This window comes from Leptonotus elevatus, chromosome 10 (assembly GCF_054856555.1).
Source record: "Leptonotus elevatus isolate MCC_2025b chromosome 10, RoL_Lele_1.0, whole genome shotgun sequence".
Classification (NCBI taxonomy): Eukaryota; Metazoa; Chordata; class Actinopteri; order Syngnathiformes; family Syngnathidae; genus Leptonotus; species Leptonotus elevatus.
In genome coordinates, this window is record NC_141248.1 from 14,596,869 (window position 1) to 14,881,064 (window position 284,196).

Genomic DNA, 284,196 nt, shown 5'->3' on the forward strand with positions numbered 1-284,196 from the left:
TAAAATGAAAAGAAAGTTGAAATGTGTATAGAAAATATGGAAATAGTTTGTTGCATCGATAAAATGATAATTCATTTGATTATAAATAACCAATTATTTAATACAAAAGGTAAAAAATGCAAGTGCTTCAAGTGTATTTACATTAGCCTGGTATTTTAAACAATTATATAATGATCAAGATACTTTATTTAGAAAATACATTTACTACTACAGTTGTAAGAATGAACTTGAAAGTCGTCTTTTTATATTATTATTATGGCAAATCACTCGTCTCATGTTATCTCCAGAATTACAATAAACACACGCTGAGATTTTTTAAAACTTTACCATAAAGGTAACTAAAAAAAGAAAATGTTCTGAACAAGTAAACAAGATCGTAAACCGGACATTGCGACTCAAATACCACAAGAGGGCAGCAACTGTTTATAACTCAGACCTGTCGTACCATTTAGTTTTTATTTTATTTTTTAATTGTTCTTTTCTTTCTTAGCTTTTTTTAAATATTTATGTAAAGGACATTTCTTTAATTGGTCCATTATTAATTTTTAACTAACAAAGCAGGCAGGTAATTATTCAAAAATGTTTAGCTCACGGATGTGTCATGTACATTCTTGTTTGTCATCTTTTTTCACAGCAATAATTTACATGCATAACTGTGCCAAAGACCTTTGGACAGTACTATACATATTTTTTTATTTGTGTGTCATTCTTTTTTATTTTATATATATATATATATATATATATATATATATATATATATATATATATATATATATATATAAATATAAATGGTTTTACTTTGCAACATAAATATGCTGCTGTGTGGTCACTTGCATAATTGCTGATGTGTTGGTTTTATTGTGCTTATTAAGAGTTTAAAATGCTCTGGCATGTATGTAGGACACTCCCACACAAGGATTACAGTTTGCACCACAGCAGGATGAGAAATCATGAAAAACAGAAAATTCACCCACATTGTATAAATGGTTTGTTAAAATAAATTACAGGTTTTTCTGTAGGATCAATATGACCCAGTTACTTGTTGCAAGAAGACCCATTTGCTACGGGATAGTTTCATGGGATTATAGTGTCAAAAAAGGGGGGGGGGGATGGGGACAGCAGCTTTGCCCTCAACCCTGTGAGCTGGCCTGGCCTGGCCCCTCTTTGAGAGACCATCTGGTGAAGTTCCTCTATGGAGAGTCACATGTTCTTGTGGGAGAGGCAATCTGCCACCGGCATTAAAAATGTGTCTAAATGCATCTCAAATACGCTCACCATTCACTCGTAAAACTAATTGAAGTAAAATTATAAATCCGTGAATACAATTGAGTAACTTCAATTTGAGTAATTAAAATCCCCATCACAACTCTGTCTAACTGGATGATCACAAATCAGTTGTACTTGTTTGAGGGCATGTGCCATCTTCCTGCGGCGGGCTTGGCGAGTCACTGCAGTGTGTGTGTGTCATGACAGCACCTGACACACTTTCTCCCTGAACACCTGCGCGGTCGCAGCACGCCCTCTACACGCTCTTTTACTACAATGAGGAAAGACTGACGGTAAACAGTAAACATTCAAAGCACAAATTCACGGCAACCAAATCAGCAATCAGTGCCCATTCATTTCTGTAATTATGTTTGCCCAAGCGTTAATACAGAGTATAATGAATCTGATACGTGCTAATAGCACATCCCGGCTTGAGGCTTATTTTTAGCAGCTGAGGCTGACCCAGACAGCGCAAACACAAGAGGAGAAACACAGCAAGGATGGAGGGAGGGAGGAATTTAAATGAGACTGGAGTGAAGGAAAAGTACTGGACCGATGTGGCGGTGCAGATGCAGAATGCATGAGCTCACGTGAGTGGAAGGAAGGCGCAGAAAAAAAAGAAGTCACATGGCGGCCCAAGGTGAACGGCGTAGCGGCTGAGGCGTGCTGACGTCACCACGCCGAGAACAGGACAGGGGGATAGAATCGCAACTCAAGATTGTCCCACCAGGAGACTGGATGACAAGGAAATAAAACAGATCGTTAAAACGTGGCAGCGTCAGACAGATGTGTTTAAATAATGTCCTTGCTGTATTGTTGGAGTTAACTTCAGCTAATTAGGTCCGGATTGGTGTCGAAGGATTCATGATGTTGTAGTTCCAGCCAAACATTTTCTGTAGTTTATACTGTTCTGGTTGCGGCTGAGTAGGACGAGAGGCAAATCACACCCTGAACTGATGGGCAACCAATCGCGGGGCACATATGGATAAAGTGGCTATAAAAAGTCTACACACCCGTGTTCAAATGCCAGGTTTTTATGATATGCAAAATTACAAGACCAGGGTACATCATTGCAACCCTTTTTTTTCTTCTTCTTCTTCTTTTTTTTTTTAACCATTAATGTGACCTATAACTTAAAAAATAATAATAATAATTTAAACAACTGAGATCATGTGGTTGCAAAAGTGTACACACCCCCATAACCGGGACGTGGCTGTGTTCAGTGTTAACCATCTTTTATGTGCCTCTGTCTAGCCCCAAATAAAGTCTTGATCATAGGTCACCAATGTTGCTTGTTTAAAAAATAGCTCAACGTTGATGGGACATTGTGATTTTCTAGGAATTGTGATTACTTCAAGATGTGAACAACGGAAGAGCCTTATATAGTACTTATGTCTCCTAATTATTGTGAGAAATCATTAACATGATTAATGTTTTCACATAAATTAATGTCATTAATCATTAATAATAACAAGGGCTGTCACTAACTTATCTTTTTATGATTGATTACCCTTCAGACATTCCATCGACTACTCAAGTACCGGTAAACGCCCCAACCCTAGTTTTGAGGCAAATTTTTTTTGGTGTCAATTCATTTTCATGGTTGAAGAAGCCAAAAAGTAGCTCTCAGCTTCAAAAATGTTGGTGACCCCTGGTCTAGATGTTCTAGTAGGCTTTTCCTGTCATTTTTATATCGAGTACTAGCAGAAGTGTGAAGGTTTTGTGCTAACACTGACTACTATTTGGAACTATTCTTTGTTATATGCTCCAAAGAAAACATGGTTGAATGGTTAATTGGTTATTTATGCATTTCAATAGGTCACATCAAGAGTAGAAAAACGTTCAAATGATTTACTTTTTAAATCACCAAAACCTGTCATTTGAACAAGTGTGTGTCGAGTTTTTATATCCAGTGGGCTAAAGTCCTCAACAACAATGAATTGAATTGAGTATGGATGGATGGTTTGACCCTTGACACCGTAACTTATCAAGTGTGAGGCAAATGCGCTACCACTCAACCACTGTTGACCTTTTCTGACACGTTGACACAGATGGACAGATTGTGCGCTAAATGTCAACTTGCTAACATTAATTATGTAATTAAAATCCTATTGAGCCTGAAGAATATCACACGAGGGAGTGGCACTAGGCTGCAAAACCAAGAACACTGCATAAAACAGGTTCCTTCTTTGCAAGTGCTCCAGCTTCCTCTCTCAATGTCTATGCCATGTTTTTATTGTCGCATAAACATGGCGGGAATTATGCTGTAAAGTTTTAAAGTTATACAAGTAAGCAGTGCCATACATGCGTTGGTAACTAATTGCAGTAGCTTACTTTTGTATAGTTTGCAATCAGAAGAAGGCTTTTTTTTTTAAATGTTCTTCTGCTCGGATGAAGTGATGCAGAGCGATGAGTGTCATATGACCCCGGTGTTGCTGTGGCAACGGTTCCCAGAAGTCAGCCTGAAGAAGGTGTCACCAAGTAAGAACGAGAAGTAGAAACAGATAAGACCTTGAGCACATCTGGAACGCTGCATAGTTGAAGGGGAAATCAATCAATCAATCAAATGACATGCACAGCAGGGCAAATATTAGCTCTTTTATATTTAGCAAAAATCTGCAGATTTTTTGTTGTTATTTACATTTTTTTTTACATTCAAACAGCCCCCCCCCCAAAAAAAAAGAAAATGGCCAAGCCCTAATAATTATCAAGACCAACCCACAGAAAAAAATTTGTATGATAGACAGATACTGTTCGTTAGCGAAAAAATTGATAAGATTGGTTATCACTTGGTCAATTTTTATTTTACGTTGCAAGGTGGAGAAAAACGACAACAAAAACAAAATGAGAACACTCACAAGGAACGACTCTGACTCCAGCTCCTGGTATCTATCAATAGGCTACGCCCCTTAAATGTACACAATTACTACAGAACATATTCAACTCAACAATTGTAACAAGCTGCATAAGATGAAATATAAAACACAATAAATATAACACTAATAATGACAGTAATTAAATGTTGTGAAACTTGTACAGGTTATATTGTGATGCACGTATTTTATTTTGTATTTATGTTTTGAAAAACTTTTACAGTTCATTTCCCACATGAAAAATGGTGGTGATGGTATTTGAACAGGGGTGTGTTTACTTTATCTTGGTGTCAGGAGGAGGAGGTTTTTTTTTTGGGGGGGGGGGGTGAGATGGTGCATGATTTATGGTGCCCCGAGTTGCTGTCTGCTCCTGTCCTGCATCTCTATTGAAAAAATGACCTTCGAGATGAAGACAAAATAGTCGCAGGACATTGAGGTGAAAAAATAACACAAAACCTTCTTCTGCTGCAACAATTTACTGAGGGAGACATGATTCATCACTCACCGGGGAGATTTACATTTTACAGCACCATGACAAGACAGATGACAAATGAAGGACATTTTTGCACATATCAATTTTGAAGAAGGTTTAAAAACAGCGTCAATATATGCTCACTTAATAGATTCTGGGTTCGAATCTCAAATTCTAAAAACATGCACTTTAGGTTCATCAAAAGTCAAAAAATTTTCATCCAAGGACAAGAGTGATTTTTAGATTAGTCGTCAATTAATCTAACGTGGTTATGAAAATTTGATTATGTTATGATATTGTTGATGCTGATTTTTTGGTGACTCCACTCTAGCGTGCATCTCTCACGTGCTCATTTACAGATCATATCACATGACAACACGAAAGCTGCGTTACTCCATCACATCCTCAAGTAGGAGTGACCTTGAGACCCCCCCCCCCCACCACCACATCCTCCCGCCCAACATCAAACCGTCCGCACCCGACCGCAAATGAACGGCAGCTGATCGTTTGTCATTTGCGTGGACAATGCGCGTAAGTTGCGTGCGTCACGGCGCGGCCGTGTCCCACCCTGCGTGATGCTGCGTCCCACCCCCTTCTTCCCTTCCCCCTCCCCTCTCCTCAGTCATCCGCCCGCCCCATTCAGACACACGCACACAGTGGATGTGCAACCCACGCTCCTCTCTTCCGGCGGTTTAATCCAGATGCGAGGATATTTCTGACCTCAGCAAAAGACTAACGGTAAGACGAAAAAAGGGTTGTTTTAGTCATACTTGCTCGTCATTCTCAGCACAATCCTCAAAAATGTCAAAGTCATTTCGTTGAGTAAAAGTTGTGTTTAATTTATAAACACATTTTTATTTGATGTATGTTTTCTAAAGGGGGAAGTGTTTTATTGTAATTGTGCATTTAGTGATTAGAATGTTCTATTATAGGGAGCAGCAGTTTATCATGGGTTTTATTTAGTCAAGCTAAAATTAACCAGAAATCTACTTTAGACTGATAAAAGCCACTTTTCAGGGTGGATTTTGTCGTTTTTGTTCAAATGTGTTGCCTCTTCTCTTCCCACAGTCACGTTCTAAATTGGTGTTTATGCGAGTGGCTGTGACCTTGCCGGAGCTAGAACGTAACTTGAATGATAAGTGAATTATTAATGAGGGACTATTGATTTTTATGACGAGAAGTGTCACTGTCTTCTGCCATTGTTTAAAAACAAACAAACAGACTATCACAACTGATGGCTGTTGCACTTTTTCCAAATTGTCCTAAATAAATCCAAATCTGTTACAGCGTAACGTTCAAGGTCGAACAGTCTGTTCTTGCATGTTGGTTAGTCTCAGATTTGCTCATATTGAAGAAATAATTGTCACAAATAGGATACAGTAATAGTAATACAAATGATGTGTTTATGCGTGGTAATTAAAAGTAACATCCCGGTAAATGAGCTAGCAACAATAAGACCTTACTCACCATGTGATGATGCGTGACAAAGGTGTAACACTTGAGGAAGAGCAGTTTATGCTTGCCGATGGCGAGTCAACTTCATCGCACTTTTTAACTGCCACTCAAGAAGATAACAGCTGTACGGTGAATAAAAAAAACAAAACAAAACTCACTCTCGTACCTTGCCTGGGTCATTATATAATAAATAGACAGACAGAAGGAGGTGGGAAAACAAAGAGAATCTCATATTGTGTATTTAAGAAAACCACATAACTTTGCTGTAGTAAAATCCATTTTAGAGGGCGGCCATTTTGCCACTTGCTGATTACTGAAAATGACACCACAGTTGCTAAGGGCTCAAGTAACGACCAATCATGGCTAAGTTTGCGAACATCACAAGACCAAACTCAGAAAACAGGCAAGCCGTGATTGTTTGTTACCTGAGCAACTCTGATGACAGTCGACAAGCATGTGGCAAAATGGCCGCCCATTGAGATGGATAAGATTGGGTGGATTTGGCTGATATTATATACTAGTGGGGGTACGTACAACATTATTGTAAAGAACATTTTTGGGTTATTTTACTTTTTTTTTTTTTAAATAAAAACACTTGTTTTGTGAGGATTTTTCTTTCTTTTTTTTCAATGTGAAAAGATGATTTGAGATAGAAGTGACATTTTGCCATTTTCAGCAGTAAGAAGTTAATATTTTGCATACAATTAATTTGATAACTTCACAATTAATACCTTTAAAAAGATTCTGCCACTGAAAATGACCATCACGTGCACTTTGATTGTGTTACAATCATGGCTTAGTTTGCAAAAGTCACATGACCAAACCCTGAAAACAGGTGGACCACCTTTAATAACTTCGCTATGTGACTTATGACAAGCCATAAAAGGCTAGATATGATGACATCTGTCAGATGTTCACAGGACACGATGACCGATACGGTTATTTACATTTTGATAGCACTCTTAAAAAGGGCGACTGAAAGTCATTTTCCTGCAACATTACTGTACACAAATAAGACTCGTCAGACCATCAGATGGGGGGGGGGGGTCATGATGTGGATTATTGGATGGCAGAGTTGATGTTTTCATCTGGGATGTTGCAGCCTGTACACGACTCGTGCGCTGTAGCGCGGGATTGAATGACAAGACAGGATGAAGGCTTTACGGTTAATGCATGTCGGATTACGCAGACTTGTGAATGGCTGCGGATTATTACATCACAGGCTCATGTTGACATGCAGACGAGTCATGAGTGCAGATGTTGAGATGAAATAAATGAACAACGGCATTAAAACGGAAGTCAAAATTGCAAGCCAACGAAGCACGAAGGGGCTTGTGGTGTGCGATGAACTTTAAGGATGGATCAGGGGAGGAGGAGGAAGTGCTAGTGCGCCATTTCCTCTATCCAGAAATGGACTTTGGGGGCGGGGTCTGTGAATAAGCATGCAACATAAAGAAAGGTTCTCATCCAAAGCGTCACGTCCACGTCCTCCATTAGTTTGAGATGTGTCAGCCAGCATCTCCCTATCAGATGAGCGAGGAGGCATGTCTACCAGGCTTGAGGGGATTAGTGGATTTACAGGGGGTTTGGAGGGAAGCTTCACTAAAGTTAAGCTCGCAGAAAAGGGAAATTAAATTTGCAATTTGCACGATTGGGATTTTTTGTGAGACCCATGAAATGCAGGGTGAGTTGTCGTTTTTCGAGGCGACTGTGAAATATTAAATTCCGTCCTGCTCCCTTCCTCTTCTGTCTCTGTCATGTTCTAAAAATCGAAGTTTAAATTGTTATCAGTTGATTTTCTTTTTTGTTTTTCAAATGCAGGACTGAGGCCCCCAAAAAGAACAAAAGCATCTATCAATCTCCAGCATCTCCCTCAAAGCACCATCTCCACTCTAAAAGCTGCTTCCACTTCTTCCAACTGCCACCAGTCTCCGGCTACCTCCCCGACTCCCCCTTCCGACCCTCGGCCTCCCCGATGCGTAAAAACAGCAAGGTGACGCAGCGCGAGCAAAGCCACGAGCATGTCACAGAGTCGGTGGCTGACCTGCTCGCGCACGAGGAGTCGCTGGACTACAAGAACAGCTCGCTGAACGTCGGCGCCGCGGCCGGAAAGAAAGTGCCGCAGATAGAGGTGCTGGAAAACGACGGCCGGCCGGCATGGAACAGCAAGCTGCAGTACATCCTGGCGCAGGTGGGCTTCTCCGTGGGCCTGGGGAACGTGTGGCGCTTCCCCTACCTGTGCCAAAAGAATGGAGGAGGTGAGTTGGATTGTGTATTGATTGACCCCCATTTTCCCTCTACAAGATCCTCCATCTGTCTATTTGAGTCCATCTGTTTTGGATGTTTGACAAGAATGAGTACAGAGTGAAGATGTACTGCTACATTAGCTTCTCATGCTAGGGGATTGCGATCGAACTTACAACTGTACACAAACCTCACCTATTTTTTTTTTGCTTTTTCTTTCAGTCATAATCAAAATGTGTTAGGGGCTCCCTCTAGTGGTATTCAAAAGAATCACTACCTAAGTACAGTTCAGTGATGGTTACCTTTGAGGGTCAATAAATTAGCATTGCGCCTGTTTGTTGTTTATTTAGTTTTTTATTTAAAATCCCTGTAAAGTGATTTGATGATTTGAGTATTTTTTACATTTGGCACACCACAAAGAAGAGTGTTTTTACTGGACGATGTCAACGCTGGTCTGCGAGCTAACTCGCTAGCCCTCTGGCTCACCATGCAGCTCGCTAGCCAGCAGATCAGCGTCATCCAGTAGGTAACCACCTCACTCATTTATGCATCAAACATTAAAGTATTTAGAAATAAATCACTTAACAGGGCCTTTAACATTTATGCATAGTAAACGTTAATATAATCATAAAAATAGCCAACTCAACACTCTCATTGGCTTACTCACGCGAGGCCCCGCCTTTTAAAGTGACACACATTCAAATTGTCAGATACTACAGAGTAGAACGTGGAGATTTTGACCCCAAGTGGACAAAAATAATACCTGAATATTTTGTATTGGCATTATACATAAAACATAAAAAAAAAACTGTACATAAATAATTAACTGTACGGTTGATATTTTGTGGCAGCCTGGAGTGTGCTTACTGTATTGTGTATAGAAATCGCTTGCCTAAATTTAGCTGCACTATCGATTCAACTCCTGGCTGGGCGGGCTGTGTAAAGCCATACTTTGACAAAGAGAAAAGCACAATCAATAGAAAGATAATTGTATACTGGGGGCATGTAACTGGATGCATACACAGCAGGGTTAGAATAATTTTTGATTTATTTCATTTTTACATTTGTTCTTTAAATTCAATTGTAATTATTTTTAAAGCAGGTTTGTAGTTTTCATTTGCTTCTTTTTTTTTTTTTTGCTTAATTTTAGGTGTTTAAAAAAAAAGTTTTGGTATTAGTTTTAGTTTTTAAATGTATGGAGCATTTGTCATGTGTGTCGAGTTTCAGTTACCAATTTTTTTTAAAAAAACATTTCTGTTTTTATTTTGTTTCATTATCTGTATTTATTTATTTTCAATTTTTGTTATTTTGTTAGTTAATGCACAGTAAATCTGCAGCCAATGCAATTCATGTTACTTCTAAGCAGGATTTATTGACACACTGGACTAAGCGTCATTCGCCAGCCTGGAGTCTGTCACACATTTGTCCTTCATTCACACTGTGTACGATTTTCTCACTTGATCTGTGAATGGGATTAGGTTTGAGTCTCGCCTCTACACCTCCTCCTCTCACCCACTCTTCCATCCATCCTTTAACCAGCTCCCCCCCCTCTCTTCCCTCATCCATTCTTTCACCTCCTCTCCATCTATCCTTTCACCGTCACTCCTCATTTAACCTACTCTACGCTCATCCCTTTCCCACTTCTCTAACCTTTCACTTCCTATGCTTTCAAATTGCCTCCTCCGTATTTAGGCTTTCAACTCTTTATGCATGATTTCTTCTTTCACCTCCTCTCTTATCCTACCACTAATTCTCCTCTTCCTTTTGCTTCCTCTCTATTCATCATTTCATCCATCCACTTCATGTGAGCATACAGTTGCTATTTTTGATGCAGTTCATGTTTTGGTGGCGATAAATTGTTACATTCAGGACGATGGCTTAATTTTTGCCCATCCTGATTATATCTCAGAGGATTAAGCTACAATGGGAGAAATTTAGACTAGAGATTGACACAAATTGAGGAGGGGGATTTTGGTAAATATATCTCGCTTTAGGAAGACGCTGTTTTTTTGCCAATCATTGTTGTCGTGCGGGTAAAAGAAGCAGCTTTATTACGCTGTGTGTCTTATTCTCCGTAAATCAAAAGGCCTATCTGTTTTTCAGGCGCTTATCTGGTCCCGTACTTCATTCTCCTGCTCGTCATCGGCATCCCGCTCTTTTTCCTGGAGCTGGCTGTGGGTCAGAAGGTCAGACGCGGGAGTATCGGAGTGTGGAACTACGTGTGCCCACGTCTCGGCGGTATCGGAATGTCAAGTTTGATGGTATTACAACCACGCCTGTCCATTGTTTTCCATTAATCGTTTCTTTAAAAGGGTTGCGGGTAACTGGACTCAATCCCAGATTTAGACTTTCCCGACTTTTGTGATACGATCCACTGTTATCTCAATTTTTTTGCTTTGACTTGTGAGCACTAGTTTTAGAGACAAGCAAGGTATATTGGAAGTCAACTCAGGTAAACTCACTTCACAATAAGTAGCAATTTGGCAAATAATTATTCTTAAAAAAAATTGGCTTCAAGCTGTTTTTAGCCGCTCCTACTTTAACTCTATCAAACAAAAAATACAACACAGAAAATTACACCTTGTCTATTTAAAACAAACACAGGTATGCCTTAGAAAAGTCTGCTTAGCTTAAAACTAACAAACTTTTTTTTAACTTAAAGCTAACAAACAATATAAAACGCCATTGACATGCTAACGATTAGCATCAATAGTTGCAGACTTAGAAGCAATGACAATAAATATACTCAAAGCCATAAAGTAAATACTGTAGGCCTACTATTCTTCTTCAATGGTGTCTGCATGGCTGTATCATACTGCCTCCTGGTGGCCAAGGTGGGCACACCGGAAGGAGCAGCACAATTAATTGGTTTGTAGCATTAAAGTAAATGATCACAGAGTGATATTTTCCTTATTAAGAAATACAAACCAAAAAATATTTTGGGGGGTGGTGGAACAGATTAAAGTGTTCTATTCATTACGATGGGGGGGAGATGATTTGAGATACAAGTGTTTTGAGTTACAAGTGTGGTCACAGAACAAATTAAACTTGTGTCTCAGGCCATCACTGTATAAAAGTACAAAAGGCTTCGCAAGCACAACAAGGATGCACCGCTACGTACGCAGGATGAAGTAACTCCATCACCGAAATAGCCTGTCTCCGCCTCCTGAGTACGTGGAAGGTATTGACGTGTTTGGCAATGAAAAGGGAGCCTTTCTGTCGAGTCGCACGGCTGCCGCAGATGTATCTAAAAATACCTCTGAGAGTATCTAAGTTGAAAAGAGAGCACCTGAATTATTCACGCCTCCCTCCAAGCCGATGTAGCCTCAGAATGTCTTGCATGACCGGTGGCAACATGAGCCTGATTGTTGCTCCATGTATCGGTGCAGATCAGTGTAGCGCGGGCCCTATTTTCATAGTGGGATGATTATTTTTATTATCATTATGATAGTTTTTAAATACACACAAAATACTAACACCCGGTCTAACAAGCCTCCACGCATATTTATGTCAGGCTAGATTTGCAGCACACACGAGAAGATAGAAGATCATGTCTATCTTTTCTGTCCATCTAGGTGTGCGGCTTTGTGGGGCTCTACTATAACGTGATTATAGGCTGGAGCATCTTCTACTTCTTCCAGTCCTTTCAGTATCCTCTGCCATGGAGTGACTGCCCTATCAGGAAGAATGGGACGCTTGCCAGTGAGTTTCTGTACACTACACATCCATCCATCCAATTTCTTGAGAACATGCTAATTCCACACAGGAAGGAAGTAGCCTGGAGCTCAGGACTTCAGAGCCGTGAGGCGGCTTCGTGTTAACCGCTCGAATGCTGTACCAGCCCATTTAAAAAAGTGAAATTCAGTGTTTTCATTATCTATTGGATTTTTTTAACTGTTTTACCGTGCAACTCTCAAAACAAATGAAGAAATCAATAATCCTCATTGAACCGTGTTCCAAAAGTGATTGAAATGGTTTGCAATGGAATTAATAAAATAGAAACCACGTCTATGATGATTTTTTTCCCCTTCCATTTCAGTTATGGACGAGTGCATCACTGCATTTGCTTTTGGAAAAGTCCAACAATAATTGTTGCATTAATTTGATTGATTACAATGTACTTCATCATTTTCACATTTGTTTCCATTAAATAAGTGGTTAATTGATTCCTTGAAAACATTTAAATATTAGAAAAATAAACAATTTGACATAAACATTTACCATTTATTTTATTAAATTATTGTGAATAATAAAATGTAAATATCTTATTAAAATAACTTAAAATATAGTTTATAATTAAAGCCCCAAAAAAAACGAATGGGGCCACCAAGAATTTCTTTTCATCTGTCTTTGTCTCTCTCACAATGTAGTCGTGGAGCCGGAGTGCGAGAAGAGTTCAGCCACCACTTACTTCTGGTACCGCCAGACCCTAAACACGACCAGCACCATCGCAGAGAGCGGCGGCCTCAACGTGAAAATGACTTTATCTCTACTGGCCGCCTGGATTATCGTCTGCCTTGCCGTCATAAAAGGGATCGCCTCTTCTGGGAAGGTAGGACAAAGCAGGAGATATGAGGGACGTTGTCACGCTGCAGCATACTGCATGTGTTTAATGTGTCTCACAGGTGATGTACTTCAGCTCTCTTTTCCCATACGTGGTGCTCTTCTGCTTCCTGGTCAGAGGTTTGATGCTGAAGGGATCCGTGGATGGCATCGCTCACATGTTCACTCCAAAGGTGACCCCGGGGGAACTATCAAATCAATGATATTTACCTCTCACATAGGCTGCAAAAAACTCTCTCACCCATCAAAATACACACCACAAGTAGACACCTAAAGAAAATTGTAATCACATGAAAACTCTTACAATCACCGGAGAAAATTTTATCAGAAAAATCTTACATGCACCACAGACTCACCGAAAACCTCACACTCATTAGGAAAAACTCTCACATTCGACTAAAATGCTCACATTTGACAAAATCCTCTTACATTCACCCCAAACCTCACACAAAAAAAGCCTCAAACTCTCACTCACGCCAAATCTCTCATTCACCCAAAAACTTCTTACATAACCTAAAAAATTAATTCATCAAAAAAAATCTCACACATCTACAAAAATAACACATTATCCCAAAAACCTCACTCGCAAAAAACATCTAATCCTGTCCCTCAACCACTCTCACACAGGAAATCTCACACATACACTAAAAAAAAGCTTGCATTTATCCAAACCTTCAACAACAAAAACACTTTCTCAAAAAAAAACTCACTCACACCAAAAATTCATATATACACCAAAAATAATTCAAACACAGCTACAAGCCTCCCACACACACCAAAACTCACACAAAGAAATCTCTCACACACCCACACAACTCTTATACTCTTGCCAAAAAAAAACCACATATCATGCTCACCAAATAAACGCTCACATTTTGGAAAGAAACTCACTCACACTAAAATAAATAAATAAATAAAACTCTCCCACAAAATGTCTGACACTGAGAGGATGGGATGTCAAGTCTAAGTTGGATAAAGAAAAGTCTCACAACATTTTTTTTTTCATGTTAACTCTTTGACTGCCAGACGTTTTCAGAAAAGGGATGCCGCCAGTGCCAGCCGATTTAAGCATTTTGACTGATTTTCAAGGTCCACAGAAAATGTTCTGTTTGGACTATGGAAACACACGTACTACCAAATGAAAGATTGGACTTTCATCTTTCATCAGAAAAAAAGAGTTTGTTTCTACCTTATTCCGTTCTTTAGTAATCAACAATAGAAAATGGTTAGTTTGACCCAATTTCGCCTGTGTTGGACCAAAATACGGAGAAATCAAGCTTTTAGTGAAACGATATTATTTCATGCATTCTAGTGAATTTGACACTTCTTTTTGTCCATGAATGATGCCACAAACACCTAAATAGTGCTTTACTTCTATAAAACACTACCACCAAGAATGAAAAAGTGTTTTTTGATAGCAAAATACGTTTATTTACATTCAACAGTGTAACAATTTGACAACAATTTGGCAAACTATTTACAAATGTGTGCAACTGTGGTGCTATTTACAAATATGTGGATGTTTCAACGACAGTTTTTCTTTTTGTAACACTCTCCTGCGTGCAAAGAGACGCAACAGCATTTGCACAACAGATTGCCTCTTCGCGTGCGCCACTTTCTTGCCGGCCGTTTTTTTCCGGGGAATAGCAAGTATATACTGCAGTGTGTCATCAAGTCTAATATCAGGATCATGCTACGGTTACGTTACGGTGGTGTTACGTCTCGCTTCCCCGTGTCCTTCAGTTGCTATACCGGGTGGTAGGAGATGTTCTGATCCATTTTATCCACTCCATTCATGGTGGCATCGTAGTCCAGAAACAGTGTCTTCTCCGTGATCAGACTGTACCCGCTCCTCCGATGAATATGCATTGGACTCGGGGTACTCTTCATTGTCCGATCGAATGTCCGCTTGTGCAGCTCCGCGTTTTCCGGCCTTAGCAGCGCTAGCCGCGCTAGCCGCGCTTTGCCGGTGGGGCTTACTACGTGTTCATAACAGTCACGTTGGCGTAGAGCTCGGAGTCATCTTCATCATCATCATCAATCTGCATTGGTCGATGCCAACTCTCCATCGCCCGATCGAATGTCCGATTGTGTAGAAGTACCCGGCCGGCTATTGTGCGCGTTTTCCGGCCTTAGCAGCGCTAGCCGCGCTAGCCGCGCTTAGCCGTGAGGCTTACTACGTGTTCATAACAGTCACGCCAAAGCTTCCAACTTTGGCGTAGAGCTCGTTGTCATCATCATCGTTGACATCAATGCGCTTTTTAGTATTGATTGATGCTTTCCGTCTTTGAAAAAAATGCTCAAGCTGAGCTGCTTGTAACCGGTTGCTTGGTCAAGCCATTGTGGCTTGGATCAGCCATTGTCTCCTCAACACTCTAGCTCCGCCTCACGTCTTCTATTGACGCCCACGGTGGGCGGCCCATCCAACCTTGTGCAAAGAGAGTCATCGCTGCCCTCTAGGGGCCAAAACGAGTCTTTGACTAATCAGATCTGCCTGATACTTTCAGCACAGCTGCCCAAGGCTTTCCTGCACCCGTTTTTGAAAAAAAAAAAAAAAAACATAGGGGACGTCTTTTAACGTCCTCGGCGCCCTTCCCTAGGTTTATGCTAAACGTTTTATAACGTTTATGGCAGTCAAAGAGTTAAGAGGATTTTTAGTAAATAAGAGCTTTTTTTTGTGTGCATGTGTGTGTGTGAGATTTTATTTTTGGCACCTCAACAGACAGCTTGAGTTCTTTTACCTTTTCACATTTTAAATGGAACACTGCTAATTTCGTCTTCCAGCTGGAGAAGATGCTGGAGCCTCAGGTGTGGAGAGAGGCGGCCACCCAAGTTTTCTTCGCCTTGGGTTTGGGCTTCGGAGGGGTCATCGCCTTCTCCAGCTACAACAAGATCGACAACAACTGCCACTTTGACGCCGTGCTCGTCTCCTTCATCAACTTTCTCACGTCCATCCTGGCCACGCTGGTGGTTTTCGCCGTACTAGGCTTCAAGGCCAACATCATGAACGAAAAGTGTGTTGTAGAGTAAGTTCTGGAGCTTTTTCTTTCTCCTCCAGAAAGTCATGCGTGTCGTCAATCACATCAATGGGCACACCTGCACAATCAAAGAAAAATCCTATAACTGGCAGTATTACATATTACAAGGGACTTTTTCTTGTGCTCCAAATGTATCCAGCTATAAATTTAAGGATAAACTCTGAAAATGAATATTATGGCCAGTCGACTGTACTTCCACAATTTTTAAAAAATTGTTTTTATTATAAACCATTTTTTTGGTCTATGCAGCAACACTGAGAAGATTGTGGGATACCTCAACTCAAATATGCTGAGTCATGATCTGATCCCTCCGCACGTCAACTTCTCTCACCTCACCACCTCCGACTACGCCGAGATGTATCAGGTCATCAAGACGGTGAAAGAGGGCAGCTTTCCCCAGCTGGGTCTGGACCCTTGCATCCTGGAGGACGAGCTCAACAAAGTGAGCCAGAACTGGGCTGCGCGTGCGTCCAGCCCACAGCAGGTTCCGTCTTTGACTCGTCCTCTTGACCGTCTCTGTGCAGGCTGTTCAGGGCACCGGTTTGGCTTTCATCGCCTTCACGGAGGCCATGACACATTTCCCCGCTTCGCCGTTGTGGTCCGTCATGTTCTTCTTCATGCTCATCAACCTCGGACTGGGCAGCATGATCGGCACCATGACCGGCATCACCACGCCTGTCCTCGACACCTACAAGGTCCAGAGGGAGCTTTTTACAGGTAAACTAGTCATTTATTTGACAGTTATACTAGTAGTGGTGCTTTGAGATACAAGTGACCTAACTTTGAGTTTTTTGAGACACGAACCATCATTCGGACAATTTTTGGGTTTGACGTGCGAGAAAAACATTTAGACACGAGCATTTTACGGTGGAAGTAAACTTAACTCCCTTCACAATAAGCAGGTGCTTCAAGCAGTTCAAGCTTAATGTCAAACTAAAATTAACACAAAGAGAATTATACATTGCGTATTCTAAACAACCCAATAACTCCATCCTAATGTTCATTCGCTTGATGCTAACAAATAGCATTGGCGTTGTGTGTTATATACGGGGTTTCTGGAGGTATCATCAAACCGAATTTAAAACTTTAAACTTAAAAATAATTGAATGCCTACGTCATACTGCATATACTGTTTATATATTAGAGCTGTCAGTCGATGAAAAATTTTAATTATAATTAATCACATGATTTCTAGAGTTAGCTCGGGATGAATCATAAATTAATGACACGTTATAAGTATTCTAAATGTACAATAAAATATATATTTGTTAACAAAAGTGTACAGATATGGTTACCAAATACAAATGTGGTTGCATCTTTAAATTCATTGATAGAGTAATCTCATGGCAAGTAATTCATGAAGTTCCAGATAAATATTGGTTAAAAACGGTGTGAAACGTTTGAGTAATTTTCTGCCACTAGGTGGCATTAGTGTTTCATGTTGGTGACAGGAACAGTACTTTTTTTTTTTTTTTCAAATTCAGAGCAATTAGTATTTGGAATTTTTTTTATTATCGTTCTTGTATTGACATTGAGCAGCTGTGCCTAACGAATGTTATGTCTTGTTTAAGAGACCCCTATTTTGTCCTTTCCAACCCGTTTTTTTTTCTCCACCTCCCCAGTGTGCTGCTGCATTGTAGCCTTCCTGTGCGGCCTGCTGTTTGTTCAACGCTCAGGGAATTACTTCGTCACCATGTTCGACGACTATTCCGCCGGCCTGCCTCTCACTGTGGTGGTCATCCTGGAAAATGTGTCGGTGGCTTGGATTTATGGCACTAAAAGGTACAACAACTGCAGATGAGTGTAGGTAGGTGAATGGGGGATTGTTTACAGAGGCAGGATCCTGCATATACCGTTTAATGTTTCTGCTCCTCTGTTGCCGACAGATTCATGCAGGATTTGGAGGACATGTTGGGTTTCCGGCCTAACATCATCTACTTCTACTTGTGGAAGTACGTCTCCCCCATCTTCCTGATTGTGCTCATCTCGGCTTCTGTCATAGAGATGGCCATCAGCCCGCCTGGATACAACGCGTGGGTGCAAGAACTGGTCAGCCGTGTCTTTTTCTATCTATTATTTACCATTCAAAACATTAGCTACACTAGTACAATCAGTTATTAGATTTGTTACATGCATATTTAACTGGGTGGTTGGTTTGGTTTGTATGTGGCCTGATACAGTGGATATAAAAGTCTACACACCCCTGTAAGTTGATAAGTAGGTAGGCAGGCTCTGGCTCAACTCGTATCCTACAGTACATTTTAGTTATATTTCTGACGATGACTCATCCCTTCGTGTGTGTGTGTGTGTGCGTAGGCTCAGGAGCGCTTCCAGAGCTACCCCCCATGGGCATTAGTCATGTGCTTTGCTCTCATCGTGGTGGCCATGCTTCCCCTCCCCATGGTCTTCATTGCTCGTCACTTCAACCTGATGTCGGACGGCTCCAACAAGCTGTCCGTCTCCTACCGGAAGAGCATGATGAAGGACATCTCCAACCTGGAAGAGCAGGACGAGTCCAGGTTCATCCTCGCCGCCAAACCCGGCGAAGCGCCCGCACGCAAAGCCCACCTGGCTCCGGGTGGGAACAAACCCACGGACCCCAACTCCCTGTCTCCAAAAAGCTGCTATGGTACAGGCTACCAAAACGCCGCCATCAGCCCGACCACACCGTCACCGACCACTCCTACCACACCCGAGTCTGACTTTTGACTGAATCATCCACCAGTTCAGTTTACTGTCAGGGGGGGGCAAGAATCCCCACCACAGCCCTCCAAAAAAAAAAAGCACATATAGAGTACATAGCTGCAAATCACTGAATTCATGCACTTACAATGTAATTTCCTTTGCCTTAGCACAAGGAACCTCGGACTTTAATGAAGCACTACTCACTAGTACAGAGCAAAGAGCCCCCGGAAAAAGGCTGTGACTTGACTTTGTGTTGCAACACAGACAAGGTCATCAATGCAGTGATGTCAGTGTGTGTGTACGTGTTAGCACCGCTGAACAGATCATAATGTATTGTATATAGTTGCAAAGCTCCAATTGTGTATCAAACTACTGGATGTTCATATTAACTGTACTTGCTCAAATATTGGCCGAGCAGTGTTTCCTAACCTTTATCGCCAAAGCACATATTTCACATTACAACAATGTCAAGGTATGTCACCAAACTGAAATGCTATAAAAATATAAACCGGTACGTATTTCAATTTACACACAAATTCACTTGGTGTGAAATTTGGTCCTTTTAAAATGAGCACAACCTTATATGAAGATAAAGGGACCTACTGCCATCTAGTGGAAAAACAAAAAAACGTACATGCATCAAAATCAAGGCACGGGGACCACATCTGGCCAGTCACGTCATTTTATGTGGCCCGCGAAAAACGAAATCAATCATGATGCTTGCTAAAATCTCTACTAAAATTTCAAATTGTCATTTGTAACAGGTGAAGAATTTTTTTATTCTTGACGACTTCTGATTTCAAAACTAGTTACCCATCAATTTGTTGCTTATTGTGTATGTGATGATGAAAAAAGACATTACTTATAGTAAATAAAATTTGATAATTTACTGCAACACATCTGATCATCCATTACAGCACAAAACATTTAATTAGTCAACTGCAGAGCGTCTCGAGCAGCTACCTCTGTTTACAATGGGACTAAACCACATTTTGAGGTTCAGAATGGCACACTAACTCGTCTGACAGAAAAACAATACATCATTATTACACAGCACAAGGCGGCACACTCACTATTACTGTTACTTATTATTTTTGACTACTATATGCAAACAGCCCCCCCCCCCCCCATTTATTTGAGGATCGGCATTTATCTATTTGTAAATGGAGTGTCTATTAAAGCAGAGGCCACTATTTGACTAACTACAGTATTTAATATCACTCTTCTATCGTCCAGTCTATATATAGCTCATGTTCAATGCTGGGGTAAGGACCTACTGTAATATAATGCACACTAATGTCGTTTGTGTTATCATATCATCCATTACACTTCATCATAGCAGGAATTCATTCATTCCATTTTATACACCAAAGAATTACAAGCACACAGCAAAAACACTTGAAATGTGAATGTGTAAATGTACTCTGTGCTACAAAAGCACAAAAGATTTTCCAGTTAACAGTGCACTAAAACGCACTAATGATGCTCTCAAAACACTTACTCTGCTTTTTAATTCAACTATGACGCACAACAAATTACTGAGCCTAATCTCTAACCTGCGGTTGTAGGTTGCTCTGTGCAGAGTAAACACACTAAGTCGGTTCCTGTAGCACAAATAATATTTGTTGTCAAAAACCTAATCAATGCGCACAAATTGCAATACTCCCATCTAAATGTATTACATTTGTCACCAAGTAGCACAAACATGTCAAGTGTGAATGGTAAAGATGGCTTCATTTCTGTACACACTGCTTTTGTGCATAGTTGATTGTAAACAAGCACATTTAAGCTTCTGTATTTATTTTCTTAACTCATAATATTCAAAGCAGCGCTATTATTAAAAGGATTATATTTATATTCCTGTATATTTGCAGCATATGTAGATGTGATGAATGTTATCCTATAGGCAATGTATATTTTCATCTTAATTGTAAATTTAAAGATTATTTTGTAGTTTGTGTACATGTTGTTGGCTGGTGGAAATGTTGTCTGTGGCACTCAGGCCCAACTTGACTTTTTCCATCTCAAAAGAAAGATCCAAGGAAGGCAAAGATTGTGTTTACTTGCTCCATCCATTGTTTGTCTCCTAGTCTGTGGTTATAGTGAAGATAGTCTCACGGGGCACTTTTTTTGTGGCTACATTTTTTTTGCCTCTTATTTTCTGTAGAATTTGCTAAGTGTGGAAAATACAGATTGCAATGTTTTGCATTATGTAATGTGAATACTGACATGTAACCATTTTGTTCAGAATATGGATTTCATGAGGTGACGTATATCGGTAAGTGTTGCATCATAGAATAATGAATGTTATGAATACACAAGGAGATACGAACATGTCCGTATGGTTTATGTTGTCCTCTAGGAAGTCTGTGCACAAGCAATAACAAAACTGCAGAATAAATGTGGCGAAGGGGAAAATAATACAAATGATGGGATACAATTATAGCTAGATATCCTTTACTTATACTCCAGTGAGTGTTTTGTCCACTTTATACAATAAATTCCCCGTGGCAGGGGTCTTGCTGAGCACATCCCCTCATAATGTAATCCCATTCTCCTCAGTAATGATTGTATTAAGATTGTCATTATTGTACAAAGAAAAGTGTGGTTTCACTAAAAATATTAATAAATATAATAAGATTGTAGCTTCATTTATTTTCATACTAAATAACATTTCATAGTCTGTACTTTTGTGAAGATGTACAGGGAGGGCTTTACAGTACAGTATTAATTTCTACAGCAAGACCGCCCCCTGGTGGCTGTGAGAACCATAGCAAATGGCATCAAGAGCACTCACGCTAACCAGCTGCTGGGCTGTGTTCGCCATTAAAACGCTTGGGGAGAGGTAGAGGGGGACTGCTGAGCTGACGGGCAGACCTCTGTAGCAAAGGTTGAAGGGCTCCTGCAGATTTAACATCAGATGTTATTTGTCAAAGAGCTGTCAGAGAAGTTGTATGCGTTTGTGCATAGAGAAGAAAGGGTGCTCACTTACATTTCCTTGATTGCGCAACAGATTTATGCCATGTAGCTTCATGTTGTGACTCAGAACAGAACAGCATAATAACAATAAGAGTAATATCAAAGTACGATTCAGTGTGACAAATTGACAAACTGCACGTTTTTGCATTATTTGTGAGCCTTTTGGCCGTTAGACATTTGAATTCCTTACTCAGGAAAGTATGTTTGATTTCCAATAATTGAAAACACTGATACACATTCTGTTATTTTGAAATATTGTATATATATATATATATATATATATATATATATATACACGCCATTCATTTTATAAAGGAGATGCAACCCAAACAATATTTAAATATTTATTGGCTTATTAATAGTAGGAAAATGCAGGATTGACAGTATGATTTTTAGGATACTGAGGTCTATGTAAGGTAAAATAAAAGCGTATGTTCCAGTTTTCCACATAACAGACCACAAGTAGATAAAGAGAAAAATCACTAACCTGGAGATTTATTTTTAATATATATATATTTGTGGTTTCATTAAGTGATGCAACCAACTTACAAATTATATATTTTCAAAAAGCATAGAGTATTCTACTGTATATAGAAATGAAGTGGAAAAAGTGATAGATGTTTTTCTGCAGAACAATGCATGTCAATCTAGGCTGTATTTGTTAGGTACTTTTGAGTGTGTGATTGCCTCTACATCCGTAGGGCAACAGTGGTATACAATTGTAACAAACCTAAATAAAATTAAAAAATATATATTTGTAAACATACTTCTGGCCCTTTAGGCCATAACTGAAATATATTTTTTGTGTAAATGAACATGCTTAAAAAAAATGCATTTACCAATCTGATAAAAATGAAAGCTCCTATGATGAACACGGAATGTTACATTTATTAAAATATTAAAAAATACTTAAAAACAGCCCGCACTCCCTGGCCTGAGTTGTACAGTTAAAACTTGTATTTATTCCCTATAAATGTATTTAAAATGTGTCGTGATGTAGTGAGATATGGTCACAAGGGAGAGTGGCTGTAAAAGTAAGGGTCCACAAACAGAGCTGCTTTAGCTGCATCAGTGGTGGCATCTCACAGAAAGAAAATACAAAATCCAAAGTATCTATCAAACACATTGTAATCAAATAATACTAACTCTTAAAGGCATTACATTAAATTATTTGTTGGCGAATTAAACTGATGACCGACGGACAACAACTTTCTCCATCTTTACTCAGTCGGGCACACGTGACCAAATTCATCACAGTTGCTCAACGAGTGCTTGGTGCCGGGTTACCTGAACGCCACACTCCAAAAGAGTCTGATCCCCGATAAAAGATCGAAGATGTTGACAGTTTCTCATTGCAGCAGCTCCTCCCAAGAAATGGGTTTGGAGAAGACCTCTCGTTCCAGCCAGAGGTCATAGTTCATTTGGAAGTCTTCGGGCAGGTCCACCCGCTGCCCCAGGACGCTTTGCAGGCAGTTGTCCACGGGAAGGAAGTCCGGGTTGCTCTGATTCTTGTCGTAGCGACGACTGTTGAAGCGTTCGATGTTGGCACGCAGGGCACACTCCTCGGCTTGAAAGTCCCAGGGGCGAGCGTCCAGATCTGCCCCAAATTGACAAATTGTAGATTATAGCCATGGTTGCTACAATTAAAGGCCTAATGGAAGCCTCAAAGCCTGGTTAAATAGTGTAAATCATAGGAGAGTATTCACGGTGCTTTAGTTTTTTCCACGTTACAGCCTTATTCCAAAATGGAATACATTTTTTCCCACAAAAATTTGACTTGCAAAACCCCATCATGAAAAAATAATATTCTTCAAATGTTTACTAATGTAAAGTTTTTGAAATATGATGTCTCAAGCTTAACACTCCAATTTTTCTGCAGTTTAGCAAAGGGATTTGCAAAAAAAACAAACTTAGCTTTCACTCCACAGTGACTGTTTTAAAATGCATTTTTTAGTTTTCTGTGCATGTAGCTCCACACTCAGCAAGCACACTGGACGGTGCTTTAATTGGATAACAGTTAAAATAGAAGCGCAATCAAATGTGTACGATACAAAATGGAACCAAATTATACCACAATATTTTAGAACTCTTGCGAATCCTCACCATTCCCATAGGCCCAGTCGTCATTAAGCCGATGTCGGACCTTCTGGTAGATGGCTGACATAGTCTTCATGTTGCTCTTCCGCCATTGGCGCCCAAGATATTTGGTCTGCACTTTGAGCAGCTTGAGGACATAGAGCTGCATCATGGCTTGCTTCACCTTTAGCGCCCTCTTCAGGATAGGAGCGGACTTGAACATTACCAGCATCTGGATGACAGACTTGTTAGAATCTGTGACTTGACATGATAAGTTGGTTTTAGGCATGAGACTTTTGTGTTAAGGTGGTTCAAAATGATGTTGCTACTGTGCAAGTGAAAAATGTTTATAAATCGACTAAACATCTACAGAAAAGAAAAGTGCTATGGTCTATGTGACAAATTGGGCTTAATTTCCTTGTAAGGGTCAAAAAGACAACACCGATATTTTTAAAGGCTACAAGGAGGTAAAATATGATCGTGTTCATCTTTAAAGTGTCATTAAGAGTCTACACTCAAATAGGTTTGATGCCATGTTTGGCCAAAGTGTGTATGTCTGCAAGTATGCGTCATTCAGTGTGAGATGAGGAGGGATCGTGTGAGTTGAAAATTCTGCGAGTGTCTCCGAGACCTCACCATCGTTCTTGAGTGCTTCCACTTGGTCAGTTTATTGAGGATCCTCAGCAAGTTAATGCAGGAAAACAGGTTCCTCCAGCAAAACTGGTTGTTGTCTCCCGCTTCCTGCAAAAACATCATCAGTATTAAATCTTGATGGATAAAACCCCCCAGCAATTTTCTCGACCAAACAATGGCACATATAGAAGGATGACATGGGAACACTTGCCAAACTCTCCGCTGTTAATTCAGGGAGCTCGTGCACCACGCAGTACGGAAAGTCCAGCACAGATATGCTGCAAAACATAAAAAAATAATAATAATAGGATTACCTTCCGTAATAGTGTATGATGTGCTATGTTGTCAAACAAAGTACCTGTTCTTAGCCGTGATGTAAGACATGATGTTCTGATTGAAGAACTTCAAAATGAGGGGGATGCAGTTGGCAAACACCAAATGTTGAGCCATGTACTCAAACTGAGAAAACACAAACAGCTAATTACTTACAAAAAAATTGCATTAATATCTCATCATATTTGGATTTGACACGTTACACTGAAGTGAGGTGTACCTGGTAGATGTGGTTAAGTTTGAAGTGTTTGAGAAGCAGCAGCAGGATGGCGGAGATGGCCTTCACGATGATCTCTTTGTGTCGATTGACGTCGACACCGAGTTTCATGCTCTGTAACACAGTGGTCCTAAAATAGAAACAAACAAGTTTCAAAATCTTTGGCAAATGACAAATTCTGTCTTTACACCGTTTTGTTAGGAGGTATTGACTCATTCACTGCCATTGACGTCAAAAATTCATTTGAACTATTCATATTAGTTTAACATTTTTTTCCACTTTTGTTAACAAGAGTATGAAAACCTAGAAAAAAAATATTGTACATTTAGAACAGATATAAAATTTGTGATTAATCGTGAGTTAACTATTGAAGTCATGCGATTAATTACAATTACAAATTTTAATCGCCTGACGCGACGACCCTAATTTTTAGTAATCTTTTGGTTAAAAAAAAAGTTTATTAAAAAAAATGTCTAAGTTTTCATAATCTTGTTGACAAAAGTGGAAAAAAATGTTAAACTAATAGAAATAGTTCAAATGAATTTTTGACGTTTATAGGCGTCAATGGCAGTGAATTAGTTAATTCAACAACAGTCTTGTGGTTGTAGTTAAATGTGGTGTACAGTAAACCTTTATAGTTGCAATCAAATTATTCAAAACACTCTTTAGGAAGATTTTCTTCCACTTACAGAAACAAAACATTGAAATGATAAATGCTACGAAAATGAGAAAAGTCTCCATATTCTGAGCAGGAATATCACGCAAAAAGATGCATCACTCACGGCATCTCCTCCGGCAGCACGTCTGCCAGGATGTTGATGGAATCTGTTTTGGCTTTGGAGGTCGGCGCTGCCGCAAGGAGAATCTTTAACAAGGCGATCTGAATGCCAACGAGAGAAGAATTGATGTCAATTATGAATTAGTAACTGCCTTGAGGTGCTAAATTATCAAGTGGAAGTAAGAATGTATTTATAATTAAACACTGTGATGTCTCAAAACCTGGCATTTGAGTGAGGTATGTGTATTGTAGAGTTTTTCCACTGCATGTGAACAATTTAACATTCGTGCATCATACCCACTGTCAATTCTTAGCCTGGCTAAAAAGATTTGCTCAAACGTGAATTCACATTTATTTCAGTGAGGGATGAAAATTCAATGGAATATCCAGCCAAATCATTATGTACACCTGCACAGTCTCAAATCCAACACCAGAAATGTATTTAAAAATCTAGCATTTAGTCAGACGTGCATTATTGATAAAAACTATTGTATGCTTTACATCTTATAAGAATGTGTATGTGCAACTAATGGTGTAGCCAGAGAGTGTCAGCTGATTAGTGGTGAATGGCTGCTTTTACAAAGGATCAATCCAAACAAAGAAACATTTTTATTAAATATAGCAAAAATGGTGACAAATGTTTTGGTGTAAGAGCACTAACCATGTACTGAGGTAATGTAGGTAGGATTCCCTGATAGAGCAGCTCAGTGGCACACATCTCCACTTCCTCTTCTCCCTAATGACCAGGAAGCACATACATTCAAGCATGATGCTAGCACGAGCCCTCTCAATATTAATCTTGTCCAGCAGTTTTAAGGTTGTTGTTTTTTGGCTAAATTCACTCACCCCAGACAGAGGGGTTTTCTGAAACTCCTCCTCCTTAGCAATCTGAATTTCGGCTATGGAGACGTATTTATGCTGAAAGGAAGATAATGTTAAAAAAAAAAAAATTGAGAGTGAAAGGGGGATTTTTGAAGAAGTGTATGAAGTGATGCAATACCTGCTTTAGTGTCTTTATGCTTTCGTGAATGGGTCTGGGTAAGCCAACAACTGTGTCTGTGTCACTGTCAGACACACATGGAAAGATTGTTGGTTCACTGCAGTTATTTGAGTGCGTTGCAAAAAATCTTATTGTGCTTACCATCCAAGTGTGTAACCTATAAATTTACTTCTACTTGACTCCAGGAAATTCTCAATGTCCTTTTCCCTGATGAAAACAAAGAAACAGCTATTTATGTGGTATCACTGAAATCTCTGGAAATAACCCAAACGGGAACGTAATATGAAGTACCTGACTTTGGGGGCCCACGGCAACCCTTTGGGGAAGGACACCCTCTCTGACGGAGGATGAGCAATAGGCGGGGGCATCACCTCGTCCCTTTCCAACGGGAAGGTCTCCGCTTCTATCGAGTTGTCATTGTCGTCGTTGTCGTCCTCATCCTCGCGGGGGTCGTCCGCCTTGTAAGGGTCCTTTTCGTTGAATGCATCAAGGTTGTCCTGTTTAATCAGTGCCTGTATGAAGGGAAAATAGATGAGTCTGGAGGGTAACACATTTGGCATCAAATCCGTTGTTATGATTGACATACAGGTTTTGACAAGAATATACAGATTGCAACTTGTTTTTTCACATTGTTAGCTGCTTTTGCTGATTTACACTAATCCCAGCAACAACAGTTACCTTGTGTTCACGCCGCGCCCGTTTTTGCTGCTGTTCTATGAGGTCAGAAGCCGAGGCAGGAGGGGAAGCGGCCCTCATGCTCCGTACGACCCGAATGCTGTCTTCTGGTAGAGGGGGGAGATCCAGCTTCTCACGCTTATGGACCTTTATGACTTGGAGCTGCTCGAATCCTCCGAATGTGAACTGAATAAGAGAAAAGGAGTAGTCTCATGTCTCACTCATAACTCTCCATTAGATGCATGAGAAATATACGGCTACTGGCACAAATACAGTGGCCCCATCCCTCACCAGTATGCTCTTCCACAACAGTAGCAACACCTTCTTCATAGGGAAGTGAGGTGCGTGGCCGCTGCAGAACTTGGTAACCATCCCAAAGAGCATGACTGCGATGGGCTCATTGTTGTATAAAGGAGAACCTGAAATGAAAAGGATTAACAGCAATATGTCCAGCAATAAAAAAAAAGATTTTATGATAGATACCATTCTCCTGGTAGATCTCATTAAATTTGTCATGTTATGGCTGGTGTGTATATTTTATAGCATGTTATGGCAGCATATTGTTCCTTAATAAACCCACCCAGTTCAGCTCTAAACGTTTCCCGGATAACTCTCCATTCTGCCATGTCGGCTGGGTCGTCTTGCTGGATGGTTTCTACCATCAGGTACATGATGTTGAGCAGCACCCTGAGATCTGTGCTATCGGCTAGAGAGATGGCTGGTTTTCTGACAGCACTGCTACAGGCGGCACTGTTGCTGCGGGAGAGGGAAATTGAAAATTTGTGATGATCTACTATTGGAATATGAATTAGAGTTATAAGTCATACGAATGTCAAGTCTCTGAAGGTTTTTCTACACTTGATCATGCTCATGGTGGCTGATTATCCCATCACATTACAAAGCAGTCAAGAACTGATCAGCGCAAATAGTTTTCTATGTGCTTTGGCCTTTTTTTCACAGGGAAATTCTCTATAAATCTTAATTTAACATTAGTTTTCTGTGTGACATTCAGGTGTAACTTAAATTGTCTTTACCATTAGAGTGCCTTTTCCATGAATGCTTTTTTTATCCAGTTAAAATGTCTTTACATATTAATCAAAGCACACACTTATATACAAAAATGTTAGCATAGACATCATAGAATTGTCACCGTTCACTGTGAAAACAGTTTTTAAGCAGCTTCAGTCAAGTGGCAGGCATGACAGAAATCACAAGAAAAAGTGGATGGCTTACTCAATTTCCATGTTGAGCAGTTCCACCAGAGCAGAAAAAGTTCCAACTTCCAGCAGCAAAAAGGTGTTGTATCTCATCCAATGCTGCACTTCGGCCTCAGAACTGCACTCGCCAAAGGTTCCTACATTGCAACAAATTTTGCTCCATATTAACGCAACAACTAAAATATGTTTGATTTGGTTATTTTGCAGCATAGATAGATATATACTGACCTTGCACCATGTACAGAATGGCTCTAGCGACCTTCAGCCTTTTCTCGCGAGCAGTCACCTCCAGTCCGTCCAGCATCCGCATGGCGTGGGCCCTGTGATGAGGTGCATCCAGCTCCGTCCACTTCTTATCACATACTGAGTCACAGTGGGACACAAAGATATCTTTCTTTAATTTGGATGTAAAGAACTGCATGGAACATGATTTTATTAAGCAGATACTTGATCACATACCATGTGTTTTGAGTTCCTCCTCAAAACACTTTCTATTGAGGGAGAACTCTGGCCCTTCAGTATAACTGTACAGCTCTAGAACACACAGCAGAAGTGCAAAACAGTTAAACACGACATCCCTTAGGGTCAACAATGATCAAGTAGACAACAAGTTTCTTACCTGATAGCTCTGCAGCCCACTTGTCCGTATCAGCATATTCAAACTCAAGGTCTGGAGACTCCGACAGGCCCTAAGTACAAAAAGAAACACTTGAAAACATACAGACAACTGAAAATAATGGATATGTAGATGTGGATCGTATTTAACTATTGGGTTGGGCAGTTGCTCATCTGTAAAGACTTAAGAGGGAAAATGTAGAACTAGTCGTTGGCTAATAAATTTCCTGGTTCACTTAGAAGTGAGTATTTACAGACCTCTTGATTAGCTGTTCACATTTTTATTATTTTCATTAGACCAAGATGACATCTAGCAATTGATCAGCAGCACCTTTTGTGAGGCTTCAAAAAGGATGTTCACAGTATGCCTTTCTGTTGCTCTTCCAGTCTTTCTATTTCTGTTGCAGCAATAGCCAAATGGTGACAAATCAAACCATCCACTATTGCACAAGACAACAAAGTCGGTCGTTTTAAATGGGGGGGCATAAGAATAGGTGGATAGCATGTGTGACGCGAAAGCTCTTATGACAGGGGTTTTCAACAGGTGCACAGATTCGTGACAGTTGAATCTCTCCATACCTTATCTCGTCCCAGCTAACATTAGCCTGTAAGCCTAAACTAAGCTACAATGCCGTCGAGCATGACATCATTTTAAGTGGCAGTACACTTAATTCAGCAGTAAGATTAGACGAAAATTGTAAAGTTTTTATTCGGGTTAAAATGGTCGAAATGGCAACAATTAGAGTGAAGCTACGCTAAACTGACAGAGCTAGCTAACGATGCTGTTTCCAGCAAAGAATTGGCCTGGTCCGTCTGTGGTCTTTTGTCACAGACGTGATCATATAAATCGCTCGTATATGTGTAAACTTACCTCTGAATCCTTTCTCTGGTTGCGTGTGAATTCCCCCCTACTCTTGTTTGGCAGCATAGCTCTCTGTTTATTGTTTACAACTAGCCCACCGCCGTTTCCTCCGACCTCCATTTTTCTTTTTTGGCAGGTCCACGGCGTCTTCTCGCGAGATGAGATCTCATTACGAATCTGAATAACCGTCGTTTTTTGTTTTTTTATCCTACCGTAATATCACACAAGTAGTATGGGTTACTTTCTTGGGGGGGTCTACACACCACTGTACAAGTACCTTGTTTGTTTGTTTGTTTTAGCAAATAAATAAGGAGGGGTCAGCTAAACTGAGTTTAACTCTTGTAAATTATAGTTATCGCAGGGTAGGGTTTGCAAAATTGGGTTTCATAATAGAGCTTTCAAAATAGAGTTTTAAAACAGCCTGGCAATGTTTCAAGACTGGGTCTCCTTATGGCAAACTTGTTCGTGCTTCCATATTCTCTTTCTTCCATACATCGAAGCAAAGACGAAGACGTTTTGAAGCATTCTTCTTCTATCCATCTTTCCTTCCACCCTTTTAAACATCCTTGTTTCCTTATTGCCTCCCATCATTCTTTGTGACCACCTGTGCCCATTCCTTTCTAATTAAGTTAATTTAAAAAGTGTATAGCTATTTTTGGGCCATCCTGTTCATTTGTCATGTCATTTATTGCTGCTGCATGTCATGGAATAATGAATCATCTTTAAAACAGTTAGTTACTTCTTGCAAAATGATTTGCCATAGACATTTGATCAGTTACCGGCAGTTTATTAAAGGGAACGGTGCACATGGATTTGCCACAGCATACAGTTTACTGTTGTGATTGTGTTCTAAAACTAAATACCGTTACTGTGCTCAAAGCCTTCTTTAAATAACTGTCTCCACACCAGACTACAACGTGTACAGCTGTAAAAATCACAGTGGTGTGCATATATTATTCAGTTGACAACCATCAAAACAAAAACATTAATCTGTCCTGTTATTTGACATAAACAATTTAAAATGAAGTTATTATTCATCAAAGCAACATGTATCTGCTATAGGAGGCATATGAAGTGCTAAAAGGAAAAGATCAGTGTAGGACTTAGTTGTGATTATTACATGGAAAAACACAAAATTAAAGAGATACAATACATTACAAGAGCTGTACGATGGAGAACAAAAATACTGTGTATTCACTTCAAATTAATGTAATGACTACATGAGTAACAGCTCTCCACTGCGGCACGATTCAAACATTTTTGACAGAAGAAAACTGCATAGCAGAACAACCATGTTGTGTGCATCAGCAATACTTGCAAAAACACACACACGCACTGCAGATACAAACTGTACTAAGTGAGTCACAAGGCACTGTCAGCTGGGCAGTAACCATGGTTACGGCACTCAGCTTCCTGACAATGATGCCCTCATAGATAAGATACCTTTGGTTCAAATGCTCTTGAAATGACAAGTGCAAAGGTGACATAGTAGCTCACACAAGGCTACTTTTCAATAAAATCCGGTAGATTAAAAGGAAAAACTCCAATTTCCTCATAACTTCAATGTAGGAATATGTTAAGGTTCTGTTAAAAGGTGCTGAAATTGAAGGTCAAATTAGTATATTGTAACATTTGGGACAGTAATGAGGTGGCCCACATAGCAAAGATCAAATACATATTGGAATACATAAAGCAAGACTATCTCTTAACTCAGTCAGTCAATTCATTCAACATGGTCCTTAAAATTTAAAACACAAGAACAAGTAGAGAAATAATAGCAGTATAATAGGTGCAAGAGCAAGCCTCACAAATAGTAGCAGTTGAACTGAAAAACGTGAGCAAGTGCAAAAGCACAAGAGAACACCGTGTACACTCAGCTAACTACAACGTCTCTAATACGATTTGCTTAAAACATTGTGAGGAAAAAGGGGTATAGATTATGTTACTTCAATCTATAAATAAATCAAACGACACATATTTTGTGTACCGCTATGAGTACAGCGTGTGTGTTGTGTTTTGATAAATGCCACTGAGATGATCTTATGGTGGCTGTGTATACAGTACAAACACTGTTCTAGACTTTGCGGAGCAGGCAGTATGTGACTCACACAATAGAATATACATCAGTTGCAACAGTATGGATTCACAGTGGACTATTTTATTTTCATCTATTTGATAACATTCCAAGAATGACAACAACGCTATAGATCAGAGGTCACCAAGATGGTGCCCGTGGGCGCCAGGTGGCCCCCCAAGGACCACGAGTAGCTCACGGGCCAGTTTGAAAATTGCTAACCAGTGATGGGACATAGTCATTTCCTAGGAATGTCATAGAAGTGATCATTTGGAGATGTAAACACTTGAAGACATTAATAGGAATAAAGTGTTGCATAATAAGTCATTCTTGATAATGATGTGAGGAATATTTCACTTGATCAGTGTTTTCACATGAATATTGTTAAATACAAATAACACATGAGGTAATTTGAGCAAATTTGGTATTTCAGACGTGTGTATCTAACTTTAATTAGTACCCCAAAAGAGTAGCTCTCAGTTTCCTAAAGGTTGGTGACCCCTGCAATGGACATTACTGTAATTAACTGCCCTGGGGTGCATGCATCATCTTATCATTGTACTTCCGAAACAAATCACGGTTCTTCGAGGATCATAAAGTACTAGATTTAGTTTACCAACATGTGGTGATTTTTCACAGAGAGTTGACAACACAGGGGCAAGAATCTCCTCTGTAGCTCAACATTGGAATGTATTCAGTCAGCAGGGCCATGTTAACCGAAGTTGGCTTTTTCGCCTGCGGGACGGTATCAAATGCCAATGCATTTCTTACAAAATCATAGATGTTATGGCTCATTTATAAGCATAAGTGCTACAACTAGATCTAGCAGATGCAGCGCAACAATTAGATTCAATGAGTCAAATATTTACTAACCAAAACTGTGGTTTGGTCCATATAGCTATATGGCTCTTTATAGTTAAAATCAGGCAAGATTAGACCTGCCATTAACAGTCGTCATCTGTCTCATACATGAGGTTGATGACCAATTTAAGGTATCAGTCAGTTTAAAAGTTTCCAGATTTCCTTGCACAAGGCTAAGAAACGTCACATCCCATATTATTATTTAATTAATTTCTTTTCATCACATAAAGTCAACAGCTACTATTTTAAATCTGTAACCTTTCCCTGACAGTATTTTTGGCACAACAGTCTAAAACAATTAACAAGATCTAGTTGATACTGGTGCACCATAATCTGACAATACATTTGTGCATTAATGTGGACTATCACAAGTATTTCTGTGAAATAAAATAGATGAGACAAATACAAACATACACTAAAATGTCGTCTTGCGTAGACTACAAAATAGGGGATACACCAACAGATCTTGTGTCTTGGCAGTCATCAGCACGCGCTTGTGCTGAGGTGTAGCTTTTTGCAGGCTAATACCTGTGTAGAGCAAACAACAACAAAAAAGTTGGGGAAAAGCCTGATTGAAAAGTTATTACTATTTGTACATTTGCGTAACTGACATTGAGACGTAAAGCAAGTTCAAAACAAATAGCTTCCATCTTAATGGTTAAGACAGATATTCAACAATTACCTGTAGTAGTTGGGTTTGAAAGGGCCATTCTTATTCAGGCCCAAATATTTTGCCTGTTCATCGCTGAGCTCCGTCAGGTGGGCATCGAAGGTTGCTAGATGTAGACTGGCCACGTATTCATCTGGACGACAGATTTTGAAAGGAAATCACAAAGATTGAAACATTATACCTGCATCTCAAATGTTATTTCAGAAATGTACATGGAAGGTAAATTAGAGAAAGATATCAGATGGTAATCTTTAAAACTAGAAACAGAACACTGCTTATAATTTTGGAAAATTGTAAAATACTATAAATCACAGTACAGTTCTATAAGTACATAATTCTCCTTACCCATTTTCTTAGGAAGCAGGTAAACATCTTGCTTGTACCGTCCCTCGGGAGCATTGTACAACTCTATCAAGGCCAGGGCCTGAAAAAAAACAACTGGTGTCTAACCATAAATACGTCAATATGATCATATTATATATGCAAATTAGGGGTTGAACAACTTAGTCGTTGATATCATGGATATTATTTTAGTTGTTAACTCGCTATCCACGCAACCGTTTGACTTCAGTCTCCAAATACAAGTTCACCCCTTCATTGCCTCGCAGACAGAACTTATATAACTCCAGTTCATGTAACTCAACTGCAGCTTTGCTACTAGCCTTTCATAAAAAAAAAAAAAAAGAGACAAGACTCGACGGTCTTCTCAGCCTTTTCTGTTACAGGAAGGCGTTTGGTGAACTAGCTGATTACCAACGTGAGCTAGCATTAGCAGGTGCCTTTTTTTAAGATGGGTGTGCATATCACTTGTGCTTTTGTTATAGTTGAGAATAGAATTGCATAATTTTACAAGTGACCATTCTACTAGTCTTATTTTCAATAAAACATTCCCACATGCTTGAGGCACTGCTGTAAATTTGCTGCGCAGTCGATTCATCAACGTCAAGATCATTCTAACCCCTACTGTTAGGGTGGAACGTTGACAGTTCAGCCACTCTTGCATACACACCGCGCTTGTTTGTTGCTTTGTATCATATATAGGCTTTAAATAAGTGTTGTTAACCTGAGTGGTGGCGGTGATGGATAGGACAAAGGTAGGAACAGTGGAGCAGCTGAGATTGAGGAGGCGTCCCTAAAAAAGCAACAGCATTTACAGTTTGTATTGTGTTGTCCTACAGGTACTTTCTAGTGCACTCCATAAATAAGAGCAATGAATGTATCTATTACATATGTGCACTCACTTCAGCCAGCAGGATGACTCTCTTGCCATCAGGCCAAATGACGTGGTCGACCTGTGAACGCACCCTCTCCCATGTCAGCTCAGGGGTGCGAAGGCTTGCCTGGGGGAGTTCCAGTGACATTAGCACGTGATTATTGAATTGTGTTTGACATCTCAAATAAATATACATCGCGTTAGAATGACCCTCTGAACGCTCCATTTTTAAATAGGTATTCACCACGTCAATCTCAGTGTTGGAGTGGCCCATGTTGCATACAATGGAGCCGTTTTTCATGCGGTCCAGCTGGTCTCTGGTCACCACATTCTTGTTTCCTGCGGAAAGGCCCACCAACCGTGAGCGTGCACAGTCTACATGGCTCGAAGCCACAGTGAGAGAGAGTGTTGAGTGGAGTTACCAGTGCATGTGATGGTGATATCAACATGGCGAATGACCTCATTCAGCTTAACCACTCGGAAACCATCCATGCTGTTCACACGCAAGAGGAAGACGTTGCGTCAGCACAATGACAAATGCAGTTACGTTTCAGAAATACATGAATAGTTTTGGATAGCTTAACTACGTTTAGGATTTACTTTTCCATCAAGTTTTAACATTGTACTTCTGTTTTGCTCACCAAGCTTGCAGGGCACAAATAGGATCGATCTCCGTAATGTAGACAATAGCCCCAAGAGCTTTCAGTGCAGCGCAACAACCTTTTCCAACCTTCAAAGACAAAATAAGGCATTGTAAACACGAAACAGTATTTTAAAGATGTAAACAGCTATTTTAAAACATGACAGTACTTGTCATAAGAACGCTAGGCAAACCTCAGTGTCATCTGTCAATGTGCAGTGATAAATCGTGATTTTTCTGCTTATCATTATTATAATTACGCAGTCAATTCCTTAAAGTAAATTTTAAGTCTTAAACAGAGTATATTTGGTCCCACTCTAAACAGAGTAAAATTTACACTTGACATGGAAGAGAATAAAATATTCAGAGTAAATTTTACTCAAAGTATTTTTAGTGTGTGTGAGAGTAAATTTTACAAGGAGAGATTTTGACTAAATGTTTCTAAAAAATACACAAGGGTTGAGGAACAAACTCACAAACTTCAGCTTGGGAGACCGGCACTCTACCACCTGAGCTAAGCCACTCCTATAGAATCTTCATACCTCCGAGAGACCAAAAACAATGTTTTTTTTGTCTCCTTTCGGATACTAGCAAACAGTAGGAGTGGCATAGCTCAGGTCGGAGAGTGGCAGTGTCCCAAGCTGAATTTTGTGACTTGAAAAAACAACTACGCATTCAAATTTAGTCAAAATCTCTCCTTGCAAAATGTACTTAGAATTTCTGAGTGAAAAATCTTTAATAGGTTTTTCATGAGATAGGCAAATTCTCTCTTACACACTGAAAATGCTTTAAGTAAAATTTACTCTGAATATTTTACTATTTTCCAAGTGTAAATTTGACTCTTTTTAGAGTAAAATGTACTCTTCAGAATTTACTGTGTACAAATGGCATCGGTATATTAAATGAAGCATCTCACCTCACCGTAGCCACATACAACCACCTGCTTGCCTCCAAACATGACATCTGTGGTTCTCTTCAATCTTAAAGACAACAGCGGCAGATAATTAGCACATTGTGTGGAGGTGGGAAATGGCCTGTCAGTGAATCTAAAATCAGCTGAGTCAGCATTCCACTGAACAGTCAGTCTCAGTGCACTGAATGTACCGCACAATAAATTAAAGTGCTGTGAAGTGATGCGCTTATCTCCCACCATGGATTTAAATATAATTATACATATATTCTCTTAAAAGTATGGATTTTCTCTAATCTCATGAAATTTCAAATTAATTGGACTAGATTTTCATAATCAGGACTGTTTTTGTATTTTTTTTCCTTTTCGGTATGGCCGCAAAACTCCTAAATACATATTCAATTTTGTTATATTGTTAACATTCATATTAAAGACATGAATGTAAATAACACAACTCTGTCATATGAAGATGGCTGGTTCTTATGAAGGCTGACCTAAATTAGGAGGCCTGCACTCTGCTGAGTGCCATTTGAGTTGCATTTGATGATGGAACACAACAGTCTATCTGGCCGATTATTAATCAGAGGGAAGGGAAGCAATAAATTGTGAGTGAGCTGTTAGTAGAACAAACATTTTCCCATTGCATACACAGCTGTAGACACATTGTGCAATAGTACTGAACTATTCATAGGTGGCCTTAGTGAAAATTAGCAGAGCTATTGTAGTTTGGATTGCTGACATATCACAAGCTTTCTTTGTACATGGCATCAAATGTCTATGTGGAGCTGCCAAATAAACATTCTGTACAATTGTTTGGACTTGAGACTCGTGATCAGCCTACAAGGACTCACATATCAGACTCACTCACCCGTCCAAGATAGACTCTCTGCAGCAGTAAAGGTTGTCAAACTTTTGCTTTGTCACAGAATCATTTACATTCATGGCTGGCACGCACAGTTTTCCCGCTTTGGAGAGCTGATACAGCCTGGAAAGAGGAGACGCAGTCTGCTGGCTTCACATTGGACACTCCTGCGGTGTTTGGATAGTGCAGTCGTGTATTTATGTTAGATAACCTGTGAACCCCGGTGACGCTCTCCTCTACAATTCCTCGGATCTTCTTGAATACATTTGGGTATTTCTTGTACATCCAGTGTGTCAGGTCGCCTCCATCATCGAGGATCTAGCAGGAAGAAAAATGTATTTCTCAGTTGAACCATGTACATTTTTCTACTCTAGCTTCCAATGTTGTTATATACCATGTTAGGCTGCCATCCCTCAGTGTTGACACAGCGGTCAATGCACCACCAGAAATCATCCTCAGACTCCCCTTTCCAGGCAAACACAGCTACACCTGAAATGTGTCACATGGGTGATATCCAGGTTTGAAATGTTGACAACCCTTCAATTGCATAAGCATAAAAAAAAGCAGAAATAATGCTGTTTGGGTTCTAGCACTAGCTTAGCATGCAACAGGACTGCATTACTGAAATTGTCATTGACTGGGACAGCAGTGGTCTTAAGGGCTTTTGTTTTTTGCTATCCACTTGCTGTATTGCGTTTTTCCTTAAAAATACACTGTAAAAATTAACTCCCCCAAACAGCAGGCCTATCCTATACTCTTTGAGGCATATGTCCTCAGTCTGGCTTGCTACTACTCTGTAGCAAACCATTAACCAGCCAGATTACAAATGATCTACGGTAAAATAAATTGCATACTTTGACCACCGCATAGCAACCACCTAATAATGCTTAATGTTTCCATTAAGATCCCTGGTTCCCATCACAGGATCTTGACATAAAACTACTCTTTTGCCCATTAAAAATGGTTTAGAGGTCCAGAAGTCCCCAAAAAAAACAAAAACGTTTTATCTACAAAGTAATAATGTGCGACAGAGGCTTTTTGTACTGTAGCCAAGCCAGAGTATTTATGGGGTCACGGCAGAGTTTAATCTGCTCTGGCGTTTACCTATCTCTGACAGAGCAGAGGCCACTTCATTTTGTGTGGAGTAAATGTTGCAGGCAGTCCAGCGGCATTGGGCCCCAAGAGCCACCAGAGTCTCAATCAGCACCTGAAACCACAGATGAGACGAGATGATATTTATTGTTCTCATTTTAACAAGAAGCATACCACAACCTGCACTCACTATATGTCACCAAAAACTATAATGGTTTAATGATTACAACTATAATAAGTCGGATCAAACTGAACCTCTAAGAAAGAGAAATATCTTACTGCGGTCTGTGCAGTGATGTGAGTGCAGCCCACAATTTTGGCACCTGCTAATGGTTTCTCACTCTGTGCTCTCTTCCTGAGAGCGATCAGTGCTGACATGTCTGAGAATAGAACGTTAGGAGAGGTGAGTGGGAGAGAGAGCGAGAACTGTCGTAGGCAGATGCCAGATGCACATACGTGCTTTTGTAACAAATAGGACTGGACTGGAAAACTCTCGTGCTGCCCTAAATGCTATGAAAATTGTGTGTTTTTAATTGTTTCAAGCAAAAATAATGAAGGCCTGTTAAATAGAAAAGGTTGAAGGAAATTCATGTTTATCCATAATCACTAAGTTGATGTGTACTCCTTTACATTAAGCAACATTGCTGCTGCGAAGAGATGAGCTAGTTTAGAAAAGCAAAAACAGTATTGCCAACATACAGATCCAGCCACTATATTTAGCGTTTTCTGACTGTTTGTCAAAAAGGTGAATTAGTGACAAGAAAACAGTCAACATGAGGTGAATCCTTTTCATATTGAGTTCCCGTATGACAACAAAGCAACTTTGTGGAAGGCAATCACGGACTCAATCGCACTGAACCTTGACAAAGACACGGAGGTTATTTACATGTTGTAAAGCAGTGATCAATATAAATTTTTGTCACAAATATGTTCACTTTGTCTCACCTGTGTGACAAATGAGAAAAGAGCAGAAAAGCTAGAAATGTTGCGCATATGCAGTGAAGTCAGACTTATGTGATGTCATAATCGTATTGGCCCAAAATAAAAGCAGGAAGGAGTAATTACATTATCATCATGTCAGTCCCCATATTTAGATATTGCGAATTATTTTGAGGATGTCCAAGTTATGGCTGATGGGCCCCAATATTGTTACATGAATACATTGAAAGGTCAATCAATAAGTATTGTTATTTAGGTAAACACAGTCCAATAAGACTTTTAAATGTTGCAAAATGTATGCATCAGAATGCATTGACAACAAATGACTAAATTGCCAGTATTTAATTAAATAACATGCTCGCATGTGTCCCACGTGTCCCACCTTGTTCAGCAATCTCAATCTCACGTCTCCCAAACTCGGCTTGTTTAATGTTCTTGACACAGAAGTCACTGCTGCCCTTGGAGTTCACCTGTGTTTTGTCCCGTGGTGAAGTTTCGTCATCTGAGCTGTCTGTGTAGGACGCAGCTGGGAATTACAACAGAGATTATAAAGAGGACAGACGCCGCTGAGTTGAAAGAAAACGCAAGGCTGCGAGTGAATATTCCAACAAAAGCACGTTACTGTTTGGTTTGAGACTAAAATTAGATGATTGGGAGGACTGACTCAGCTTCTTACCTGAGCTGTAGCTATCAGTGGACGACTGAGAAATGGAGCGTGACAGGGAACGACGGCCTGCTTTGGTGGGGAACCGGCTGAACTCCTGTTTGTCCTCCACAAACTGGATTTGCTGAAAGGTCATATTAGAAATGAATGCATAAAAAAAAAAAGAAGAAGCTGCGATTCCAAGTCATTCACTGCCATAGAAATATCAAGGTTCATTAAGTCCGCTACTTAGTGTTTTATCTGTGTGTACCCACGTGAGTGTCTGGCACAGTACTGCAGACGGTCCAGATAATAAATTACCGATACCTCTCCGAAGCTCAGCAGAGACTTTACGCCATGAAGCAACATTCTGAGCAAGTGTATAAGGTTTCATGTGACCAATCAAGTGGGGATTGAGGGGGACGCAACTCCAGTCTCATTGGGCTTCACCTCTGAAGTTGAGCCAGGTATTCAACCGTGATCTATCTCTGGTTTCTAGGCACTGCCACTAAACTCCCTGCATACCAGTGTAAATATCATACTATAGCAACAAAGAACAATAAGAGAAGTGGTTTTCTTGTCAGAGCAAATACTATACACTGTATTACAGAGCGCTTTGAAGTTATTATGCCTTTTGAAACACTATAGGGCTCACGCTGTTTGACATGTGATCTTTATTTTTGATGCTGCGATACTTCTTGGTTTTGTGTACCACAAATTCATCATTTTTCTCACAATGATTATTTTTCTTGTTTTTGTTATTACCGATTGTATAACTATTGTTATCATTAGTATTCCATATATTAAAACAATTGGCATCATTACAAATTTGTGAGTTTGGGACAGCTGCACTGTGCTAGAAAAAAAAATATTATGTAGAATGGAAATCAGTGAAAGTAACATTCAGAGAGGTTATGGAAACACATTATAATAATATGATTCAATCAAAATAATTTCCCTCTGATCCAATCAAGGGAATTTATTCAAATGACAATCCCTGAATCATGAAAAAATATACAAAAACAGTGTTCCGGGAACAGTGACGATGCACTTGTGTCACTCCCTAAAAGGAAAGAGGATGTGAAAGTATAACGTCAAAACAAGTTTGCTGAGTTAAACATTAGAAAGAGAATTCTGATGAGGGCCTAGTTATACTCTTTTTTTTGTTACCCAACACTTTACCTGATTTTCTTTTGTACATTCCTGTGTCAACAGATACTTTCCCTTTCAAAGACTTAGCAACAATTCAAAGAGTGACTTCTTACTTATTCTTTGATGATACGGAACAAACCGGCGCTGTGTTCTCTTCATATTTGGCCCACATGAATGCATCAATAATTGTTTGCAATGTTTGCAGCTCCACCACTGACATCCATTCTTCTTGTACCAACATGAAAATATGGTATGGGTTTATCTACCCTTATTTTTGCTCAGTGCAGTGTCAGACTAGCTGTCTCCATGGTGAGTGACCTTGTTGGGGTCACAGGTAACCTGAGTGTGAAAAGTCTAGCAGCCGACAAGACCAAGAGATGGATATGGCACATTGTAAGAAATTTAAATACATTTTGCTCAGGACGCAGGGTATGTTGCCCTTATTTAAAAAAAATGTCACTTCTACTCATATGGTGGGATGGGGGGGGGGGGGGGGGGGGTATTAGACACAGTATAAAATTAAAATGTCAGCATAATGATGCTGTGTAAAGTAGATATTTTATCTCAGTCTTAAGTGAAGCAGACGCTAGTTGTTAGGCTTAGTTCAAGGGACAGAAATCCAGTTGAGAAGAGTTTAGCTTAGCTGGGTGTTACACGCTCATTAAACGATTATTGCCTGAAATAGGTCGCAAAATGCAGCAGTAACCATTCTTAATAGGTTTCGAACTTGGGACGGCGTCGGTACCTTTTTCACCGGCTTGTGAGTGGGCACGGCGCTGAAGGCGGACGACAGCTCTTCCATGTTCATTTCGGTGTTCTTGCTCACCGTCATGACAGAATATTTCTCCGCCACGTTTTCGCTTTCTTTCACCTCTTTGCTCGCCTGCTTCACCTCCAGCTTCACCTCCGCGGTCGGCTCTGACATTGTCGGCGGTGGCTTGTCAGTCGTTGTCAGGGCAAGAAGGAAAGCCTTCGGTAGACGACGTGCCGCTTAAATCCTTCGTCTTCTCTGCTTGTCAACGTCAGAGGCAAATGGCATCGATGTCCTGACAAATATGCTGGTGAGCTACGCGGCGCCAACGAGAGGAAAAGGGAGTTACAAATGACGCAATGTAAAGTATGAATAATAAAGTAGGCTTTTTTTCTGGCGCTGTGAGTGTCGTTGTTATGTTGTTAGCCTGAGTGAGGTCGGTGTTGTTCCTCGGACGGGCTCAAACTGTCACCTGCTGCCCCAGCTGAGTGAGTTTGTGGGTGGTGGCTAACGGGACGAGGGGGCGTTTCCCTCAACACGAAGCGTTCAATGAAACCATCAGAGTGCGGGAATTTCCCAAATTTTGTATGTATTTTGGATGATTGTAATTTGCAAATCATCAAAACGACAACGCACTAAAAAAAAATTATGTTCTTTTTATTGCTTTTTTTAACCACTCGCCGTATTTCATTGCTCTATTTCGTTTGCCATAAGGGCATCCTACCGATTCCAACATTAAACATATACTGTGGAGTAAACACTTTAAATTTGCATGAAGGTCATTCCTGCCTATTGGTAGCTTGACTTTTCCATTCCCAAGAAGACAATTTAAAATAAAATGCTTTTTATGAAAACATTTGATCATACATTGTGGTCTTTCTTCTAACATGAACACAAAATAAGCCCTGTTAAATGTATTTTTCAGTGCTAATTAACTTGATTTTGGGGGGTGCCCAGATGTTAAATGAAAGGTGTGGGGGAGGGGGGCACGTATTTTCAATGTAAATGTAGATTGAATAATCATTAAAAAACAAAAAACCTTGTCCTAAGTAACATTGTATTTCACTACATTGTGTGTTAAAAGTTGGTCATCTGGAAAGCGGACAGCTCCCCTCACCTGTTGTCCAGTGAGTCTCAAGGTTTTGTCTCTTTTCTTTTTTTTTTGCCTTGCCCGGTCAAGTCAAGGGGTATGGATCAGGATATATCACTAATATTTGTCAAGTGTGGGCTTATGAAGCTCTTTGAGACTCTTTGACTTGATGTAAAAATCAGTAGATAGAGGGAAATTACTTCCAATGGGTTTTTCAAACAAACTTATACATGGTGGAAATCAGACACAGTTGCACATAATCATTGAGGGGCTGGCTAATTATTGACTTGATGGAATCGACAATTCTGAACATCCGGGTATTTCTGATATTTCCCCAATGCAACACAATGTAAATGCTTATTTTCTTTATATAGTGAAAACAAACGGCGAATTGTATTGCTTTTGCCTGTGACTATCATGCAAACCGGGCAGATTGTTATAGTATTCAAATAACATTTCATCAAATTTTGAAATCAAAATAATCCTCAGAAATCAAATTACAAGGATCCAAAGTCCAATACTTTTCAATGAGCAGAGAGCGCCATTTCACAGATACATAAATCCATAAAATGTTCAGAGAACAAAACAATGACAGATATTTTTTTAAGAAAGACCTATCAGACCATAGGCCCATATGAAATCTAAATCTGATGCATTATTAATTTGTTACGCATTATTATTGTTATATTCTTCTCTAATTTCGAGTTCCTGATCGTAAAACGCACACGATACCTTAACATAAGGGTGTGTATCGGCCAGATAACGATACCTGGTACTCGCCCATCCCTCTACGAAGCTGTTTGTCTTCATTAGCTTTGTCTCTACCGTTATGCAAAAAGTGCACTTCAGTGGGCCACCATTTTTGTGTTAGTAGTTCCTCATAAATAAAATTAATATTTTATAAGTACAAGAAGTATTTTTCTTTTCTTTTTTATTTAAATTTGCATTGGACTTACGTCAAATTGGTGTGTTTAAGTTATCTATTGATTAATGTATTTGATCATTATTTTTTTGTAGGACTGGACGGGAGGCATTCCCTGTCAGAAAAAAATACATTTTTAAAAGTGTATTATATGAAAATGAATGGAACCCAGTTACATTTTATTTCGGAGCGAGGAACCTAAAATTGCCCCGCCTTCCTAGGACTAGCTTGGTTTTCGAACCAGATAACGCCATTTTCCATCGACAGCGGGAAAGGTACATCGTGCTCGAAGGAAGCGCTGACCAAATCAAACTCCTAATTAATACCAATAAGGTAAGGATCTTTTACACCATTGTGTGAGTAAGATTCTAGCTTTGCATCGTTGTTCTGGTTAATTAATTGGAAACAAATGTGTAATCTATTGTTTGATTTCTGCGACCGCGGGCTGAGGCCTTGAAAGAGGCGACGCCATTTTAGCGCTTTTGTGCTAGCCGATAGCTTCGAAGGGACGAAAAATTCAGTTTTATATGAATTACATATTTTAATAGTTGAGGTGGAGCATCGTTAAGTGTTTTTTACAGTTGCCCGTGGGCGTTTTGTTCACCGTGAGAGACTTAGAACAACGGCCTTTCGAGCTAAGCCTAGCTAGCACAGCCGTGAGCAGAAAAATAGGCCCAGGTCCTCCCTACATGACTGAATGCGATTATTAATAAGCTTTTACGTACTGGTGTACAATCTATCCACCATCCACCTTGCCAGCCATCTATTTTCCGAACATGAATAGACATTTCGAATTAATATTGCAAAAGCTAAACGTTAGCGCATTAGCTTATCGATCATGTATTGTTCTTGTGACTGGTTCAGATGGTGCTACTTGTTAAATAGCTGTTTTTGTTTTCCCCCCTTTGTGATTATTATGGTAAACCACATCAGGATGTAAACGTGAGCTTGAGTTGCGAACACAGTGCTACAACCAGGAAAATGACAACATACATAAGTGTATCATTAGTTTTTGTTTTTTTTATATATATATTTTTTCCATTTACAGATCCAGTCATGCACCGTGAATGTCCTCTTGACTGCAAGGTCTATGTCGGAAATCTGGGCAACAATGGAAACAAGACCGAGTTAGAAAGATCATTCAGTTACTATGGGCCTCTCCGCAGTGTGTGGGTGGCTAGGAACCCCCCAGGCTTTGCCTTTGTAGAATTTGAAGACCCCAGAGATGCTACTGATGCAGTGCGTGAGCTTGATGGGAGGTAGGACGGCAGCACAGCTAAACATGATACAATTACGATAGCAATGTTTGTACTAATTGCCGCATTCTATGTCTTCTGTCTTTTCTAGAACATTGTGTGGTTGCCGTGTGCGAGTAGAGCTGTCCAATGGGGAGAAGCGCAGTCGCTCCCGCGGCGCCCCGCCTTCGTGGAGCAGGCGCCCTCGAGACCGAGATGATTACAGGCGGCGTAGTCCACCGGCAAGGCGAAGGTGAAAACAAGACGAGACAAAAACGAGATGTTTTTGACATGGGTCGACCATAGCCTACATTTGTAATGCAATCCTGGCAATTGCTGCTGTCACTTTCATTCACGGGATATTTTCCTAATTGAGGCTAGTGTTGTCTTTTTATGCATTCTAAACTTTTTTTTCTGTGTAAGGCTCATGTTATCGATGTCATTGACAGTATCATTTTATAGGGACAATTAAACATTCAATATTATTTGGATAAAATAGCTCCCGTTACATTTTGTAGTCCCTGCAAAGTGATTTGACCACATAGTGAATGTTTGGTACTTATCAAGTAAGCTTTAGAGCAATAACCCTGTTAATTTTAATGTTCATTGCAATTTCCTCAGTTTATTGATACGTGTAGCGCAGCAGAACCTCAGCTCCCATGATTAATGCGTTCCCAAATGTGTGACTAAAACCAAATCGTATGAAAACTGGAACAATATTTCCTTTAGGAAGTAATGCAACTTCAGTTAACCTTTTCAGCCACCACAAAACATTAACAAAAAATATTTTCTAGAGAATAATAAGTCCTACATAAAGGATTGTGAAATATATATAAACAATATAATGGATAAATGAACATTTAACATCACTTTTACCTTTATTGAAGATGCTTGCGAGAGCACGTGAGTTCTTTAATTATATGGAATTTCTTATATTAAAGAGCCAACGCATGGAATTTTCTTTTGACGTACAGTGGCTTATTGAACAGTTACACTACTTGAATAAGCACAAAGAACATATCTTTATATTGTTTTTAATAACTGAATTAGTTTTCCTTAACGCTAACCAGTAATCACTTTGCAGGTACTGCACAGTCTGTAGCAGGATTCTAGTTATAAAATATAGCTCGTAAGCTTTAAGCACTCGGTGTGCGCTTGACTCGAGGTTTCCACATTTATTGTATGAGACAAAAGTTGTTAAACTGGGAGGGTGTAAGAGTGCCAAATGTGATGCTATTCCTTTTTGTTTGAGGATGCTTTTTATTTTTCATATATATTAATAAGAATGAAACCCGTTGCAGAGCCACCACCATGCCTCTTCTCACCACCCTCAGAGTCAATCAACTAGTCCTCTTTCAGCATCATGTGACTGCTGACCATCCTGCCTCAATCAGCTTGACTGGTGCTGTCACATGACCCAGGCATGGCCAGTCGTCAGGTTGCACCAGGCCATTGGTTCCTCATCATGCTCTTCTCAACCACCTCCTCCTTCAACCTTAACCCAAACGGCAGCGGCCCACCTCACATTCCAATCAGCGTATCGCGTTTCCAAATGTCGACAACCTACCAGCAGCAGCCTTCGGCTAACCAATTAAAGCAGGGAAAAAGCAGCAGCCAGCCCCCACCTGCCTGCCACCTTATCACCTCGCAGCATCTGGCCAGGCCTATTCTGCCAATTCTTCCTACCCGGCCGACAGTCTGCCTCCCTTTCGTCATATCTAGCTTGTTGAAAACCAAAAATACTAGTAAGTTTTCCTGCTTCATTCAGTACACTGATAAGTTTTAAAAAATGACGAGACAGCTGGTTTACGAAGGTTGATCTTTTTTTTTTAACTGCATTTACGTAAGTTTGACTTTTTTTTTTCTCTCTCACCCATTACTGTAATTCCTTATTTCCAAAGGTGAAGGGCCCACCATCAAATCTCTGCAACTTGTCCAGAGATTCTGATTAGAAGTTATTCTACATGGGGGTTTGAGCATAGTTATGTACCTAAAAGCTGTTAACGCATTGTTTCCAAGCGTTGTCTTGGTGAACATGCAGTGGACCAGTAAGACGTTTAATCGTACAAATGTGCCAATCCACGGCGCAGCGTCTCATCGTCACATAAGGGGCAGTTGGTGTTAGATGGCTCATCTTGAGACACGACACTGGCTTCATTTGCATTTTACACCTAACGTAGTTGTTGTATGGACCTTGTACTGTGGGTTAGGTTTGACCCTCTGAAGAATCTATTGGCGTACGGCCCAGTGCTAGTGGTTGATATATTTTGTAAAAACCATGTATGTAGTGCAGATCTGATGGGGGCCCGCAAACTAACACGAGTTGAATGTAAAGGTCTAGCGGTGATGCATGCGTCAGTTGAAGTTGTTAACATTTTCACATTTCCCCCACACAGATCTCCACGCAGGAGGAGCTTCAGTCGTAGCCGCAGCAGGTATGTCACTTCTTTATACTCATTGATCATTTACTTTTTCTGCGTTTTTATGTATCTGTTTTCCATCGTGGTGGCTATCTGCTTCTTCCTTGACCATGTTTTTGTTGCTCAAAAAATATTAAAAGTGCGGAATGTAGAGCCTCAAAACCTGAAGGTCATAGTTTTTCTATTTCAGTGCGCCAGTAGCTTGGCAGCGAAGAGTCTGAAACTTAAGTTTACCAAAATGATCCACTTTAGTTGCGTTTGTCCGCCACGTCGCTTGTTCTACCTTCCATGGTATTTGTAGATTTAATGGAATGTTTTTGTTTTATTTAGGTCTTTCTCGAGAGACAGGAGGAGGGAGCGTTCCCTCTCTCGGGACAGGAACCACAAACCTTCAAGGTCCTTCTCTCGGTCAAGGAGGTACATGGCTTTAATCCTCTGGCTGGATAAATGCAACTGGATTTTCAGTGGCCCTTTGACTGAATTGCAAATATGTTTTTCTCTTTCAACAGTCGTTCCAGATCAAATGACAGGAAGTAGAAGAACAGGATGAGAGATGAAGAAAACGGTTGTACTTTGTTTTCACATGATGGACATTGATTTTGTTTTTTATCCGTCAAGAGTTTTAGTCTCCCCAATTTTGTTATGGTTGTTTTACATACATTGGGTGTGCACAGGTGAGGTCTCACAAGTCCTGAAAGAAGTGCACTAACCAGCATTCCACCAGTAATCACGTCTTCTTCTTTTTTTTTTTTGTTCCTCTTTTTATACATGGATACGTGTAGTTTGACCCATAGTCCGAGTTCATTTTCATTGTGTATATTGGATTAAGAAGGAAGAAATGTGACTCATAAGTAACTTCCTAGGTGATTTGGAAGGCCGACTTCCTTACATAATTGTGAAGGTTTCCATCTGTGTGTGATCTACAAGGATGGAACGTATCTGGAGACGTGTATCCATTTTTCATTATCTGTACTTTGATACTATGAAATTGTCTCTCTCAATTAAAAATACTGGTTGTTTAAAACAAGTTTGCACTGCTTTTCTTCTTGTTGCTTTATCAAGATGCAGTCATTTCCAAACATCAAACCCTGTTTTGGGGGTGCCATTTTTATAAATAGATCGATCTAAAGTGTTGAAAATGGCTTCATTGATAACACAATGTTAATTTAAACAAAACTTGACATTTTTGGTGTGTTCTAAAAGGGGGTGAATAACACTTGGTGGATTTTATCAAAACAGAAATGACCCCTAATAATTATTTTTTTAATAAGGAAAATTTCCCCACCCTTCCATTTCTCATAACCACTATATTACACCTATAGATAGGGGGTGTGTCATACGTGATACTCGTTAGAGATTCCTATATTCATCAAAGAATGATGATTATACTGTATTTGCCTTACTACAGTATATGTGTCATGTATTCCCTCACTTGTACGCATTGTCCGCTGTGTAGGCTAGTTATGTAATCCACGCTGCCCGTGTGAACATTTTAACCCTTTCCCCAGGAAAAGATAAGACATCCAAATAATGGTGTCCCTGTGTGGCTGAGAATGCCACTTCTACATGTGTGTGATCTACGGCGTCTTTAACATATGAAGTAAATTGCCAGGTTTTAGTGATGTGATGTGATGCATGAGACCAAGATGATCTTTTCAAAATTGATGATGATACCTCCCAACATGGGAAAATGCGTTATTGTCTGATGAAATGAAACCTGGGTTGAACTCCAAAAGGTATGTTTGTGCAACCACAACACTCCACTGAAGCATGGTGGCATCGTTTGGGGCTGTTTTTCTTTAGATGGAATCGGGGCCCCAGTCAAGGTGGAAATAATTATGAACAGTTCAAAATGCTGCTCAGTAGAAAGAAAAAGAAGGGAAAAAATGTCAGGACATGCATGCTAAAATATCTGAACTTTATTTGGGGTTAATCAGGGACGCTTTAAATGGTGGCATTCTGACTCCCTTTTATAATAAGTTTGAATGTGATTGGCCAATTCTAAACACTTGTACAACCACATTGTCTCAATTGTTTATGGTTCACTCCAATCTCGAATAGTTAAATATTGAGTTATGCAGGTTATAGGTCACATTAATAGTGAAAAAGATTTTGAAAATATTTTTCCTTATGTAGTTTTTGTTTATATTACATTACAATCGTCTCGCATTTGAACAGCAGCGTGTAGACTCTTTTTTTTTTAAAATTCCACTGTACATGAAGGCTGCCCATAAACTCTCTTTGCAATTTTACATGAACATCAACAGATACAAACTAATACCGGTATGTCGAACCTTCCTCAATGAACATAATGTACCTTAATTGGCTCATCCATTATCCAACAGTCATACATCTCTTATGTCCTGTAGTTTGGCAATCTGATTTTGTTTCAATAAAGCATGGTGCTCCACATTGTGCCTTTTCTGTGAGTTCATTCAATGATATTGAGAAATTCCTTTTGCCCTGTGATCGGAATGACGCTCTCATCCCACTGTCCAATTTTTTCGGTCCCACCCCTCGCAGTCCCACGGCTGGTATACGTTCACGCATACATCCCATGTGAAACGGCATACCGCGGTACAGAGACGCGGGGCCGGCCTGCCTCCCAAAATTGCGCGCGCTTTTCCACAGACTTGTTACGTGACCGTGGGCGGTGACTCCACGGGTCTCCAAAGGAGCTGCCCCCACGCTCCAGGAACTCGCGGGAAACCACTCGGTTATGTTAAGGTGGTATATTATCCACCCACTGTTATGTACCCTCAACAGTACATGATGGATGGATGTCATGTGACGCCCACGGAGATGTGACACGTAGAAAACATATCCATTTCATCATCTACAGTCAACGTTGGAGTTGTTGTTGTTTTCACCCAGTAAGTATTTAGCTGCCACCAGTTTGATTACCAATGGCAATAACATTTATTGTAAATAAAAGTTAAATACAACAGAACCATACAAAAAAATTAAAATCGCTGTACTTCAAAAAGCTAAACAATTACATGAAAAGTTTAAAATGTACTGTACTGGATTTTTTAAGTTTCAACTGTATGCATATGCAAGCAGGTCAGGATGTACCCCGCCTAATTTGTTACAATTTGTTACCTACTAATTTGTAATATATATATTACATTTCAACAAAATAATGTATGTTCATACGCTTAGTTTGTTTGTTTAGTTTGACCAACACGAGGACTATGATGTTTGCAGATGACATTTGGTGTCTCTACCACACTTAAACTTACGTTAATGTACTACATTCATTTTATATTTCACATTGTAGCCACGCATACACATTTGGGAGGAAGAACGCAAACCAAATGAAATTACACGCACACACCTCCTGTGCTGGAATTTCCTCCAGTCAGTGTTCCAATTGTCACGTGTGCTCATGACGTGCGATTACGTGTGGGAGTCGACAGGCCACGCCCCCTTCACCAGAAACTGGGGAACCGTCCACCGGAGTTCATCCGTTTGAGAAAACTTGAGACGCCATCAAGCTGTCTTGTAACTCTGTAGGTATCCTCACGAAGTTGGACAAACTTTTCAAAAGGCCGAAGCCAAACGACGTCAACTGGCACAGAATAAGGATTCAATTGGACGACTGTATACTGACAATGTAAGTAAAGTGATGTAACGTGTTTTTCAGTCTGTTACATTAACTTGGATTTCGTACAATTTTGTCTACATTAAATGCTTCCCACTTAGAATAATTGCATATGTTCCACTGCTTCAGTGACATTATACAGTAATTTTGTATTTAGTTTGTCTCAAAATTAGACAAAAAACGTACTTTCCACTGTTGTTTTTCGACCAAGGGAGTGTGCCGAGCCGGCCGCTACGAGTTTTTGGCTCACGTGTACCAGCGTAGTAACTCTGCGGGCTCTTTCACACCCGCTACAGGCTTGAATCACTCTTTTGGGTCCCGCCCATCCTGCAGTTTGTTTACGTCATTTCCGGTTCACGGGGTATGAACCTTATCAAATGTAGTAAACCGGGGGGTTCAAATTATTTTCAGGTTGGTGTTGAAATGATGACTATATTATAAGTATAATTATATTATAAATAATAATAAATACACATTAATTATGACATTTGCTAATTAAAACATTTTCACTTCGCCCGTTTTGTAGTGGGTGGGGAGGTGTAACATAGGGGTATCAAAAGTCAACTTTTGAAACATCATCCCCAGTTCAAAAATGTTTGTTAATTCCGTTCCATGCCACTTATATGCTTCTTAAAATTGCTGCCACATTAGTACATGTATCGTATTTCTTAACACCATAATGGTAGAGCAAAGGAGCAATTTAATTTGGCTGAAGTACGGTTGGAAAAGTCTCAAAGATAAGTGGGGTACGTTAGAATTTATTAGTACAGTACAATGATCTTCATATAGTTTTACTGTTTCAAAGTCAGTTTAAACGTGCATATTTCAAAACACGTGAGAATGCAGTACTTGGATGTACTCTGGGTTTCAAATGAATGAGCCCCAATTCTTGGAAAAATGCCACCTTGCACCGATTTAGCGCCACTGTGTGGCCAAATTGAGTAGTGCAAATGTTTGTTCTACCACAATGTTGAGCAAATCCTGTCTCCACTTAAAATCATTTTAATTCATATAAGTCAAAACATTACCATCTCAAAGCAAAAAAACAAAAAAAATGTCACTCAACAAAGGCTCAAGCTCTTTTATTTTAGTCTTATCAGGGCAGAACAGTGGGAGGTTCTGGGTTTGAATCTCGGTTTTGGTCTTACTGCATGTTCACCATGTGCTTTGTACGGGTTCCTCGGGTATTCCCGCTTCCTCCCGCATAAAAAAAACACACACACGCATGTTAGGTTAATTGAAGTTTCTAAATTGTCCATAGGATCTGCCCAACCCTTCCTGGATGAGTGTAATGACTCATTATTCTCACGAGATGCAGTAGATTCCTTCCTGTGTAGCACCATGCCAGTATTCCCCCTCAACGAATAGCTTATCACGATCATCATCATGATGTTTTTTTTATTCGCTCAATTAACTTGTCCCAACTTGTCCCAACATGTCCCGTGTCTGATCTTCACCAGTGGACCGTAAAAACGGCCTGAGGGCACCTCCTAGTGGTGGCTTTTGTAAACTAACTTTTGCCTGAGAACTTGCCCTCACATGTCTTTTGAGTGAGACTATGTCTGGGCATGTACAAGTCACGTTCATGTGGGAGGGCCCAGAGACCTGTGAGTCATGTCTCGGCATTATAAATAGACTCCCAGTAATACCAATCTCAGATGCTCTGTTGCATTCACCGAGGAAGCTTAGAACAATGGTAAGACACTTTTTTTTTTTTTACTCTATAGGTATGAACTCGCTCTATATTAGGTTTAGAAAGTTAAAATGTTGCTTATGAAGAATTTGTTTATAAAGCAGGTGGTGACCTTACAATCCTGTGTCTTTTTAGTGTCGAATGATGGCAAACGTCAAGCGGATCCGCAGCCCTCTGGGGAAAGGCCCCACGCGGCGGAACCTGTTCGGTCCAGTTGACAGGACGCAGTTGCGGGCGGACTACCAGGCTGCCCTGAGGAAAGACCTGGAGGAGGCGTCCCGGCGCTGGGGTTTCGACTTCACGTCCGACCAGCCTCTGGCCAGCGGAGATTTCCAGTGGGAGGGCGTCCCCGGCGCCAGTGTGCCGCTGCTCTACAGGTCCTGTATGCTGGGCAAGGCGGCCGGTCAAAGGGCAGCTGAGGTGACGGTCAGGGCGGGGCCGCCAGACAACGAGAAGGAGAACGTCCCTGAGAACAAGTTGGAGAGATGTCCTTTCACGGTGGAGAAAACTCCAAGGAAGACGGAGAACACAGGACTCAAGAGGAGACAAACTAACATTACAGGTTTGTTTTTGCAAAGTATAATATTATAAACGAGAGTGTTATTTTCCCTATAGTTGTCGCCTGAGCCTGTCTGCGATTTTAATTACTGAGATTAACCTTATAAATTTCCTTCTCTTCCAACAGATTTCTATCAGGCCAAGAGAAAAGTCGTCGAGATGCCACTTAAGTCTGGCGAGTGATTTTCCTCCTTCTACTACAATTTATTTATTTTTATTTTTTACCCTATCGGTGACTTGTTCCTGAAAGAGTGACAATATTCCAACAACCCTCACAAAAACATTCAGGCATGCCAAGTTGGGCACAGACTGCACAGTCGCTCTTCGGGAGACAACATAAGGGACCTCAACCGTCGTGTCTTTAAAGGTTCATTTGGGTACTGTATACATTGGAAAGCGGGAGTGGGGATGGTAAGATATTAACATTTGATCTGCGGAGATTACGGTTAAGCTTTGTACTGGCGGATTTATACTCATTTGGATGCAGTGGATGTCCTAAGTGTCGACTGAATTATTCCTTCTTTGCGTTCCGTTGTGTTCAATGGGTAGTTTTCATGGCTGTGCCATGCGGAAGCAGAGAAACGTAGGATGAGCATTACTTGAAATACAGACGCCATCAGGGTTCACACCAATCTGCCTCGACCAAATCAAGCAATGATGGAGGATGGGAGGTCCTTTGGCTCCTCTTCGCTGGAATCCACTTCTTTTTTTTTTTACTTGGTTGTTCTTCATTATGATGGGAAGAAGTCATCTTAATGTTCTGTTTTGTATTTTTTTCTACCCCAAAAAAGCACTTACTGTGTATTATACTTCTTATAAGGTCTCCTATTGTAGGGTTTTAGTAAAAAATATATATCTGAGAGTTTTTAATAGACTAGCACTGTATAGTAGCATAATTGTAAACCCATTGCGGCGTTGCACATGCACCTGGTGTACTGGACTCATCCAGTATTAAGTGTCTACAAGGCACGTCTCTCGCTAGTCGACAATCACGAGAGTGTTCTCAAACTAAGTCAGCGTATTATTTACTAAGCTAGAGTGAAGTGCCAATCCTCTCCTATTGCTCTAATGCGTGCAATTCATTTGCACTAATTGATGTTCTCTGCCTTAAAAAAAACAGATGATGCGTCTTGGTCACTCTTATTTATGTCTGTCTTATCTTGGCAGTCCTGCTGAAGGGCTGATTTGAATGTGTGTGGAAAAGGGTCATGCTAATGCTCACAAAATGACAACTTTGAGATGATGAGCCCAAATTGTTGACTGCACTTCCCACTACATACTGTTTTATGTATGAAGCTACAAATGAAAAATATATCCTTTTATTTATTGTACCGTACCTTGTGTTAATTTACTTTGTTAAAGAATTCAAAATTATAATAAAATGTCTGAATTGAAATTGTGTGGCTGTTGTCATTTCACATGGCTTTACATATGTTCTATCCACCAGGTGATTGTGAACAGACTAGAATCTAAAAAAAATACACTACCAAACTAGTAAAACTAGTCATGGTCTCCTGAGCAACATAGTCACCACGGCAACTTCTAACCCCCCAGATAAATCATTTGTTTCTCTGCTTTTGATGTTTCCCAGCTCTTGACCTGATTTCTGTCAATCCGACTTCTATTTTAAGCGCAATTTTTATAATAAGTGTCATCACACTTGTGTCCTTGCTCGACAGCCATGGGGACCTTTTTTTTTTTTATCTTTACAAAGATAAAAGAGCATAGTTGGAAATGGCACTTAAAGTAATTGACTTCCACTGGGAAACGGCTACACAGTTCTTCATGCAGCATGTATGCCACATATACTTTTAGAATATTTCTTTATTTATTATTTTTACCAACATTATGAAATAAGCAGATATCAAGTCATCTTCCCCATGGATAAATACAATTTTAATTGTGTTTTTACGAAGAAACCTTAATATTTTACTTAAAACATGGAGTAATAGGGTAATAATATTATTAAACAGAATAACATTTTTTAAATGAATATTATTGAACATAGATGAATAATACAAATATCAGTCAATCCAATGTATCAAAAACAGATTTTAAAAGAAATATACAAAATCACAAAAAAATGAAATAAATAATAATAATAATAATTATTATTATTATTTAATAATAACAATAATCATAAATATTAATATTCCAATTAGCTCAGTTTGTTGAATATTTCTGCATGGATAGTAATAAATAATTGACATTTCTTGTTATCAATTTAAGAGGCTTAAAATAATTGTTGATCTCTATCAAAAATACTTTGAATAAAGTCTTGAGTTTAGACGTTTACATTTATGAATATAAAAATTTCCTAACAAAACATACAAATGAACCATAGTTATTTATTGATTGATTGATTTATCACTTTTAAAACATGGCCTGTGCTGTGTACAATGACTGAACGAACAACTTGGCCAAACAATCATGGACCAGATTGTTTGGATGGCGACTGCAGGGCCGGTGCCACCCCCCTCCGCCCCTCGCCGCAGGCCCTTCTGCGCTCCCTCTGCCCCTCCCACACCTCTACTCCAACAGTGGCGGCGCTACACGCCTGCGCTAAACTCTCTCCCATCCCCACCCCCGCCATCATCTGCTCCTTTGCTCCCACCTCCATTACAGGGCAGGACAGGCAGCATTTGCATTTCCACCGAAAGAGGCCATGGGAGGGCAGAAGAGGGAAAGGAGAGAGAGAACTAGATGAGAGAGAGAGAGAGAGAGAGAGAGAGAGAGAGAGAGAGAGAGAGAGAGAGAGAGAGAGAGAGAGAGAGAGAGAGAGAGAGAGAGAGAGAAAGAGAGAGAGAGAGAGAGAGAGAGAGAGAGAGAGAGAGAGAGAGAGAGGAGGCTGCAGATGTCGACCGCGTCAACAATGGAGCCGCTATAGGACGTGCTGAGGTGATCGTCAGCCAGGCATCGGCTGAGGGTGAAGATACTCCAGGTGGAGCGGGGTGGGGTGGGGGGCTCAGGGGGAGGAAGAGGAGGTGAGGAGGAGGAGAGGAGGAGGAGGAGGAGGGGGCAGCAGGAGAATGGGCCTGGAACGCAAACGGCACAAATTGGATTAAAGCAGTATGGTAACGTTTCTCATTTGATTCCTCATCCTCATGTCCTCATCCACCCTCGTCGTGTCCCGGCGCTGCCGGTCTTGTGTCACTTCCATCCCCTCGCTCGCGCTATGAAAAGACACAGTCAGGTCACAGCGTCATCCTTTGCTGCATTGTTGTGTCTTCGCAGTCATGCAGCATCACACATGCGCCGCAGCTTTACAGCAACCCCGCATCCCACTTTCTCCCACCGGGGGTCGTCTGTTTTTCTCCTCTCCATTACAACGTGTTTGTAACCTACTTTCACATATAGGTGTGTGTGTGTGGGGGGGTATTAGCTAATGGCCCCTGGGAGCCATCAGAGCTATCACGCCGCCACGCCAGTCAAATGCTTATAAATCCTCCCACTGACCCGTCCAGAGAAATTAGAGCACGGCATCCGAGATGTTCGGTGTCATGTGTCTCCCTGAGCTCATGTTTGCAGGCTCTGATTACACTGTTTTGACGTCAGACGGGCGAGGGCAGGCGGGCATTAAAATAGGCGCCATCTGCCAGGCCGCCCATATACCCGTGAGGGGAATCCCCTCTTGGATCAATCATCACATTGGAATCTTCAGCAAAAAAAATTACAGCAACTTGATGTTTGTATGTGACCCAGGTGTGTTCAAACCTTTTTCCTCAGAAGGCCACATACATAGGCTGTACCCCTGTTTAATGTTATTTTTTGTCATGGGTCACCAAAAATTGGACAGCGGGCCACAAATGGCTTCCGAGCCGTATTTTTGGATAAATCTGATGTTACCCATTCATTATATTTAGTGAATTTAGATTACAAGCAGTGTTTAGCACCTTGAGGTACAACTGACCTAACTTATGAGTTTTTTGAGATACTGTTGTTCAGCCATATTTTGGCTTTGACTTGTGAGCAAATATTTGAGATAAGAGCGCTGTGAACTCATTTTCAATGGGTGGGCCATTTACCCTAACTGTGAATTGAACTCCAATTACTGTCAGCGGTGTGACCAAGACATCCAGCCACCACCATTGTTTTTTAATAAAGCTAGGTTAAATTTTCAAAATGTTCGACTGAAGTACACAAACCACAAAAATGGTGACCAAATCCAAGTCTTCAACATAATGACCGGGTAAAAGTAACTCAGTCTGCTCAACATTTACAGCTACTGTGCGAGTGGGTTAGGAAAACATCCCAGCATCTTTTTTAGTATGCAGCAAGCTGCTGATTGAGTAAACAATTCTTCCAAAAAAAGTACACATTATGTATTTAAAACAAACACATAGCTTTGTTTTAGGAAACACAAAAAGATGAGCAACTCTCACTCCCAGTTGAAGTTTACTGTCAAACTAAAGAGTTGTACACAATGTAGGCTACACAACTACATAAAATCTGCTAGCTTAATGCTAACATATTATGGAACAAATAGCATGTATGTGGCAGTGTTATAACCCTTTAATCAACGGATATTTAGCAGACAACAATACTAATTGTCTGCTAAATATCCATTGGTTAATGGGCAAAGGCATATGTTCTTTATTCTCTCCTAAAAATGACTATTACTGCATCTACATCTACTGCAACCCGCTATCTATCCATATGTCTTATACTGCCCCCAGGTGGCCAAGACTCGTACAACAGAAGGATCGCCAAAATATGTAAACTGATGTTGAATTCTTTACATTTTATGTAATTCTGTCATTACTATAAGTAGTAAGTACAGAGTGGCATTTTTGTTTTTTAAAAACATGACACATTTTTGGGCTTATATATGTGATTGTTTTTTTTGGGCAGCCTGCAGTGGATCAATGGCATTCCCTTCATTTCAGTGGGAAAAGATGATTGAACATCAGCGTCACTTTCTTAATCTCCTTCTCGTCCTCCCAGCTGGACAAGAGTGAGGTGACAACTCTCAGCCTCCCTTCCGCCGCCAGCCATGGAGGCTCTGACAGCAACATCAGCGCAGAGGGTGCGGCGGGGCCAGCGTCCGGCGGCGTGGCGGTCGGCGGCGGTGCCGAGGGAGGGGCGGGTTGCGGCGAGCCCCAGCGCACGCGGGCCGCTCTGGAGCACCTTCAGCAGAAGATCCTGAAGGTGACCGAGCAGATCCGGGTGGAGCAGGAGGCCCGCGACGACAACGTGGCCGAGTACCTGAAGCTGGCCCACAACGCCGATAAGCAGCAGGCCTCCAGGATCAAGCAGGTGTTTGAGAAGAAGAATCAAAAGTCGGCACAGACCATCGCACACTTGCACAAGAAGCTCGAGCACTATCACAAGAAGCTAAAGGAGATAGAGCAGGTGAGTTATTTTATTTCACACATACATAGTCAAATGTAGTCACTGGTCCTAACATCCATCCTATCCATTTTCTACAGTGGTTTTTCCTTATTAGGTCATTTTTAACCAGTGTATTTCACATAAAGTAATGCCTTGAGATACAACTGACCCAACTTCCGAGTTTTATCAATATACAAGCCACCATTTGGATGATTTTTTATGGATTTATTTTTGCATTGGCTTGCGATACGAGCTCTGCATGGTGGCAGTGAACTCAGCTCAGCTCACAACGGTTTGTCAGATAGTGAACAAGTCTTCAAAAAAGAGACTTTAAGGTATTTATTATTTATTTATTTACATAGCACATTTCATACATAAGGTAACATTTAAAAGCAAAGTAAAGAAATAAAAACTAAAATTACTCAATAATTTACAGTGCAAGAACACAATTATTTATTAATTATTTATTTATATGTATTTTTAAAAAATCCTTTAAATTAAAACCTTATTCATAGGTTTGGGTGGGAAGAACAGTTTTAAACCTGGATTTAAAATAGTTTACACGAGGGTCTGACTTCACTTTAGTTGGCAACCTATTCCATTTGCTTGCAGCATCACAGCTAAATGCTGCTTCACCGTGTTTGCTTTGAATTCTGGGCTCCCCTAATTGACCCAAGTGTGCGGAACCGTCAAAGTAAATATGACAGAGTGTATTTTTAAAAGAACCACATAACTTTGCATTTAAGTCTGCTAGCTTCATGCTAACTCTGAATGGAAAATGCTATAGATGGGCTAACAGATAGCATATATTTGGTATTACACTTTAAGCAATGGATATTTGAACACAAGCACTGCATAAACACATGTAAACAGTTAATAGAACAACATTCACAGGCATATATTCTTTATCCTCTGTGAAAAATGACTAATATCACTGCAATTACTGAGAAGTTGTGACCGTACCCTTCCTGCTGCATTCTCTAGACATACATGTTAGATTTCTTAAAGACTATAAATTGTCCATAGGTGTAAGAGTGACTGGTTCTCTATGTGTCCAGCCAATGACCAGGATCCATTTTCTTCCACCATCATCACAATGTTTACTCCTTAAGACCAAACATTTGCAATTCTTCATTTCTGTGCTTTCCAGAATGGACCTGCCCGGCAGCCTAAAGATGTACTACGGGACATGCAACAAGGACTAAAGGACGTGGGGGCTAACGTCCGTGCAGGGATAAGCGGTTTCGGAGGAGGCGTAGTGGAAGGGGTCAAAGGCGGGGTGTCGGCCCTGACTCACACCGCCGTGGTCTCCAAGCCCAGAGAGTTTGCCAGTCTCATCAGGAACAAATTTGGCAGCGCGGATAATATCGCCCACCTCAAGGACACGCTGGAAGACGGAGTCGGGGGCCACGACACGCCCACCCCCCGCGCCCTCAGCGGAAGCGCCACTCTGGTGTCCAGTCCCAAGTACGGCAGTGACGACGAGTGCTCCAGCGCCACGTCCGGCTCGGCCCCGGGCAGCAACTCGGGCGGGGCGGGTGGAGGAGGAGGAGGAGGAGGAGGAGGAGGAGGAGGAGGAGGAGGAGGAGGAGGAGGAGGAGGAGGAGGAGGAGGAGGAGGCATGTTGGGGCCCACGATGGGGAGTCCCAGGTTGGATGGGCACCACCACCACCACCATCACGTGCACAGCTCGTGGGACTCTCTCCTGGAGGGCTTGCAGGAGATCAAAGCTAGCCAGGCGCACATGGAGGACACCATCGAGGACATGAAGGGCCAACTGCAGAGCGACTACTCCTACATGACACAGTGCCTGCAAGAGGAAAGATACAGGTAGGACCAAAAAAAAAAGCCTTTGAACCTTACTCTTAAACAAGCCATTAACTCTAGATAGAATATGTTTTATTTTTTTTGGTCTGTTTTGGCAAAACCCACCATAAAAAAACACCTTAAAGAACAAATATATAAATATAAAGGTCACCCCACTTAATAACTTAAAATGACAAAATAGATGCCTCTTTTTTCCCCAGCTGGAAATTTGTAATTTTTCTCTGAGTGATTACGCATTTGTGGAAAATTATTAATTTAAATGATAAATACTAATTATTAGTATTTTTTTTAATTTAAAAAAGGTCTAAATAAATACCTTGGCTTGGTACTAATGCTCTGCAGTTGAGTAAATAAATGCTCACTGTCATCATATGTTGAAATATGGTCGGTCAGTTTTCTATCCGGTTAGAGTGTTTATTTTTTAACGAGATTCTCCAATTTTTGTAATAAAAATCATTAAACGATCTTGTCGTTTGCAATGATATATTTCAAAATACATTTTTGGCTATTATATATTTTTTGATTTCAGGTATGAACGATTAGAGGAGCAACTGAGTGACCTGACGGAGCTTCATCAGAATGAAATGAGCAATCTCAAACAGGAATTGGCCAGCATGGAGGAGAAAGTGGCCTATCAGTCCTATGAGAGAGCAAGAGACATTCAGGTAGGGGGTGAATGGATTTATCGATTTATCGATCAATCAATCAATCAGACTTTATTGCTAAAACACTTCATACCAAAAAATGCAACTCAAAGAGCTTTGCATGGATAGAGAATAGAGTGGATGGATGGATGATAAATGGTGGATAGAATGATGGATGGATGGAAGACTAGGATATACATTAGGTGGATGGATGGATGGATTGATGGATAATGATAAATTGTGGATAGAACGATGGATGGATGGATGATGGATGGATGCATGATAAATGGTGGATAAAACGATGGATGGATGATAAATGGTAGATAGAATGATGGATGGATGGAAGACTTGGATAGACATTAGGTGGATGGATGGATGATGGTAAATTGTGGATAGAATGATGGATGGATGATGGATGGATGGATGATAAATGGTAGATAGAATGATGGATGGATGGAAAACTAGGATAGACATTAGGTGGATGGATGGATGATGTTAAATTGTGGATAGAACGATGGATGGATGGATGATGGATGGATGGATGATAAATGGTAGATAGAATGATGGATGGATGAAAGACTAGGATAGACATTAGGTGGATGGATGGATGATGTTAAATTGTGGATAGAACGTTGGATGGATGGATGGATGATGGATGGATGGATGGATGATAGATGGTAGATAGAATGATGGATGGATGAAAGACTAGGATAAACATTAGGTGGATGGATGGATGGATGGATGATGTTAAATTGTGGATAGAACGATGGATGGATGGAAGACTAGGTTAGACATTAGCTAAATGGATAGAGATGATAGACATTAGCTAGATTGGTAGATGGATGGATGGATGATTGATTGATCAATGGATGGGTGGGTGGGTGGGTGGATGATGATAATAAATGGTGGATAGAATGATGGATGGATGGAAGACTAGGATAGACATTAGGTAGATTGGTTGATGGATGGATGGATGATGCTAGAAAGATAGATTGACGAATCACTGATGGATGGATATATGGGTATTGATAAATGGGTAGATGCATGCAGGGATGGATGGATAATGAAAGAAAGATGGAACGATGAATGATGTGTGGATGATGGAAGGATAGATGGAGAATGGCTGATGGCTAGAAAGATAGAATGATCAATCAATTGATAGATTGATGGATGATGGTCATTATTTATAATGGGTAGATAGATTATATACAGATAGATGGTTGGATTCCTTGTTGAAGTTCTTCAAGTGTAAGCCAAGTCAACCTGTGCGTGTGCTCGTCCTTTGCTTTTCCATCATATGTTTGCGTGCGCTCGCAGGAAGCGGTGGAGTCGTGCCTGACGCGCATCACCAAACTGGAGCTGCAGCAACAGCAGCAGCAGGTGGTGCAGCTGGAGGGCGTGGAGAACGCCAACGCCCGCGCACTGCTTGGCAAGCTCATCAACGTCATCCTGGCGCTTATGGCCGTTCTCCTAGTGTTTGTGTCCACGCTGGCCAACTTCATCACGCCGCTGATGAAGACGCGAGCGCGGGTGGGTGCCACCGTCCTGCTCACCGTGCTGCTCTTCGTTTTGTGGAAGCACTGGGACTTTGTGGAGCCTTGGCTTCTGCCCAGCTGAGCTGCCCCGAGAGAGGAACCGGAGCCGTGTCCACCTGCTAGTTTTTTTGTAGCCCTTGTGCCCTCCTCAGATGTACCCTTTGGACACTTTTGTGACGTTTTGTTGTGCTTCTTTAAAAAACAAAAAACAAACAAAAAAAAACATCTGTCGAACAAACTTTATATATAGTTGGCTTTAGTTCAAACTATCAAACATAAGCCGCTGAGAACTATCGGGGCATTTTTGTCTGCCATTTTTAAGTTAGGCACAGAAAAGGCATAGTTTTAAGATGAAAACTAGTCTAAATGTAGGTTTAGCTCCAACTTTACATATATGGGGATGCCTATTATTGCACTCAGCACTTTTTTATTTTAGCTTGGGTGCCACTGCATCTGCATAAATTAACTTGGTTTGTTTCATGAAGCTCGAGCCTTGTATTCCGATTAGAATGAAACCGAACAGAATGACAATGGTTCATATTAACATCTCAATTTGAATAAAATCGCCGAATCCAAATGGAATTTCATTCAGATTCACAGTTGTCTATTTCTTTTGCCAATATAAACAAACGTCATTAAACGGTTCAATCGGAATATCCGGTCTGCGTCCGGTCTGCGCATGCTCTGTCTTGACGTAATGCGTAGTGACGTCGTCATTTACGCACTAGAAAATGGCAGAATTCTTACAGAGCCCATCTGCGACGAGAGAACTTGTTTTAAAGTACTTGTAACTTGTTTTTAGCAAGCCGTTGCTTTAATAAAAGTGTTAAAACAATCGCAGCTACTGTGCTAAATAGACGAATGAACGCCATCATTACACATCACGTGATAGTTACATCACTCTCCGTATGTACCTCACATGTAAACAGTGACCAGACCAGAGATCTTAAGTCGGTAGTAACCCAAAGTATCGCCACATCAGAACAAAACAAGAAAACTGTACAAAAATGCCAGAGGAGGGCACAAAGGTTAATTAAGGCCTGCAGCAGAATGTGAGCTGCTCTTCTTTCCTCTGTACTGACAAAATTGAACCACACATGAAGACAAAATAACATCTTGCCAAGCTTCTACATCTACGACCTTTTGGTGTGGATAACCGATCATCAATTTCACTGCTGTCACCAAAAACATCTTCATCTTTTTCTAAAGATTATTTTAGGATGTACATACTTTGAATTAGCAGGACAGGACTCGCGAGGCTGACCTTCACGTTAAAGCTGTTTTGGGAGGAAATTTTCTCCTTTTTTTTTTCTCTCCCTTCAAGAATGTTTGTGCTAATCATGCATGTTCTCATGTGTGCACTGGCACCGGTTGACATTTCAAATGATGACAATACGGATTTTTGCGCTACGCTCACTGGACGCATTAGGTGCACCTGCACAAGCGCATGAGATCCAAGAGCTGTAAAGAATATATACATAGCCTATATTTTCCGATTTGAGAGTGCAGGTTTACCTAATGAAATGTCAATTCAGTTAAATCAGTGTCATTCCTAGTTTGTTGCTGTGTTGCAGGAAGGCTTTTTCGTCACATTGGCTGTTTTTTCCCCTAGCTGCCATCGAACAAAGAATTCAGCTGCTAAAATGTTTCATCATCCTGTAAATCTATTTTCCCTACATAGCTGATATATTTCATTACCACTGTTGTATATCTCCTTGCGCCCACAGTGTCAAATTAACTGGCATGTCAATTTGTGTCAATGTTTCTATCCAGTTTGCAAAAAAAATATCTACAAATAAATATTGCTGTTTTATTACAAATTGTGAGAAATATACTCCAACCCCCACTGAGACTACAAGGTTGAATAAAATAAGCACTCATTGAGAGAAAAGGTTCAATAAAAGTAGTTATCCCAGGGGATTATTTGCAGCTAAATCCTCTGTCGTAAGTAGAATCTTTGTCTAGACTATAGATTGTATTCCTTTGAGGGTTCAAATCTGGAAAGGGAATTGTAGAAACTAAATTAATAGTCTGTTAAGTCTGGGAAACAATGAGAAGAACTCTACAGAACTATAAATTACAACTATTTTAATTAACTTATGAACATTGGCCCTCACTGAATCATTATTGTGGTGCCTTGAAATATGAGTTGAATTCATTTTGTGAATGTGCTTTTAACTCAAAACACATTTCAAATGATCCTTTCCTATTGAAATGAATGGAAAGGCCAATAATTCGTTCAAGCATCCCAATAAAACTCACCTAAAAATGTTCTGATGTATTTTTATTTAATTTTTTTAAATAAGGAAATTTCATAAAAATATATAGTGATGACAAATAAAAATAATTAAAACAGATCACGCCTTAGCCACCTGGGGTTAGTATATTACACATATACAGTATATAACACTGCCACATACATGTTATTTGTTAGCCTGCGTGTTAGCACTAAGCTAGCAGATTCTAGCTCAATGTAAAACTTTTCAGTTTGACAGCAAACCTCAACTGGGCGTGGCGGTTAACAGCTGGAAGCCTCTTTTTGTTGTTGTATTGTGGCCATTGGAGTGTTTGAGTGTACTGAATATTGACGATATTCACAGAGTGGTGAGAGGCAAAAATCATTTTGAGATTTCGATTCAGGTTTTTGAGTCAGATTCACACAAGAAATAACTTCATGTTTTTAATAATAACTGTCAGGCAAACCCATATGACCATTACAATGCAGACATGTATTCTTACAGTACACAACAGAACTCACCTGACCACTAAGCAGTCGGACATTCATCGTCATTAAGATTGTTTCTGACTTGGAGTTGACAAATGTAGTGTGGATTTAACTCGTATCAAACACAAGTGTTTCTTCTCAATTAGCTAGCAAATTCTAAAGACTTTGATAGAAACAGTAGAGTAGAAAAAAAAACAAAATTTTCCTGATTTGATCTTAAATTCCTGTCAAGGTTTAAGATGTACAATATATTGCTTTCAGGTGCTAAAACGTAAGGTCCCAAATGCCTCTTGGAGAAAAAAAACAACATTCATCACTTCTGCAGTGGCTTGTTTCCATCGCCGGCCTCGTCTACAATTGGACTTAAAGAAGAAAAGAGATGGTGGTTGAGAGCTGCCATGGAGCAAAAAAGAAAAAAGATGAACTATCACAAAGCTAGGACCAACTTAGATGAGCCCCCCCCCTACAAAAATCCTCCATTTCTCAGTCAAGTGTCCTTTTCGCTTCCTATAATGGCAGCTAAACACAGAATGAACTCAAGTGAACTCGCCGAGAGAACACACAAGCCAGGAAAATGACACCAGGATGTACATGGAGAGGAGTCGGAAAAGTGACATTTTAGCAAAAAATAATCTAAAATAAAAATCTGAACCAGATGCAACACAGTCTGGACTTCTCTTTCAAGTAAGCTGGCCCACTTTGGGAAGAGTTGATCCCCTTCATGTCGTACGTAAAGCTACAAAATAAAACAGCTCTAGGGATTAAAAAAAGAAAAAGAAATCCTGTGTTGCACTGCGTGCAATTTAAAACACAGTTTCTGGTATGTGTGCCTGCTCAGTTCTCACACTCGATACAAATGAGCTTTTTTTTTTCTTTCTTTCTTTTTTATTACTCTTAAATGCAAACCCGCCACTGGATGTTCAGCAGGACCTCATCGAACCCGCACGCACAGTCTGCTGGTCCCACAAGCGGACTTGACCTGTAGCTTCATTTATGAAAAGGTTTCTTTGAGGACACAAGAAAAGGAGTTTTGAAACACAGTGGCTAATTACCTCTTGCCAAGTGTTAACTAGTGTTTGAAAGGATTGATTCATATGACTTTGTAAAACAAGACTATTTTTCATTTTATTATGAAGGACTATTAGAGCCAGAGTGCAGACAAAAACAATGTCAAATTAAAAAGGGGGTGGGTGGAAGACATCCAGTTATCAGAATAAAGCTCAAGTAATTGTAGTAATCTAACAACAACAAAAAATAAGTCAAATTTGAGAAGCTAACAAATGAATGTCAAAATTCCCACATGGACCTAAATGCAACATTTTGAGACCAGCAGCCGCTGTCTATGTTTAGAGACCTGCCATATATTCAACCTTTTTTTTTTTAATCGCGCTTGTCCTCATTCGGGTCACGGGTGAGCTGGAGCCCATAACTTCAGGAGAACTGAAATTTACTTGCTACAATTGTATGGTTTTATTATTTGTCTGGAGTGTGACCCTAATAGTCCTTTGTACATTTTGTTGGTAATCTGAATCAAATCAGTCTTTTCGCTAAATAATGGTTCCCCCCAGTTGCAGAATCAAATGTGGTACAATCCAACATGGATGAACACAAATTCTCACTCAGTTTCAGTAAACCTTGGCGGAGGTTCGTGCTACTCCGGTTAGGACATTTTTCAGTTGATGTTTTGTTTACAAAATGTTCCCGGTAGCCACGGCAACCCCGACATGGAATACCCCCCCCCCCCCACTCTCTCTCTCTCTCTCCTTACAGACATTGAAGCAATGACGCGCTACCACATAGGCCTGACTAGGTTTCGCATCCAACTTTTTTAACACGTCACATTCGGTGATTGCTGTGTTCGCCGGGAACGTAATAATGTAAACCTCAGCCCCCTATTGCTATTATCAAGTGAGTGTTAGGTGGGTGCGAAACGATTTCATAAACGCAGCTCAGGCTCACAGCGAGAAGTCCCTAAGCAGACCTCTGGGTGTAGAAGAGAATGTAGGCCTGAGTGTTGCAAACTTCCTCCACACTGCAAACCTTCATCTCCGAATCGTTGCAGTGGACCCAGAAACCTGAGGAGCACACAAAAGCCAGTCAGATTCTGATTGGACGTGGCGTCTGCGAAAGCGCTTCCGTCCGGCGTCCTCACCTCCTTCGGTGTTGTAGCAGTATGCGGTGTAGTGCCCTGAGCCAAAGCCTTTGCCGTGATGCATCACCACGGCCGACAGGTCGTAGGTGTAGCCCCCTCTGTGGACAGAGTGACCTGAGCCCGTGCAGCAGTAGGGTTTGATGTTCAGGACCTGGTCGAAGGCCACGTGGACGCCGATTTTCTCCCGGTGGTTCCTCCCCGACCACCTGCCCGCGCAACACAGGGCTTGTTATTGTCGCCGTTACTAAGTCAAGGTAGCGCGTGAAGTTAATTGAAGACTCAAAATTGTCAATCGATGTGAACGGTTGTTTGTCTAGATGTGCTCTGTAATTATAAAGTGTTTAGATAATTCACTTTTTAGAAAGTAATCCACAAGAAGGATTTCAAGCAAATTCACACTTCTTAGTTGGTCAGAAAAATTACACTGGGGACATTTTTGGGTGTGGAATCCCAAACTTACCGGTAGCTAAATTTTTCTCTATCCTGTCAATTTTTTATTTTTATTTTTTACTATAGAGCCGTTTTCTAAAAAAAAAAGAAAAAAAGAGTAAATAAATAAAATACTGTACTCGACAGATACAGTATATGCTTGTTCTATTAAAAAATATATATATACAGACATACAATGAAATATGTTTATTTATAACTAAGCAGATAATAAATGGATGATACGGCTACTATTTCTTAATTCCTATGCTATCTTTCGTTTGTAGATATTGGGAGCAGCACACACCTCTCAATTGTCTCAATTGTGACTGCAAATACATGTAGCTGTGGATGAGTCCACTCGTATAATCAGCTCTTCTTACTACAGTCTTTCTACAGCTAATCAGTGGAATTTTGCTTATCTGGAGGTTAAGCTGTGGAGGGGGGAAAAAATTGACACGATAGAAAAAACAGTGACTGCAATTTTGGAATTAGCATGCCAATTTTAGTTTTAATCATCATAAAAATCTAACAACAGATTTTTTTGTTCACCAGTGTTGCTAAATTATTATTTTTTTTGTCTTTTGTTAGTATAATTAAGCTGTCAGAAAATTGTAACCGATTTCAAAAGGAGGACAAATTATATACATCTAAATTATGTCACTCAACCTTTTGTAAAAATTGAACAAAAGTGATGGGGACGGGGTGTTGGTTATGTTTACCTTGGGCCCCAAATGACTAAATACGGCCCTGCTCAGAGTCACTAATGTCAATGTCCGGGAGATCATTGGACGGTCTTACATGTCAATCATTGCAGCTCACCACTGATTGGTCAAAATGTCACTCATTGATCTCCACGAAAGATTACGCGTTCTTAAAAGGTTGAATACATCACAGTGGAATACAAAAGGACTTGCCTGAAGCGCTTGAGGTGCAGCCGTAGAACCTGAGGTAAACGGTAGATCAGAAGCTGCTTATGGGCTTCTGAAAGAACTAAAGGCTTGTGGGATGTTTTCCTCCTCCTCTCTGAAAAAAATCACATGAAAACAAGATCATGACAAACTGATGAGAGGGATGGCAAAAATACAAAGCAGTACAAAAAAAAAAAAAATCACAAAAGCCTGACTTCAATTTCTATTCAATCCACAAGATAATCTCAAACATTAACCATATCGCTGAAAGCCTTAAATCCTTAACATTGCAAGTGCTTGGACCTGCAGTTAAATCCAGCCTAAACAACAATGACATTGGTTATTGTTGCACTCACTGTTGCAGTGGTTGCAGGCATAAATGCTGCCTTCGAGCGCCTCCATCTCGGTGAACTTGGACAGCATTTCGGTGAGGGTGCAGCTGCGCTGGTAGGCGGTGGAGCCTTTGTTGACGCTGTGGTAGCGCTCGGGAAACTCCAAAGACAAGTCCCAGAATGGCTCCACTGTGTTTGACTTGTGCTTGCAGGACAGACAAGTCACCTGCAAACGAGCACGGATAAGAGAGCTTGCTTTTAGTCATGAAATGCAACCCAGTCAGGCTTTTTGCGAAGACATGGAAAACAACACAAGCAGTCACCTAATAACGGTTTGTGGTGTCTAACTTGTGAGAATGACTAAGGTGCACCCAACCCCTTTATTAGGCCTCACTTTTATTACACGATGGATATATTGCAGGACACTTAATTGGGTACATCTGCACAATCGGTTGAGATCCAATCAGTGGCGGGCTGAGCAATTGGTACTTCCCGAGTACGCCACTTCCATTATCCAGGGCAGTTGAGAATCAATATTTATCACACTCACAGAGATGCTGACTATTAAATGTATTCATTTGTACAGATTGTAACTCGTGTGTTTTGCTCTGACCAACCAATCGGAGGACAGAAAAATGCTGACAAGGAAAATCTGAAATTTAGCAGAAAAGGCCCATTGTTATTATAGTTTTAAGTTAGGGCTGCACAATATAACCGAAAAAAATATCAATATCGCGATATTGGACTATGCAATATGCATATCGCAAAGACATGCAATAAGTTTCATACGGAATTTTATGCTTATACACTCTAAACACAATTGGGTCAAAAGTAACCCCATTATTATTATTTTTAAGAGTGATGTGCACCGCCTTCCAACACTCTGAAAACAGTTGGGTCCTAAAAAAAAAAAAAGACCCATAGTTGGGTTATTTTTGACCCAACTCTTTTTAGAGTGATGTGCATGGCCATTCAACACTCTAAAAACAGTTGGGCCAAAAATAACCCAACTTTGGGTCAGAAATGGACTGATCCTCTACTTGGGTCATTTTGTATAAAACAAGCCAGTCAAATTGACCCATAAAAAAATGGTGGATCGGTCCATTTTTGATCCATAATTGGGTTACTTTTGACCCAACAGTTTTTAAAGTGAATAGTTTAATTAATTAACTAAGATCATATTGAGTTTGCTTATTTTGCTGCATGAAAACGTAATTATTTTATTAGATGATAAAAATGGCATTTCTAAATGTTAAATATCTCAATAATAACAATATCGCTACATTCAGCAACTATATCGAATATCCAATATCGTGCAGCCCTATTTAAGTTACATGGGCTAGCAATAGTGATTCCAAAGGTTTTGAGCAGATTAGCTTGACATGGCTACACAAAAGGGTGAAATATGATTGGATTACATTCATATTTTGTACACATAAGGGAAACAGGACAGTCAAACAATAACGAAATGCAGAGAATAGACTGTTGGAGGTAAAAAAATAATAAAAAATTCATGAAGAAAAAGAAGGAATTTAAGTTGCAATTGTAAATGTGGGTCATAGCTTCTGACCCCAGTTTCACTGTGACTTACTGCAACTCGACAGTGCTGCAAACACTACAACCACAAAAAATAATATCGCTGGCGTCTGGCGGAATCGTCACTTTCCACGGCACGTTAGTTCAACCATTAACATGACATCATCAAAGAACACAACCCATTTTCAACGCTTTAGATCAAGGTGAAAAATTTGTAAAAAAAACGAACAAATCAAAAACACCCACACGTGTAGCGCAACCAATAGTAGACTTTCTTTTTAATATAAAATTTACCAAATCGTGACAAAGGAGGTTTTCGTCCAATGCCAGCGATATTGTAAAATGATACTTTTAAAATTGGATGTTGTTATCTGAAATAAATGGAGGTTTGATGGGCCTCTTAAGATGCTGCTTTTTGTTTAAGAACTTTCCTTTCCTATCAAAGTGAGATGAACCGGAATTCCTTGGAGGAAATGTTGTGCAAATGATAACAATGCTTAAAATGTTTATGAAAAGTGCATTGATGTACATTCATAATCATAATCATTTACGGAAGTAATATTTAAAACAATAGACCAACGACAAAGTTTACAGACTATGCGAATATTCTTGAGAATACAGAAGAAAAAAAACAAGCAATGAATCATTAAGATATAGTTATGCTACAAAACTGTTAATAAACAAAGCCATAATAGTTATTTTTGTCGCTCGTGATTTGCACCATTAGAAAATAAAATGCCAGCTCAATTTAAAGTGGTAGTCAAGTCAAAAATTGTCCCCACTAGTCCAAACATGGAATTCTAAATAATATTGCGTTTTGGGAATATAAATTAAGCAGCAAAATCCACCTGTTTTTATCCATCTGAGGGGGCGGCCATTTTGCCACTTGCTGTCAACTGAAAATGACATGACAAAATGGCTGCCCGAGATGGATAAAAACGGCTGGATTTTTGAGGGGGGCGGCCATTTTTCCACGTGCTGCCAACTGAAAATGACATGGCAAAATAATAATATGGCGTTTGTGGAATAAAAATTCAGCAGCAAAAATCCACCCCCGCCGGCCATTTTTCCACCTACTCTCGACTTAAAATGGCCGCCCAGGGTGGATTTTGCTGCTTAATTCATATCCCGCAAACGCAATAATATTAATCAGAATGTCGTGTTTAGACTAGCGGGGGCTATATTGTATAGAAAGATTATAAGGAACGCTGTATTTATTTCAATTTGACCTTTTATGCGATTCTCCCTTTTGCCTGAAATAAATACGAGCAGCACCGTTTTCCTACATTCAAAAGGAAGCCCCATTTTCATCTCAGCTTGACCCAATGACCTTTTCCCATTAAAGTAAAAGGAAATGTGGCAAAAAAGTTAGCAAATGTGACTTTCCAAAGAAGCTCACTGCCTTGCGCACGCCTCCACACTCACCTGACTGAGTAGCTGGCCGTGAAAGATGGTGTTCAGCACCTTGAGCACTTGTTTGGAGAGCTTCCTCTTGGTGATGGGGATGACGATCCGGCGTTTGGACGCCTCCGTGTCCAGCTCCTGCTGCACCTTGTCCAGCAGCTCGCACAGGAACTCCTGCGCGTCCTGCTGGTCGTAGCCGCGGAACGCCGGGATGAGGTTCCACACGGAATGCAGCATGGCAAAGGGGGACACCAAAGACCAGCGGCCCGACCACATGACCCTGAAAAGTGTATGCAACTCATGGCACAGAGACATCTGCTGGCGGGTGGAGCAACGGGTCTCCTTGGGTTGGACCAACTCGGCGGTCTGCGGGGCGGGCGGGGCGCTTTCCTTTTTCCCCGCCGCCAGATTTCCCACCCGTCCCAGAGGGCATGAGGTCAGCGGCGTGTTCCCGCTGCCGACCACGCTTCCGGCTACCGCCTTCGCCCCCTGCGAGTTGCTCTTGGCCAGCAGCTCCTCGGTCTCACACAGGTCCAAAGTGAGAAAGCACTCCCTGAATTTCTGCAGGTGACTCAGCACTTGCAGGATGGAGTTCATGTAGCAAGTGTTCCCCAGGTTGCGCAGTCCGGTGACCCCCGGAGCGAGCCGTCGGCGGCTCGCCGAGTGGGCCGAGTAGTACCGCCTCAGTTTTGCGGCCCTGCCGTTGGGCGGGGTCTTTCGTGACAAGGCGAGGAGAGAAGGCTTCTTGGGAGGCGCGGGAGGAGGCGGCAGGCGTTCCGGAGGGTCTCGAAACTTACAAGGAATGAGCGTGATGGTCGAACGTGGCGCTTGAGTGAGAAGCCGAGCGCTCTTTCTGGGGGGGGCGCTGACCAGCTCTTCCAGCAGCCTCCTTTTCACCTCCTTCTTCTGTCTTCTCGCCTCCTCCAGCTTCTCTTGGCGCTCCGTCTGCAGCTCTTGATGGCTGCTGGTCCACCTCTGAAGCATCTTGGCCAGGAGGGTTTTCCTCCTGTGACGCAACGCCAGCTGCATGAGAGGCTGCGGCCCGCTCTCCCCGTACGCCCGCCAGGCCGAGGAGCGCAGCGAGCGCGTCCCGGAGCTGCGGACGGTGGAGAGGGCCCCTCGGAGGAGCTTGAGGTCTCCCTCCGCGTTGTCATTGAGTACATAGTCTCCGCAGGCGAAGCAGAAGACGTCCAGCTCCCGCACCTCCATAGCCAGCGGGTGCTGGCACTCCTGGAAGTGTTTGAGCGAGTGCTCCTCCATGAAGCGTCCGCACGCCACGTGGGAGCACTTGAGGCAGGCCCAAAGCGAATCGGTGGTGCTGCAGTCCACGCAGTGCCATTTCTGCGGATTGAGGATGGAGTGGTCGTGGCCCAGGCGAAGGCGCACCACGTGCTTACAGCGATCCATCTCTCCGCATGCACATGGGGGGCCCCTCAGTGGTAGGACGCACGTCCTCTGGTTGAGCAGCAAGTCATTCTGCAGGTTGCAATCACACGATTGGATTAGGTCAGTGGTTGGCAAATTTCTACACCTCGTACAGGGTTCAGCAACTTTTACTGTCAAAAGAGCCATTTGAGGCCAAATAAAGCACAAAAAATCTGACTGAGGCCGCAAAATGAATATTGTGATGAACAAAACTGTGTGTTAGTGTTTGTTTTAATGTACTGAGAGCCCAAGAGTTCATTAGAGCTGCATCATAACAGAAAAATATCCAACATCCAATTCATTTTGTTCCACCTTTCGTCAAGTCAAGTTTATTTATATAGCCCGCAATCACACAAGAGTCTCAAAGGGCTTCACGTGCCCTCAGTTGACAAATATCAACAACGTCCCCTAATCGAACCACAAGAGGGCAAGGAAAAACTTTTTTTTTTACTTAAAAAAACATTGTCTTTCGTTGCTGGATTTTTGTTGCAGTAATTTTTCATACTTCATTTTTTATTTTATTTTTTATTTTTAGACTTTTCTGCCTTCCTGTCAAATTTCTGACATTCTTAGCAATTTTATGGACATATGTTAATTTTCTGCCTCTCTTCTTCCTTTTTTGGACATTTTATGGCTATTTTTTGACATTTTTCCACCTTTTGTGCTATCAATTTTTATTGGCATTTTTGTGGTCATTTTATGGTAATTTGGGGGATTCCTTATCGACATTTTATAATTACTTCCTCTGCCATTATTTTTTTAAATCAATTTTCTGACTTTTTTGGGGGCCCTTCCAAATACATTTTAAGGTCTTTTTCTGCCTTTGTTTTTGGATGTTTTATGGTTGCTTTTTGAACATCTTGTCTTCTGTCTTTTTTTAAATTAAATTCTCAGACATTTTTTTTTGCAATTTCATGGACATTTTATGGTAATTTTCTGATTTTCTTTTCCTTTTTGGACATTATATGGTAAAATTTTTGACATTTTTAGGCACGTTTTTAAACTTTCATCTCTCTTTTTCTAACAAATTAAAAAATTGGACTGACATTTTTTTCCATATTTATTCAGATTTTAAATTAAATAATATCTTATCTAAAAAAATAAATAAATAAACATGAAAAAAAAAAATCATTTCCACAAAAAAAATTTAAGAGGCCCTCAGAGAGTCACAGAAGAGGGAATAAAGAGCCGCATGTGGCTCCAGAGCCACAGGTTGCAGACCCCTGACCTAGTATCACGTAAAAAATAAGTAATTCTAAAGGTTACTTTTTGAACATTTTGTGTTCTGCAATTTCATAGACATTTTATGGTAATTTTCTGCTTTTCCTCTTCCTTTTTGGACATTATGTGGTCACTTTTTGGACATTTTTAGGCAATTAAAAAAAAAACCCTTTAATCTACCTTTCGTCTCTCTTTTTCTAACAAATATATATATTTTTTATATTTATTTATTAGTTTTTTATTTAATCATTAATTTATTTAAAGAAATTGTTATAAAACAAAAACAAAAATAAACATGTAAAAAAATATATAATTTCCACTATTTTTTGGGGGGGGGGGGGAGATCACAGGGAGCCACAAGAGAGGGACTCAAGAGCCACAGGTTGCAGACCCCTGACCTAGTATCACCTCAAAAATAATTAGCTCTCCAAGGAGTAAGACTTATTAGTATACTGTGTAAATATAAGAGAAAAAAAACGTATGTTTCAAATGTAATGCACATACAAGTTTAAGAAAACACTAGCCAAATATATATTTTTTTAAACAAGCAAATGTATTGAATATAAAAGCTAAATACAACTGAACTGTATTTGGGCAGTGATTTCCGTACAGAGCGAATACACATACTGGTAAATACATGGCTCCCATATATACGTTTACATTTAAAGGGGAAGTCAACCCATCTTTAAGATAATATGTTCTATGCGTCTTCACTAAAGTAAACAAACATGGCATTGTGATTATTATTGCGTTTGTGGAATACGAATTAACCAGGAAAATCCGCCTGTTTGTATCCATCTGAGTGGGCGGCCATTTTGCCACTTGCCGTCGATTGAAAATGACATCACAGTTCGACCAATCGTGGCTCACCTGTCTTCCGAGTTTGGTCATGTGACATTCACAAGCTGAGTCGTAAAGGGTTGTTCCCTGAGCCCTGAGCATACTGCGATGTAATTTACACTCGACAGCTAGTGGCAAAATGGCCGCCGCCAGTCTTGACTCTAAAGTTGCACAGTTTCCCCAAAATGTGGTCAAATTACAAGAACTTTTTCTGTTGCTAAAAGACCTTATATGGGTTGTATAGACTAGCCAAATAATCAACTTCACTACGCCACAATGATGTTTACAGTAGTGCTTGATGTCGCCAGGTTAATGTCTTCGCCGTGCGAGAAGAGGCAGAGCTGCTTACAGCAACAAATGAGTGCGCAGAACAAAATGAGTCCGTCACCTTAATTAATTTAAATTAAATTCTATTTCTGAATGTGCAGCTTTGCTAAGAGAGGGAGAACCAGTAAAGCGGACAAAGCCCAGCTCGAGCAGGATCTTTTTCTGCCTGCACTACCAGGCAATTACTCCGCCGCACATAAAGATGTTCTTGATTATGCATACAAACATCAATTTCCTATACCGCTTATCCTCATTAGGGCGGCGAATGCGCCGGAGAAATGCTGCAAACTCCAACTGGCTGTTTCAATTGACCAAGTCAGAAAGTGATTGCGCAGTTAAATAACCGACTTGAATGGAACAAGAAGAAGATACCAGAAGGTTAATCAACCTACTTTCTGAGCTTAGATTCTTACTAATGTGCTTCAAGATGCCGGTGCTCTTCTGCCAGTCTCAAACTAATTAAGGCCAGAAATCGCTGCTCGAACTACGCCATCGTGGACAATCGTTCACATTCTCTCCGTGGTACCCTCAAGCAGCAGAGGAGCCTCGTTATCCAACGGGCTTATTCAGCTTTGCGGCCAGAAACAACCATTTAGAACCATCATCTCTTATACCATCAACTATTCATTTATGTGCCGTTATACATGTTACATATGTACAATCAATGTTATGCATATTAACATTCTGTACATTCTATACAGTACCTCTTAATTTGTAGTCATATCAACAACATATTGAGTGTCGTATGATTCATTACTGTATCATTATATACCGCTGTAGTGTCACTAATATTTTACTTCACACTTTGCACATTGTACAAATTGTCAAATTTTACTGCAGCATCTACTTATCTATCTATCTATCCATCCATCTAGTGAACACTGCAACTCTTTGGAGGCTCTTAAATTGGAAAAATATGGATTTTAAGTGTACATAGAGTAAAACAGAAGATCTTCTTACTGTACAAATAGTTGGCTTGGTCAGATTTCAGGCAAAACATCACCGAGTTTGAAGAGAACAGCAACGTTCCGTATCATCCATCTCCACTGTCGTCAGCAGCACCCACTGGAACATTCTGAGGTAGATACAAATCAAAAGTGAGTAGGCGTTATAGAACTTGAAATGAACTTGAAATGCACACAAAGTTAAAAGGTGTGCATTGCATTCAAGCCCCTGAAACCCCCCCGTCCGTCAAATACATGTCACGCTTGCTGTTGGATTGTCTGTGTTCTCCGGGAATCTTGAGTTTAATCTGTGTGCCTTGAGCTGGATTTGAAGAAACTATTTGGAACTCATGCGGCTTATCATGTGACCACTTTAAGGTTCACATTAGCGGCGCTGTTGTATAAAGTGCACAGCAATTCTACTTTTTAAAAGAACAGTTTGGACTTCTTCAGCAAGGAGGAACAGTAATTGAGGGGAAAAAAATGACAGAAATGAAATTTATGAAGAACAATCTCTTTTCAAATACTTTTGTTTTTTTTAAGGAGCAATCTAAAACATTCCATTTAACAGTCCTTATGATACTTTTGTTAACTGGATGATGCAAATGAGATAATTGCTTTCCTATACAAAGGCAGATAAAAAACACTTGATGCACCGCAGTTTGGACGCTATCAAATACTTTGGCTCCATATTTCAGTTATACAAATGATAATCGAAACAGCCTTGGTGATGCTTTTGTGCATCTTAAAATATTGTTTTGATTATGTTTGAAGATACTATTCTGGTAACCTTGGAACAGATTGTAGTCAAAAACGCTTCATGTTGTTATTTCCATGCAAACAAGATGGAAATAGAAAGCTTAATTTTGATGACTGGTCACGAAATGTGCTTAGGGTTCTTTTGGGTCGGTATTTAAAGCACTTAATCACATCTGTTCAGCTCGACACCGATATGTTGACTTTATAATACAATGCCATTAGAAGAAGAAAAAAATAAGGATTACGTGGACCGCGGTCGCTAATCGTTCTGTAACAGTACTGCGTGTTATCTGATTGCCCACACGTCTGCCGTGGTTGTTTTAATCCCGATTGTTCGAGCGGTTCCTTCCAGCCGGCTCGTAAACGCCATGCTAGGCTACCTCACCGCCTCCACCTCCGCGGCGAGGCAGAACAAAGGGGCGTGAAGAAGAAGAGCCCCTCTCCCTCTCTTCCCGAGAACATCCAGCAACTTTGTTGAGGCAACGCGGCCACCAAGTTAGCTCGCGCTCGCTCCATGCTAACCTGGCGGAGCGGACGCCGCGGTGCCGCTAGCCTGCAGCGGTGGCGGCGGCGGCGGCGTCTCTCGGGGCACTTTGTCGGAGATCAACGCGAGGCGCCGAGTCGCTAGTTTGTTGTTAGAACGTGGAAGTGTAGTTCGCGTTGCCTCCGTGTTAATTGAAGTTGACCTAGCTGCTGTTGACGGTCGCCGACGCAGATTTGACCGCTTAGCTAACGCACTGCGCCGCAAAGCGAGCGCAAACTCCCCGCTGACATCCACAGCGGACAGCAACGCTTTGTTCGTTAATTACGAGTAAAGCATTGTGATAACGGGAATGTAGCGGAGGTAACGTTACCATCGCCAGAACGCATCCATCCGGCACACCAGAGAGGAATAAGAAGAAAAAAAAATCTGCTTGTTGTCCTCACTCAGATTGAACAACCCAACTCTCAATGCGAGCCCGGACCCCGCCGCTCTCATTGGACCGAGGCTGAGTAGCAGCCGGTCTCTCATTGGCCGAGTGGCGGAACAACAGGCAGCAGGATGGACCGTCCGTCCGTCTACCCACCCACCGAGGCCACATGGAACAATAACCGAGGCTCGGAACCCCAAACTGGGCGAGGAGGAGCTTGACCTCGGTGTCACCACTGTGGTGTTGCTTGTGTTCATTTCATGACACGTTTTTTTAGATCTGCTCATTCAAGCTGCAACATTCTGGGGTCTGATAATTCTATGAGGAAAAAAGCCTCAAACGACCATTGATTACAGTGAAGACTGGATGTTTTTTGATCAGTACTTGTTCGTAGTTCAATAAAAGGCCATTTGACACAGACACACCATGCAGTTAAAAACAAAGAAACAAAACACATAAGAGGATTTGTTTCAAAAGCACAAAACATTTCTTTCACAAATGTTAACTATCCAATTTAGGTACAGGTAGACCTATATATACCAGGGGTCAGCAACCTTTACTGTCAAAAGAGCCATTTCAGACCAAATAACAAAAAAAAAAATCTGTCTGGAGCTGCATAACCTTATCAACATTGCAAAACAGTATGGAGGTATTGTGGTAATTTTTTGCCTCTCTTCTTCATTTTTGGGGAGATTTTATGGCTATATTTGACAATATTTTTTGCTACCAATTTCCTATATTTTGGGCAATTTTGTGGACATTTTATGGTAATTTGGGGGATTTCTCCTTTTAGTTTTTGGACATTTTATAGTTACATTTTGAAGGTTTTTCTTTTCTGCCTTTTTTTTTTATATAATACATTTTCAGATTTTTTGGGGGGCAATTCCAAAGACATTTTGTTATAATTTTCTGCCTTTCTTTTGTTTTGGGACATTTTATGGTAACTTTTTGAAAGTCTTTTCTGTCTTAAAAAATAAACTTTCTGACTTGGATATTTTTGCTCTTTTTCTTGTATTTTTTGGGACATTTTATGGCCACATTGGACATTTTTAGGTGTTAAACAAAACTGTTTTCATCTACCTTTTGTCTCATTTTCTGACAATTTACATATTTGGACTCTGACATTTTTTTTAATATTTGGATTTTAAAAAATCTAAATCATTAATTCAAAGAATATTTTATCAGAATTTTTTTAATATATACATTAATTTCTTCTATATATATATATATATATATATTTTTTTTTAGATACCCACCAGGAGCTACAGGAGAGGGACACAAAAGCCATATGTGTTTCTAGAGCCGCAGGTTGCAAACCCCCTGACCTATACACACCCTCATATCTTAAAAAAGCTTATCTTTAGGGTAAGTGTAAAATGAGAGATGCACATGTACCACTTTTTTGTTGTTGAAATTTAAGTACTCCTCAATACCAAGCATCAATTCTTGGTAATGCCATTACTTCATTACTTGGCAATTGTTATGAAAATGTATTTTATTCTCATGAAAACTGTTCAAAATCACTCACTTTTCTTGAATATGGCAAACACATTACTCAAATATAACACTTTTTAGGCACAACTTGTCATTATTGACATTTTATCATCCAAATACATGTTTTTGGAAGACTTGCCACATTTCACTTAAATGCATTGTAGCTGTTGTAAGAGAACTTCAACATAAGCAATGATTGGGTGGAGAGTCCAGTTTCTTTGCTGCAGTTTCATGATGGGAGCGTGGCTGCTGCTTAGCTATAGTATACAGTAAATGGTACATATCTTGTTTAGTGTCTTATGCGTGAACACTGTAAAAAGATGAATACACAAATAATTTTGATTTTGTCCTTCACCAGTCTTTTTTTTTTATACAAGATATACCAATCAAAGGGTTTATACATGATGTTTAGGCTCCAGCAATGAAAATAAAAGTCCAGGCTTTCTTAGATGCCAAGATAGCATCTTGATCCACAAGACCATAATTGATGAACATTATTATTAGGTAAAAAAAACAACAACAAAAACAACACCCGAAGAGGGCAATGTAATGACAAATTCAACGCACATTACTCCCTTGAATTTGCAGTTTACGCAACTTGTTGAACAACTCCAGGTACTGTGTCATGGTGTCACCGCAGTCAGCCGGTGCAAAAATGCCTTCAGGCTTGGCAGCAAATACAGATGGCAGCTCTGGGACGCTGGGGCCCAGGAATGACTGCATGAACTCCTTCATTAAATTCCAGCAGTCCCCTGGAACCACACAGGGACAATATTCCACCTGCAGAGAGTGAGTACAGTTACAACAAAGTGAGGTGGGGGATTTTTTTCCTTCTTTTTTTCTAACACTGGCAGTGTGCGCATACTTCTACTGATATTCCTCTTGCACTTGAGCTCATGGTCACCGTGCCAACTTTGATCAGGAAGTCACAATAGCGGTATCGCGACCCCCGACACTCCACTTTGTGGCCCTTGGCATTCTGGAAGTGGCTCTTTAGCTTCACCATGAGAACGTCAAAGTTGGCATCTGCTACCAAGCAGGGCCCATTCTCAAACAGGGCCAGACAACTTAAAGGGGTTTCTGAGTTGTGCATCACGTATAAGAGCTTGGAAGGCTGACCTGGAACACAAAGTTAACACTTGATATTGCTATTGTTTTATATTCAGTATAATGATGATTTTACTTTTCTTAGGACTTAAGAGAGCAACAAATCACATTTGCTAAGTTGTAACCGATGCCACACACTAAAGGCAGTAGAACCATGTGAAGAAAATTATACTTTTACACCAATGTAGACAGACAACAGCCATGATAAGACAAATGTTGTGAATGCAAAAATTCTATGTGCATTAAATGATTAAAGGCAGACTTTTCTAATAGCTATTAACCTTTAAAGCAGTTATAATGCTGAAAATTTAAGTCCCCCCCAATTGGATAGATTAATTAGATAAAAAGTAGTAAATGCACCCTTCATGAATATTACAACAAAGATATTGGATTGAAACGTGCAGCTAAACGGAATAACAGTGTTAAGTATTACCACTGACAGTCCCAGTCGCATGGTACGTCTCACAGTCGACACAGAAGCTGCCCTGTTTCACAGCTCCCAGCTGCTCTAGTTTCTTGTGCACCATGTCCACAGTCTGCTGCACACTCTTCCCCTCTGCCACCGGCACCTGGCATACACTGCGCCACAAACATTGTTTTACACTCAACAAATCAGATCAGTCAGTGATTCACAACGACAATGCCACGACACATTTGTGTGCCACCAGAGATCATCAGGTGTAACATGAACAATTATCCAGTTTCACTTGACCTGGCTGAAAATATTTTTTACTACAAATAAAGCATGGCGTTTCATCCATCTGTGCCAGTGATGTATCGTGAAAGTAGAACAATTAAATCCTTTCCCACTAGATGGCAGGAGGTACATAACTTGTGTATCCGCCTAATCCTATTCATACAACAGAATAAATCGTGTCAAGGATACCCCCGTAGATTTGTGAGTAAATTGAGACGAGCTAATGATTATTTCAATATGGAACAAAATATTGTATTCCATTTTAGTTTAGTCGTGTACCGTGACATTTCCTCATGTTAAATATGTGCCTTGGCTCAATAAACTAGGTTGGTAATCACTGCATAGCAACGTTCGTGTATGGACAAAGTGATGCTGTGGAATAAAGATAATTTAGAATGCTTATAAAAAGGTGTGTTAGCACGCAATATGTTTAATAAGTGATCATTCCAACCGCACAAGGATGTAATAAAAATATAAAACCTCACCAAGTGACCCCCATTATTATTATTATTGGTCGCCGGATGCCGAGTTCGTTCGTACCACGTTGAATACTTCCGGGTGGATTTCTTCTTCGTCTTGTTGTTTATTGGCGGTCTTCCGGTTTAATAATTAAATAAAAGTCAAAAAAATAAATAAACTTATGTATACTAAAACTAAAACATAATTGAAGATAATGCTTTTTTAAATTCCATACGAATTATATAATTCCACGCGACAGAAGACAAAAGTGTATTGAGGATGTGACGTAAGGTGACGTTACTTCCTTTCTGAGACACTTGCACGTGTTTAGCTAACTTCTGTTTACACTGTTTAGACGATTTATACATTAGTTAACACACACGAACGAGTATATGAACTTTATTGTTACAGACTAAACAAACTGCAGTCATGCCGAAAGTGAAAACATCTAAAGGAGGAGGTGACAAGCGAGGACAGTCGGACACGCTGGTTGACCAGATGCTACAGGCCGACACGGTTCGAAGCAAAGGCCGAGTGAAGCTTCGGGACGAGCGGATTGAGGACGAAGACAATTACGTGGATGAACGTCTGTCCAGGAAGATTTTGCAACAGGCCAGGATTCAACAAGAGGAACTCCAGAACGAATATGGCTTGGTCCCAAAGAAGAAAGCACCCGTCACTGTTCTCGGTAAGACGGCCATTTACGTCTCCCGACTGGCTGCAAGAAGTAAAAAAATAGTAGAATGAATACAAAGGTACAGATAGATGCCTCGTGTGTGAAGCTCTTTACTAAATACCGTTTTGAAGTTCCCTATAAAAGTTGCGTTTATTATTTTAATGATTCTGTATCTGATCATTTGTATGTTATTTGATTTTGATTGTGTACCACGTTGTCTACGTCTGGAGTTTGGACCCTGAGTTTGTAAATAAAGCTGATTGGTTATTTAATATGGCAATGTGCAACCCCCCCCCCCCCAAATAATGTTCACCGTAAGGAAAGTTTTAACACAGCAAGTGTTGTCAACAGAAAAAAAGCAGAATGCTTCAAGTTTTGGCATGTTTATGGTCTGTATGTGCTTTGCATAGAAATATTTACTGTAATTGTGACTAGGTTATTGACAGACTCCGGCATGTTCTGTCAGGCGTATCTCAAGGATTTACAACAATGTTTTTTTTTCTTTTCTTGAAATTATTTTTCAGGTTCCTCGTCTCAGGATGCCGATTCAGATGAGGAATGGCCAGCGCTTGGAGCAACTATTGGTAAGAGTGACGCCAACGCTGTGTGTGACCCCGACGTTGTGGTCGACCCCGATGACGAGAAAGCCATTGAGATGTTCATGAATAAGAACCCCCCAATGAGGCAAGGCTTATGCACAATCTTGACTTTGAATGGACATAATCATACACAAATAAATATTTGTGTTTTCTTTTAATTTTGTCTTTCAGGCGAACTCTAGCAGACATTATAATGGAGAAGATAACAGAAAAACAGACAGAAGTGGGAACTGTGATGTCAGAAGTGTCTGGCTGTCCAATGCAACAACTTGACCCCAGGATAGTAGAAGTGTACAGAGGTGTCAATAAGGTTAATTGTCTTAAAATTAGACACTTTCACACACTTTCCCCAATAAATATAGTCAAAAGAAATAATGAAGGAATTTAGAATGTATTCCCATTCTAGTGCCTTTAGCAGACTGAAGGGATTCCAACCACAATTCAAATGTGTGTTTGCGTTTCTTTCGCTTCAGGTCCTGTCAAAATATCGTAGTGGAAAGTTGCCAAAGGCTTTCAAAATAGTACCAGCGCTTTCAAACTGGGAGCAGATCCTCTATTTGACTGAGCCTGAGAGCTGGACGGCAGCTGCCATGTATCAAGCAACAAGGTCAGTTCCCTGCGTGACATGAATGAGGATTTGACCAGAATGACAATTGACATGTTTGTGTACATTTATTTGCTTTTGTTGCAGAATCTTCTCCTCCAATCTGAAAGAGCGTATGGCCCAGAGATTTTACAACTTGGTGTTGTTGCCCAGAGTTCGGGATGATATTGCCGAGTACAAGAAACTCAACTTTCATCTTTATAGTGCTCTAAAGAAGGCCTTGTTCAAACCAGGGGCCTGGTTTAAAGGTGAGATGTTTGAAGACAGACTAATGACCAAAAAAAAGCTATGTTTTATTGACACTGTCAGAGGTATTCATTTCATGTTTATTATTGTGGTTGTACTTTGCAGTGGTGTACTCCGCTGAACTAATTAACAGTTATTTCTTTATTATTTTGTCTAGCTAAGTGATGTTACTAAAACATTAGTATTAATAAGTCTGCGTCCAGCCTGGTGCAGTCATGATAATAAACATGTTGTTAAATTCATCACTCTGAAAGTTTCAATCAAAAGTAAGCCTCTTTTAAAGGCTGTTTTTTGACAGCTGTAGCTACCTTAGTGATCATTGCGTATATGTATTTAATTGTAATTGAGTGAAAACATGTATGTTAATTTTTTTTAAACAATTTTGGTCATTTACATAATTCTTTATATTTTAAAAGTTGTTGGAAAAAATACATATTACAAATGAAGTTCCTTTAATATTGCCACTGTAGTTCAACCAAAAAATTAACTGTCACCAATTGTTAATATCACATAATTTAATATTTTGGATTTTTCACTGTGACCCACATTTTGGAAGCGTCATTGTGTAATATGGCCACTAGGTGGTAGTGTTGCATAAAAAAAACATTTACTGATTAATAAGCTTCAATTGAATATTTCAGTCATGGAAAGATAGTTACTAAAAAATAACTAACAATAGGTACTCATAAACACACTTGCTGGTAAGTTATTAATTATTATTATGTTGAAGAAATGTATACATGCAGAAATGAATGCAAAATATATTTTACATTTGTTTTAATTGTATGCAAAAATTTATGACATTAATACTTTGACTCAATTACATTCAATAGTCCATGCGTTTCAATATTAGTAATTTAATGTAAACAGCCCCAGAATACAGTCGTCTTTCATAACTACACTAACTATGCAAAATCAATCTCTATATAAAATGAGGACAGATGTGTCATGTTAACCGTGGGAAAAAACATTAAGTATTAATCATAGCATGATCCTCTATCTATTTGCCCTGAGTTCTATAACCTTATCCACACTTTACAAATTGGAACCATGCTATTTTACATGGACGTTGACCCAGCCGTTGGAATTTATTGCCATTGTATACAAGATATGTACTTAGCATTTTATAACCTTAAAAAAAAACCCACATTATTCACATAATCAAAGTCATATTTCAGGAATGTATGTCAATCATATGACTTATTAAAATACAGTATAATGCCTTGAGAGTCAAATCTGTACTCACTCAAACCAAACAAATGTGAATTAATGTGGTTGATGCAACAAACAAAAAAAGAAATTGTCATAGAGATACACTGTACGAAAACTTTATAAAGTGTATTTAAATCTTTTCTTTTGTCTCACAGGTATACTCTTACCTCTGTGTGAATCTGGGACATGCACTCTCAGAGAGGCAATCATCATCGGAAGCATCCTCACCAAGTGTTCTATTCCTGTGCTCCACTCCAGGTAAGCGTCCCTTGAGACAAATGCCGTTGTTTGGTCCATAAATGTCCTTCTACTGTGTCAGCTACGGTATCACATGACACAGTATTACACAATCCTCACTTCTGTCGACTCGAATGAACCTAAAATGAATCAAAATAGCTTTAAAGGTGAAAATGTTGTAGTTTTTAGTGTTTCTGTTTCTGCTGGGTCGTTTTGGTGATGAAGGTAATTATGGGCCATCGGACCACCGTTATGTTATAAAATGCTAAATTGTTTACCCACCCTTAACAAATATATATATTATTTAAATTAAAACAGTTCCCAGGTGTCTTTAATAAAAAATGGCTCTTAACAATAACTTCAGGTGCATTTTACTTAGCAGTACCACTGTAAGGTTTTAATTTCGAAATGAGCACATTGCACTAGGTGGGGTCAGTTAGAATGTGGTACAAGATTGTATAATATACTCTTTTTTTTTTTTTTTTTTTACCTTTCAGCGCCACGATGCTCAAATTGGCAGAGATGGAGTACAACGGTGCCAACAGCATTTTCCTGCGTCTGTTGCTCGACAAGAAATACGCCCTGCCTTTCCGTGTGCTAGATGCCTTGGTGGCTCACTTCCTGTCTTTCCGTAGCGAACAGCGAGTGCTTCCTGTGCTCTGGCATCAGAGCTTACTCACGCTAGCGCAGCGCTACAAGCCTGACCTGGCCTCCGAACAGAAGACGGCGCTGCTGGAACTGCTCAAGATACAAACCCATCCTCAGATCTCGGCAGAGATTCGCAGAGAACTTCAGAATTCGGAGTCACGGGATATCGAAATTGGGATCCCCGCTACGATTGATATGGACTGAGAATTGTTTGTTTCTGAATGAAAACGTTATGGTTTATTTAGCGCACGGATTGTGTAAAAAAAACAAAAACTGTTTGATATTTAAGAAGCACATCAGTGCTAATGTATGTCGTCAACCACGGACGCTTTTCTCCACATTTGCAGTGTCTGCACAGACATGTTGTAAAGCAGTGCTCATGACTACAATGAAAAGCAATTTGTATTAAAAGCAAACTTGAGTCCTTAAAATTAGGAATGTAGCTCACCTTATTTCTCTCCTGTGTATGTTTAACCATTTTTAAAGATAAAACTATACCCATGTGAGGAGTGTATTGGGTGCAATTGAGACAGTCATCCATTTTTGATCATGCTTATCCTCATTGTGGATCCGAGTGACCCTGGACTGGTTGGCAGCCAGTTCCTGGGCACATAACCATATTCAGCAAAACATTCACTGACACTTGCTCTCTTCATATTTTACATTATTTGTTTTCCTTTAAATAGATGTCGTATTGCAAATACATTTATTTCTTTTAATAGCTAATCATCATCATCATCATAGCCTAAGGGCCAGGACTCCCTTGAAAAAAAGATCTGGGGATTTTCCTGGTTAAATAATGGTTAAAAAAAAATCAATGATTTGCATACATTGGTTTAAAATGCACTATTTGCAATAGTTTGTCAGGAACAGACTTATTTATTTTTTGCTAAATTTGGCCACTTAGCAGCATTTGAATGCTAGCGTTACATGCTAAAATGTCTACGGTGGTGGTTCGCACGGTGAGTTTTTCCAGTTCGGAATGAGTCCACTCAGTAAGACACTGTCTCTATTTTTATTTATTTTCACTTGCCTCACGAGTTTTAAAGACTATTAAAAAAAGTTGTTCCAGTATTTACTGCGATAATAGCGAAGGAAACTCACACGCTAGCAGCTGAACTAAGCTAAGCTAAATGGGCCTAATGGCAATTCCTAAATAACTTGGAAAATTCTCGCTCTATCTAATGACCTCAGTTCTTAATAAAACATTTTATATTTTCTCACAATTTTAAATGGTTCCCAGGAGTTATATAATTGCTCTGGCAAATACCCCAATGATCAAGAGTGATTACATTTACAGTATATAAATTGTTTATTTCTAATGTATTTTAATGATCATTTCTTGTTATTTAAATATATATATATATTTTTTGGTGAACGCTTTCTACTGAAACACCGAATTGCTTATTTGTTGTGGGTATTTAGTGTATGTTCTTAATCTAACGTTATCCCAGGAGAAATATTGTGTCCCTGAACTGGTGTATGACGGTGATGTGGCTGTACGTGCGGGTTGCCACCTGGAATTCGGTGACCTCCGGACTGTCCGGAACCTGAGATCCCTATAGGGGCACCACTATCCAGGTGTTTTCTCACTTGCCTTAGTTGCCTGGCAACCAGCAGAACATCCAGCCCCACAATAGGAGGACACTGGTCATCTGGATGTTCCAGGTAGTCCAACAATTTTCTATGTGTGAGTTTAAAACAGGTTCTATGATACTAACTATGCAGAAATGTGAGGAGGAGGAGGTGTTCCCGCTGGCGGTCCACTACCTGGACTCTGCCATGTTGTGCGAGACTCTAGGCTGGAACTTTTGGGTGTTGTTGTTGGTAAATATGTATCCAATGCACATACAGTATAGATGAGCCTTCAATGTTTTGGGAATGTGTGAGGAAGCCAAAGTACTTGGAGGAAAAACCAAGCATGGGGGGAAACATGCAAACTCCACACCAGAGCTGAGAACTATTGTAACCACACTCTTAAAAAAACAAAAAACAAAAAAAACATGACCTGTTTTCACCAAAATGCCAGCTAGATGGTTCACTCAAAGTGTTTCCCAACTTGTCACAGGGATCAGAAGGTTAATAGGACAAAACAGCAGAAAAACATATTTGAGCTGCACAAACATTCTCCAGTGTTGTTTTTTCTTCTTGATAAACTGGATCATTTATCTCTTCAACTCCTTAAAAGGCTCTCTTAAATAACACCCTTTGGTTAAACAGGCCACAACAGGCATTTATTTTAGTGGGCAGCACTTAAATTGTGAAGCACTGCTAATCAAACAATTAAACATAGCAAATTCTCTAGACGTTATCAACAAGTGCAGTATAACTTGGTCCTGCATGGGATTCTTGAGCGAAATGTGCGTGTGTGTTCCAGCAGTTCGAGGTGTCAGTGGTGTCCAAGTGGAGTCTGGCCTCCGTGCTCCCCTCTGACTTCCTGCAGCCGATTCTTTATGCGCCCAGCACCTTTCCCAACGTGCGCCGACACGTCCACTCCTACGTCGCACTGGCAGCCATCGGTGAGTTGCATAACAAAGTTACATAAAATCCGGCAAATGTCAATATGAATTGTGTGCTGATCAGACCACAGTGCCAAATAATATTTTTGCTTTATTATTGTTTGACATTTCACCTCTTGCGTTTGAACACATTTTATCATTACATCCTGCAAGTATATCTTAATCTCCCTTTGTTTTTCCGCTTACTTTGATAAATATTTAACTTTGTGGAAGGGTGGATTATGCCCTCATTTGAAGTAAGGTTGACTACGACTAGACCCCCCCCCCCCCCCAAAAAAAAGAGCACTAACTAGCTGCAGCTGTCTCGAAACACTGCTGCCGGAGTTCTAATCAGGGCTAACTGTGCCCATAACGCCAGTGCCAAGTTACTAAATCAATTTAAAAATAATGCTACAAGTCTACAAAGTACATAATACTTGAGGCCCAGGGTTCCTTGCTGATATGTTGTATTATTATAAACCAAGCAGATACTACTAGGTCAGCCAGAGTTCTGGTTACCATTTGCGTGACATAAGCTGGGCCGCTCAGTGGTCAAACAGATTCATCATTGCCTCATTGTAACTTTCAAGGATAGTATAAGGATAGCTTCAAAAAAAATAAATACAATAAAATAAAAACCACTTCACTGTGTTGCCCTGCATTAGCTCCACAGTCTCCACTTCAAATTAAAGATAGGCCAATTATCGGCCAACCCGGTTATCAGTATCGGTATCGGGTATCGGGTTATCTGCCTTTTTTATTCAAATCTTCAGTTAACTTTATGGGAACACTGGGAAGTCTTTGCATCTTTTATTTTGTTTAAAAATTAAAACAAAGACACGGGAATGTTTAAAACTTTTAGTTATTTTGAAAATTTGGAAACACTTAATTAGAGTAGAAAATTATAGGGAGCTACGGTGTTTATTTATTTATTTGGTTTGTCTTCATTTAAACTTTTATAACTTAGTTACCATGGGAGCTCCCTGAACTTTTTGTTAGAATTTTAAAACAAAGATGTCTATTATCTAAGAGTAAAAAAAAAACGTCAACATTTTACAAGTCTGAATAGTTGTTTAATAAAAAATATACTTGAAGACATTTCACCAAAGTTAGGAGTTACATTTATTTATTTATTTATTTTTTGACGGCAATATTTGTTTCCCTTTTACTGAAAATGAATATCAACTCAGAATATTTGCTGTCGCTATTCTAGACTACGAATCATTATCGATATCGGCCTTGAAAAAAATATGTCCATCTCTGCTATCTGTTATATAAGCTGCTTATATTTGCTAAATGTAGAAAATGTAATTCCGAAATGTGTGGCACAAATCCAGTCTGAAAAGTATTGGTGAAAGGCTTGCTTAGAAGATGATAAACAAATGGTAAAATCAAACGGCTATTGTAAAGATATGTTTGGGCACATTGTTACATAGACGAGCTTTAAAATTTCACGACAGTCACATGATGACGTCATTACATTGTTAGCGTAACTCATTCCGATTGATGCGCCTAATTAGGCGTGGTTCCCACAGCTAATGAGATACAAGTATTTAGAAGTAAATAGTCAGCCGCCCTAAACCAACCAAAGCAGCGTGGGCCATGGCGAGCTACATACATACCATATAAGCGAATAAGATATGGACTCGGGGTCATCTGAATGTGCCTGAACGGCAAACTAAACATTGGTTAATGGGTACTGTAGTGGGGAAAATATTAAAAGCTTGCGCAAAATATACAGAATTTTAAAATCCATAATAAAAAAAAAATCTCTATTCATGTGATTTTTCTTTTTTTATTACACTAAAAGTTGCTATCCACATATCTTCGTGGCACATTTTGTGTATATTTTGTCTCTAAAACTATACTTTTTTGTTGATCATTACAATTTAGACCACTCTGCCTTGGCAGAGGTTATGTGCTCTCCCTGTCATCGTCGTCATTCTGTGGAAATTAAGTGACTTTCACCATTGGGAACAGTGGACACAATACAGCTCGCTATAAGTTTGATTCTGTTGTGTCAGCAGTTCATTTAGGAGACAGAGAGCTGAGTTTGTGTAATTCAGTATTGTGTGCAGTGAATGACCACCATCCCCCCTATTCAGTCCACGCTTCTCACGAATCTCTGTGGTGCTGCCCCAGGCGGGTCGACAACTCCCAGCGTTAGACCCTCTGTGAAATGGAAAACCCAACAAAAAGTTATGACAACTCCCGACCCCCTGACACTGCGACCCATTCACAGAGGTGTGCGAGTAAGGGGTTGAATGGTCGACTTTTGGGTGTCTCGGACCTTCTCCTTCCCGAGGCGTTGAAGGTTATGTGTCAGATTGGCATGTTTTTAGCAAATGACAGCTTTTAAAGTGCTTCCTTTTGTCCATCAGGGTGTGTCCACAATAGCAGCATCTGTCATATTTATCTGCCCTCCTCTTCTTACTGCTCTGGATGTTATATATGGAAATGCAAGAGATTTAAATGCAAGGTTGAATAAGGGACTGGCGTAACCTTAATTCAAATTTTTGATTTGTACTAACATGGAAATAACATATCGCCCACCGTGAAAAGTGAGCATATTGTCATGAATATATGCATACACATATGAGGAACTTAGTGCGACAGTAATGAATATCCGGGTAGTGCAATAATGACAGAAAATGAAACTTATAAAATATGAAAAGAAAAAGAAATACTAATGGGCTGATAGACTTATTTTGCCCCTATTTAACCTATGTGCAACTTTAAACCGATGCTTTAAATGAATGAGTTCCTGACCAGAAGAACAATGAAAATGTTTTCATTTTATCTGTTAAAGAATGAATAATAAGCCAGTTGTTGTTATTATTTAAACACATGCAAAACAAAAGGACTTCCGCGTTTCGAATTGTACTTCTGCATTCTTGAATTTGACTTCCGTATTTTCTACCTCGAGAAAATGTCTATCAATATAGTATGTAAGGCTTCTATCATTTTGTTCATATTTTTGTATTTGTTTTACTGACATTGATTTTATGTAACCAGTTTTATTAAAATATTGCTTAATACTTTCATTTACTGAGTTCTCTTATGTTATGTACAGTATATATATTTTTTCATTTATTCCCAGAATTGAAGTCTCATGATTTTTGCCGTCCGCTATTACTCAAATCTGTCTCAACTCGTCTGACTCACTGCTCAAGTTTCTGGCCAATCTACTGGCCATTGACCTGGTAAGGTGTTTGTTTGTTTGCTCACGTCAGTTTCACTTTCAACGACAGTAGAAACTCGTTTTTCGTCATTTCTCCTTTCCAAAAAGAGCGACTGAAACCAAACTGTGCAATGAAATCAAAACACTCTTGTTTTTTTTTTTTAATATTTGGTTGATTTGAGCTTTATCCTCATTATCACTCATTGTTGATCTTTTACTACACTGAGCAGATTTTTTTTATGTGTCATGTTAAATTCACCCATAAGGAATAGCTTGAACAAAAAAGAAAAGAAAATTAGGGCTCAAGTCAACCAATCACGGCTCAGCTTCAAAAACTAGGTGAGCTCTGATTGGTCTTTACCCTGAGCAACTGTGATGTCATTTTCAGTCAACAGTAAGTGGCAAAATGGCCACCCCCTGAGATGGATAAAAAAGGTTGCATTTTGCTGCTTAACTCATATTGCACAAATGCAATATTAATCAGAATACTGTGCTTAGACTAGTGGGGCAACATAGACTATATTATTGTAAAGATTTTTTTTGTGTTGACTTACCATTCATAACTTTTCATATTGTATCAAGAATATACAGGGTTCTCTTCTGGGAGCGCCACCGCAATACAAAGGCTTAATGTAAGCAGATGTACCAAAATTGGGACACAATAAAAGCATTGAAAACCTAATTGTAGAAAAGCTAGGCAATGCAAAAACTGAGATTCCTCTGTACATCCTTTATAGCAGATCTTTTCATTCATGAGTCTTGCTCAAGCAGACCGATAGGCAATGTAAAATTGACCCCTGCTCATGTTGTCCGTGGCCTGCTGTTGAACTTTTGCGTTTCACCTCGGCCACAGGGATCCATCCTCTTCTGCTTCAGAGTGCAATGGAGCTCATCCTGCCTTCCCCTTTCCAAACCACTGTTTGCAGATCAGAGGTCAGTCAGACTCCCGCTGATGTTGACCATCTTTTATTGACGTCAGTGACGCCTGGCTAAAGCCAGCTGGAAACTCCTCCCTGCCACCACAGGGAAGTGTGAATGCAGCGCGTTTTTGCTCACACAACAACTTATTCATAGCGTGCTGATCACTTGCGTGGGTGATGCAATGTTTTCCATTTTCGAATGATCATCCTGTTAAGATTGTTTTTAGGAATTTTGTTATTGCAGAAGCTTCCAAACACTAAGTCATTGTTGCACATTTACCGTACGTTGGTTAGCCTTTCTTACGTCACACCAAACTGGAGTCAAAGCTCATAGTTTTAAATGTTTTTTTTTAATATTGCATGAAAACATGTTTGAAATCTTTAAAGTGTTTGTTTTTATCTTCATTGTTACTATAAGTGTGTTGAACTATCACATAAAAGGACTGTGATATAAATGACTCACATGAGGCAGCACTTAGGTACTTTTTTTTTTTTTTAATGATTCCAGTCACAAGTGTCATACAAGACAATAACTTTGGCACATGGAAAAAAACAAACTGAAGTTTGCAACAAAAGGTATTGAAATACCGAAAGGCACATGAAATGATGCCCAAAAATTCTTGAAATGACAAGAACTAGCTGAAATGTTGACAATTTCAGCTTTGCGTTTACTGTACACACATTCACATCTGCTTTACATTCCTGATGAGCTTCAGTTTGTCAAAGAAAAACCTGAAACGCATACATTGCTATATCAACATTCCAGTTTCAGGAGAGGTTTGCAGTTCTGGATTTTTAATTTTTTTTTTTTTTACATGCAATCAATAATCTAATTTCACCCCCATTTATCAGCTATCATGTTACAACTTTTTACTATTATTGTCAGGAAATCCAGTGTGAAATAAGAGACATAAAAATGTCTTCTTTTTTTTTAACCACCATTAAATGTCATGGAATAAAAACAAAATATACTCTTATCTGTCAAATATGTTTTACCAGTAGCATAATGCAGCATGGACATGACTGCTCACTATTTGTAAACAGCATTTACATGTAAGCTATAATAGAATGAATACAACTTTTTATCTGGCTTTAGCAAATTTCCCGTAGTATTCCCAAATAAAATAGAAGGCCTGAGCAATAAACCCAAATACACCCAAGCACCGTGAGCCATCATTTATTTCAGCAGTTACACATTAACGTTCCGCTAATAAACCTCATTGTTTACTTCAAACAAATGCTGCTGTTTTTCCTGGATTGTGACTGGAAAACCTCATCTGTTCAAAGCCAGTGGCTACCTGTGCACGTGCACGTGCACTAGTGTAGATTTGGGTGTAACAGCAGGTTCAACAGGTTACGCTTGTTACGCGTCAGTGTGTCAAGTTGTTATTCATACTATCATCCAAACGTGGACTGCATCATTTCAAAAGAAAACATTTATTGTAAATAATGTGTCCTGAGCATTTGCACAATCTTAAAGAGGAAGTCAACCGTAAACATTTCTTGACAATAATATGGTATTTTGGTTAATATTGCGTTAATGGAATATGAGTTTAAGCAGCAAAATCTAGCCGTTTTTATCAATATCAGAAGGCGGCCATTTTGCCACTTGCTGTCGAGTGAAAATGACACCACAATTGCTCAGGTCTCAGGTGACAACCAATCACAGCTCATCTTCAGAAAACATGTGAGCTGTGATTATTCGTTGCCTGAGCCCTGAGTAACTGTGATGTCATCTTCAGTCGACAGCAAGTGGAAAAATGGCCGCTTCCTGAGATGGATAAAAACAGCAGGAATTTGCTGCTTAACTCATATTCCACAAATGTAATATTAATCAGAATGTCATGCTAAGACTAGTATTATTGTCAAAATTGTTTTAAGGTTGACTTCCCCAAGACGAAAAGGATCCACTAGTGTGAATAAGAGCGCTCTTCTTTGGCATCATGAAATGTTGAAGTTTGTTTGCATCATAAAATGCTGTAAAAGCCGCAACAAGTAAGAGAGAGGCAGTACTCAAGTTGAACCTGGCTGACAATGACATTGCATGATAAAAGTGCCGTTAAGCCATAAATACTTAAGCGTCTGGGTGGGGGGAGGGAGGTGGTGGACTAAGGTTTTAGAATAGGAACAAGGGCCCCCAAATGACTGCTGTCCTATTTAAAAAAAAAAAAAAAAAACATTCAAGGTGTTTTTGGTTTTAGGATGACTTTTTTGAAAGTTTGAGCACTCAACCTTGCCTTTTTACATTTTTAAGTATCGCTCCCTTCTTCCCTTCTTTGGTGTGTGAAATTCCTGATGTTGGCCACTAAGATGACGTGCGCTTGCTGATATGTTGTCAGAATGTGCTTTGGCGTAGGATGGCGACAGCGTCTTCGTAATGCTCAGCTTGGAGCTGGGCTGTGAATCCTCAAGGCCTGCTTGTAAGCCTCGGTGACATTATCGCAGTCGGTAATGGAGAAGGCGCTGTCGGCCACTCCGGCTTCATAACAGTTCCACTGCCTCTGCAGCCCATCTCCAAGAATACCGTCTTCTTGAATGTCCAGCAGGTTGTCAGCGGACACGCACCCTCTCATGGTGGGCCTTCCCGCTTTCTCTGGGCGCGCTGGGAGTCCGACACAGTCTGGAAGATCCAGCTGGTCAAACGATTCCGAGGACAAAATGCTGTCCTCGCTGATGGCGCCGCTTGATCTCACCCTGGCGCCCCTGCTGGGTAGTGAAACTGTCAGCTGATCCAGTGAGCCAAACTCCTGCATCCCACCTGAGGAGAACTTCCCATTTCGCTTGAGGATGCCTTTTCTGTGGGTTGCCGCTGAAGGGCACGTTTTAGATTGTAGGACCCAGCCAGAGTCGCTGTTGTCAGGAGAGGACGAGTAGTAGCCCGATTCCAGCTCGGTGGGCTTCTTTAGGATACCTTTGCGAGGTAGCATTGCAGCGGACGGGTCACTGGCTGCAGTGGACAAACCCAAAATGTTCTGCTGCTGCTCCGCTGAACCGTCAACAGGAGCCTCGCTCATCGCCTTCTGTTTCACACTGTTCCTCCTTTTTAAAATGCCTTTGGAAGGCCGAGCGTCAGCACCCCCTTCGTGGACGGGCTGGGAGACATTATTCTCCTTCCGTGACCTACGCAGAGAGCGTTGGCGCACGACAACAGCCCCGCCGCTAGCTTGCAAGCGGAGCAGGCAGCGCATCTTGGAGCCGTTCTCCAGCAAAGGCCTTGACGTACGCCGCAGCCAGCTGGCGACGCTGGCCAGCCCGGCCGGGTGCTGCGTGGGCGAAGGGGTCGTCGACGCCGTCTCCTCAACTTGGCTGGCCTTTGTCTCAATTAGGAGGGCCTGCTGGTAACCCCAGTTAAGCCACCAGTGTCCCGCTATCTCCTCAATTGTGGCTCTGCGGTCAGGGTTTACCATTAGCATCCAACGAATGAGACCACACGCATCTGATTGGTAGCAAGAGCAAAAAAAGAACATTTATGGTTATATATATATATATATATAAATAAATATAACTAAGGAGATTTTCACTTTTAAAGGGGAAGTCAACCATAAACATTTCTTGACAATAATACATTATTTGTGACCTCATTCGTCTAAACATCAATATTACATTTGCGGAATATGAGTTACGCAGCAAAATCCAGCTGATTTTATCCATCTCAAGGGGCGGCCATATTGCCACTTGCTGTCGACTTAAGATGACATCACAGTTGCTCAGGGCTCAGGTAACGACCAATCACAGCTCACCTGTTTTCTGAAGCTGAGCTGTGATTGGTTGTTACCTGAGACCAAAGCACCTTTGATGTCATTTTCACTCGACAGCAAAAGGCAAAATGGCCGCCTTCTGATATTGATACAAATTGCCGGATTTAGCTGCTTTAACTCATATTCCACTAATTCAATATTAACCGGAATTCCGTATTTAGACTAGTGGGGCTGGATAGAACATATAATTGTCAAGAATTTTGGGGGGGTTGACTTCCCCTCTAATACACATCTGGATACTATACAGGTAATATTAATACCTTATTTGGGCATTATATTTTGTGTTTCAGGCCTGATGTCACAAAATGAACCCAAAACCCAAATTTTCCCTTCAATGTGAGCTTTTGTGACACTCGTCCAGGTCCAGGACCTTTTTTTGACACATTACATTCACAAAAATTATATTCAAATCAGATTACATATGCGTGGTTTCCAACCAAAATGTATAGAACAACATCTATGGCACTTAAAATATGATCACATAACCTCCCTGTCTTAGGTACAGTAGTAGCAATGATTTCTCCTCACTGTAAAGAAACACTCACCAGAGGGTTTATTTGGTTTCCGGTAATTTCCGGTGCTGATCTGCTGGACGAGTGCCTTGTGGTTGTTCCCATCAAATGGCATGGTGCCGTGAACCATAGTATACAACAGCACCCCAAGAGACCACGTGTCCACCTCCGGCCCACGGTACGGCCGACCGTTTACAATCTCCGGGGATGCGTACAACGGGCTGCCGCAGTATGTCTGTAGGTACTCATCGCCGTGATAAAGGTTTGACAGGCCAAAGTCCGCAATCTGTAACCAAAGTGTGAGGTAGATACATTTCACTTTCAGTGCCTTTCTAACTTGAACATACCAAATACACTGGACAAACCTATTGCGACACCTTCCTCTCAGATATCTAATCAAGACAATTTGGCGAGTGCGCTTTTTACAGTTCCCCCATTGAATACCACAAGGGCTGTAAAAGCATGCTTGGATGATTTTGTGCCCAAACACCTTTGGGATGAACTAGAACAGAAAACGTGAGACGGGTCCTCAACATAAATGACCTCTGACCTCACAGCATGAACGGAGAAAAAAATCCCCACAAACACACTTGCCGTTTACAGATATATTTTCTTTCATGTTCAAGTGTAATGACCAAGTGTCCCAATACTTTTGTCCGTTTAACGTTGATCATTTAAAACCAATTACATAAAAATAACAAGTCTTAGACACAGCTGTATAATCAATTACAGAGAGCTGTATACCTTGACGTTGCCATTGCCATCTAGTAAAATATTCTCCAATTTCAGATCCCGGTGAACTATTCCATTCTGGAAGAAGAAGAAGAAGAAGAAGAAATAAATACATATCACTTATTTTCCACAACATTTTACCTGTGAACTTCCACACATGACAATCCTCACTTTATAGTAGGATTGCCTACACGACATAAAAGGATTATTTCCCCCCAGGTTGGAACACATTCTTTCTTCTTCTTCCTGGTGCATGAGCTATGGTTCATTGTCCTTAGCTCTGCAGGGGGCATACCTTCCACTAATGTTTGCCTTTTAAAAAATGCAGGTCATCTGCTCCTTAAAAAAGGAATGGACGCTTGTGGCCAGGGAACATGCTCCGTGAGGTGTAATGTGAATTTGATATAAAGATCTATTGTCTGCATTTTGTTAATGATTCAAAGTTGGGCAAAAATATATCCAACCTTTTACAATTGCCCTTTATATCAGGGACCAATAAAACAAAACAGGTGGTTGACATGGAACACGATGGGGGTAATATACTCTGTGAATATGATCTACATCTAAAGCACCTCCGCTGAAGCTTTAGCTTTTGGCCTGCTGGAGTGGGCCGATGGTGTGCGAGTGTGCTTGTCTCTGTTCCATCACGCCCTCATTAGTGACCGTGAATGTGTGTGTTGGGACGGCTGGCCTTCAGCCCCGACGCCGCCTCCCTCTCTCTCTCTGCAGGCTGTGTTCATTTTCCTCTGCATTGTTCTCCCAGCATCCCCGTTCCAATCAGCCAGTTGACAGTTAATAACGGTCATTATGCAACAGCGGGAGGTTCTGCTGCCCTGGAAGCAACACGAGCTGAGCAACTGGTCCGAGGGGAGCTCTATGTCATTCGTGTTCACGGAGCTTCCATGAGGAAGCGCTTGAAAGGGATATGGGGAAATGCAAACGCCTGCAAAGTCCAGCTATCGTTAAACATGTAGTCTGTCTAATTTAGTGGATGCACGCATCAGATCTCAATTTAAATGCGTCCTTACCTGATGGCAGTAGTGCACGGCGGACACAATCTGTCTGAAGAAGTGCCTCGACTCCCTCTCGGAGATCTGCCTTCTGTCGCAGATGTAGTCGTACAAGTCCCCCTGGCTGGCATACTCCATCACGATCACAATTTTGTCCTTGTTCTCAAATACTGAAAAAAACAGATGGAACCATTTAAGGCAAATAGTAGGGGTGTGCCAAAAAATCGATTCCCATAAGAATCGCGATTCTCATTTAGTACGATTCAGAATCGATTTTAAATCGATTTTATTTAAATTATTTTATACTGTCTTCCCTTTGTTTGTGTGTGCCTTTATTGGGAGCGCTGTTCATGTTGTACCCGATTTGGCCACTTAGGGGCAGTGTGGTTCCACGCGGTCTGATACACTGTTAATTTGTAGCCACATTAGAGAGTAGAAGGAAAAAGTCACGATCAAGTTATTCCAATAAAAGTTGTTGTTTTTTGCAGCGTGGAGCCGTGCTTTTGAGTGATAAAAGAGCCACGAGTAGCGCATTAATTTGCATTAGCGAGTCAGACTGGAGTAGATCATTACGATTCCTTGAACATCTATAAATTGAAGCAAAAATCATTGTTAATCAAATCATTTTTAGACTTGTCTATAGCTCCGGAATCTGTCTTTTGGATTCAAGTTTGTGAAAATGTTTTTAAAATGACAAAACACACAAATTTACAACTTATCCAATATAAAATTATTCACAGAACATACATTACTCAATATATGATGAAGAAAATGGGACTCTCAGACTCCGACATTTGTCTCCAGTGTTTACAAAACACTACAGACACTTATTTTCATGCTTTATGGTTATGTACTCCGGTTATGTGTTTCTGGACTAAAGTCTTAGAAAAACTTTCCGCTGTCTTGGACTGTAGGATACCGTTTTCTCCAAACTTGTGTTTGCTAGGTGACTTAACAACAATTGACTTACCACATAAACAATTTCAATCTATACTTGTAGCCCTTACTATCGCAAAAAAAACAATTCTTGTTAACTGGAAAAATAAACAAACTTTGAATATCGACCAATGGTCTAACCTCCTCATAAATCATATTTTAATGGAAAAAATATCTGCCTCAAATAAAAACCAAATGTCAAAATTTAAAGAAACATGGTCTACGTATATAGAATTTTTTAACCTAAACTTGGATTTTAATTCTGCCTGTTAGCGAGAGCCACAGCAGCGTTATAACTGGCATTGATGTTTCTGTATTAGGCAATTTGTAACTAATGGTTGTGTTTCCATAGTCAGGAACCCGGCTGCTGCCAGCGGGATCGAGCGGATTCACCTCCGATGGGCACCAGGGGTTGATATTCGGATTCACGGCATGCCAGTGGGTTAATTCTGTGGGTGCTGTCCCCCCTGGCGGGGAGTGGGCGGGTCTGCCCCTCTGTTGGCTGCTGGGTGGCGGCTGCGTCTTGGCCGTTCCCTGGGTCTCTTGGGGGGTGCTGCGTTGCGGGGCTTTCCCTGGTGTCGGGGGCGGCGCCGTTCCGGCGCGGTCCGTCGCTCTGGGCCCGGCGACGCGGTTCGGGGCCTGTGGGCCGCCGGGGTGCCCGGTGGTTCCCTCTCCCCTCCCCCTTCCTCCCCCTTGCTGCCTCTCCCTCCTCGCCTCTCCCCGCCCGTCCTCCGCCTCCCTGTCCCCTCTCCCTCGTCGCCCTTCCTCCTCCTCTCCCCCTCTCCTTGCGTCCCTGCCGCTGCCCCCTGCCCTTCTTGTCGTCCCCTTCCCTCCTCCCTTCCCCTTCCCCGGTACGCCTTCCTTCCCCTCCCCTGGGCCGGGGGCTCCATCCATGGCCCGGGTCTCGGTGCTATGGGGGCCGGCGGGGGTGGCTGGGGTTTGGTGTCGTGCCCGCCCCGCTCCGGTGGGCGTCCTGACACCTCGGGCGGGACCCAGTATCCGGGGGGCGAGCCCTATCGCCCCGCCGGACGGGTCCCATATGCCCGCCGGGGTCCTGGTGGGGTGGGTGGGGGCTTGGTGGGCCGGTGCGCCTCCTGCCCCCGCCCGGTTGGGGGGGGCCCCGCTGGTCACACCTCTTAACTCACTACACTAGGTTTGCACAATACACTTTTATAGACATATAGGGCACATAACACACTTTGGGGGGTGGGGTAGGGTGGAAACACCGTCTTCACCCTACAACTCCCCTCCAATTTTAATACACCACACAACTTGTGGGTGGGGGGGGGGGCTTGGGGGCTTGTGGGGGTGCCATCGGTTGGGGGCCGCAGTATAGAGCAGTGCTGCGGTCCCCTGTCCGTGTCGCCACCCGCCCCCCCCCCCCCCCGCCCTATCTATTTTTTTTAATGCACCACATACACTCAGCAACATGCTTGGGTGGCGGGTGGATCGGAGCGTGGGAATATCATTTCCATCGGCTCCGGTTCACCTGCTCCTAATTTTAATGCACCACACACACACACTTGTATATACACTGGGTGGGGTCACATTCACGGTTTAGGGGTAGAGTTCGCCAGTCCGCGAGCTGGCGGACTCAGTAACAGGGGTTAATTTTCACAAAGAACGCTGGGGTGACGACCGGGGCCTTCCCCCGCTGGGCCTGGGGTTCGGGGGTGTCGGCCGCCCTCCGGTGCCCCCATCTCCCCCTTCTGCCCCCGGTGTTCCGTCCTTCCACACGGCGGGGGGTGGGGTGGGCGCGGCTGCCCTCTCCGCTCCGCTGTCCGGCCCCTCTTCGGCGCCGGTGCCTGGGTGCGGGTGGTCCCCGGGGGCTGGGGGTTGGGGGGCTGCCGGTTGGTCGGGGTGGGGTCGGGGGGGGGGGGCGGCTTTGTTGGGGGGGGGGGGGCGGTGGTGGGGGTTGCGGGGTGGGGGGGTGCTGGGGGTGGGGGGTGTCTGGGGGATTGGGGGCATGGGGGCGGCTGGGGCTGGGTTGGGGTGGGTGGCGGGGGGTGGTGGGGGCGGGGGGTGGTGGGGGGGCGGGGGTTGGGGGCCGGTGGGGTGCCTGGTGGGCCTGCAGTGCCCCGTCCTGCTGCGTTGGGCCGGGGGCGCGGGCCGTGTTGGGGCGGGGGGCGCTCCTGCTCCTGGGTTTGCTCTCCGGCCGGTGGCCCTGGTGGGGCCCGGGGGTCGTCCTTTGGCGCTGCCGCGGCCTGGGGGGCCCTGAGGTGTTGCGCTTGCTCTGTTCCGGCGGGGGTCGACGGCTCCCCTCTTTGGTGGAGATTTTCATGCATGCCAGATCCACCACACCAGCATCTACCGAAACTCAGACACAATCTGTTTCCTCCTCAGGTTATTGAATCGGTGGAGGCTGGTGTCTCGGATCTCACGCGGCTTCGTCTGTCCTTCCTTCCTTTTCTCGGTCTCTCCGTTGGTCTCTTGAGGCCTCCCTGACTTTATGTTTTTTGGATTTGTTGGGGTCTGGATGTTTCTTGGGCTGGGGAGGAGTTCTGGTGGGGGGTGTCTGGTCGGTGCTGGATTTCACCTTCCTTGGTTTTCTTCGGTCCCCTCGGGTCTCCTGGTGTTCGATTTAGGTGAACGGTATAAGATTTTTTTTTCTAATAGGTTTTCTGGTGAGCTAACAAACACACGCACGCACGCACGCACACACACATACTCACCCACACACACAAAAAAAAAAAAAAAAAAGTATGTATGTATGTATGTATATATGTATATATGTATGTATATATGTGTATATATATATATATGTATATTTAAAAAAAAAAAAAAAAAAAAAAAAAAAAAAAAAAAGAGCAATGATGATGACATTTCCGAATGAACAATACTGAGCTCTTAAAAAAAAGAAAAAAAAAAAAAAAAAAAAAAAAAAAAAAAAAAAAAAAAGTTAATCAAATCATTTTGAAAAAATAAATAAATAATCACCCGTAATCGAAAATCGATCACGCACGCACACACACGCACGCACACACACATACTCACCCACACACACAAAAAAAAAAAAAATGTATGTATGTATATATGTATATATGTATGTATATATGTGTATATATATATATATATATATATTTAAAAAAAAAAAAAAAAAAAAAAAAAGAGCAATGATGATGACATTTCCGAATGAACAATACTGAGCTAAAAAAAAAAAAAAAAAAAAAAAAAAAAAAAAAAAAAAGAAGAAGAAAAAAAAAAAAAAATCGATCCTGAATCGAATCGCACACCCAAAAATCGGAATAGAATCGTGAGACATTCAACGATTCCCACCTCTAGCAAATAGTAATGTGAACTGTACTGAGCGACTACACAATCTAATGAGATCCAACACAGATGGATCAAATGTATAAAATTTCTCATTTGATTGACATTAGCCTTATTTGCGTTCTTTCGTCCTTGTGATATTGTGAAACATCAGTCACAGTGCAAGTACTGTTCTAATTGAAAAGCACTGTGGTCCCTCACTACTTCGCGGTTCACTTATTGCGGATTCTCTCTATCGCTGATTCTTATTTGGGTGCGTTTATGCTGCTATTTTTGTCCTTTTTTTGTAATATTTAATTAAGTAAATAAAAACGGCTCTATCTTTCATTCAACACAATCAATTACATTTTTAAACCAAATATTGAATATTTGGTCAATTAAGAAACATCACTGGTGAGCTTTTTTTTTTTTTTTAAGAACAGACCACAGTTGTTACTCGTACATAATAGCACCCACACAGTAAGGCCAATGCGTGTACTGCGTCTCATCCCCCACCCTCCCATGCACTGCAGGAGAAGTAGAAAAACAAGTTAATTGAAGGCAATTAACTTCAACAAGGCCGCATGTTTACGCAACTCCTCAAGAAGAGCCCATTATGGTGACAGACAGTATTAGGTTTTTTAACGACCTCTACTCTAATTTACCAATGGCGGGTGGGCGTGGAACATATCACCCACCATACGCATAAACCATACCTGGATGTTGTTCTCATCTGCTATCTTAAACCAAGGATGCATTGATTGATGACTTCTGAAGAATTGACTAGGACATTTTCCCAAGAGGCATTTCCCGCTGCTATCAAAACGACTGAGGAGCAGACTCGCGTTGTCGTTTTACGGAAATGTCACTGTGCTGAGACTACTCACGACTACAGTCAGAGAGCTATTCATGTAACAATGCTAACGGTAGCATTGCTACCACCTACAGGACTGGAGGGGAATAGTACTGCCTGACTGTTATGGTTACGATTGTTCAGCCCATTTGTGGAGGTCTGCTTTTATAAGCGATGGGATTAATTCACACGAGCAAGTCTCAAGTAAATCCTAAATTAAGTCTCAAGTCCTGCAGCATTTGGTCTACAAAAAGACAGAAGACCGATAAGATAAGATATGATTATTATTGGCCTGTTCATCTAAGCTAGCAAGTTAGCAAGTTAAGCAGATGTTGAGTCTCAAGTCTTTTAGTTTTTATGAAGTTTTGTGGTCTTCCGTCTTACACGGGCAAAACTAATTGGGATCAATCCTACGCATAGTGACAAGTGGGCATTGAGGCAATCTCGATTTGGGGCGCTTGGAAGACACAAGGCCATGTGCGCCGCCCACAACACTGCTGTTGTGATGCAACATGGAGTCAGCACTTATGTAATTGAGCATCGGTTTCCACAAAAGACTTGCGTGAGCACACTCCGAATACAAACAATCAAGAGACTCCGGTCGACAGCTCTGTTTACGGGTATCACGTTCCGATCTTCACGTGCGCGGCCTAACAAAAGGAGCTTCGTTCAAAAAAACAAAAACAAAAAACAACTACCGCGCCGTGCACATACCTTCATATATGGTGATGATGTGCGGGTGACACAGAGATGACATGATCTCGATTTCTCGGCGGATGTGGACCAGGTCTTGCTCATCCTTGATTTTCTCCTTTCTGATGGACTTAATGGCAACCTTTAAAAAGAAACGGAATATATAACATGTTTGAGGCGGACACTAACAGTCTTTCTAATGAGTAATTGGCCATCTAGTAAATGAATCATACAATACAGAGACAAAGATTATCTTCAGACCAGAGGAACACGGTCGGTTTACAGCTAATCCCCCTCATGAGAACGATTCAAAAGGGAATTAAATAACTTTATTACCAAAACGGACAAGAACAGTTCTTGATGTTTAAAGCTGCTGTGGTAATGATGCACCAAGTACTGTTCTCTTCAAACATTCCTGTGACAAGTCCTAAATCAGGTCTTTAAAATAAAAGGCCCTTGACGAGCCTTTATCCATGTGTTGGATCTGGGATGCCGGGAATTCCTCGCCGCTCAGCCTCAAGGTTAAGAAGCGTCATCGCGAGGCACCAGATGGTGTTTGGGGGTAGCCGTCTCATTTGCGAAGCCTCCGGGCGGACAAAGTGGAGATTTGTCACGTCGGTTTCACCCGGCCGTGAATCAGCGTCTGGTCTGGGTGCGCGGTGTGGCTCACGCCGCTCAGACTCCCTTTCCTGACTTGTGTGAACTCGGGTTTCCTGCGTTTGTTTGAATAGCCGTCAGATGAGGCCGCTGGACTCATGATGACTTCACACCCCCGTGAGGTTATCCCAGTGTGTGTGCCCTTTGTCACTGTCAGTTTGGTCTACGCACTCGGCACCCACAGCCGAAAAATCTTTGGGCTCCAGTACAAACACAACCAGAATGCGACTGCAACACCACCCAGAAAGCAGAATAACAACAATCAATGCGTGCCACCCTTGACCTTATTAGGACGGTTGTTTGGCTTGGCGTTTGCAGCTTTACACAATTATTAAAGAGATACAGTACAGGTAATACGTTTTAAAAGGGAAGTCAAATTTAAACATTTCTTGACAAAAATATATTTGACCTCACCTCACTAGTCTAAACATGATATTCTGATTAATATTACTTTTGTGGAATATGGGTTATGCAGCAAAATCCAGCCGTTCTTATCCATCTAAGCGGGCGGCCATTTTGCCACTTGCTGTCGACTGAAGATGACATCATAGTTGGTCAGGGCTCAGGCAACGACCAATCACAGCTCACCTGTTTTCTGAAGCGGAGTTGTAATTGGTTGTTACCTGAGACCTGAGCAACTGTGATGTCATTTTCACTCAAGTGGCAAAATGGCCGCCAGAAATGGATCAAAACGGCTGGATTTTGCTGCTTGACTCATATTTCACTAACACAACAGTAACCAAAAATATTTAGACTAGTGCTGCATAGAACATATTATTGTGAAGACATTTTTTGGGGGGTTGACTTCCCTTTTTGCCACTTGCTATCGACTGAAAATGACATCATGCATGCTCAAGAAACATGTAACGACCAATCACGGCTCACCTGTTTTCTGGGTTTGGTCATGTGACTTTTGCAAACTCCGCCATGAGTGGTCGTTATTTGTTTCCTGAGCGCGTGCGATGTCATCTTCAGTGGACAGAAAGTTGCCCAATGTGTTTTTAAAGGTATTAATTGTAGATGAAGCATAATGAAGTTATATTAATTATAGATAAAATATCGTCTCACTGCTGAAAATGACTAAATGAGTCAAATATCCCTTTATTTTTTGGGGACTTTTTTCCAATTAGCTAAGAGATGCACTCTAATTTGGCTTTTTTAAGTGACTTTTTTCAACGCAATATAGGGCATTTTCCTTAATTTCGCCAAAAATTTTAGGTATTGAACTTTTGTGACGTCAAAATAAATGTTGTCGGCATACTTATTATTGCCGTCGTCTAAGTATTAGAGCATTATCACTTCCATGATCCATCTACTACAGTGCTTGTCCATATATATTTTTGTGACATCTGTTTTGTTCGATAAAGGTTGAGGAAAACTGAACTAGTAGGGTTTAGCTTTTGGAGCTTCTGATTACTGGTGTGGGGTTATGCACTCAGATGACGAGTGTGTTTTCAGATCAAAGTGGCAGTCTGAATGCAAAAATGAAGCTGTAGCGCTTCTGCCCAATTAGTAGTAGGGCAGGTAAATAATAACAAAGCAGAGGAATGTTGTATTTACAACTATGCTAAAGGCTATTTAGGCAAGACTTTGCTTGAAGCACATTTAGAGCGGCCAGTTGCTAGACCTTATCAGTATTATGACAGCAGGCTCAGCAAGACGTCGGCAGGGGTGATTCTCAGACACCAATTCACATCCTGCGGTGTGTGCGTGCGTGCGGTGACACGACTCAACAACATGTAGTGACGTGGCGTGCGCAGGTGCAATGAGGGAAATTCCATCTTTGATTGCACTTTCACGCTAAAAAAACTCATAACAATGATTTGAACGTTGCTGATAAACTAGACGTTGGACACTCCCACAAAACATTTAAGTCATGAATTTGATCTAGAGAGTCAGTCTGGGAAAAAAGGCAGGGGTGGAAAACCCTTCGCATTCCAGCCGTAGCTAGGAGGGAGAGATCAGCAAACTGAAAAGGTGGAGACAAAAGGCTCTGGAAATGGAAGATGCACTGACATTGTTGCACATTTGCGCAACCCAGAGCAGGGCTGCCATAGCAAGAAAGAAAAAACACACACACAAGGAAATCAAACAAAAAAAAAAGAACTGAAGTTTTTAAGAACCCAAAAACATTTATCGGAAAAAGGCTCATAGCAAAAATTGTGAAGTGACATAGTTATTCATTATTTACCTTTTTTTTTAATCATTATTATTATTTATTTTTTTCACGTAACCAATGAGAAACAAGTGGCTAATCAAACAATATCATAAGACAGAATGCTGAAAAATTCCACATAAATGGTCCGGGGAATTTGACAAATCATCAAGTCAATCATCAACAACAATTTTAAAGATTGCGCAATACATTTTCAGTTTGATTAGCCACTTTCATTGGTCCTTGGTTAAATGACCTGCCATGTTTACAGTACCTGAAAATAAATTAAAGAAGGTAAATGACAAAGACTTTGGTAAAGCTCTTAAAATTTTAACAACAGTGGTGCCTTTAGGCAAATTTAATTATCTTTCCCCATTGAAGTGAATAGAAGTGCCATTATTCCGTTCCAATCTCCGCAAAAAACAACAAAAGTTAAGCTTAGTAAAATTTACTTTCTAAAAATAATCATAAGAGAATGTAAAGATTTAATCAGTTTTTGCATCATGTTTTAATGCTTCAATTCAATTGATGGTGCTGCTCCTTGTGGTGTGCCCACATTAGCCACTAAGGAGCAGTATAGTACAGTCATACAAAAAACAACTAACGAGTTACCTAGTGTAATATTTGTTGAGTGTTTTAATTTTTTTTTTTTTTACAGAGGATAAACAATATATATTTTGAATGTTTGTGCGCAAATCAAACAATCTGCAAAACGTCTAAAAAAAGACAGTCCTCCCATCTCAAGGCGCCACTGTACTTTCCGATTAACTTAAATTGTGCTTTTGTTATTTCACCAAACTTCTCAGTGATGTGATATTTACATCTGCAAAGAAATAAATTCACCTCTTAATTTCTTTTAAGTGCCTCACTCGCCCAAATGCCTTTCCCGCATGATTACAAGCCACTGGGAGGTTTAAAAGTAAGAAAGTTTTGTGGGCATTGACAGTTTTACAAGGTGCATTCAATCTCTTTTGGTGTAGTCTTTTGTGATACCAGCACATTCTTCACACGTTTCAGAGTCCGCTGCTAAGATCGAGGACAAGAATTGCCTTCAGATTGTGACAGAGTGGAAAGAATCGCAGATCAGCTGCCCAAACAGCCACAACATTCACAAAATACGCTCTTTGAGTGGATTTGTGTAGAAAGGGTAAAATTTGTGACTTTATCTCCAACATAGTCCACATAGAAGTATCTTAGTGCAAAACATCTGCTCCACAAAATATAACTTTTTTTTGTTTCTGAACAGGTGGCCAAGGGGGCAAGAAGCTCTCAATATACATTTAAGATTATTACATTAAACTTAAGATAACAAGTTATGACCTTTAGTTAGTTAGACCTTACCAGTCTGCCTGATCTCTCTTTCGCTTTCTTCACTTTGCCATATGTCCCCTTCCCGAGCGTCTCAAGGAACTCGTAGCGGTGTTTCAGGTTATGTTTGTGGTGATGTCGCTTCACGGCTTGCTTCTTCACCTGGACAGGCGGAAGCGGAGCTTGCACTTCGGCTGAAAGACTCTCGACTGGCGGCCAAGAGCTCGACGAGAGCCGGCCAACGCTGGAGCCCTCCTCCATCCTGACCTGCAGTGCAGTGGTTCTTTTTTTCTTTTCTTTTTCGGGGTAACTTTTAAACGCGAAGACAGCAGGTATCGCGCTCTGACAGCGTTCCTTCTAAAGGATCTGCGGATGTGTCCCCTTTTTCAAGTCCGTCAGCAGGACGCCAGGAGCTGCTTGAAGACAAGCGTGGAGGCAGAAAAGTGAAACTTGGAAGCGGAGAGGCAACCACCAACAGGTACACCACGGCCGGTTGGGAGGTGCGTGCTTTTTCATGACACGTCATAGAAGCGGGGGGCGGGGTTAGGTGCGAGAAGAAGCGCTTGATTGTTATACCAGGCAATGCCGATTGAGAATTGAAACCCATTAAAAAGATTTCATTTTACTCGGTGTTAGTTGTTGATTTTTGTTTTTGTCCTATATATATATTTTTTTTTTGCATACAATTCCCAGCTTCCTCGAGTGACGTATTATAAATGGCACATCATTCTAGCCTTTGATTTATTTATTTTTAATTTACCACCAGGGTGCGTGGAGGTTCAATTCAAGCGAACGGATACTATTGCGGCAAACAAACAGGTTAAAAAACAATCATGTTTGTTTTGGATGTTATTGCGAATGGGAGTTAATAAAAACGTGTGGAAAAAAGTTAGGTTGTAGCACAGAATTAACTAGCAACACTCTGTAAAGCTTGCATGTCTTGCATGGAAGAAAATAATAACTTACATTAAATCAATGTGATATACAGTGGTTCTCAAAAACTTTCTCAATTCCTTAGCATATATAAGGGATACCCCCCCCCTCTCACACACATACACACACAAACACACACAATAAATAAATAAATATTGCGTTCACTATTCAGTGTGAAAATAAGCAATCGCAGCACTAGTGTCATTGCAATAACTATCCACAAGAGTGCACCATCTAGTCATCGCGTCCAAACATTTATCTCCATGGATTAAAAACAACAACAAAAACATTACAGGGTGAGCGGTGCTTGCTCTTTGAAACACACAAAAAGTAACTGTATCATGATAACTATATCTGTGAACCGTGAATCTATTATCGATCGCCTTTCTATTTCTCATCCCGATAATGATAAACGCATGTCATTTATTTGATCTAATTTCAGCATTTAATCTACTTTCTAATTTAAATCTCTATTTGATCTCACAAAAGAGGAACTCGTGCATGGAGTGGAACCCTACTCACAATTTTGTTTTAAATTTGCGAACAGTACAATTTCTTGAATATAACGTAATTAGTTTTGGGCCCACAACGTAACTAATTACGACTGTCTTTCTACTAGCACAATCAAATGATAATTTCATAGCTGTGCAGTAGTTAAATGCTGTACTGAGCTCATGCATTGTGTGACAATGGTTACTACTTTTCTATTGCACATTAATGTACATGTATGTGTTATTCAAATTTTAATAACACATTTATGAATTCTAATTAAATAGTTACATACACATTTTTTTGTAATATTAACACTGGAACAAAGCATGTACACTATCGCTCAAACGTTTGCACAAAATTTCTTATTCTCTTGAATAAGAAGCTGTGTCCAAACCTTTGATTGATAGTGTATGTATTTAATCCAAATTAGAATCAAATAAATAAATAAACAAATAAATACAGAGTGTTAGCCAAAATGGAATAACACATGTACTTCTATTTCTAATTGAACAATTAAATACATACACGCGTACTCCCAATTTCAATTAATAAATTACACGTTAACCATACATTTATGTTTAATTTAAATTATAATTAAACAGTTAAAACCTTAATAACGTACGTTTAATTAATAACAACTGGAATAACACATGTATGTATTAATTTCCATTGATAATCAATTACATAAATGCGTTATTCTAATTAATTGAATTTATTGGCACACTGAAGTGATAATAACGGCGTAATCATTTACTTAATTTTGACACTTTTGATCTTCCATAACTTTGAAGGTGCTGTTTTTGTAGTTCGGCGAGTCTGCCATTAGAGGGAGCTAAATGATGCATGGAAACTTGACGCAATGGCGGAACTGATCATTTGTACAGTTACACGCGTTTGATGTTAATACTTGCAGGATGTGTTAATAAAGACAATATGTTTAATTGGCGTGATTGTGTACGTGACTAAGTTGAGTTCCAGATAGAAGCGGTCTCATTTGGAAGCATTTGGGATGGAATGGAACCAATCATTCGGTCAATGAAATTTTAGCTGTAAGTCATCATAAAAATAATAATAATCAAGTAAGATTAAATTACAATGTCGAAATGCAATCTAAATGTTCCCATTTCTATTTTATTTGCTGGTAAATGATGAAACGAGAAAAAAACGGCATACGCCTACATTTCCCATGATGTCTTTCGCTAAGGGACCCCGCCCTCTACTTTCCATAACTTCAGTCTGTCGGATTTTCTGTTTTGCTGTGATTTGATGGCTTGTTGGTATCCGCAGGACTTGCTCCCTCGTCCTGCACCCCAATAGACGACCCTCTGCCTCCTCATCGTCCCCGAGAGACACTAAACATACTTTTGAAATCGCAGCGTTGTTGGAAAGATGTACACCGCCTGGTCTCGGTTTACGGGACTTTAGGAAGATATTTTTCCTCGAAGCGTCACCAGGAAGACTCACACGTTTTTTTTCTGCACACGGGCCGTGTTGGTCCAGAGACACGAGAGGACAGAGAGGTGGTTATCTCCGAGCTGTATGGCTGTCAAGTTGTCGCAGGGCTCGTTTGCTGGACGTGAAAGGCTATGAGTGTCGTGCCAAGCCAAGACGAGGGCGGACAGGCGATGCCAACTGGCTAACAGCGCTAACCCAGGCGGGGATTACCATGCGGACGCATACTATTTAGCACATTTCTCGACTTCCCTCCCCTTGCTTTTTCAAAACACATCTCGCTGTTGTCCGACGACCGAAACAAAATGCAGCCATAACGACGGGTGAAGTCGGGTAAGATAGCTCTCGTCGCTGCGATGTCGCAGAAGCTAGGAGCACACAAGTTGGCCATGGAGGGGAACGTGCAGCAAAAAAGCACCCCGCTAACTCGGGAGCTCACGCGGATATTCAGCAGCTACAACAAACACTCGGCTCTGCTCAAGAAGAACCTCAAGGAGACCAATGCCTTCTTCCGGGAAATTAGACAGAACTACAGCAACGCGTGTGCATCGGCCATGAGCTCGGAGTCCGCTTCTCTGGAGGCAGGTGGGTCAACATCCTCCCTTCTTCAGCATCCTTGCAAACACGCATATACTTATTGTGCACATTGATCATTTGTCTGTGCCAGTTATACCCAAACACTGTGTAAAATTACCCAATTTAATTGGTTGAAAAATGATCATTTATTTACCTCTTTGTTCACCTATCTATGTCAACGCTGTATAGTGACACGAAGAAGAATTCCAAGCTTTTCCACTAGGTGGCAGAACGTACAGTTCACCTGTGTATACACCTGTTGCCATTCGTGCTGCAGAATACAGTGGTGCCTTGAGATATGAGTGACAAGATACGAACCGTCGGACGATTTTGGGCTTGCGAGCAAAAATTTGAGATACGAGCGCAGTGAGGCGTCAACGAACTCCACTCAATTCGCAACAAGCAGCAGTTTAGCAGCTCGTAAACAGTTCTTAAAAAGAGGGTGTTAATTGCCACTCCCAGTTGAAGCTTACTGTCAAACAAAACAAAACAAAGATGTTTGTACATGTTTAAAAACAGTGGCTGTGCTGTCGGAAAGGCCATTCAGCTTAATGCTAACAAACGTCGTAAAACACCTAGATGGGCTAATTCATATTTTAATTTCCATTCCATTATTCAAAAACAGGACATTATTCAATTGGCAGTGCAGAAAAATGCACAAACATTATTATTCAGTTGCTGATTTGGTAGGTAACATGCCAGAAAATAGGCAAAAGTGTTGATCATTGTTTTCCAAATTAAAAGCAGATGTTTTATTTTGAAAAAACATCATCACTCTGCTTTCATGGAGTATAATTGTTTTGTATTGAACTAAACTGGCCCGGATTCCACACCGAGTAAATACATTTGTGAGATCATAATTATTTCAGTATATACTGAATACTTTTTGTGACGTTTTTCTTCGCTGGTATAGCAAGAGATTTTTGCAATGCAAAATATGTGCCTTGGTTCAAGAAAGGTTCGGACACACTGGTCCATGCAATGTCACGAAATTTCCAGAAAAGCCATACTGGGGGCAAGGAGGTTAGAACACATGTGCTGACTCAGTCAGAGTGTTAACACTACAGAGGGCTTTATGTACACACTGAATCATGTTTGGTACTTTAAATACTGTACTCCCACTGGACACATCATTAGATGTATGGATTATGCCTTAATAAAGCTAACAATGATACGTTTTGATGGACCCTTTCACAATGGTATAAAATTAATAATTATGAATGTGTTTATTGTTTTTAGTGGTGCATCATACTGAGAAGATGCTCTATCTATTCCTGGGATGTTTTTTTTAAATGGAATGTTTTAGTTAAAATAAATATATACTTAATTTCACTTGATTTCAAAATGTACACATTTATTTGCTAACCCAAGTTGGGTGTCATGATGACAGTCTGTATGGCTGATTGAACGTTATTTTGTGCGCTGTATCCTTCTCCGTCCTCTCGTATGCCCATTGAGACGCAATGTCTGCAAGTATATACTGTTGATGATTTTTTTAATTTTCCATTTTTAGATCGATTCCAAAGCCATGCATATCAGGTTGATCAAAGACCGAATTTTCCATAGTTGTGAATTGTGAAGGTTGTGTATGTGCCCTCTAATTGGCTGTCCACCATTCCACGGTCTTCCCTTGCCTTTGCCTAGTCAGCTGGGATAGGCTCCAGTTTGCCCTCAACCCTAATGAGGACAAAATCAAATATTTTATTTTTGTCAATTAGATTGCGCATGTGAGCTCTGTTGTGACTGATTTAGTAATTTCCTCGAGATGTGATGTGATGTGTTGGCAGATAATGACTTCAAAAGATGTTTGTTTTCAAATATTCAGTGAATGATTCATCCCTCCCCCTGACAAATGGCACCCCCACAAATGGCACACACCTGTGTATAAAGACTAAGCGCTTGCTGCTCAACATAATCTTCATCTTGGACTGAACAGCGCTAAACATTAGATGAGTCATACTCAACAGAAAGCATGGGATAATGCTCCCTTTCATGGGAGAAGCAAAGCACGTGTCCTCACTTTCTAAAACACTAGATTCATCCGGCCTTACATACAGTCCCCGTCAAAAGTATTGAAACAGTACAGCAAAATTCATATCATGGCATAAGTTGCATTTCTTCACAGTATCTGAATATATCATGATATTATGATATTAATGGTAAAAAAACAAAAACAATAATAACTTGATTAACTAATCATGTCTTAAAGGCTAGTTTAGTTATATAATGACAGAGAATGCAAATTGACCAAATAAATAACATCGATAAACCAATTAGCACAAGTTAGCACTCCCTCGTGCAAAATAGTACAGGCTAAAAAATAATGTTTTCAAATAAAAGAATACAACTGGATTTTAATTAAGTTTTTTAAAAATAATTAAAATATTTGTGTCAATGGGTTAATTAGCCTTTATCAATTCTGTTTTCAACTTGCACAATTAATAATATCTTTAAAATTAACACACAAGCACTTATTTTGGCAATTTGTAACTGCATTTGGATAGCTTAGCAATTAGCATGGCTTTGCCGTCTTTCTCCTGTTGCTACCTCCCATTGTGATAATGATACTTAACAGAAGTGTAGCATTATCACTGTCCAAAGTTGTTTAACAAATCTAGATGTAAATAGCATGAAATTAAAGCTGGAATTCCAAACTTTTGTCTCATATTCATCTTTTGATCTGAATCCCAATTATTTATAATATACAACAAACCAAAGGAATTGACCTTGCCATTCCGATACATTTGGAGGGGACTTTATCTCAACATAAAATAGCATCACATGATGTCAACTTAAGCGATTTGTCCTAGTCTGCTTGCTACAGTATATTTTATGGAGCTTGAAGTTGCAATACTCGGACCACTTTTAAGCATTGACAGTATGTGCTGTCTGTCTGATCACAATCAACGGTCCAGTAATGAGGCGAGAAATTAAAAAAATAAATACATCTTGTGCTACTTTCTTCTGTTGCCTATGTAACCGTTTCAGATTGTGATGAGTCACGCTGACGCAAAGTCAGTATGGCGGACACTGGATTGCCTTGTACAGTGACTTTGATCTGAGAAAATATCCAATTCTACACGTTTGTCTATATTTTGCCTCTTTTTACACAGGCGTCCTGCAGAATTCCCCTCAGAGATCTAACAGATCACGTGGCATTTATCCGGAACGCAGTGTCAATGGGCATTGAAGCATGAAATCATTTAATTCTTTACATTCTATTTCATTGTTAGTGCAGTGCTATTTTTATTATTTAAAAAAACAAACCCAAAACATTACGTATTTTTTGTTGATGTTCTATGTGGGGCTGAAATTAAAATTTTATTTTATTTGGTCTCTATAACGGGCGGGTCTTGATCATAACTCCCTCGATAAACGGAGATTCACTGTAGACATACATTGATTATGTTTTAATGAACCTTGTTGTTAACCTTGGTTTGTCTCTCACCACAGGGCAATTGAGCTGCATCGCTTTCCCCACTCATGAAGAAGAATTCCTGCGTAACACTGTGGGCGCTGCCCCATACATCTTGGTGCTGGGCCAGAACTGCACTGCCCGCTACCAGCTGCTCAACTGCCTGCTGGGAGAGAGACTGCTGCCGCTGGGCCCCGAGGCCGGCGAGGCTTGCGGAGGCGTCCAGGGCACCCCGTGCAAGAGGCGCAAGTTGTGTTTCACCCACGGGAGACAGACGCGGCTCAGTCTGGCGCTGCCCGGCCAGTACGAGCTGGTGCACCAGTTGGCGGCGAACCGCGGCCGTTGGGATACGGTGCCCCGCGAAGATTTGGAGATCCACGAGGAATGCGAGGACCCGGCGCACAGGCTCGCTGAGCTGGAGATCACCCTGCATCATCATTTACTTCAGGTTGGTTTTTGTTAACGGAATCTATATTGGTTAGCAACATTCCGGTTACTGTCAAATGAGCTGGCCTCAAAATATGTCATTAGATTTGGGCAAAATCACACATAAAGGCTTTTATTTATGTAGAGTGAGTCAATATTTGAGGAATGTTTGGAATTTTTCACTTTTTAAACAATGGGTGAAAGATGGTTTGAAGAGTGAAACGTTTTGTTTGAAGGTGCTTCATATGTATTTTTGCTATAAAATGGAACGTCCTAAATATAACTGTAATCCATTCTGTGATGCCGTTCCTCTTCCAATTAGTTCTAACTTCAAAACATGTTTTTTTTCTATAATTATAATTGAATTAATCTTTTCCAGTGCCTGACGGTCGGCATCAAAAACTCTTAACCCTGCTGGCAACATTTGAATATTGTTAACTGTCGTACATGTTTACCGCTGTGTAATAATAATAATAATAAAATACTTTCACCAGGAGTACACGCAGCTAGAGTAAACATATAAATAAATATCAATTATGCACCGTCGATTGTACGGTACAACTTAGCAAGCAACAGTAGAAAATTGCAGTGAGGCAGTGATGAACAAGAAAGGGGGAGGGATTACGCAGTGTGCCTGGGAGGTGAGTCTTTTCTCACTAACCTGTTAACCCACTTAAACAGCTAACTGGGATGTACACTATAAAAAGTCTACACACCCTTATTCAAGTGCCATGTTTTCCTGATGTGAAAAGTGGACTAAGATAAATCAATTAATTTGACCTAATAATACTCAATTGAAAAAGAGAGAGAGGAAGTAAAGTATTGCTTTCTGGAGATTGTTTCCACATGTTCTAAATAGTCAATAATACTCCTCGTTGCTATTGGCCTCTAAGGAGCTTCCCTTATCAGTTTTCTTCTGGTCTTTTTATCAGTTTTGGAGAGAATTCAAGTTCTTGTTAATTTCACTGTTGTGCCACATTTTCACCACCTCATAATGGCCTCACTGTGTTCTGGTATATTTAATGCCTTGGAAATTCTTTGGAGGTTCTGCAGACCATGACTAAGGTCTACGAGAACACTTGAACTTTATTTTGGGCGCATCAGAAGCACTTCAGGTGTGTCGTGACTCGTGACTATCATTAACATGAGTTTGAATGTGATTGGGGTCGGGGGTGTGTAGACTTTTTATATTCATTCGACATTTTGTCAGTAGTAAATGTATGCAACAGGTTCAATTTCTGGTTTCCTATTTGTCTCATCATTTGTGGTGGCAAGACAAAAAAGAAAAACACTTGTGGAATTAAGCCTTGGGGTCGTCACTTAGCCAAAGTCTCACATGATAAGCTGCCATCTCACATGACGTCAGGCATAATGGTGGTTCGACCTCATTTTCTGCTTGAGTTATGAGGCATATTTTCCATCATGTTGTTGGTTTGTTTGAATTGTGTGAATATGGCAACCACCGCAAACATTGTTTTGAACATTGGCTGACGGGTGAAGTTATGTCAAACAATTTAAATTCTTGTTCACAGTTTTACAAACCTGCTCCAATGAAAGCCGAAAATCCGAATCAGCTGGGGGGGGCAGGGGAGCGAATCGATTTTAGGACAGTAAGTGCTCAGTCACGTGTGAGGCGGAACATTTTTGTCATCCAATTGCTGCAAGTCCCTCATGTCAAACTCCGAGACGCCAGGCCTGGTGCCTGCCTCAGGGCAGCCCACCCTCCTCGCCCCTTTACGTAATGCTGCTGGTCTGGTGCGATTCACATGACTAGGTCGTGTAGGGAAGGAAAAAAAATAATAATCCAAACACCTTTGATATGAAAAAGTTGCCATAGATACTACTAAATCGTCGGCATCTGGAAATATGTTCGGTAGCTGTGTAGCTAGAAAAGTGCCAAGTGCTGGAATATATTTCATAAGTGTTCGCTATTCATAATCACATGTCGCTTCAAATACTTTGCATCTGACCTCAATTCTTGATGAGAGATTAGCAATCACATTTACAGTCTATTCAAATTTTACTTTTGCGTATTTGAAGTTGATGAATGTTGTCAGCCCGGTGCTGATGGAAATGCTTATGGAAGTTTGCTTTTAAGAAGGTGTGGAAGATTTTCACGCGCCAGGTCATGAGCACATGTTCCTTCTTAGGGGCTAAACCAGCCTGAGGTTTCTGCTCAATGAAAGAGAGATTAGCGTGTTTGGGTCGGTGTTGTGAAGGCACAGAATCTCTCTGCTCGCTGTGGTATTCATTCACATACTGCTGCCACAGTCGCAGCCACCCGCGGATGTGGAGACACTTGCTAATTAGTCCTCCTAGCGTGGCTCTTATTTCGGCACCCAAAGGACAAAGGGTCCAAAGCAGTTCTCGTATTTGTTTGAAAGGTACAGAACGTGTCAGCGCTCCACGAATTCGCACAAGACAGTCAACTTGTTAATAAATGCCCTGCAACTTTAGCAATCATGCAGTCGTCTTATTTCTTACAGTGCTCAATTAGCTTACTGGATCATATTGAATGAGGAAATAAATAAATAAAAACTCGATTTTTGGACTTTGAGGACAAAAATAATAGTAGAGCTGACTGTCACTCACGAATCTTTTTAGAAGTACGCCTCTGAAAATAACACTTAAGTTTGCTAGTGTTCATTTATTTTTGACTTTATAGGCATTAGGCCTTTTTTGTCACCTGGTGTGCACTCAAAACCTACAAGAAAACTTAAAATCAAACTTTATTTTTGTCCCTTTATTTATTTATTTATTTATTTTTTTGTATTTTTTCTCTGTCTTGCTCACTGGCAGCCATGCCCCTGACTGAGCCCAACATGGCTTTGGGCGGCGCAAATATAGTGTTAAAATGATTAAATATAGTTTTGAGTCGACCTATTGTTTTGGCCATCTTTGCAGAGTTAGACCCTCCCCCACCCCTCAGTTCTTAAAAAAAAAAAAATCCAACCACACTGACTTTTTCTTGCAGGCTCTTTGTTGAAATCAAGATTCAAACACTGTATTGATCGGAATGCTTGCAGGCTATCTTTGTTCCAGAAAGGCAGCTCAGTTGGTGTTTCTTGGGGATGGGACTGACTGTCTCCTTTGTGTCGCTATGTCTGCCTCTTTACCATCACGACCTCGCTTCCAAGCTCATTTTTGTTATTTATTTATTCAAAGGTTAGGCAAATGCTACTGTTACTGTGTAGCTAGTAGGTATTAGTTGCTGACTTCTCACAGATACAACATGAATTTACAGTGGAAGCGCTAAGGTCGGATATTATCTTCTCATTGTGAATGTTAACATCATGAAAATTTAGATTGACCAGTTTAGGTTAAAGTAACCAAATTGTTAGCTTACTGTACACTTGGAATGGCCCAAAATGCGTTCAATGGCCTAAATTTGCTCTCCACTCCCTGCCAAAGGAGATAATCTTGTACTCTAGCTGCATGTTTGCCTACATCGGCTTAGTTAGAGCGTTGTCTCTCAATTGGCTGCCTAATGTTAAACGGTGAGTCATAAAACAACAATGAGCTAAAGCAGATCATGGAAGACCGTAATGTTGGGTGTGTCATGACATAGTAACAAACAAATGTCATTGTTTTTTTATTTAAATCTTTGAGTTACAACTGTTTTTATTAGATTGGCTGAAATAGTCAATCTGAAGATTGAAATGGCTGGTCGATGTCACCATAAAATACATTTTCTGATCATAATAATAATAATAATAAACCTGAAGCAAATGACAGTGGCATTATTGAAAGTTTTGTGTTTTTGGATCCCCCCCACCCTCCTTTCTGGATTTGTTTTATATACAGTGTTCCCTCCTTTTCCGCTGGGGTTGGGTTCCAAAAAATACTCACATTAAATGAAATCCATGAAGTAGTCAGCTTTATGCTTTACATTTATTATAAGGCTCTAAAACCACTCACCACGTTGTTTATACACTTTTCTCATCGCGGCATTGACATTTTCTCACATTTCTCTCTTGTTTAAACAGTCTCAATGTTCAACCCTTCATACATTTTATAAAACAGGTAGGTTACATTACTGTAAAAAAAAAGCCTGCAAAATTGGACAAAAAAAATCTGCGAGACCGCGTTATAGTGAGGAAAAACAGGCCTTAAATGTTTTTTTTCCCTCCAGCATTACTCTTACCATCCTTGATATTTACTAACCCCATAAAGACAATTTAGCATGTCATTGGCAAAATTCAGTGCAACCTCTGTGACTGTCTTTGACAAACTAATTTCTTGTCATTCGCAACAATGTGAAAATTCTACTTAAGAGTGTTTCATGTTTTCGGGTCGTCTTTCTTGTTAAGCCGAGTCGTGCACAGTACAACGTTTGTTCGGTCCAGCTATCCTCTTTGAAGATACTAGCACTGCCCCCCCCCCCCTTCCAGAAGCTGCAAACCAGAACAAATTCCAAATTACTGACTAAACTGTGCCCTAAAATTACACTTCGTTGAGCTTCTCAAATGATTTAATGCATCGCTGCTCAAACCACTCCACTGCAGTGGAAGCTAGCAATAGCAGAGTCAGACATTAGCCGAAAGCTACTTGTGGCTAACCGCGATTGCCACTAGTCTTAATGGATTCATATCAGCGGAAAGGGCCAAGGGCAACGGCACAAAGTGAAGTTTCATTGCCAGATTATGATGTCCATTAATGTGCAGACTACAACTGTGTGCTACTTAAACTACTTAAAGGTGGAGTCTTTTTACTCAGAAATAAACACTTTATAAACACTGGATGTGTACCCATGAAATCCTTCTCAATCAACACCTCTGGACTTCTGTTAATGTGTGGTGGTGATTTAGTCATAAAAGGGACGTTTCTGGGCGGAAAGTCGATGTTTACCCCTCCAGCCAAACACAGAGCGGGGGGGCATCTTGCTGAAGGCAGGCGCAATGTTGACGAGAAAAGTGGGAAGTTGAGCAATGGGAGGAGTCCGTTTTGTTTACAAACAGAAATGGTCAAAACTTAAGACCGCATCTTTAATTTCTCAGAGAATAAACGCTATGGCACTGCACTGTGTTGTTACTGTCATACTTAATAATGGTTATACTTGTTGGAATACAAATGACCGTGGTTTATATTATAATATGCTATGATACGTTATGTTACGCTACGTTACGTTATGCTATGCTAGTGTTTCTCAACCAGTATGACGTGGCCACTGATCTGAATATATGACTGGATAGCCGATAGCCCATACACGCCCGTGCAACCCGTTGAAGTCACATGGCGGCCATCTTGCTCCTCTCATCTCACAAGCAGACTATTGTATAAACTATACAGTATATGTACAGATTAGACATATACATACAGCTCGTGGGCAGTTTGTATAGGGCCGGGTGGTGGGGGTGGGGGTTTGTGGCAGGGCGGTGACTATTTTTGTAACAATTAATAAAATAAAATAACAAATGGACGGTATGTGCTGCTCTAAAGACCCCCTTTTTCTTTTATCGCTCAGTTCCTTAGACAACAATATAAGATTTGGCAGAAGCATCTTTTGTTGAATTATAGAATTATATTATATTTTTGTCGCAGTCACACCTGGCATAAGTCGCTGGACAATCTAAACTATGAAAAAAAAGTGTAACTCATAGTACAAAAAATACGGTATTTAAGGCTTATAGGATTTTGAAGGATCTTGGGAAAATGTGCTTTTCCGGCCATCATTTTACCGTAGCTGTAAATTGAAATGAGCCTAAAATATTTGTGTTTCCTCATCAGGAAGCAAAGGTGATGGTAGTGCCTTGCGCGAGCGTCCAGCCCATGGAGGAGGCCCTAGAAGACTGCACTCGCAATGTGATCCCTATCATACTGTACGCCATCAAGGAGGACTCCTTAAACACAGAGCAGGTGGCCGAGCTTTGGAAAGTCAAAGAGATGCTCTCCTTTCCCATCTGTTTTATCCGCCTCCCCGACACGATGCCCACAGCCTCCCCGGAGCCCACCCGCCGCGTAGAGAAGGATAAGGAGCGGGAGAAGAGCGCCCTCCATAAGCAGCTGCTCTCGCTTGGCTTTCTTAGCGGCCCAACGGGAAATTGCTCCTGCGGGGCCCCCACACAAATGCCCACCCCGGGTGCCAAGCCGCAAAGCATGCTCGGTGAAGCTTTCGAAAGACTACACAGGCTGCTGGTGCCTTTTACACGGCAGGTGCTTCAAAATCAACAGGTGGAGGCCGCCAGCCTGCTCAACGGGCTCCACTGTCGCTGCCTGGATCTTTTCATCAACCAGGTCAAATAAGTTCTCCCATATAAGCATGTGACCCTTATTGGCGCGTTCCTTCAAGAGCTCGTCTTTAAAATGCACATGAACCAAACAGTAAGCAGCATTTGTCCTTTCTGCTCACCCTGCAGGCCTTCGACATGCAGAGAGACCTGCAGATAACCCCCCGTAGGCTGGAATACACCCGTGAGAAAGAGGGGGAATTGTTCACATCCCTCATGGCCATTGCTAACCGCAAGCAGGAGGAGATGAAGGAAATGATTGTGGAGACACTTTGCAGCATGAAAGAGCAATTGCTTGAGGATGCTGCCAACTTGGAGTTTACGGGTGAGTTCGCTTGCAGCGGGCGCGTTATAAAGAGGTGCCCTTGTCTTTATTTTAGCAGTCTCATAATAATAACTTGGAATCATCGCGGTTTGTTTGCCAACATTTTACAATAACTAAAAGTTGTCATGAAACACATTGAAATTATTTCAAATGTTTAAGCCAATATTCCTAGGATATACTGCCATTTAAATACTGCAGTGCACTCTAAACTTTGTTTATGGATGTGCTTAAAAAATAAATATATATATATTTTTTGTATCCTGTTTAAAACATTTTGTCGTGTGTTTTTATTATCAGCTGAGTGTTTTAGCTGTTGTAGAATGCAAAAGGTTTGCCCTATAAAAGAAGGTGGTTGTGACATGGCAGACTAATCCTCTGGGGGGAAATGCCATTATTAGCTGCCATTTTTTTTCCTGAAGGAGGTTTGATGTGGGATCAGAAGAGGAAAAAGTTAGCTTGACCTTTTTTTAGCATGCTATATGAAGTGATACCTGCCATCTTTATGGTGAAACATAAAAAAACCCCTTCAATTTAGAAAATTAAGAAAAAAAACACTTTTAATAATGAACAGTTCTTAGAGATTAAAAGCAAACATATATTGTACTTAGGGCTGGGCGATTTGGGAATCTCGATATTTATTTACCGGTATTTTTATATTTATTTTTCCCAGTCATTCAGGACGATTACGATTTTACTCGATTTTAATTTTAAAAAAACAACAACAAACATTTATTTAAATGTTTCATTTATTAAAAAATAATTCCTGTACAAAATGTTCAGACAACAATAATGTGTACGGATTCTAAATCAGTTTTAAGATAAACCTAGCATTCCGTTTGCGCTTAAATAATTAAACAATTAGCTATTGTAAACATGTCTTCTAAACCGCCCATCCAGCATTTTGCCACGTGTGCAAAATTACAACACACAGTAATATTTGGATGTAACAGAACATAAAAACATATGCAATAATTCAGAAGACTGAACTTAAATCTATGCGGAAGATTCAAGTGATATCATTAGAGACTGCTGGTCAAATGATCAATCAAGCTGACGTGCAAGTGTGTGTAATTGCAAACCTATTCCCTTTGACTGCAGACATAATCGTAACAGCCAACGGCGAGCCGGTTACGTCAAAGGAGATCAAGTCTTGCATCCACCAGATCCAGGAGCTGATTGTGTTGCGTCTGAATCAGGCCGTGGCCAACAAGCTCATCAGCTCCGTGGACTACTTGAGGGAAAGTTTCGTCGGAACGCTGGAGCGATGTCTCAGCAGTCTAGAGAAGTCCAACTTTGACTCGTCCTCGCACAACATCACCTCCAATCACCTCAAACAGGTGCGCAGACCTTCGTCTTTACAGTACATCACACACAACTAACAGATTTGAGCAAACTTTTATATCCTGAGTTCTCCTCAACGTTAACTTGCTCTGCGTATCTCTTGTAGTTATTAAACGCCGCCTATCACGTTGAGGTCACCTTTCACTCAGGATCCTCGGTCACGCGTCTCGTGTGGGAGCAAATCAAACAGGTAAATCATTCAAGAATCCAGCACGTTTTGGCGTTACACGGCGATCGGTGCTTCCTGAAGTGACCACGCGCCTCTCCCAGATCATTCACAGGATAACGTTCGTGAACCCGCCCGCCATCTCGCACGAATGGAAGCGCAAAGTGGCCCAGGATGCCATCGAAAGTCTCAGCGCCGCCAAACTGGCCCGAAGCATCTGCTCCCAGTTCAGAACCCGTCTCAATAGCTCCCATGAGGCCTTTGCAGCATCCCTGCGTCAGGTTAGCATGTCCCATTTTCCTTTCTTCCTACGTATTTGCACAAATGGTGCTAAGCGTATTTACGAGCAGCACCCTGTGAGAGCAAACCACAATTACATGATTCAATTGTAAATGATTTTCTTTAAAATTGTGTCTCAAAAAAACTCAAATGCTTCTGAAAATGAGCTCTACCGCTCTCATCTTTCTTTCAAGTATGTGCAGGAAGCAAATTAACCTACCAAGGTAATAAAGATGTACAGAATGATGCACCGTCTGAAACCATGGCAACCAAAAACATCCCCTCCATGGAGGTGGGGAAAAACTGACATAATGACAAATTCAGGTTGTGATTTCCAAAACTACTCTGGCCTGATTTTTTTACATCAAGCATTTCAGATTAAAGATGATGATGTTTAAGTTTTTTTCTTTTCTTTATATTAGACTGTGGATGGACCAATAATCGGAAACTATAGAGAGCTATGGTATTTACTTGTTTAAGTTTCCATTTAACTTTTTACTGATAATCTTGTGAGCTTGCTGAACATTTTGTTAGAAATTTAAAAGGATATGTCCATTGTCCAAGATGAAGAAAAAAAAACAATTTGAAAAGTCAGAAATTTATTTGACATGCAGTCAAGATTGGCATTTGCATTTTAAAATATTTTGTCGCCAATATATACCCCCCCCCTTTTTTTTTTACTGAAAATTAATATCGGCTCCAAATATCGGTTATCGGTGGATGACTAATAATCGGCATCAGTATCAGCAAAAAACATATCAGTCTATCTCTATATTATACATACTCAATTCAATATCCAATTGCATATTTCTTGCTAACACTGTGCGAAGCCTTTCGATGAATCTCGGAAGGCTTATGGCAATCTGGTCTTTCCTGGAAGGTTACATTGTAGTTACCCTGTATTGAGGACATAAAAGCAGATCAAATCTCGACATTTCACTTGAAAGCATTCACAGAATCACATGCGTTCATTATAGCTCGTTACACCATAGAGCGCCTCATGTCATGGACATAAACGCTGTCACGGATCCGATTTTGGAGGCCTGACGCCAATTCTATGCTGAATGAGCAATTTCATGCAGAGACAGTTTATGAAGATCATCACAGCTGATATGTTCAGCATCCCTTTACATCTCGCATCACTCGTGCTTAAGTGAAGTACTTAAATTGATTAAGCCGCATCTCACTCTTTAATGGCCTTACAAAACGGTTTGTGCAAAGTTTTTTTTTTTTTTAGCTGTCATCACATGAGAGCTTGTGTGGCTCTTTAATAACATTGCTTGCAATGAGAACAGAAGAAAGTTAAAATAACTAGTTTTTCACACATTGGGAAGAATTGTGTGCCTTTGAGTAGTGTTATCTTACCTGTGTGTATTTGTTTCCTCAGCATTTGTGTACAAATACTTGTTATTTGAAGGACTATTGCTCCCGAAGTTGATGCTAACTTCCTGTTGGCATTTGAACGGGATCTTCCCTTCACTTGCATTAGCATTAGCATTAGCACTAGGCTCGCGATGTGTTAAAAACGAAGTTGTTATATATTATATATAACACTGTATGTAATTATCCTTATCGTGTGTTTAGTTTTACAGTTGACTCCAACTGGAGTGTCGTTAAACAGCTTAAAGGACGCTTAGGGACGGCAGAATCGCACTGATTAGTTCTGCGCTAGCTAAAAGCTACATGGCGCATCCAGGGCCCTTTCACAACGTAGGAAACTTTTAAACGCACCGCAGCATTCTGCACATTAATCATTTTTCTTCGATCATTACATTTTAATGATCGAGAGAAGCCAAAGTCGAAATCCCAATAAAATGTCAGTTAATCGTCCAGCCCCAATATAACCCATAAAGTGGTCTGCTTTACAAATGATGACTCCTGTTGAATTGCAGTTTTAAAAAATCATCTTTCATGGCTCATTCACATTTTTAGAAGCAAAGAAACCTTTCAGTCGTGCAAACACTGCAGCAATCCAGCGCCAGTGTGAACTTGGCTTTCAGGCCGCTCTCACGCCAACTTTGAGGGTCTGCCGCAAGACTGATGAGAACGCAAACCTGTAGGAGGGAGTTTATGAAAAGGGATGCTTGGACAAACATTGATTTACGGCGGCTGTCAGCTCAGAAAAATAACATCCATCCCCTTCAGTTTGTGTTGGCGTGGAACGCTGCATTTATTAATTTGACAAACGAGGAGGAGGAGGCCAATGCTGCTCGTCAGTGAGAAATGGAGGCCATGGTGATCAAGTTACAATGAGTTTGTTTATAATGGAGGAGTTGATGAATGAAAAGTCGTAATGACAAACAAAACGCTTCTGATGAGGCATCTTGTGTGTCCGTTTGCAGTTGGAGGAAGGCCACACGGGTCGATTGGAGCGCACCGAGGACCTGTGGGTGCGCGTGAGGAAGGACCATGCCCCTCGGCTGGCCCGCCTGTCGCTGGAAAGTCGCTCCCTCCGAGACGTGCTGCTGCATGGTGAGCAGGATTATACTGTAATACTTTTGGATATTTTATTATTGTTAGTTTTTTTAATAAGCAGAAATTTTTGTGTTTATTAGTTTCAAAAAAATGCTTTATTTTATTTATTTTTTGTCTGGTGGACAAAAAAAAGTCACTAAGTAATGTTTAAGTAACCTCCAATTGTCTTGCGGGCGTGGGAGTTTAAAAAAATAAAAATGCACATAAAATAAATGGCTGCGCAAGTGTGTATCCCGAACGGATATTGAATTAATCCCGCTCCCGTCTGGTGCCGTGAGGTTTTTATCCTGTCCCGTCCCAATCCTGTAATTAAAGGTAAATTCACTCCCATCCCGCGGGAATCCCATGACCGAAAAAATGTTAGCCTCTAGTACTCTTTTCTGAAAATAGCTCACCAGTGATGAGACACTTGAATTACTAAGAATAATAAAAAAATTGGGAAGAATTTGTGCCTTTGTGTAGTGTTATCGCATCTGTGGGTATGTGTTCCCACAAGATTTGTGTGTGGATATTCGTGATTTGAAGGAAAAACACTCCCGAAGTCGATGCTAACTTCCTGTTAGCATTTGAATGGGATCCTCCCTTCGCTTTTAGCATTAGTGCTTGGCTAGCGATGTTTTAAAAACAAAGCATGTTTTGTATTTAAATATACAGTAGATGTAATTCTTAACTCATTCACTCCCAGCCATTTTTACTGAAGCAATCCCCTTCACTTCGGCTGTTTTACTGGATTTTGACTGCTTTTGCAAGGCCCACAGAATATTATGTTACTACCAAAAGAAAGATTAGTCTTTTCTTTCATCAGGGGGGAAAAAAGTATATTTCTGTTTCCGTTTTGCAGCAATTAGCATTAGAATATAGCTAAGTTTCACCATTATTCACCCCAAAAAAAATTCAACATGGTCCTGGTTGATCTCTTTTGCTCTGCTGCCACCTGCTGGCAGTTCGTTTAATAACTACCATTTCTTCAACCGTTCTTTGCAGTTGAAAGGCTGTATGCTCTAGCATAAAAAAAAAAATAAAAACATTGAAAAAAACGCATAAATGCGTCTTTGGGACACTTAAAACATTTAAAATAAAAAGTATTTCTACGTTTTTGAGAGCAAATAAGTTAACGTCGTGTCTTTAGTAACTCCCAACTGCTGTGTCATTAGACATCTTAAAGGACACTTAGGGACAACAGAATAACCGGAATAACATAGGCTACACACTTGCTAGTTGCTAATGCTACGCAAGCAAAATGGTGCATTCGGGGTACTTTCACAGCGTGGGAAACTTCGGCTTTCTTCGATAACGTTTTAAGGGGAATATAATCGGCGTCCGATTATTAAAAACACTGCGGTATTTTTGCTCCCTCACCCCATGCCTATGACCATATTTGGACTGTCAATGTTACCGCCTGACAGCGACAATATCGCGCATTCGTAAGATTAACTTCACATTCCTTTTTGTCGATGCGTCTGATTTGCCTGCGTGACAGATGCCAGTCGTCTTCCAACAGGTAAACCGAAGATAGGCCGCGAGCTGGGCCGCGGCCAGTACGGAGTTGTGTACCTGTGCGACAGCTGGGGGGGCCGCTATCCATGCGCCCTCAAGTCCGTGGTGCCACCCGACGACAAACACTGGAACGACCTGGCTCTGGAGTTTCATTACACAAGGTGACTTCTCGTTGACAAATCCAAACTGTCTTTTGGTAATTGTTTGACCCACTTATTGAGCAGTCTTTAAAAGCAGCAATTCATATCATGTGATCGATGCCCTTGCAATGCGCACCGCTTCTAAGAATTCAGTTTTTGGCCCGTTGATGCTTTTTCTTGCAAAAGTGTCTTCTTGGCACGCGCTCGCTGGAAGCGTCACAAAGCCGAGGAATGCGCGCTCAAGTCACAACTTGTCGCTCAGGTCACTGCCCAAGCACGAGCGTCTGGTGGACCTGCACGGTTCCGTTATCGACTACACGTACGGGGAAGGCTCCAGCATTGCCGTGCTGCTCATCATGGAGCGGCTGCACAGAGACCTCTACACCGGCCTCAAGGTGACCCCTCGCCTCGTTTGTCAATCAAAATATTATACGGGAGCGGGCTTGCTTGCTTGCTTAAAATTACATTTGACGTATGACTGCTGATATCGTCTCTGAATTGCAGCTTTTCTTTTCCTTGAAATGTTTTGGCTCTTCTTCAGTCTCACTATTTGGCTTTCTTCCCGGTTGAGACGAGCAGTTTGAGTTTTTGCGTGTGTACAGAGCCGCAGTATTTCAAACTCGGAAGGTAAACTATTTTCTTGCTCAGTCAACGTTCCTTTTATGTTTTGTTTTTTTTGGTTCATGTCAGGCCGGTTTGTCACTGAGGGAGAGGCTGCAGATCGCTCTGGATGTTGTGGAAGGGATCCGCTTCCTGCACAGCCAAGGCCTTCTGCACAGAGACATAAAGCTCAAAAATGTTCTGGTAAGTGCAAACTTGATCATCTAAGCACTGACAATTGATAAGCCCACTTGTATTACGTTTCATGTTTAGTTGACTATTTTTAAGCACGGATTTTGTTGGGCATCTCATTAGATCAGGGGTCAGCAACCTTTACTGTCAAAAGAGCCATTTTAGGCCAAATCAATTATTAAAAAATGTGTCTGGAGCCACAGAACATTTGAACATTGTGATGGACAAGAGCTCCACCATAACACCATAACAAAAAAATATGCAGCATCCAATATGTTTGTTCTACCTTTCACCTTCTGTTTTTGGATTGATAGATTTTTTGGTCATTTTGTTTTTCATACATTTTTTTTACATTTTTTTGCCTTTGTCAAATTTCTGACATTTTTGGCAATTTTATGGACATATGGTAATTTTCTGCCTCTCTTCTTTCTTTTTTGGACATTTTATGGCTATTTTGGACCTTTTTTTCTACCTTTTTTTTCCTATACATTTACTGACATTTTGGGAAATGTTGTGGACATTTTATGGTACTTTTCAGGATTTCTTCTTTTGATTTTGGACATTTTATAATTGCCTTTTGAATGTTTTTTTCTGCCTTAAAAAAATAAATAATAATGTTTACATTTTTGTCAATTTTGTATACATTTTATAGTAATTTAGGAGATTTCTTCTTTTGTTTTTGGACAATTTATTGTTACTTTTTGAATGTTTTCTTTTCTGTCTTTTTAAAAATAAATTTTCTGACATTTTATGGTCATTTTCTTTTTGTACATTTTCTGTTTAGTTTTTTAAATTCAATTATTTGACATTTATGGCAATTTAATGGACATTTAAGGTGAATTCTTTGCTGTTCCTTTTCCTTTTGGACATTTTATGGTTACTTTCTGAACATTTTCTTTCCTGCCTTTTTATTTTATTTATTTTTGGGCAAATTCATGTGCATTCTATGTTAATTTCTTCTTTTGATTTTGGACATTTTTTTCCCCTCCTTTTTTTTAAATAATAATACATTTCTGACGTTTTTGGCAATTTTGTGTACATTTTATAGTATTTTTGGGGATTTCTTCTTTTGTTTTTGGACACTTTATGGTTACTTTTGGAACGTTTTCTGCCTTAAAAAATTGTCTGACATTTTTGGCAATCTAATGGACATTTAAGGTGAATTTTTGCTTTTCCTTTTCCTTTTTGGACATTTTATGGTTACTTTCTGAGCATTTTCTTTCCTGCCTTTTTAAAAATTAATTTGAGGTAATTTCGTGTGCATTCTATGTTAATTTTCGGGATTTCTTTTTTTGATTTTAGACATTTTACAATTACTTTTTAAAGTTTTTTTTCCCTCCTGCCTTTTAATTTATTTTTTTATTTTCTTAAATCTGACGTTTTGGGCAATTTTGTGTACATTTTTTATTATATATTTTGGGGATTTTTTCTTTTGCTTTTGGACAATTTATGGTTACTTTTTAAACGTTTTCTGCCTTAAAAAAATTATCTGACATTTTTGGCAATTTAATAGACATGTAAGGTAAATGTTTACTTTATCTTTTCCTTTTTGGACATTTTACGGTCACTTTTGACATTTTTAGGTAATTTTTTTAGTCTTTTTCATCGACCTTTCAGCTCTTTTTCTGACAACTTAAAATTTTTGACTGACATTTTGGGAATATTTAATTCTTCATTGTTTATCTAAATCAATTGATTTGAATAATATTTTATCTACAAAATAAAAATAAATATGTAAAGAATAATAATTTCTTCATTTAAAAAAAAAATATTATTATTGATGCACAGGCATCCACAGGAGAAGTACATGTGGCTCCAGAGCCGCAGGTTGTAGACCCCCTTGATTAGCCAATGGATATTTTGACTCTGACTCACTTAAGGATAGCTCCACACTGGTTCAATTGTTTTGTATCGTAATCTAAAGATTCTGAAGATAAAAGAATAGTAAGGCCTAAGAAGTGCACTAACAAACCACCACTGTTTTCTTATTTACGCATTCCATTCACATTAAACACTGAAGTTGTCTTCTTTTTCTGTCAACTCGTCACCATTCGGCAGCTTGGCCACCTCTTAGTTGTTTATAGCTCTATCTCGTGTTTACTCCTCTTCCTTGCTTCCTTTCACACTGTAGCTAGACAAGCAGAACCGTGCCAAGATCACCGACCTGGGCTTCTGTAAACCGGAGGCCATGATGTCCGGCAGCATTGTGGGAACCCCCATCCACATGGCACCGGAGCTCTTTACAGGTACCATCGTATACATAAGCAAATGGTGGCCGGTCCTTTTAATGGCGTCTCCTCACAGGAAAGTATGACAACTCTGTTGACGTCTACGCCTTCGGGATCCTCTTCTGGTACCTGTGCACCGGATCCGTTAAACTCCCGGAGGCCTTTGAAAAATGCTCCAGCAAGGATCAACTCTGGAATAATGTCAAAAAAGGTGATCGAGCACCTTGAGATGCGAATTAAATTTATTCTGTGACCATGCCTCATAACTACAAAATGAAAACGCTCAAAGTTCAAAGGTCGTCCTCAAAAATCACCCCGTTTCGGCCCGCAGGTGCCCGACCCGAACGCTTGTCCTCCTTCGACGAGGAGTGCTGGCAGCTGATGGAGGCCTGCTGGAACGGCGACCCTTCGCAGAGGCCCCTGTTCGGCATCGTGGAGCCCGGCCTGCAAAGCATCATGGTCCGCCTGTGCAACGACTGCTCGGAGCAGAAAAGCAGCAGCTTGGAAGACTCGAACTGAAAACACTCCCGACAAAACTAACGTGCACGCGACGGGGGATGGCGGTCGTCAAAAAGTATTTTTGTCGTATTTATGAACGGATGCGTGACGGCCGCAATTTGTGACCCGTGACGTTGTCCTTCTTGTTCACATGTGGGATTTATGTAATTTATGAAGGGGGGGGGGATACAGATGTTTGCAAAGTTGTGTGTTTTATTGTTTACTTGTATAGAAGTCCTCCACTTTGACATGCTAACTGCCACTCGTTCACAGAAAAACTTTACTAGATGCAACTTTTAAATGTCGTCCGTTACAAGTGTTGTGAGCAACAAAAAATAATTATAAAAGATACATTTTAGATTGTATTTAATGTCTGCATCTACACAAACACCTTTTTTTTTTTTAAATAAAAGGATATGTTACAAGTCAGATGTTCTTGCCATTGAAATAAGTTTTCCAGCCTTTCAGTCATGTGACCTCTAATGTTCAACAGACTTTTCCATTGTCCGTGTTTTCCACTGGAACAAATGAATATTCTGCATGAATTGTTCCCGCCTCACATTAAGCTCCCTCCCACAAGCTATTCCTCATTTGTTGATGTAAATAAGTACGTTTTAGGGGGAGGACGTGAGAAGCAGCTACATGTGGATATATGTCGTTGGGGGTCGGAGGTGGCTTAAGCCAAATCCGTGAGAATCTGACCTCGAGGTCAAGGGTGAAATCCCTCTGCAGAGGAAACATTACAAAAATTAGGGTCACTGTCTTGTAATTGCTAACTTTACGCATCCACACCAATTTGTTCAATTGCAACAACAACAAATATGGCTTAGAAACATACTTACCACCAGGGTTATTATAGTTTTGGAAGTTTTTATTTTAGTTAGTTTTTATTTCGATTTGAGTTTTTTGTATTTTTTTTTATTGAGTTAGTTTTAGTTTTCAGGGTGGTTCTGTTAGTTTTTATAAATTTTAGTTACTTAATAAATGCTTAGTTTTAGTTAGTTTCAGTATTAGTTTAAAGTTTTTTTTAAAAGTGTATTACTTGTGCGCAATATTTAAAAAACACCATGAGAACAACGTCATCGGAAGGCGCTTTTCTATTGGCTGCTGCTAGATGACATCACTTTCAAACGTCTTTATTCCGGTTCATATCAAAATAAATCATCCCCAAAGGCTCATGCATTTAATTGATTACCAAAGACTAAAACGAAGGACATTTTTGCTCTAATTATACTTTGTTTTAGTTCCATAAAATGTCATTTCAGTTAGTTTTCGTTTTTTAAAAAGCATTTTCGTTTTTATTTTATTTCGTTAACGTTTTAGTTTTTTAGTTTTAGATAACTAAAATAACCTTGCTTACCACTCAGCAAAAAAATATAAAATGCTTTAACGTTGAAAACCTTAAACAATTAATATAAATTTTGATCATAGATTAAAATAAAAGGTGTATCACACCAATTGTTTTCTTCAAACGAGGCATGATAGACCATTAGGATTTACAAAAATAATAATAATCTTGCAGTGGCACGCATTAGCGCCGCCTAGTGGCGCTCTTTGATCGTATCATGTACTGTAGTTTGAGAAGTTCTCGAACTTTTTGGGTCCACGGTCCTCAAACAGGGAAGAATCCATTTACAATCCAAACGCCAATAAAACATAACTATATCTTGGGAATTATTATTTTTAATTATTAATTTATATGGCCTGCAAAAGCAAATAGTGTGTTATCTTCAATGACCCTTAAACACTAGCTAAAATGATCAGAAATTACAATCACACACTATAACCAGAATATAGATAATACATCATAGCCTATTTTTCAATGAAAAGCTCTGAGCATCATTATTTACTGTTCAAGTCGTTGCGGCGTGTCCGCATCCGTCTGCTTCCTTAATGTCATTCGCGTCAGCCGTTAAAGACGCGAATCGGTTTCTCATATTGGTTCATCGTGTTCATTTGTAGAAATGCTTTGATGGGCACAAAAGCGAGCCTTTGAAAGTGGAGGGCAGCTAATGCTGACTAATGCACGACGCTTTCATAGCGTATCATGAGCCTAATCGCATCATGCTGTGGACCCAATCGCTTCCATTGGCCTCCTAAGCACGCTGCGAAGAAATGAGCTCGAGACACGAACGTCTGACTCTTTCATTTGTTTTGTTTTTTTAAACAAGATTGACAATTACGTCTCTCTCTCTCTCTCTCTCTCCAGTTAAAGGTGGATGTTGTAATTATGATTTAAAAAATAATCTTTTTGCCATATTTGTTAAGTGTCATTTGCCAGTATGACCTGAAGTAAGAACAAATCAGTATTCAGTCACGCGTAAAGTCTCGACTGATTTGTTTGTTCTTGGACAAGGTTGTCTCTTGCAAATCAAATTACAGCCACAAGATGGAGACAGAGAGCGCGGTTTTAAATTGATTTATCTATTATTATTTTTTAAATAGCTCATTTTACCGACAGATCAAAATAGCAGTATTAACAGTAAGGCAAAAAGTGCTGCTATTTAACGAAAAATATGGTTTTGAATGTTGATGTATTTATTTATTTTTAAAAATCCAAATGCATTTCTTGCTAGCAATGCATGTTATCTCACTTTGGTTTTACATTTCTACTATTGGTTGTTTCAATACAGATGGATTTTATGAAATGTTGTCACATTTCATTATTTAAAAAACAAACATGTTTTTCAACTCATCTTTTGGCCATTCTTTTGAATGAGGCATGGTCTCCTTTTCAATAAGACACAGAAAATGCAAACGCAAATAAGAACCACAGAATGCAGTGGCAGAGTCACAGAAACACCATCTGCAAGTTATTTTAATGGTGTTGCAATAAAAACACATTTACATTTAAAGTCCACAGTTGGTCAACATGGCAAATAGTAGCTTCAAACAGAGACATCTCTACAATCATGTCATGTTTACATATTTACTTTCATTTACAGGCCACACTGTACAGTAAAAACAAAATACACCGCCAATATTCATGGATTTGAATTATCTTACAAAACGCGCCACAGCGACTCTAAGAAAAACAAAGCTGTTAATTCGTGGACGGAAATGGGTCCCCCCCCGTGGATTAAAAACAAAAAGAGAGCTTCAAGTCCATAAAAATGTGCTCTTGTGGATTTCCAAAATAACAAAAATAGTATCAAAAGTTCTTTTTTTTCATTTTTAGGTGTACGTACACATGCAGATGCGTGCCCTTGTTGATAAGAACCATCGTGGAGTGGAATCCACTCACACGGGCCGGAAATACAGTAAAGAGCATCACTTGATTGTTGGTGCTGCTTAGAACACACACAAGTTGAAAGTTCCCTGAATGTTTGCACGCCTACGCACACAAAGGCATGACAACTTTATTGTTCCATAGATGTCCACTATAAAAAAATGTACAAAATAAAAAAAATAATAAAAAAAAGTCAGGGCAGCAAATGAAACAAAAAGTGCATTTAAAAAAAAAAAATTCAAGTATGTAAACAAAACTACTTAAAGGGAGAGGACATGTGTTCCGTCAGTGTGCTCGAGCCTGAGCTTTGGCACGCACTCACACATATAAAATGATGAAGAATTAGAGCGCGCTAACTCCATTTTTAAAATCATGTTACAGTTAAGTGCAGAAATAAATAGAGAAGATGGATATCTTCCAGATCAATACTGGTCTAAAAAGAGGCTGAGTTCAAAATCCAATTTTGACACAAGTTTCCCACAACTTGGTCAACTCCCATTTCCAAAATGGCCGCGCCCATGAACCCAGATTTGCGCCTCACGAAAGAAAGTGAGGATCAGACATCAGGAGACTCGGAAAGCGAGCAAGCTTGGCGGCCGGTGCATCTGCATGTTAGTGGATGTGATTGATTATCTTTCAGGAAATATTGATCAGATTAGAATAACAAAAATCTTGCACAATTTCTGTAAAATCAAGTACAGCCTTGAGATACAAGTTTAATTTGTTTTGTCATCATGCCTAAAACTCTCAAGTCATCTTTCACATGGAAATTAATCTATATATTCTTTCCCATTAATGGCGTTAGCATTAAGCTAGCGGACGATAGGCTAAGCGATGTCATTGTTTTATGTAAACAGTGTGTAATTCTCCTAGTTTAGTGTTTACTTTTGGCTCTTTTTTTTTTTTTTAAGAATTGTTCACTATTTGCCAAACTGTTGTTGACTTAACTGCCACCATACTTGTATGTCAAGTTTGCACTTGCAAGTCAAAGCAAGGTCACTTGTATCTCAAAGCACCACAAAAAATTGCCAAATAAATCACTCACATAAACCCGCTAGATGTTATTGTAGCCATTGAACTTTGCAAAATGATAAAAATGGAGTTAGCCCACTCTAGTCTTCAGTACTGTACAACACACACACGCACACACATTCCATCCTTCAGAATCCCATAAAAAAAAAAAGTATTTTCAAAAGGGAAATCCCAGCGATGAGGAAGGAGGCTCTATGACCCGCAAAGACGCACCCCTCGGTCGGCGCGCTCACATGGCCGTGTTGCAGTGGCTGCTGGGAGAAAAACAAAAATGGTGGAGGAAGAGCAGCAACACAAAAAAAAAAAAAAGAAAAAAAAAAAAAAGAAACGATGAAACGATGAAACACGTACACAAAACGGGCGGTTGGTAAGTGAAATGAAGAAGCAATCGGAAGATCCTGACCCATTTGAATGAGGATCAGCGCTTCAGGGGATAAAATTAAAGAATAAAAATCTTGATGTGGTATTTTTGGAAAGGCAGGGGAGACAGAGAAAGAGAGATGAGAGACATATTGTAGAACAGTCAGACACTCGAGCTGTAATGAATGTGTCCAAATGTGTCATATGAGGCAGAAGACAACAGACAGAGACAAACATTTAACCGCGCCACCAGCGGATGCTTCTGATGCTCACTCCGATCCTGACGAGTCACCGTCCACCGTTCCCGCCTTGATGCTGACGGCGATGCCGTTCAACCGCTCAGACTTCGCCGGCCTCTCGTCGCAGGACGAGCCGTGAGGCGACGCCGAGCCCGTGGCGCCGTCGTCGCACAGTTCGTTGCGGATGCGGTTGAATCCGTTCCGCTCGATGATCGGGGAGAGCTGCTTCTTCTTTAAGATGCCTGTGTGTGCAAAATAAGCACCGGGCGTATTTCAAAATCACTCACAAAACATTTTTTTTCAAAGCAGCAACCTTTGTTGTCAAAAGACCCAAATAAATAAAATAAAATCTGTCTGAAGATTGTGACGAAGGGAATAGTGTTAGTAATGTGCTGCGGGCCCAAGAGCGAATTAGAGATGCACAAAAATAGGAGAGCAACATCCAATACGGAGACATTCATTTTCTTCTACATTTCCTCTTCCTTTTTGGACATTTTATGGCTTCGTAAATTATTATATTTTTTCTTAGATTTTAGACTTTTTTGTCTTTCAAATTTCTGACATTTTTGTCTTTCAAATTTCTGACATTTTTGGCAATATTATGGATATATTATGGACATTTTTTGCATTTCTTCTTCTTTTTTTGGACATTTTGTTGCTTTTTTTGTTTAAAAAAAAATTCTGCCTTTTTACTATAAATTTTCTGACATTTTTGTGGGCATTTTATGGTAATTTTCCGCTACTCTTCTTCATTTTTTGGGGACATTTTATGGCTTTGTAATTTTTTTCAGACTTTGTTTTTCATACATTTTAGACTTTTCTGCCTTTCTGTCAAATTTCTGACATTTTTGGCAATATTGTGGTCATTTTCTGCATGTCTTCTTCCTTTTTGGACATTTTATGGCTTTTTTTGTGTTTGTTTTTAAAGTTTTCAGCTTTTTTTACTATCAATTTTCTGACATTTTTGGCAATTTAGCATTTGATAGTAATTTTCTGCCTCTTCCTTTTTGGGGCATTTTATGGCTTTAAAAATACAAAAAAATTCTGCCTTTTTTGCTATCATTTTTTGGTGACATTTTTGGCCATATATCTGGACATTTTATGGCAATTTTCGGGAATTTTTCTTTTGTTTTTGGACATTTTATGGTTACTTTTTGAAACGTTTTCTTTTCTGCCTTTTGAAAAATCAACTTTCTGACAATTTTTGGCAATTTCAAAGACATTTTATGGTAATTTCCTGCTTTTCCTATTCCTTTTTGGGCATTTCTATGTATTTTGAGAAAACGTCTTTATCTACCTTTCGTCTCTCTTTTGCAAGAACTTAAAAATGTGGTCATTTTTTTGAACATTTAATTATTCTTTTAAAAAAAAATCTAAATCACTAATTAATTTAAAGAACATTGTATCTAAAAAAAATATATATATATATGTTAAAAAAAAATAATATATATATATATATATATATATATATATATATATATATATATATATATATATATATATATATTTCCACAATTTGTTTTAAGAGAGCCACAGGGAGCCACAGGAGAGGGACTAAAGAGCCACATGTGGCCCCAGAGCCGCTCGTTGCTGTTCTAGACAAATAATAAACAGCAAGTAAGTCGGACTGAATTAGATCACTCATCACAAAGCAACAAAAATGACAGCAACATTGGCATTATCTGCAAATAGGTCAAACATTGATGTAGGTAAAATACATTCTGGGGGAAAAAAAGGGGTGAAGCATTGACCCTTGTGGTACACCAGATGTGAACATCATACAGGTACAATAATCTCCCGCATAATCGCGATAAAACTGTACAGGGGATTACAGTCCGCCTAAAACCGTTCCAGTCATTTACCTTTGTGGGGATGAGCGTGAAGGTTGGGCATGGAGGGCAGCAGCACCGTCACCGCCTCGTGCATGCGCTCATCCGATGACTCGGGATTCATCTTGAGCCTGTCAGCATTTGTGGACTCGCCATCACTCACTGCTGCAGGCCAGTACAATCTACTGTCTGCACACAAATGTCAAAATATTGTATTCGGGTGTTCTTAATGTTTCGGCCAGTTGATGATGCAAAAAAGCTGTACCGTGTGCTTGAGGCCTTTTGGCGCCATTGGACGCCAAATTTTCCCAGCATTCCTCATGAGGCAGAGGACCTTCTTCGTCCTCGCTGTCAGAGGAGTGCGTGGAGGCGTAGGAGCCGCTCTGGTCGTCCTCCAGGGACAGGTCGCTGTCCGAGTCGCTGTCACGGTCTGAAAAGAGATTTAGGGAAAAAATAATAATAATAATAAATACATATTTTTGAATTAATTAAAAATGTATTATTATTATTTAAAATGTATTTAAAAAAACCCAATTCTAATACAAAAAAAGAGAAAATAAATGCAGGGGGGGGGGGGGGGAGATGTTTTGTTTACCGTCATCTGCACGCTCGTTTGTTTCATGGAAAAGCGATGTGTGGTCGTTGAGGGCGATGTGCGCTTGACTGGTGCTCAGGCCGTCATCCCTAAAAAAGACATAAGATCTGTAAAAGTGCTTCGCATCCAGCAAACGCCACACCTGCATGCCTGCTTTTGGGCCCTTACCTGAGGACGAAAGGCACGTAGCTGTGCTGACTCTTAGCGCTTTGCATGGTTCCGTTCAAAGATACGCTGGACTCCCCGAAGGGAAGATGGTACAACTTATCATTTGTGTAGCTGCTGTTGCATTTGTAGCCCTGGAAGAGCAGAGATGATAGCTTTTAGCGCTCGGTGGACCTGTTGCGCAATTTGTTGTCAATCGTCTCTTTTAGGTTCTGGCTTATTCAAGTGAAGTTAAGATAGTAGGACTGTTAGAAATACTTCTGATAAATCATTACGTCACATTTGGTGTGCCTCAAGGGTCCGTGCTTGACCCTCAACTTTTCTTACCAACACAATGATACTTAGGATTGGTTTTGAGAAGTCTGTCTGTCTATCTATCTATCTATCTCCTGACACAGGATTTAGTGTTAATGGACTCACTAATGATTTGGATTTGATCATGTGATCGGGATGTTTGTGTCCACAGCAGTACTTCACGGCGTTCCTTGCTTCTTTATTGAACACGATGCGAAAGAAGAAGATGAAGGGACCCTAGATGATGGCAAAGGAAATGTTTAAGGCCATAACACTACCACCACGACTAATAATAATAATAAACAGTAACATTATAATCAGTGGGCGCACCTGCACACAGTTAAAGCCGGCAAACAAATAATGGAAGATGATCATGTCACTGTTGACAGAGAGCAAAGCCAGGAAGCACGTGACTGAGACCAGGAACAGGACGCCACCTGCGGTCTTCAGGCCCGACCTGCGCGAGACAAAATCCATCAGAATCAGCAGTGACTCTTGTGTGCAGTCGTCAGTACACATGGTCTGAAACTCACACACGGGGCTTCTTCTCCAAGCTTTGGCGTCTCAGCGAGCAAGAGGCTCTGGACGACAGGATGTATAGGAAGACGTTCATCTGCGCACACAAACGGCAAACTGCATCGCTGCCTCTTGTTCCGGACAGGAGAATAGAAGAATCTACCATGACTCACCGACACCGCCATGGCGATGGGTCCGGCAAAGCTCCAGATGAGGGTGTCGTACATGGACAGCCAGCAGAAGTCTGGATTGCCGTAACCTTCGGGGTCCAATCCCACTGCCAAACCTACCCGGTGAGTGGGTTAGGAAAACAACTCAGCATTTTTTGGTGTGCATAATAATAATAATAATAATAATAATAATAATAATAATAAATAAATAATTACAACACTAAAAATGACACTAATAATAATAACACTAATATTAATAAATAATAATAATTATAAAAACAACACTAAAAAAAAAAAAAAAAATATTTTTCTGATAATATTACAATTTGGACCTGTGATGAAGGCAGGCACTCCCCAGCCAATCAGATAGTAGAACCTCATGGGCCCATAGTTGATGTCTCGAACTTCACTGATCATTCGGTACACATGCAGACCCTCCAGGAAAAGCCACGAGAACGTGCACAGGTAGAAGAAGTGCAGCAGGATGGCGATGACCGTGCACAAGAACTGCATCAGAAGAAATCGATTTTTAAAATCCATCTGAAGATTTTACAGACGAAGGATAAAAAAAAATAAAAATAAATAACTCAGGGTGCTCACTGGGTTGTCAGCCTGGTTGATCCCCAGGATGAAGACCAGCTGGGAGAGGAAGAGGGCGGTGGCGCCGTTGTTGACGATGCTGGTCTTGTTGCACTGCATGGCTCTCAGGCACAGGAGGAAGACGGCGGTGAGGAAGAGGAAGCCCAGGGTGACGCCAACGCTGCTCCACGATAGGATTTTGAAAGGCAGGATCTCACCGTTCTGTTGAAAACAAAAGTAATTTTTAGCCTTGGTCAGCTTTTCAACTGTTGCAAGTAGATTTTTAGCAAAATAGTTTAATGTATGACTGTAGGCTGTTGCACTTTCTCTAACTAGGCTCCCCCCCCCCCAAAAAAACAACAACTGAAAGACGATGACTTTTGGAGGTAAAAGTGAAACAAGATGACAGGATGCCTCATTATAATTATATTCTCTGTGTTACAAGTATTTGTTAATTATGGTAATTTATTTGCTTGTAGATGGTAAAATTATATAACAGGGAACCAATTTAAGTAGGGATGGGCTAGTATCAATACCAGATATCGGCATTGGGCCGATTGCTAGCCTTATTTCAAGGTATCTGTACCAGGATCAGCTGCCCTCTTGTGGCCGTTTTACAATCAGGAACTAAAAATTAGAATTAATTTCATGCAATTTTCAGGAAAATTGCAATATTGGAATATATATAGTCTTTTCTTTAAAATTATCTGCGATTATTAAAGTTTTTGTATCAAAAGTCGTAGTGTATCGGTACTTGGTATCAGTGACTACTCAAGAGTTGAATACTCTACTGGTATCGATCTGAAAAAAAAAATGGTATAGTATATCGAACATCCCTAGATTTGATTCTAGGCTAATAGAGTTTTTAATTTGATGTCCCATATCCTGTTAACGGGTCCTACTCAAAGACCATTCAAACAATAACTACTCTCATGAATATATAGCCCAGGAATTTGCATATTTAACACAAGTCTTCGAATCTAAAGGCAGACAAGATAAGTATGTTTATAAGATCATTATTAATATAATAGGAAATGTAAAAATTCTACAAAATATGAGTTCCATGAGTCGTAAAAAATTTCCACCACTTTCACACATAAAAGTTAGTTGTTTTGCGTGACCTTTTTATGGAAAAGATCCCTTGACAGATGGTAAATTTTGGAAGTAGCTAATTATGTTGCAATGTAATTCACAGTTATGTCAAGCTAGCAGCAAGTGGTCATAAAAACATGTGACATGACTGTAAAAATAGTATGCGGAGTTCTGTAATTCCATGTTGCTACTTCTACTAGATGGCTTTTAAAAAATAAAAAATAAAAATAATAATTGCTGTACTTTATTGACTGTGTTTTGTTTATGAAGTCAAAAAGTGCAGTGGCAAGTTGAACTGAACTCTACAGCTAACAGAAAGCTAATGTAGCTCACTTCATTAGCTCATGTCTTACCTCTCTCCTGGAGATGTCCATGAGCACCGCGAAGCTTGTCATGTGATAACACTGACAGCTTATGTGAGTGCTGTTTCGAAAGACCACCTCACATCCCTTCGCCGACCAGCCGCCCGTTCCAGCTCTGGAATAAAACGCCACCATCGAACATGACAACCAAACAACAACACGCCCTCGTTTTCGTTTTATTTCATTATGTGTGTGCACTCAACAGTATCGTGTGGTTCCAGAAGACGCAGATGGGTTTGGAGCGCTCCTCGGTGGTGACCAGGCGGAACTGCACGGTGATGGGTTTGTCCAGCGGGTGTTGCAGCAGCTCGTCGTTGTCGTGCACGGTGATGCTTACCACGGGGGTGTTGATTACGGGACGCTTTGGCAGACTGGAAAAAAATACACACTCACATTCACACCAACAGATTTTATTTCTTTATGTGGGCGCACATGCAAATTATTCTTACCGGAGACTTCTCTTATCAGGGTCGTAGCTCTCAGGTAGCAGAGACGCCAGACTGTGGAAGATGATCACGCTGGCGACGGCGTCCGGTTGGTTGTCGTCAGGATGGCGTCGCTTCCTGGTGGCGGAGCGGTTCCTCAGCGACGATTCCGGGAAAGCGTCCAGGTTTCTGTGGCCCTTGGTGTCCACGGGCAGCTGGAAGACCGAGTCGGGGAGGGTGACGGTGGTCTCCAGATCGGCAGGGCGGGGGCCCCTAAGGGACTGGTACCGGGGGAGTTTGGCCCCGGCAAAATTCATCTTTTTCAGACGGTCCACTGAGATGACTGCACAGGATAAATTAAAAAGGTGCATCATTACTATTACCATTATTTACAATTCAAATGACTTAGAAATATTTGTATTAATTAAAAAAAATCATTTTCATGTTTCTATTAATAGGCATGGGAAATTGATAAGATTTTTAAGATTTTGATTCCGTTTACGATTCTGCTTAACGATTCGATTCTTTATTGATTCCCTTATCAATTTTTTTTAAAGGTGAATAAACATAGATTAGCAGCATCCACTTTTTTACGTCTTAGTTGTATTTGTAAACAAGAGACATGTTCAAAATAAATGTGGCCTTACGAACGCAACAGTGAGGTTTTAAGTGGTCCACATTCAAGCACTCTTCAATGGGGTCCCCAGACAAAAAAAGAAAAACGATTTGAAAATAAACATAACTACATTTTTTAAAAATCATCTTCTGTAAAAATTTACAAAAAACAACCTAGATTGTTTTGTGAAAATAATGTCCAACTGCAGTAATATTTCAACACTCATGAACTGAGCACTCAAAAACTCCTCCTTGCCTCGGTCAAAACGGACGCAGCCAGTAGACTGGTGTGTGACTCCCGTGAGTTGCCTATGAGCAAAGTCAGAATGTTTGGAAGTAGCGAGTGTTGCTTTTAAGTCATGGTTCGTTCTGTACGTCTTTGCAACCTTGAATGAACCCTGATAAAAAAAAAAAACACTCGCTGGCCGCTGAGTTTACCTTCGCAAGCCTGTGTGCAACACCGGCACCGTTTAGTGAGAAACAGGCTTTAACATCAACAGTTACTAACGGCACGTTTCACATAAAGGCAAACTGGCGCTAATATAGTTACTACCAGTACCTGGAGTGTTGATATGAGAGACCGCTTGCTCGCTTTTCTCAACATGAACCGGTTTTTCGATTCCCATCCCTAATTAACAATGACCCTGCAAAGAATGAGTGGTAGTGGCCAATAGAGGGCGCTAGGGCTCAAGCTAGCACCCAAACAACAACAATAGCAAAGTCTTTTTGGCTTAACTAACAGCTAGATGCTAGTTTGTTGCAATGTGTGAAATACGGGATTTGATAAGAAATCATTTACATTCAACTGAATTGATGGAATGTACAGAGTAGAGTTATACAATTAATTAAATTCAAATCGTTCAGCCCTATTATAGAGTCTCACCGATATGTGGTGTGACGATGGTAAAGGGACTGAGGTACGTCTTCCTCATGTTCTGCGCCAGAGTGTTGGCGTATTCCTCGAAGCGGCGAAGCAGTGCCGCCGTGCCGCCCTCCGTGTGCTGGATCAGCTCCCAGTGTGGACGTGTGTCTGGAGACAGGATGGCACTGCCCACGCGGACCAGGTTCTGCGGATGAGAGCCAAAGGAGATCAGGCACCCTCACTGGTCACATCATCCAGCTCATTCCAAAGGTTTTATCGATTTTTAAAAAAATTATCATCATTTTCTTTATTCTTTAAAAAAATATTATTATTCATTTCCCCCCCCCAAAAAAAGGTTTAGTTGAAAAGGATGAAGTGGCTGGTGGTAGTAGCGGGTTTTTTGTTAAGTTACCTCGGTAAAGTGGACATCCTGCGTGGCTGTGAGGTTGAATCCCTGCTGCTTGCTCTCATGCTGCAGCAGCCTCTGAGTGAGTCCGTAGGCCACTTTCACGTCGCTGCCGTAGTACTTCTCTGTGTGCAAAGTGGCGTTGGCCAACATGGCCGCTGTCTGTTGGACGTGGCCCGAGTCCAGCAGTGATGCATTATGGGAAAACCTTTCAGACTGGAAGAAGACATTCGGAAAGTGTTTGACCACATATGAACAAGATTATATGAGATAATGCGCAGATTTACCTATTGAGTGATTTTCAATAGTATAAAAATATAAAAACGTTTTTTTTAATGTATTTATTTATTTAAAAAAATAATTTGTGTGGCACCAAAAGGTTATTGGCTGTCTTCGATGCTTATTCAAGAATATTTTGGGTTAAAAAATATATTTTTATTTTCCCTATGCAATTGAAAGGGTGCCAATTTTTCTTGGATTTTCACTTCATGCGGGCTGGTGAATTTGTCCCTAAGTTAAAAAAAAATGAGGGACTTAATTTTTTAAATGTAATCGAATTTGTATAAAAATGACCATTTAAGGAAGGCAAAAAAATAATAATTCAAATATTTTTTAACATTTTGTTTTTTCCCATTATCCCCCCCCCCCCCCCCCCCGAGGTATTTATCCCAATTTTTCATGGAAAATATATTTTGAATATTTATCAGCGATTTTTAAAAAATTTTGGGGGGTTTGTAATTTTTTTTTTATAAATAATTTTTTTAAAATTTTATTTACATATTTTTTCAATTACTCAAGGGACCAGAGTGTGCCCGAGGGCCGCCAATCCCTGCTGTATAGTTAAGTCGTTTACTGAGCTAAAGTGCAGAATGATAATAATCTCACAAGTAGAAAAAGATGTCTAATACTCTGGGTATCATAATCTAAAGAATCTAATAAAAGAAGAATCCCTTTGAAAAGGGTAATATGTGACACGGATGGATGGATGATGCATGGCCCGTAATATTGTGTTTCCTGCAGTTCAAAATGGCAACTATTTGAACCTTTATTGCTTGAAGGAATAAAGAGAGAGAGAAGCTACGCACCAGCGTTCTCAGTTGGCTGAAGGTGACCGACGTGCAGTTGAAGAGATTAGGAGGCAACCAGCCCTTGTGCTCGTCACAGTGGCGAATGGCCGTGCCTGGGAAGGAAAAGGAGGAGGCGTGAGATGTTATTACACGAGGTGGGAAATAGACTGCAGCTTAAAAAAGGCTCCAGGCGACCTCCATGCATAGCCATTATTTTATGCTAATCGGAACGTCAGCTGAAAAGACGTCCTACCCAGGGTCCCCTTGGGGCAGGGAACTGCTGCAGGGAGTCCAAACTTGGTCCTGGGCCACCAGATTCCAGCCTGGATGGCCTGAGGGCAGCTGTCATAGATGACTGGCACGAATGGAGTAGAGCGAGGGGGAAAATGGAAAAATATTTAGCGCGCAGAACATCGGAAATGGAGATGAACCTAAATATGACAGGCTGTTACCTTCGCAGCCGTTAGGAGACACCTCGGCAAAGGGGTTGTCGCAGCGATCGCACTGGCGTCCGATCACGCCTGCTTTACACTGGCACTGACCGCTCTCGCGCTCGCATGTTCTGGAAAAAGAGCCCACCGGGTAGCAGTCACACAGCAGGCATGTGTCGCTGCCTTCGGGACGGTAGTGATTGTCCTGCAAAGGGCACAAATTCTGATTACAACTGTTGTTTATATTAACATCATAATTTTTGAAACACCCTCTATTTGAAAAAATTTGCTTAACCTTCCCCAACCAATGACACTCTCACCTTACAGCGACACTCTCCACTGGTCTTGTTACAGTCTGAATCAAACCCGTGCTCAGTAAGACAGTTACATGGGCCGCAGGTTTTGTGACCCCACCAACCTCGTGGACAGGGCAGGTCAGTCCTGCATGGAAACAAGCACAGTCACATACTTTACAAATCCCAGCATATGCACAACCGAATGTTAATGTGGCGTTAATGTACTTTTTCTCGCAGTAATGGCCAAAGTAGTTGTGTGGACAGTCACATGTGTAACCGCGAGAGGAGCTGGTCTTCCTGGTGCACGCGGACTCGTGCTCGCACAAGTTGAGCGTGCACGCGTCTGTGCAGTTGGTGCCGTAGTAACCTGCAAACAAGAAAATGACACAAACATAGAGCGGAACATGTGACAAATAAGTCATTTCAAAAATATTTTGGGAAGTGATGCTGACCAGCGCGACATGTGCACGAGTAGCTGTCCCAGTCATCGCTGCAGTAGCTGTTGGAGGGACAGGGGCTGGAGCCGCAGGGGTCGGGCACGTTGCAGCCCGGCTCCACGTTCACCTTCCTGGCCTGACTCAGACTCAGTGCGCCACCAACCCGCAGACCCTGCAAAGAGATTGGTCATGAATGAATTGGTGATGTTTTAATGTTTTATACAGGAGTGTGTGCCAATGCATTAGTGCTGTCACTATCAAATCTCTTTAAAATTGATTACCCTATTGCTTATTCAATTGAATAATGCCCCCCCCCCCCTTTATTTTTTATGAATCCATTTAGGTTGGACGTAAATTAAATTCAGTGGATATAAGTACTCATCATTTATTAGATTCTATACATATGCATTATTAAACACCAATAAAAATAGCCTATGCTGAACGGTTAGCAATCATGAATAGCATTAGCGCACTAGCGATTACCACTTCAGGTAATCAAAACATTACTATTTAGTTCACACATACATCAATATATCCACATTAGACATGTAATAGGGTCTTAAAAGTCATTTACAGACTATGCTTCGACACTATTCCACGAGTAAACAAGGATGCTTCAAATTACTTAGAGCTAGCTGTTAGCTAGATGAGGTCAATAACTTCCTGTTCTTGTCTTCTTCTGGGCACGTTTAGTGCATGACTGCCCTCTACTGGTTAAGTACACCTAAAACCGAGTGGCAGGTTATATTTTGGAATAATTACAGCCCAGGTGCTTTTTAGGACGTTCAGAACTTACTTTCATGTGTTTTGGGGAAGCTCAATGTGCTGTATTGTCTTTAATAACAATAATAATAATAAAACACGAAGTACTAAGTCAGTGAGCGTTTTTAAGCAGACCAATAACATCCGCCATTCGGCCACTATTTGGACGGTGCAAACATGGTTCCGGCAAAGCTTCAAAGCAGAAAATTTAAGTCGACCTATTTTTAAATTCGACTTATCCGACTTTGTCTGCTGTTTTTTTCCCAGCTCTACAATACATTCTCAGGGTCTCACTTGTATGCAGCCTCGGAAGCCGTGCTGAATTTTCCCATCAGGCATTGCTAAACCTCCAACACTCACAGCCTTCAGCTTGGACTCCTGCAACTCCCCATCAACCTGCATACTGGCCTGAAACACACAGACACACATTCAGCCCGGCACTGCTAAACAACAAGATTTCCATGAATAAATATTGCCATGTTTTCCCACCAGGTAGAGTCCGTGATCGACTGATAAAACAGCTTTATGGTGGCCGGCCGGCCCGCCCAAACTGCTGATATCCAGCTGCAAATGATGCCAGTCGCCGTCGTTCACCAGCACCTCCTCCACGCGGGACAGCGTGGAGTCCTCCCCCCTGTGCAGACCCATCAGCACACTCCCACCACGCAGCTGCAAAAGGGAGAAAGGTGAAGAAAAGGACACAGGCAGCAGGGAGGGAAGTGAATCAATAACAGAAAAGCACAGAGCAGCAGAATAGTAAGCAAAAGCACAAAAACATTCAGATTTGTAGAACAGAAAGACATGTTTGAAAAGTGTGCGTGTTACTGTTTATTTCCCTCCTAATTAAAATATCCAAATTAAATGTTAGTACCCTAAGGATTAAACTTGACATGTCTGTGTATTACAACATGTGAGCAAAAAAAAACAGCATGTGATGCAACGAGTGGCAAAGAAGAACGTTTTAGTGCATGTTTTAAGTCTCTGCGTTTAAAAGCCAACAGTGATCTCACCTGCAGGGTGAGGTTGTGTCGCATGCCGGAGGAGATGTGCAGCAGGATGGCGCCCGGCTGACGAGTGCGCAGCATCAGCTCCACATGCCAGGGGACGGAGGTCGCCGTCGCCAGGTTGTTCCACTGCAACAGGCTGTTGCCCAGGAAACGCTGCGGGTTGGCCATTACTGTGGAGAACAAATTTGTTTGTCGATGTTTATTAAGTGAAATTGAAATTACCCAGATGGAACGTTGAGGTAACCTTCCCCCATCAGCACTTTTAATCATCTGCATCCTTACGAAGAGAAAAAACAACAAACTCAAAATTCAAATTATTGTTGGTAACGTGATGATTGTGACAATGCACCTCATCTTCCTGCTTGTTATGTCTGCTGCAGTGCACGGCAATTCCTCTCATCTGTTATCACAAACAATCATCTTTCCCCTTGTTTGAAACACAGAAAACACAATATGCGAGGTGTGCACTCACATGGTCTATTTTGAGTTTTTGTCTGGCTCCTCTCACATTGCTGTAAACCATAAATCAACATCCCAAAAAAAAAGAGGCTATGGTGTATCAGGTGAAACAAAACGGGACACTGGAGAACACGGGAACGGAAACAAGATAAATCATGCGTGTCTGCAGGACTCAAAGTGCAATTAGTCGCGGTTCAACTATATTTGAGCAGCCTGCTCGACACTCATAACTGATGTTGTGGGAAATTGGCCATACAACTGTTAAAATGTCAAAAACACAAATTAAGTTAATGTGATTTGTTCACAATGAGTTGCAGTGCACTGTTTTTGACTTTGAGTTGCATTTCTTTGCAAAAGTTATTATTTACCCTATAAAGCCTGAACAATGAAATATGAGAGAACATTCGGATTATTTGTAAATAGAGTATTTATGGATCATTTTGAACAAAAAAAATGTTTTTGAAAATTAACTTCCACAAATGACTTTTGATTTGTGTCATATTTGATACATCCGGTCACAATGCTTAAAACTATCAAACATATAAACATATTAGTATTTCCAAAAATCAGAAAGAACCTTTCCCACTATTAATAAGTTTAGGTGTCTCTACTTTCTCAATTGTAACGATCTTGCAAAGTCGCCGGAAAAGCCACCAGGCTGGGTGATACTAGCCTGGCAAGCCACACGAACAGGTGGCCATAGACAGCGATTTGGCTCTGTTTATGAATGTCAGCAATCGTAACTGTCAGAACAATTACATGCTCTTCAACTCGATGGCAGAATGTACAAATATCCATCCATCCAAGGTCATAAGAGGTCACGGCTAAATAAGACCTCCTCTCAGGTGTGAACATTCAAAGTGATACAGATACTTCCACTCTCTGCCTCACCTCTTTCACAGTTTCTTCCCCCGAATCCGAGCGGGCAGTCGCAGCTGAAGGAGCCCCACAGGTTGACACAGGTCCCTCCATTCAGACACGGGTTGTTGTTGCAGAAGTGTCTTTTGGCGGAACATCCTGAGTGAGAAAAAAAGATTCATCTTCATGCTTGATGCGTTCCTACCTCATTATATCATCACAGCAGCAAAGAGAGGAAGGTAGTAAACTATTCCAGTCATTTCCTCCTGTTTCGTCTTCCCTGCTGTGCACATTATAATCAATGTTTGCTCTCTCCCACTTGGCAGCTCTCGCGCACACGCTGACTACAAAACAGAACCAAAGGCATTTGAGCTTTTGAGTGTCGGACGGCGTCGCCGAGTACCGGGCAGCGTGCCGTTGTTAGCGATGAAGCCGGCCATGTCGACGCGCTGGTTGTCCACACGCAGGTTCTTCATGCAGCCCACAAATTGGTGGTTGCGGACAGGAAAGTCTTCTGGGAGTTTGGGGATGCCTCCGAGGAGCAGTGGGCCGGTCAGGTCCAGCGATCTGATGGCACAGAATATTAACATTTAATATATTGCAGGGTTTTGCGTCGCTTTTTGCTGCTTAAAATACATCATTAAGGGAGAAACATAAAAAATTCATAACAGAAATAGTGTGCAGTGTTACTATGTTATTAGTGCCTGCAGATAAAACCAGAAAAATAGTAAACATCCTGGAAAAAAGTAACACCCCGGAGATGTGGAACTTCATTCCATGTGTTTATTCTTAATGAGCCCGCAAACAAAGTCATGTACCAAAATATCAACAAAGTCAACAAAGTCATGAGAGGATGAGATTTCATTTATAAGATTGCTGGAGAAGAATTGACTAAAATATTCTTACTTTTTGCTCCCTGATTGGCTTCCCTGCGCGGAGCAGGTGTAGTTTCCAATCACATGGCCGAACCTCAGCGCCACAGGGTTGTCGCAGTTGTCCACGGTCACCACCACCACCTTCTGGTCGGACGGACCCTGCGGCAGGCCGGCCTGGTTTACAATGGGCTGTGGCAGGCACATACAAAAACGATCGCAAGATATTTTATGAGAAGATTTGATTGACGAGCCTCGTCACAAGGAAATTCCATCGCAAAAATATTAGGCACACGTCAACAATCTGATGACAACCCATAATGAAATATCTCTTTATAAAGATAATACACCAGTTTAATTGTTTACATTTTTTTCAATTATGTTATTACTAGTGGTGTCAGTCGAGTAACAATTTTAATCGTACGACTTCAATAGTTAACTCACAATCGCAAATTTTATATCTGTTCTAAATGTACAATAAAATATTTGTTTTCATACTCTTGTTAACATAAAATTGGAAAAAAAGTTAAACTAATAGAAATATGGCTGCATAGTTTAATCATTGCTACAGTAACTTCCTAATAATTCCTAAAATTGAGTAAAAAAAATAAATACATAAATAAAGAATAAAAAAAAGTACTGTACTGTAAAAAACGAGTATGATATTGATTTGCGTTGAGGTCATTTTTCTGCCACTAGATGGCATAATTACATTGATAAGACGTGACTGCGGAGTGCATTTTTCTTTTCATATTAAGAGCTATCTACTATGAAATAAATTCTGCACATTTTTAAAATTGTAAAATACAACTTGACCCCTAGTCTCCACAAATATATGCATTATTACATTTATTACTGCAAAATTTTGACGTGTCTGCTGAGTTGCAACTGGAATTCCCCGAGTGGTGTGAGGCTTTCCAATTAAGTCATTAATCACGTGTAAAAAAAAAATTGTGGCATTAAAGGAACTTTAAATTACTCAAAATTAACACACTAATTTTGACACCCCTAGTTACTATATGTTTTTATAAAGTCAATTATAGAGTGTTGAAAACACTCTTTTTTTAATTTTTTTTTAGGGAAGCTAGAATGGATTAAAGACATTTCTATTAATTTCAATGGGGAAAGATGATTTGAGATACAAAGCGTGGTCACGGAACAAATTCTACTCATACTGTATCTCGAGGCACCACTGTACTCTGAGATGTATTTCAAATATTTTGTTTACTTTTTCAGCTTCATGATAGTGCCAAATAATAGAAACAGTAATCAGCAGGACAAGTCAACCTAAAATAATAATCCGATTTTTAAATTCAGACAGACTTTACTTAATAGAGGCTTTTTCCACACTAACAATTGTGTACAGCATTTCACTTCAAGTACTTTATAATGTATGTGCTGATTTGTTCTTTGTTCATGCAAAATGTTTTGTCCGTTCAACCGAGTGGAAAATAGCTTGTTCAGATTGACAGATTAAAGTATCAGCGGAAGCTCAAGTCGAATCACACGGCTATTTTAAGGCAATATTTTGGGTTACGAAGCAATCATAAATAGCAGTGTTGTTAAGAAAATATTGTATTGTTCTGCCGCATTGAGGAAAGGATTATTGGGCAAATCGGCAGTGACCGCAGCCAGTGCAAAGCTGCACGCAGCTTTATGAGCCAGATTAAACGGTGCCGCTTTGAAACTGGGAAAGATCAGCCAAATGATCTTTTGCCTTGAGCCTGTTTCGGCCTCCCGTTCAGCGCCCCAAATCTGCTTATTACAAATTCTGTTGTGCATTTCGATAATTCACACAATGCAACAGCTAACGGCAGCGTATGGCGAGATAACGCACACGCGCGCAAATGGCCGCCTCTCGGCAGGACATCATCCCTGTCAACAAAGGCTCGTCTTCATTGTCTGAGGAGCCAATTGTGGGGAGGGGGGCTTTGTGGGCAACAAAAGCAGGAAGCGGGAGGGGGTGTGGTTCGCGGGGGCTGAGAATGATGATTCTATCAATAAAGGTCACAACCTCTTTTCAACGTGGCCAGTTTCTCTGAGGTCACGTCAAGCTCATATTAACCCTAAGCACAGGTTCAAGCTGCTGCTGCAAACCGAAGGCGAGGAAATGACCAAGCTCCCTTACGAACCTACAAGCCCCTCCCGGCCCCCCCGCCGCGCAGCTGACCGACCCTTCGGTCCGCAGGAGAGGACACGGCGCTGCGCTGTCAGCTGGTCAGACGGGATTTAGCAGGATTTAGCCCATCTCATATGTAGAGGTGAGACACGCAAACGCTTGGAAGTTGTTCGGTGCTGACAGCTTGTGAACGGACACAATTTGTCATGTTTTGATTGTCTTACTGGAACCAAAATAGATCAACTTTACATCACTCAACGGCTTTTCTAGGATGCCAGCTGTCATCTTCCAATTTGCTTGCATCTCATCTTTAGCCGAGTAATTTTGACAGCAAACTTCTTCTTTTTTTCCCCCTCTCTTTTTGTACAGTGGAACCTAAATTCCCGAACGACTACACATATCATTTGCCTAATAGCATAATTGTTATAATTTTTAAACATTTTCAAAAAAATAAAATACAACAAATAAGAACAGTTCAGTTGGTTCAATTCGACCATTGCAGATTAGCATGACCTGATGACTAAAAACATCTACGCAGGCATAGAGAAAAAAAAAACACATTGGAAGATTTATTTCAAAACAACCAAGGAAAATTATGCTAACAATAAAGACATATGGCTAATTAGTCAATTAGGTCAATTAGTGGAGCCCAGAGTTCAAAACAAACATGGTGAATCAGCTTTTAGCTGTTATGCTGCACACCATTAAACGAAGCTGCCAACAGAAGTGAAGTCAGCCGCAAGTGCAAATCGTTTTTAAATACAGATTAGAAACTATGCTTTATTGCTTGATTGTTTAATGAAGTCAACCTTGACTTCCCCTTTAAAATGTAAAATAATTCCCATGAGCTGGTTTAAGATTGCTATACCTTGTAATGGATGCCACTGGATTGTGCTAGTGGCTAGAGTGAGTGTTTCACTTCCAAAATGTCTTCATACATTTAGCCCTTTCAAGTCACATCCATTCATCCTGAGCTTGTTAAGTCAACTGGTTCTTTATTTTTCAGCAGCACAGGCCAGTGTGTTACAAATGTGTCGATGATGAAAAAGGCAAACACGTCGTTTGAATCGGCCAACGGTGAAATCATCCGACATGCTCTTTTTTTTCTCTACGGTGTTTCCCCCCACCACCTTCCCCTCTTGTGAAAGGTCCGGAACAGGCAGCGCTCCAGATTGGACGCTCCTTCGCTGACCTCTGCTGTCATCAGTCACGGCTGTTGACTCGCCAATAATGACTGACTGTCAGGATGACATTCGGCCACACAAAGGCCCGTCCTGTCAGCACTGATTGGAATGTACATATTTGCTCAAGTGCGACTCTGACCTGTCCATGACAGGAGGATTATGGGAATATGAGTTTCTTGCTACAAAAGGAGGACAGGAGGTGAGCACAAGGAGCATGAGAGAAGTCACACGCACATATGCGGATCTAAGATTGACTGGAAAAACCATAGCAACAAGCGAGTTGGGCCCTGAAGCGCGGCGTCGCCGTTCAAAGCCCGAGTCAATACTTCTCGCCGCTTTTCTTCCGCTGGTCTCCTGCAACACAGAGTGAGGAACCTTCCCCGGGGCCGCATCATTCACTGCCCGCGGTCCCAAAGGAAGCAGGGCCACGCACAAAGGCTGCGGTCATTGCCATTCTCCACAGCCCCCGCTAACCATGAAAGCCACATTTCAATCTCAAACGCACCCCTCCCCGCCTCACGGCCCCACCCCCTGCTGATAGGGATGGGTCAAAGAGGGCCACCGTGGGATACCTCCAGTGGGAGGAGCCACGTTTATACCTCGGACAGTCGCAAGGCGAGGGAGGCTCAGTCAGAGTTGAAGGTGTGCTAGTGGTGTCCAAAAGTCAAGGAATTCATCTTCATTTTTCTTCTTCATAAGAAATTTTGAGAATTTATTCCAACTTTGTAGGAACAGTTAAGAGAAGTGTGCTTTGCTACTTGAGTGTGTGTTGAGAGTTAAGCAGGCAAGACACAGCAAATACACAGCAAATATATATACAATATATAATTAATAATTATATAAATATAAAAAATATAAATATGAATAATAATAGATCATCCAAAAGGGAAAAATTATAGACGGGCTAACAAATAGCAAAGTGTCATAACCATAACGTTATATGAACACTATATATGCCAGCATGCTGTATCAGCCACGCCTACATGGCGGCCATGTTGGTAGGGGCGACTTTCCCATCAAAGCCAATGCATGGTTGTTAAAAATAAGTCATAACTTCCTCATTTCTCAACAGATTTTCTTAAGGATAATTTTGTGCCAATGCCAACATGTGTGCTATCAATATAGCACATTTATAGTTTTTTTCCCACAGTTTTTCCCCCCACTTCCCTGTAATTGTATGGCATTGTGTACAAACATATGAAGCACAAGGTGGCGGCAACCTTGTTCTTTTGTTTATTGTGACATTTTCATTTCATTAAAAAATTAGCTTTGGCTCAACAAAGGTTGGGAAATAGTATCAAGTAACACTGAGATTTGTGTGGAAGAAAACACTTTTGGAATAAACACACTCCAACACCTTGTAGAAAAGCTTCCAAGAAAAGTGGAAACTTTTACAGGTGTAAAATGGTGGACCGGCTCCATATATTGTAGTTAGTTAGCCTAATAACATAATTGCTTGTTTCAGTCATTTTTAACTTACTGTTATTAAATCAATAAAAAGAAACATACCAAAATGCTTGCTAAAAATGTTTTTTCCCCCTTGTTTTCAAAAATGACTTAGTCAACTACGTTAACTATGCTAACGATATTTTTCTTCAACAACTATGTTTAATGGTGGGATGTCAAAAAACTTTTGGCCATATAGCATCATAGACTCTTACCACAGATGGTTATATAAAGACATTGGAATGTTTTTATGGCGTAACAATTTTCAGCTTTTGTAACAAGTTGACTAAAGAGTCCATAATGGGTTGTTGGCCAAAGGACAAGTTTTCCCACCCCCTTCATCACACTTTTGTGGGCACAGCCATGCTATCATAGACATTGAATGGAAAATGTGAACTGCAGGGGTGTATGTGTGTCGCTGTGGTGGTGGGTGGGGGGCATCTTTATAATGCAAAGTGGCTTCCTCAATGGACAAAAATGTGACATTCCGTCTGGGAAAGCGCAGACAGACAACAGGTCCGCACATTCCTCACTGATTGAGATGTGGACTTGTTGGTATGGAGAAATGTGTTAGTCACAACATCTTCAATCCAATCTGTGCAGATCTGCAAAAATAATGTCAACCACCCCCACGAATAAACACTTCAACCCTTTGGCAGCTTTCCAGATGATCAGTTTGTCAGCAGCCATTGTTAAGTGACACTGATGAGACCGACCAACAAAGTCACTGTACTGTCTGCTTCTTCACTCCCTCTGCACTTGTTCCAGCATCTTATTTGCGAGGCACTTTTTGAAGCAAGCTTCAATAGAGCCCTCTGACGGACATTTTGTTGTGTCATAATTTAAAAAAAGGGAAGTGCACATGGGCTAAAATCTGCCAAATGAGACGATACCTTGTTGTAGTAGTGGACCTCCACCACATGCCACTGGCCGTCGCTCACACCGCCGACAATAAAAGGGGAAACGGTGGTCTTGGTTTCACCTGTGGAAACAGGATCAATAATGATGACGACGTATTTCATCATCCTTTTGGACGAAACGTAAAGCAGCAAAGTGAGGCGAGCGTAAACTTGCTGTCTGCCTTTTTTTTGGTAAATTTTACGATCTTAAACTGTCGGTCCAACTTCTATTTTTCACCATTAGGTTAAATTCTGATGAAAGTAAATGACATTTAGAAAATAATTACAAACTATTTTTGATGTCATTGTACTAAGTTAAGTGGTGTTGTGTGAAAAGATTGCGACCTAAAATTTGCTGAGTCAGAGCAGTGGCTAATTTGTATGTAGAAAAAGTCCACCCTGTTGTTGTTCAATTACCAGACACAAAATTCCTCTATGTTTTAACTTGGCCAATTAAGATGATTCTGATTCTGAAGTAGTTCTACTGTAATATTATTAACTAAAAGTTTCACATCTAATGGAGTTTAAGTTGACCTGTCAAGGTTCTAGTACTTTTTTTGTTTCTTCCTGAAATGTAACCTAAAAGTCGAAAATCTCCAACATTTTGCGAGTACCGCTAGTTTAAATGTTTTACAGGCCTCAAGAAGTCCTAAACAAAAAAGAGTGTTTGATACCTGCAGAGAAGGTGAGTTGTATCTGTTCATTGATGATTTCCATGGCAATGAAGTCGTGTTTCTCATTGAAGCGGCCGTTGTACAGCAGTAAACCGTTGGGCTCTTTAGTGGCAAATCTAGGACAAAAAAATTTGAATTGCTCGATTATCAGTATTTTGCAAATGCATCACAAATCCCGCTGTTGTTAAAGTGGAAGTCAATCTTAAACATTTCTTGACAATAATGTGTTATATGTGACCTCACTAGTTTAAACATGACATTCTGATTAATATTATATTTGTGGAATATGAGTTATGCAGCAAAATCCAGCCATTTTTATCCATCTCCATCTCTTGCTGTCGACTGAAGATGACATCACAGTTGCTCAGGGCCCAGGCAACGACCAATTACAGCCCAGCTGTTTTCTCAACTGAGCTGTGATTGGTTGTTACCTGAGACCTGAGCAACATTGATGTCATCTTCAGTCGACAGCAAGTAAAATGGCCGCCCCCTGAGATGGATAAAAACGGCTGGATTTTGCTGCTTAACTCATATTTCCCTAACGCAATATTAACCAGAATATTTATTTATTTAGACTAGTGTGGTTGCATAGAACATATTATTGTGAAATAAATGTTTATTCTGTATTGTAAAAAAAATTAAAAAAATACACACCAACAATGTAAGGTGAGCACAATTAAATGCAATCCAATGCACTTTATCAGAAATATTTTCTTTGTAAAAATAATGATGGTCTGTTTTAAGTGACATTACCAGAAATAAAAATACAAATTTGTCGTGCTGTAAAAAATAATGCACGTGACGATGATAAAGATTAGTGCTTGTATGGAGATGATAATATCCATTACAAATAACCAATAAGAAGACAAGATTAATGAAGAGCACAGTGTGAGCGGGAGAACTTTACAGCAGAGGTGGTCCAAGACACAGAGGAAGTGTGCCATGAATAACGATTGGCACATTAAACAACACAGAGATGAGAAAATCTAGGCCGACGTCAAAGTAGCAGAGTGGGTCGGATGTGACGGTGAGGGGGGAGGATAATGTGGGGGGATGCATTATTAGTGCGCGGGAGGGAGAAGCGGGAAGGAGGAAGTAGATCATTGAGCAGATGTTTGCATCTGGATCATTCGGACGGGGCATCTACAATTACGGTGTGAGGGGTAAACAAGCGTGCTAAAATCAAAATCAACAATTCAAGGCCAAATTCTATATGTGTAGTATATTAGAGCCCGATGGATGAATCAGACGATAATTGTCATAATCTTTTTTTTTTTGTTGATTTGGGTTTGATTAGATTTTGTTTCGTTTTTCATGTCTCTCTCGTTTTTGTGCGCACCTGTGCTTGTCAACCTGGTCCTTTGTGTTTACCAATCAGCTCCCACAGTCGCTCGCGTCTTGCCCAGGTGTCCCTCGATGTCTCGTCAGTCGCTTATAGTTAAGTTTCCTGGTTTCTTTCTGTCTTTGTCTTATTGTTAAGTCTAGTCATGTCTTTTTCCTAGTACTGTACTTGTTTTGGGAAACGTTTACCCTTTTTTTTTAAATGTGTTTCTGATCAATTTAAATATGTTGTTTGTTTTGTTCTTTTAGAAACTAACCACATTTTTGTTTAGTACAGAACATCCTGCTTCGCTGCAATTGGGTCGTCAACCCAACACTCCAAACCGTGACAGATATGAGCCATTTTTAAAGTGTCAAAAATCAACACTTTTTTAAAAAAAAAATGTAAATTATTAAAAAAATTTTTTACAGATTAACACAACATATACATAAGACAACGATAATGACTTTCAAACATCACAACCCCCCAAAAAACAAACTAACCGGCAATTTTTTTTTACATAACACATTACATTTAGCCCCCCCCCCCAAAAAAAACCTGGCAAAAAAATAAATAAATAAAATTAATCAGCCTATTTTCCCCTCTGTTGTAAAATTTAATATTTTCTTCCCCATGTCAAATCGTTATGTCAAAGTCAAATTACACACATTTTTTTGTGTTACAACGGGCACCTCAACAGTAGTTAGGAAACATCTTTCTGACAATTAGTTGACATTTTTTGTCTGCAGTCTAACTGTGAATTTCTGGTTGCAAAGCCCAAGTCCTTCCTGACGAACTAGAGATGCCCAATAGAGCTGAGTCGCGGGCATTATTATCTGTATCATGCAGATAATGTGATTTATTAGGTCAAATAAGACATTTGTCTTCTGATCCTGGAGATGTCATTCCCAACTCCCACTTTTAATGGATGCTCCCAGACAACATGAGCAGCTGCCTACCCCCTCTTATAACTGTCGTCCTACCCCCAATCTCAAACGTATGTGATGCTATTGCCGCAGTAAGTGGAGAAGAGCCATGGGCATGACTGCTTACACAGAAAAGCCAAATCGGCACCTTGTCGGAGAGAGGATGCCGATACAAACGACGGCGACAGAATTTAGAAAACGCCCTAATAAACTCACAGAACCAAAAGAATGATTCGGACTCTCTCACTCGGCAGCCCTTTGTCGTCTTTGACGTATCAATTTAAAAGGCTCCACTACCTTGACCCCCCCTCCAGGGCCTCGGGAACTATGAGAGTAATCAGCTGGAAGTAACCACGCACATCACTTTGTGTCGCATTAGGCACCCATCAGTAAAAAAAACAACCAGTCTGCCCTTATGTGGGGAAGCATGTCACGCGATGCCAACATGCTGCAAAGCATGAGACGTGTGCACTGAGGAGGAATAAAGTGGGGGACCTTAACTCATTGGGGCATCTATACTGTATGTAATACTAAATTGTACTGTATGCAACATACAGTACAATCACTAGATGGATTGTTAGAAAAAAACTGCAGATTTCTTAATATTGGTTTACCAATTGATTGATTGTTGACATTATTGTATTTATTATTCATCAATATGTACGCACAGTATTTTACACTAGCACATATGTCAAGATGAGCAAAATTAGGAGACAATTTGATTTGGTTCAACATTATGATCATCTTCAATCAGCGCTGATCAAATATTTATTATTTATTAAATCTCAGACTTAAACGTGATTGCATAAGCAAACCTGTGGCCCTACATAAACAATATTTGCATTCTAATCTGTCCATCATAACACAAGTTGTTCCTGGGCGAAACCCGATCGGCGTCGGTTCAAGTGTCACCGCTACTTGTTCTCCTTCATCTGCCTCGGGCTGGGAGTATCGGCACCTTTTACGTCGCTGCTTCTGTGACCTGCCACTGAAATGTAGAGTGCTTTTCAAACTGGTCGGGGCGGTTCGCCATCAAAAAAGACGGTCACTCGAGCCGGGCTTAAAGGAGGGCCGGGCCCAGAAGGATCACAAGGGGGATATTATTTTCACCTATAGACATTGTGAGGGTCAATTCCTGTCGGGCAGGTGTTAGCGGTGATGCAAGCGTGATAGCTGTCACATTCCCTCTGATGTCATCTGGAATACTTGGCGACATCGGTTGTGTTCGGATTTCAAAACAGCGTGCTTTTATTGCCTATTCCATTGTATGAAGGATGGATTTCTACTAATCAAATGGCAACTTTTCAGGCAAAAAAACCCCAAAGTTCAAAGGATAATGTATTAACATTCATTTCCACATTGACTGCAGGATCTCAACTCTACAAAAATACACTTTCCCTTCTTTCCACTAGCCATTAAAAAAATGCACAGATGTCATGTGCTCTATTGGTTAGCAGTGGTTCGGCATATTTTCATTTTTAGGTCAGGTGCTAGAATGTGACACTGCAATGGCTTGGCAGAAGAGGCCTGATGTTCAATGATATCCTGAGAGGTGTGTGGAGGTGGATGAGCACTGAGTCACACTGCACGAAGAGCAATGGAGGAGATACAGATAATATAAGTGATATAGAGTAGATGATACAGGTGATGCACAGCCAACACAGTTACCTTAAAAAAGTAACTTAGTTACTTTACTGATTATTTGCTTTAAAAGTAACAGTTACTTTACTGATTACGTGCTTTAAAAAGTAACTAAGTTAGCTTACAAGTTACTTTAATAGTTACATTTAGCATCCTGCTTAACATAAAAATGACACTGTTTTGCCACATAATTAGTAACTTCAGTTACTTTATTGATTACATGCTTTAAAAAGTTACTAAGTTAGCTTACAAGTTACTTAATTACATCTAGCATATACCCTGCTTAACATAAAAAATAAATGACACTCTGTTTTTCCACATAATTAGTGACTTTAGTTACTTTACTGATTATGTGCTTTAAACTTATTAGTTACTTTGATAATTACATTTAGCAGATACGGACTATCCTGCTTAACATAAAAATTACACAGTTTTGCCAAATAGTGGCTTTAGTTACTTTACTGATTACTTGCTTAGAAAGTAACTAAGTTAGCTTACAAGTTACTTTAATAGTTACATTTAGCAGATACAGACTACCCTGCTTAACATAAAAATGAGACTGTCTTGCCACATAATTAGTGACTTTAGTTACGTTACTGATTATGTGCTTTAAAGAGTAACTAGGTTAGCTTATAAGTTACTTTAATAGTTACATTTAGCAGATACGGACCACCCTGCTTAACTGATATATAATACATCATTTGTGACTTTAGTTACTTTACTGATTACTTGCTTTAAAAAGTAACTTTACTGAACATTTCTTCAGCAAGCCTCCTCCAAATGTGAGTCATGTGACTACTTGTGGCTACCGCTAATGCTAGTCTTTTATGCTGTCCATTTAAGCGAGTAAGCGAAGGAGACGAAGAAATATAGTTAATACAACAAAAATGCCTGAAATTACGGACCCTGCAAACTCATTTAAATTAGCAGTGTCTGCATTTCGGCTACACGGTTGAGAACACAAAACAAAGCCCAGACTATTTGCCGTAAACTTAAAAAATCTTTCCCTAGTCATGTTGAACATGTTAACACACCGGGTGATGTAAGTAATACAAATTATATATGCGATACAAAGTTCAATATATAATCCAGGTGATGTAAAGTATGCCATATTACTAGCACAAGTAACCTAGTAACAGGTGACATCTATGTGATGCGAGTATTGCAGCTTACGTGAGCGAGACGGTGAAGTGGAAGCGTTGGCGGAGACCCTTGAAGGTGAGGAAGGAATTTGGTGGGAAGTTGCGCGTGGTCATCTCACAGTAGGGCTTTTCGTAGCCGCCCGACGGACACTCGCACTTGAACCCGCCCACCAGGAGGTTCACGCACACGCCGGCGTTCTTGCAGACTCCCGCAGCACAGCGGCCGGAGCGCGACGACAGCTCACAGCGCTCTCCTAGGACATAGAGAACATTAAATAATAATACCAAAATAATATCCAAATTGTATCTCTCAAATAAAAGTCAAATGAGTGCTTGATTAATTTGAGATTCAAAAAAATGCTTTTTGTGGATTTTTTTTCCCTGCCTCGGGTAGTTGGTGTGCATGGTTGAGAAGGCAGTTAAGGTAGCTGTAGCAATGGTAACACACCGTTAACGTGGTCAAAAGACCAACTTAAAAAGAAAATCTTCCCAAATACAGTAATATATGCTAATATATGCTTTTATTTTGAAGTTGTTGGCAGCATGTGGTGGTATTAGGGCTGACTTGACTGCTCTCTTTCTGACTGGAAGTTGGCTAGTTTAAATTGCCATCACAAACTGTTGCCACCAATATCAAAACAAAATCATTTAGAAAGCATGTTCAATCTCTTTAAATTAAGGACACTAAAGAACAAAAAAAAATAAGACTGTAATTTATTACATTGATGTAAAATGTGGCGCCTGTTCCCAGCGTTAGCAGCAGGTAGTTGGCAGCTAACCGCTAAGCAAGTGCCCTAAATAGGCTAACAAGAGCTGTCTGACTTTTTTTTGAAGGCAGTTTAATTGCCGAAAATGACTTTACATACTTTAATGCTGACAGCGTGCCACAGTTGCAGCACCTTAGTCAAATGTGTCTTTTTAGCCGGAAAAATCGCTACTGTGCCTCTAATGTCACTTTGTCTCGTAGTCCAAAATCTCACTTACGAATGTTTCTAGAGAAGAAAATACATTTAAAGTTTAAATTTAGGGGGGGGGGGGGGTGTTGATCATGTAAAAATGAAAACCAATAGGTGTTCATTATTATTCATTATTATTAAGTGAAATGTGTTACTTTCTCTTGTGTAGTCATAATTGTTCTTTAACCAAGCAAAAATATACTGTATTTTTTATTTTATCCGAATATTCAATTATTCAATCCAATTGTCAGTAGTATATCCGAATACCAAAATATTTGATAGCTGCAGCCCTACTCTCAAATGTCTAAATGATATATTATTGATACAGTGCTCAATGAGTGTCTGCATTAGCCCTCAGCATGCCTTGAATAAACTTATTTTCAAACATTTTCCACTGAGCTCCCCATCCAGTGTCACAGCTCCCTTGCCTGCGCTGTAATGTGTGTCAAAGTCGGAGACTCGTGCTGCAAATGTAACAGTGGCGGCCCACATCTACAACATACACTAGCCTTTCATTTGGGATCATTAATCACAGTCCACTGAAAGTTTGCTTAAGAGCTGCTGGGGTGTGTGCGTTCAGTCAGTGGGGGTGAATCCACGATGCTGGAAGACACGGATCATCCGTTTCTATTTTCTAAACTGTTTGACCTCATTAGGGTCATGGGTGTGTTGGATGACATTGTCGATCACAGACTCCACATTTAGATACCGCGTCTCCCTCATACTGATGACCTTTCCAAGAAGAAGATGTCCCCCATGAGACGTCTCCACTCTTTCCAGCATCCGCTGTCGCACTAAGTTGCCAGGTGAGTGCGACAGCAGGGAGCAGAGCTCAGAGTGACAAATGCTCACCATATCCTGATTAATAATTCAAACAAGTCATAATAAGCAGCGACTACGTGTGAGCGCTTGCTGCCGGCATAAATCATTAAGGCGGCAAATTGCACAGACACCTCGGAGATGGGTGGAAGATGCGCCGCGGCCTTTAATGTTTACTTGATGCATGCATAAATGATCAATGCGATTGGAATATGAGCCAAAGTTAAATTATGTACTGTATTAAAAAATATATATATATATCTCATTCCTCAAAGCATCACAAACTGAGAATATTAAAGAGTACACTCATGAAACATTGACAAAGTCAATATGTTTGCATTATAAAGTCAATGGCAGCAAAAAATATTCTACTCTTCTATATGTTAGCGAGCAGAAAAAAACACAGCACTTGCTTGGTTAAAATTGATGAAATACTTGACTTGAACATGACTTGGTACTCGGGCTTTAAACAATTGGTGCAGTTGGGCAGGATCCTCGCATCTCACTACTTTTCTGAAGAAGAAAAAAAACTTTCCAATTTAATTACTTCACAAAAGGAAACAAGAGTGTTAAAAGTCAATATATTGATAAAAACATCCAGCCTTGAGGCGCCAAAATGTTGCACAGCTCCCGCAGAGTTTTATGGCATTACTCAGACAGTTCAAGTGTTCAACAGAGCTAATAGATTTGTTTCTAAGCTATTTCCAACACTTTAAATTTGTTAATAATGTGCAAAAATAACAGATGTCGTGGGCACAAACGAATAGCATGCACTCTAAAAACAGATTGGTCAAATCTACCAAAAAAAAGGTTAAATTAGACCAATCTAGCTGGTAGTTATGTGTCCGATAGATCCTTTGGTTAAAGCAACCACTCTAGAATGGTAGGTGTTTTCAACCAATATATATTGGTGATTGGGCCAACCGATACAAATTGGTCATTCTGACCTAGATGATGGTTAATTTGTGTTCGAGACTGACATTTTCGGGAATCCCGTGGCCACTGATTGTCACACCAACCTAAGTGGGGTGGAATTTGTTCTCCGCATTTGACCCATCCCCTGAGGGAGGGTGTGAGCAGCAGCGGGGGCCGTGCTCGGAAATCATTTGGTGAGAGTCAAGCAGGGAGGCAAATGGGTCCCATTTGTATAATCTTTGGCCAAGGATTGAACCCACAACCTCCCAGTCTAAAGGCAGACACTCTTATCTGTATCTAGACATACATTTCCATTTTTAAACACTATATATATATTTTTTAAATATATAATACATTGCAATCACTTATAATAATTAATAAATAGATTTAGAATCCAATAAATTGATGCAATAAATATATTTCCAAGTGATCTATCGAGACTTACATACAATTTCATTGGCTGTTTGGCTAACCAATAAAATTGGTATGCCCGTAACCACCTGGAATGAACAATGTCTGACAAATCTGCTGGTTAATCAAGCCAGTATAATCTTAACCTACCAGATTGGTATTTTTTTTAAACAATACATTTTTAGAGTGTGGATTTGCTAAAAAAATAATAAAAATGAAATTGCCCATATTTGGACATACGGCTTCTAAGGCATTAATATTGTGACTTGACTAAACTTGCTTGATTTTTGCCAGATTAACTTTGAATTTGCTTGAAAATTGAATGCTAAGACTTGAGACGTGCACATATGTGACTACCTCCCACTTCTGGTAAAACGTATGAGCCTTGGCTTAATAACATAAAGATGCAACAGAGGACATTTTCCCGAGAGACGTAAAAGCTAGTGGGGCGTTGTCAGGCTGCTAGGTAACAGGAGAGACCCACGTCCCTCTGGAAGAAGCACCGAGCTCAACTTTTAATTACACACTTGATAATAAGGCAATGAGGTCAGCGTGAGTATGTGCAGCTCCTGATTGAGACATAATCGCTACAAGGAACCTTTGGCCCTCCCCCTAACAAGCTATTATGTTTGTTTTTGTTGGAACCCCTAACGGCAATATGTTGAATTTAATATAATATTGAATTTAATCTCTTCTTATCCACAGTCATTCATCTCTCGAATTATCAGACAGGATTAGTCAATTTTTTTGTATTCTTCTCTCAGAGATACGTTGAAGTGGTCGTCATTCGTCGGCAGCAGTGTGAGGCGCTTTTGAAAAGAAGATTTGTTCCGAGCACATTCAAAGTCCATAAATGAATTTTGGATGAACGCAAGCAGCATGGCAAAAACAAGCGGGGTGCCAGCACACTGTGAAGAAAGTGGGGGTGTTCTCTCGCAACTCGACATGTTCTTGTTGGTTCACTCGCTTGCGTTGTGATTCAAACTAAGAGCCAACATTTTCACCATTGCAAATCCGCACTTTCATCTTTGCAAGCTTTTGAATGTTGTTGCTGCTCGTTCCAGTATGGAAGGGATTTTTAAAAATATATTTACACCAGGGGTGTCCAGACTTTTTCCTCCAAGGGCCCCATACAGAAAAATCGAAGGATGCAAGAGTCACTTTGATTTATTTGTTTATTTTTTACTTTAATTGATCAAGCACACCAAAATAATTTTTTTTAAACTGCTACCTGAACAGCTTTCTATAAGGCTAATAATTTAGGACTTTTTTTTTCTTTAAAAAAAAAAGATTTTTAAGTTAATTTGCGTATTTTTATATTCATAATAGCTCTATTACATATAAAACTAATTTCTTAGTAGCAGATTTTTTTTTTTTTTTTTTAGTAAAGGCATTTTTAGTATAAGATGCGGGCCACTTAAAAATGGATGGCGGGCCACAAATGACCCCTGGGCCATATTTTGGACACCACTGATTTACTCTTTTTACATCAGCAACATGCATCAAGTTAGGGCTGCCTTTATTGAATGCTTATAGAAGTGATTAATCTGTCTATTGCCCCATCAAATAAAATCTAATCACTTCACTCCCTTTACAGTATTATTTATTAAAGACTTAATAGTTGTTGTTGTTTGTTTAAGGCAATTGCCCATCTCTTCACAATACACAATCAAAATCTTCCACTCTGTCCTTCTAAAAAGTATTGAAAATGATGGCTACAATTTCTCTCCCCCCCCCCTCCCCCCATCGCTACCATCTGGCAAACGCCTACGGTCCAACAGATCCAAAGCACACACACGCATTCACACATCCATGCACCATAAACGCTGAACTATTCCTCAGATTGTTCATCCAGCTTTTAATTGCAGCACTTAGCTACGTGAACCACACAAAGTGAGAGCTTTGATCAACGCGACCTGAAGTCGTGAGAGAGAAAAAAAACCACACACACTCAATAAAACCTGCATGAGCGACTGCGACAGTATGACAGCTTCAAAAGACCCGCCTTCCACAACCCCTTGCTAACTCCAGCCAAGTCTGCTGCTTGTAGGGGAAACGAGTAAAATTCCGCCCACTTTCACCCACTCGCATGACAACTCCCGTAAAAAAAAAGCGCCCGCAGTTCAGCTCTGACACCCACAACCGTGCACGAGAAGATGTAAGTGCCACTCAACCTGCTGATGGGGCCCACACGTTCGGATGCTATTTCAGGTGCTGGAATATATGCAGCAGGTGAAAGAAAACATTGGAATGTTGGATGTGGGATAATGGAACAGCGTGCTGTCGCAAAGGGAGAGTCATGTGGGCAGGAAACATGTTTGGAACATCAGTCAGCATGATTTCACTCATGTGACAAATGCTAATTTCAGTATGTTCTGATGTTCTTGTTAGCAAGTAAATTGACTCCTCAACCCGCTGTTAGGTTAAAAAAAAAAACGGGTTGCCTTGTGCTAAACAGCCCAGAAAGTTTGGTCAAATTGACCCAAGCAGTGGACCGGTCCCTTTTTGACCCAACTGTCAAAAAAATCTGAATCTTTGTTTATGCTTATCTTACAGTATTGTGAATAGTGAACTTAATATTGGTGCATGGAATATTTACAATAATGGGGGTTCAAATCCCAAATGATGAATACATACGAAACGGGGCTCTTATGTTCTAAAGACCAATTAACATGCTGCTTCAAAGAGTACAAAACTTTTAAAAAGCCAGTTTTTGGCCTACTTAACCTTCCAATAAAGAGTTTGGGACGTACTCCCATGATATGCATACTGTATTGATTAACATATTTTATTTCCCGCGTCTCTCTATCTGCTAAATTAATATGAGTCGGTTTTAATCCAGTTGAGAATGTGAATGTTCATGTGAATGTTTTGTGAATGTGAATGTTTTGGATATTCCTGCAGCTGTGTAGCAGCTGCTGCTGCCAACAGTCACACTCTTGTCATTATCACTGAAAATGGAAGCTTCTATCTCAACATACTGCATGCGGTAATTAGTATGTTTTTATATTGTGTGACGATAATGCATTCAACAGCCAGGGAACATTACTTTTAAAGCTTTGTAGCGTTCCTGCTGCGTCTCAGGATGAGCATTCAAGTGTGGGAGTGAATACCTTTGCAGGTGAACTTAAGAGCTTATTTATAGATGTTCTGATACATAAGTGGACAACACAGCTTCAGCTCAACTTCAAAGCACTTACACAAAAAAAGTCATTTCAGGTTTAGATCAGATACAATATATTTTTGGATGAGAACAGAGGGTCCAAAATTCAAGTGAAATATGAGTGTCCTGTAGGTGGTGATAATCAACATTTAAAATTACAAACTGTCATTTTGGATGTGGCAATTCACTGCCCTACTTCGCCCCAATGTGAGCAAACAAAGGACCAAGTAACCTGACAAAAACTTTTTGGTCCTTATTAATCAAATTGTAGTCCAGTTCTCTGTTATGGTTTATTAGTTTCAAGAAAGTGACCTGACTTTGCAAGGAAAACCAATCAGGTGAAATGTATTTTATTTTTATTTTTTTACTTAATGTATGTCACGCTCCTGCAATTCCACATGACACTGGGTAATGAGTCAGCACTCTGTTTTCAGTAGAATGACAGTCATCAGGATCAATAAGAGAAACTGGCCTAAATGGATGCGTTAAAGCTCCCTGAGTATCCCAGGTTAGCTTAGCGCTAGCTTGCTGTAGCGACAGGACACAAGTATTTCTGTAGATTGACGCAGCTGCTTTGGCACGTCAGGAGCATGCATACAGTCTTGCGACACTGATATGTAAAAAAAAAAAAAAAAAAAAAGTGAACATGAGGCTTGTTAATGCGCCTTGGACAATACATGGTGAAAATAAAGTGCAATGTAAGTGCACTCAATTTACCATGAAGTCTATTCCCAGAGATGCAGATGAGTTAAAAAGCAAGAAAAAGAGGCAGAGAAGGTCCCCAACTAAGCTCCTGTGATACACAGGTGATCACCAAATTCTATTTACTTCCTTGGCAATAGAGAGTTTTACAAGTGCGGCTTCTCACCTGTATAGTCGTCCATGCACTCGCAGGTGAAGCCTCCCTCTCTGCTGCGACACACGCCGTGAACGCCACAGGGTTTGGAGTAGCACAGGTCGATCTCGGTCTCGCAGTAGTCTCCCGTGAAACCGGTGGGACAGCGGCAGCGCAGGCCGGCGATGGGGTGGATGGGCCTGAACAGGATGGTGTCGGACGCCACGAAGGGTGCCAGGCTGTCGAACTTCAGCACGGACACGCACTTCATGTAATTCTCACAAGGCTCACGCAGGCAGATGTTGTCGTCAAATGGCAGAACTTCCTGAGAGGAGATCTGAGCCAGTAGACTCCGGTTCAAGTACAGCCTCTCCTGGAGCTCCTCAGAACCGAAAAACTCCGACCCTCCGCCGTCGGACCGTCTCCTGCCGTCGTCTTCTCCGCGCTCTCCGAGGCCCGGAGGACGCTGGGGGGCGTCGCCTGGCACGGCCACGGACAGGCTGACATTCAGGATGCGGGCGCTGACGTCGGTGTCGTCCTGAATGTTGAAGATGACGACATCTTCGGGGGCTGCGGAGAGTACGCGGGCCACGCCGTCCAGGAATTGAGCAAGCAGCAGGGACAGGAAGTGCTCCTGAGAGGTGTTGGCTAGCCTCAGTGTGATGCTGTTGGACAACATCTCATCTGTGATGATAGTGACCTGAAGAAGGCACTGGGCTGACACGGAGTGGACGCCATCTACAAACACACAAAGGAACATAATGTGCTTGATAGTGAAACTGCCATTACTGTGTTCACACGAAAACATTATTATTTTTAATATTTGCATGTTATATTTGCTGCATTAACACAACAAAAACAACTTATATTTGCACTTCTTATCAACCTTATTCATACATCACAACTGCTTTTATACATACACAATTTTGTTGATTTGATCTTTTATATATCCTTTAACAGTCAACTATATACAATACTATTCTGTCCTCCTTGACTGTAATTTGCAGTGTGCAGTTTGGCAAACAGTGAAAAGTTCTTGAAAAAAAGTCTGTGTTTGCTTGTTTCAAGCCATTCATTGACACTCACAGTTAATGTTTACAGTAAATCTAACAAAAATAAAATGACAATTTCATATTATATTTTTAAGCAAACGCACAGGTTCGTTTTGCAAGAGTTAGCAAGCACTAGCTTAATGATAGCACAAAATGAAGAACAAAAGGAACTGGCTAACGAATAGCATCAATGTCATAGTAGAAACTTATAAATAACCATTCAAGACATTTATTGCTAAACCCACTTGAAGTTAACAGTAAAACTAACACAAATAAAAAGAGAACTACACATTGTAAACTTAAGCAAACACACAGCTTGGTTTCGTAAGTTAGCTAGCTTGCCCTAACTTAATGGTAGCACAAAATAAAGAACACAACAAACTAACAAATAGCATCGATGTCACAGTAGAAAATTATAAATAACTATTAAAGCCATTTATTTAGACTCCAAGTTGAAGTTTACAGGAAAACTAACAATTATTAAAAACAGAATTACACATTGTATATTTAAGCAAACACACAGCTTATTTTCGTCAGCTAGCTAGCCTTAATGGTAGCACAAAACATAGATCACAATGAACTGGCTAACGAATAGCATTGATGTCACAGTATAAACTTTGAAATTACTATTCTAACATAAATGGCCTAGCAACATGTAGGCCTACAGAAAGATTGTTATATTTGAGTGAAACTCATGCCATATTTGAGTGTGTGGATTCAAAAGTGTTGTATTCGAGTGAAACATATCTCATGTTCGATTGCGTGATGAAATTCAAACACTTAAAGGAATACTAGACTTATGAAAAAACAACCAGCAATTCTGTGATGTGGTTAATTTGAACTCTTCCCTGAAAAGAATTGTCAATTTTTTTTGAGCGATTATGATTTTATAGCACTTTTTATGAATATTCTTGCATTAAGTACAGTATCGGCCATTTTGGGAAGTCACGTGATCATCGTGACGTGCCGCGTGCGTAAAACACGCATGTATGACATGGCCGCGAATGACAACAAAGCCACTCACTCGGAATTATTGTGTACCACAGCAGACATCAACGGTGGAATTATGCCCTATAGCAAAGAAGCACTTCTTCAAAAGCAGTACAGCCACGAAGGATTCGCCAACGATTTGTATCCAGCCGAAAGCCGGATGAAAGTGGCCGACTCGTTCAACCGGCCGGCTCAAAGCGAGTCGAAGTTGGGGACCGTCTACAAGTTGCATGTTACAGGGGCTCAAATTACCAGTCAAGTCACCATTGACATTGTTCACTCTGGAAATGTAATTTGTGGACGGTCCCTAACCTGGACCGTAAACATCCGGGTGACTTTTACTCTGCTAGGCCAAGCTACATGTTGAGAGCTAAGCACGTTTTAGCCCACATTAGTAGAGGCCACGCCCCACCGCCCCACCTTCACACGGAATGACATGAAACCTGACGTGCTGAGGATTTTACTCTGATCAGAAATGGCGCAGTAATTGGGATAGAAGACGGCCTTTTTTTTGCCCATTACGTCAGCAAACTCCCATTGAAATGAACGTTTACGCACGGGATACGCCATCACGATCACGTGACCAGGATAATGGCGTTCACCATTCTTATTTTGATACTTAATCGGTTTAAAAGAAAATTCAGGGAATAAGATGCCAGAGATGTTTGCACTTTTACTCTTTGTACACAATGCCTAATCCAATACTGGAAAATGAGTTATAAATCTTGTATCGCTTCAACAGCAGTTAATCCGCTCTGCTGGTTTACATAGGCTACAGTATGCTTATGTAAGTGTTTTATCAGCTGACATGTCACAAAGTGCTCCTAAAATCTACAGCAGGTACAGTCAGTAAATCATCCATATTCACAGTCCACCTATTTTTTTTATTATTTTTTTAAAGCGTAGATTAGTGTAAGCCACAGTGAATCTTTGCTTTTCACTATTCTCCATAAATAGCGGAGGATTTCTGTACATTAAAGCACCAGGAGTTCCTCCACACTCTGACGAGGTTCACGTTAACACCGCGTGGTCCCATGTCTATGTTCACTCAAGCGAATGAAACCAAACCTGAGTTCACTTGCAAGTGAACCAAGACCACCTCTTCAAGTAGCATGTTTCAAACGATATTGTTCACACTTGACCGAATGAACCGCACAGTTGAAACCATCGCGCTAAAGTTCCAAGCACACCTGCCAAGTGTGAACACAGCCTACAATAGGAGGACGCTTATATGAAACTCTTTGCTCAAATTCTTGGTTCAAAAGAAGAGTTTATCTCCTGCTATGCGTTCTACAAATGATAATAGACATACGCCATGACCAAGAAAGAACAAGCTTATGTTTCCTTTCAATACATCCCAACTCCTAATCAAGAATTTTACGCCTGCATTCAGTGCAAAACTCCTCTTTCTTTGTCCGGAAGCAGAAATGTTTCTTCATTTTACATGCCAAGTCTCTAGTTCAACAGTTGAAGTGTTTCTCAGTCCGGTTAATCACTTGTCTTGTACTCACTTGTTCCCGCGTACCACATCATGTAAATGCTCATTGTTTGCCTTTCTCTTCAAATCTGTCATGAGTCTACACAGTAACTTACAATATCCATTTCCCACACTGTAAAGATTTTATTTAGGCGCCGCATCGTTTGAGAAATGTTCTCAAAATAATGATTTACTTTATAACAACCAATACAATGATTTCAATTTGGGATGGCACAAAGATATCATTTCAAATGAAACTATAAATGATCACAAATTGCTGCACCATTAAAATATTGTTACTGTTGACCAAAATATGTTGTTATTAGGAGTTATTTTGTGATTCCCCCCTTGCTAGTGACATTAAATCTATTATGAAAAAGATATTACGTACAACCAGCCAGAGAAGAAAGGTAAGCATTTCTGTGTGTTTTAAAACAATCAATCAGATACAGCTGTGCTCATAAGTTTACATACCCGAGATGGATGTAAACTGTATGTCTGGCAACGAGTGGTGAATATCTTATATATGCAGTTGTGCTCATAAATTTACATAGGCCTACCGACAGCGTATGTAAACTTATGAGCACAAATGTATTTATTATACAATTTTAACAATTCTGGGTACGTTTGACTTTCACATTCTTTAAACCCTAGAAACCCAACATATCATTAATTATTGGGTGGAAAACTATGTCTAAATATGGTCAATTTCCTTTGTTTTCACAAATTGATACTATAAGTCTGTTATCACATCATTTGGTATTTTTATATGTTATTAAACAATTTGAAGGGTTGGAAATAGCTAAAGAACAAATCCATTAAGTCTCTCCTCTTTTCTCAGTCTGCGGGATGTGATTGAAAGTCTGATTTTGTTTAAAAGAAAAAAACAAGTACCAGTTAGTTTACATACATTTGATACAAGCTTGTTTCGTTAAAAATTCCTAATGTAATGTTTGTTGTCAGCCATGAAGTTAATTTGCATGCAGATTTAAGTGTTAAGTTTATTGTTAGGTTTTTAGTTAATGTTGAATAAATGTCATTACATATTTCATAATAGGCCATGCCTCGGGCAGCAAACACAAAATCAGCTCAATCGACTCAAACGTGTGGTGAAAACAGGCCCACCGCCTCCCCTCTCCCAAACAATCAATGGGCCGTTTTGTTTACGGAGCCTGGACGCCGGCCAGAGGGCAGAACCTGTGTGCACAACTCGCGCAAACAAACAGAAAACTTCCCAAAGTTACCAGATCACCGTTTGGCATCAGGCGAGCTTAAAAGTAGGATGCCAGCTGGGAGAGGGAGTGAGGAGGAAGAGGAAGAGGAGGAAGAGGGGGCAGGAGGGGTTCGCAATCGCATAGAGGAAGTGAAACAGAAGCATGTTTGACACGGTTCTAATCCCTCTGTTTTCAGTCAAGAGCCTCCGACACAGCAATAATACATGACCCGAGTGGAGGAAGTACAGAAACAAGCGGGACTAATTCACACTGTACTGTCAACACACGTGCTCACACGCATGCACACACACCTGTGTACGCGAGGCAATATTTGCATATAAAGAAGAGCTGATATAGCCACAGAATACTGAATGAAGACCCACAACATACAGACAAATATCAGAAACATGGCTATTTTCCTGTTCCAAAAATTCCCACTTTTACAGAATTCCACATTTTTTAACCCCACATGAAAACATTCCCCCAATTAGATATTCAATAGCAACAAAAAGTGCCCATTCTACATTTAAACAACCAATTCGAATCAATTTAGGGACAATTTTCAACATTCCAAAAATTTCCAAATTTTTCACAGTCAAATTCCCATGTTACGACATATTGTTGACTACATTGTTCTCTTGCTCATTTCTTGACAGATTCAAACTATTTCAACCTCAAAATGTTCAATTTATTCAGAATTGAGACATCTTGGAAGATATTTCCATTCCTTTAATTCCATAACAAAATTGCAAATTAAGAGATATTATATATATATATATACATTATTCCTTCATTTCATATCAAAATTTTTATAAAAAAAACCGAATTCCCCAAATTTAATTTCATGATTCCCTCCCGTTCCACATTTCTTGACTGATTCAAACTATTCCAACTTTAATGTCTTCATCTACGGAAGAGGATTAGGGCCAGTGAAGAGAAGAAAAAAACGTTTGGCAGGATTCTGACTTTATTCTCAGAATTCTCACTTTAATCTCAGAATTCGAACTTTAGAATTTGGATTTTAGAATTCGGACTTTAGAATTTGGATTTTAGAATTCGGACTTTAGAATTTGGATTTTAATCTCAGAATGCAGATTTTTAAGTGAGAATTCTCACTTTAATCTCAGGATTCTCACTTTAAAATTAGAATTTTGACTTTATTAGTACTACTATTATTCTCACATCAAAGTGAGAATTCTGAGATTAAAGTCAGAATTCTGAGATTAAAGTGAAAATTCTGAGAAAAAGTCAGAATTCTGAGATTAAAGTCAGAATCCTGCCAAACGTTTTCCCCCCTCTCTAAGCCCTAATCCTCTTCCGTATTGATCTCATTCAAGCCATCTTGGGAACTATTCCCATTCATAAAATTCCCAAATAAAATTCCAAATTAAGAAATATTCTCCATTATTCCCTCATTCCTTATGATTCCACAACATTTCAGTTCAGCATCCAATAACTAATAGCATTCACTCATATTATTAGGGATATGACTAAAAACGGAATAATTGTTTTACAATTTTGTGAAAATGAATAATTACTTAACTCTTAAATTCACTGAGACCGAATGTTGTGCACTACTTGTCTGCAGCCAGCGTTGGTGCTGGTGACTCAGTCTGAACTATTTTGCCATCAAAACAAGAACAACAGGCCATCATCTCAGAACATTCACAGAGAGATTCTCATTCAATCTCCCCATCAACTATCAAGTGTGCAAACTTTTGCCCTCCTTGAGAGACTTTTGACACAGTTCCTACTGGCTATTGACATATTTATTGACGAATGAGGAGGTCCCGCATCCACATTGGTTTTAAGAGTGCATTATTAACCAAACACCACATTTAGTGAATATTGAGTCTTTGTAAAATCTGAATTTTTATACGGTTCTCATTTTTGACCCTTACCCTTAACATTGTTTCTAGTCAGCATACAACCATCTCAACACTGTAGTTATCACGAGGTGACAGTAATATAGCACATAACATCACCAGCTGAGCAAAGCAACAAACGTTTCACCGCCTCCTCCCGTTTTCGCCCGTTTCATCCATTCACATCCATTATGGCCGCCTTTCTGTAGCGACAGTAGCCAGATAAACAGCTCTCAGTAAAGAGGCGCTTTTCAAGGCTCGCCCGAGTATGAGCACAGACATGGCCTTAATTATGTCCTCTGCCAACTCACATTCTTGGATGGGCGCTCGGGCGCAGCTCCAGGCGTGGATGCAACGCTGGGAAAGTGAGCACGAGGAGAATCTCCTCTGAAAGGAAGCAGACCATCCTTCAAATGGGTCATTCTCCATGGAAGGATTCTCCGCGCAGGAAGAGGGAGGGGAAGCAGGGGCTTTCTGGGCCAAATGAGGGACGTTTAGGTCCCAGACCTGGAGTGTGACGCTGCTTTCACTTCGGACCCTTGTGGGCCTCTGGGAGCCTCTCGGCTAAGAAGTGGCGCCAGGGAAAATATTAAACACACACTGTGGTTATGGGTTGGGCCATGACGGTACACAGAACCGAGTGTGCGCATGTGTGTGTTAATGTACACATCCGCACATGTAGGAAGGGTTATTTGATATTAAATTGATGTTAAATAGACTTTAAATCGCTGGTTTTTACTCGTTATGGACTGCAAATGTCTCGATAGAAAGCAGTTCTTTGTAAAACAGGATTCATTTTGACATAGTGTAATAGTAAACACAGATAAACAGATACTTGACTTTAGTATCATAATAGAGAATACTAAATTTTCATTGCAGCATCGCTAAGACAACAAATGTGACTTTTGCACAGAATTGTATAAAAACATACATCCGTGTGGATAATACTGTATTTTTAAGTCTTCAGGAGGTCATAATGGTAGTGATAATTGGCTGCTGAGGGACAGGCAGAGAGAGAGTGAAAAGAAATCGGGGAGACCAGCCTAATTAGACCACAAAGTTACCGTCCAATCTCCCAGCGGATTCCCAGAAAATGTCAACTAAGTCAGGGTGGATGAAGAGCAGAAAGGCACTGTGACCAAATGGCGGAGGAAAGAGACATCAGCAGCCACCGTGCACCGTAGCAACCCACAGACATCTTTCAAAGCACCCTCTTCTAAGATGATGTCAATTATTAAAAGCTTGACTCCCAAAAAAAAATTTTTTTCAGGGATGGTTGGATATTCGTTCGTGTCAGAAACAAAATATTGCAACTATTTTAGTGTTTTCATATCTTGCTATAATCAGCAGTTAACTTCATTTGATTGATTGATTGATTCAATTTATTAATTATATAATTGTAATCATTATTATATTTAAATATAATAATTCATATGACTCGACATCTGTACTCAATAAAAAAATGCTCTGGGGGCAGGTGGACCAGGAGCCACGTCAGCGGTTTGGAGATACTTTAAGGTAAACACTGATGGCAACACTTTGTTAGCTGACTGAAACTGATGCTCTGCAAAATGGATGACGAGCTCAAGTGCCTTTTTGTTCAGACAGAGACACCACATAACTGAAATGCTTTGTGTTACATTCTACATTTGGATGTTAAACTATAAATGAAACATATTCATCACAATTGCAAAAAAATATGAATGCAGTCCCCTTTCACTTTTTGTTTTGAACAATGTAAATAAATGCCATTTTCCACAATAAGCCATGGTAAAAAACACTAGAATAATGTCATTCATCGTGATGACAGTGGAGTGCTGATAAATAATCACACTCTTGACAGCCCGCTAATGCCGCCGGCGACCATATGGCTGATGGTGAAGATGTGACATTTAACATTAATCGTGTCTTCCTTGGACCCAGCTGCACAGGATGGTCACGCTGAGGACAAGCTCTAGGTAAGAAGGCAATGAGGCTTGAGTGCTACGCACTGCAAATGTTCACGACATCAATAGCGCACCAAGCCCAGGTCCCGTAAGTGAGATCATGACTTAAAAATCACTCAAGCCAAATGAAAACTTAAGATTACTCTACTACTCTAAAAATAGTTGGGTAAATAATCATCTAAATTGGGTCAAGAATGGGCTGACCCAACTTTTTGAGTTATTTAACCAAAACGTTGGGTCAAATGAATAACCCAGAAAACAACCAGAAAAATTGGCCAGCTTTGTTGGTTATTTAATTCTAAGTTGTGTCAAAAATAACCTAAATTGGGTCAAGTAGTGGGCTGGCCCAACTTTTTGAGTTATTTAACCCAAAACATTGGGTCAAATGAATAGCCCTCAAAACAACCAAAAAATTGGCCTGCTTTGTTTTGTTTTTTTAATTATAAGTTATGTCAAATTAAATTAATAACCCAAAAAGCAATGCTATTTTGGGGGGGGGGGGTTGCTTTGTGGGTTATTAATTTCACCCAACGTTTTGGGCTAATGAAATAATCCAATTGAATTGGTTAAAAAAAATTTAATTTTTTGAGTTATTTAAGCCAAAAAGTTGTGTCAAATGAATAACCCACAAATCAACCCAAAATATTGGGCTGCTTTGTGGGTAATTGAATTATGTTGGGTAAAATGTAAGTAATAGACTAAATAACAACCCAATTTAATGGGGTTGCTTTGTGGGTTACTAATTTGACCCAACATTTTGGGTTAATTAAATAACCCTATATGAATTGGGTCAAACATGTGTCCACCAAACTTTTTAATTTATTTAAGACAAAAAGTTGGATCAAATGAAATTAATGACCAACAAAGCGACCCAATTTTGGGGGGTTGTTAGTGTGTTATTTATTTGACACAACTTTTTGGGTTCATAAAGTAGGGTTAGTCTTTCTTTTGACCCAAATTGGGTTATTTTTGACCCAACAGTTTTTACAATGTATGTTTGAATTTTATCATAGGAAGCAGCTAACTCTCAAGCTGATGAATAAAAAGGACAAAAAGAAACATACAGTGTATTATTGATCTATTTCCTTCTATTTTAGCTGTTTCTAACATTAGAAGTGAGCTGTTCCATCATTCTTTTGGGAATTGGCATTTGTCCAAACAACACATCCGTGCCATACACAACAATCACACAAACACACAACAAACAATGTTGACCTGCGAGAACAGTCCCTTTGGGGCTTTTTTTTTTTTAAATTTCATTACAACTTAATATTTGAAACGGCCTCTAATGCATTATTTTACTTAGAGGGAGTGCTCTGTGTCATTACAGATGCAACATTTCCTAATGGGCAGGACGCGTGTGACATGTTTATGGCTACTTTAAGAGTAAACCTTACAGGTGCTGCTGGGGTTTGTCAGCTAAACTGTCAATCTGGTCAAGAATTGTTGCTTTACTGTAAAGAGCACACTTGTTTTGACATCTAGATGAGGACTTTTCATCTGGGAACAATATTTTGCCATGTCACAGATATTTAATTCAGACTTGACGTCTGCGACTCGCTGCAATTATATTTACCCATGCACCTGCCTTGAAATCATGATGACTGATTTCACGAGAATGAAATTAATTATTCTAGCCTGCAGACGAATCCCCACCTCCACAGCAGCAGCAGCAGCCGGCGAGCGGATGTTCAATTAAAAACAAAGAGCAAGCGAGAACATTTCTGCCCTGAACCTTCACTAACGAGGGCAGATGTAGGTTAAAGATCGAACGAGTGGAAGATTATCAAAAATTCTACGTCTTTGTGTCATGCTGTCGACAGAAGAAACGGAGGGTTTTTTACTTTACAATGGCAGATTGTTTGATAGAAATGATGTTTTTTTCTTTTAAAGCGCAACATTTTTTTAAGTAAAATACTAGCCGTAGCACAAGCGCATTAGGTGTTCAGTCTGTGTATCAGGGTCAAAACATAAATGATGGAGCACAGCACTTTAGTAGAGACTAGAGAGTACATTTACTACACTGCTAATGGATTCAGCAGTGTCACATTATTCACCAAAGATGTACGTCAGGTCACATATAGACAGACGTGTCAAAATTATATCGCCAAATAATGACCTGACGTGCATATGACAAATTCTTTTGCCATATTTACATGTCTGTGTGAACAGCGACTGTTTCGATGTCACTTAAATGTGAAATTTTCTAAAAAATACAAAGAAAAAAGCTTACCATTCACTATTTTGGACTATTGTTTACATGTAAACATACCCTAATATTGGCTGGATGAAATGTATTGATAACTCATTATCATTCAAACAAATGGGCCAGGTATAAAAACTGTGTTGTTTTGGTCATGTGTTGTAAGTGTTCTGGAAAGGCATGTGCAAGTATGTCACTGCCAAAACGATGTTGGTGGTCCAAAGTGATGTAGCATTTGTGTTGCTAAAAAATGCTACATATCACTCCAGCGAAGTTGCTGTCATGATATGTGTTTTTGTAGATTTGATTTGGATTAGATTTAGTTTTGTCATGTTTTCACTATATTCATTTTTTCTATATCTTGTTTGTTGTACTCGTTAGGTTTTCCTTTACACCTGTTGTAAGTCAAGCCAGTCCCTTGTGTCAACTAATCAGCTCCTTCAACCACTCGTTTATACATCACTATGCAAAATCTATGGAAAGTGCTCATTCATTCATCACTACTTATACTCTATGTCATATTCTAAAGTAGCAAATGTGGAGAAGAACAGAGTTAAATGTTTTCTTGTGCAAATGATATCACCGACAACTGATGTGAATGTGAATCAGTTTGACAATATTAATGCATGTAGGTGAAATAAAAATAAAAAAAAGCAAAGAAAATATTACTTGACATGTTCACGTAAACCCTAGAACTATCTAGTAAATGAAAGTGGTGTACTTGGAATATAACACTGCTGATTGAAAACTTTGATACCTATATTATATCCACAATTGTCGTCTAAACGAGACACAAATGTAATCCATCTCTAGTAAAAGAGGTGTGCCTTCAGCATTCACCGTTAAATGTTGCTGGGTAGTGGCCCGCATGAATGAACTGGCTGAAAGGTGAATGAAGACTGCTTGGGGAGGCGTGTGGGGGCTATAAAAATGGGTGGAGGCAGCTTTTTCATTTCATTTGACTTGACCCTGCCCCCTCTCAAAGCCCTCTTCCTGACCCCCATGAGACCAGCAACGGCTGACGCTGACACTCCACCAAACTTCACCACCAGCCTCTGCATTAAATACTCCTTGTCCATTTACTTGCATTGCAACTGCTGATAAAAGGAAGCACGAGGTAACAGGAACAATAGCCTTTAACACATTTCACCCATGAACAAAGATTCTCAGGTGTTACAAGATTTAGTGGTAATTTATCATTAATTATGCTGACATTGTAGAATGCGGCGCTTGCTAAATTGTACTTCTTAATGTAGTTTTAAAGTTTTATAATGAATCACATTGCTTAAAGAGGAAGTCAACCTTAAACATTTTTTGACAATGTGAGCTCACAAGTCTAAACATGACATTACATTTGCTGAATATGAGTTATGCAGCAAAATCCAGCAGTTTTTATCAATTTCAGAAGGCGGCCATTTTGCCACTTGCTGTCGACTGCTGAGGGCTCAGGCAACGGCCAATAACACAGCTCGCCTGTTTTCTGAAGCTGTGCTGTGATTGGTTGTTACCTGAGCAACTGTGATGTCATTTTCACTCGACAGAAAGTGGCAAAATGGCCGCCTTCTGAAATTGATAAAAACTGCTGGATTTTGCTGCTTAACTCATATTCCACTAACACTACTGTGAGTTCAATATAGTTAGCTAAGTGGTTGTTTGCAAGAAAGGCATTTTTTATTATCACAACCCTGCTAAGCGGGTTAGAAATAACATAGGTGCTAACGATGAAAAGATTTGTCAACAACTGAGCCAAAGCAGCACTTTTGCAAAGAGAAGTTGTTGTTGGCCAGCAGCCGCACGAGTTGATCTGCGCACAAACAGCTCAGGTGAAACAAAAAAGCTCTTATCCTCAGGAGAGGAAAGCAGACAGACAGCATGTTCCGACTCCTACGCAGCAGATTTGCTGTTGTCTCTATCTGAGCCATGTTAAAGCTGTTAAATAACGTGCCATTAACATTGTTTGTGTAGGGGAAAATGGGTTGAAACGCTACAAATGAGTGTCTGACCTTGTTTTTGTTTTCATCTGCAGACAAATAAAGCCTCTGTCGATTGAAAAAAAATTAATAAAAAGATCAGCGATAACGACAAAGACAGCAGCAAAAGGCAAGTCAATACTGACATAAGCTTGTGCAGCTCAATGTCAAACCAAGGATTTCAATCTTGACGAGTCAGAGCCCAACGCGCCAACCCCCTCCCTGACCTGACTGTTTTGGCCGTTTGTACTCATTTGTGGAGCCTTCCAATTTGTCCCCTGACGACACTTTAATGCTGCATTGCAAAAAAAAAAAACCCACCAGATTCCACAAATTGTTCTCCCGCCCCAACTCCTTCCAGCATAGCAGCTCCGGAAAAGCATGTGACCTCACGCAAAGCAGAACATTTGCATATCAAACGAAACTGCTGTCAGCGCAATAGTGACGAGACATTAGCATGCACAGATGTGGCCAAGCATAATAAGGCCTTTCATTTGAACTTACATCGTCACTTGATGGCATGATAACTGCAGTATTTGCTACAAGATGGAGAAGACAATCGGATGTGTGATCAATTGGGCCATTACGTGGAATTGATGGCTAATTAATTGAGTCGTGAAGCATTTAAAGGGAAAGTCAACCTCCCCAAAAAATGATTGACAATAGTATGTTCTATGCAGCCCCATTGGTCTAAAAATGATATTCTGCTTAATATTGCGCTAGTGGAAGATGAGCTAAGCAGCAAAATCCAGCAGTTTTTATCAATATCAGAAGGCGGCCATTTTGCCACACTGTTGAGAGAAAATGACATCATAGTTGATCAGGTCTCAGGTAACAACCAATCACAGCTCAGCTTCAGAAAACAAGTAAGCTGTGATTGGTCGTTGCCCGAGCCCTGAGCAACTGTGATGTCATCTTCAGTCGACAGCAAAGTAGCAAAATGGCCGCCCCGCAATGGATAAAAATGGCTGGGTTTTGCTGCATATCTCATATTCCACAAATGTAATATTATTCAGGATGTCATGTTTAGACTAGTGAGGTCCCATACAACATATTATTGTCAAGAAAAGGATCAACTAGTAGTTTGAGTAGTCGTTGGGGTTTCACTGCACTACATTGCTCCCAGTCTTTTCAACATCCATTCAGCATTTAACCTTCTAATGAATATAATTAGAATTACAAACAAATCTCTGAATTCACAGGGTCTTTAATGTAGAATAACTTATAGCTTAATTCACAAAATATTCAGAGTAGCTTGCCCAACAGTGTGTTTAATTCCAAAACTAGCTTTCCAAAAGTGCTAAAAGTGAAAACTACAACCTGCGTCCGCTCATCCATTTCCAGCAAACTGTGAAATCCCAATCACGCCAGTCTAGTGGCTCACGGGGCGGACCATCTGTTTGACTACTGTGACGCCCTCCTGTCACTATCAATACAAGACCCTGGTGAGACAGTTGAAACTTTGCTGCATGTCAGAGATCACCGCAGCTCGCAGTCACACCTCGCGTCTAACAGTTTAACGTTGACAGTTTACACTCTGCAGCCGGAGCATATGAAACCAGGTCACTGTGAAATCTCAATCTGGTTCCATGCTAAATGGGAGCAATGTAGCGTGAAGGTAACAGTCCATTGAATAATCAGATGCTGTCACATTCGGGATGTGGGAAGTGTTGGCTTGCTGTGGTGCCTGCTTGGTTCAATTGAGGTCTACTTGCTGAGAGGAGACTGCACTATTTGGACAAAAAGTTATGGGTCAACATGAAAGAAAATATGGAGTGGGCCCCCACTTTGTACACAACTACATTTGAAAGTGTGTATGTGGGAATTTTTGCCCATTTATCCACAATCTGTGTTGTTGCTCATCCTAAAGCTGTTTGATGAGGTTAAGGGGAGTCCTTGGACAACAAACTCATTGAAACATGCCTTGCTTTGTGCACTGAGGCCAAGCCACAGTTGTGCTAAAATGTTAAAGGGACTTTCGTTAACCGTTCCCCAAATGTCTGAAGTGTCTAACAAACAACGGATGAGAATTGTCTCATTTTTTAACATCATAACCGATTGCTGTGAGTAAACTGGAGAATGTGGGCGGCATCCAGAGCTAATTGGGTAAGCTAACGTTAGCGTGTTTTATTTTTATAAAACAAAAAACAAAAACAAAAAAGAAGGTGGCCATTTTACCACTTATTGTCAACTGAAGATGACATCACAGTTGCTCAGGGCTCAGGCAACGACCAATCACAGCTCACCTGTTTTCTGAAGCTGCGCAATCACAGCTCACCTACTGACATTTTTAAACGGGCTCTTAAAACTTTTCTTTTTGCAAAAGCTTTTTGTTAGACTTTTTTTATTTTACTCTGTAGCACTTTGACATTGCTGAAATATAAAGAGCATTACAAGTCAAATGTATTATTATTATTATTATTATTATTATTGTTATTATTATTCGGAAGCTGAGCTGTGATTGGTTGTTGCTGAGCCCTGAGCAACTGTGATGTCATTTTCAGCCGACAACAAGTGGCAAAATGGCCGCCCCCTGAGATGGATAAAAACGGCTGGATTTTGCAGCACAACTCATATTCCACAAATGTAATATTACCGTAATCACAATTTCATGTTTGGACTAGTGAGGTCACATAACTTATTACTGTCAAGAAATGTTTCAGGTTGACCTTTAAACTGGTTACATTTTCACGACACGTTTAATGTTAAATTTAAGTTTAAGCTTAATGTTAGTTTGATGCTTTATTTTTTTCAGGTGAAGAATGATATTCTTGAGTGAGTGACGTCTGTTTTAGTGGACATTCAAAACAAACACACCAACTGCCAAAAAAAAAGGCAAAAAAAAAAGAAAATCATATCAGAGCAGGTGCACATTTTAACTCATATGCTCCCAAAACGTATAAAAACGTTATATTTTAATTTACATATTACCATGGTCCCAAAAACGTATTTAAACGTTTTTTAATGTTTTTGTTTTTAAATGCTTAAGTATACAGAAGGCTTTGATCCCACCTCTGACCTGAAGCGGTTGCTTAAATCAATGGTAGTTATTATACAAACGGCCAGCAGATGGCAGCAGAGCATAGGAAATGAACCAGGGCCATGTTGCAAAAAAGCTCTTTCCCCCAGTGTTTTAAGCAGATTTGTGAATAATGATGAAACTTAGCTATATTCTAATGCTAATTGCTGCAAAACGGAAACAGATACAAATATAGATAGAACACAATATTCTGTGGGCGTTACAAAATCAGTCAAAATCCAATAAAAAAGCCGGGAGCGAAGGGTGGTTGCTTCAGTGAAAATGGCTAGGAGTGAATGAGTTAAACATTAATCAGGCATTCATATTTCAAACACCCTGGATGACGAGCCAATTATGTGCTGTGGAGTGTCTGTAGAATCGGAGTAGTGTCAGCATTAAACTGTGCACTACAGTAAGTACTGACCCCATGAAAATCAAACAAGTGGGCACAAAGACAGTAAGTTACCCCCCCCCCCCCCCCTTCACCAACAGAGGCCACTCCCATTGTCTACTAGGAGGATGAGTTGAATGTGGGACAACCCTGAGATAAATAAAGCCTCACCCCGGCGATGGATGCCCCAATCCTAACTCCAAACAAACAAACCAGATGATGTCACCCCAAACCCCACACCCACACCCTCATAACGCAGTCATGTGAAGAGAAGCAAGCGTATGGGGGGGAAAAAACAAAAGCAAAAGAAATGGGATACCCTCTGAGTGCATCAAAAGGCAGCAACACCGTTATATCAACAAGAGGTCCCAGGTGCTTTTAGACTTCTAAAGTCTGCCACATGCAAGTGTAAACTGTGAGAAAAAACAACAACAACACTACTAGAGATGGTTTATATCTGAGGTCAGGTGTCGGCCACCTCGCCGCACGCCCTATAAAAACGTCTACACCCGACGGGACAGGCCAGCGTGTCCCAGAGTAGCGCAGCTCCAAAGAAAACCTGACATGCTTCACTGCCAAAGAGGGAGACGGGGACAGTTACTCTTTAGAACTTTATGTGCCAACCCCTCCCCCGCATCTTCGCCCCACAAAAGGGGGACCTTACCCCCTCATCCCCACCCACCAGGAATTTCTCAGGCATTACTGGGTTCACCATGACAACTGGGCGCTTAACAAAGCATTTCTCTTAGGCATTCTTCCTTTCACAGGCCAAGGAGGGGGAACTGAGGGAGGGAGGGCGCACAACAGTGAAAAAGACGGGAGAGAGTGAGAGGGAGGGACGGAGGAGTTTGAAATGATGGGAGGGAACAGTTGAGGCTGTAAGGGCGAGAGTCATATATACCCTCATAGAAACAACATGGGAATAGGTGACATGTTGACAAAAAGGGGATAAGAGACACTATATATGGCACGGGGGAAAAAAACGCTGTGTATTTTTATGTAGCTGCAAACCCGAGTCTACCGTGTATTTTTATGTAGCTGTATTAGCAGCACAAACACCAACAAGGGGGACAACTTAACAAATTTCCAAATAATATATGTCCGTTTTTTTTCTCACCTTGCTAGCTTGTGGATTTAATATTAACATTAGCGACAACAAGATAATTAGCATGTTGACAAAAAGGGGATAAGAGACACTTAATATGGGGCTGATTATTAAAATACTACAACAACAAACGCGGAAAAAACACTGTGTATTTTTATCTAGCTACAAACCCGAATTCACCGTGTATTTTTATGTAGCTGTATTAGCAGCACAAACACCAACAAGGGTAACAACAACTTTCCAAATAATGTACATACATCTGTTTTGTTGTTATTGTTGTTGTTGTTTTTGCTCACTTTGCTAGCTTGTGGATTTAATATTAACGTTAGCGACCGCAAGGTAATTACCATCTTGACATGTATCAAGAGTTCGTCATAGATGGTTGAAACAGAAAGAATTTTTCAAAATAAAATGTTTTTAGCCTTGGATAAACCGAAGTACTGTAAGTTTTTTTTTTCTTTTAAGTGTGTGGCCCGGTACGGGGACCACTGGTCTACAGTATATCGCTGACGTCAGGCCGAAACCTACCTCCTAAATAGTTACTTCTCAGGAAACCCCCAAAACATACAAGCATGTTTGTTCAACCGTTAACATTGCACCATCAAAGAGAGCAAGCCATTTCAATACTTTGGATTGGTCAATAATTTGTACTTGTAAAAAATTAAACCCACACGTGGACTGACCAACAGTATATATTTTTGAAAAATATTCAATTTACCAAAATGTGACTTATGAGGTTTTGTCCCATACAGGCCGCAGAGAATATTAATTTATTATTATTATTATTATTTTAAATACATGAACAACAGTTTTACAGGTGCCTCTGGTTTCTACCCTCATGTGAAAGCAAAAAAAACACGTGCGTAATACACACTCACACTAACTACACAAATTTACACCAGTTGAGCACACAGAAAGCAAATTAGTGTACTACTTGATTGAGATAATTATATGATGGCAGCGACTGATGAAAACAGTCCAGCTGTTGGCGGCCAGCCACACACACTCTTACACACACACACACACACACACACACCCACACACACTCCCACACACACACACACACACACACACACACACACACACACACACACACACACACACACACACACACACACACACACACACACACACACACACACACACACACGCTACAATATAATTTAAGCAGTTGGACCTGTGTTCCACAATAGTGTTAAAGCGACCAACCATGAGAAAGTTCCAGAGGTACAGACAGTTTAAAAGTTTGGATGGATTATAATGAAACGACACTCATGCCAAGCACAGCGTGTTCAATTGAAATTCAAGCCACACAGCATTGTCTTACACAAGGATAACCATGTAAAGACGGTAAAAGGAGCATCTAAATATTTAAACTCTCAACACATATACCAACCAGTCGTTCTCAAACTTTTTACACAAAATACAATTTAAAAATGACTTAGCTCTCCGACGACCACCATAATGATTAACGTAAAATATGAATAAAATCAAAAATGAGAAAATGTTTTTTTTATACCAAAAATCTATTATTGTACACAACTTTAACCATATGAACAGTTTGAAAATTAACACTACACTTTAATACAGGGAAATAACAACAACAATAATAATAATAATAATAATAAAATGATTCAAATAAAGATTTATTGCACATAAAAGTTACAAAATAAAAAAATATTCAATAAAATGAATAAATAAATGAAGACTACATGCAAAGGCATTGTACTAAAAAGTTAAATACAACTGAACTTTACTTACAAAATTAACTGGATTAGAACATAATAACAAGCTCAATGCATAGCTTCATTCTAATATGTTTGACTGTATTTCATGTTTTTATTGTCACAAATAATCACTGCTACAACCTATCCCAGCCAAAAAAGACTATAGTACACCTTGGACTGGTCACCAATCAGTCACACAGCACATATTATAAGCCAGACAACCATTCACATTCCTGCCTGCACATAAATCTGGCAAGTGAACCACTACACCGTCAGTGACCTCAGCTGACCCTAAATCCATAATTTATGATTTAATCAAACAACTGCATCAGAAATAAAATAATTTAAAAAGAGAATAATGCTGTTTGGATTGAAAACTTTGATTGAGACTACCACATATAGCTGCTTCATGCATGCAGTGCATTTCTGCACTGCTCGACTACAGTCACAATGATAAACAGTCAAAATGTATTGTCATCTTTGTAAAGGCGGGATTTACACTCCACTCCACATCTTGTATTAGATCTCATTAGGTTGTGCAAGTGTCGAACTGGACAAAAAAAGTAGCCTGTAACCTTGGCTCATCCACACCCACTTCAGCTGTACACTTGAAACTTGAAAGTGCTCCTCTCCCGCCCGCCCCTGACCACAGAGAAAAAACGTGTTGTCCAGCGCGCAAGTGAAGTATCTGCTCAGCGGGATGTGAGTCGAATCAAACTGCCTTCATTAGCCGCGGGGGCGTGTTAGTCACAATCTCTGCAGTGGCATCTGCAACAATATGCCATGAATTGGATTCAAACAAAGGACAACGTGTCCTTGTTGCATATTTAAGATAATGTATAAATTACTTGCAACAAATGGGGTTAAACAAATCAGGTCACAAGCAAGGCCACGCCACATGTACAAAACAATGGAGACACAATTCCCTCACACAACACTCTATATCGTGTATAGGAGCATTAGCTGGGCTTAAGGATGCAATGAAAGGACAATAGAGAACAAATTGCGGCATCGAATACAAACAGTTATTAATGCAGGCTCACGCATGCCTGGGAACGGTTGATCAGCGCCGAGTATGTCAACACTGATCTGACACGTCCCAGGAAAGAGATGCAAAAGCAAATTTAATCCCACGGATGACACGAAGCCTCTCGGTTTGTGCTGTGACCAGAATTTGTCTTTATCGCGGATCCAGTTGTGCTGTCAAATGCAGAAGAAAATCAATTGAATAATTAAATAAATAATAAATTAATTATAAAAATAAATAATACTAAATATTTAATAACATTAGAAAAAATATGATAAAATATAATATAATACTAATAAATAACGACTATAATATTATAGTCAATAAATAATAAATAATAAATAATAAATAATAAATAATAAATAATAAATAATAAATAATAAATAATAAATCCACTGATTGATTTGACGTCAAACTGTTTTATTTACAGTCTACAGTAAAGGGAGCCAAGCCGCTGTAAATCCGACATCTTAACTGGCTCACTTAATTATACGCTGATTACTAATTTATGTCGGCTCACTTATCTTGTTTGTTTTACTAAGGTTGTTCATGGCCATTAAACCAATGTAATCCGCATCTTTTTGGAAATGAATTATTACATTTTGACGCCTATCGAGTGTGCTTAGTTGCCTCTATTGGCTGATTTAATTTATGAATATAGGTCAATTCCGGTACTTGGGTGGGGGTTGAGATCATTTGAAACATTACTAATGTTTTATAGCCTTTAAAGTGATGTAATTTATATTATTAATGATGTAAGTGTACAATTTGAGGTTAAAAAAAAACACATGGATTTGACTTTAAATATGGTGCATCCTCATCACTTGGGGCATTTTATTTAGCTGAGACCGCAAAGGAAGCAGCTCATTTAAATATCAGTCCTACCGCACGTTGAAGCTTTTAAGGTGAAAGTGATGAAATTACAAACCTTTTAGAGAGCAAGCATGAAAACGTTCATAGCAGATCCAGCAGGAAAATGGCTGACGAGAAGCTTCTGTCGACGCCAAGTTGACTTTAAAGGCTTATTAGCCAAGTGCAGCTTCATTCAAACCATTTCACTGCTGGAGAGCGGCGCACAGAAGCTCTGTTAATCACAGTCCAACTACAAACAAAAGAGCCCATCACAAATCGTCGATCATAAGGGGCCTCTTAAACTGCAGCATGAAGAGGAAGATAATGGGGAAGACTTGGGAGGTCCCTGGAGGGGAAAGCTTTGGAAAATTGGGGTCAGCAGCATGTAACAGAGGAGAATTCTTCTTGCTTCTTTATTTGCTGCATCTTTAATCGAGCTCCCGGTTCATACATCTACAACTTCTACACCCTCTGCCTATAGCAGGGGTGACACATATACATACTCCAGCAGGTGCGGGACCCGTCGGGAGACACGGACTCTAATTGGTCAGTCCCAGCTGTCGCCCCCTGACCACAGCCTGCTATGACAGCTTGTCGATCGTCCACTCACTATTATTCTCCAGAGGTGCAAAACACCTTCAATCCATTAAATTGACAAGCCACACTACAGGAGAGTGACAATTTAAAAATATATGCCAACCTTACACTCAAAAGTAACCCAAATTGGGTGAAACAGCTAACCTAGCAATGGGTCCAAAAGGGGCTGAGCCAATGCTGGGTAAATTATACAAATTGCATTGGGTTGAGGATTTGACCCAGCATATTGGGTCGAGATTTAAGGGGTAGACTTAGACCAGGGGTCAAAATTTGTCAAAAGAACCATTTTAGGCCAAATAAATAACAGAAAATCCATCTGGAACCGCAAAGCATTTGAAGCTTGTGATGAAGGAAACTGTGTTAATAGCCCAAGAGCTAATTTGCACCAAAAATTACACAAAAATATGCAGCATCCGTGGACTTTCATTTTCTTCTACCTTTCCTCTTTCGTTATGTAGATTTTTTGTTGTTGTTGTAATTTTTCAGACTTCGTTTTTTATATATTTTAGACTTTTCTGCCTTTCTGAATTATGGACATGACATATGACATAACATGGCATATTATGGACATACCTTTTTTAGACATTTTATGGCTTTTTTCTCGGGGGCTTCTTGCTATCAATTTTCTGACATTTTTGGCAATTTTGTGGATATTTTATGGTAATTTCCAAGATTTCTTCTTTTGTTTTTGGACATTTTTATGGTTACTTTTTGAATGTTTTCTTTTCTGCCTTTTTAAAAAGCCATTTTCAGACTTTTTTACTTTTTAATCTACCCTTAATCTCTCTTTTTCTGACAATTTAAAAATGTGGACTGAACATTTAATTATTCTTTTTTTAAATCTAAATCATTAATTCATTTAAACAATATTTTATCTAAAAAAATTAATATGTAAAAATAGTAATCATCATTTCTACGTTTTTTTTAGAGAGCCACAGGTAGCTACAGGAGAGGGACTAAAGAGCCACATGTGGCTCCAGAGCCGCAGGTTGCAGACCCCTGACTTAAATTTACCAAGAAAATGATTACCAGGTTATCAGTATAGATATGGTTAAAAACAATACTAATTGTATTACCAACATACCAGCAAGTTTCCCCAGTCAGGGGTCACCACAGCAAGTCATGCGCATGTACACCAGACCCTTCCTGATGCAACCTATCCATTTCCCAAGGCTGGGCCGTCTGCCCTGATTTGACCCCCAATCCTTAAATTTACTTCAACTCCAGTACAAAAATGGTGACCATCTTCAGTGCTTCAGCCCGCCCAAATCTAACCCAATCTGCTGGGTCAAAATTAAACGACTTTGGTTAAAAGTGACCCAATCAACTCAAAATCCACACCCAGTGCGTGGCTTAGAAAAGCAACTCATGAGACGCGATTCAAAATGACTCAGTCATCCATTTTATATAGGATATGTCCTAAAATGGCTGACTCCGGTATGGACACTGTAACCAATACTGATACTGTACCGACGGAATTGTCAATCATCAACCCATTTATCCAGCTCAGACAAATCCTCAAAACGCCCATCAGTTTTAATCCACATCCACGTTCAATTTAACCTTCTTGTTCAAATCCCTTAATTGAGTTCCCCGTTGTGTTGCGTTTTCTCTTTGCTTCTGCCAAGGTCAAAGAGAAGGCAGATTTACAGCAGTGCACACTGCAGCACATAAGGGGGAACGCTGCACTCTTACTCTCTGTGAATGTAATTCATGTTTGACCACATTTTCAGAGTGAGGAAAATTATTAAATAATTAGTGCTTGCATGCAATACTGTAGGGAGGACCAGAAATGTCAAAATAATAAATAAATAAATATGGATATAAAAAACATCTTCCAAAAATTAAAGACCAAAATTTATATAAATGGAAATAAAAACAACAAATATATTTATAAATAAATCAATAAATAAAAGTAAAAATAGTTCAAATAAAAAAACAAGATTAAAAAAATAAAAATAAATGTGCAAATAAATACAAAATAAATATATAAATAAAATTAAATGACAATTGGCAAATAAAAACGCTTTGCTCTCATAATTATGTATTTCATGCTGCAGACGCTGTCAGCTATGGAGGACCAAAAATGCCCCCCAAAAATTAAAAAGCAAAAAAATAAAGGTGAAAATAAAAACGGATATAACAAATATAATAATAATAAGACAAAAAAATTAATATAAATGGGAAAAATATATATCTAGAAATAAATAAATGAATGAATGAATACATAAATACCGGTACAAGAATAAAACACAAGATTCAAAAAATAAAAATGAATATGGAAATAAATACAAAAATAAATATACAGTTTACATAAACTAATATTTTTTTGTATTTAACTTTTTAATTATATTCTCATATCCGTTTTTATTTTCACTTTTATTTAATTTTTTTATTTTGCCATTTTTTGATCCTCCATAATACTGAAGCTTTGATCAAGAGAAGTAATGAAATACACCACTTTGCTAGTACTTGGTTGCATTAGCCAAAACCATGAAGTTACTCAATCTTCTCTGTTTAGCTGCTGTCGTTAAACATACTGTTGGCTGTCATCAACACTACGTGAAAATACAGTTGCTTTGAAAAGTCGCTGTTAAAAACACCAGTTGAACAATAAAACAGTTAAAGGACATAAACTCTCAGCTGCCACTCCAAACAAACTCTAGACGCAGACCATAATTCAATTAGTCTTTCTTTTGTATTTAGGACCGGGGCTATAATGGACAATTATGACTCAGGATCAGTCTGCCCGCTGGAGTGTGGATCCCGCAGGATACAGACAAGCTCAGTCTGGCAGCTATTTAAATCTCCACAATAGACGGCTACAAATCAAGCTGGTATAAATAAGTGAGTTCCTTAATGAGGGTTCAAGTAATTACAGAATCTGCCTCCACATCAAACAATTCCAATCCAAAGGCTGAATTTGAACGCTTGAATGTCTTGTTTTTAAACGTGTCCTGTCGAGAATGTTAATCCTCCCTCATGAATATTTCTATTGCATTGAAAATCACTCTGTAAGCACAAAAAGTCATACCTAAGCCGTTGCTCACTTCCATTATCAGGTGAAGTGAAGTGAAAATGGAAATGGAGTACGAGCACATCTGAGTGAGTCTGTACTGTCATTATCTTACCTGACACTGAGATTCTCATGGAAGCCTCCAGGGGACGGTTGTTATCCAGCGACTGGCTCAGCTGGATCTCGCCTGTCGTTTGGTTGAGTAGCACCAGGTTCAACTCATTGCCCACCTCAAATCTGTAGCGGAGCTGGTCCGAAACATCCGGGTCGTGGGCGGGGATGCGGCCGATCACTCCGGCCGGGAAGCTGCTGGATTTGTCCGTCACGTAGTTGTTGAAGATGATCTGGAAGTTTTTGAGCACGGGCACGTTGTCGTTCTTGTCGACCAGTTTGATGTGGACTGTGGCGCGGCTGACCAGAGGGGCGGACGTGGCCTGGACCACTATGATGTACTCAGACCTCATCTCGTAGTCCAGGTCTATTAGTGATGTCAGTTCTCCAGAGAAGATATCAAGCTGGAACATCTCTGGGATGTTCCCTTCCACAATTTGGTACATAATCTGCGCGTTACTGCCTTCATCGGGGTCCGTTGCGGATATAAGCGCAACCACAAGACCAATGGGGGTGTTTTCGTCTACCATAATGTCAAACTCATCTTTCTCAAACACCGGAGGGTTGTCATTCACGTCGAGAATCGTCACTTGGATGTTTATTGGCGTTTTCAAAGATGGAATCCCTTTGTCCACAGCAAAAGCCCGCAGGCTGTAGACCGGCACATTTTCTCGATCTAATCGACGCAACGTGCGGACGATACCCGATGTGGATTCGATTATGAAGTCTCCGTCACCATCCTCGCCACCCTGGAAGGTGTAGAAGACTCGGCCGTTGAGGCCAGAGTCTCTATCTGTGGCGGACACCTGGACCACGCTGGTGAACACCGGCACGTCCTCCATCACGGACCCTAAGTAGTTGTCTCTGAGGAACCGCGGCGAGTTGTCATTCACGTCGTTCACCAGAATCTCCAGGTAGGTGGTGTCCGACTTTTGCGGGATGCCGTTGTCGCGGGCGGTGATGGCCAGCGTGTAGGACACCTGGTCCTCGTAGTCCAGCTCCATCTGCGTGGTGACGGCGCCCGTGTCGGAATCGATGTCAAACTGAGGGATGCTGTCGTCCATGAAGTAGGTGATGCGAGCGTTCTCTCCCGTGTCTTCATCCGTGGCGCTTATAAGGACGACCGTGGTGCCCGTCGGCCTGTCCTCGTTGATGTTGACCGTGTAATGGGAACTCTGGAACACGGGCCTGTGTGTGTTGGCGTCAGTAACGTTGACAAAGACTTTAGCCGTGTCGAAGAGCGTGCCGTCACTCGCGGTTACAGTCAGGACGTACTGGCGTTCTAGTTTATAGTCTAACGGCAGCGCTAACGTGATAAGACCACCTCCGCTCTGACTTGTGATGGAGAACCTGTTGCGAGTGTTTCCGCTGGATATCTGGTACGTCACTACGCTGTTGATATCCTGGTCCACGGCAGACACCGTCACCACGCTGGTCCCGACAGCCGCGTCCTCGTTCAGTCGCATGTAGTACGCCTTCTGGGTGAACTCCGGGTTGTTGTCGTTGACATCGAGAATGGTCATGCTAATGCTAGCGGAGGAGGACATGGCAGGGTAGCCGTGATCTCGGGCCTCCACGCCAAAGTTGTAGAAATCGACGCTCTCCCTGTCCAGTTCGGCTGCCACTATGATCCACCCTGTGCTGTTGTTGATGCTGAAGGGGAAGTCCGGCATGGTTTCAGTGAGACGATAGTCCAGCCTGGAGTTGTCGCCGGAGTCGGCATCCACAGCTTGGATGTGGATGATGGAGTAGCCTAGCGGCACGTTCTCCAACACGGTGGCCTGGAATGGGGTGCTGACAAAAATGGGGGCGTTGTCATTAACATCCAGCACCTGCACCGTGACCAGGCCGCTGATGTTGGAGAGAGGGGGGCGGCCGCCATCTTGAGCTCGGATTCTTAAGGTGTATTCTTTGCTTGCCTCGTAATCTAAATGACTCACCAGGTCCATTTGACCTGTCTGGGCATCGATATAAAACTGCCCCCTGGAGTTGCCGCTCATGATGCTGAAGTGGACCATGGCGTTGCTCCCCCTGTCCCGGTCTGTGGCGCTCACCTGCAGGATCTCCGTATTAGGGGCCAAGTCCTCAGGCACCTGGACCACATAGCGTTTCTCGCTAAACTGAGGAGCGTTGTCATTGTCATCCTCGACCACGATGTAAACAGTAGCTGTGGCGCTGCGGGGCCCGGGGTCACGACCCTGGTCATTTGCCTGGACTAACAACATATACGCATCTACTATCTCCCTATCTACAAGGCCTTTGATTCGAATAACACCAGACCTGGAGTCAATCTCAAACACATCATTTGTCCCGTTATTATTAAGGATTTGATAAAGGATGTTACCGTTAACTGGCGCGTCGCCATCGGTGGCCCTCACCGTCAAAACCTCATAGCCGATCTCGAGATTCTCCCTGATGCTTTCCTTATAGTCCTGCTGCTCAAAAATGGGATCGTGGTCGTTAGTGTCGCTGACTGTGATGGTGAGCGTGGCCATGGCCGTGCGCCGAGGTGTTCCATGGTCCACCGCCGTCACGCGGAACACGTGGGTTTCTTTCGTCTCACGGTCCAACAACTCCACTGTGGACACAACACCGGTGGCCGGATCCACAGCAAAAAGGTTATTAGAGCGGCTGTCAAAAAGAGCCTCGATGAAATACTCCAACCGGCCCGCTTCGCCCTCGTCTGTGTCGACTGCTTTCAAAACAACAACAGAAGTCCCAGCTGGCTTGTTCTCTGCCACGGACACTTGGTACATTGGGGGCTGAAACTGAGGGCTGCTGTTTATGCTTCTCCTTCTCCTGCCCACAATACCCGAGTTGGAGCGAGCTGCGTTTTCTAGCAACTTCCTTATGTGGCCCTGAAGAAAGGGGCCCCGTCCCACACGCCAGTGGATGAAGATGGGGTCCATGCGTGTGGATCCGTCTCCTACCAGGACATCGCACAGCAGGTCCAGCTCCAGGAGCGTGTTCTGGCTCCAGCACAAAGTCTCAGACACAAGCAAGTCCCCCTCGGAGAAGTAGAAGTGACCCCGGCTGGTGACCCGGCAGCGGGTGGGCTCACCAGGTAACAGCCCCCTCACTGGAAATAAAGCAAAACCGGCTTGGTGGCACTGTGCCGGCTTAACAAACAAACTGAGCACTTCCATGTCCCACTCTGCTTTCCTTGGGGGCTTTTTGGAGCAGTTTCTCCCGTGGACGTGGACATCATACCGGCTGGTGATAAGGTGCCGGTAACCAGAACCCACGGAGTCCACGCAGTCCAATACAATGTACAGCGTAAACGGGTTGGAACGCAGCGAGGCGCACTTTATCCATTCGGAAAGAAACACGGTCCCCGTCGCGGGGTCGGTGTCCAGGAAGCGCTCGCTGGCTCTGGGAGCGAGCACCTGATCCAGGGCGCACCGCGCGCGCTGCTCCACTCCGGCCAGCACCGTGCCGGGTCGGGCATCCTCGCTGAGGTGAACCGCGTAACTGGACACCAGCGGAACCAGCTCCCACCAGCAGCAAAGAAGCAGAAAATCCAATTGAACGAAGCGCATCGCTCCTCGATGTGCGTCCAAGGGTTCGAAGAGAGGAGTTCAAAACGCGGAGCTTTTTTTTAAACTTTCCACCAGTGACTTTTCTTTTGTTGCGGAGGAGCCATGCTCTCTCGCGGCGGGTGCACTTCTCACTGCGGGTGTCTTTTTTTAGTTTGAAATTGGATTTTCAAGGTAAAGGTAAACCTTTGAAGGATGTGGTCTTTCACACAGGCGTACACACAAACACATTGACACACACCGACGAGCTCGCTAGCACATCCTTACCGCCTGCGCAACTCCGCTTGAATGGCGAAAATGGCTCCTGCGACGCACTCGGGCTCCTCATTAACATAAACCCGCGTGCGTGCGCGTGTGCGCGTATGCAAATGTTGGACAGTTCTGCGAAGGGGTTCACAAACCCTGCCACTGGAGATAAATGAAGACTTCCTCCCGGGGTTTAATTTATTAAACGGGGACATTGGAAAGTCAACAGTGGCTCTCGCCAGTAGAGGTCATTTATTTCACTCATTCTCTTATCTAAAATGGACATACTTTTTCTGGCTCTGTTGTGCCTTCTCAAATGCAAATGGGACCCTAGTGATCTCCCATAATGTGTAATAGAATTAATGAGTGACAAAAACTCGTGTGATCCTTCCAAAAACACCCCTACAGTGGTTTACTCATTAATAGATGACATTCCTCAATGTTTGACTCGCTTGTAACACACTGAAGGGTCAGTTTGCTCCCCCATTCCACTCCACCGGTTCACTTGTTACAATCTGTGTATGGAATCATACAAGTTAATTGGGCTCATCAACTTAGTTATGCCTCTTGTGACATGTTTGGCCCAAACTTATTAAATTTGCTGATGTCATATATCATGTTCTGATCAAGTTTTTATTTCCCCTCCCCCTAGAGCATTGTGCTTAAATTCCTATACTTAAAAAATTCCACTTACTGGAGTTGGATGCACACCCATCTGAACAACTAAGACGGGAAAAAAATCTAAAATGCTTAAAACGTTGGTTTTACAAATACAACGACGCTCCAAGATATTCATTTGACAATGTTCTTCAACAATATGATGCATTACTGCCATCTACTGGACAAACTGGCACAAGTACAGTCAACAGAGATGCTGCTCCTAATCTTCATGCTACACATTTACATTTTCATAACAAAATAAGTAACGCCGGTTTGCCTGGATAGAACACTAGTCGCTTTAAAAACAGAAGGTTGGTTTCTTAGGTTTTGAACACACTTCCTCACCACTATGACTTTGCCCTTTTGTCCTTGAATTTTCAGATCAGTTAAGTGCTATCACCGCTGAGGCTCAATCTTGAGTTTAGTCCACTCAGAACCTCTGACAGAATATTAATGTCACCCTGCTCAAGAGTAAGTTATTTCTCTTAAAGCGGAAAAGCCTCAATTGAAATAAGTGACAAAACAGCAACACCAAAATCTGGATCAGGATTTCAATTAACTGTAATGAGAAAAATTATAAATGAACACAACCGGTTACATATCATGAGCAGTGAAATGCATATATACAAATAACATGACGGACATGTCAAAGTCTCTACAAATTTGCAATATATGGGATGGACATTTGACTGCAATCTTTTGGGAACTACAGCCACTTATATTTTTATTGTGAGAATCTGTTGTATGAAGCAGATTGAGATTTTACACCCAAAAGTAGCTTAGACTGAATTAACAGCTCGTCTGCTAGTTGCAACAATTCCACACAATCGACTAAATTTGTAACATTCAATTAATCAATAACAATGCCCATCCCTAATCGTCTTTCATAAAAAGAACCAGAAGGAGAAGAGTACATTTTTTGACTTTTTATTGTTGCTGGAGGCTCTAATACAATATGAATCATAAGCTTTACAAAATTAAAACAAAAACAAAAACAAAATACAAATTTTCCCCTCCAAAATGGAAACAGTCAAAGGTTTCCACTGACACAAAAACTGTGACCCCCAACAAAGACATAGAAGGTGAGCAGAGAGAAGAGTTAAGATACCGTAAAGAGGGGAGGGGCTTAAACTGTCATGTTATACACATTGTGGCAAGGTGAGAGCAGGGAAGAATGTGGGGGGTCATTAATATGGCGGGAAGTATTTCCACTGACTGCAGCTCCTCGCTCGCACACGGGCTCACATGCATGCCGACAGATGACGAGTAAAAATCTTCCGACACAAGGCAAAAGCCTCCGTGTGAAGGGGAAGACTAAAATGACAGTTATCAATTTAGACAAATAAATCTAGGGTGGGGGGGGGGGGGGGGGGGGGTTGATATACATGTTGACGACGATGCCACCTAGAGCACAGCCTGTGCATGTGTGTCTCCTCGACTGAGAGGAAATAAAGATCGTTCATTTCCAAATGATTGAGGATAGTGCGGAGGAGGGGGCGGGAGGGATTAGTACTACGCTGACCCTCACACGGCAAGATTTCCGTTAACCGTCATAACGCTATGGTAAGTTTCATAACATGGAAGGGAGTGTGAGTGAATGGCTTCAGAACATGGAGAGATACGTGAAAACAAAACCTGACAGGGAAAAAGGGGGAGAGAAACATGAATTTTTTCAATTTTTTTTCTTTTTACTTTGCTTTTTGTCCCCCCCCCCCCCCCCCCCCCCCCCCATAAACAAACAAGAGTGCAGCACGGAGGATGAGGCGGTGAGGGAGAGACGGGAAAAAAAAAACGAGAAGAGATGGCGGAGAGAAACGGACACAACAGTAGCATCTCTAGCTTTGGTTTTTCAGTTTGAGCGCCTTGAACAGTTCGCTTTGGAGAGCCTCCTGCTTTGACTTGTCGGCCAGAGATGTAACACTCCTGTGGGGGCGACACACATGCATGACATGAATCAGTCGGTGCGGACAAGAAAAAGAAGAACATCTGCAATCATGTTAGTTAAGTGTCTCAGTCCTGTTTCTCCTCCTGTGCAAGGAAGAAGCATTCACAGGTTTACACACTGCAAACATTCTCGGCAGTCATGTCATTTGAAGGTCACTCAGCAGGCCTTGGTCTTTTTTTCCCCCCACTTCAAATATACCAAACCACAATTGCACCTTCTCATGTACCACAATATCAGAAACACCTCCGTGTGAGCGGAAATTCATAACAAAAAGTGAGATCACGCCTAATGTGGTAGATGAGGAGACGCATCTCATTTAAAAGGCAACGAGCACTTGTGGTTTGTCACTACAATAAGGAGTTAGTAAAAGTGCATTTTGATGAACACATGACACGGTCAGTTTTGCTTCTACACAGACGCCAACTGTGACAAACGATTAATAAATTAGAAATTCAAATGCTGTTATTTTCATTTGGGCACGCACGTAAAAATTCAGGACAATTCATTCTGTTGTCAATTAAACAGTAACACCAGAACTGAGCGTCGGTCCCGCTCAGCTTTTCACGTTTTCCACACACGTGCACACTCCCCATGCCAGGCTGTACCTCCGACCCTAGTCAATGAAGATCTGACGCTGGGTGAGGACCTGCGACAGCTCCCTCTGGAGCTGCCGGTACTTTTGGTTATCGGGCAAAGACTCAATAGATCTAGAGCACAGACAAGAGGTGGAAAGGGGAGGGAGGCGTTTATAGGGTGGATAGAAGATGTTGAGAAGAGAAAAGCACTGCTTGAAACCCCTTCAGACTCATAGATGGTCCCAATTGACATTGCATATTTGCGTGTCCAAACCAATAAAACACCTAATTTGGATGATGTCAAAATTTCTGGTTCATGATTGGATCTTAACTAACCAATCACAATCGCAAGTTGATTTGCATGATGTTCATTTTAAAAATGTTGCATATAAAGCTTGGTAAGTTTGCAACACGTTATAGCCATATTATCCTGGCGTCCACTATAACAACTAAAAACATGAGACCCCCCCCCCCCCCCCCCAAAAAAATATGTTGTTCTTATGTTGGAAAAGAGTCAAAATCAGCAAAAAATACATTTTGTCCACCAGAAAAAAAATTAACAAAATTAAAAAGACAGACGAAAGGTTGAGGAAATTGGGGAAGATGAGAAGCTGTACATACAAAATACAAAAAGACACATTACTAGCTACTTGCTAATACAATTTCCTGAGAGGCCCCAAAGGCATCAGTAGAACTCCTGACATTACGGATGTCGAATAGAAATTGTTCTTATGTAAAATAACAACAATGCACTGATTCATTATCTACATGTGACTTAATTATATGATATCTAAGTACACTCTAAAAACAGAATGGTTAAGCCATCTTAAATAATTGCTTCAATTGGTATCACACAATTGAATTAAATTAATCCAAAGTGAATATATTAATTTAATGATAATTAATTAAACTTAAATATTCACTTTGGATCAACTTAATTCAACTGTTACCAATTGCACCCAAAAAAAGTTGTGTCCTCTACACTCTAAAAAGAGCCAACTTAAATAACTGCTTCAATTAATATCACACAATTTAATTTAATTAATCCAAAGTGAATATATTAATTTAATTAACTGATAATTAATTAAACTTAAATATTCAATTTGGATTAACTTAATTCAACTGTTACCAATTGAAACAATTATTTAAATTGCTATTTTTAGAGTGTAGAAAACGCAACTTTTTTTTTTTTGGTGCAATGGCAGAGGAGGCGCCGAAGTACTAACACAACCACCAGTCACCAGATAGTCTAGCACGTGAGACACACGGGGCGACACAAAATTCCGTGTTTAATCTGAACCAAGCTTAAGAAACAGCTCATTAACGGCACTTTGTTGTTTTGCTATCAAATGGATATTTTAGTAATGTTGAGAGTTGCACTGATTTTGACTCCTGGGCATTCCAGGAAAGAAAAGAAAAGAAAAGAAACGAAAGAAGACGAGGGTTACCGATAGGAGCTGCACATCCCCATTCTCCTTACCTAAGTCCGTTGACAATATCCTTGGTCTTCCCAAAGTAGATATCATTCAGTGTGGTGCGAATCTTGTTCTCCATTTCCTGTAACAAGACATGTCAATAAGGGGACGAACGCAGCTTAGTGAGCAAAATAATCACGAATCAGCCTGCTCGACGCCATACTGACTTCAACAAGGCGACCGATGTTGGCGATGTGAGGTGAGGACTCTCCAACCGTATCGTCTTTTTCCGTCTGCGGAGAGGAAACAAAGTGAGTTGATGTAACGCTCCGGCAGGTTATGTCGCCGGCACTCAAGTTTGACAGCGTACTTGTCTTGTGAGGCTGCCGCCCAGATTCATGGTGCCAGAGTCGCTCTTAGTCGTCTGAAGCCACAACATGACGGTGGAGGTGAGTTTGTAGTGAGCGTTGCGTCCACTGGACTTCTCCTGAACATGTCAACAAAGACAAACAAGTCATCACGTGCTTTATAAGCCATCTTAGATGACACTGTTTTTTTTTTTTCTCCAGAAGTGTTTTCTCTGTTATACAATTTGGCAAATGTACAGAGCAAAATAAGTGAGACAAACTCACCTGCACCTCCACCACATGGATGGAGTCCCAACAACCTTTGATCTTTTTGGATCCATCTCCAGCCTTTTTGATGAGAATAACGCCAGCGAAGCCGTGGTCCAAATCCCACAGGTACACTGATGAGACACCACCCTCAAAGTACCTACAGACACATTCCGGAGTTGCGTGAATGTTTGTGCGCGTTTTTGAGTGTCTGTTTATTTCATTTAAACTCACAGGTCTCTGTACTGGTCAAAGGCGTTATTGGCTTCCACCTCCAGTTTCCTCAAGCGACCTGAAGGCATGGCACCGTCTTCAATGGGAGGGTCGTACTTATTACTCCACGGGGATCTAAAGTACCAGAAAGTACAACATGTAAAGTGTTGAAAGTGCATTACATTTTGGGGGTCATAGGAAATATGAATTGAATAAATGTGTTTATTTAAATCATCAAAAAGGTAGTAGTTACATTATCTGTCCAAATATGTATTTTTAATATTGAGATTAGCATGTCTACATATGACCAAACAAAATATGTATATGCTCTTACCTGATGATAATTAATAATGAGTATGCAGGAAAAGCCATACAGACAAACTTTGTTTAATTCAAAATTGATCCAGATTGTGCACATGCAGCATTTGCATTTAAAGGGGAAGTCAACCAGCACTTTGTTTTCACAATGATTTGTTCTATGTGCCCCCATTCTGATTAATATTGCATTTGTGGAACATGAACTAAGCAGCAAAAACATACCCCGGGTGGAGGGGGTGGGTCATTTAGCACAGGTAACCAATCACGGCTCAGAAAACAGGTGAGCTGTGATTGGTCATTACCTGAACAACTATGATGTCATTTTCAGTCGACAGCAAGTATCAAAATGGCCGCCTTGTGAGAAGGATACGAATGGATTTTGCTGCTTAACTCATATTCCACAAACGCAACATTAATCAGAATGCCGTGTTGTGACTAGCATAGCGCATATTATCGTAAAAAAACTTTTTGGGTTGACTTGCCCTTCAACACAGAAAATCCCTTTTATCATGCTCATATCTCTGTCAATTGTATGATACAAGTTTGTAATTTGCTCATCTTATGCACTTGTAGCAGATTCAAGTAAGATGTCTTGTTCCGCACATGACCATGCTGCAGTTCAGCTCCCCACCTGTAGGAGTCACCATCCCGATTGTAATCACAGAGCAGATAGTCTTTTCCCACCGCCTTGTCACGGGCAATCTTCAGGGGCTGGTCCACAGAGGACAGAAGATCCTCACACAGACTGGGCACCTGGACACAAACAGAAAAAAAGCTTGACAATGTTTTTTTTTCCCCCAGAATCAATACTACAATAATGTGGCTGCATTTCAAAGATAGAGGGCAAGGGCCAAAGTGACAGTTAAAAAGCAAATGAAAACTCCCAGGATTCTAGAGGCGAGATTACACACAACAGAAAAGAATACTTCCATTTAAGGCAAGAAATGGTTGAATGTCTCTTCCAGACATTCCAGTTTGCCTTAATAAGCAGAGGAGGAATAAAATATCAGTAGGAAACATTATATCTTGGGGATAAGGGGGTACAAATTACTTCTCACAGACTGACATGGACCCACTATGTCCACTGCATCGTTGCACAAACACAAAAGAGGCCCTGTTTTCCTTAAAAAGGATCCCACATTCCCAGTACCAAACACACATACGCGCACACACACACAAACACACACACCTGGCAGCAGGCTGGGCACAACAACAAAAAACAAATGAAAGAGAGTGAGGGTGCACAGGAAAGAAAAGTGATTTCAGGTGACTTAAAAGTACCTGATTACTAGGGATGGAGCCAAGATGGCGGAGCTCAAAGTTCCGGCAAAAGAAGTGATTGGCAGCAACGATAATAATCACTAACTACCATACACAGTGGAACGGGTGAGAGGAGAGCACTGATGCTCAGGGGGAGAGAGGTCGAAGGTGAGGGGCAAATAAGGTGAGCAGGTGGGGTGGAGGCTGGAATGTAATCCACAGAAAACAAGATGTCACACTGGGAGTGTGTCTTATTTGTTTTAGAATCATTTATTACACCAGCATGGATTGCAGTGCTCTGCTAAAACGCACGCGGTACATTCACACTGCATGTACAAGCAATTCCGTTTTTGTTTTTTTTGCAGTTAAGGAAATGCAACTTCTAATGTGAAGGGAATGCATTCATGAAGTGACATGGATGCACACAAAAAACATGGAGTATTTAAGGAAGTAAATATTATAGCCTGAAAGATTTTTTTGGCCAGCCGATTATATAAATTGATATCAGGACTTCTCAAAATAACTGATATAGGCAATAAATAAAGGTTATGCATGGTTGACAGAACGTTGTTGAATAAAAAATTATTCCAAAATGTATCAAGGATCTTTTGGAGAAGAAACATTATGGATCTGAATTCAATATCTTTAAGTTTTCAAAAATACTTAAATATTTTTTCGAACAACTTAGTTTGTTGTTAGGGAACAGAGTGGCTGTCACGCAACGCAACCTTTTTGGTTTGACTCCCAATTTGGCCCCCAGTCCCTTCTTATGACCTGTCATCAATACATAAGGGCAGTGCTTAAATGTAGTTGAACAAAACCCTATTACTGTATACAAAAAAATTTAATTACTGTTTTCCATGTACATTTATGTATGGAATTTTAGTTAATTGTAATTCATTTAATTTTAAGTATTTACCTGCATTTTAGTTATATAGCAGCATTCTAAAAAAATATATTTTCTTCTCAAAGATGCGGATTCAAGTTCGGTTATTGAAGAAAGAGAAAAAAAGCGGCCAGTTTTGTCAGTGACTAAGCAGGTGTCAAATGAGTTATTTACTTGCATACTTGAACAGAACATTTTCTTCTCTGAGAAGCTCGCACATATCTAGATATGAAAAGTTAAAGCTCCTGTTATGTTTGTTTGTCTGTCAGGAAATTCAATTGAGTTTATGGGTCAGATTGACCCATTATCCAAAGTGCCTGACACAAATAATAGTGAAAATGATATATATTTCCCAGTAACTTAATTAACCATTCATTAATATGTATATTTCATTGAGCTACTACACTTACTTTTAATTCTATTTTTTGGCAACGGATCAATTTGACCCACAACCTAACAGGAGGATTCAGGACTGGGCAAAGAGCTTTTAATGTTTCAGTGCTAACATTTAGCGTTAAAATTAATGTAATGTATCAAATATTCTCCTCTAATGTTGCTTTTTCAGGACCGCTAATAGTGATCCTGGATCAATTTGACCCGTTATCTAAAAAGTGTCAGAAACAGGAAAACAAATTTGCCAAAACATCTACTTAAAAAGGTCAACAATTTTTTACAGCGGGTCCATTTGACACACAACATATGCATTCCTGCATAAAATAGTAAAACTAATATATTTTTTAATTTCTATTGTACTTGTTTTGTCATGTTTTTAACAGGTGATCTAATAAATTTGTTAAGCACTGTAAATGTCCCCACAGTGAGCGTTTTAGGGATTACCTTTACAGTATTCTCAAACTTTGACCACGAGGACCACCACAGAGAGGGGAGAAGAATTTGACAAGATAAGCAGACTGTCACTCACCAGGTCAATGAGGTCACTGAGGTTCTTCTCAATCTGTTGAGGCGGCAGACGCCTCATCAAGTCCAGGGCACAGTCTAACTGCTGTTCACTCTGAAAAGGCACACAATTGGTTCAGTCAGATTTGGGCCGTGTCCAGACAAACACAGGCAATTTTCGGTCTTATACAGCACTGCTTGTGTGACTTAATTCTCAGCAAAGAATGATGAGAGCAGCTAACAGTCCATACGAGTGTGGAAGCCTGATTTCCTGTGAAGAAACTATTCACACACACACTTGCAGACCAAGCGCTGTTTGCCCTAATGCACTCAGAACATTTCCAGCTCAGCATGAACAGCACTCGCATCTTGTCACGTGAGCATTTTCCCAGTAAAAAATGAATTAGCAGCAAGTAGTGTCTTCATAAGCAGTCCATCAGTGTGGTCCAGGCTTCACTGTTATTCCAAAAAGGTGCAATGAAAAGTGGGCGTTTTTTTGTTTTTTGTTTAGCCGAACAATTTTTGGTGAAGATGCAAAGCAAAACAGTTGAAATGCGGCCGGTCTAGTTTAATGAATACAGTGTAAAGTCCACTCCTTTTTAGGTCGTATTTGTCCCCCCCCCCCCCCCCCCCTCGATGTTTATTTTCTTCTGTGTTTGCTTACTTGGACATGAATTAAGTGGTCAAGATTTCCTATAAACTACTATTGACAGCACGCAGCCTGGCTTTCCTGTTTATCTTATGGGGGTTTCAGTGTAATCATTACAACGTAGACATATTGGACGACTGCCTTTAGTTTGTCTCACAGAAAAAAAATCATGAATAATGATGAGGATTAATGTTCACCATTCCAACATTCCCATCGGACCACTTTGGCTCTCTTGACACAGATGACCATTCACACTCCCCTTTTACACCTACAGTCCGAGTGGGAATCAAGCTCACACTTCCTGTGTGTGGGTTTTAACACTGTGACCATCGATGTCATGTGTCTAACCAGCGCTTTGCTCTGTATGCTAACGTCACGCTAGTAGACATTACAAAGTTGTGTGTTTCTTTTAAATCCGGGCTGTCACTATCAGATACTTTGATAACCGACGAGTCTATCGATTATCACAACTTCATTTTACATTTATCTGGCATCAGAATGAAAAGGGTCTATTTAGACTCGAAGTGAGAACAGAGGAGTGCACAGCAAAGTTTGTCCCGGGGGGGTTTCTTCTCCCTTAAATATGCAGCGGAAAACAGGGCAGACCAGCCACAACACGAAACCCTGGGGAATGTAAATGAAGACACTGTGGGAGGCTATGCAAAAGTAAAAGTGCAAAACACACAACAGTGGAATCTCTATTGATTAGCAGAATCCACTCTGGGATGTTTTCGGCCTTTGGATTGTTCGTTTAAAGATCTCGTAATGCCTCTTTTTGTGTCACAACAACACAAACAAAAAAATCATAATACAAACACAGTACATTTTTCATACCTGCTGAACTGAGCTTCTGTAACATGAGTGAAGTCTCACATGATATGCTGATGTAAGACATGAACCCAATTATTCTTTTGGAATTGAAAAGGCAACAGAAAGTCTAAAAACAGACCCAGAGTAAATCCTGATGCTTGCTGAACTGAGATTTGCTGTCGTCCTGCCTCCTTAGTTCACGACATCCCGGACGACGTTGTAAGATTGCAAATGGGCAACAATTAACTAATTTGCACAACGGCGTACGAATATATCACACAGCACAAGAATGCAAGCGTAGTTACCAGTATACTTGCTTTTACGGCATTGGAGTGGCTTTCATACAAGTATTTAAAGTAATACTACTATTACATTAAAACTTATATTTAAAACAATTGATTGACTATAACTTTTCTTCATAGTAGATCACGCAAATGACCGATGGTCAAAGTGCACAACATAAATCAAACAAGTAGATATAGAGGCATTCTATTGCAACACATGGACGTGTTTTATCATTCAAACACTCAATTAATTTACTTTCTTCTATACAAAAGTATACTCATGCAGCTGGCCACTAAGTTAAAGATCCCACAGAGGGAGGGGTCTGCTTCCTGTAAATATTTTCACCAAAGTTGACCCTTAAAAAACACTTGTTTCAAGGTAACGTCAAATTCACCGCAATATTTCTTTTCGCCTCGTCTTAAAATCGCTCTCAGCCGATGCGTCAGGCTGCCCCATCAGACACCTGCGCCTTCTTTGACGCCATGTTTAGCAGTGCTCCCGTCTCCGAGTAAACACTGGCTTGGACCAACAACTCTGGGGTCAGGGGGGGGAGCTGAGCCAGCAGGATGGATGAAGTGAAGCCGGAGAGAGCGAGCGACTGGGGAGAAGGGACAGCTGCTCGTACCATTTCAGGCAGAAGACAATTTAAGACCACATAGAAGTGTAAACTTTGGGGAATGACGCTGCAGTATATTATTTGTTAAAATCCCTTAAGGGGAAATCAACTCACACTCCCCTGTATATTTGTGTGAAAGGGGCGTGAGGGGTGGGGCCGGTGCCTTGCTCAAAGGCACCTCGACATTTGTTAGGACGCATTATAGATTCTCCTAGAAACGAGCTGACATTTTTTGTTCTTTTGCACAAGTCTTTACAGACGAGCTCCTGCCGCTCAACTGGAATGCATGGCTATTAATGCCATTTATTCGCAACATAAGTATATTCGAGGCAATAAAAACAAAAATATTGTTTTGAGAAGTGTTCTATCAAATTGAGAACAAACTAACCAAGTATAAACAAGAGAAACTGATCAATTCAGACTGACAGCGAAGAGGGGGAGCAGTCAGTCTTAATATAGCAACGGGGCACCACGTTAGGCTATTTTAACCTGCGCGTACGTGGGGGGTACGCGAGCACAGGGCTGAGTTTTCAGCGTGTGTTATATCGGGACTCCTCTCAAATCCACTTCACTAACTTGTGTCAAATCCAAAACATCCTGTGCTAACTTTACGCCTACGGGGCACAGAGCTAAGCTAACAGCTAGCTTGCTAACCAGATGGAGGAAGCCGCTGCTCGCTTGGCCATAAATTAAATGTCTTTGTTCACGTTACGTGCAAGTTAATAGTAGCGGTAAGTAACGCGTATGCAACTTATTGGCAACTCTTGGATCAACTCCAGCTGTTCCTCTCAGGTTACTAGCAGCTCCTGCTAACGTTAGCTTAGCCTCGCGTAGCACCCGTAGCCGTTAGTTAGCCTCTCGCCCCAGCAAAAGTCTTCCCCCTCTTGCTCGCTCCAGCTCCAACCGCGCAACCCTTACCATGTCTGCGGCGGTCTCAGCTGGGCGGGGAGGGGGCACGATTTCACCGGTGACTGCACGCCGTATAGCCTTCGAATGGTTTGTCAAACCGCTCCTCTCGCTTTCTTGGTTTTTTTTTTTCTGTCCCCCCGCGGAAGATGTTTTGTTCGCCTCTCCCTCAGTGAACCCAGCCCTGTCAGCGAAATTCACTTCCTCAACCGGTCTTACAGGAAGGAGAGGCTGCAGTCAGAAAACGGGCCTCGGTTGCATGTCCGGGTCACTCTGGGCCTTCCCAGCTCCAGCCAATAGCGACGAAGCAAGAAAGGCATTGCCAAGTATGGCAAGAGAGGAGTGGTGAGCTTGGGCTCATTTGTCCTGTGCGCTACTTTCACACACTGGAATAGAATAAAAATGTTCTTGCAAATACGACGCTTTTTCACTACATTTTCAGAGTCGGGACGTCAAAGAAGGAAGCACTTTTTAAATATTGCATTATTTTTTTTATTTTTATTTTTTTTATTTTTTTTACACACACACACACACACACACACACACACACACACATATATATAGTCACGTGGCAGTAGGACTGTAACTATACATCAAAGTTAAGTTTTGATTGCTATCCCAATTACAAACTCACTGTTTTATGCAAAATTAGACTTTTAAATGAATAAATTAATGTTAAGGATGTTTGGTACCACTTTTTTTCAGATACCAGAAGGTGTACTAAATGCTTGAGTAGCTAACAAGTATGAATACCACTAGTAGCTTTCATAAATAGCATTTCCCCCCAAAACAATTACAGATAAATTGAAAGAAAGGCTCATATATTTGAATGTGGAGTTTTTTTCCTTAAAATTGCATGAAATTAATGCCAATTTTCTATTCTTCTAATTTCTAGTTCCTGATCATAAAACAGCCACAAGATGGCAGCCAGTATCAGTCACCGTCTTGAGTACTGATACCTTTGAAAAAAGGCCAGATATCGACTTCATACCGACACCTGGTATCGGTACTCACTCATTTTTAATTAATGTAATAAATACGGATGTTTGATGCCACTTTTTTTCAGACCGATACCGATACTCAACTCATGAGTAGTAATGGATACCGATGGAAACCTCCTCCATCATGGGGGTTAGGTTCCACATCACCTACACAATAAATTAAACTGCAAAACAGTATAGAAATTGCTATTTAAATACACCCTGTGCATGTTTTATAGCATTTATTTACAGCAGTTTTTAAGGTCTTCAAATTCAAACACACTTTAAAATAATAAAAACACATTTAAAAAAGTTTACTATTAAAGAGAGTAACAGCAATGGATAAGACAAAAATATTGTAGAAAAAGTGTAATACAGTGTACTGATCCCTCTGTGTTTACTTACAGTAGACAAATCAATTTATTTTCCAAACTAACACATTTATCACCTCATAACATACATTAAAAAAAAATCATGCTCAAAGATGTACCGGTACATTATTAAAGAAACCTACATATGTTGCGGTACAACTAAGGTCGGGAGTGGATTAAGACATTCAGTAATATTTTTCTAATGTCTTCAGCAAAAATTAGGCTTATCTTGAAATACTTCCTGTTTTCACTCTTCTTCAAATGTACACTGCTAAACGCAATTGTGTGCCCCATCTAGTGCCTGAAAGTGGAATTACATCAAATACAACAAACCTGTGTTACATTTGGAAGAAGAAAAAAAACACGAACTAGTGATTTATGGGGGGGGGGGTGTAATATAATATCCATTATATTAATATTATGGCCGTAGCTATGTTAGAGCCTATATCCCTACTGACTTTGGGCAAAGTTGGGGTCCATCCTGGGCAGGCAGCCAGCCAATCACAGGGCACATAGACAAACAACTCAGCTAAGTTTTGATTCACCAGTGAATAAGCGGACCTCGAGATGTTGAGCTGTTGTGAAATCGCTGTATAAATAAAGGTGAGTTGAGTTGGCTTGAGTTGATTTTAATGTTCCCCCTCAGGCTAACTCCTCAGTATTTTATCACAGCGTCACAGTCGGATCACGTCAGAGTCAATATTTTCCATGTATACATGTCAGTGAGTATGGTTAAAAGTGATCTCTGTTTATGTTTGTACTGTCAGACTCATAACATTACACCAGGGTCCATCTGTCTTCTGTCGCTTATTGGGGGGTCGATTCGTGGAGCAGTTGTATAAGCAGGGAAACCTGGACTTCCCTCTCCCTAGCCACTTCATCCAGCTCTCCCAAGGGATCCTGAGGCATTCACAGGCCAGCCGGGAGACAGTCTCTCAAGCGTTTCTTGGGTCATCCTCTTGGTGGGACGTGTCCAGAACATCTCACCGGGGTCATTTCTATGTTAAACATATTTCTGGATTTTAGTGCATTGTGCTCATAAGTCCATGTACCTTACAAGCTTACCTGTTTTCAGTTCCAGTGGCCTGTAATTTTGTCTTTGCTGATATTAATTCATGATGTTATTATACACAGTATTTTTCAGCCACTGGTCTTTTCTGTTCTGTTGTTGATTTGCATGTACACATATGTGCAGCAGTTGTCAAAACCAAATTAAACTGCCACTTCACTATTTATTTAATTAATCTACTAAAGTATGCAAATATTATGATATAAAAGTATTAAACTTGAAGTACACTAATACAGTTATACATCTGCACACTTTTTTAATACACTGGTACATCTACACAATCTAAAAGAGAGGTCTAAAACTTTTTGGAAGTTAGAATTGTTTCTTGGGTATTGACTAATGAAAGACTACCATTTCATGCACACTTCTGAAATACCACATTTACCAAAATTAGCTTTAGCTACTAATAATTCATGACATTCATCTATCTGAAGACGCTGATCATGTTAGTGATTTCTCACAATTGTTAATAAAAGGTAGAAAACAGATAAATATCACACTTACATCCATTTATATAAGTATTTGCAAGTGTAAACATTTTCAAATAATCACTCCCACAACAATCCAAGGAAATCACAATGTCCCATCACTGGTAAGCCATTTATAGAGCAGGTCTGTCCCCACAAGTTACTCATGTGTTGTTTGGGGCCAACCTCTGCCCCCCAGCACCATGTTGGTGACCCCCTCTAATGATATTAAAAGTTCAAAAGGAGGATCCACCCACCCATTCATTTTAAACAGAATTTAGGGACACCCTGTATTTTCTGAGTATGAGCGTGAGGGTTTATCAGCTCTCACACAAGTTGCACACAGGACACGTTTTGTTCAATCACTACCAGAAGCAAAGAAACGCCTGCTCCTAATTGAACAGACACATGCATGAAGGTCGTAAATTATTAAAACAAACAAATGAATAAATAAACAAACAAACATAGTTACAGAGTTACTGCAGCGAGTTACTGCAGCGTGATTATATAAAAATATAATTATTGCCATAAACATTTGAAAAGATACATCAACAACAAATAAAACGTATAAAAACAAAACAAAATAATAAATATGCAGCGTAAATGTACGCTAAAGTACAGTAGTACAGTACAGTGAGGTGTTGGCCATGTGACCTTTTTACCTATCGCGAGATTTGGGATATTGGAGAGCAGGAAACATGGCGGAGGAACACGGACGGAAGTGGGACCGATGCCTAGCAGATACTACAGTGAAAACTGGTAAATTTCAGTTATATTTCGTAAACGTGACTGTAAAATATTATGTAAAGTGTCTTAATTAGAATAAAACAATTTGTGGGCGAGCGAAATGCTTTCACGACGCTGTTTAGCGGGACATTTGCTTGAACACTGCGTGAGAGTGTGTATGACTCTTTACTGAGGTCAACTTCATAGAAATGCATTCGCCGAGAAACTTATGGAAGATCGAAATTAATAAGCTATCCATTGTTTCATCAGAACAATAATCAATAGTTTGAAGAAGATCATGTGTTAGCATGTATGACGACCCAACTCTGATGAATGATAGTCTTCATCTCACTGTTTTTGTAACTAAGTGGAAGACTGAACAAGCTGCATCTCATTTAGCATGAAATTAACATTTTAAACAATGACGTACTAGAAAAACTGATTCTAGAAGCCTCCCTTGTGTCTGATGTCAGTTTAATTTAAAATTCACATTCTTTTAACAACCTTACACCGTAGATTAGGTACATATGTGCAATTTGCATCAGGTCCAGCACTCCAATGGGGGTCTTCCTCCAGATGGTACTTGCTCGCCTCAAGTGTCCTCACAGACAAGCACTGTGCAACTAATCTCAGATGACACTGTATGCAATTAAAACTTTACTATACCTCATTCGTTTGTTCAAGGCCACAGCAAACCCAAAACAGTCCATCCCTAATCCAATATGAATCACATGCATACTTCCTGTCCACTTGAGACAATAGCATCTGGCTTGTGGCTGCCTTCAATGTGCACTTAGAGCTCTGGCTTGAAGAGAGTGCTGCTGTCTGTGATTGCCTCCGCTATGGAGGTCACGGTCATGCTAATTGTTCTTTTGTTTGTACATTAGCAGGACCGATTTTGAAGAAAATTTGTGAAGGGGTATACAGCTTGAACACATCAAATGTTGTTGCAGATCTGTGAATGGTTGTGCAGTTTTGTTAACGTTGTCATAATAATACAACTGATCAAATCTTAATAATGACCAAATTAAAAGTTTTCAACTCTATATGGTGTCCAAATGAGAATAGTTTGGCTTTGACTTGTGGATTGTGGGCTGACCTGGAAGTATCTGAAAAGTGGTACTGTTGAACTTCTAATTAGTAATGAGAGGTTGTGCAAATATGGAATTCTACTAGAATTTTTGTGGAAAATACTGTATAATGTGCTTTTAAAGTGTGAAGCAGAAATTGTATTGACTGTTATGCGTGAAGTTTTGCGAGATGTCAGCCTAGACTACAAAATTTAGGAGTGTTTTTTGCTTTTTCTGAAATTCTTTTGACGCAAAATCAGAAATGACAAGCAGCATCAAGAAATTATGTTAAGAGAAGCATATGAGCTAGAAGTTCCGGTCTCGTTCAAAACAGTAAAGCCCGTATCCCGCTGAGGGACGAACGTTTGCAACGCTAACAAATGTTGATCTTTTGTCAGGGTTCGTACAAGGTCGCGACGTTCGCTAAACATTTGCTAAATGTGTGCCATGTTTATTAAAATGTCTTAAAAGCGTTAAAACAGGCGAGCGTTTAGAGAACATTTAGTGAACGTTGCGACCTTGAACGAACCCTGAGCATTTGAAATTTACCCACAAGTGAACATGAGATCCAAATGAATGAGCATGTGCCAACAAATTGACTGAAAATCATGAATATTTGATCTTTTCAGTTATTTTCCATGGCGTACTAAACTACAAAATACTCTCACAAATGTGACATTGGATGCAAATATGTTGTTATCCTAATAACATATTTTTAACTTTATGTCACGAATAAATATCAATAAAAGAATACTAACGTAATTGCTAAAGTTGTATTTTTTACTTGTGTAGATTATCAAACATCTATGTCAAGGTTGAATTGAGGCAACTAGACTCTTCTTATTTATTTATTTATTTATTTATTTATTTTCTTGCAAATGCTTAAATGTACAACTGCTAACGGTTCCGAATGTGCACGGAGAACAGTTCAAACTTACACATTATTTTAGTAGTTCTAAAAAAAAAAAAGGAGAGAGAGAAAAAAGAGCACAAACCATTAAAAAGAAAAAAAGTCTAGTGAAGCAACATTTTAGAACGATAATTAGTCTAATAATCATCCATGAAATTGTGAAAATTGTTGTTTGTGTTCACTGAGAAATGAACAACAAGCTCACTTTTCAGTGTACTTGTTTATCTTGAACACTAAATATATTCAAGGAATGAATCATTCATTCTTCCTGGATGACAAATGCTTGTATAAACTCTTTTTCGCCTCTGAAATGACTCCAGGTCAAATCTCCTGGACGTCCCGTTGTTTAACTATCGGACTCGTAAATGACGGCAAACTAAAGTAGCGCCAGCGCTGCGACCAGCGAGACGCTCGAGCAAGCGCGGTGCAGGCTTAGACAAATGGAAAATGGTGAAATACTTAGACTGGCAAACAATCCACTTGACTCTGCGTGACGCCACCATCGGCACAATAAAATTCGCTTCTTGCCGGGAGGAGAACATCTGCATTCTTTGAGCTCACTGCCAGCTGTGCGAAAGTGCCTCTCCAGGCCCAAAGCAACTCCGTAGAATATGTGCTGCTGGTGTATATGTGGTGGATCTTATGTAATTTGCGAAAAATATTGCAGGATGTCGCTAGCTTGAAGTTAGCCGCGTGTTGCTACACGTTACAAAAAATGTAACGTTTCATAACTTTGTTTTGTTAGATTGTGTTTATCTGAGAGTGGTCGCCTTGGATATCAGTTCAACTGAATTCCCGTGATTGAAAGTGAACATCTTATTGGTGGAATTTTGAGCGGATAAACAAATATCTAACAATAGGGCACTGTGAACCTGGCGAGGGTTTTCAAGCCCGCGGCTTGTATATCTTTTGTTGCCGCACAAATCTTTTCATTATAGCCAGACGAAGACAGACTGATTCAAAGGGACATGTTGATTTGCTCTCATATTTTCCTTCGAGTATTGCTATGAAAATCAGCGCTTGGCACGAGAAGAAAGCCAAAGCGAGCTCCAACCAAACATGGAGCCTTAAATTGAGCAAAATATTTGTATGAAAAGGATGCATATGGTTTAACGTCGATCTGGACTGATAATGAAGATGAGCTTTTCTTGTTTTGACTTTCCTAAAGCTGCGTAATCGAAAACAGTCCGAGGTTTCTGGTTGAAGAACATCGGTCATGCTGCATAGCTCTCTGAATCCAATTAAGAGTCAAGAGGGGCCCAAATGGCGCTTTTTATATGCTTTCTGTGCTGGCTGGCCCGCCACTGGGTGCGGCGTGGCCTGCACATTCCTCCTCAAGGTCCTCTCCGCTCCGAGACAAAACAAGCGTGGTGATTTTTGCGCCACTGCCCGACCGTTGTCAAGGCTGCGCTTGCATGGGATCAACAACCGCAGCATTCTATTCCTTACCTACACGTGCAGCCTCCGCCTCAACTCCACACACTCCTTTGGCACCTTTTTTTTAGTGCTTTTGTGCACTTGTTTCTACAACGTTGCCTTCCTGTTCCTCACGAGCGACGTCTTGCTGTTTGTGTTTTCATTAGGGATCTCATCGCTGCAGTATTACATCTACGGTGGATCCAAAACAATTTCCGTAACCATTTCATCTCTCAAGACCTACATTAGAAAAATGTGATTCCACTCTGAAAACCTACTCAAAATAGCAACATGGCATGTGCTGGTTACCGGTTTGACAGTTTACTGTGGTTTTAAAAAGTCAAATATTTCAATAACCGCTGAGCTCTTCTTTTTTTTTTTTTATATATATATTTGAGGGAAGTCTAAGCAGAGTACAATATGGTTGGCTGCTTCCAGAGTTGAGTAAACAAGCCGCCTCGTGGAAGCTAATTGCCTCCAATTACCGGCAGTCTTCTTTGTATGTAACAAAAGAGGAGGAGGGAGGGAGCAAGACGATATACGGCAAACACAGATGCCAGCAAAGGTGCCAGCGGGTACTAATTAGCCCCAAGGACAACAAAAGTATCCCATGGGTCTGTTCTAAAAATAGCTCACCAGTGTTGGGACATTGTGAATTAAAACCGAAGAAGAATGTTGATATTTATTTATTTATTTATTTATACTTCACATGAAAGATATTTCTTCTGTACTAATATTCTAGATTTTGTTTAAAAAATTAATTACCGGTAGATTGTGGTCACTCAGGGGGTAAAAATGCTGTTTGTTTACCCAAATATTTCAATAAAGGTCATTTTAAAGTAGGACTGGGTTTAAAAAATCGATATATCAATATTGAATCGATATTCCTTTTCATAGCCCAATATCGATTCATAAAACCATGAATCGATACTTTTAAATATGGCTCCCAAATGCAAATGTTCCTTTCTATTATTCAGAGTACCCCCAAGAGGAGCCCATTGTTTTTGCCAATTTATTTACATAGTACTATGGTTGTAATCTATTTCAATTATTTTTCATTGCTTTGATCAGGTCATGTTTGATAAAACATACATGATTAATGTAATTGCATTGGATTCAATTTTAGATCGTATTAATGCATCAAGAAAGAGCAATAAGTTTCTATTTGCAGCAATTATACTTCGGAGAATGTCTTCCATATAAAAATAAAATTGACACTGCATGAAATCCTTAACTGAATTGAAAATAAATGTGAATCGAACCGGGCCCTTATGAATTGAATCGAATCGATTTTGGAAATCTGAATCGATACCCAGCCCTATTTTAGGGATGTAATTTTAGTTTAATTAGGTTATCATTGATATTTTGGCTCATGTTTATCATACTGTCGGAATCTAATAGACCTGATCAATGGAGGGGTTTTTTTTGTTTGTTTTAAGACTCAAACGCAAAGTTATGTTGTCCTCTTGTTGAAATACCGGTGTTTTTCTTTTTCTTTTTTATGTACATTATCTAAATATATTTACTGTTCACACAAAAAAAAAAAAATCTCAAGCAAATGTAAATACATAGTTGTCAACCGATCTTGCTTAACTAACAAAACTGTTAATGTCGGTCAGAGGTATTGTATCAAGATGAATGACGATAAATGACGATAAAAAAAATAAGTTGGAAAAAAAGTTCCCCAAAATGCATTATGGAAAATGACAGTGGGTCAGTTTAGGTTCTTGATGTTGTGCAGGTTTAACGTTGTGCTACCAAAAAATATATATATATCTAAAAATAGGTCTAGGTCTAGGTCTGTGCAGGAAAGTGTATGATTCCTAATCCAGTCAACCTTTTTAGGACGTCTGTTCCGTATCCACTGTGCCAGACGTGTTGAGACTGGATCAAAAATAATCACGCCACCTCACTGCTCGAGTTGAGTCACTGCAGTCGAGTTGCTAATGCTGTCTATTTTTCTTCTCTTTTACAGTAACCGGCCTGGGCGTGGGGATCGTCTTCGCCGTCCTTCTCTTTAAACGTAAGTCATCAGTGTAAAGAGAACCAGGCTCTCCTCATTTGGGTGATGAATGAATGTTTTTGTTCTGCCCACAGGACGCACATGGCCTGTCTCGTTTGGTGCAGGTTTGGGTTTGGGCATGGGCTACTCCAACTGCCAGAATGACTTCAGGTCGCCGTACTTGATTCATGGCCGTGTGGTTAAGGTGAGCGTACGTACGGTTTGAGCAAGTGTTCTTGTTGAGGGCTGTTCACACATGCTCACCTCAGGCTACATCATTTCTATTTCCTCTCAGGACCAGCAGTGAAGGATTAAGGAGGATGCAGATTCACCACATAGGCATCTGTTTTGTGTTGCCCTTCTAACGCGGCTCTGCCACTTATGCCCACTGTTAGCCCGCTGAGGGCACTCGATTTATATTTAATAAAGTGACTTAAAGAGGATTCTGTGCTTCTCTTTGTCTGTTTGCAGACCAATGAAATGCGGTTTGGGTGTGGGAGGTAATAATGTGTGTTAATGAGCTCTGAGACTTGACCGCCTGCTGTTTTGGAACGAAGGCCAGGTTCAGCATCTGCAGCCCGGTTGGAGAGTGGGAGGAGAAAGAGTTGAAGAGGAATATTAGGAAATAAAAGAAAAAGAAAAATGCTCGCTCGGGGGGGGGGGATTTGTGGATATGGATAAAAAGACATTAAATACAAACGAATGTATTTTTTTAATATAGTTTTACCTCTGATGTACACAAGTTTTTGGTTGACTTCCGAGTCATTTCAACACTATTTCCCCACAGGAAATAAATAAAGTGAATTCATTTATTCCAGGCTGAAACTGTTACTATCATAAAACCAATACTAACTGGTCAAAAAGTGTGTTTGGTAAAAATAAATATAAGAAAGTAATTGACATTCAATTAATATTGATATATTAATATGTTGTATGTACCCCCACTAGTCTAAAATCGTTGCTTAATCTGATAAATATGGCATTTAGCGAAATCCACCTGTTTCAGCCAGCTCAGGGGGCGGCCATTTTGTCACTTGCTGTGGACTGAAAATGACATCACAGTTGCTCAGGTAATGACCAATCACAGCTCACCTGTTTTCTGAAGCTGAGCTGTGATTGGCAGAAGCGTCAAGGTTTCTAAACTGTAAGATAAAGAGGAATATTCTCAGGGTACTTAAGGGCCAACGTAAAATTTATTAATTCCATCTTGGGCCGTGTCCCAATTCTTCTCCTCATATACTTCAGGTTTCTGGGAAGAAAGCGTCTTTGTGTCACTTGCCAAAGCATCATGAGGTCGACGTGGCTTGTGTAATCACTGGCAGTGTGTGCTCCTCATCAAGATTGAGTGCGTGTGCTCGGACCACTCCTGCGTTTTGCACGCTTGTCCGATTGAAGAGGAAGAAGACGAAGAGCAAATATTAGTGCGGACGTCAGTTGACGTTAAGCCCCCTGCTGAAGCAGAATCCGTGGAATGTAGAAGAATGCCTTTTTTCTTCTTCTTGGGACTGGAGCTTGGGTCTTATTGCTAACAGGTGAGTCCAACACTTTCACATCTGAGAAAACGGGTGCTTGATGAAATGCTCGTTTTACTTTCTTCATCGCGCTTTTCTCAGTTGAAGCCCACACATTCCGGGACACAAAAGAATGGCGCTTTCGAAGGTCATTGACTTCAACACCGGTGCTGCTCAGAAAGCATGTCATATTGAGCCTATCGCTCATCCCCTGTTCATTGAAGTATGTGTTTGCTAATTAAACCGATAAGAACACTCGTGGACTCCAGCCAGGCAATACACCTGTGCAGTGCGGGAGCTTGGGCAGGCAGGTGAGATGAATATTATAAAGCCAGGCTAGCTTTCTTATAAAGTACACGAGCTACATGGTACGCCTCTAAAATTGCACGCCCCCGCTGGTTATTTTTTGCATTTATTGACAATTACGAATATCCGGGCATTTTTGATACTTCCCCAATGCAACGCAATGCAAATGTTTCATTAATACGGTGAAAACAAACGGCGTATTGCTTTTGTCTGTGACTACCATACAAACCAGGCAGATTTTCATAGTAGCCAAATGACTTTTCATTACATTTTAAAAGCAAAATAATCCTCACAAATTAAATGACAACGATGCAAAGTCCAATGCTTTTTAATGAGCGGAGAGTTCTTTCACCGGATTGACCGCCCTTTTGACTATTGACGTCATTTCGGAATTGTCAATTAGAACAAAATGTAGGACAAGACTTTAACGTGTTCTCATTTTGGTGTTTTTAATATTTCTTAGTTTAAGACCACTTGCAATTTTTATTTTTATTGTTATTTCTTTTTTTCACTTTTTTTTTTTTTTTTTTTAACTATTTAATTGTCAGATTGTTGTGTATAATAATGACTTGTAAGTTTACTGTGCTGCTCAATGTTTGCCATGTTTTGGCTATTGATTTCAACTTGTTAATAAATAAAGGGATTTTTTAAAAAGTAAAAAAAAATGTAAAGGATGGATAGATACATAAAATAGTTGTTCTGTGTGACGTCTTAATTCAATTCTAAGTGATAAGTTAACTATCAAAAATATTATGTACTTTAAAAATGAGCAGTAGACCTACTCCAACAGACTCAAATTTAGAACTGCCATCTGCTGAGTGTATAATTGTATGGAATGAACTAAATAATTTTGTTTAATGTTGTTTGTTTTGTAAAGGATTTTTAGGTCTTGTTTGATTCGATTGTGGAAGTGTTTTGTCCAGTGTTTAAGTCATGTTTACATGTGTTTTGAATATTTTGTCTATGATTGAAACGTGCTGTGTGTGTATATAAAACATGTTCCATGAACGTCACATGTTGTGAACGTGTGACTAATCCGTGTTATCTGCCCGGATCGCCACCTGATCTTCGGCTCGCCTTTAACTTTAAAGCAGCCTTTTTCAAACTGGACATCCAAACCCCCTCACAGCAGGAGCTCCGTCTGCCTGACTGCGAACTTTTTTCTTTTTTTTTTTACAACCACAGCTTGGAAAGAGCTTTCCAGTGGACTTTTTAACGTGAGACTTGACTCGGGCTGGAGGAGGACGAAAGAAAGAAAGAAAGAAGAAGGGGAGGAAGGGGAGGGCCGCTCCGGGCTGATGGAGCCTGACATGAGATAGCAGCGCACGGCCCATCTTCTCATCCTCCTCTTTCCTTCCTCGGACCCTGAACAACATGTTGTTGCCGCTGCCCCTGCTGGAGGATGATGTGACCGCTAAATGACTTCAGCAGGCTCGGGTGTACCACCGCAGAGCAGGACGCGCTCCTTATTTGCTTTAAGCAACTATCAAGACATCTTTTTTTTCTGGCAGACGGTGTTAACGCGCAGTAACGGTAAGATCAGCGTCAGTGAACCGTTGCTTTTTTTTTTTCGTAAAGCGACTTGTATGTAATGTCATCACCTGAGCAGCGACCGATATTTATGAACCACAATATTATTTCATTCCTTGTTCAGTGATACCAAAGTTTGACGCCAGAAAAGTCATCGGCGTGATTATTAAATGTAGGCTACTTTTATTGTACATTAATCCTTTAAATACAATTTGATCTCATCCTCTTTACGTTGCGATTGAGATCTTAGGTAGGCAATGTTTGAAGCTTCCAAATGAGATTTCATAATATGACTATATATGGAAAATTTGAGCAAACTGTGTGCCGTGTGACTATAGTGGAACCTCCAAAGTCGAACAAACAAAAAGTCAAACATAACTTAAAAGTTCAGATTCCACATGAGGTGTCAATACATCTCGTGAGACTTCAACTCACTCAAGCTTGAGTCGTTTTTATGTTTGTTTATATGTTTATTTAAAAAAAAAAAAATTAGGGTGCATTTTCTTTAGCTTTTTACATTTCCCCCCACTGCAAAAGCCACTGTTGCCAGCATAGACTCTAAATGGAACATAAATGTTGAAAATAATTTGGCTGCTCTGTAAAATATGACCCTACAATTAATGATCAGTACATACACAAATTAATTTCACCAATCCAATGCTAACACAAATAGCATGTAGCCAAATAGCTAATAATAAGCATGAAAATGACCAAAGAAACTTACTTACGAAAAGTACATTTAATGTTCACTTTCCAACCTGACATTGTTGCCTCAATGAATTTCTTAAACAGTGCATACATACTGACGACACAAACTCCAGATGTGTGAAATGCTACCTGCCTACAAGTATTGTACAAAAAGGCCAGCATTATAATTGCTGCAAAAACACCTTCCTCTTTCTTTTCCATCATGTTTCTATGAATTGTTTTCAAAGGGCGAGTTGTACTTTATTCTATCCGGTCACTGTGTTTTTAGACTTGTATGACAGTGCTGTTGTTACACAAAGCATTGCCTGCAGAGTCAGACCGAGTGATTCTCTAAATGAGGTTCTATATGCAGGCTCACACGCGAATCAGTGAATAAAATGTTCAAAGTGTGCGTCATGCTACAGGGTCAAACCTTTTCTTTATTTTATTTTTTATTTTTATAATCCAGTGCAGTACATATAAGCACAGTTCAGTTGTATTTAAGTTTTAAGTACAATACACTTTTATAACTTTTTGTTATTGAGTTATTGAGTTATTTTTATGTTTGTTTATATGTTTAATATAAATATAAAATATACTTAGCCTACTGTAGGTGCCAGATTACTTTTTTTTTTTACATATGCAAGTGACTTACAAAAATAAATCAAATAATATATTTTTTAAGAATTAAAAAAAACATTTTTGCTACTGTATTTTAATGTTGGTGATGGTGGTAATATTTTTTTGAGGTGGTACTTGATGTAAAAAGTTTGACGCTCACTGCCGTAGATTTGAGAAAGGCTTTATGAATGTGACAGTTTGAGCCTTGAACTCATTTCACTTTACTTGATTTCTTATAAGAAAATCATTCTGAGATTAGAAGTCAACTCGTGTCACTGAACACATTGTGTCTAGCTTTGGATATTCTACTGTGAATATCAGTAGGTAAAGTTTTCATCAGTTTATACACACAGTACTCTTACGGTGTAAACATGATATATATATAATATTTTTTTATGATAATATACTGTATAGTAGGATAATGGGAACCCCTTCAAGACAACAATGTATTTGTATCTTAAGCATATTTGCATTGGGTTTGCTTGCATCTGCTTCACAGAGAACCAAAGAGAGCACAGCAGGAGAAACGTGTTAAAACTTTAGCTTGTAAATGACTTGACAGGCTGAGGCATTTTTAAAGAGGGAGGTGAGGACATCGCTATTGAGGTCAGAAAGGCTTTTCTTCCTCCAACTCTTGGTCTTTTTTAGAGACAATGGGAGTCGAGTCCACCCTAATGTTCTCTCTGCAGCTGGCCATTTACATCATTTTCAAGCATGCCTGTGTCAGTTGTTAAACATCATAAATAAGGCCAGGCATCTTTGGAAAGTTGCTTGGGGCGAATAAGATCTGATCACAAGAGTTTGGTGATCGTTGGTAACAGGCCACCGCCGTTGTGCCCTTTTAGGTGCAGTCATGTGGCAGACCATTCCCATTTGCTGCGCCCTGTTTGCATTGTATGCCGCGGCGCCGCTCGCGCACATCAACCGCCTGGCGCTGTTCCCTGACAAGAGCGCCTGGTGCGAGGCCAAGAACATCACGCAGATAGTCGGGCACACCGGATGTCAGCCTCGTTCTATCCAAAACAGGTCAGAATCAGACCCTTCCCTCCTACGTGTCCTTCCTTGCTTCTATCGGATCATCTTTTCATACTGTTCAAAACAAGCCATCGTTCAGTGTCCTCTACAAGACAATAAGAAAAAAACTCATGTTCATATTTCTTAAGTTTAATGTCCTCGCATGTCGCCGTATTTTGCAAGCACATGATCTTTTATTGCTTTTCTGATTCTCCAAATAAAACTGCTTCCCGTAGAAGCCAGCCAAATCCTATTGAAGAGTCATTTGTAATATGTTAAGCATTTACCACATGCAGTGACATTGTTATATAAAAAATGGTGGGCCACCAACTGCTGGTTTTAGGTAGGCTACATACCAGGAAAAGTATAATATTCTTTCAGTCTGACAAACAGCATTTGCGAATCATTATAATATGTCGGAACTGAATTATGAAGTGTCTTCACATAGCGGGAGCTAAGTTTTGGTGTCTCTTATTTTGTCTTTATTTCAACAAAAGGGTGACAGAAGGCTCATCATGGAGTTAAATGCAGATTCACGGCCTTCAATTTATACTGACCAAAATGAAGTCATAACAATCACACTTATGTTTTGAAATAATCACACACTTGTGTCATCAAAACTATACGTGGCCTTTTGAGACTCGTGGCTGGAAAAAAGGAAATTCCTATTAAAATGTCATATAGGGTGCAGAAATGCAATAACGTAATTATAGCTAAACTTATGTAAATAATGATTCTGAATTATTTGAGCTCGGCACTGAAATCTCTCAGCACTCATGCCTAAGCTTGAAGAATTGGATATGAATTTGTCATTGCATTTGCTTGTATTGTTCAGTGCAACAAAAGGACATTAGCAACTCTGTTAGTACCCGTTAGTGACAAAAGAGAGAAAAATGTGAACAACTTCAACAAATATGCACACAAAAGTATGCATATTATATACACCAGTGGTTCTCAAACTTTTTACAGCAAGTACCACCTCAAAAATATTTACTCATCGAATACTCCTAAAAAAATGAGGCCGATGTTTTGTTCCTAGAAAGTATTTATTGTAAAGATCTGTAGCATGCACAATTGAAATATTAACAAAGAACTTAAATAAAGAAAAAAACTACAACAACCTGTACTAACATAATTATTCAATTAAATAATATATATTAATATTTAATAAATAAATGATATATAAATAAATATCAAATAAAAATAGAACCTAAATGAAATTAAATTAAAAACAAGATCTACAAGATTAAATGTGAATGTAGCCTATTGTAGTAAATATTAAATACAACAGAACTGTCAAAAAGTTATGCACAGTTTGGACATTTAATTCAGTGATTCTTTTACATGCCACTAGAGGGAGCCCACATACCAAACTTTGAGAAACAGTTCCTCAAATAGTGGCAAGTCCAAAATATGTCATCCCTCAATTAGTTGCAATTAAACGCCTCCCCCTTTAGACACTTCCCTTTTCCCACCAGAAGAAAAGTTCACAGATTCTGTTGTTCACATTATGACGTTTATGGCTTCACATTGAGCCTATTTGAATTCAGATGCTAACCAAAACAGCAGCGCCGATGCTCATAAAAAGTCAATCTCAAGTTTTAAAGAAGCCCCGTCCCAGTATTCAAGATTCAGATGACTTGATTGATCCTTAAAATGGCAATTCCCCCTGTCACAACCTGCCCAACGGGAAGCCTTGATCTTGCATTAGGCTATGTGCTTCTCCACATAAGATAAAAACACGTCATTGCTTCCTTGACGACATTCCAATATACTTTGGCATGTAATCACTCGGCAATGTTGTGCGTGTCCATGTTTTTGGGGGTGGGGCGGGGCTACACCACTTATCATCTTTAATTAGTCTGGTTAAACAGCTTATAACATCCTGTGTCTTCCTTGCAGAGCTTGCCTGGGTCAGTGTTTCAGCTACAGCGTTCCCAACACCTTCCCACAGTCGACGGAGTCTCTGGTGCACTGCGACTCCTGTATGCCTGCCCAGACTCAGTGGGAAGTGGTAAGAGTTTATGCGTGTTTGTTAGCTCGCGTAGCAAGCGGACTTCTGCCCCCCCCCCCCCCCCCCCACCCCCCCCCCGAACGAGCATGTTCAGTACTCAACAAAGTACATAGAAAAACGCCGCATTCGTTCCTGTGCTTATTGACAACGTTAATCCGCGTTCTACGATTGTCTACATTTCATTGAACCTCCGAGGCAGGAATCCATTCTAGCGACAACAAAGGCTTTGGAGTGAGCACTTTGGAGGGCTGCCATGTAGACTAGTTTGGTGGGGGCACAGGTGAGGGCACCTCATGTTGAGAGAGAGAGAGGGAGACAGAGAGAGAGAGAGAGAGAGAGAGAGAGAGAGAGAGAGAGAGAGAGAGAGAGAGAGAGAGAGAGAGAGAGAGAGAGAGTCCAACTCAACTCACTTTTAATTATCCTCAAATGAATGTTTGTGTTCGTGGTTGTGATTATTGTTGCATGACTTTAACTGGAGCTGGAAATAACAAAGCCAGATCTCTTGAAAGAGGATAGCACTCACAGTTGCTTTGGCCCTCGTACCAGATCTTGATGAAACTGCTGAGTGATCATATTCAATGCACAATGCAAACAGTGAGGGGACGACGTGTGCGGTCCGAAGCGGCAGTTTAGCTTGTGCAATACCGACATTCGCTGGGAATTTATACAGTGGGAATTTCTGAAGTGGAACGTGCCAAAAGTGCTGAAATTTGGGCTTCCATCACAATGTTTTTAAAGAATATGACTTGAATGTCAAACAAAATGTGGAGTACAAAACCATCACCATCCTTGCCATTGGCATGTATCATTTTTAAAGAGGGCAGACACAACAGACCATTTGTGGGTGAAGTGTAGAAAAAGAAGTGAGAATATGTATGCAAAAAATTTTATTTTGGGGGGGGATAACGTTAGCATTTCAACTGCAAGCAGACATGTACATGTAAACAACATACAACATGTGAGCTTTCTGACAGGGTGGACGATGACAGCTAGACATTTTTGGTGAATGTTAGCATTTTAATGGCAAGCAGACATGTACATGTAAACAACAATATGTGAGCTTTCTGACAGAGTGGACAAAGACAGGGTGGACATTTTTGGTTAATGCTAGTATTTTGACTGCAAGCAGATATGTACATGTAAACAGGGTGGACAATGACCTGGTGGACATTTTTGGTTAACGTTTGCATTTCGGGAGCACATGGCAGACTTTGACTTTCAAAATTGTTCCCACGTTATTGTGATCTATAGGCTAACATACAACTCAATATAAAAAAAAAATTCTGCTCAAACTGGGGTCCTAGTGAAGGTGGAGAAAGAGTTTTGAACAGTTCCAAACAGCATTGGGTGTTAGCACAAAATGTTGAATCTTCTGCTAGAAAACTGGAAAAAATATCAGGGAACACTTACTTGGGGTTAATCAGAGGCACCTAAAGTGTGTCCTGAATATAAATGTTAATATGTTAATTTTGAACATAGTCACACCCCAATTATTAGAGGGTGTGCAAACTTGTGCAGCAACATGGTTTAATCTATTTTTACTTATCTCTGTTTTTGTGTGTGTTAAAAAATGACAATTGGGTGGTAGAGTTGTGTAAGTACTGTATATACTTGAATACATATTTACAGTCAGTATATATCCATACATGTATATACCATCCACCTGTGTGTGTGCTAGGTGACTCTTGAGTGCCCAGGGAACGAAGAGACTCCTCGTGTGGACAAGCTAGTGGAGAGGATCTTCTACTGTAGCTGCCAATCGTGCGGCAAGGAAGGCGCCCAGGAGGGTGCCATGATGGAGCTGTACCCGGCAGACAACAGCCTGGATCCCCCGTCTTTACCCGACACCGTGAGCGAGACTCATTCTCACCCACCGCCCCATTCAAATGCGCACTCAAAGCACGGCCACACGCATGCAGGTCATCACCCTCTTCCACACACGTCGGACGTAGGGTAGGTTTGACTCCTCCTCTTTGCATCCTTCTTGGTGGATAATGTTGCAGGAGCACTTTGAAGATATGGTTTCACTTTGTGTTAAAAGCTGCAAATGCATTTTATTCATTGTTAATAGATTGTCATTAACACAAAAGCCTATTAATGCACTGCTTTTGTTTGCTGATAACATGTGTGTGCATTTGTGTATCCAGACGCAACCATAGTCTATTCTTGAACTGTGGTATCTAACGTTTATCTGCATTGAATACAATAAATTCTATTGTCAAGATATCTTGATTGTTTTTTTCACATTGTCTGTTTAATATTAATCAAAGGTCAAATAAATGATTAGAGTATTTTTCACTTTAAAGTGCCTAAGAAGAAGAATTTAATGTCATCTCAGTATGCCACTAGAGGGCGCTCATACTTAAAAAAAAAGCATGAGGGAGCAGACGTGTCATTTGATTTTTAAAACAATAAGATGGGCCATCTCGTTTGTAGATGCGGCAAATAATGAAATAAAATGAGTATGTCAAATATTCAAATTTGAGTTTTTTTTAAATATACAAATATTTTTTATTTTTAAAGAATGGATAATTTTATTTTAGAGTGAATTTCCCCCTTATATAATCAAAAAATCACTATGTAAAAAAAAAAAAGAAGCATTTATTTATTCTTAAATTATGTAACTAGATACATGAATACAAAATAAGTAGAAACATTTCATTTCATTTCGCCAGGAAAAATTACTGATTTGAAACTGGGCTCAGTGGGCTCGATTAAAGAACAGAAGTCAAGTCATATATGTGGCCCGTGGACCATTGGCCACACCTGCTCTAAAGCCATGATATCATTTCAGAAGACTGCTGCTTTGCAGGTGAGTCATAATCCTGTACTGGCGGTGTGGTGCTATTGCACTGTTAATGTAATAAAGGCACTTTTAATCAGTGGTTGGCTTTAAGGCTGTTTTGACCACGAGTAATGGGTCTTTAAATGCGCCATTTTAACATCAGCAGAATGTGTCAATATTGAACATTTCTGAAACAAGACGTACGTAATGACAACGCTAAATTGTGTTATTTTTGTAAATTTATACCACCTATAGACAGACATACCTATTCCATAAGATGCCACTAAGTGACAGTATAGCTCTATAAACACCTTCCTGTTCTCTCTCCATTAGTGTCGGCCATCTTGAAAATGTGAGCAGTTTTACTTTTATTCTTGTTACACGAAAGATTTTTTTAAAGATGTATATCACTGTATAAAGAAACACAAGTGATCAATGCAGAGGGGTCAACGGGTTGACGACCTCGAGTATCTAAATTAGGTGGCCGCATTCATCCATGTGTGAATTAAATTTCCCTAATTTTTAAAGTGTTAAATAGTTTGTGTGCGAGAGGAGATAGTCAAGGACAGGGGTCAGCAACCTTTCCTGTCAAAAGAGCCATTTTAGGCCAAATAAATGACAAAAAATTGTGTTAGTCTAATGTACTGTGAGACCAAGAGCGAATTAAAGCTGCACTATAAAAGAAAATATGCAGCATCCAATACTTTAAAATTAATTTTTGTGTTTCTGTGTGTAATTTTTCAGACTTAGTTTTCCATACATTTTTAGACTTTTCTGCTTTTCTATCAAATTTCTGACATTTTTTTTTTGCAATTTTATTGACATATAATGGTCATTTTCTGCCTTTTTTTTCTTTTACATTTGTTTCTGCCTTTTTTTTCATCAATTTTCTGACTTTTATTTGCAATTTTGTGGCCATTTTATGTTAATTTGGGGGATTTCTTTAGTTTTTGGACATTTTACAGTTTTTTTTAAACATTTTATTTTCTGCCTTTTTTAAAAATACATTTTATAATTAATTTTCTGCCTTTTTTTTGGTAATTCCAATTTAAACATTTTATTTTCTACCTTTATAAAAATACATTTTCTAAAAAAAGACTTTTTTGGGTGTAATTTCAAAGACATTTTATGTTAATTTTCTGCGTTTCCTCTTCCTTTTAATTATTTTATTTATTTATTTTTAAGATTTTCATCTTCCTTTCATATTTTTTTCTGACAACTTAAAAATTTGGACTCTGATGCTCTTTGAATATTTTATTATTCTTTTTTTTTTAATCCAAATAATTAATTAATTTAAAGACAAATTTATCTAAAAATCTTAATAAATGTACAAAAAAATCTGCTTTTTGAGAGGGAGTAAAGAGCCACAGGTTGTATACCCCTGGTTTAGGGATAGTACAAAATATCATCCAGAAAATCAATTTGTTAATGAGGGCAGGTATTCAAATTTTATGGACTGTGTGATGTTGGGTCGTTAATGCTAAAAGCGGCACAGTGGTGAAGTACTTTGGTGACTCAAACTCACTGTGATATGTTCAACAATTCTCTAAAGTAAGCAGTTTGGTATATGTATTAAAATGACACTATTTTAAAGAATAGGAGGTGCTGATGTTGTGTCAAAGGAGGCTCACCGTCCACACTGTGAAAATCCCTGACCTGTGACTTAAAGGTTACATTAATGGGTCACCATGCACCCCAGTTAGACATGATGTTCTTCAAACCAGTAACACTGCATGCTGCCTAAACGAGCACCTAATCTTTGCTTGAAGACCTCAATCAATCACCGTCATCTATTCCCGGATCTTCTCTTCCGTTTCTCGTCAACTCTCTTCCCGTACACTATCCTTATCTTTCCCTTTTCCTTTAATGCAATTCCATTTCAGCAGCGACAGAGCGACTGCGTGTCTGAGCCGCACGACAAATTGATCGCCTCCTTATCTCATGGCCACAAAGCTGACAGACATTGATGCGCGAGGTGTAATATTGTGTGGCTCCCAATGGTATCCCTTTTTGAGAGCGTCATGGCAACGGTAATCCTTGAGATGTAGCATTTCTTTAGCAAACCTATGCGATAATGTCACTCAAGGAAAAGTCTTGGTAACAGATTAGGATGACTTCTGTTAGATGGAGTTTTTTTTTTTTAACCATGTTAAACTTGGTGATGTTTTGTGTATTCGGGCAATGTTTATGGCAGCCATTTTGAAAGGGTCGAATCTGCATTTCCACACAAAACGCTGCAGTCTCACAATGAGGCCGGTGGGGCCATATTTTCTGAGGGGTGGCGGTTGTTTATTAAACTGGCAAGGAGAAAGGGTTTTGGAGGGGGTCACTGGAGTGCGATTTCGGCCGTGCTTCTAGGTCCGATTTAATGGTGGATGTAAACACAAAAATAAAATAACCGTTGTCCCTCCTGGACATGCAAGAAGAATAAGTACTTAAATAAAATAAAAAAATGGCTCGTCAATATCAAGAACTTGTACTCTGAGCTCTTTGCCATAAGGCAGACCGCAAACTCATTTCAGCTGCTCCTATCTGCAATCTTGACCTTTCCATCCCATGAAAGGTGAGAATGTAGATCAGCCTGTAAATGGATCCGCAGTTATCCATCTGTCGATCTCATGCTGCTTCCTTGACTTGTGAACAGACCCTGTCACACTTAACCACCTGCAGCTGAGGGAGGTCTCTGGATCACCTGCTGAATGTCGGACAAGAATCAGCAACTTTTCATGTTAAAAGAGTCTTTTTGGCCAAATGAATGAGAAAAAAAATCTGTCTGGAGCCGCAAAACATTTAAAGATTGTTATGAAGGAAACGGAATGTTAGTGTTAGCCTAATGTACTGAGGGCCCAATTAAGAGCTAATTAGAGCTGCACCATAACACAAAATTATGCAGCATCCAATATTCTAACATTCATTTTATTCTCGCTTTCGTCGTATGTTTTTGTTGTTGTAGTTTTTCATACTTCTTTTTTTTTCAATTAAAAATTTCTGCTTTTATGTTAAATTTCGGCTATTTTTGGCCATTTTAGGACATTGTGACCATTTACTGACTCTCTTCTTCCTTTTTTGGATATATAATGGATATTTTTGGACATTTTTTTCTGCCTTTTTTTCTAGCAATTTTTTGACTTTTTTGGCAACTTATGATAATTTTATGGTAATTTCTTCTTTTGTTTTTGGACATTTTTTAAATGTTTTTTTCTGCCTTTAAAAAAAAATATATATATTATTATTAATACATTTTCCAATTTTTTGGGGACAATTCCAAAAATATTTGATGGCAATTTCTTTCTTTTGTTTTTGGACATTTCAGGTTACTTTTTGAACATTTTGTTTTCTGCCTTTCCCCCAATTATCTGACATATTTTGATATTTAATGATAATTTTCTGCTTTTCCTTTTTGGACAATTTATGGTGACCTTTTGGACATTATCAGGTAATTTTTAAAACTTTTTTCATATTTTTCTGACAACTAAAGAATTTGGACTGTGACATTTTTTGGAATACTGAATTATTAATTTTTAACTAAAGCATTTAAAGAATATTTTGTCTAAACACATTCAAATAAATATGTAAAAAATATTTTAATTTCTACAATTTTTTTTCAATCCATAGGGAGCCACAGGAGATGGACTAAAGTGCCACGTGTGGCTCCAGAGCTGCAGGTTGCAGGTCTTCCATCTGCTTTTAAAGTTGATGTCATCATTCTGAACTCTTTTAAATAAAAACCCACCCAGGATCCAGCAACCCTTACCAACCACAAACCCACAGCAACTCTCCTATTTCATTCAAAAGTTCTGAAAAAAAGTTGTCTCTGCACAACTTCAGGAACAAGTGCAATAACTTGGTTTCCGCTGAGCCCACAGCACGGAAACCGCTCTGGTCGGGGGTGACAAATGACCTGCTGAAGGCGGCAGATGTTGGTTCTCCATCATTACTGCTCCTCTTAACCGCAGAATTTGACCACGATATCCTACTAAAGCGCCTGCACAGCACCAGTCGGCTACCACACTCCGGTCGTACCGTGCCAGGAGAACTGCACATGTTCTCCTCGAGGCTTCAGAGCTTTGCGCTCACTTCAATGGCTTCCCATTACCCCATGGGGTTGAATACAAACTCTTGCTGTTAACACATCTCTGTATCCATGGCAATGCTCCCCCCTTTTACCCTCATCTACACTTCTTCGTTCCAAAAATACTAACCGCCTGCATCCCCCCCAAGACCAATCTACAGACTGCGGCTGATTGAGTCTTCTGCTTGGCTGCTCCTCGCTCTCCCCCGACCACCTGAGGACGCTACAGTGCATGGAGACTTTCGTAAAGAAAAAACTGGTTATGTAGTCTCTGATGAAGCCACTCCCCTCACTAACATGCACTAATCAAAGTTCTATACGGATCAAAAATTATAACAAACTTTTAACACTGTTTTTTCTATTCTTGCTGAAATTAGCCTCTTTTGAGGAGGCTGTCTTTCCTCATACAAATTGGCCAATGCTCACTCCGCCTACCACCCAAAATACAGCTTTTACTAACCCGACTAGGGCATTGCAGATTGCAACTAGGTGACCAGGTACTTGCTCTCAACACATCCATCCGCCAGCCTACACGCTTAAAAATGCTGGGCCCATTTTGATCAAAAATGTAACCGACCCCACCACTCTAAAAGCAGTTGGGTCAAAAAGAACCCAACTATGGGTCAAAACTGAACCGATCCTCTACTTGGGTCTATTTGACCTAACCTAACTTTAGGTCACAAAATGGGTCTTTTAGTGTAAAACAACTCCTAAATATTGGTCAGATTCTTTACTTGGGTCAAAAAAAGGGGTCATTTTGTGTAAAACAACCCAGAAAGTTGGGTCAAATTGACCCATAAAGTGGATCGGTCCATTTTTTATCCATAATTGGGTTACTTTTGACCCAACTGTTTTTAGAGTATATTCGACCTGACTTTCTGTGTTGTTTTGTGCAATACAACCCAAATAAAAAATGGGTTGTTTTGTACACTTTTGGACCAGATGGGTTAAAAGTAACCTAATTTAGGTTAAAAATAAATAAAAATGTACCGACCCGCTAGTTTGACCGAATTTTATGGGTTGTACAAGACAACAAATTTTTTTGTACAAAACAACCAGAAATGTTGGGTTATTTTAATTCAAAGCAACCCAACGTTGGGTCAAATTGACCTAAACAGCAGATCAGTCTAATTTTTGACCCAAACTTGGTTATTTTTGACCCATTATTTTAAGTGCCTACAAAACAACCCAATAAGTTGGGTCAAATTGACCCAAGTAGCGGGTCGCTCAAATGTATTGCCCAAGTTATTTTTGTTTAAAGAGTTTACTTTAAATGAGCAGAACACTAACATCACATTTTGGTAACATTCAGAACAGTTTGTTTACTTTTTTTTTTTTTAAATAGTCAGCTAACAAAATATGAACCAAATATAATAATTCCAACATATGTTGCCTGTAAATTATTGTGCAAAATGTCACTTATGTGAAGAAAGTTGATCAATGACTTATTTATCAATAAAAACAAAATAACTGCATTTGCTCAACATGCTATCTGCCAAACTAAAAAAAACAGGATGATTTTATTCACACAAATCCAAGCAGAGGTTGTGGCGAGGAGCACTGCAGAAATTGATTGATTGATTGATTGATTGATTGATTGATTGATTGATTGATTGTAAAAGCACTCTCGTCATTAAGTTATTTACGCAGCAGCTGTCCTACATACAAATACTCAAATGAAAGATCACATTAACAGAGCAGGAGAGATGTGATTCTGCAAAACTGAATGCAGAACATCACACACAGCCTATTTGTATATATATATAAAGAAAGAGAGATTTTTTTTATAGCAGTCATAACAAACAGACCATTAAGGCTCACAGTTGCTGATGTATCCCCCAGTCATTATGTCATACATTTGCATACTCATTATGCCTGGATGTTCAAACAAACAAAAAGAGACAGAGAGAAGGGGGGGGGGAGAAAAAAGAAAAAAAACTCATTAGAATAGAACTAAATGGTCAAAGAAAGTGCACATAATCATAAATAATTTGCCATGAAATAAAGTATCTATGAGGGGGGGGGGGGACGCCTCTTTGGCCACATGAGCGTGCATGCGGTACTCGTGCACGCGCGCGGGCTCAGGTCGCGCGCCCCCACGCGCCCAAAGTGTCCTCGCGCGCAGCGTCGCCTCAACTCGCAGGTGATTTCTTTTTCTCTCTCTCCAGCGCATCTTTTGAAAAACTGCTACCACAAGTCTTATTTGTTGTTGTTGTGCGTAAAACCAGCAGCTCTGCGTTTTTCGCACCCTCGAGAGGTCAATATCACTGACTGAGTGGACTCATTGGATTTGGAATACACTTGCAGGTAAGCAGTATTCACTACTAGATTACGTCCGCACCTTTAATGCTTATAGAGTGAGAGGAATTGTCACCAAAGGGTTATAAAGTGTATTAGAAGTAAGCGCTTTGCATGATTGCTTCCATGAGCGCTTCATCTCCCCACCAGGTTGTAGCTACATGTTTGGCAGGTTTAGGATTAAAATGGATTGTCTGTGCCGACCGTCAAGCTAAGAAGGCTTGATCAATAGGATGGGCGCGTGCGTGCATGTCAAATCTATAAGATCCTTATTTGCATTAAGTCTATTCACTTTCTGACCGTCGGGGAATGGGGTGATAATGGGATAATGAGTTTTACTTTCCAATTTAAGATTCACTCCCTGTACTCCACACCATAAAAAGGCAACATGGAGCTTGTGCATATCAGGGACATGCGGTCAGGGGAGGCAAGTGAGGCAGTGCCTCACTGCTGTCTCTTCATTTGCATGTGAAAAAAATAAAATAAATTTAAAAAAAAATTGAGGTATGTTTTATTTTAGCTTTATGATATGCTTTGCATTGATTGTTTTTCAATCTAATTTATTTTTCAATCCAGTAGTTATCAATGATTTTGTCATTAAAATAGCTAAATGTGCTGATTTTATGTTCAATGGGGGTTTTCATTAAATATAAATGGAAAACTACATGCGTTTTTGAAAATTAAAATGATCAGCAATTTTTTTTTAATGATCAGCAAAACAACAACAACCCAAAAACAATTAAGTTGACCCCATGCTAAGTATTATAAATATTATTTTGCTTGTCTTGTTATCACATTGTTGATCAGTGTGGAATTGATTGAAGCATAATCAAAAGCTTTGAAAACATATGTTAATTTTTATTTTTAATTTGGGTTTGTATCAGGGATGGGCCAAGACCCAGCCTTATTTCAAGGTTTTGATCGATCAGCTCCCCTTTTGTGGCAGTTTTACAATCAGGAACTAGAAATAAGAAACATTTATTATTGCCATTAATTTCATGCAATTTGAAGGTAAAACGCTATATTGGGATATTTAGGTATTTCTTTAAAATTATTTGTCATTGCTTTTTTTCTGGTAAATTATATGTATCGGAAATACTAGAGGTATCGGTACTTGGTATCGGTGACTATACTTAGGAGTTGAGTACTTGTACTGGTATCGGTGAGAAAAAAAAAGTAGTAAAAAAAAAACTCACCGCACATCACTGGTGCATAGTGCCCCCTCCCTCTCCTATGTGACTGTATCTCCCTTTCAGGATGTGTGGCACCGATGTCGACCTGGATGATGGAGGCTCAGTCGAGGAAGAGAAGGAGGAAGAATTATGGTTAGGCGAACAGGTCAAGATGCTGCCCCCTCCGGTGGCCCACAGCGGGGGTTCCGCATGGGGCAGCCGGAGGGGCGGGGCGGGCTGCGCGGTCTGCGGGGCGGCTCTGGTCCTTTGGAACATGTGTGTGTTCCTGGCTGGTGCGCTGCTCCTGACGCTGGTCTTCTCCTTGGTGCTGCTGCCCGCAGTGGTGCTGCTCTACGCTGGATTCTTGTGTCACTCCAGGGTGAGTTGACCACGACTACACTACACTGGTGCCTTGAGATGCTCAAAACACTTAAGTCTCAAATAATCTTTTCCATTTTGAAGTAAATGAAAATGCCATTAATAAGTTCCATCTTCGCACACCCAAAAACATTTTGTAATGTGTTATATAATAAGAAAAACTATAATAATAAAAAAATTATAATATTGTACTTTCTAAAAAAACATACAAGTACTGTGTGACATAATTAATAATAAGCTAAAAAAGAAGATTTTGCTTAGTCTTTTGTTCAACTTTAACCGTTGACACATTTTACACTGCACACCGTAACCACCTGGGGGCAATATAACACAGTCAAACGGATGTACGTAATAAAATAAATGGTCACAATTGCTCAGTAAGCCACAGTAATAATACTCATTCTTCACAGAGGATAAAGAACATATTCTTGTGAGTATTGTTGAAAGTCTACATGTGTTGTTGTTAAGAGTAAAGAAATAAGACTAGTTTTCTAAAATAATTGAAAGAGAAGGGGGAAAATGTGATTACATTTTTTTTAAAGATATTAAAGGGGAAGTTAACCGTACACATTTCTTGACAAAAATATGTTATATTTGACCTCACTATAGTCTAAACACGACATTCTGATTAATATTACATGTGTGGAATATGAGTTATGAAGCAAAATTATGCCGTTTTTATCCATCTCGGGGGGGCGGCCATTTTGCCACTTGCTGTCGACTAAAGATGACATCACAGTTGCTCAGGGCTGTTTTCTGAAGCTGAGCTGTGATTGGTTGTTACCTGAGACCTGAGCAACATGTGATGTCATTTTCACTGGACAGCAAGTGGCAAAATGGCCGCCTTCTGATATTGATAAAAACAGCTGGATTTTGCTTCCACTACCGCAATATTAACCAATATTACCGTATTTAGACTAGTGGGGCGTAGAACATATTATTGTCAATAATTGTTTAGGGGGTTGACTTCCGCTTTCATCAAAGGTATAGGAAACAATGTTTTAACCTGGATTTAAAGGCATTTACGGTCAGGGCTGACTTAATTTCTCTTGGTTGTTTTTTTCCATTTGTGTGCAGCATAACAGTTAAATGCAACTTCACCGTGTTTACTTCGGATGCCACGGGCTCTATTTTGGTAGACAGCTACATTCAAGCGTCAAAAACGGGCCTGCTGTGTTTGTCTTCGAAGACGTTTCGCCTCTCACTGGAGCTCAGCTCATGTAACACGGCTCAGTTAGGACAAACCAACCAAAGATTTACGCTCCAAGTTGGAGGCACGCCTCACCATTGGGAATGGTATCATTCTTCTGGGTTGCAAACGACCATCGTTAAGATGCCTGGCAGTTAAGCCTCTGTCGGTCAATAAGTCGTTGGGTGGAAACTACCTCATTAATATTCCATTCAGTTGTAAAAAAAAGGTAGGGAGCTACCTTTGCGGGTTTGGTTGTTTGGCAACATCTTTGTATTGTTTATGTAGTGTTTGTTGTCTTGTTTCCTAGCAGGAAATTGAAGTCGCTGGTCACTTTTTTTTTTTGAAAAGTCATTTAACATAGAAAAAAACCCACTTCAAATGTGATTTTTGGGCAAAGTGGGGGTCATACTGGCACATGAACATTGTTGGTGAGAAACAAACGCAACAGGAGGCCTGCGTTGTGTTCTACTTCCAGGCTTCAGTACAATAGGCAACTAAAGTAGGTGATTTCTGGTTACAATGACAAACAGCTCACTGAAACACAAGTGCATTTTCAAATGACTACACACTGCATCTGTAAGCAAACACTGCAAGCAGCTACAAATTATGAACCACCTGCCAAACCCTGAGGGACCAGCAGATTTAGTTCTCCCTGGGCCTCCATGTCACATCTTCCTGTAAAGATCTACAGCTATGTCCTTGAATAAGCCAAGCCCGCCCAGCATGCGACCATTCAAGATCATATTTCACTACTGCATGCCCACGTGGACAATAAACGCAAGCAATGCAGTAAAATAGTCTGCTGAAAAAATAATCAAGTGAACGCGTAATAATCACAGTGCAACTCCCAAGTCAATCGCATTTCCGAAATATCAACCTGCCTCGTAAGGAAGCAATAACGGCTGTGAATCGACTGCACTGCAAATGGTGTCCGCTTCACAGTTCTGAGTTGGATTTAAGGTGCCTCGCTTGCGCATTCCAAGAAGTTGCATTTCAGCTTCAGTGAACACTTAAAATCAGTGGCTCTCAGCTGGCCTCACCCATCTTCGCTGCTTATAAACAAGCCGTGACCCAAATCAAGGAACATTTTCATACGTGTAACTGGCATTACCAAAAAAATATCACATTGTGGCAATAGATAGAAAATTACAAAGTAAACGATAAACAAAGACAAGAGTGGGGCAATACAGAGGGAACATGCGGTCAGGGTAGGCAAGTGAGGTAGTGCCTCCCTATGCTGTCCGTTCCGCTGCATGTGAAGAGCTAAAGAAAAAAAGAAAAACAAAGTTATGATTACATTAAATATGTTTCATTTTACTTCCATGGTATGCTTTTTTCAAATTTCCCCCCCGATCCAATAATTATCAATTATGTAATCACTAAAGTAGTTGAATGTGCATATTTCCTGCTCATTTGTGATTTTATTTGAATTATGTTTCAATCAATGTCAAAATTTAAATATAGGCTAATCTTCAGGGTTTTTTTCTTCATATTTTTATATCCGACCCCAAAGAAGTCAGTGCCTCACCATGAATCGTCATGAATCACTGAGAGGACGTTATTTTACCTTCATTCATTATTGATTTTTTTGTTGCTATGATTTGATTGTGTTGAGTTTACTGTTTTTGTTATGTTTTCAAATCAAATCAAATCAAATTATGGTATTTAACACTGAAAAGGCTACATTTTAAACAAAAAGCGACTCTTGGGGGATAGAACAATGCAAATAGTTCTAAGCATAGCTTCAGTAACATTTTTAAAACTCAACAGTGTTTCATGCCCAAAAGTGAAGCACTTTGTGAATCGATGCACGTATAGTGTTGACATTCAAATATATTGTAATTAGGTGCATTGTAGCCCATGTCTATGTCGTATATGAGTTTAGCCACAATCGTTAGCATATCAAAACAAACCATAGCTTTACTTCTATCTGTGAAATGGCGGGATACCATTAGTATTACACGGCAATGTCGCCACCTGCTGCGCAGGAGTGCAAATGGCCTTCAAAATTCATATATGCAAGCGCAGTGCCAGAGCTCTACAAAATGACCTCCAGCTGGCAACTCGTTTGCATGCACAAATAATAAATGGTGCTTGAAATCATGTATAAATAATTCATCAACTTGAAGCGCTAATTTCATTTTTCTTATAAATCCAGTTGCCTGAGTGGCAGACTACCATAACCTGAATGACTGGCAATCTAAATATTTGACATTTGAAAAGGTGTGTTCAATTTCTCCTTTTCTTTGGAACTTGATTTATTTTATAAACCAGGTTTGGGTAATTAGGCGTAATTATGGAGCTTATTATAACATTTCACAAATCCGAAGGAACAATCCAATACTGACGCTGAAAAAATGTTTCTGTCCTTTGCAAATGTCAAGAATATGAAAATGTGTCATTAGCATCAGACCAGCCTGCGTGCAAATGAGTTGGCAATTAGGTGAGTTGTGATTACTTTAATTGTGGCTTGACTTGGCCTCCTTATTATGCACAGCTTGTAACTGCTTTGACGCACGGGTCCCAAGTCAACTATTCAAGCAGGCAGAGTGCAGCAATGGGAGAGAAAAAAATCAATCATCCGTTAATTGTCTTCAGCCAGAGTTTACACTTATTTTATACTTCCTAAGTTATTTATTTAATACTTCCTAAATGTATTAACCTGCGTAGCTTCTCTGCTAAGTTGCAAACATGTTCACAGGAAATGCACAGACCCCTTTTTTTTACACTGCCTTCACTCTCTTCACTGAGCCCCAAGTCGACCCAGCTATTTTACGGTTTCTAATGCAGTATCAGAGCCGTAACGGAGCCGGGAATGCCGCAATGCTGAGATTGGGGTGTGAAGTTTTAACACTCGTCGTGCGATGTTCTTATGTAGAAAGCAATTGTTGCTGCCCGATAAGAATTCACTTTGTAAACGTGCGCAATTTTGCGGCAATGTCCTGCCAGTATAGAGAAGGTTCTATTTAACTTTCTAAATGATAAATTGTTTGTCACAGCTCCAATGGGGCGTACATTTTTGCCGTGTCCCTTTGTGTGTTTGTGTGTAGTGTGGACTTCCCCATCATAATCATTGATTGACAGCTCAGAGAGTTTGTGCTGACACTTGTTATGTTACACTTCACTGCCCACATAAATGTCTCTCTTTTACAAATACTAAATGCACCTGCTTACACAATACAAAACAAAATGAATTCCCGAGAATGTTACAGGTACCAGAATACAGCACAATGTAGCTGTCAGATGCACCTGGAAATCAGGCTAGTGTTAAAACAACAGAGACAACGACGCTGTTGTCTGTAGTTCGCCAGCTTCTCAGCGACGATGAGGAAATGGTTACGCGCATGCGCTCTAAACTAAAGTGTCAGGTAGGTACCCCATGGTGAACCGTCGTCTTACAGTGCCACCTATTGAATAAATTGAGTACTTTACGTCCTACACACGAAATCAAAAGCTTAGACACAAAATCGATTTTAACCGGGGGGGAAAACACTCTCAAAAGCCTTAAGAAAATAATTAAAAGATACATCACTGTGATAAAACAAAAAACAAAAGCACGGCTCTGCTACTTGTGGCTCCATCTGCTGCTATATAAAGTTCTTAAATGGTAAATAGTCATTAGCAAAAATCTGGTAAAATAAATATTTGAACCGGCTATTATTTTTCTAACATGCAGTATATTTTACATTGTTACGTGAAATTGTCCTTTTTTAATTTGCCAGCTGACTGCCCGCTCCACATGTAATAAATTGATGACAAAAATGTATTTTTAGTTCGCTGTAGGTGGATCATTAAAGTTTTCATTTCATCAATACGAGGAGTCCAAGAGAAATTAACTATTTTATTTGAGAGTGAGATTCAAACAGCGCAAAGCTTTTATTCCCTAGAGTTCAAAATGTTTTTGTTACATGCTGAGATGTAGTAGCATAAATGCTGTACACTATACTTTTTTACAGGCCTACATACAGGTTTAAAAAAAAAAAAAATCTGTGCTCGATGGCCAACAATGGCTCTTTGACCCTCATGTGGACTCTCACGCCCTTCCCCGTGTGTCCCCGCAGATCCTGGACGGCTCGTCGGCCATCTGCAATTACCTTGACGACAACAGCTGCTCGGCGCTCATCATCCTGGGCTTTGTGATGATGTCGCCGCTCGTGGTGGTGGCGGCGGCGATCTTCTGCGGCCTGCTGCGAAGGTTTCGACTCCTGCTTCTCATTCAGCCAATCAGCCGCGCACGCTACCGAGGGAGGTTGATGGACTGGGTGGCCGGCGTCCACGCTTGGGTCTGATTGCTGCATTAAGGTGGTGAATAAAATAAAAAGTCTGGCATGCTGAGTCGAGGCGAGGGTGGCTTTTTCTTACCTCATGTACTGTCCTGCCGAGAGCAGTGTTAGCCAGTGAGCCAAGGCATATACTTTCCACAAGAAAAATCTCACGGCGCACCACTAAATAAAAATATCACAAAAAAAAGCACATCTGTATACTTGTATGCTTGCTTGACAAAGCTTGCACAAAAATTCGATGTATTTTTAATAAGGAAAATAGCTCTCTATAGAATTGTACTTTTTAATGTTGTACAGCGTTAGCGTAAGAATGTGAAGAATTAATCAGTTTTTGCATCATGATTAAATCACTGAGGTTCCTGGTCTGCACAACTTGGCCATCAGGGCGCAGTATAATATAATGATGCAGACACAAACGAAGAAGACTTTCACATCAACTGTAATAAACCTATTAAGCTGCAGTAATGCTACTTGTTTTATGCAGATGATAAAGAATATATGCCTGTGAGTATAGTTGTACTGTTTGCTTACATGCGTTTTTGCACCGCTTGTGTTGTGTTTTTAGAAGTGTTACAACTGCCACATATATGCTATTTGTTAGCCTGTCTATCACGAAAAAAAAACTTTCAAGTTGAGTCGCTGATATCTCAAGGCACCATTGTTTGTTAGCCTGTCTATGATGTTTCTTTTTATGTGTTCGCATTAAGCTAGCAGACTTTAATGTGAAATTTTGTTTGTTTTAAATTAGTGCTGTCAAAATTAAAGCGTTAACTAATTAATTAATCACAAAAAATTATTGCACTAATCATGTATTAACGCAGATTAATCACACTATTAATTTTGAGCGCATATGATTCTTTAGCTGACAGCGTTAAAGGTAGCACAGGTTGCGTTTGAGCAATAAACATAACTACATGCATTCAAGTCAAGCATTTAATAAATGTTTGCGTGTGACATTCTGAATATTGGGGTCAGTTTTTTCACATTTTAAATTATGCAAGTAATTAACTGATTAGAAAAAGGGGATGAGGAGCGATAATATTTTTTGAAGACATCTTCATAACATTAAATGTCTAAAAAATTATCACATTACAGGTGCTCTTTAAATTTGGCATGCAAAAAATGTTGATAAAAAAGCCTTTTTAATTAAACGATTAATTGTGATTAATCAAAATTCCAAGATGTGATCAATCTAATTACGAAAATGTATCGTTTGACAGCTCTATTTTAAATACACATAATTTTTTTAATTAAACTATCGCGGGGGGGGGGGGACTCTTAAGTGGAGTCGCTCATATCTCAAGGCTCCATTGTATACTGAAATGAAGATGATCTCGCCTCAATGTACTCACACATTTACTTAGTAAGAAATTTGGGCCAGTTGAGTTGAACACAAAGCTATTAATTTGTTGCATGAATGGCGACAAAGGGGATACACAGGTTAATTGTACCTTCAGTCATCTAGTGGTAGTGCAATTAACTGTTCTGATAGCCACAATACAGTATGTCACTGGCAAAGATGGATGAACAAAAGCACATTAGCAGTAAATAAATAGTAATTTTGGGGCCAATTACTGTCAAAGAAATTGGATAATTTCCTAATGTGCCGCAGTGCATTGTTTGGTAATCACTGCCAGGGGTCACCAACCTTTTTGAGATTGTGAGGTAGCCTACTTCTTGGGTACTGATTCAAGTGAAGGGCTACCACTAATTCTGAAATAACAAATTTGCTCAAATTACTTACAAGTAAATATTCATCTATGTGACGACACTGATAATGTTCAGGATTTCTCACAGTAACTATCAACAATGTCCGTGTGGGAAAAAAAATTTGAATTTAGTGGTGCCTTGAGATATGATAGCCTTGACTTACAACTTTATGACACGAGCGAATGCTTGGCGCGCACCATCAATTTACATTGGTTTCCCTGCATTGGAGGGCAATAACAAATCAAATGGTGGCGGTAGTATACCATTAAGATGATTTGCCAACCATCAAAAATATACCACCGAAGAAGAGCATAGAAATACAATGAATTTGGTTTTGTTGTCACTTTTTTTTGTGTTTGCAGGTTACATGGAGAGCAAATATTGTTACTGTGTTTTTATGCAGTACAATACTGTTGAGTGTTGATGTTTTAAAAATGAATTTTTGCATTTTATGGAGAGGCTGGAACAGATGAATTGCATTACAATTTATTTCAATAGGAAACCAACACATTTGAGATTTTAAGTGTTTTGGTCTTGTAAATAATCAACTAACCTTGTACCTCAAGGCACACAGTAAACACCCCTATTGCATACCGCTCACTGTATTGTGCCTAATGGCCTTTTTTTTATTATAATTTTTTTTTAATGTATGATTATATCTAATTTAGCCTTTTTAGCAGTCATGTCTTGTCCTGTAATTAGGGAGGCTGTGAATACGATGCCGTAAAACCACAATTAGAAAACAAAAGTTGGCAATATGACAGCATAATGGCTGTTTAGTGGGTGCCATGTGTTTCAGTAGAATTTGATCATCAGATTGTTTTGGCTCATTCTGCTGTGAAGTAATTTGCTTTAATATATGCATGCCCAGCATCGTCTTCTCTGCGTGCCCTTGCTTTGTATTATTGTTATCTGAGAAACAGAATTACTCCAATATTGCTGTACAGATACCATACAATGTATGATGATTTTAAATTGTACTCAGTATTTTAGTACCAGGGAAGGAAATTTGTTTATTTCTTGTGCCAAACAACGCAAACACACATTGTCATGTTGATTACTCCCATCAAAAAAAAGAGAAAAAAAGAAAAAAAGACTGGTGTATTTCTTTTGTGATGTGACCTTTTCCCTAAAAAAAAAAGAAGAAGAAAGTAAGTAAGTTTACTGATTCGATTTCAATGAGTAATTGCTTGACATTCAACTGAGACAATACGCACACACACACAATGGGTCCCATTATAAGACAAAGCATCTCAATAGGTTCTCATTACTCTAATCGATGTTAACAATATACAAGCATCCACAGAACAAGTGAGTTAATCAGCTAATCAGTATGAAATGGCCAAGGCCTATCGTGGCGATGTTTATGGGCTCTTTAATCACCTGAGCATTGTGCGTATTGACAAAAACATCGTTTGGCAAGATTACAACATTGTACTGGGACCATGTGTATTATTACCATCATAATATGCCTGGCATGTTCAATATAGAACTTCATTGTTGATCAAAATTGGATTTGGGGAAAGTATTGAGCAATCATTACAGATAAAATAGTTAATATTTATCCATTTAATTAGGTACACCTCAATCAAATAAGATCCAATTCAAGACCTGTATCTGTATAATAACCAAAACCAGCCAAAGCAGTATAGAAAAGCAAAATGTCTCCACACTCAAACAAGTTTAGCACGTTGCACCTCTGAATATAAAGCCTTTAAATAACACACTGACAATTTAGCAGCCCACACATTTTTATTAGAACAATGCTCCAGCTTGAAGTGATTGAGGTAATGGATGCTTCTGAATGCCCAAAGTGTGTCAAGTGCGTACGTAAATATCAGGCTGGAAAAATGGCCGAACATGTCACAGCCGCGCTGAGTCACTATGGCAATTCCTTTTGAAGAACAATGTGGATTGAATAATTGCAAATTATAAAACAGTCGTGGCAGATGTACGGATTAAAGATTGATTGTTTTGTACTTTCTACATTCATAATGTAAACAACAACATATTGTTACATAATAAGGATATAAAAAAAAGTAATTATTCTGTTACAGTTACAGACAAAAACAATCAGAATACAGTAGCCGACATTTAGTAACATTTGGGATTATTTCACAGAATTACAAATGTAATGCTGACTTGAGCTCTCGGCTACTTTCAAGATAGCAAGTAGAGCAACCTTGTCAAGAGATAGCAGCACAACATACGAACAAGTTGTCATAACATTTTCTCTATTATTTTCCCAATTATCCTATACAGAAAACTGCAGAGGTTGCTATCATGTATGCTTGATTTTCCCTTTTTCCTCCCTTCATTATTACACACTGGGTCATGTGGCTAGGTTTTAAAAACACTGCTGTGAAGCAAGGTAGCACAGTTAGCTAGTGGTTAGCACATCTGCAGTTCTGGCTTTAAATCCCGTTTCTCGGAATTCCTCCCATATTCCAAAATATGCATATTTAATATTTATAAGACTGAAGGGAAAAAAACAGACAAATATATATATTCTGCCCTTGAGAAGTTCACCGTTTGAGTTTGTTCAACCTTAGAGCGCCCTCCAGTGGTTGCTTTGTTCATTGTTTTGGTGAGAAGAAAGAATTCCGATGTGGCAGCACGCAACGCCGACTCGTTTATGTGCTACGCGAACTGTTGGATCCTGTTTCGTTGTTGCTTTGGACAAGAATTGTTCGTAAGTACATGTGATGTTAAGAAAATAACACTGTGTATTAATTTTAGTTAATTTAGGACAGTATTCGAGGTAAGAGACTGTTGTGCAATGTAACTAGCTATTAGCATGAGAGTGTGTTGTGTACAGTTAGCTAATACACATTTTTTTTTTTTTTTTTTTTTTGTTTTACGACGACCTAAGGAGGGTAATGGTCAGAGGCCATTGTTCAAATAAACAGCCCAAAAGGAAAACAAAGTCTGGTTATTTGGAACGTCGTTAACTCGCTGTCTAGCTGGTGAAATCTAGAAGCTTCGGAGCGAGGACAGCATAATATACATATGATTGGTATTTCATTCTGTTTGTTTTTACTGAAATATTTGGAATTGGTAACATTAAAAGTTACGTGACTTTAATACTGTGCTACTGGGTTTACGGTTATTGACTAGATTTTTTTAAACAGGTATCTAATAAAAGGATTAGCCTAAGTAACCCCCCCACCCCCCCCACCACCACCACCACCACCCCCAACCCTTGAACCCTGCAAGGTTATCTTAGTTAATGAAAACTAACTTAACGTATAGCGATAATGTCCTTCCTTTTAGTCTTTGGTAATTAGTTTAATGCATGAGCATTTGGGTCTGATTTTTAAGTATATTTATTTCGATATTAACCGGAATAAGGAAGTGACGTCATCTTGCAGCAGCCAATAGAAAAGCACTTTCAGATGACGTCTCTCCTCGGTGACAATTTTGCGTGCTTGACTTTTGCCTCCAAAGGCTCGGCTCGCCTGCTTTTTCATTTAACTCAGCTGAAATGCAATGCTAGGTAAGAAATGTGTTATTTTTTTCATTTTACCTTGGTGTTTATTAAATATTGCGCACAAGTAATTCAACGAAAATTAATACTAAAACTAACTAAAACTAAACTAAACTAAACTTTTTTTTAAATAACCAAATCTAATAAAAACTAACAGCTGAAAACTAATTAAAGCTAAAAAAAAAAGAAAAACTCAAAAGTTAAAATGAAATAAAAACTATAATAAACTTGGAATCCTGCATATTATAATTAACATTTCTTGTATACAATGGCTAAACGCTAGTATTGTGCTCAATTGTGATCATGTCATTAAACATCCGCACACTAAAATGTTAACATTATGTAAATTTCTCTCAAAAGAACAGAATTTAGTTGTGCCACACAGTGTTTTAAGCAATTAGTGTAAACAGGGGTAGGCTATAGTACATTTCAGAATGCAGTCTGATATAAACAAAGGAAAACTCAATTAAAAATCAATTACACTCTGTCAACAAAATAATCTGGATTAGACTAGGAAACAGAAAAAACTCAAACAAAATAGTCTTGCCAAACAGATTACAGTTTATATTTTGTGTATTTTGTCCATATGTGCGCATACATGTGTGTGCCTACGCCCATACTAACCATACTCAACTTGTATGATTCCCGACATATTTCTCATATAAATCAGAGTGGCCAAGCAGATCAAATCAAAACTAGGGATAATGGTTACAATGTGATTTGCACATCCCCTGCACGCCAAACAACTGCGGGTGACGAAGCACTCAAGTGCATAATTACCAGCAGCCAGCGAGGCACGGCTCTCTGAGGAGAAATACTTCCAGGGCAGCCTGTAGGCGTGCGGAAGCAAAGACTTTTAATTAGTCCAATGAGCATCTCCTATTTTTATGGTCCATTTAAAGACACTCATCCAATTAGCTTTCGCCCTGTCAGTTGGGTTTGGTACGAGACGTAGGAAGTGGCAAGGAAGGCTGGAGATGGATGGTCGCATCCTCCATTAAGCTTACCTAATAGTCTGTCTCTCTCACCTTGTCTCGAGCTGTCATGAGAGGTGACAGATGTTTGGTTTGGATGAAAAGGTGTTTCCTGGGAAAGGCAGTGTATTAGCAGCGTGTTAGCTTTAGTAAGGTCATGTTTTGTTTTGTTTTTCTTCTAAGATTACATCATACCAATTGAACTCCATACCTCGGGCATTACTGCCACCGAGGGGTTGAAATAGCGCACAGCACATACTGATAGGCAATAGGGGCTCATCCCAAATCTCTTAATTCGACAAATGACTTCAAATTGAATAATCCTCTTTCTGTCGTTTCTTGTTTGTTTTATTTTGATTATACATATTTTGGTGAGTGTCTGTTCTATTTGATACCAGAATGTCTTGATTACGCTGCGTCATATTTACAGTATATGCCTAATCAACTACCTTAGGTTCGCAGAAAGATGCTTACAATGTACAGTATTTGTTTGCGACTAGTCAAACACATATTTTGACCTGACCATACAGTCGAAACGCAGACAGTCACCCTGAAAGCACTTTCAACCCAAGCAAATGTTACAAAAAATTTTTGGTATTTTGTACTTCATTTGCGTAATATTTTGAGATGTCCTGAGGGTGAGGCACTGAGCCGAGTCATCCATTTGGAGGCTTCCGAGATGACAAGGAAAGGTCATTATTATTAAAATCAACAAATGCTCCCATTTTTGAATTGAGTGTTGATGCAGATGTGTTTCTTATCGCTCCTACAGTACCATTCATTTTAAGATGGCGGCACAATATATGACTTGCCTCATAACAACATTGTCTCATCTGGGATCTCATTCTCTGCTGCTTTATGAAGCACTCAAGTTGAATCTATAAGCCATTTATGGCTCTCAATTCATTTTCCTCTTGTGTACTGTCATACACGTACACACACACACGTATGTGCGCACACACACTTTGCCAGATGTTTGTTATGGCCACCACAATGTCCCCTTGTACACTCCTCTACCTTCCATTTACAGCCTTATTGTTCCCAATTAGCTCTCATCTAGGGATAAAAGTATCTTATTGACTGTTTCCTTCAGCATTAGCCCCTCCACATTCGTAACATTTTATCGCCATGATGACGTAATTCCCAGCGGATTCTGCCGCAAGATTTGCATGTTTGCCTTCAACAGAGAATTCCTCTAATAATCGTTTAGATAGGCGATAAATTAACAACATAGTCTCACTCAGAATGAGTTGCAATAGCTTGAGTGGCTCCCTGTGGAACCCTTCTGGTGCCAGACGCCAGGGTATGGGAACAAAAATCTAAAATAATCTGTTCACTCAATTTACTCTTCTGTTCCCAACGTGTATGTATCTGTACCCACTGTTGTTCCCACAGTTTACTAATCTGTACTCACAGTTTACTAATAATTTGTATGTTCTCATGGTTTACTCATCTGCACCCACAGTTTAGTAATCTGTTCCCAAAGTTTACTAATCGGTTCCCACGATTCACTTATCTTTTCCCACAGTTCTCTGATCTGTAACCATAGTTTACTAATATGTTCCCTTAAATTAGTAATCTGTTCCCTCTTTTTACTAATTTGTACAGTTCACTAATCTGTACCCAGAGTTTACTAATATGTTCGCTCTGTTTACTAATCTGTACCAAAAATTCACTAATTTGTTCCCACGGTTTACTTATCTGTTTCCTTGGATTAGTAATCTGTTTCCCCAGTTTACAAATCTGTAACCTCAATTAACTAATCTGTTCCCTTAATTTACTAACCTGTACCCACTATTGTTCCCATAATTTACTAACCTTTACTCACAGTTTACTAATCTATTCCCATAGTTTACTAATCTGTAGTGAGATACTGTTACGTATTTAAAAAAATAATAAAATTTTTCTTTTTTTAAGGGTGACCTTTATAATCTGTTTTGAGACTACTCTTGTGGCTAATTCTGTCATATTTATTGAAATATTAATTTTGTATTGTCCCTGCTATAAATAAACTATATACATATATAAATTTTAATGTATAAATATAAATATATAACTTTATATAAATCATTTATATATAAAAAATATTGTGAATTTATATCTATATAAATAAATAAACATTTAGTAATTGTTTCCCACAGCCTGCTAAACTTTTCCTTCTGTTTACTCATCACTCAGTTTACTAATATGTTCCTTCCTCAGTTTAGCATGTCGATAAGAAACAAAGAACACACACGGAGAAGAAAAGGTAGCATGACGTCATGTTGAATGGATACTGTTTTTGCCCTCTGTGCTAACCCGTCAATAATATTTGAGAAAAAATATATACTGTTTGTTTTTATTTTGCTTACTTTCCTCCATTTATTTTTATTGCGTCATCTCCAGGCCACAACTGTACGTTTGTCTTCAAATTCAACTGTGAACACAGAAGTGTTGAGTCTGCCTCTTATCGTCACCCAACAGAGATAAGGAGAAGAGGCTAGCCGGCTCCCATGAAGAAACATAATCCTCCCTTTCTTTTCCAGCTTCTGACTCATTACTTTCCCTTTAGTTCACGACATAATAGCGGGGCTCGTTGCGGGGTACCGCAGGTCCTTCCTATTTTCTCGCATCGAAAATCCATTTTCTATGTTCCACTTCTATCTCATTACAACCTGTCGCCTGTGGCATGCGCATGAAAAGAGGAATCAAGGCAGGCTATTCATTAACCCTGCTTCCAACCTCAACAACACGCCCTTGCATCATTCAGGAAAGGACAGCGCGGTAACACATGAGGTCATTCAGGCAAATTACACATTCAATGTAATCAAGACATTATATTCACCTGAGGGTTAAAAGAGCAACCCTGTCCTGATCATCTTCTTTTACAACATCAGCAGATGTTTTGCTCGCCTCTTCTGTTCTGTGTGATGATGACTTTCATTCATCCCATTTCGTTTATCCATCCCACTTTGGAGACTGACAAGACAATTAGCCGTATAATAATATATAATCACTTGAATCCTAAATACATGCTGGAGCTCACAGTTATTCACATCTAGGACCAATTTTGAAGGGTGCAGCGCAGTTTTCATATCAACACGACATCCTGTAACTGAACAATTCCTCAGTGGGAAGAAAATGGGATTTTACCATACAGAAGAAGAAGAAAAATCGAATAATGCAGGTTTTGCTTCATTCATATGTACCCCGTTATTGACTGGTGAGCAATGCATGGTGTAACCCACCTCTTGTTCAAAGTCAGATGGTATAGTCTCCAGTTGACCCATTTTTGGCTACTCTAGAGTCTCAGAGAATAAGTGAATTGTTTTTTTCTTTCTTTTGGGCTGCCACAAAAGGGTTAGTGATGACAAAAAAAAATCGCGTGCTAGTTAAAAGCTGAAATACAGTTTTGTCTGCTGTCTCCTACTTTTTTCACACACGAGACAAAAAAACGAATGCGGTGAAACTTCTTGAATACGTCAGTCTGCTCTTACACTCACTAATTGCTGTCCAAGTTTGCTCTTTTCCAATCCAACAAAATTCACAAAGCTTCAACATGACAGCATTTGACATCATTGAAGTGGCAGCCCATTCTTGAAGTTAAGAGTTTAAGATGCTAATATTGACTTTTTTTTAGCATGGCGAGCCATTGTTCCTTTCCGTCTACACTGCACTCATCAGCGGATCAGAGTCATCCGATCGTCTCGCCTCATCGCCGACCGCCGACATGAGGAGCTGAGGTGGCGACATATCCGAGTGATCCTTGAGCACACAGTGACGCTGAGCGGAATAACAATGAACGCGTTGAAGAATAGCAGCTATAAAAGGTCACGGCGGAGTAGCTAAGGAGGGGAGGTCGGCAAAGACTGAACCCAGAATTTGAAATAAACATTCTGTCTTCAAATCTTCCGACTACAGATTTTCTCAAATACCGCAGAGCATCTTTTATCACTTCCTGATCCTCAACCTGTGTGATTATTGCTTTGGTCAGCAGCAAAGCGCCAACTGTGGGTTTATGTGTTCGTGCGCTTGTACTGTAATGCTTGTTCCTTTAGTTTACTTAAAAGTCAGCACAGCACACTGAAGAACCAATCAATGCACAAAGCACAACCGGAAACATTGATTTATGATCCCTCCTGAGATGCTATCATCATCTCTGATGCATTATTTGAATAAAAGTGCACACGTAAACATTGGACCTTCCGAATATGGGCGCTAAAAGAGAGAAATGTGTGAGGTTCACTTGCATGAATAAATAGGGCAGTTGATTAGAAAGTAAAATGCACCAGTAAATGGATGAGACGAATGAAAACGGTTAAATACGAATTGTCAATGGAAAAGGCCAATTTCTTTTCTTGTTGTTTTTTTTAAAACACTGCACATACTTTACAATACATTGATTGATCTGTCATGTTGAGAGAAGCTGAAAATGATTGGTCAGTGGGTCACAGTGGGCACATCTAGCACAACAGCGACATCATATTACCTTTGGGTCGATGTGCCTGCAGCTATGAAAATACGACATCAGTGACCTCTGACAACGCTTGGGCTCCTCAGTGGTTGCTATTGCACTTCAAGTAAACTGATGCTAACATCAAGCAATGACTGAGTGCATCAATTAGAAACATTTGAAGAGTTCGGAAAGCAGACGGTAAAATTTTTGGGTGAATTGTAAAATTTGTCTCTTTTTTTTTTGGTTCCAGTTTAAAGCTAGTAATTTTTATTTAGGATAAAAAGCGCCCGTGGCTGGGTTGTCTGAATTTTAATTGGTTAAGTTAATTTAAATTAAGAGGCAGTGTTTTAGGGGTGGCGGGGGGGGGGGGGGGGGGGGCAAAGAAGCTTTAAATAAAAATGAAAAAATGTACAAATAAAAAAATTAAAATAAAAAATTAAAATAAAATATAAAAAAATTCAAACATTAAAACATTACAAAAATTTAAAAAAATATTTTTACATTTTCAAATCTACAACAACAACAAATAATAATTAAAACATACAAAAATAAAGAAATTAAATTAAATAAAAAAATAATAAAAAATACAAATATACAAAAATATAAACATTTTAAAAAACTTTTTTTTTTTAACATTTCAAAAAAATATATATATATATATTTTAAATTAAATACATTTTAGTTTTTTATGTTATATTGAGGGGACGGGGATCTGACAAATCCAAGATATCTATTCAGAATGTTCACCTATAGTACAATAGTGATGACAATATATTCCGTCAAATGTACAGTATATGGCACATGTCGGTTTCTGAAATACTGAAAATAAATTTTTGGGTGTGTTTTGGGTTGTTAGTTTTGCTGGTTTAGGAAATGAGACATCAAACAATGATAGGCAATATGCTAGTAGGCATACTTTCGTTTATGGGTTACATTTGATGGCATTAGGGCTTGAACTTGTCATTATCACATTTACTACTGTATTGTCAAAAGGTTTCATCTTTTGTTTTTAAACAGCAGTGTGGATAAAACAAACAACCAGTATATATATATACATATATAAATATATTTATATATTTTTGCAAATCTTGAAAGTCTATCACCTCATATATATATATATATATATATATATATATATATATATATATATATATATATATATATATATATATATATATATATATAATTTGACTATAGTGAGTCATTTCTCTGGGCAATATATCAAAGCAATTTACCAGCATATATATATATATATATATATATATATATATGCGGTGATAGACTTTCAAGATTTGCAAAAATACATAGTTCATATCTACAGTAGTTCATCTTCAAGGGCTTTTAATGGTTTTTTTCTGCCCTCTGGCCAACTATAAATTTTACATTCACTTATCTATTCATATGAACTGAACGTGCAGAGGCATGACTCATCATCATTGAGTTATACAGTTGCCTAATGATGTAGCTCAAAGGGAACACAAGCATCAGAATCACCAAATGTTACATTTGTGCTGATCTTTCAGGCTTGGTTAATGTTGTGATTAGAGGGGAAATTAGTAACATTGAGATTTTGTCCCAGCTGGTAAATTGCTTTGATATATTGCCCAGAGAAATGACTCACTATAGTCAAATTAGGATTCCGGGATGTGCCTTACATCGCCCTTACAGAACTTTCTACTTAACATACCAAACTTCTTACAAATATGATGACGATGGCGGTCAAGAAGGCTGCAATAGCCAACATATGTATTTCACATTGGAAAAAATTGACGGCACACGATAGTGGAAAAGCATTTCATTGATTTTTGTACAGTTAATAACTCATTTTTGGTCTAACTCTTGTTAGTATCAGGTGTAGTTCCACTCTAGACCACTAGGTGGTGACACAGATATTCAGTTTGTAAATTGGAAAGGAGAAGAACAAAACAACTGGTACACACTTACGCTACGATCTTTTTGTGTTATCCATTGCTCTTGCTCGCTCTCAAACATATGTTTAAATTTGTTTGTATCATTTTAAAAGTGTATTTAAAGACTTTAAAAATATATTTACATAATTGCCATAAATGCTATTAAAATATTGTAAGTGTGGTCTAGAATGTAACTCCCGTAATGGAAGGGGAATTACTATAAATAATTTTTGAACCAATTGAGTAAAATTGGATAATTTCCCGTGTCACTCCTGATGATCTTTCACAAACACACAAAACGCTGCACGGTGGTTGCTAAAGGTCAAAGCTAGCATGCTATGATGCTCACTTTCCACTGTTGCTTAGTTTGAGGTAGAAGGAAAACACATTCACCATTTCATCTTGTTCAACTATGTTCTTTCGTATACATGTTTGTTCCAGCAAACAGGAAGACAAAGTTTAACAAACTCTTCCTCATTGGGAAATTCCACTTTTGTAACTTAGCAATAGGGCTGTGATGCCACAGGCCCGGACACGCAGCAGACAGATGTCTACAAACACGCGCACACACACACTTCACGAAAAGGCGGCTGCATCCGTACTCGTCTGTGTAAACAGTCAAGTCAAGTCAAGTGCTGCTTAAGTTGTTTTCCTCAGCTCGTCACTTCGGTTTTCATTGCCACCAGCAGTCAGCATTTAAAACAATCTATAACGTGGAGCATATTATGCATAATAACAGCATTCAGACTTTCCTAAAAGCTGACATGCTTCGTGTACAACACTACCAATACTGTCTCAGGGTTACAAATGCCGCACAATGAACGAGTTTGTGGCAACTTAAGAATGCAAATTCAGTTACCACTTTACAGTGATCCCCCACATATGCACAGTTCGGCATTCGCAATTCAATTTCAGGATTTTGGGGGGGAATCTATCCTCGGTTATTTGCTGAAAAACTCACAATTTAGTGTTTTTGTGGTTAGGCTATAACTAACTACTAATTATCAAATTATTGCACCAACTTGTGGCATTTTGGTGCCAAGCAGCTATGTTGAAGTGTTACGCCGTAATGTTGTCTAATAATAAATTTAAAAAATGCTTTGGTGCCATCCTGTGGCAACTATAGGCAATTACAAACTTTTTGGGGAATAGCATCAATTGCTCATTTTTCGATTCGCTTTAGTTATTTTTTGATCATTTCATCATTGCTCCCATTTATCATTTGTTTTAAATTGATCACACACAAATATTTTTATGCAAATATTTACTGTAAATAATGATGACTTTGCTAGTTAGTGTATTGGTGTAGGGCAGGTTAGTGATATACCAGGCTTGCGTTCTGGTTTATGTACAAATTCAGGTTACCACTGTTAGGCATGAAACTCTGTCATGCACCAAAAAGCCTCCATGTACATTTCACAAAAGTATCTGGACTTGACTCTCTACTTTGCAAAGTGACTCAATTCCATGTTTTGGGGGTTTTTTTGCCAATGAACCAGGCTGAATTTAACAGTATGGATTATTTTGTGTTTGTTTACTTTCCTGTTGTCAACACCTGATGTTAATGGAAAGTAATTATTTGTATGTCGCTTGTTTCAGGTGTGTAATGGAATCACAATGTCCAGATAGTCACTAAATTGTTCTAAATCTAGTCACAGTTTTGCTAATATGTCTTGTTTAAAGCTGAAGGGCGCTCTCAGCAAAGGGACGAGCAAGTTAAAAAAAAAAAAAAAGCTCAAAGGTGATTGGACAAATGTCCTGGTTTGCACACAGCCATTTAATGACTCTCAGGCAGGCTAGCATCATGATAAGATGCGGAATATTTGCTTTTCTTTAAAATGAGGAATGTTGTCAAATGGATAGTTCAAACCGCTTGTGCTTTGCTTGCATCTTCTTCCACTGTTTACAAGCAATATCCCAAGCAAGCCCCTCTTAAACAAATTGCCTGGTCTTGACATTTAAACAAGCCTATCAACTACTTGCAAAATGAAATAGATTGCTGCCCTGCAATCGAACATTGTTGCGCCACTGCGCTGTTGTGATGCCAAATCATGTTCAAAAGGAAATCGGAGAGCTGACAGCACGTTCGTGTGGAGTGAAATTAATTAGCGTGACTGCGCAGCAGAAGCACGGCTCATAAACACGATGTTGATCGAATGTGTATTTATCACCTGTCCTGCGTGAAGTGCAGAAGAAACAGAATACTTGATGGTCATAGCTCTTCAGCCAACACATATAATATTCCTTTTACAGTTCTCATTTTTAAAGGTTTTAGAATGAGGGTGTGCACGCTTGCTGCAGTTAAAGTGGAATGAGTAAAAATAAATAAAAAAAGGCCTCTGAACTGCATGAATCGATGATTGACAAAGTTGGACGAACCTCTGAATGATTTCAAAATGGTTCATCTTGGCAGACTTTGCCTACGTGAGCAACATTTTTTTTATGTTTTTTTAAAACCATGTATCAACAGACTCCATCAGTCATTTGAAGTGCTATCATTTCATCGGCCTGCCAGGACATCTCTCTTCTTACCCAGCATGCACCCCTTCGCTGTCTGCGGGCTCATGTGCAAGAAGTGAGACAACAACTCAGATAAGACTTAACTTTTCTTCCTTTTTCTAACACCAAAATTAAACAAATATTCTACTTTACTTTTACTGGTTCAAAGCCACTAGGGGGAATATTTGCATGGTATCTGAGGATTATTATGATATGCTGTCATTAACCAGCGCTATTGTCAATTCATTTTTACAGTACAGCATTTTCTGTGGCAATTGTTTTTGTTGTTGTTGTTGTTTTAAATCTAGTTAAAGTGGGAATTTACTACACTTTTTTTAAAATTACATTTGTTAAAACTGTCTCTCTTTTTTTTTGTAATTGGTTGCCAGATTCAGAATCAGAATCATCTTTATTAGCCAAGTATGCTAAAACAAAAAAGGAATTTGACTGTGGCAAACAGACGTTGCCTACGTGACCCATAAGAGAGTCTAAATGTAATGGAATTGTGCTGCAGTGCCAACCAATGACAGCTGTGCAAACAATGAAGAGAGCCTTTAAGGAACAGTACAGTAACATTCTAAAAAATAAAAACTTCAAATTACAAATATACATTTACTAACACTCCATAATTAAGTCATAGGCTACTACCAAGAAGCAATTGCTAACATTTGCTAGATTACGGTGCTAATGCTAGCTAAGTACTGCTAGCATTGCTATTTTGTTGAAGCTGGATATGTTTTCTCAGTGACTATTTATCATAAATTATGTGCTCATAATCGCATCATCATAGTGATATTGCAAATTACTAAAGTGGGACTACATTAAAATCTTTGCAGAAGTTTTAACACCGCAACTTGTTGCGTGACAGCGTATTAGCGTGCCATTCCTATTCTCGACATGTCATAATTACTGTAAATATTTGCATGAAAAAACACAAGTCTAGACAATAAATGTAGCCTAAACCAATCAAATGAAAACTGCAAAGACAGGAACCCTGCGGTAATTAAAAAAAAAAAAAACATTTATTGAAAAAAAAATGTAGGCTATGATACAAAGATCAAGCAATCCAATTCAAGTAAAAAAGAAGAACGAAATAAGAATACAATTATATAATAATTAAAATAGGGGTAAATAAATAAGTTATTTTTGTTTTTAAAAAAAACCACACAAAATACTGTGCATTAATTACATTCCAATCAAGATATCGCACCCTGTCCCGTGTGACGTTTACTTCTACGCACAGTGACCGTGTGTTGATAGTGGGGGCGTTTCTTCAGAGCACTTTGCAATCTGTCAATTATTTGCTCATTAGACGTGTAATGAATCACTGGATGACCGCGGGCAATGACTGCGCCCGTTACATGTTGGAACAGCGGCACAGCGCGTCCTGACGCCGTGGAACTCTTTCAAACATATGATGCGACTTCCTGGATGAGGAGGCGGACGAGTAGGAAAAGGAGGAGGAGGAGGAGGAGGAGGAGGAGGAAGGTGACTCCGCGCATTTCTAATCAACACTTCCACACACAATAAAGGAGAAAAGTTATGTTGTGTGTGACCATCTAATGAGGATGTGGACCATTTTGCCTACTTGTGTTTTTCTGTGGGCGATGCTGCAGCGCGGCAGCTTGCAGGTTGTTGAGTTACCTGGCTCAGGTGAGTGAACATGCACACTGTGGTCATATATCTCCACGCACTCATACTAACAGTCGATATCTTTCTTATAAAAATTTTGCTCAAATTGTTTATTCCAGCAGTACAAAGTAACTCCTCTCAACTGCCATTACATTAGGTACACCTGCACAGTCTAATTAATAAGATTCAACGTAAAAGCTTGACACCGATAGAAGAATTTCACATTTTACCATAACCAAATGATGACAACCAAAGGCAGATTTCACCTTTTAATGGATTGTTCACACCAACTGTAATATTATACTTCATACACTTAAATGAAGGTTCTCATTAAAGTTATCTTAGTACGTTATTATGTCTAGGTGCCCAATACTTTTGTCTATCCACCGGAATTTTCAGGCATCTCGAGCACTCCCAGATGATATGATCAGATTCCATCTCTGTTTTGGATGAATGCAAATATACAACATTTCATTCAAGCATCTCCATCAAGAAGGGTCGGTCTAACCCTCATCAGCTCGCGTGTTGTGTCTCGGTCTGGTTTTATTTTCATTCTGCTTCTTCTCTCAAATCCCTAAAGGTATTCGTTTTATGAGCCGGCTTCCTCTACTTTTTCACTCTTTTCCCGCTGTTTTATTTCTCCCTTTAAAATATTAATGATTGTGGGCGATGACTGCAATAAAATATTTCTTTGGTTCTGCTGAGGTTTCAAAAATGGAGGACACGGAGTGCACAAATTCTAACACTCCACACTGAAACAATTGGCCAATCAATTAGAGTCATTTGTCCTAATTACTAAATTGTTTTCGCTGTCTTCCTTCTCCTGTTTAGCGTCAAACTGCTGCGAGGGCGACATTCTCCTATTGCTGGACTCTTCAGGAAGCGTGGCCAACTACGAGTTCTCACGCATGCTGGGCTTCACCGCCAAGCTTCTTCGGCCCTTCTCGCTAGGCCGCGGCCACGTGAGGGTCGGGCTGCTGCAGGTGGGCACCGAACCGACCCTGGAGTTCGGCCTGGATGTGCACAGCAAACAGAGAAGTCTGCAGAAAGCTCTGCTCGCCGTCACACAGCTGCAGGGGAGCACCAACACCGAGGCGGCGCTACGGATGGCTCAGCAGCTCCTGGCGGACACTCGTGTGCCGAAAGTTCTGCTCTGGCTGACGGATGGCGTGGAGCTGGGGGAGGTGGACGAGCCCATAGCGCAGTTGAAGGCGCAGGGGGTTTCTGTGTTGATTGTGTCCTCCGTGCATGGCGACTTCCACGTGTTGCAGCGTGCGGTCTCCCCTCCTGAGGAGTCTCACCTGTACTCTGTGGACATAGACAATATTGACATCATCACAGAGCACATGAGAGAGGCCATTATCAGTAAGGGCTCTATTTTTGCTCTAAGTACAGAGATTTACAAATAAGGGTTCTGTGTTAATCACCTGTTTTCTGGGTTTCATGTAACATGAGCAAACTGAGCCATGATTGAGCTCTACCTGACCCCTAAGCACAAATGATGTCATTAACAGTCGACAGCGAGTGGCAAAAGGTGTTTTTAAAGGTATTATTTGTATGACGGAAAGCAATTAAGTTATCACATTAATTATACACAAAAATATTACTCCTGAAAATAGCAAAATGAGTCAAGGATCTCTTTAACATTGCCTTGCAGCAAAATCCCCCCCGTTTTCATCCATCTCATGGGGGCAGCCATTTTGCTACTTGCTGTCGACTAAAAATGACATCACAGTTGCTCAAGGCTCAGGTAACAACCAATCATGGTTCACCCTTTTTCTGAGTATGATCATGTGACATCCGCAAGCTGAGCCCTGATTGGTGGCTCCCTGAGCAACTGCGATGTCATTTTCAGTCAACAGCAAGTGACAAAATGGCCGACCCTGTGATGGATAAAAAGGCGTAGATTTAGCTGTTATATTAATATTAATCAGAATACCGTGTTAAGATTAATGGGGCTGCATAGAACACATTGTAAAGAACGTTTTTGTAAACCACACACCATCTCACCCGCGCAGTATTAGCATAAGCTAGCATGCGCAGCCAATGTTAGCAAACTCACCTTCAAAATTGCAGCAGTCCAATGAGAAGTAAAACATGAAACCTTTTTCCAAGTTTACACTGCAGTACCGGGCAATTCTTTGTTTATTATTCATTCACGGTACCGTAACTGTTTATATTGTTACAAATCTAGAAACTATCAATACTGTCAATGTTTATGTAATTACATGACAAAGACTTAAAAAAAAAAAAAAAAGAAGCTAAATACGTTAGCTGCATTGAGTTTTGCTATGTGTTTGTCTCAACTATAGGAATCATCCGCGCAGAACGTCTCAGCGCCACTGACGTCACATCCCATAGTGCTGTACTGCAGTGGCGCCCTGTTTTAAGCACACTAAGTGGTTACTACGAACTGTGGTATAACGCCATCGGGAATACACGTGCGGGGGCGAAACGCATCCTCCCGAGAGAATCCAGCTCGGTGGAGCTCACCAAACTACAACCCGAGACCACCTATTCCGCATTCCTGCGGCCTGAATCCAACATGAGGCTTTTCAACACGCTCACCGTCAGCTTCACTACGCTTCCCGGTCAGAATGTATTTATTTATTTATTTATTTGGCTCGACAGTAATTGCAATGTAACACTTTAACATGTTTAACTTGATTCTTTCCTTCGATAATTATCGCGTTGCCTCTTCCTATACCACCTTCAGGCGTTTTAAGCCCGGCAGTGGTCTCGATGTCCGACTCCGGCCCCCGTCAGATACGAGTGAGCTGGGGTCCCCTGCAGCCAGCTCTGGTTCAGAGATACACCGTGGAATACGGAACCATTCCGAGTGGAGCGGTCCACACTGTGACGCTACAGAGCCACCAGAACTCCACTGTGCTCACCGACCTGCAGCCCGGAAACGAGTACCTTGTCACAGTCGGTGCTTTGTACAAGAACGGAAAAGAAAGAGTCATGTCTGTGAAAGCATGCACTCAAGAAGGTGCGTGAATATGTCATCTTGCTTATTATTACAATTATATGACACTAGTAATGACAATACGACTACGTTCGTAACTTGAACTTTTTCTCCCAAATTATGTCACTTACTTATAATGCCTCATTTCCGCCAAGCCGAGGCACAGAACAGTTTGTGTAGGCAAGGAGCGGATGTGTCAGTTATGTCAACAGTGTGACATCGTAGCAGTGTGACATAGCATAACTAGCCAATGAAGTCAACAAAGAAGAGGAAGACGATACAGGAAACAAGGCGGCAATCTATCACCGTTATGTTCTTCTTTTGTCGTATGGCTGTTTATTACAAGAAGAGTGGCATCTTAACCTGTACATGGCTCCATATTAGGGATTTTAAAAAAAAATCTCTATAGTTTACACATTGTCCCTTTAACACCTCCAAAACACACTTTTTAAAATAATATAAAGATATACTGTATAAACACATATTTAATAGAGCGCAAGAGCAATGGATAACACAAAAAATAGTGTGCAGTGAACATCCTTATGCATTAACAGTAAACAAATATACACAGTCACGATATACATCCACAATCATACCCACAGATGTACATTATGAAATAAACTAACAGTAGGCATAAAAAGGATTAGAGGAGATGACATTCACTGTAATTTTAAGGGGGGGAAAAGTAGGCTGACCAGAAAGTACCTTATTTATTCTTCTTTCAAACTTATACCTTGTCAAACTAGATAGTGAGCCTCCATCTAGTGGTCGCCAGTAGAATTACACACAATTTAAACGGGTGGATGGATAAAATTGAGATATAAACTGTACAAAACTGGAGCTAGACCACGAACCTGGGGTTGTGTGTTGGTGTTACTGTATTTGCCCCACTGGGACTGTACCTAGCCTCTCACCTAGTACTATAGGAAACGGATGAATGACTGATTCATGGATTAAAAAACATGTAGTCAAAGGCACATTTATTGTTCACTTATACTGCTTTGTGTCTGTATTTTTTCCCCGCAGCACCAGCAGCAGCGGCTTTGCCTGCCCTGGCTGATCTTCAGCTGACCTCAGCGACTCACAACGAGGTGCAGGTAGAATGGAAGGCCCGACAGCAGGGCCTGAAAGGATTCTGGCTCAACTGGGAGAAAAGGGACGGTCATGATTTCACTTCCACATACCTGCCGCCCTCCTCTTACTCAACGCGACTCACACACATTGCGCCCAGCAGCCGTGTGTGCGTGTCCCCAATTTACGGCTCGGGCCGGGGAGAGGGCATATGCTGCACGACAGAGGAGTAAGCAGGTTAATGGAGCTGAATGTCTCTTCGGTGCTTTTTTCCAGCTTTGCTTATTTGTGGGAAATGCAATATCCGTTTTCCTGGATTAACGAGAGAATGCGGCAATCAAGCAGCTGGTGAACATTATGCATTTGGAGTGCCAGAGGCACAAAATAACGTGCAAGACTGAATATTCTTCTCTCTTTTTTATGAACTACAGACAGAACATTACAACATGTCCTGACTGTGGCTTGGCAAAAACAAAATATTTATTATTGTAGCCATCTCTAACACTATATTCATAATTTAATTTCCATTACATGACTAATCAAGTTATTTAACATATTTACAGAAAAACACAGGCTAAAGTAATAAACTAATTTTGAACAGTCTCGTTTTAGTGTTTTTGTCTTATCTGAGGTGGATGTGACTCAACAAGATTTTTCCATCAGACTCTCCACTTATACATGCCAAGAAATAATAATAATAAAATATAAATAATATTTTGTCACACGTTGATTGTTGGCACATAATCAATCCAGTATCGAAATGTGCATACGGCGTTGTTGTTCTGGAGTTTGCTTGGTTATGGCGCCATCTAACGGCTGTTGTTAGAAATTACAACAAATGACCTCATTTATATACTGTATGACAATTATGGATACTGCAGTGTAGTGCAGCTTCCCTAAGACGACATATTCAAACAAATGCACCATGTTGAAGATTTGTTGCAGCCCAACATGGTGTCAAAAGCATGGAGGAGATACCAGGAGACAGGCCAAAACCCTCTCACAATCACTACTGAAATGCTTTCACACACATGCATAATGCCTCACATATACTACTGAAACCCTCTTACTTTTAGTGATTTTTTTCGTTCTCACAAATTCTCTCACCTGCTACTAAAGGGCTTGTACACACTACTGAAAATATCTTTGCTCACACACGCTGGAAAACTTTACTTACCGACACTACTGAAATGTCTCAACACACACTGTTGAAATGCTCTCATGCAACAGAAAAATGGTTCCCTTGCAAAAACTACTGAAGTGTTCTCACACACATTTAATTACATTATTTGCTCACCTATACTACCAGTACGAAAACGCTCTCACACAGGGGAAAAGCTCTCACAATCACTACTGAAACACTTTCACATATGTGGCTAAATACTCTCACACCCTGCTGAAATGCTCTCACACCAACTACTGAAACATTTTTCACTCCCACACTACTGAAATGCCGTCTCACATACACTCACATACAACTGAAATAATTATCTCACTCCACTACTGAAACACATTACTGAAATCCTCTCATGTTTATTACGGATCTTTTATTCATTCTCACATGCACTACTAAAATGCTGTCCTCTAGTGAAGGACTCACACACTACTGAACATTTATTCAGTCTCACACACTACTGAAAAAATCTTTACTGACACACTTCTGAAACGCAGTGGCGTAACTGCAAAATTATTCACTTACCTACTGAAACGCTGTCACACACTACTAAAATAGAAAATTATTTACTCACATGCATAGCTGAATTTGTTTTATCGTCACACACTACTAAAACCCTCACACACTACTAAAACCCTCACACATACATTACTGAAAACATTATTTTACACACACTATTAACTCCTCTCACACAATACTGAAGAACTCTCATATGCTATGCAAAAATAATTCACTCTCACACACTACTAAGAAAAAATAAATACACCTCTGAAACGCTCACACACACGTGGAAAATTATTCGCTTAGCTACACCACGGGAAAGCTATCACACACACTACTGAAACACTCTCATTCTTTTAGCTACTGAAAAGTTATTCACTCACATACTACTGAAACACTCCCTCAAACACTACTGAAATGCTCTCAGACACTATTGAAATATCACACTCAAGCTGACAATGGTTCAGTTCAATTGAAACTCTCAAAACAGAACTAAGGAGCACATTATATGCTACACACATATTGCTGCTATTTCACAAATACGAGTTGGGTCATAATAATGTCAACAGACGTGCTCGTCCCCAAGGACGATGCAGTGCGAATGAAGCATTTTGTTCAGGATGAGCTGATTAATCACTTGTGGTTCATTAGCTTGCACCTTGAGCTCCCTGAGGGACAACATCCTCCGACTCTGTGAGCCTAACAAGGAATGATACAAACAGCCTCACCTTCCAATGTGGACGGATTAGGAACACCTTGCAAAAGATCCCAAAGTCAGTTTGGATGACAACCAGTTGATCACATTCTCAGGATAAACAGCAGGAAATGAAGCTGCGACATCCTTTTGTATGTGAGAGCATCTTTTAGTGGGGTTTGGGTTAAGAGATTGGAATAGACGTCGCCATGGAGGAGGACATGGAGCTGGTGGGAATGGGACTTCGTGTCTCGGTGTCCCCACTCCAAATAGCCATGTACATCTTACTGGTGCTTCTGGGCATCGTGGGTAACGCCACCGTAATCGCGGTGATCGGCAAGAGTGTGTTCGTGGAACGCGGCCGGGGGCATAACTCGGACATCATCATCATCAACATGGCCTTGTCCAATTTGTTGGTGTCGGTCTTGAGGAACACACTGCTGGTCATCTCAGACATTGGACTGGAGGTAAATGATTTAGAGTAAATGCCCATAACTTTATTTCAATAACGTGTACATTTTCCACAGCTGTTTTCGTCAAAGGAGTGGTGTCAATTTCTCATGGGTGTGTGGGTGTGGATGCGCTCAGTCAACGTGTGGTCAACACTCTTTCTCAGCGCCTTCCATCTTCAGACTTTAAGGCGGGTGGCTCCAAATACTGGCCACCTTCGTGCACCCCGAGGGACTCCGAATATCCTTCTACTCAGTCTGGCTTTCATCTGGTTTCTCAACTTTTTATATTCCATCCCTGCATATATCTTCTCTACTAATGGAAATGTCAACACCACAGAGGTGAGCGCCTGATTTATGTTTGTTTTGTTTTAAAGATTACAATTACAGTTTTTTAAATGCATTTTCTTGTAAAGATGTTTCACTGTTCTTTACAGTGTGAATCATTTTCAACCATAATGCTGTGATTTAAGAAACAGCAAGTTTCTGGATTTATACAGTATTATATTATTGAAAATGTTGATTACTCTAAGGCAGCATAACATGTCTTTGACGTCCACATTACACCCCAAAAGGAGTGGAGATTTTCTTTTGAACTTGATAATCCATGCAAACACCAAAATATGTGATCTTGCTGACAGGGTGGATATTTTGGGCTAATGCAGGGATCTGCAACTTGCGGCTCTGGAGCCACAAGTGGCTTTTTAGTACCACTCCTGTAGCTCCTCTCTTTAAAAAAAAAAATAATAATAATAAAATTAAAAGAACATAATATATACATTTTTTACATAATTATATATTTATTTATTTTATCAAATATTCTTTAAATAAATTAATGATTCGATTAAAAAAATGAATAACAAATGTCAGAGTCCAAATTATTACGTTTTGGGGGGAAAAAATCTAAGGTAGATGAAAAAGTTTTTCAAAAATTGTCTAGAAATGTCCCAAAAAAATATCATAAAATGTCCATCAAATTGCAAAAAAAATTCAGAGAATTTAATAAGAAAGGCAGAATCAAAAATGTTCCGAGTAACTATAAAATGTCCAAAAACAAAAGAGAAAAAAAAAAAAGTCAGAAAATTATCAAATGTCCATAAAATTGCCAATAATGTCAGAAATTTGACAGAGAGGCAGAAAAATCTAAAAATTTATGAAAAATGAAGTACGCAAAATTACAAAAAGGTAGAAGAAAATGAATTGTATGTTGTATATTTTTGTGTTATGCATGGTGCAGCTCTAATTAGCTCTTGGGCCCTCAGTTCAATAAACTAACACTAACACACAGTTTCGTTTATCATGTTCAAATGTTTTGTGGCTCCAGACAGATTTTTTGTTGTTTATTTTTTTCATAAAATGGCTCTTTTGACAGTAAAGGTTGCTGACCCCTGGGCTAATGTAAGCATTTAATGGGCACATTACAGTGGTTCCACCTTGGTCTCATCAGACTACAAAAAAATATCCCAAAACACATATGGGAAATTTGAAACGGCGTTTGAACAGGGGTGTGTAGGCTTTTTATATCCACTGACTGTACAATGACTCCTTTGCCTCCTCACCAGACGTTAATGCTGGTGAGCAGCACAACGCGCCCCCTGCTGGGCTGCGTGTGGAACTTCCCCTATTCCTTCAGCGGCTTGTCGTATGCCACCACCTCCATGGTGATCCACGAGACACTCCCTATCATTCTGATGATCTTCACCAACGTGGGCTCGCTGTACACACTCTACACACACGGCAGGACTTCAAGGAAAGACACGCCTGTCATCAAAAGGGTGCCAGCTGAGAGACGAGCAGCCAAGGTGGGAGGTGATTTGTGAACAGTCATTGTAATAACGCCACTTGGGGTATTATGGTGTTAAGAGTTTAAAAATATATAGTTTTAATAACATTATTATGAGTTCCTCTGTGACTCAGATGTTTTGGGTGCAGGGACCCCTTTCATTGTTTTGTTTTTTGGGGAGTTTTTATTTCTAAAAAGTCCCTTTGTTATGTTAAAGCATAGTTTGAACAATTTTTTTTATATTTTTTTGCAAGCAGCAGCTCACGTACCAATGCAGGGTACAGGGACCGCAGTTTGACAACCATTGGTCTAAATCATCATTCTGGCGATTCTTCTCCAGGTGATTCTGGCCCTCATCATGCTCTTCATCGTGTCATGGGGCACCAGCATAATCTCCGTCAACTACTTCAATTACAACCGGGGTTCCTCAGCCGAATTTCTGCTGGTCATCGCTCGTTTTGCCAACATCATTTTCATCGCTATGTCACCTATGGTTCTGGCAGTGGGACACCGCCGACTCCGCTCTTTCATTAAATCGATGCTCTCGCATTGAAAAGCTGATGGCAAGCACAAGGAAATTGCTATTCTCTGGACACTTCATTAGGCACACCTTATGATGTGCAATATAAGAATTGCATTAATTAAAAAACATTTTATTGAGGCCTATTGTGATTGTCGTAGTGTAAAAGGATGATTTGGCTTACAAAAAGTCTACACACCCTTGTTCAAATGTGAGGTTTTTGTAACATAAAAAAATTAGATCTAGATACATCATTTAAAAGCTTTTTCAGCGATTAGTGTAAACTACAACAATATCAAAAAATATCAATAACATCAAAATACACGTTACAAAGTACGGCATCTCAGACAGTAATTGATCAAAACCAAGAATATTATTGTCGTATACCAAACATCTCCTGCTTAGGACCTCAATAAATTGTGAAGATGTACCAAAGATTTGAGTTATGTACACTTGAGAAACTAGCTGCCAGCCAACCAAGTAGCATTTGCACTCACATCCACGCCAATGGACAAATTAGAGTCTCCAATTGACCCTCCATGCATTTTTTTGTACCTAGAGAAAATCTTCACAGGCCAAGATTCAAACCTGGGACCTACTTGGTCACTGTGCTGCTATTTAGATTTCAATCTGTGTTAACATAATACTTGAAGGGGAAATCAACCTTAAACATTTCTTAACAATAATATGTGATATGTGACCTCACTAGTCTAAACATGACATTCTGATTAATATTGCATTTGTGGAATATGAGTTATGCAGCAAAATCCAGGCATTTTTATCCATGTCAGGGATATCATTTTGTCACTTGCTGTCTACTGAAGATGACATCACATTTGCTTAGGGCTCAGGCAACGACCAATCACGGCTCACCTGTTTTCTGAAACTGAGCTGTGATTGGTTGTTGAGCAAGTGTGATGTCATTTTCCCCTCGACAGCAAGTGGTAAAATGGCCGCCCTTGAATATTGATAAAACTGCTGGATTTTGCTGCTTAACTCATGTTCCACTAAACGCAATAGACTAGTGGGGCTGCATAGAACATGTTATTGTCAAGAAAGTTGTTTTGGGTTGACCTCCCCTTTCAAACATTCAAAGAGCATTTTAAAAAACTAAAACGTGTATTTTTGTTTTTTGTTTTTTTGCTTCAACTCTTAACGTCTATGATTGTGTTTTCTTTCTTTTTGAACAACAAAAATGGTTTGTTTTTCCTTCTTCCCTTTAGTCTGTGAGGTTTGACCCCCGCCTTCATTGTCTGCACTATTCCGTTTAAGAACTTTCGACCAGCCCAATATCATGCCCACAATTCTCCTCCTCAACTTGCCGTGCCCCAGGGCCACTACCATAGGACAGAATCCCACAAAGAGTGAAGCTGAGAAATGGGCCACAGTCAGCAGACCTTCGGCGTGGTGGCCTCTGTCATGGTTGTAGTAGGTCACCGCGGCAACCTGCAGCACCCAGCACACCACGAAGAGCGACACCATCAACATGATGACGTGAGCCGCCTTGCGCTCGCCGGACACGTGCTTGTCCAGCTCCCCGTGTTCTCCCCCCGCGGCCACGGCCCTGATGTGCTTGGCCAGAGAGTGCAGCGTGGCCAAGTTGGTGCAAACCATCAGCACGAGTGGCAACACCTCATTGAAGGCAAGTGAAGCGGAGGCAAACGCCACCCCCTGTTGGCTGGAGGGGAACTCCCATATGCAGCCAAGGAGGGGCCTGGTGGTGCAGCTGATCACCATCAGCTCCACGGTGGCGTTGCCGTGGACGTGGGTGCTGTAGACCAGAGCGGGGGTAGAGAAAGCCAGGTTGGCCGCCCACACCACCCCCAAGATGATCCAGACACGCCGCCTCTCTCGCTGCAGGGCCAGGGGTCCGAAGGTCACGCGCTGTCGCCTTAGGGTGGTGCAGTGGAAGATGCTGAGCGCCAAAGTCACCCAGCAGCCCACAGCTCGCCACCACACCCACAGCAGCATGAAGACTCGACACCAACCCGGAGATAGACTCACATCCAAGCCCAAGTCCGAAACAAAAATGGGCACGGTGCGGAAAAGTGAGGTGAGGAGGTTGGCCAGTGACAGATGCACTAATATCGTATCCGAGGGTGGAAGCCTCCGGGATGGACTCTCCGTGGCGGCCTGGACTACCTACGAGGAAGACGAAAGGTTTAAGCACTGAGGTGGCAAAAATACAAACACTCTGTGCTTAAACGGTAAGTCAACCAATCACGGCTCACTTTGTTGTCTGACGCTGAGCCATGATTGGCCATTACCTGAGCCCTGAGCAACTGTGATGTCATTTTCAGTCTACAACTTGGCAAAATAGCTTCCAACTGATGTGGATAAAAACAGGTGGATTTTGCTGCTTAATTCATTATTCCACAAACGCAATATTAATCAGAAGACCAATTTTCGACTAGTAGGAGCATGCACAACACATTGTAAAGAAAATGTTTGGGTTGACTTCACCTTTAAGTTGAAGTACAGATAAAAGAAAACAAAGACTAGTAAAAGTAGAGGTACTGTTTCAACTCCTTCACCTAAAGTCACACTAAAGTGAAAATAAAGATGTTTTCTAAATTTGACACACCAAAAAGTCTAGTGTTGTGCCACTCTCAAATGCTGCTAGTGTGTTTGCTAAATGTCTGAAACGATAACCCTTTGAAAATGGATGCTACTTTTGTCTAGCAACTTTATTTTGCCTACACGTGTCTATATAATTGAAAAAATATATCCGCTTAAAGCCTCTTGCCACTGGAATAAATAATAAGAAAGAAAGAAAGAAAGAAAGAAAGAAAGGAAGGAAGCAAGAAAGAAAGAAAATATTCCATGAGGCGCTACCTACTAGCTTAGCTTACAAGCTAACAGCCTTCCTGGATTCATCCACAGCGTCACCTCCTTGCGTGCGAAATTTAAAAAAACACACTGAGCTGTTGTGTAAATTATGGCATCCAGCGAGGATGAATTTTCGGAAGGCATAGCTAGCTAGCTAACTGCTCGTGCAACTGTAAAAATAAATAACATGGACGTTAGAGTAAAATGCATTTCTATTGTAAATCCTACAGTATTTTTTTTATAACTTGGTGCAAAGGCAAAAAAAACCTACACAAAAACAAAGTTCCCATAGCTTTGCTAACGTTGCGAATTAAGAAACAGAGAAAATGCTAAATTAGGATGAGAAGTATCTCTGAATCTATTCCATCATTGTTAATGCTGGTTCCCCTTTTTGTCTGCGTACGTTAACTTGAACTTTTAACAGATCCTGTTTATTCCACCTGAAAGTCTCCAAGATAACAAAAAATAAATAAAAAAAATCAACCAAAATTGCAGCTGCAAGTTATTAAAAATAAAATAAAATAATAATAATAAACTATTAGTCCAAAAGACAATAGCCTACATAATTCTGTTTACAGATGTAGGAAGCAAAAGTAAAAAGTTGTCAGAAAATAAAAACTCAAGTCAAGGACAGCAAAGACACATTAAACCACACATCTTAACATAACAGGACAAGCTTTGATTGTCTCACCACAAAGATGACCAAGAAGTTCCCCAGGATGCCACAAAAAACGAGCATCCCAAACAGAATAGCATCTACAGTGAGCACGGCCGACATGGCCTCACGTACACGGTGACATTGTTTGCGCACTCACACTGGAACATGGAGGCTCATATCGTCCATGAAAGAAGCTGATACTCCATTTTATCTTTTATATGCCCACACAAAGCTTCGCCCTCGCTGACTAGCCTCAAGGTTCGTTTAGTTTGATGTGCAGACATTTTCCGTTACTTCTTTCTGCATCACCAAGCAGCCACCGGAACAAGCGTGTTCTCGATCACCTCGTGATAGCTTTGTGCAGTTTAAATACTTCCAAGAAAGTCATACAAATGTGCATACTGCGGAGCACTTTGCAATCTTTCTGTGACTCATAATAATCCCTATATTTTATAATGATTCATGTCCAGTCTAACTGAAAATGTAGTCTCATGTGACCCCTCTGGGTTAAAAGGCACCGATCAGCGTTTTCCTTTTATCAGTCAGCAAATCATCCTTATCCCTAGGTGCTAATTTCCTTACTGGTATCTCTCTCGGGATCAAATAGCGTTTGCACAGAATTGACTCACACGACAAGATTAAATGTGTTTAAACTGTTTTTAAACTCAACAGCATGTATGGTGAATTCTTTATTCTTTCTCAATAAACACAACAAATATGCAGAATGAATTGCCCTAATACATTCGTCATCTCCAGATTTTGTCCTGCTGTTTGAAGACGCATCTAAAATATATACAGCCAGGAGCAATATAGGCCTACTTGCTGCTTTGGTTCATCATTAAACATAAATATACTCACTGGCTTAAAAATTTGTCTACTTGCACACCACTTCAAAAAACAAAAACAAACATTTTAGAAACATTCTCAGTATGATGCAGAATACACCACCACAAACCACAATAATACACATGAAAACATAAGAGCTTCTAAATATTATCAATGTGATGTCAAGCATCGCAATACATCAAATGTAACACAGTATATATCCATGTCCATTTGTAACTGAATTACTATTATTAATGTAATATTCTTTCACCATGTACTTTTTTGTGATGTTTGTTTGGTGTTTAACCATGAGATCATTTTGATTCAAAAATATTTGTCCTCGATAAAAGTTGAATGACAGAATTACCTGCCACAAAGGGCAAAAATCAACAAAAATGGCGTCAAAGCACTATATACCTGAAGCTCCTCAACTCACTTCAATAGAGTTTCTTGCCACCGAGATGCCACAAGATGGCAGCAAAGCAATATTTATACAGATGGAGTTTCGGTCTGAACACAAAAACGGCATTGAAAATATATGTGAATTAACAATTCCGAGCTTACGTCACAAGTCTAAATGGCGGTCTTACCCGGTGAAACGACCATCTCTGTGACTGTTCTTTGAAAAGCATTGGAATTTGACTTGTGAGGATTATTTCGATTTGAAATGTGATGAAATGTCGTTTGACTACTATAACAATCTGCCTGGTTTGTATGACAGTCACAGGCAAAGCAATACAATCCGCCCTTTGTTTTCACCGTTAAAAGGAAGCATTTGCATTGCGGGAAATATCATAAATACCCGGATGTTCGGAATTGTCAAAGGGGACCCTGCGGGACACGCAAATAGGTGGGGGAAACATTGTTATTTATTTATTAATGTATTTATTTTTATTTTTATTAGATCGCATCATAGTATGTGAGTGGGGAATCTGCATGACAATAATGTTGAATTCCTTTTGTGTGAAAAAAATTACAGCTGTTACAAAAGCTTTACGTCTAGTAAATTCTTTGTAGGCTCGTGTGTGTGTGTGTGTGTGTGTGTGTGTGTGTGCGTGTGTGCGTGCGTGCGCGTCGAGGGGAGGCATTGTGGACACTGAAAAAAGGTTCGGGTTGCTTAACACTTTTCCTATACGCCCATGTGTGCTGACTGGGGACTGCATATTTTGTTTTTGGGCAGCACTTGCGTGGGATTGTGACTCACACGCCGATTTGTTGATGGCCACTAAAATCTCTTCACACGCACGCGTGCACTGTGCGGCGCGCACCCCTCGCGTGCACACGCTCACGGCGGACATCAGAGGTGCACGTCAGGAGCGACAAGGCGAAGACGGCCAGCAGACCCACTGGCGCTGTAACCCAGGAAGTAAGTGCCGCGCTTCAGTGGCGAGTCGATTGATGACGCGATTAATTTGAAGCCTTGTATTTTTTTTGTTTTTTAACGCAAAGGAAGCCCTTCCTTTCTCTCTGGTTGAGTGATCTCTGTCACAGATGCTTCATCCGGAGTGTCCTCGCTTGTGGTCGCGCTTCCCTCCTCCGCGCGGATGTTGATCCGATTTATGGCCGCCATCAGCAAGTCCGAGCAGAGGAGATGAGCAGCCAACAGCGGCCGTCGGTGCTCGCTTTAGCAGCACTGCTGCTCTGCACAGCACAACACAGGACTCATGGCAGCAGCTCATCATCATCATCATCATCATCATCATCTGCAACACCATCAGAGGTGACAGGCAGGGAGGATTCTGGGATGCAGCGCAGGTGGCTCAAACACCATGGCAACGGCAGTCAGGAAAGCAGGCCGTGGCAGAAAGCATCACGCCTCAACGCTTCCGCAGTGGCGTCAGTCAAGTGGAGCCCGGCATCACCGCTGTGTGCCTACCAAGTCTCGGAGGGGGGCATCGGGGGGCCGCTCTGCTTTCGACACATGTTAGTCGGCTACAAGTGCCACAAGGGAGACTGCAGGTGGTCGGTGTCTTCAGGGATCCTGGTTGCAAATATTCTCATCAACGGCAGCGTGCTACTACAGTGGAGCCAAGGGAGCGAAGTAACCGGGGGCCAGGGGTCACCCGGTCGGACAGGAGATCCCGGGACTAGCTCATCGAGTAGGGAAAAAACAAACAGTATTTTTAGCGGCCGGCGCCACAGACGCGGAGGCTATGAGATGAGCTGCTGGTGGAACGGCAGCTACGCTCAGTTCGAATGCCCCGGGGTCCATCTGGGTTCCGGGTGCAGGGACTTCCTGTTGAGCGAGCTGCACGAGAACATCCCCTACCGCATCTGCCTGCATTCCCCGGCCCAGAGAACGGACCACAAGGACTGCGTGGAGTTCATCCTGCCGCCGTCCGGGATGCAGGATATCGTAATCGCCATGACAACAGTCGGTGGGGCCATCTGCGTGATGTTGGTCATCATCTGCTTACTGGTGGCGTACATCACGGAAAACATCATGACCCCTGCGACGCAGCACACGTACTCCTACCGCACTCACGCGCGCCACTGAATTTCCGCTTGAACGCTAACGGACCATTTTGTCCTCGTCTGACGCGAGCTTCACTTCATCGTTGTCCATGTAGTAACGTCAGTGTGTTTGTGAGTGAACGGAAGCACAATATGTCTCTGAAACAGATCAACCTTTTAACCTCTGCAAAAAAGAGCTTAATGGGTCATCATTTTTAAACAATTTTCATCAGTCAATTGGAATTGAACTGTAGAGGCGTTGCTTTAGGTCAGCGTTCCCCAGATGGTTTTCTTGTGAAGACATATTTGTGGTGACTGGTGTATAACGAAACAAAGGATCAAATATGCAACTCACCATTGGTGTAATTGTTGTAACTATTAGGGGAGGGGCAGTCCTATCTTGGGGTAATACTCTTATCTTAAAAAAAAAAATCTCTAAAGGCTTGTCTTTCTTGCTTGGGCTCTACGTGCTGAAGTGGTTATAATGGCTTCATTGCCTCAAAACTGTTATGATATCAGGCACTTAACAGGTTTTGGTGTGTGCAAAACTAGCAAAACAATAAACAGTACTTTTTCGATATTAGACGATATTGTCTTTATATTTTATATTGTCTAACATTGTCTCATTGTTTGGCCAGTCTCCATTTTGAAAAAGCTTGACAAACATGTTGTTTCTTATACTCATTTCTGTTAGCTTGCTAGCTGTTAGCTTAGCTGTTAGCTTTTTCCATATCACGTGACGCAAGATGAGTGTTCTGACAGGCAGATACACCTGATTTAAAAAAAAAAGTTTTTATTTCAGACTGATGATCAATTTAAAAAAAATGTTTTGTTCATTCTCTGCGCAGGCCGTCTTGAGCCAATGTTGTCCAACCTTTATTGATTTTATGACACAATGCCAAACAAAAATGTCACAAAAAAAGTATAAATACTAAACTAATGATCTTGTCTCAATTTACTCACAAATGTACTTAACTTAAAATACAACAGAGATCTGAGATACTCACATCCTAGGAAGCCATGACTTGCTGTATTCTGTTGTAAGAATGGCAAATGTTTGCTATACACCTCTATTGTACCTTCTGTCATCTAAGAAAAGAGCATTTAATTGTTCTGCCTACAAGTCTATAGATAAATGAACAAAGTTAGGTCTTGTTATAGAAAATAATCATTCAACACATATTAACCTAAGTTTATACTGTCTTGTGGACATCTGTATTTTCGTTAACAATGGGCTTTTCACTTCTTGTACATGAAGCAATACCAAAGTGACCTTGACTGGTGATAAGCCTGCTGGGAACAGACTGCTATCTTTCCTGTCTAGCTGACCCTCCCTTCTCCTCACAAATTCTTAAGTAGGCAGCATAAATAATTTTCCCGTGATTCTTACTGTGCACTCTCTCACAGACCACTCACTATCTTGTAGACTGCTCTGTTAGACTTGTGTATATTTGAAACTTCAAATATATAGAAACCCAAAAGACTAATTGTTTTCCAGACTTTCATTCATCTCGCCGAACTATACTGAAATTTCCACAACAATTCTAAGAAATTAAGTAAAATGTATTAATTTCCTGCCTGATGATTGGGAATCACTGCGAGGTGACATTTCAGCATTGTCAGTTGTCATAAATCAGTAAATGTAAGCTAACCAATGTAATATATGTACTCACTTTATCTTTGAGGCTGCATTGCCACTTTTCTTTTCTGTTATTATTGTTGACTTGAGTTGGCCGTATTGCACTGAGCAGCCGGTGGCTAATTTAAATATGGCTAATTTACATAATACGCTACCCAGAGTACATTTCATTATTATTGTCCTGAACAGTCACAATAGACAGACCATATTTCCGCACTGCATATCCATTTCTGGTTCTACTACATATTTCACTTTTGTCATCACTGATACCCTTTGTTGTGACAAACATAGAAAAGAGCCAAAGAAAACACAAAATATACTTGAGGAGTTAATCCTGAAATCTTGTGAATGACTTTAGTGTTATTTAGTCCTAGGAATTTAGGTTAAGTTCCAAATTGTACGACCCAAGGGCATTCAACATTGGAGGTTTCACTGCACTTTACACTGAGTACATGGTGAACCGCTCTACTGTGTTGCATTCATTGGTTTGTCAGTTATTAATTGTTCATCTGTATGCTGGCTGCAATATACGGCAATATAATAAATGAAATGCTTTGAGTGTATCCCATTAGCTGATGTTTGCTCGTGGCGCACCACACACATAAGTCCAGATAAATTGTGTCCTTGTTGCAACAAAACAGATCCTGGACTGAATTACATGTTTTGTGGCATAGGTCTGTGTGCGTAAGTTTGTATACCATTAAGTAAAAGGCAATAAAATCTCTATATACTGTACCAAACAACATTATCCACAATAACTTTGTCTCCCGCTGTCAGCCATTAAAATATCATGAGATTATTTATATTCTTTTACAGCTTTTCTTTCTTGTCTTTGCACGAGAAATTGGCCATGTGGTTGACTTCACACTTACAAGATGACACTAAGAAAAAGACGACATGCAGTTGTACACACTTAAAAGAACACATCAAAATATGATCCACTTTATAATCAAATTAAGAGTGACTGATATTGTTTTCCATAGTTTTCTATATTACTAGTTAATGTTTTAATCATGGTGGGGACACTGGGGAGGGGTTAGCATGTCTAACTATCTCACAGTTATGAGGCTCAGGGTTTGAATCTGGACTTTGACCCATTAAGCAATAGTACCCAATTATTTGTCTTACAAACTACTGTAGCAACCACACATTTTTCGGTTTACATTATAGCACACTTATCATACGGGCACATCGAATTAAAATATATATAAATCCCCAACAATGAAACACAAAGAACTAGGACAACATTTCATTTATTCAACCGTTTTCTATATACTGCTTGTTGCCTTTAGTGGGTGATTCCGCAAATGTTGAATCAGGAAAACTAGGCTCTTGTTTGTTTGTTGTTATTTTTCTACAAACGTTTTTATTTATTTATTACATTTGATAATGTTCAGTTTCATTCCTGTGTATCACATGAAGATTTTTTTAAATTAGGGGTTTATAAAATAAATGGATATTCTTTCTTAATTGCGTTTATTAGGTTTGATACAATCAGAACGAACGAAAGCCCTCACGGTACCGTAGTCATACACTAACGTCACAAAAACGCCTCCATGGCCCCGCCCTCTGATGACGTCCAGAGATAAATAATTTTCCAAGCACGGGGTTTCCGCCATTTTAACTTCCTGCTTTTAAAGTAGGGTAGTCTCTCGAACGGTACTCGCAGCGCGCTACTGTTTAGTTTATTTAAAGGGGGTTGTTTTCTTTTTCTTTTCTAAGAGGGGCGCAAACAAACGATACCAAGTGTTTTTCGACCGTTTTAGTAGGGTTAGCTTTCAGCCGGAGTCGCAATGCCGAGCCACCCGCTGAGAGTAGCGGTTGTGTGCTCGAGTAACCAGAACCGCAGTATGGAAGCGCACAATATCCTCAGGTAATCAAAGGCCACCCGGGGAAGAAGACGACGACGCGACGACGACGTTGAGCGAATTGTGCCTTATTGCGTCGTGTTTGTGAAGCCAAGCGGTTATCAGCTGACACGACGCCACACTTGCCGGGCCTCCGCAGTCCCAACAATGGACTCAGAGTGCAGTGTCACGCCGGATGTCGAGCTCTCCGTTTAAACCTTGTTTTCTGACTCTGTTTGAGTTTGTCGTTAGTTGACAACCCACACAGCCTTTAATTACACCTGGGTTCAGGCTTTTTAAAGGCCCGGGCGCGTTTTGGGATTTTTTAAATTATTTTTAAAATTGATTCATGCTGACAGAGCGCCCCCTAGGTGGAAGAAATCCGGAAGGAAGAAACTGCAGCTGCGCGGCATTTGATGACGTAACTGCACAGTGCTGCCCCCTTCGGTCACTTTAGTGTTTGTAGTGACGTGACTTACGGAAAACCTTTTGAGCATTTATTAAAATACTATTTTTAAGATCCATTTTTTTTCTGTCACTAGTTGGAAACCTCAGTGCACTTGTAGGCTAGTGCACTTAATTAGAAAAGTAGTGTGATGCAAAATAAATGGCTTTTTAAAAATATAAATATATTTTATCCAGTTTAAGGTCAATTATACACATTTTTCGTTTTAATTTTTATTTTATTTTTTGCATTTTAAAAATATGTATTTTTCTATATCACCCCAATTTTCTCATGGAAAATGCATATTGAATGTCTTTCTTCTTTTTTTAAGATCTCCCATGACCTTAAGATGGATATCAAATAAATGCTCCAACACCTTGTCATAAAGCTATTTGAGCATTTATTTGCCTACATTACTAATTCAGCACGCAAGTAGGGCATCAAATAAAAAAAAATGCCTTTGTGGTGAGCCCAGGAAATGCATTTGATACCATACTGGTGTGTGGAATTGCCTTAGTGGTGAGGACAAAGAATATACTAGTCCCCCCCCCAAAAAAGAATGGGTCTGTGTGATTACAAACAAAACTCACTCTTTTTTTAGAGCAGGAACGTATTAAGATTTTTTTTAAAGGGGGCCGCACTGGTTGATTACTCATTTTAAATTGTATCGATTTTCCTGTTGTCATCTGATTTACTCGTTTTTCTCCCCTCTATCTTCTTATCTCTTCTCTGCAGTAAACGTGGATTCGAAGTGCGCTCATTCGGGACTGGTTCTCATGTGAAGCTGCCTGGCCCTGCCCCAGACAAGCCTAATGTGTACGACTTCAAAACAACATATGAACAGATGTACAACGACTTGGTCCGCAAGGACAAGGAACTGTATCCCCGTCTCACTTCTACACACACACACACACACACTGTCAAACAAAACACGGGTTAAGTATTTCATGTGACTCATTATGTTGGATGGACTTCAGGAGGGTGGACGCAACTGCATCGATGGGTAAATGGCATGCAAGGAAACCTCGTTTTTAGCTCTGTAACACTGCACTTAACATGTTGCAATTTGATAGATGTGCTGAAGTAAATTACAGTTTGTTTAAAAAAAAAATAGGTGATTTTTTGGGGGGGAGAAAGGGGTCTGATGTATTCCGCTTAGTTGGTCCAATACAAAAACCTTGAGCCTGTATTGTGTTTACTAATTTCATCAATCTGTTGTATGAGAAACCACAGGTGCATCGCAATGTAGTTTGAATGTCTATACACTGTACTTATTCTGAGTAATGTTATTCAAAAATATGAATTCATTGATTTCCTGTGCTAACCACAGACATGGAAAAGCTTAGCTATATTGACAAATGACAAAAATATTTTTGAATGGAGTTTTCATGATTATAGCTTGCAGAATGAAAACCTAATTAATTTAAAGCTGTGTATGAGTCCATAGTTGACGCTTTGAATAAATTCTTTACTCTCCAATATTACAAAGACAACATCTGTCAAAAAATGATGCAATACAGGTTCAAGAAGGGTTTTGCTGTGTTCAAGTTGAAGCTACAGTGTTAAACTTTTTCCAGGGCTCATATTTTCCCTAAGGAGCTTCTCTATGTGCCTTTTGAAAAAGACTAATTTAACCTTGTTGGCAGATTTTGCCTAACCATAGCGAATGTATGACACGTTAATTTCACAGGAAGTATAGACCCAAATGGAGACACGAGGCCCCATATTTTTGCCCTAGCTGCTGTTCCAGCGTCCACCCCTCCCCCACCCACACACTGTATAATTATTGATCTTGTCTCGTGCTTCAACGCACACAACTATAGAGATACCATGCACAATGGGCTACAAGAGCTTATTCAGCTCTTCATTACATCATCGTGTACCTAATGAAGTGGTTAACAAAGCTGTAACAAAGTATTTGATATTTGCTACTCAAAAATATCAGGCTTTCGGGTGTAATTTCTGAATGAACAGGTGAACTTAGACCTTTAAACTTTTGAACACACAGCTGTTTGTTTTGATTCTTATTTATTATTACCTGGTGTTCCAACGCGTTCAATGGCAAAATTTACAACTAGCTTTTCTGTGACTCTTCCAGTCTCTTTTGGAACCTGCTGATGAATCTAAGCTCAGTTGCCACTTCCTTGTCAGAAGGTCCCGTTTGAAGCCTGGCAGTGGCAAGGTACTATTAATCAATTGTTAGGTGGGCTCATGATGTCAAAATATGAGCAACGTGACGAAATGGATGGTAACTTAAAATTGGAATTGAACCAGAAATTAATTGATCCAATAAACACGTGTATTTTGCTGTTCGCTGTGTCTCTGTTAGAAAACACCAAGTTGTGAAAGTACTGAAATGTCCAACAGACTTGTGCATTCCAAAGTTAAGAGGTCAAATTGAGGTCAATGTAAACGTGATAATGTGTTTTACTCATCCTGAAACGTCACCTGAAAACCAAATCTGTCTAACTGAGTAATTAATGCATGTAAAATTTATGATTGTAGCTGCGGGATGGCTTGTTGCTGTTTCTAGTACAAAAGTTTAAAATAGTTACTTTCTACAGTCAAAATAAACATAATTTGCCTAATTAACCTTAAACAAAGTATTGAGTCCGTAGCTGTAAAGCCAAACTGTTGTGCAACTACCAAATGTTGAGACTCACTCACGTGATGACGTCAAATGTGGGTCCTGTTATGTGCGCATGATTAACACTAGAGGGTGCTGTTCCTCACTTTAAACGGACCCAACACATTCCCCTCATACCTAAACGATGTAAAAAAATATATATATATTCTGCGCACAGTCCATTGCAGTCTTGCTATGTTCCTTGACCCAGCCCGTCCCTCAGATACACACAGAACGGAATCCTTCACATGCTGGACCGAAACAAGCGAATCAAGTCCAAGCCGGAGCGCTTCCAGAGCTGCAAGGAAAAGTTTGACCTGGTCATCACATGCGAGGAGCGAGTCTATGACCAAGTTTTAGAGGGTGAGCCAGGCTTCATGTTTGACAATATATATATATATATATATATATATATATATATATATATTTTTTTTTTTTTCAATTCAGCGCCTTACGCTTGGTCATTCCTTCCTTGTCCAGATCTGAACTCGCGGGAGCAGGAGACCTTGCAGCCCGTGCACGTCATCAACGTGGACATTCAGGACAACCACGAGGAAGCCACGCTGGGCGCCTTCCTCATCTGCGAGCTGTGTCAATGTGTGAGTGTCTGCTAGGCGGAGGCGTCACTCTGAAGAAGAACGCTTTGGTTTGGAATGAATGACGTGTACTGACCACTTCTGGCACTGGAGCACTTTCTATTTGTTACACTTGAAGCCCCATCTAATATAGGAATAATTTTTAAAAGCTGATAATGCTCATTTTTGTTCAGAACCAGTCAATCGTGTCTACATGTGGTGGTGTCGTGAACAGAAAATGAGCATTACAATCTCGATGGATCGTTATAGTCAAACAAGAAATCGTATGGTTGTGTAATAAACAATATTTGTCAAGCACAACTGAGCAGAGTTTTTGCTGATGCGGTGTTATTTTCCTACATTTTACCCCAAGAGACCCACAATTTAGACGGAACAGCTAATTAGGAGTTGGGTTAGGCCGGCAGGCCTACGTCCGAATGCTGATTTATTCATTTGTTTGCAAGTCCAGCCCTGTACGCTACCATTCTTCTCATTTTTCATTTTTATACAAATATGAACAGTGCTTGTCATTTTAATACTGCAATAGCGTACTCGTATTTCAATCCGTATTTGTCCCCGCAGCTGCTGGCCCAACATTAACCCGAGTTTTTGTTCCCTCGCCCAGATCCAGCACACAGACGACATGGAGAACGAAATTGACGAACTCCTGCAAGAGTTTGAGGACAAGAGCAGCAGGGCTTTCCTTCACACTGTCTGCTTCTACTGACGGACGCAATAAAGGACATGCAGGACCCCCGCAAAGCAACCGCAAATAACGTGACACTTGCACGACAGGCTTTGTGTTCGTGGAAAACACGCGTGTGCAAAGCCGAACAAAAAAAATCTTCACAATCATGTGGTCGGCTTCCACGAGGAGCTCGCACTTGCCTTTTACTCCTCCTGATCAAGGTCAAGCCAAGGTCAGCCACGCCTCCTCAGGGAGTGCCATGACACACAGTCCCATCGTTGATATGATTTTTTTTCTCCCTAATTTGTTCAATCTCAAATCAGATTTTGATTTGGTACCTGGAACTCTGTAGATGTGTTTTATTGAGCCAGCAGGAGGAATGAACTAAAGAAAATGCTTTGTTTTATGTTTTAGGATAGATGAGTTAAGTTACAATGTCGAGCGAGTGAATAACCAAAGCTCGACTTCTCTGAGACAATGTGTGGTGTTGACTTGATACTCAGATTTGGATATGATGTCTTTCAGGACATACTTCTTCTTTTTTTTTGTATGTTTGAAAATGATGCATTGTCAGCTCAGTGCCTGATTTGTATATAGGAATATACTAAAAGAATCTCTAAGAACCATTTGTTGCTCATGTTTTTTTTGTTTTCAACCATTGCATTTGTTTTAGGACCTGTAAATACTTCAGATTAAAATATTGAGTTAGCCCTTTGCATGGAGGTCAGTTATTGTGCTCATTGGAAACCTCTTGCTATTATTTCAATCTTTCGATGCGGTATATAAATTGTATATATCAATGTAAGACCAAAATCCAAGCATTAGTAATGAAACCTATTTAATAAATATTTTAAAATGTGTCA

The 284,196-nt window shown here is 40.2% G+C and overlaps 22 protein-coding genes across 37 annotated transcripts in view; 14 read left to right on the top strand and 8 right to left on the bottom strand.

Moving 5' to 3' along the window:
- Positions 1 to 5,239: 5,239 nt before the first annotated feature.
- On the top strand, positions 5,240 to 21,241 carry LOC147167236 (sodium-dependent neutral amino acid transporter SLC6A17-like). 2 transcript variants are annotated; one of them, XM_086086279.1, is made up of 12 exons: positions 5,240 to 5,349; positions 7,888 to 8,324; positions 10,414 to 10,571; positions 11,886 to 12,012; positions 12,681 to 12,862; positions 12,936 to 13,046; positions 15,658 to 15,899; positions 16,161 to 16,353; positions 16,436 to 16,628; positions 17,534 to 17,693; positions 17,798 to 17,960; positions 18,228 to 21,241. In XM_086086279.1, exons 2-12 carry the CDS (start codon positions 8,042 to 8,044, stop codon positions 18,618 to 18,620), a joined length of 2,205 nt encoding a protein of 734 aa, XP_085942405.1. In that variant the 5' UTR covers positions 5,240 to 5,349; positions 7,888 to 8,041; the 3' UTR covers positions 18,621 to 21,241. The 2 variants fall into 2 exon arrangements, with proteins under 2 accessions (XP_085942405.1, XP_085942406.1); XM_086086280.1 differs by lacking the exon at positions 5,240 to 5,349 and adding an exon at positions 7,552 to 7,750.
- A 664-nt stretch (positions 21,242 to 21,905) lies between these two features.
- Positions 21,906 to 30,123, bottom strand: strip1 (striatin interacting protein 1). The gene is made up of 20 exons (XM_086086278.1): positions 29,991 to 30,123; positions 29,124 to 29,193; positions 28,964 to 29,038; positions 28,733 to 28,867; positions 28,521 to 28,641; positions 27,868 to 28,043; positions 27,579 to 27,706; positions 27,291 to 27,473; positions 26,904 to 27,124; positions 26,754 to 26,819; positions 26,613 to 26,676; positions 26,459 to 26,530; positions 26,274 to 26,348; positions 25,617 to 25,714; positions 24,838 to 24,964; positions 24,643 to 24,743; positions 24,496 to 24,562; positions 24,288 to 24,392; positions 23,679 to 23,883; positions 21,906 to 23,172 (listed from the first exon to the last, which is right to left on the bottom strand). The coding sequence occupies exons 1-20, from the start codon at positions 30,099 to 30,101 to the stop codon at positions 22,925 to 22,927; spliced, it is 2,448 nt and encodes an 815-aa protein (XP_085942404.1). The 5' UTR covers positions 30,102 to 30,123; the 3' UTR covers positions 21,906 to 22,924.
- Positions 30,124 to 30,747: 624 nt separating this feature from the next.
- Positions 30,748 to 42,285, bottom strand: LOC147167238 (S-adenosylhomocysteine hydrolase-like protein 1). Of its 2 annotated transcripts, XM_086086943.1 has the most exons (17): positions 41,783 to 42,285; positions 39,919 to 40,030; positions 39,625 to 39,768; positions 38,583 to 38,683; positions 38,316 to 38,418; positions 37,606 to 37,700; positions 37,423 to 37,529; positions 37,218 to 37,334; positions 36,356 to 36,419; positions 35,441 to 35,529; positions 35,222 to 35,292; positions 35,044 to 35,138; positions 34,828 to 34,926; positions 34,650 to 34,718; positions 33,932 to 34,010; positions 33,599 to 33,719; positions 30,748 to 33,444 (listed from the first exon to the last, which is right to left on the bottom strand). In XM_086086943.1, exons 1-17 carry the CDS (start codon positions 41,960 to 41,962, stop codon positions 33,438 to 33,440), a joined length of 1,653 nt encoding a protein of 550 aa, XP_085943069.1. In that variant the 5' UTR covers positions 41,963 to 42,285; the 3' UTR covers positions 30,748 to 33,437. The 2 variants fall into 2 exon arrangements, with proteins under 2 accessions (XP_085943069.1, XP_085943070.1); XM_086086944.1 differs by lacking the exon at positions 30,748 to 33,444 and having other exon boundaries at positions 33,595 to 33,719.
- A 1,706-nt stretch (positions 42,286 to 43,991) lies between these two features.
- srsf3b (serine and arginine rich splicing factor 3b) lies at positions 43,992 to 48,482 on the top strand. Its single transcript, XM_086087628.1, has 6 exons — positions 43,992 to 44,133; positions 44,849 to 45,059; positions 45,148 to 45,288; positions 47,432 to 47,470; positions 47,786 to 47,872; positions 47,965 to 48,482. Exons 2-6 carry the CDS (start codon positions 44,857 to 44,859, stop codon positions 47,990 to 47,992), a joined length of 498 nt encoding a protein of 165 aa, XP_085943754.1. The 5' UTR covers positions 43,992 to 44,133; positions 44,849 to 44,856; the 3' UTR covers positions 47,993 to 48,482.
- A 2,408-nt stretch (positions 48,483 to 50,890) lies between these two features.
- cdkn1a (cyclin dependent kinase inhibitor 1A) lies at positions 50,891 to 54,706 on the top strand. 2 transcript variants are annotated; one of them, XM_086086019.1, is made up of 3 exons: positions 50,891 to 51,071; positions 52,888 to 53,314; positions 53,438 to 54,706. In XM_086086019.1, the coding sequence occupies exons 2-3, from the start codon at positions 52,894 to 52,896 to the stop codon at positions 53,491 to 53,493; spliced, it is 477 nt and encodes a 158-aa protein (XP_085942145.1). In that variant the 5' UTR covers positions 50,891 to 51,071; positions 52,888 to 52,893; the 3' UTR covers positions 53,494 to 54,706. The 2 variants fall into 2 exon arrangements, with proteins under 2 accessions (XP_085942145.1, XP_085942144.1); XM_086086018.1 differs by lacking the exon at positions 50,891 to 51,071 and adding an exon at positions 52,678 to 52,755.
- Positions 54,707 to 55,912: 1,206 nt separating this feature from the next.
- Positions 55,913 to 64,467, top strand: tmcc2 (transmembrane and coiled-coil domain family 2). Its single transcript, XM_086086691.1, has 6 exons — positions 55,913 to 56,384; positions 58,255 to 58,662; positions 59,792 to 60,179; positions 60,210 to 60,471; positions 60,998 to 61,133; positions 62,430 to 64,467. Exons 1-6 carry the CDS (start codon positions 56,382 to 56,384, stop codon positions 62,727 to 62,729), a joined length of 1,497 nt encoding a protein of 498 aa, XP_085942817.1. The 5' UTR covers positions 55,913 to 56,381; the 3' UTR covers positions 62,730 to 64,467.
- Positions 64,468 to 64,916: 449 nt separating this feature from the next.
- usp49 (ubiquitin specific peptidase 49) lies at positions 64,917 to 78,714 on the bottom strand. 4 transcript variants are annotated; one of them, XM_086086690.1, is made up of 9 exons: positions 78,504 to 78,714; positions 76,907 to 77,021; positions 72,155 to 73,609; positions 69,218 to 69,419; positions 68,868 to 68,976; positions 67,525 to 67,730; positions 67,354 to 67,447; positions 65,900 to 65,907; positions 64,917 to 65,765 (listed from the first exon to the last, which is right to left on the bottom strand). In XM_086086690.1, exons 3-9 carry the CDS (start codon positions 73,538 to 73,540, stop codon positions 65,686 to 65,688), a joined length of 2,085 nt encoding a protein of 694 aa, XP_085942816.1. In that variant the 5' UTR covers positions 73,541 to 73,609; positions 76,907 to 77,021; positions 78,504 to 78,714; the 3' UTR covers positions 64,917 to 65,685. The 4 variants fall into 4 exon arrangements, with proteins under 4 accessions (XP_085942816.1, XP_085942813.1, XP_085942814.1 ...); XM_086086687.1 differs by having other exon boundaries at positions 64,917 to 67,447; positions 78,504 to 78,706; XM_086086688.1 differs by lacking the exon at positions 78,504 to 78,714 and adding an exon at positions 78,172 to 78,426 and having other exon boundaries at positions 64,917 to 67,447.
- Positions 78,715 to 80,043: 1,329 nt separating this feature from the next.
- Positions 80,044 to 82,439, bottom strand: med20 (mediator complex subunit 20). The gene is made up of 4 exons (XM_086088034.1): positions 82,344 to 82,439; positions 81,595 to 81,740; positions 80,920 to 81,173; positions 80,044 to 80,834 (listed from the first exon to the last, which is right to left on the bottom strand). Exons 1-4 carry the CDS (start codon positions 82,355 to 82,357, stop codon positions 80,613 to 80,615), a joined length of 636 nt encoding a protein of 211 aa, XP_085944160.1. The 5' UTR covers positions 82,358 to 82,439; the 3' UTR covers positions 80,044 to 80,612.
- Positions 82,440 to 82,608: 169 nt separating this feature from the next.
- Positions 82,609 to 86,973, top strand: bysl (bystin-like). Its single transcript, XM_086088035.1, has 7 exons — positions 82,609 to 83,005; positions 83,518 to 83,677; positions 83,764 to 83,902; positions 84,066 to 84,199; positions 84,284 to 84,444; positions 85,810 to 85,912; positions 86,389 to 86,973. The coding sequence occupies exons 1-7, from the start codon at positions 82,747 to 82,749 to the stop codon at positions 86,741 to 86,743; spliced, it is 1,311 nt and encodes a 436-aa protein (XP_085944161.1). The 5' UTR covers positions 82,609 to 82,746; the 3' UTR covers positions 86,744 to 86,973.
- Positions 86,974 to 87,288: 315 nt separating this feature from the next.
- On the top strand, positions 87,289 to 99,092 carry ccnd3 (cyclin D3). 2 transcript variants are annotated; one of them, XM_086087721.1, is made up of 4 exons: positions 87,289 to 87,501; positions 88,920 to 89,058; positions 93,072 to 93,151; positions 98,198 to 99,092. In XM_086087721.1, exons 1-4 carry the CDS (start codon positions 87,457 to 87,459, stop codon positions 98,285 to 98,287), a joined length of 354 nt encoding a protein of 117 aa, XP_085943847.1. In that variant the 5' UTR covers positions 87,289 to 87,456; the 3' UTR covers positions 98,288 to 99,092. The 2 variants fall into 2 exon arrangements, with proteins under 2 accessions (XP_085943847.1, XP_085943848.1); XM_086087722.1 differs by lacking the exons at positions 93,072 to 93,151; positions 98,198 to 99,092 and adding an exon at positions 91,143 to 92,081.
- nuak2 (NUAK family, SNF1-like kinase, 2) lies at positions 93,630 to 109,495 on the bottom strand. Its single transcript, XM_086087720.1, has 6 exons — positions 109,035 to 109,495; positions 104,903 to 105,023; positions 99,169 to 99,320; positions 98,153 to 98,218; positions 97,442 to 97,694; positions 93,630 to 96,574 (listed from the first exon to the last, which is right to left on the bottom strand). The coding sequence occupies exons 1-6, from the start codon at positions 109,260 to 109,262 to the stop codon at positions 95,520 to 95,522; spliced, it is 1,875 nt and encodes a 624-aa protein (XP_085943846.1). The 5' UTR covers positions 109,263 to 109,495; the 3' UTR covers positions 93,630 to 95,519.
- Positions 109,496 to 111,641: 2,146 nt separating this feature from the next.
- On the top strand, positions 111,642 to 132,692 carry dstyk (dual serine/threonine and tyrosine protein kinase). Its single transcript, XM_086087664.1, has 14 exons — positions 111,642 to 112,463; positions 115,908 to 116,317; positions 122,023 to 122,529; positions 122,652 to 122,847; positions 123,946 to 124,184; positions 124,295 to 124,378; positions 124,459 to 124,635; positions 126,976 to 127,105; positions 128,610 to 128,766; positions 129,008 to 129,140; positions 129,436 to 129,549; positions 131,669 to 131,783; positions 131,842 to 131,976; positions 132,097 to 132,692. Exons 1-14 carry the CDS (start codon positions 112,235 to 112,237, stop codon positions 132,282 to 132,284), a joined length of 2,814 nt encoding a protein of 937 aa, XP_085943790.1. The 5' UTR covers positions 111,642 to 112,234; the 3' UTR covers positions 132,285 to 132,692.
- A 2,357-nt stretch (positions 132,693 to 135,049) lies between these two features.
- Positions 135,050 to 198,053, bottom strand: celsr2 (cadherin, EGF LAG seven-pass G-type receptor 2). Of its 4 annotated transcripts, XR_015096307.1 has the most exons (35): positions 194,240 to 198,053; positions 169,707 to 170,411; positions 162,606 to 162,828; positions 157,545 to 157,660; positions 156,865 to 156,953; positions 151,257 to 151,414; positions 150,754 to 150,917; positions 150,384 to 150,509; positions 149,037 to 149,203; positions 148,516 to 148,695; positions 148,321 to 148,434; positions 147,280 to 147,436; positions 147,053 to 147,194; positions 146,852 to 146,972; positions 146,553 to 146,736; positions 146,354 to 146,455; positions 146,119 to 146,213; positions 145,040 to 145,249; positions 144,649 to 144,832; positions 143,175 to 143,493; positions 142,929 to 143,096; positions 142,717 to 142,840; positions 141,293 to 141,493; positions 141,025 to 141,199; positions 140,696 to 140,808; positions 140,540 to 140,619; positions 140,337 to 140,463; positions 140,133 to 140,243; positions 139,716 to 139,846; positions 139,548 to 139,636; positions 139,218 to 139,382; positions 138,986 to 139,141; positions 137,158 to 137,365; positions 136,876 to 136,978; positions 135,050 to 136,775 (listed from the first exon to the last, which is right to left on the bottom strand). XR_015096307.1 is itself a non-coding variant. In XM_086087355.1 (34 exons), the coding sequence occupies exons 1-34, from the start codon at positions 197,772 to 197,774 to the stop codon at positions 136,754 to 136,756; spliced, it is 8,961 nt and encodes a 2,986-aa protein (XP_085943481.1). In that variant the 5' UTR covers positions 197,775 to 198,053; the 3' UTR covers positions 135,050 to 136,753. The 4 variants fall into 4 exon arrangements, 3 of the variants coding, with proteins under 3 accessions (XP_085943481.1, XP_085943480.1, XP_085943479.1); XM_086087355.1 differs by lacking the exon at positions 136,876 to 136,978; XM_086087354.1 differs by lacking the exon at positions 136,876 to 136,978 and having other exon boundaries at positions 135,050 to 136,778.
- A 2,353-nt stretch (positions 198,054 to 200,406) lies between these two features.
- capzb (capping actin protein of muscle Z-line subunit beta) lies at positions 200,407 to 210,370 on the bottom strand. 2 transcript variants are annotated; one of them, XM_086087663.1, is made up of 9 exons: positions 210,079 to 210,368; positions 206,826 to 206,915; positions 204,389 to 204,510; positions 203,461 to 203,574; positions 203,245 to 203,386; positions 202,983 to 203,099; positions 202,840 to 202,905; positions 202,678 to 202,754; positions 200,407 to 200,600 (listed from the first exon to the last, which is right to left on the bottom strand). In XM_086087663.1, the coding sequence occupies exons 1-9, from the start codon at positions 210,079 to 210,081 to the stop codon at positions 200,513 to 200,515; spliced, it is 819 nt and encodes a 272-aa protein (XP_085943789.1). In that variant the 5' UTR covers positions 210,082 to 210,368; the 3' UTR covers positions 200,407 to 200,512. The 2 variants fall into 2 exon arrangements, with proteins under 2 accessions (XP_085943789.1, XP_085943787.1); XM_086087661.1 differs by lacking the exon at positions 200,407 to 200,600 and adding an exon at positions 200,630 to 201,329 and having other exon boundaries at positions 210,079 to 210,370.
- A 3,256-nt stretch (positions 210,371 to 213,626) lies between these two features.
- Positions 213,627 to 219,520, top strand: LOC147167250 (MICOS complex subunit Mic10-like). The gene is made up of 4 exons (XM_086087527.1): positions 213,627 to 213,712; positions 219,051 to 219,098; positions 219,173 to 219,282; positions 219,373 to 219,520. Exons 1-4 carry the CDS (start codon positions 213,652 to 213,654, stop codon positions 219,382 to 219,384), a joined length of 231 nt encoding a protein of 76 aa, XP_085943653.1. The 5' UTR covers positions 213,627 to 213,651; the 3' UTR covers positions 219,385 to 219,520.
- An 884-nt stretch (positions 219,521 to 220,404) lies between these two features.
- On the top strand, positions 220,405 to 228,986 carry nbl1 (NBL1, DAN family BMP antagonist). Of its 2 annotated transcripts, none has more exons than XM_086087357.1 (4): positions 220,405 to 220,609; positions 224,578 to 224,758; positions 226,649 to 226,760; positions 228,439 to 228,986. In XM_086087357.1, the coding sequence occupies exons 2-4, from the start codon at positions 224,586 to 224,588 to the stop codon at positions 228,715 to 228,717; spliced, it is 564 nt and encodes a 187-aa protein (XP_085943483.1). In that variant the 5' UTR covers positions 220,405 to 220,609; positions 224,578 to 224,585; the 3' UTR covers positions 228,718 to 228,986. The 2 variants fall into 2 exon arrangements, with proteins under 2 accessions (XP_085943483.1, XP_085943482.1); XM_086087356.1 differs by lacking the exon at positions 220,405 to 220,609 and adding an exon at positions 222,050 to 222,427.
- Positions 228,987 to 235,663: 6,677 nt separating this feature from the next.
- On the top strand, positions 235,664 to 244,199 carry tmem88bl (transmembrane protein 88b-like). Of its 2 annotated transcripts, none has more exons than XM_086087292.1 (4): positions 235,664 to 235,760; positions 235,846 to 235,924; positions 237,172 to 237,466; positions 242,719 to 244,199. In XM_086087292.1, exons 3-4 carry the CDS (start codon positions 237,173 to 237,175, stop codon positions 242,944 to 242,946), a joined length of 522 nt encoding a protein of 173 aa, XP_085943418.1. In that variant the 5' UTR covers positions 235,664 to 235,760; positions 235,846 to 235,924; position 237,172; the 3' UTR covers positions 242,947 to 244,199. The 2 variants fall into 2 exon arrangements, with proteins under 2 accessions (XP_085943418.1, XP_085943419.1); XM_086087293.1 differs by having other exon boundaries at positions 235,675 to 235,760; positions 235,849 to 235,924.
- A 15,263-nt stretch (positions 244,200 to 259,462) lies between these two features.
- On the top strand, positions 259,463 to 264,228 carry LOC147167253 (von Willebrand factor A domain-containing protein 1-like). Its single transcript, XM_086085995.1, has 5 exons — positions 259,463 to 259,608; positions 260,419 to 260,952; positions 261,900 to 262,178; positions 262,304 to 262,579; positions 263,582 to 264,228. The coding sequence occupies exons 1-5, from the start codon at positions 259,518 to 259,520 to the stop codon at positions 263,857 to 263,859; spliced, it is 1,458 nt and encodes a 485-aa protein (XP_085942121.1). The 5' UTR covers positions 259,463 to 259,517; the 3' UTR covers positions 263,860 to 264,228.
- Positions 264,229 to 266,204: 1,976 nt separating this feature from the next.
- Positions 266,205 to 269,204, top strand: LOC147167254 (olfactory receptor class A-like protein 4). The gene is made up of 4 exons (XM_086087360.1): positions 266,205 to 266,462; positions 266,523 to 266,786; positions 268,007 to 268,246; positions 268,568 to 269,204. The coding sequence occupies exons 1-4, from the start codon at positions 266,205 to 266,207 to the stop codon at positions 268,778 to 268,780; spliced, it is 975 nt and encodes a 324-aa protein (XP_085943486.1). The 3' UTR covers positions 268,781 to 269,204.
- Positions 269,205 to 269,810: 606 nt separating this feature from the next.
- On the bottom strand, positions 269,811 to 272,354 carry ora4 (olfactory receptor class A related 4). Its single transcript, XM_086087495.1, has 2 exons — positions 272,268 to 272,354; positions 269,811 to 270,889 (listed from the first exon to the last, which is right to left on the bottom strand). Exons 1-2 carry the CDS (start codon positions 272,352 to 272,354, stop codon positions 269,900 to 269,902), a joined length of 1,077 nt encoding a protein of 358 aa, XP_085943621.1. The 3' UTR covers positions 269,811 to 269,899.
- A 1,394-nt stretch (positions 272,355 to 273,748) lies between these two features.
- fndc10 (fibronectin type III domain containing 10) lies at positions 273,749 to 277,715 on the top strand. 3 transcript variants are annotated; one of them, XM_086085983.1, is made up of 2 exons: positions 273,749 to 273,909; positions 274,240 to 277,715. In XM_086085983.1, exon 2 carries the CDS (start codon positions 274,651 to 274,653, stop codon positions 275,554 to 275,556), a length of 906 nt encoding a protein of 301 aa, XP_085942109.1. In that variant the 5' UTR covers positions 273,749 to 273,909; positions 274,240 to 274,650; the 3' UTR covers positions 275,557 to 277,715. The 3 variants fall into 3 exon arrangements, with proteins under 3 accessions (XP_085942109.1, XP_085942111.1, XP_085942110.1); XM_086085985.1 differs by lacking the exon at positions 273,749 to 273,909 and having other exon boundaries at positions 274,140 to 274,425; positions 274,509 to 277,715; XM_086085984.1 differs by lacking the exon at positions 273,749 to 273,909 and adding an exon at positions 274,148 to 274,165.
- A 1,034-nt stretch (positions 277,716 to 278,749) lies between these two features.
- Positions 278,750 to 284,196, top strand: part of ssu72 (SSU72 homolog, RNA polymerase II CTD phosphatase) — a 5,449-nt gene continuing 2 nt past the window's right edge. Inside the window, exons 1-5 of the mRNA XM_086087085.1 lie at positions 278,750 to 279,025; positions 280,180 to 280,323; positions 282,294 to 282,433; positions 282,551 to 282,669; positions 283,271 to 284,196. The exon at positions 283,271 to 284,196 is cut by the window's right edge and continues 2 nt beyond it. Of these exons, the coding sequence (XP_085943211.1) occupies positions 278,946 to 279,025; positions 280,180 to 280,323; positions 282,294 to 282,433; positions 282,551 to 282,669; positions 283,271 to 283,372 (585 nt within the window). The 5' untranslated portion in view covers positions 278,750 to 278,945 and the 3' untranslated portion in view covers positions 283,373 to 284,196. The remainder of the gene's footprint in view (positions 279,026 to 280,179; positions 280,324 to 282,293; positions 282,434 to 282,550; positions 282,670 to 283,270) is intronic.

Excerpts from the sequence above, each read along its gene's own strand:
- ora4 (XM_086087495.1), bottom strand. The coding sequence starts at position 272,354 with ATGTCGGCCGTGCTCACTGTAGATGCTATTCTGTTTGGGATGCTCGTT. Across the intron at positions 270,890-272,267 it reads ACTTCTTGGTCATCTTTGTG|GTAGTCCAGGCCGCCACGGA; the intron begins GTGAGACAATCA and ends TCTTCCTCGTAG.
- nbl1 (XM_086087356.1), top strand. The coding sequence starts at position 222,313 with ATGACTTCAGCAGGCTCGGGTGTACCACCGCAGAGCAGGACGCGCTCC. Across the intron at positions 222,428-224,577 it reads GGTGTTAACGCGCAGTAACG|GTGCAGTCATGTGGCAGACC; the intron begins GTAAGATCAGCG and ends GTGCCCTTTTAG. Across the intron at positions 226,761-228,438 it reads CCCAGACTCAGTGGGAAGTG|GTGACTCTTGAGTGCCCAGG; the intron begins GTAAGAGTTTAT and ends TGTGTGTGCTAG.
- LOC147167253 (XM_086085995.1), top strand. The coding sequence starts at position 259,518 with ATGAGGATGTGGACCATTTTGCCTACTTGTGTTTTTCTGTGGGCGATG. Across the intron at positions 260,953-261,899 it reads CATGAGAGAGGCCATTATCA|GAATCATCCGCGCAGAACGT; the intron begins GTAAGGGCTCTA and ends TCTCAACTATAG. Across the intron at positions 262,179-262,303 it reads CAGCTTCACTACGCTTCCCG|GCGTTTTAAGCCCGGCAGTG; the intron begins GTCAGAATGTAT and ends TACCACCTTCAG.
- LOC147167238 (XM_086086943.1), bottom strand. The coding sequence starts at position 41,962 with ATGTCAGAGCCGACCGCGGAGGTGAAGCTGGAGGTGAAGCAGGCGAGC. Across the intron at positions 37,335-37,422 it reads AGCGTCACCGGGGTTCACAG|GCTGTATCAGCTCTCCAAAG; the intron begins GTTATCTAACAT and ends TCCTCTTTCCAG. Across the intron at positions 34,719-34,827 it reads GAGTCATCCTGCTGGCTGAA|GGACGCCTCCTCAATCTCAG; the intron begins GTGAGTGCACAT and ends TTGCTTTTTTAG.
- LOC147167250 (XM_086087527.1), top strand. The coding sequence starts at position 213,652 with ATGGCGGAGGAACACGGACGGAAGTGGGACCGATGCCTAGCAGATACT. Across the intron at positions 213,713-219,050 it reads AGATACTACAGTGAAAACTG|TAACCGGCCTGGGCGTGGGG; the intron begins GTAAATTTCAGT and ends TCTCTTTTACAG. Across the intron at positions 219,099-219,172 it reads CGCCGTCCTTCTCTTTAAAC|GACGCACATGGCCTGTCTCG; the intron begins GTAAGTCATCAG and ends TTCTGCCCACAG.
- srsf3b (XM_086087628.1), top strand. The coding sequence starts at position 44,857 with ATGCACCGTGAATGTCCTCTTGACTGCAAGGTCTATGTCGGAAATCTG. Across the intron at positions 45,289-47,431 it reads AGTCCACCGGCAAGGCGAAG|ATCTCCACGCAGGAGGAGCT; the intron begins GTGAAAACAAGA and ends TCCCCCACACAG. Across the intron at positions 47,471-47,785 it reads TTCAGTCGTAGCCGCAGCAG|GTCTTTCTCGAGAGACAGGA; the intron begins GTATGTCACTTC and ends TGTTTTATTTAG.
- ccnd3 (XM_086087721.1), top strand. The coding sequence starts at position 87,457 with ATGCTAGCGTTACATGCTAAAATGTCTACGGTGGTGGTTCGCACG. Across the intron at positions 89,059-93,071 it reads CGTCGCACTGGCAGCCATCG|GGATCCATCCTCTTCTGCTT; the intron begins GTGAGTTGCATA and ends CCTCGGCCACAG. Across the intron at positions 93,152-98,197 it reads CCACTGTTTGCAGATCAGAG|ATCCCGGTGAACTATTCCAT; the intron begins GTCAGTCAGACT and ends CTCCAATTTCAG.
- strip1 (XM_086086278.1), bottom strand. The coding sequence starts at position 30,101 with ATGGAGGTCGGAGGAAACGGCGGTGGGCTAGTTGTAAACAATAAACAG. Across the intron at positions 29,039-29,123 it reads GTGGGCTGCAGAGCTATCAG|AGCTGTACAGTTATACTGAA; the intron begins GTAAGAAACTTG and ends TGTGTGTTCTAG. Across the intron at positions 27,474-27,578 it reads TGTTGTGGAAGAGCATACTG|TTCACATTCGGAGGATTCGA; the intron begins GTGAGGGATGGG and ends TCTCTTATTCAG.
- LOC147167236 (XM_086086279.1), top strand. The coding sequence starts at position 8,042 with ATGCGTAAAAACAGCAAGGTGACGCAGCGCGAGCAAAGCCACGAGCAT. Across the intron at positions 12,863-12,935 it reads GGATCGCCTCTTCTGGGAAG|GTGATGTACTTCAGCTCTCT; the intron begins GTAGGACAAAGC and ends TGTGTCTCACAG. Across the intron at positions 17,694-17,797 it reads TGGATTTATGGCACTAAAAG|ATTCATGCAGGATTTGGAGG; the intron begins GTACAACAACTG and ends TGTTGCCGACAG.
- med20 (XM_086088034.1), bottom strand. Across the intron at positions 81,174-81,594 it reads TGCGACTGGGACTGTCAGTG|GTCAGCCTTCCAAGCTCTTA; the intron begins GTAATACTTAAC and ends TTTGTGTTCCAG. Across the intron at positions 80,835-80,919 it reads CAAGAGGAATATCAGTAGAA|GTGGAATATTGTCCCTGTGT; the intron begins GTATGCGCACAC and ends CACTCTCTGCAG.
- celsr2 (XM_086087353.1), bottom strand. The coding sequence starts at position 197,774 with ATGCGCTTCGTTCAATTGGATTTTCTGCTTCTTTGCTGCTGGTGGGAG. Across the intron at positions 143,097-143,174 it reads CCTGATAAGAGAAGTCTCCG|TCTGCCAAAGCGTCCCGTAA; the intron begins GTAAGAATAATT and ends ATTTTTTTCCAG. Across the intron at positions 140,809-141,024 it reads AGTGCCTGCCTTCATCACAG|GTTTGGCAGTGGGATTGGAC; the intron begins GTCCAAATTGTA and ends CTCACCGGGTAG.
- LOC147167254 (XM_086087360.1), top strand. The coding sequence starts at position 266,205 with ATGGAGGAGGACATGGAGCTGGTGGGAATGGGACTTCGTGTCTCGGTG. Across the intron at positions 266,463-266,522 it reads TCTCAGACATTGGACTGGAG|CTGTTTTCGTCAAAGGAGTG; the intron begins GTAAATGATTTA and ends CATTTTCCACAG. Across the intron at positions 268,247-268,567 it reads CTGAGAGACGAGCAGCCAAG|GTGATTCTGGCCCTCATCAT; the intron begins GTGGGAGGTGAT and ends ATTCTTCTCCAG.
- tmcc2 (XM_086086691.1), top strand. Across the intron at positions 60,180-60,209 it reads CAGCAACTCGGGCGGGGCGG|GAGGAGGAGGAGGAGGAGGA; the intron begins GTGGAGGAGGAG and ends GAGGAGGAGGAG. Across the intron at positions 61,134-62,429 it reads AGAGAGCAAGAGACATTCAG|GAAGCGGTGGAGTCGTGCCT; the intron begins GTAGGGGGTGAA and ends GTGCGCTCGCAG.
- fndc10 (XM_086085983.1), top strand. The coding sequence starts at position 274,651 with ATGAGCAGCCAACAGCGGCCGTCGGTGCTCGCTTTAGCAGCACTGCTG.
- dstyk (XM_086087664.1), top strand. The coding sequence starts at position 112,235 with ATGTCGCAGAAGCTAGGAGCACACAAGTTGGCCATGGAGGGGAACGTG. Across the intron at positions 124,379-124,458 it reads TGTGGGAGCAAATCAAACAG|ATCATTCACAGGATAACGTT; the intron begins GTAAATCATTCA and ends CGCCTCTCCCAG. Across the intron at positions 131,977-132,096 it reads CTGGAATAATGTCAAAAAAG|GTGCCCGACCCGAACGCTTG; the intron begins GTGATCGAGCAC and ends TTCGGCCCGCAG.
- capzb (XM_086087661.1), bottom strand. Across the intron at positions 203,100-203,244 it reads TCCATGTGGTGGAGGTGCAG|GAGAAGTCCAGTGGACGCAA; the intron begins GTGAGTTTGTCT and ends TGACATGTTCAG. Across the intron at positions 202,755-202,839 it reads ACATCGGTCGCCTTGTTGAA|GAAATGGAGAACAAGATTCG; the intron begins GTCAGTATGGCG and ends GTCTTGTTACAG.
- cdkn1a (XM_086086018.1), top strand. Across the intron at positions 53,315-53,437 it reads GAGACAAACTAACATTACAG|ATTTCTATCAGGCCAAGAGA; the intron begins GTTTGTTTTTGC and ends CTCTTCCAACAG.
- bysl (XM_086088035.1), top strand. The coding sequence starts at position 82,747 with ATGCCGAAAGTGAAAACATCTAAAGGAGGAGGTGACAAGCGAGGACAG. Across the intron at positions 83,006-83,517 it reads AGCACCCGTCACTGTTCTCG|GTTCCTCGTCTCAGGATGCC; the intron begins GTAAGACGGCCA and ends ATTATTTTTCAG. Across the intron at positions 85,913-86,388 it reads ATTCCTGTGCTCCACTCCAG|CGCCACGATGCTCAAATTGG; the intron begins GTAAGCGTCCCT and ends TTTACCTTTCAG.
- usp49 (XM_086086690.1), bottom strand. The coding sequence starts at position 73,540 with ATGGATCGCTGTAAGCACGTGGTGCGCCTTCGCCTGGGCCACGACCAC. Across the intron at positions 68,977-69,217 it reads TGCCTGCAACCACTGCAACA|AGAGGAGGAGGAAAACATCC; the intron begins GTGAGTGCAACA and ends GATTTTTTTCAG. Across the intron at positions 67,448-67,524 it reads CTGCTACAACACCGAAGGAG|GTTTCTGGGTCCACTGCAAC; the intron begins GTGAGGACGCCG and ends TGTGCTCCTCAG.
- tmem88bl (XM_086087292.1), top strand. The coding sequence starts at position 237,173 with ATGTGTGGCACCGATGTCGACCTGGATGATGGAGGCTCAGTCGAGGAA. Across the intron at positions 237,467-242,718 it reads GATTCTTGTGTCACTCCAGG|ATCCTGGACGGCTCGTCGGC; the intron begins GTGAGTTGACCA and ends GTGTCCCCGCAG.
- nuak2 (XM_086087720.1), bottom strand. The coding sequence starts at position 109,262 with ATGGAGGAGGGCTCCAGCGTTGGCCGGCTCTCGTCGAGCTCTTGGCCG. Across the intron at positions 105,024-109,034 it reads AAGAGAGATCAGGCAGACTG|GTTGCCATTAAGTCCATCAG; the intron begins GTAAGGTCTAAC and ends TTCTTTTTAAAG. Across the intron at positions 96,575-97,441 it reads GAAACCAAATAAACCCTCTG|ATGCGTGTGGTCTCATTCGT; the intron begins GTGAGTGTTTCT and ends GCTACCAATCAG.